Raw genomic sequence first — 287,517 nt, 5'->3', positions numbered from 1 at the left:
AATTTTTAAGGCAGTTGTAAAATAAAGTACCCTTCACTTTAGATAACGTATTCCCCTTGTATCAGTGACTGGCTTTAGTCTTGTAGCCTGGGACATTAATTATGTTAGCTATACTGTTAGCATTAATTAGAATAACTCTGTATGTTATTGCAACCCTAGTACACCCCTTTTTCTGTAGTGGAGATGTGTAATTTCCCGTGGCAATGAGTTCTTCAGGCTAATTGTACATTTTGTAGATAATTATAATTGTAGATAATTTTGTATTTTATCAGCTTTGACTGTTCCTCATTTTGATTTCACTGTATGCCCTCTTGTTCAAATATTTGAGGCAGTCAGAGGAGGAGCTCTTAAATTTACTGCACAGGCCTCTGCTCATTTTTACAACTTCTTCTTTGTTTTTCCATTTTACACAAGACGCTCACACAATGTCTGCCTGATTCATCCCAGGCAACAATAAATGAACTCCGCCATCCCTTGGTTCACTTTCTGAACCAATCAGATATAATTCAGCTCCAGTTCAGAAGTTATAGATTTACTCCAGCGTGAACCTGACCTAAGATGTCTTGCAACCTAATTAGCAAAGCCTGCAATGAATGGTCAGACATATCCCTGACTGACAAAGTGTCAGAAGCAACAGAAGTAAATTAGACTGAGTCCACGCATATTTACAACAGCAGTCCAAGTTCAGAATCAGGGTATAATCAACCCTTCCTTGCAAACACCTAATCCTCTATTCAAATTAACTTAATTAATACTACATCTGCTAGGAACATCTCACACCTGTTGGAGATTTCAGATTACCACAGGAGACCCGCAACCTTTAATATTTTGGAAAACAAAATATTTGTATTTGCTTTCCACGGCAAGCGTTGATTTTTAATGAAAAAGCACATGTGGTCACCTTGAATTTTGTATTTAGTAATATCACTGCTGAGTGCTTTTGGAGCTGTAAGGGAGATTCCACCTCCTTCATCTCTCAGACCACCATCTCTGTGCTGCAATCCCTTTCCAGCAGCATGTCAAAGCTGTTGATCGAGGTCATGACAGGGAACATGTTGCAGTTTCAGAAGAAAAAAAAACATCAATTACACTGATATCACTTTTTGACCAGTAATCATCCTCACCACCAATTTATAACACTTTTTCTCTTAAATTAGTACACCACTGCCTCCCACCGAAGCAACACACCGATAGGCTGTTTAGCCGATTGCTTCCATGGCCCATGGTCTCCTGGCTTTTCATTCCTACCAAGTTCCTGAGGGAGAGGAACTGCTGCCTTGCATAAGGGCAGCTGCTCCCAGGCCTCACGACCCACACTGCGTGCACTGTATTCACGCCACACAGGGGAATAGCTAATTCCCAGTGGGTACCATACACCATGCATTTCCTATGATTGGAAAGTTTTCCTAAGTGAGGTGCTTTTCCCATCAGTTGTTTCATGCTTGTCTTGAGGGCAGTGGCAGCCAAAAATTATAGTGGAGACAACAGTGTTAACTGCAAGGACACAGGAAGAGACTTTCTGCTCTTCCCAGCAGGAAAATAAAACTTTTTTAATCTATTAGACAAGGATATGAAGGTTTCTGAATGCCATCATGGCTCTGCAGATATCATTACGAGCTAAACCATTTATGGACAGAATATCCACCGGGGCTTTCTATTGACCTGGAAAGGCCACGGGATGCAGAGCGCTAAAGAAATAACCTCCTGGGGCTCACACACATGCCCGTAACAGCAGCACGTCGGCCTTTCCACATTCCCTGGTTTAAGTTAATCTGCTGCACGTTGTGGTGCTTCAGCTGCACACTCGTGACCTATTATCACATCTCAGCTGAGGAGGGGTGTCCTTTCAAACTGTTTCTTTTGTTAATCTGATGATGCTCTTGGACTTTTCCTGTATTCAACAAAATCCCAGTAAAACACATGCAAGGCAGAGAGTTTGCTCTTATCGGTAGTCACAGAGTCAAGCACTGAGGTTCGGTTTTTTAGGTGATACATTTTTTATTGCTGGTAATAAAAGCTAGAATTACATATGCTAAGGTAATTAAATCTCATGCTTCCAGGAAAAATGCCTCTGTCCTACTGATAGTTCTGGATATATGATTTATTGAACAGATGTATCTGTATCAGACGCTGCTGAGCGCAGAACAGGGCTTGATGAATCTATTATGTCCCCTGAAGGGGAAATCACCACTCTTTGGGTTTGTGCTAGTCACAAGCTACATTAGCATAACAGATCAGACAGAGCAGAAGGCAACTACTGCTCTGGGAATAGAAGGCCAGGATCAAATCCAAACTACAAGGCTTATTAGTGGAACAAGCAAACATCAAATCAGCATCTGCAGGACCTGATGGGATTCACTATGGGATGCAAAACCGGGAGTCAGCATATTCTCTGGCACAGATCAAAATCAGAGGTGTCACCAGAAGACCAGAGGAAATCTAAGTGTGGTGCCAGTGTTAAGAATGAAGAGATGAGAGTAATAGACCAGAAAATTTGGCTTCTGTAGCCATAAGCATGTTGGAATGAATCTTTCGGTAGAGACGGTTATTAAAATAAATCCAAAGGGGCAAAACGATACAGTTGCAAAAGCTGAATGTTTGCCAATGCCAATCACACAGGAGCAGCTATGACCCTCTGTTTTCTTTTTTGTTCCATGGAGTTGACCAGTAGACACTGACTTTATAATGGTCTTTGTCATAAATACCGGAGAAAAGCATAGGAAAAACTATTTTCACAGGAGAGGGAACATGATAATAGAAAAGTGTTACATTTTGGAGTTACTGTTGAATTCTTCTATGTATTACTTTTCATAGAAAAAGTTAAATTATCTAAACAACTGGAGTACACAGATGGAGATCAGTGTAGCAAGCAAGAGACATGTGGCAAGGGCTCACAGGAACAAATCTACGCGGCAGTAAAAGAGACTTTTTAAGCTTCTTTCTTACTTCTCCTTTTCTACTTATTAGAAAGCAAAACTGATCCTACAATATCAATGAATTCACTCCTCTCTTATCAGTAACCATTGCTCTTGAGCTTTCAGGCTTTCCTGTATCACAATGGACCGAATTATCAGGAGGCCAGTGAATCATCCAGTATTCATTTATGCCCTCCACTTCTTCTGACAATTATTATTAAGGGGGAGACGCTGGGGAAAATATATGCGCTGAGACCTGATTGCAAATGGTATGAGCAAGTTTTATTACATTACATGGGCACATTCCTAATAGGAATCCATACTTGAAGAAAAATTAAGTGAGCTGGTGAGTGAATCAGTATCAATCTTCTCCATTCTGCAATATTAATAGAAATTACAAAAGACTTATGCTAGAAATCACTTTTGGAGACAGAAATGGATATTGCACTGCTTAAATGGATGTTCCAGGCAAACAGACTATTTTAATCATGGTGTAAACTGCTGCCTCTTTGAAATACTCAGTGTACACCTTAAGGGCATCCTTGTCACGAGGACATATGAGTTATGGTTCTGCATCACCACCTTCTAGAAACACACCGTTAGAGGTCCTTTTTGATTTCAATCATTCATATTTTTTATTACTCAAAAAGAATGACGAGACATTATTTTCCTGTGTATAATTTTATCCAGCAGCTGGATCTGGCTGTTCCATAGGTGTTTACACCACACAAGGCAACACCAGTAGGAGCTACCTTTGCCTTAATAAAAATACATTTTTATATATTCTCATATCAATCAATGATTATCAAATACTGTTGTGGTAAGTCCCACAAGTAAGCCAAGCTCATGACTGCTATGGCAGCTGCACACAGAATTTCTACTATGAGGTGATCTCCGTGCACATAAGAGATATGAAAGATATACAAATGTACCTATAGATACTGGTTAGGCAAAAGCAGAGGACTTGAGAGCGTTTCTTGCTAGCAACTTGTGTAGGTGCAGAATCATTTAAGGGAAGACAGGTTAAAGTTTCTGCCTGAAGAATTTTTCCAGGATATCAAAAACATTCCCTGCTTTTTCTTATATAGTACTTGAAGTCACTAGGAGAATACAGCTGGTTTGCTGACACAAAAAGCAGGAATATACCTGCTTCAGAGGCTTAGCTCCAAACTGTGAAGGTTTCTCAAGCAAGGTTGTGCAAGATAACATATGCTAAATGGCTAGGAAACAGAAAAAGCCAAATTTACTCATAATTGAAATTGGACCAGCTTCCACATCTGACTTTGAAGTGATTTTCAGCAACGAGACCTCCCTCAAACAACATAATAACCTTTGAGAGGAGAAAGTTGGCTGGATGTTTGTCCTTTTCATGATGCCAGAGCAGGCAAAGAGGCTTTTGCCGTTTTGCTCCGAGTGTGTGCTGCTAGGAAGAAGATGCAGAACCACATAGATTTTGCATTTACTGCTGCTTAGACACATGTTACACTCACCAAGCACGAGTCTTTAGATTCTGATCAAATTTTATCTAAGGAAGATTTTTTCCCTAGGAAATCATGGACAGTCCTTTGTGATCCTGCTGGGTCATTCCTGGTTTAGGACGGGGGAGATGAACTAACACGAAAATATCCGAAAAATTATAACCTTAGGTAACATCTGGATCATGCAAGGGGAATGACTCATAGAAATTCACCTCCACCAGAATATGATTGCCTTTTTCCTGTTTCTTGTTTGCCTTTTTTATCCCTTGGAAATTCCCAGAGATTTGGATCAGTTACTGTAAGAGAATGTCTTTTAATACCCTTCACATTCATGTAATTTCAGGCCAAGAAGATTTTCTAGGATGCGCTTAAATTGAGGCATCTTAGAAGAAAAGGGGAATGGAGATAGAAAGTAGAGAGAGTAGCTCTAGTTACTCAAACTTTTTTTTCTTCTTGGGATAAAATAGCATTTCATGACCACTCTGCTGAGTTGCCACAACCAGTCATATGACCTGGTTTGAAGGGAAGCTATGAATGGATTGAAATTAATGACTGGTTAAGTTAATGTGTTACTTTTATGTGATTACTGCACATTGCTGGACAGCTGAGTTAACACATCACCTGCAAATGAATACTTATTGTTATGGGATTGTCATTAGCGTCTTATTGTAAATTGAATTGAACCTTGGAGCTTTTTGCGGGGGTGCTTTTATTGTTTAAATCTAAACACTCATTGCTAGAAGACGCCATGGAAGGTTTTGAACTACACTAGCCTATTGTATTTCAAACCTTTGAACTACTAGAAGTCTGCAGCAACCATGAGGGAAGAATCGTCATCTAGAGAAAACACTGAGAACACAAAGACTGGGAGATATTAAGATTGGTATAACTATAAAGGTAATCAAAAAAGCAACAGCAGAACATCTTTTAAAAATACTTGCTAGTTTTAAATATCATGTATCGGAATATTGGCATGGCTGGATAAGAAAAAGTGACCACAAGATGATGGAGTTCAGGATCCTGTGTGGAAGAAGCAGGGCAATAAGTAGGATTACAACCCTGGACATCAGGAGAGATAACTCTGGCCTCCTCAAAGACCTACTTGGAGAAATCCCATGGGTTAGGGCTCTAGAAGGTAGGGAGGTCCAAATGAGCCGGTTAATGTTCAAGCACCACTTCCTCCAAGCTCAAGATCGGTGTATCCCTATGAGTAAGAAATCAAGCAAAGGAGACAGAAGATCTGCATGGATGAGAAAGGACCTTCTGGAAAAACTCAAATGGAAGAAGGAAGTTTACAGAACGTGGAAAAAGGGGCTGGCCACTTGTGAGGAATATAGGAATGTTGTCAGAGTATGCAGAGATGCAACAAGGAAGGCTTGGGCCCGCTTGAAATTAAATCTGGCAAAGGATGTCAAGGACAACAAGAAGAGCTTCTTCAAGTACATCAGTAGCAAAAGGAAGACTAGGGAAAGTGTGGTCCTGCTCACAAATGAGGTGGGTGCCCTGGTGATGGAGAATACACAGAAAGTGGAGTTACTGAAAGCCTTCTTTGCTTCTGTCCTTACTGCCAAGGCCATCCCTCAGGAATCCCAGACCCCTGAGGTAAGAGGAAAATCTAGAGAAAGGAAGACTTTTCCTTGGTTGAGAAGGATCTAGTTAGAGATCATTTAGGCAAACACCACACCCACAAATCCCTGGGCCTCAATAGGATGCCCACAGAAGCTGAGGAAGCTGGCAGGTGTTACTGCTAAGCCACTCTGCCATCTTTGAAAGGTCATGGAGAACAGGAGAGGTGCCTGAGGATTGGAGGAAAGACAGTCTTCAAAAAGGGCAAGAAGGAGGACCCAGGAAACTACAGGCCAGTCAGCCTCACCTCCATCCCTGGAAAGGTGATGGAACAGCTCATTCTGGATGTCATCTCTAAGTATGTGGAGGAAAAGAAGGTTATCAGGAGTGGTCAACATGGATTCACCAAGGGGAAATCATGCTTCACCAATCTGATAGCCTTCTACGATGGTATGACTGGCTGGGTGGACGAGGGGACAGCAGTGGACATTGTCTACCTTGACTTCAGCAAGGCTTTTGAAACTGCCTCCCATAAGATCCTTTAAGTAAGCTTAGGAAGTGTGGGTTAGATGAGTGGACAGTGAGATGGATTGAGAACTGGCTGAATGGCAGAGCTCAAAGGGTTGTGATCAGCAGTGTAGAATCCAGTTGGAAGCATGTAGCTAGCTGTGTTCCACAGTAGTCAGTACTGGGTCCAGTCTTGTTCAATATATTTGTCAACGACCTGGATGAGGGGACAGAGTTTACCCTCAGCAAGTTTGCTGATGACACAAAACTGCGAGGAGTGGCTGACACAGCAGAAGGCTATGCTGCCTTTTAGCAAGACCTGGACAGGTGACAGGCTAGAGACCTGGATGGAGAGGAACTTCTTGAAGTTCAACAAGGGCCCAATTCTGTTCAGGGAAGTAGTTGAGGCACCATCCCTGGAGGTATTTAAAAGACGGGTAGACATAGTGCTTAGAGATATAGTTTAGTGATGGCTTTTGTCAAGAGTTAGGTTGATGGTTGGTCTTGATGATCTGAAAGGTCCCTTCCAACCTAGGCAATTCTATGATTCTATGATTCTAAGGGCCAGTGTAGGGTGCTGCACCTAGGGAGGAATAACGCCCATGCACTGGTACGGGTTAGGGGTTGACCTACTGGAGAAGGACCTGGGAGTCCTGGTGGACAACAAGCTGACCATGAAGCAGCAATGTGCCCTTGTGGCCAAGAAGGCCAATGATCTTCTGGGATGCATTAAAAAGAGCATGGCCAGCAGGTCGAGGGAGATCATCCTCCCCCTATACTCTGCCCTGGTGAAGCCACCCTCTGTGTTCAGTTCTGGGCTCCCCAGTTCAAGAAGGACAAGGAATTACTGGAGAGAGTCCAGCAGAGGGCTACAAAGATAATCAAGGGATTGGAGCACCTCTCTTACGAGGAAAGGCTGAGAGACCTAGGTATGTTTAGCCTGAAGAAGAGAAGACTGAGAGGTGATCTCATCAGGGCTTATAAAATCTAAAGGGTGGGTATCAAGAGGATGGGGCCAGACTCTTTTCAGAGGTGCCCAGTGACAGGACAAGAGGCAATGAGTGCAAACAGGAACGCAAGAACACGTTCCATCTGAACATGAGGAAAAACTTCTTTACTTTGAGGGTGACAGAGCACTGGATCAGGCTGCCCAGACAGGTTGTGGACTCTCCTTCTCTGGAGATATTCAAAACCTGCCTGGACGTGTTCCTGTGTAACCTGCTCTAGGTGACCCTGCTCTGGCAGGGGCGTTAGACTAGATGGTCTCCAGTGGTCTCCAGAGGTCCCTTCCAACCCCTACCATTCTGTGATTCTGTGATTAATCAAACATGGCTTGTGGCATTTCAAAAAGCATGTTTCTCCCCTCACATTTGCATGCTGTTAAAAACATCCGCGCTGATTTGGATAGCTTCTGTTATCCCAGCACGTACTCAGACTATTGCGTATGGCATGGCAAGGGAAGGGAAAGAAAATTTTTTAGCTCAGTTTCTTTAAGAAGAGAGACTCGTGGTCATGTTATTATTTTCTCTGTCTGTGTCCTTCTGTAGTCACATTTCAATGCATTGTTCAAATGTGGCAAAGGATTAGAACTCTCTAAAATAACTAAATTCCTGTACATTTTTGCATTTTAAGTACTCAGATGAAGAGAAAGGCTGAAACATGAGTTTCACATCTTAGCAAACTCCAAGAAGATGCAGACAGGGAAGAACACTAGTTAATACCCCAATCATGGGTTGCTTCAGACAGAACTCATAGACAGCAAATTCAAGGGCAATCAAGCCTCATTAGCTCTGATTCTCCCAGAACTGCTTCTTTTTTTACCTCCCTTTTTAATAGGTATTTATTTTTACAGATATTAAAGCATGCTGGATTTCACAAGACTGACTGAGGCTTGTTGAAGACAGTGAGAGTGTGTCCATTGGCTCCAAAAGGGTTGGGTCAAGCCCTAACACAGCAGAGAACGACAGATTCCAGGAGCCAGAGATGTGTCTTTGCGAAGGATACAGTTTGTTTCTGCCACTGCTCTTTTATTGTTAACATTATAGAAGGTTTATATATCACAATGGCAATCAATAGAAATCTCAGTCATAAGGTAACGATGTATTTCCAGAAGTGGCTTTCACTCTGTCCATCTTTAAGGCTTCTAACTTAACAGTTTAGTCTTGCTGAGTTCTATAATCCTGCTGTTGTTAAAGAGCATTCTTGCCCTCTTCAGAGAGAATACTTACACAAAACCCTTCAAATGGATTTCTTTCTCTTCATAAACCACAAGAAAGTTAGATGGTGATTCACAATGGTGTGAACTTTGCCTTGGAGAAGTTGGCATAACTGCTGAAGACCGTAAGACCATGGAAAAGAACAGCTTCCATAACTCATCCTTGTGTGGCCTCGCTTAGTAAGTATTTAAGACTCAGGCAAGTAGGGTTTTGATACTCCACCATGGTATTGAGCATGGACACAAATACTACAAACAGCCATAAATTCACTCCCCTCCTTCCAACAGCCAGCTCTAGGTTTTGGTTCACTGAGCTCCTGGCATAGAGTATTCCACAGGCAGACTATGTGCTTTTGCTGCTTTTCTTCTAATAGTTGGCAATCCAATTCATACATACACTGAAGACCAAACAGCTCTCTAATGTTTTTACAAGCTACATGTTAGCATACGTCTTCATACTATCCAGCAAAAAGACATGGCTATTGGTTGTAAGAAATGAAGCTTGAGGCTATACCCGAGTTCCTGATTATCAGTATCCCACAGTGCTTACCCTATCACCATTGCTGCCACAATTCCTCGTACATGTTATACAGAGTAAAACAGAAATGAAGGGCTGCTAAGTTTTATTTCCACCATCCAAATCCAGTGCGCATCAACAGAAGTTCATCACGACTTTTTCAACTGAGAACTATTGCTTGCAGTTCAGCATGAAGGGGGCCATCCAGGCTTTCTTCTACTGTGTGTGAGACTGACACTTCTCAGCTCCTTTGAGATCAAGCCACTTTTCCATTATCGACAAGCCTAGACCCTTCTCTTTATAATTTGGACTTCCCAAGATCTCTTCTTGTAAGTATGCAGGAAAAAAAAACCTGTCATCAGAAATCTATGGATGACACCTTCTGAAGCTACTAGTAGCTGCAGAAGTGCAAAACCGCTCAAAAGAAATTTGTAAAGTGTTCTTCTACACAAGAGAAGTCACATAAAATATTAGACTGCTTCCACACTGGATCTGCTACTCGTTTCTACCACTGCCAGTCAGGGTAGGACTGGGTCTGTAATCGCTGATGGCATAACTGAGTGGAAGTAATCAAGGCCTGTTACTTATGTTAGTGATTCTAGCCGAGACTAGTCCTGCAGGAAAATAAAACTCCACTTGAACAGAAGTGACATGTTTTGTCCCCAGGTGCTATACTTCAGCTTCCCTGTGTGGAAAAAATACAGAAAACACAGGAAAGGGTCTAAAGAGGTTACCCGGTCTAGTCCCAAGTTCCATCAGAACTATTTCCATCTGTCTAACCTGTTCCTAATGGCTCCTATTAATAGAAATTCCAGCTTCCCCAAATAATGTGTTCCCTGCGCCACCCTTGCAAGCTCTTATCTACAAGATTCATGGTATCAGTCTTACCAGATCTATACAAAGGAACACAGACTTCTTACATGACTAGGGTCACACACCAAATGGAATAGGAATGCAGTCATCTGCCAGTTAATTTCATCCTGCAAGGTACCATCAAGGTGCTGAGTAATCCGCACCTTGACTGAAGCCAGAGGCTGTTAGAAAGAGCCTTGTTCTTTGCAAAACTTGCCTCCCAGACAAATAAAATAAAATAATTTGGCAACCCAGGACTCAGTTTACACTGTCTAGAAACAGCCAGCAAGGAAGCAGAATCACAACAGATTACTGTGGCATTTCTTGTAGCACCAGTCAAAATCAGAGAATCACAGAAGAGCTGAGGTAAGAAGACACCTCTGGAGATCATCTGGTCCAACATCCTCTGTCTAGCGTAAGGTCAAGTAGAGCAGGTTGCTCAGGGCCTTGTCCAGCTGGGTTTTGAATACCTCCAAGGACAGGGACTCCATAATATTTGCAGGCAGCCTGTTCCTATCTTCAATCATGCTTACAGTAAAAATGTTTTTTCTTATTTTGGCAACATCCTAGAAAGAAGATAAGCAATTGGTCTGAATTATTAAAGGGATTGGTTATAAAAATGTCTATAAAAATAAGCTAAAATAAAGGAATATTTCTACTAGTATATTAGTGGGATAAATCACAGCTAAAAACTAAGTCAGAGCTGCAGGGTGCCAGTAAACTGAGATTTATATACTATCAGAAGCAAACAGCCTGGAAATCTATGCACAAATAATAATCTAATACACATGCTGACCCCAGAGAAGCTGCCTTGTTATGCTCAAAATCTTGTATGTGGGCAAAGAGAAACACACCTTATACATAAAGCTAAAAGTTTATTCTTAATATAAATGAAATCTTAACAGTCTAATTCAAGAATCATTATTAGTCTAGATATAATTGACATAGAAAAAGAAAGAACATATAATAATACAGTTAGGAATCTCAATAATAGCAATATTACTATTAAAATTGTAACAAACACACTTAGGTTTTATCCCTTTTTTCCTGAGGTTATGCTCACCCTTCCACTGATCCTCTGGTCTTAAAATCAGGAGCCTCGGATTGCTGGAGGGTGTGGACAGTGAGTCCTCAGCCTCTGGAGTCCTTGGCCAGGAGGAACATGATTTTCATGTTGATGGTTTCTTCTTCCTCCCTCTAGGATCCACTTGGGGTCATTTTTGCCTGTTTGCTAACGTGCTTTGACACCTTGCTTTTTCTTCCTTGGTTTACAGCTCCATGTTACATCTGAATTGACTGTATTTGGTGCCTTTTAGGTATGTTAGATACTATTTCTTTGTACTTTTTGTTACCCCTGAAGTCTGCTTTGTCCATCTGTAGGTCTACCTTCCTTTAACCAACCATTATTCAGTTGTTTATAGAGGCAGCTTGTGTCTGAATTCTTATCATCCCATGCCTGTACTCTTCTCCACCACAAACAGTGTCTCCACTTCTCAATGCCTTTACCTGTATTTCTCTACCAAACATCATTGTGCTAGAGTCATAAATATTTCATTTTACATGAAATATTTATTTGCACTTCGTTACTGCTATCTGCGTAAAACTACAGTGGCACCATAGAAAGATAAAGTTACGCAATTTAGCCGTTGACACCTGGTCAATAAGAGAAATTGATGTCAGCACTAAATGAAGTAAAACAAAGCTACAGGCAGGTCGAACAAAGTTCATGCAGAGGAAGGCAGACAAGCCTCCCGCCCGAGAACCTGCAAACTCTGTAGAAACCCTGTGGCTGTGACTAGTGATGGCTTGTTACAGAGCTACACAGGTACACTTTGGAGGGGATGATTGTCCTTCTGAGGTGAAAGCACGTCAGGTTCAAAGCTGTAGCAGGTCCTCTTTGAACTACTTGCTAGAGCAAGTTCTTCTTCATCTTCCCTGAGGTGCCGGTAATGGAGGCATCCGACATTTCAGTTCTGACACGCCTAAATATCATACTTACACTCAGGTTTGAAATACAGTCCTAAAAAACAGCAATTTGCACTTGTGCCCTCTATACAAATTATGCTATAGCCACCTTACGCACTCTGAGAAATAACATAGTGTCCGCCTGGTCTTTGGCCTAAATCTCTCTTCGTCCAAATATACTTGCAATAGAATAAAAAAAAAAGGTAAAAAACCTCCATCTTCAGGTGTTTTTTCATTAGGATTGGATGGCTTTTCAATAGATACAGTAGGAAGATACAAATATCCTCTTGTGACAGTGCAAAATTTAATTGTTTGGTTATGTCAGAGTGCATGATAGCAATAGTACTTGTCTGCATTAGGACCTACAGCTTTATAAAGCTCAGTGGCATTATGCCTCTTGGCTTAACTCCACCTTCACCACAGAAAAGAACATTTTTCTTTTTTATGTATATATATATGGGTGAAAAAAAAGGAAAAATACACCGTTAAACACACACCAATGTCCTTCAGATTGCAGGTGGAGTGAAGGGCTCAAGAAGAGATGACACAGCCAAGTCCCTGTCTTCAGATGTGCCTTAGTTCCCCTATTTCTAGAATTCGATAAATCATAGCAACGTGCTCTGAGATCAACCCTTAAAAAGCAATATAAAATTTATTAATAAGATCATGGATAGATTTTGTCCTTTGTGATTGGGTCCCCACAGGAAGAATCCTACATTTTAGGACCAATACTGATCTTTAAAAGCTTCCACAAAAAAAAGAAATGAAATAGATGAATATTTTTTTGCTTACAGATTCCTATTCTCTGTGAATGTTGCTTAAGGAATAGACAAGGTATATATCTTCAAAATGAGAATAGGAAGTTTTAGAATATTGGTGTGTATACCAGGCTTCATAATTAGTTAGCATTCCAATTATACAAATGTTTTTATAACAGTATAAGAGAAAAAGTTTCCCCATAATAACATGTCAAAATAGTAAAATATGATCAAAACATCTTGCAAAGGCACCGTTTTCCATCTGAAAATGCTGATTTCATGCAATAAAAACCTTTAGCAATAGTATAGTAATTATCTTAATTTTAACACTTTGATATAATTAAAACATTTTGAGTGTACCATTGTCATATCATTCTGACGTTGAAGATAGAACATATTATGAAAGTCAGAACAATGTAGTGAGTATAAATGAAATATTTTAGAATGTGATGAGTAAAAAAAAAAAGCCTCTTAATTTGAGAAGAAATTGCAAAATCACACAAATTACTGTGGGACAGAATTTTTCATTTTCAAGCTGGTGCTGACTGCTGTATTAGTTTGTCACATAACATTTGGATCTAAAAGAGTTGAGCTTCTGATATAGTTTAAGAAGCTGAAACCTTGTCTTTACTTTGATCCAAAGCGACCTGGGGTCCTCAGGACTCTGTTTTAGCAAGCTTTCTATCAGACTCTGAAATTATACAATAATGCACAATATGGAAGCAGTGAATTACCCCAAAATATCTCCCTTGCTTGAGAAAGGCAACTGCCTCTGCATAAGGCTGCCTTTCTCTTTGTTGATGGTTGTATTGCTGGCCACAGAAGTACTGTAGAGAGCCCGATATTTTGTGGGACATAGCCTTGTCCGATGATACCTCTTCCTTGCCCAAAACTGAGCATTTGAAAACAAAAGGAAATAATATTTATACAAAGTTTTAAGATTAAGAGGTTGATCTTCACACAAGGAAAACTTTCTGTTATACTGAGTGCTGAGGGAAAGAAGGTGATTCTGGATCTTGCACATACCATAACCATGTTGTCAGCTTTTTATAAAGTTTCTTGTACTGAAAATTAGCAATGGTACTGTTTATATCCGAAGAATGGGATATTCAAGGTAACTTACTTGCGCAAATTCCTTTGAAATCCAAAGGGCCTGTGGTCTCCTAAAATATATTTTCAAAGACTAGCATGCACATTAGGGAGGAATCCAGTCCATCTAACCTCATCCATTCTAAGAACTAATTTTATTTCTTTTATTTGCTGTAGTCAATGGATCTGCTGTATCAGTAGGCCTCCTAACTTAGAGAATTACAGAGAAACTTAAGAATCATTGATATAAGAGCTTAGATCCCTTGCAGCTTTGTGGGAAATTGGCTTAGAGCTGAATATCCATGCTTTGAAATGAATAATTTGTAAGTAAGCCTAAGCTATAAACAAGTAAAACTACATTTTGATTGATAGTTTTAAATCACAAATTGTAAACTTTATCAAATTATAAATTATTATAATTAGCATTTCCATATAATATTTGAGTATGGTCTAATAGCATTATTTATATTTCAAAAGGGCCCTTTTCTCATAGGCACCGAAACAGGTGATATGCAACTACCTACCTTTCGCTATTCTCCTGCGTTCCTGCATGGTACAAGGAGACACCAATACGTATTTGATCAGAGTACAGAGTTAATGTCCAAGCCCATTGTCAACAGCAGAATTATGGCTCAAAATTATGTCTTTGATATCTGTATTTTCATGTCTATATTCCAGTGCAAGAGATATTGGGAATAAACAGCATGGACTAAAAGCATAATGTCTAATAAAAACTACTACTTCAGTGCTATAAATAGTGAGATAACTGGCATAGCTAGAATATTAATATGGAAAATTACAGCTCGAGGAATAGACCAGGGGAAAAAAAAAAGATATATATACTTGTTCCAGATTCAGCAGATAAAGGAATAGGCTGTCTGAAAGTGTCTGAATAACGATGACAAGAGAAGTTTAATGTTATGAATGTACCCACAATTTCTGTTTCAATCTACCTTAGACTACCAAGACAGAAAGATCAAGAAGAAAGGTTTAGTCTGAGCAATCAGAAGAATCATCACAAGCTGGGAGTAACGGACATGCCAGCTAATACAGCAGAACACGGGCTGTCTAGTTCTTGAAATAAACTGGAGAAAGGAAGGAGGGGGAATTGTCTTCTACAGTTTATTGCAACAACAGGGAATTGACGATGTGAAAGTGGAGGGAGGGTAAGATGGCACTGACCATCTTGAACAGCGGCATTCTTGTCTAAGGAAAGGAAAGAAGGAGAATAAAGACAATGGACTTCAAGAAAATAGCTAACTTGGAGAATTCATAACTCTCTGTGGGAAATAAGTCAAAGGGAAAAGACAGCTGTAGAATTAAAGCCACAGAAATTTAAGCCAGACATCAGTGAAAGCTTTCTGACTATAAGGCTATTTAAGCATGAGGACAGATCACCTAGGGAGATTTGAGTCTCTCTGACATTGGAGATTTTTAAGAGCAGCTCAGAGAATCAGGGAAGACAAAGATATGGCTGATCCTTCCTCTGGAGTGCCCATGCCAGCCTTCTTGAATTCTCTCCCTATGATGTCTTCGATTTTTATGATCTCGTCCAAATCCTTCTTTGCCCTCTTTTTACTGTGTTCTCCTTAGGGAATATGTCACGTGAAATAAAAATTCATTCCTTCACTGGAGTCCCTTTTGCTGTAAATTCAGCAGTTATGGAATCAATACCAGTTAGACAGCAATAAAATCTTTCTGTCTTCCCTTCTCAAATCAACCCTGTTTAAAGAAAATGGAGGGCTATTACACCGCATATAAAATATTGATCTGAAACATACTAAACCTGCATAATGGGAGAGAAAAGCTGAGATTTCTGTTTTGAAAAGGTCTAGCAGAATTTATTTTTATTTTCTTATATAACACTCTTGTTTATTGGCATTTTATTTTTCATTTGGAATATGGATGAGCAACCCTCAACTGATTTCCCGTAAAACAGAAACCTGTCTGGGTCCCACTATTGAATGCCCGGTTTTCATAGCAAAAAGAAATAAGCAAAATACACAGTGTACTTCCAGGCAATGTCTCTTTGTAAATAACCAGTTCTCAGTCCTCAACCCATGTTCCTCAGTTTCAACAACTCTCACTAGAACTGGAATTTAGGTCATCAACCAGTCAGGGGTTGATTTTATTTGATTAGGAGGAAAAGCTGATAAGGATGATCATCAAATGCTTCCTGGCAAGCCTTGCAGATTTTGCAGCAGACATTCTCACCTAGCATAAACCAAAGTATTCAGCGTGGCAATTCCTTCCCACAAAACTGTGTTTTCAAGTGTACTAGTGTAGATAAATGTCTCCATCTATCCATAACAAGGTTGCAAACACATTATATTTAGCAGTATCTCCAAAAATAAACTTAGTCAATGACTATTCTGACATCTAAATTTTATGCGTTTAGCTCTGGACTGGAATTTAATATTAGACAATCATTTGAGAAAGCATCAGAATAATCATGGGAGAGATCTCCTATCTCCACTACCCTGAACAACCACCATACTCAATGAAATACACAGCCATGTTCATGCTCCTTTGCTTCACCAAGGCAATGAATCTTGTTTTGTTCTCTGAAAAGCACTGAGAAGAGGGACTGAATTCCTCTCTCCAATTTCCCCCTAACTCCTACGTGCACTTGGGTAGGCAAAGAACTTCCCTGAGCGATGGCAAGTGGGGAGCTGATGTCTGTCAAAAGGATAAGAGTCTTCTGCTTCCAAATACTATTGTTTAAGAGGAATCAAAAACAGGAGAGCAGCAAACTTCATTCCTCTCTGAATGGAGACTAGTTTTACACAAGTGTGTCAGACTTGTTCTGTTCCTGAGAAAATCCCTCAAGGGAGGCAGGCTCAGGAGCGTCTGCTCTCGGGATCACAGTCAAGCTTAAGCAGGACAGAGAGGCCAAGCTGCTCTGTAACTGTCAGGGTACATCAAAGTTAAAAGACTGAGACAGCTGCTGGGGTACTCACCTTCAGAACAGGGTGGCGACATAGCAGGAGGTTTTGGGGATTGAATTCTACTTCAAACCCATTTCAGGATTGGACACTTAGATCCTCGAACTGCAATCAGGACAGGAGAGACAACAGCAGACAAGCTTATCTTGACTTTTCTGGCTTCCATTCAATTGAAATCTTTATCCATAGGAGTCATTTTATGCTTTTGAGAGCTGAAATAACTATCGTAGATGTTACATGGTGGGGAAAAGTCAACGCTTTTTGTGTTCATACTTTAAAGTGAGAAAACTGAATAATGAAGACTTCAAGAGAGCATCTCATTGCAATTAGCAGCATGGAAGAGAATGGAAAACTCGGTCCAAAATGAGCAGCATTTCTCTAGCACTTCACATCCTTAAAGCTAAGCGTGTCGTATGTCTTTGTAGGATTAGGAACTAAACTTTTACTATGATCTGCCATGCTGAGATCTCTGTCTAGCATAGAGATGTTTAAGTAGCACTCCTCTGCTTAGAGAGGAAGAAACTCAGTCATTCCTGTAAAAATAAGTCCAACTTTTGATTACCCATCCTTCCCTGTGGGTTTGCATTTCTATATGTGCACAGTAATCCATAGTGCTTATGCATGTTCATGATCTTGCAGATTTTTTTAGACTTAGAGAGATGTGTGTTTGAATACTGGTAAGCAGTACTGAGACTTGGTAGATAATAAGCTTAATTTTCTTCATCTGTTTTCATTTTTCTCATTTTCCCTTGAGGGATTCATCCCTCATCTTATTATAACTTTGTGGCCATTTATTGCAAAGTTTTGGTACATTTCCTTAGTGGAATTCAGTTATTGCGAGTCGTAAAGTGATATTTTTACATCCACCTTGTGACACTGACTTTTACAAAACCATCTAAATGACCATAGCTTTTAAACGAAGCTGGGAAAAATATACCACAATACCAGACTTTAGTTCTGGTTGAGGAAATTCTTTGACAGAGACAGAACGATTCCACTGTCTAGGGACGGAGTCCTTACCTGAGAGGAAAATCACCTCTTTGTTGTGATCTGCTCTCCGCGGCGCACTGAGAACCAGTGGAGCACATCTTGCTCTTACGAGATTAACACATCTTTAAATACTTCATGTATAACAGCACAACTTCCATGGGAAAGACTGAAAGCTGTTCAACCAAATTGCTGATAAGAAGAGTGTCAAGACAGTCCCCAAGGAAGTAGAAGTTTGGACACCTTTAGGCAAATCCAGAAACAGAATCTATGTCTGCCACATCCTGGAGAAAAACCCCAAGCTGACGAGTATTAGATGAAAAAGGGGTTGCAGCAGCAGCTGCTGGTGCTTTTATTTAGGACCAAACCCAGCAATAATGGTCTGGCAGTTCCTCACTGAGGCCTCCTGCAGCCAGCCTGGAGGAATGCTGCCCTTCTGAGCTGGACACAGCTCGTATAAATCACACCACGGTAGATTAAGACACCTAAAGTTTTTAAAAATATTTAGGCCCTTAAAGGTGAAGATAGACATCCGTCTGCGGGATTTGCACAAGCTCCGCTCCCAGATGTCTAAATATAATTTGGAGATTGCTTAATTGGGAATTTGGCACTTAAGGCATTTTAAAATCTCTCCGGACTTTATGCATTTTACCCCAAAAGTTTAACTTTGAACCGACCTTTGAGCAAGCAGGGCTGTTTCTTCTCCTCTTCACCCCTGTTTTACACTGGCTTGGCTTTAGCAGTGTTATATGCCTCATTTGTGCTGGAGCACAGAAAAGAAGAGTCATGTCCGAGGAATGTCTCTTTGGACACACATCTAGATTCTGCTTCCAGTTCAGGATGAATTCCAATAGCGCTGGTGCCACTGAGATCAAACCTCACTCTGTGCACAATTGCTCCTTGATATTTATAATAACGTCTTGATTCACCAGGTAGTAAATAGGCAAAACATATGTACACATCTACCGAGATGGAGTAACCCGAGAGGCTCAGCATCTCTGCAGTCCCTTTAACATTAAAAACACCAAAGGTATGCAGTTATGCGGTGATCCATTTGGGAGCTTACATGTGCTAAGATATATAGACCTAATATTTCACTTTGCAGAAATGGTTTATTTCCAGCAGTAAATATGATGTTTGTGAAATGAGAATACACTATTTCAAACTGTTATAAGGCCACTGAATAATTGAATTATTACTCATCAGGGGGCAGCGTAATTTGTTACCTGTGTGATTCCAACACTCTGAATCAAAGTAATTACACTCATGGTGTCATTTAGTGAAATAAGGCAGTGAAGGTCTCTATGAAGAGAGAGGCAATTGCTAAAAGCATTTTGTTGAAATAATAGCACCAATTCAATTGGTCCTCTTGCTTCATTCATTGTTACTTTATTATATGGCTAAATAGCTCATTCATGGGCTTTGCTGGAGTGACAAATATGAGCTTTGGAAATGGTATCTATGGAGGAAAAAATGCACAGCTTCTAAGGGGAAAGCACCAAACAGTCATTTTTAGTACGACAAATGTGCAAATGGCAAATGGTAGATTAAATTTATAAAAAAGAACACAAAGGCAGATTTTAATAACCAAGTTCAGTGGCAAGATTCCACTAGAGGTTGGTCTATTGTAAAGAACTGGTGGGAGATGTCTGGAGACTGTTTCAAGCCATAGAGCAGTCACTTCCAAATCTCATGAACTAGGCTTCAGAAAACTATGAAATCGGTACAAAAAAGCGATTTATTTTTAAGAGTAAGCATCTTGGATTTATTCTTTTATGTGTCTGCAAACTGTAGGTACGTATGCATTCATGTATGTGAGTATGAAGTGGTTTCTGTTGTGCTACTTTATCCACATCTTACTCTTTAATGCATTTATTGCCATGACTTTTCTGTGAGGTAGGACAATCCTGCAGTCCCTGGTTTAAGAAAACAAAGACAAAGAGCTGAAGGCACCTTATAGAAGCTAAAGTTATGGCTTACATCCACTTTTCCTTAAGATTTACATTATTTTTTCTTTAAAATTTTTCATATATTGTTGGGCATGATCTCAACCTTCTTTAGGCATTTGGCTCCAATACAACTTCACAACAAAGCTGATGAAGGTTCTAGAGCACAAGTCTTATGAGGAGTAGCTGAGGGAACTGGGTTGTTTAGCCTGGAGAAAAGCCGGATGAGGAGACCTTATCACTCTGTACAACTACCTGAAAGGAGGGTGTAGAGAGGTGGGGGTCGGTCTCTTCTCCCAAGTAACAGGCAATGGGACTAGAGGAAATGGCCCCAAGTTGTGCCAGGGGAGTTTTAGACTGGATATTAGGAAAAATGTCTTCACCAGAAGGGTTATTAAGCATTGGAACAGGCTTCCCAGGGAAGTAGTTGAGTCAACATCCCTGGAGGTATTTAAAAGACGGGTAGACATGGCGCTGAGGGACTTGGTTTAGTGGTGGATTTGGCAGTGCTGAGTTTTTGGTTGGACTTGAAGATCTCAAAGTTCCTTTCTAACCTAAATGATTTCTATGTTTTCTACGAGCTGGGGAAACAATTGACCAGCCTAGTGCTCCACTCCTGTGGACCTGCCTGCAGGATGTGGGTCTAATTTCAAAAGTGATTTGGTGAGATGTGGCGAAAACAAAAGGCAGAAAAGGAAGAAATGAACAGCACTGAGAGCAATTCATTGCATGAGTTAATTGGCTTACATATGGACACAGGGACAGGACAGTCTGAAGTAGACTGTCACTTTTATAGAGAGCATGGCATAAATGAGAATATATAAAAAAAACAGTTCTGAGGTTGTTTCCAGTTGATTTCATTAGCAAAATGTTCATATTCAAAAGAACTGGCACTAGTGATCTTGGGGGTTAGAGAAAAACGGTAAAATCTGTTCCCTGTGAAGTAGTCAGCACACAGCCAATGCATGGAAAGGGAAGAACAATACTTCATGAAGAATTCATCCACTGAGAAGCATTAAATAGGAACTGAGACGTTGCATTACCATGGAGCTGACCTAGAAGTATGACCTGGTTTTAGGCTAAATAGCTATCTGCTCAAGGGACACAACCTGCAGCTATTTAGGTGTTGTGAAGACTTGTGGTAGACTTGATAACCCTTCAGAACCATTAGGATATGAAAATACTTCAGTCAAGTCCCTTCTTCCTATGAACCACTGTTTCCCTCCACTAACTCTTATATTTTTACTCACCCTGACCTGGACTATCTTTTGTGCTAACACCAGTGCTGATACCAGACACACCCCAGAACTGACCAGTTCAGGTAATGGAGGCCCTTCCCAGGGTTCGAGAGGGATTTGTGTCTAGTTAGCAAGAAAGAGACGTGTGCCGGTTCCAACAAGCTGTTGAGCACCTCAGTCCTGCAGGGTATTTAATTCCCAGCCAAAGGCTGAAACTCTGATAACTGGAAAACTTTTGCCCTAAAAATAGATTTCTTCACATTGCTGGATTCATGTAGCATTTTATATAATTACAGCCCTTGTTGGAAAATTTATGTTCTACAGATCTGGCTCGTAAATCCTACACTTTACAGTACTACTGTGGCTCCGTTATAATCCCTTACTGCTGAGTCCAATATTTATTATTGGAGAAAAAGGTGGAAAACAAATCCACACTTTTGAAAGTGTTCCATAATACCACAGTGTTTTAGCAAATTCTGAACTGTTACTTTCATCTGGGGATTTATCATGGGGATTTATCATGGTGCCTACACACATAAATAGCAGGCCCATATGTGTGTATTTCTTTGAATAAGAAAACAAAGTTGTGATCTTTTTTAATAGGAACACAGTTTTCTGGTGTGTGTAATCATTTGGGGAAGCAGTCTTTCTGTTGCGAAATTTAAATACAAGAGTGATTTTTGCTGAGGGAATGTTTTCAGTCCTCTTTGACAATCTGTCTCAAATTATACTGAGGTGATCTTCAGGAGACTGACAGTGCACTTCGACATTACGGTATCTCAGGTCATAATTTCATGCTGAGTTTTCCTCATAAGGCAAAATCAGCGTAAAAGATGTTTGCCTTTCCCTGTGCTCTTTGGTAGAGCTACACCCTCATACAGAACAGTGAAGTTCTCTGTTTTGGAAAGGAAACACCTTCCGCTACTTTTACAATCATAGAATGATGGACTAGTTTGGGTTGGAAGGGACCTTTAAAGGCCACCCAGTTGAACCCCCCTGCAATGATCAGGGACATCTTCAACTAGATCAGGTTGCTCAGAGCCCCGTCCAACCTGACCTTGAGCGTTTCCAGGGATGGGGCATCTACCACCTCTCTGGGCAACCTGGGCCAGTGTTTCACCAATGTCATGGTAAAAAATTTCTTCCTTATATCTAGTCTAAACCTTCCCTCTTTTAGTTTAAAATCATTACCCCTTGTCCTATCGCTACAGGCCCTACTAAAAAGTCTGTCCCAAATACAGAGATTTGTACAAACAATCTGTAATAGCACTCTGTTTCTCCTAATCACCAGGCTCTTTTTCCCCACTTACCACCACAAGGATTCGCAATTTTCTCCTAGTTTCACTGTGAGATCCCACAGACAACTGTCTCTGTGGCGCAGAGCAGTTCCGCAAGGTGCACACAACCTCCTTCCAGCAAGACTTGGGACTAGCAGGCACATCTTGGAAGCATCCTCATGGCTTGCAAGGTGGAGCCCTAAGGCAGGTTCAAGACCTGCCTCAAGAGCACTAGCGAAGATCACTGTCCACACCAAGGTAACTTGCCACTTAGACTTTCTAAAGACATTCTCTTTTTTCTTTTTTTTTTTTTTTAAGGGAATGCAGGTGCTGGCAGTCTGGGCAAGGCTCCAACGCAGGTAATTACACTCTATCATCTTGTATTCTCCTTGCAATTGATCCTAATAGCCGTGACGCAACAAGAGTCCATGGACAGTCCTGCAAGTAGACAGCAGCACTACTATATTATTTAAGGCTTTAAACACTATCATTGAAATGCTAGAGTGCATCTGCACAGAAAAAAAAAAAGAAAGAAAAAAAAAGAAAAAAAGAAAAAAAGAAAAAAAGCATTTACATTCGGAAGAACTGAAAAGAAATTGAATAGGCAGGAAATGTGACAGAGCTGGTAAAGCAAAAATTACAGCCTTTCAGTGTCCTTATTAAGGAGGACAGAGGATCTCTGCAGATGACAGAGGACGGACTCTGAGTCCCCAGACTGACTGTCGTCCCTGTGAGTATATGGCAGATGGCAGAGTCCCTCGTGGGAAACTCTGCTCGCAGGAGCCCCGAGGAGTCAGCAGTGGTCACGACTGTCAGATGCCAGGGTTCAACAACGATCACACCCAAAGCACAAGGTCATCGCCACCTTCTCCCCCTGCTAATGGGAGCATTTATTTTCCTGGAGGGAGGCACTTTCTGAAAACAGCTCCGTTTACTTCCAGGACTGTGTGACCAAAAGCTGTGAAATCAGGAGCCCTCCTCCCGCCGTGGGTTGCCTGTGCTCCATGTGGCACCCTGGCACTCATGCACCGGTGCCACAGGAAAATGGTGCTTTCTGAACAAAACCTGGGTGAGAAAAGTTCTTGTTTGAGCATAAATCCCTGATTGCCTCCAAACAAACGGAAAGCTTGTAGTTAAATATATAGTAAATGTGGGTTATTTCCAAACATCCACAGCTCTCTGTTTGATCTGAATGAAACACGTCTGCCAGAGACAGCTGCTTCTAGTCTGCTTGCTGCCAATGATATTTACAATCTCTCTCCCTTTCTGCATTTCTCTCATTTTTTTCCTTTCTTTTCTTCCTTTTTTTTCCCTTTTTTCTTTCCCCCAGGTTTTTACTGGAGAGGTTACAACACTCAAATCCTCCTAGATTAAAATCATAACAGTGCCCTTGAGCTAAATAAGCATCCTTGGCTACATAGTTCCACTGAGTCCAACAGGCCTATGCCAACTTTATGGTCTTTAAGGAATTGACTTGTTCACCTGGGCCTAGACTCAATCCATGCATTTAACAAGCTGGGCAGCACTGGATCTATGCTCAGGTGGTGAAACTTCTGAGCTTGTTTCATTTCTGAGATCGTTTCACTTGCAGAAATAACTCTGTTTTTCCACATCTTCCCAGCTTGACACCTGAGCTTCGTTTTTCTGGTGTCTCTAAGACCTTGCTTCAATGTTAAGAGACGTCTGGAAAGAAAAGGTAGAGGAAGAAGATCCCCAGTTAATCAGCTACAGTAAGGCCTTGACCGGCCCAGCCCACTTTGTACTTTAGGAGACCAATGAATATATAGAATCATAGAATCGCCTAGGTTGGAAGGGAACTTTCAGATCATCGAGTCCAACCATCAATCTACCTCTGAAAAAAACCACCACTAAGCTATATCTCTAAGCACTATGTCTACCCGGCTTTTAAATACCTCCAGGGATGGTGACTCAACCACTTCCCTGGGCAGCCTGTTCCAATGCTTAATAACCCTTTCAGTTGAAGAAATTTTTCCCAATATCCAATCTAAACCTCCCCTGGAGCAACTTGAGGCCATTTCCTCTTGTCCTATCGCCTGTTAATTGGAAGAAGAGACCGACCCCCACCTCTCTACACCCTCCTTTCAAGTAGTTGTAGTGATAAGGCCACAGAATCATAGAATCATAGAATTGTTAGGGTTGGAAGGGACCTTAAAGATCATCTAGTTCCAACCCCCCTGCCATGGGCACAGACACCTTCCACTATATCCGGTTGCTCAGAGCTCCATCCAGCCTGGCCTTAAAAACTTCCAGGGATGGGGCTTCCACCACCTCTCTGGGCAACCTGTTCCAGTGTCTCACCACCCTCATGGTGAAGAACTTCTTCCTAATGTCCAGTCTGAATCGACCCATCTCTAGTTTTAATCCATTCCCTCTAGTCCTACCATTCCCCGACATCCTAAAAAGTCCCTCCCCAGCTCTCTTGTAGGTTCCCTTAAGATACTGGTAGGCCACTAGAAGGTCTCCTCGGAGCCTTCTTTTCTCCAGACTGAACAACCCCAACTCTCTCAGTCTGTCCTCATAGCAGAGGGGCTCCAGCCCTCTGATCATCCTCGTGGGCCTTCTCTGGACACGTTCCAGCATGTCCATATCTTTCTTGTAGTAGGGGCTCCAGAATTGGACGCAGTACTCCAGGTGGGGTCTCACGAGAGTGGAGTAGAGGGGGAGAATTACAACCCTCGACCTGCTGTCCACGCTTCTCCTGATGCAGCCCAGGATATGATTGGCTTTCTGGGCTGCTAGTGCACACTGACGGCTCATGTTGAGCCTCTTGTCCACCAGCACCCCCAAGTCCTTTTCTTCAGGGCTGCTCTTAAGCCAGTCACTGCCCAGCCTATATCAGTGCTTGGGATTGCCCCAACCCTGATGGAGGACCCTGCTCTTGGTCATGTTGAACTTCATGAGGTTGACATGGGCCCACCTCTCCAGCCTGTCCAGGTCCCTCTGGATGGCATCCCTTCCCTCCAGCATGTCAGCTGCCCCACACAGCTTGGTGTCGTCGGCAAACTTGCTGAGGCTGCACTCAATGCCACTGTCCATGTCGCTGATGAAGATGTTAAACAAGACCAGTCCCAGTACTGATTCTTGAGGGACTCCACTTGTCACTGGCCTCCACTTGGACATGGACCCATTGGCAGCCACTCTGGATGCGGCCGTCAAGCCAGTTCTTTATCCACTGAATTGTCAGTCCACCAAAGCCGTATTTTATCCTCTTGGAGACCAGGATGTCATGCGGGACAGTGTCAAAGGCTTTGCTTAGGTCCAGGTAAATGACGTCAGCTGCTCTCCCCTTGTCTATTGATGTTGTGACCTTCTCATAGATGGCCACCACGTTTGTCAGGCAGGATTTGCCCTTGGGGAAGCCGTGTTGATTGTACCCAATCACCTCTTCGTTATTCTTCTGCCTCAGCAGTGCCTCCAGGAGGATCTGCTCCATAATCTTACCAGGCACGGAGATGAGACTGACTGGCCTATAGTTCCCTGGTTCCTCCTTCTTTCCCTTTTTGAAAGTGGGCATTATGTTTCCCCTTTTCCAGTCAGTGAGGACCTCACCAGACTGCCATGACTTTTGGAATATAATAGAGAGCAGTTTAACAACCTCATCCACCAGTTCCTTCAGTACCCGTGGGTGTATCCCACTGGGTCCCATGGACTTGTACACTTCCAGGTTCATCAGATGGTCATGAACCTGATCTTCACTTACAATGGGCAGTTCTGTCCAACCCCTGCCATTGTCCTCTGTGACTCCGGGAGTGTGGCTGGAGCCCTTGCCACTGAAGACTGAGGAAAAGAAGTCATTGAGAACCTCAGCCTTCTCCATATCACTTGTCACCAGCTCCCCCGTTTCCTTTCTGAGGTCTCCCCTTGGCCCCCTTTTCTCCAGGCTAAACAACCCCAGCTCCCTCAGCCGCTCCTCACAAGTCTTGTGCTCTAGAGCCTTCACCAGCTTTGTTGCCCTTCTCTGGACACGCTCCAGCACCTCAATATCTTTTTTGTGGTGAGGGCCCTGAAACTGGACACAGTACTCGAGGTCGGGCCTCACCAGTACAGGGGGACGATCACTTCCCTACTCCTACTCACCACACTATTCCTGATACGGGCCAGGATGCTGTTGGCCTCCTTGGCCACCTGGGCACATTGCTGGCTCATATTCAGCTGGCTGTCCTTTTCTGCCAGGTGAGATATAAGACAAGATTCCAGACACAAAAATCAAAGAGTTTTGTAAGCATAAAAATATGCGTCCTATCCAGGTTAGTTGCCTCTCTGAGCTGAAAAATAAGTTTGATCTACGAGAGAACATTAATTGTGGGGTTGAATCAGCCTGAAGGCACACTGATAGGGTACGGTGTCGAATTTGCCCCCTTCAATCTGTCGATACTGAGAACTTCACTTTAGACTGTCTTCACACAATGGGTGGCAATTGATCTTCTGCAGCACAAGTTCCTCCTCATCAGCTCAAACACAGCCACTGACCATGATCAAAACAGCGAAGGGAGTGCAATTGTATCATGGCAGTTGACACACTTTGCTCAGTCTTTGGAGCGTATGCCTAGAAGGTAAACTGCAATAATTCAATTTCTTGACATATATCTGCTGAAAGCAGCAGTGTAAGGCACTGCTTTTCAAGATACACTAAAGGATTTAGGTTTTCAGTTCTCACTTGGATTTGGTTGCCCTGATTTTTAAGGGCCATTGGAAAATCTCAGGATAAAAGGACATCGGGACTCTCTTTCTCCAGACTAAACAACCCCAGGTCCCTCAGACGCTCCTCATAAGACTTGTTCTCTAGACCCCTCACCAGTTTCCAATTCTGAGTAGACACATAGAAGTTTTGGTGTATGAGGTCTGTATTATCTCAGAAGAGCCAAACTCATTTATAATATGTCATTTAATACAGAATCGTTCCTATGTAAGCCTCATCTGGATGCTGCTCCTGAAGTCTGCAGATGTATTTGGCTTTAAGTTATGACAGTAAAGTAGGCTAAAAATGTAAAGCTGTTAATCAGCAATATCATTCATCTAATTCAGTGTTTATTAGCTCGTTTATAATGGCTGTTTGTGCTGATATTTGTTTTAATTTTGATAGGATGTAATGCCTTGAATTTAATCAAGTTAGCTGTATTTGAAATCGCTGATAATAAATGCCTTTCACGTCAACAGCTTAGAACAGGGTTGGGTTTCCAAAAGGATTTATGAAACATAAGACCAATGATGTCAGGTCACTGCTTTTGTGGAAGATGACCTGTACCTGTTACCATCCTGGCTGCCTTTCTCTGAATCCTTGGGGAAGGTAGGGTTTCACGACACGGAAATTAATTGAGCCTTGCTGTCTTGTATGCTATATATACTGCGTTTCCCTGGACACACATTCAAATTCCACATTGGGATGAGATCTGGGTGAATACCAGCACCTCCTCCCCAGCATAATACTGTTCCGTGTGGGCTACCAGGGAAGAATAACTCATCCTGGTCAGCTCCACAGCATGGAATCAGGAACCACTGATACACAGAGTGTATCTGCTCCACAACTCAGACACTCATCAGGCTGTTTCAGAAACACCCTGACCCCGTTGGCTGAAACTCCTGCCCCTGACAGTCCCTCTTTTGAGCTGCTGACCACCTCCAATGAGCTCTTTATGGTCCTAAGGAGACTGAAGAGATTTCGGTGACTTTTATAGCCTTGTATATGGCCTGTTCCTTGTTAAAGTCAACATTGGATGTACCTCCCTCTCCGACGTGGCTGTGCCGCAGGTAACGCACCTGCACTGTTGCTTCTCAGAGATTCCCTAAAATGAACGTATGCATTTTTTATAGATTCCTTAATGCGAAATGTCACATTCCTGGCAGAAAAAGCAAATAGTCTTTTGAGGTGCTTGCAAAATATGTATGAATGATAAACTAGAGGGGGCGGGTTTTTTTCTTTTTCAGGTTCCCCCATATCTGTGACTAAGTGGTGGAGCATTTGCAAAATTTAGAGAGGGATCAGAAACATGGCACTGTATCTGAGGTTCATTTGTAGAAGGTAAAGTAGCATATGTTATGAGTCAGTTAATCTCTTTGGGGCTTTAGCCAGCACAAATTAGGTTCTGCGGTCACCGAGTCACAGCAGGCTGTGGGCCACTGTAGCCTTGGAGCTTTATTCTGATTCAGCTGCCAAGAAATGAACTACTCTGTGGGCGCAAAAATTGGCTTATGGTCTGTGAACTCCAGCCAGACAAGCGCAGCTCCAGCGGCTGCTCCTCTCTCCACGCACGGCTACGGGATTTCATTTGCAGCCACTCTCCAACAACCCCGACGCTAAGATGCAGACCCTAGAAAATAAAGAAGGTGCTAATTCAGTCTCATTAGAAATCAGCAAAGGTTGTGAAATAGTTTTAAAAGACGTGGAAGCCTTCACTGTTTTGGCTATTTAAAGCTAGCCAGGACAAATGCACACTGCAGGGATTAGCTCTGTGCTGCTGCTGGAAGCAGAAATTGTCTTTTTTGTGTGTTTTGTTTGGTTTTTTGTTTGTTTGGGTTTTTTTTTTTTTTACTTATTTGTCCCCAGTCTATAACTGCAGATGCTGCAATGCCAATAAAAATAAAATGCCTTAGGTTTCCTACGTGGACAAAAGGGACTGGGAGGCATAGCTCTAATTACAACCAACGTCTCAAAGAAAGAGGCTTGAAAATCTCATTCTTAAATCACTTAACAGAGGCACAGACCAAATCATAGGGAAGTCACAAGTGCTCACGTATGGGTGTCAGGATGGTCCTATAGGCAACTTCCTCCTTCCCTACTGACTCCTTGACCTTGGTAAAGAACACATCATCTCTGCACTATATATTGCACGTTATAAATGAGGCTATAAATATTTGCCTATGTCACAGCAGTGGTGTTGAGACCAAACCAGTACTTACTCTTTGCAGAAACTACAACAAAAATCAATTTATTGTTACCATATTTATTTTTGCCATGCAATTTATTGATGCCATTCATCTGAATTAATGACCATTAAAAACATTGCTTAGCCATTTTCACTTCTAATCTTAGTGATGCTTTTAAGTGAACTTTCATGGAGAAGTGGTTAATTCTGAATTGTTTGACTATAAAACACAAAGAATGCGCACAGCTGTGACATCCTGAACATACAGGACTTCACCTGTATATCAGTGACAAGAAGCCAGTAACCACAGCTTGGCCAGGAAGCATTGCCAGAGGAGGCCAGGCAGAGGGCCAAATCCTACCCTCTTGCAAACACACCAAGAGCTCTTCATTTCTGGGCACGTGGAACAAGAGCCAAAGAAACATGTCAGGTTGTTGACATGTTACTTCAGCTGAGCAACCCCCCAGCCCTGCTTTGCCCACCTACAGTCAAGTGCTTAAAGCTGTGATGCTGCATGTTTTGGACTCCTGCCTCCCAGCTCAGGTTCAAGCACATCTCTTGCTTAGGGCCCTTTGGGGTTCAAAAACTTGGCATCTTTTTGCGTAAAATAAGCTGAGAGATCTGATCTGGTGGGTGTGCTCAGATCAGCCCTGACTTCAGCATGAAGCATGTGGTAGCCACAGTTTAGTTCAAAAACAGCCAGAAGAGGAAATGCCATTTCAACCTACTTAGCTCTTGGCACCTTGAGGACCTGCTAAATTTAGGTGCAAAATTAACAGTATGATTTAGAGTTGAGAAAGGCTGAGATTTTACTTACCAGAAAGAAAAAGGAACAAGGAGGTTACTTGTGCCTCACTTCCCCGCTTTACTGCCCGGCTCCAAGCATTTGCGTTCACTCGGGATGGTATCACAGCTTCCACGAGTCCATTTTTCATAAATAGCACTGATTGCAAAGTTTACAGTTCAGGACAAATGTAAATACAAGAGGGGGACCTTTCTTAACCATCCTCATTATCCAAAGTATGCAGCAGATATGTAGCAGCCTAAAAGGATGTGTTCGGGGATACTGAACCCAAGTAGCATGACCCCAGAAAGAAATCTAGTAGCTTTCTTATGTATTTCCAACTTTAATTTGGCAATGGACATGCTTTATTTGTGAACAATTTTTCAATTATTCCACTCTATACCCAATGACGGTTGCAAAAATATACTCAGGCTTAAATTTATGCACATTTAATGGTCTTGTTACATCAGAGCTTGTGGGACTGACCCTAATACATCCATTTTGTTTAACTGATAGAAATATTCGGTCTGGTCGTGGTACCCTTCATGATGTTCTTCATGTACAGAAGCTGCAACCTACACAGAAAGGGTTGACTCAAAAGTAATAAGGCACCTTTAGCAAGTCAAACTAGTTTGGGACAATCTCAAACTAAATTTTATTTACCGTAATCTTTGCTGGGGTTTCCTGCGATCAGGAAGGAGCGCTGGTTTAGTTAAAGCACAAATAGAGACAGCTTTCCAAAAGATTTGCCAAATGTTTGGCAGGTTACAAATGTTAGAAAACCATGCTTCTATGATTATTTTTATGACTGGGTCCCATAAATGCAACGACTAAGTATTTGTTTCCCCAAAGACCTCTGAATGTCAGGAAATTTGCTTGTGGGAGCCTTTGACACAGGAAGCCCTTGCGAGATCAGGTGAAGCAAATCCTTAAAGGACTGAACCTTCCAGATGGAGCTGATCTTCTCATTTTTACATACATTATATGCAGGACCTCTGCTTTTGCTTTAAAGTAAGAGCAATCAAAAGGCCTTTGCACAGGATCTGGTGAAGTGCAGGTCCATCTCGTGTATTGGTTCAGCATTAAATGTTGCATAGTCCCTGCAATTAATACAGTCACAAGAGCAGTGACATAAACATAACACAAAATCATCTGCATGAAGCATAAAAGAGATTAGTAATTTATGAATATTGCTTTTAAACTATATTAACCACTGTCCCGGCAAAAAAAAACATTTACTGAGCCTTATTCACTTTGTAGTTAAATCAAATTTAGGATAGGATAAAATGTTTCTTATCAATTAAATTTTACTTTAATCCTTACAGAACTGATAGAGAAAACAGATATTAAATCCCAAAATAAAATTCTAAGTATGCATGAAGAACGGGGCAGGACAGCAAGACTCGAGAGCGCAAGCAGCAGGTTTGGACTAGGTCACTAGAAAGAGATTTTTAGGGCAGAACCAACACCGCTACCTGTGGCAGGGGTTACCTGAACACTGTGTCTGGTAGTTCACAGCAACACGGCTAATCATATTATGTGATTTCTTGATACAGCTGTTCCTTTCATCACATGGGAATGTGGAACGACCTTTGATTAAATGGAACCGGAATTTGAAAGGGCAGGAACATGAAGGATAAAACTTTACATTTTTTGTTACTATTTCATCTCCTTACCTGACATTAAACTCCCATATACGTACTTAGAAGGGATGGCAAAAACATCCCCATCGAAATATATTCTTTTTCAGTAGGAAACTAGGGCTTTGATTGAATAAACAATTTTGTGAAATGCATCTTCTTTCCCTAATAAGAAAATTTTGATTTTTATGTAGGGGTAAAAAAATCAAAACTCCCAAATCATCCATGTATTCAGGTTCTTAGTATTCAGTTAGACTTGTTATGAGATGCCTAAAGGTTCTCACAAATATTTCATCTCTGTTTTATACAGAAAGTAAAAAACATTTTTCTCTAACTCTGTTATTTAGATATCCAGGGTGAATTTACTGAGTGACATGAGAAGAAGGAGCCCAAACCCTTCCAGTAGTACAGCCTGATGCCAACTATGGCATCATGGTGGCATGACAGGGGAGGAGAGGGGTGTCCACCAGGCTCTCACCTCCAGGCACATCACTGCTGCCCCAAGCCCTAAGCTCAGCGCTGAAGCAAACTGATTTCCTGGCACTGATTTCCCAGCAGGGAAATTCTTTTGTCTCAACAATTTACCTGGTGAAATTTTAGGTTCTCAGACTTGGATCAATCCCTACTCGTAAACAAAGTGGGGGAAGAAGTCACCAAGCAGAACGTGTGCCCATGAGGTACGTGACCCCTGAGCAGACAGCTTATAAGAGGGAGATCCCACAGGCTGCTGTGGCGGTCGGAGGTTTGGCTGTGCAGTTCTCGTCTTCAAAGAAGCCCCTTCTCGCTGCTTCCAGGCTCATGCTGGGACCCCTCCCACCTGCCACAGTGCAAGGAGCAAGATGTCACACGGACACTCAGGATACGGTCTTTGTTAAAAGGGAAAAAATAATCCAGGGGGATCTTGGCACAGGGCAACACTTGCACAGGAAACAAAATCTCCCAATGCGACAGCAGGTTTCTGACCAGTGGTGACAGTAGTCTCCACTGCAAGTGTACCTTGTATCTGCAGCAACATCTTCAGTTGGACCGAAAGAGACACCCCAAACCTCTGCTCTGATCAGTTCTTATAACCCAGCTGGCCACAGTCCTATGTGACCAGCCCAGAACACCCATAATCCATCTTGACTACTTCCTAAAGACTGCCCTCTGTGACAATTTCTGCAGGAACAGTTTCCATTGAATGTTCATAAATGTCTTACCTATGTAAAATTTCATCACTTCTAAAGCAGAAACACCTAGGGGAGTCTTTGGGACACTCCACTTAGGATGTTAATCAACACCTTGAAGTATGCAAAGTGGACTAGACACAGGAGGACCTGAGCTGGGGAATGTCTAGAATTGTCCTGGAAAGCTCCTGTGACAGCCAAATACCTAACTATAAAGTTTCAGTCAATCACCGAGTCTGATGCCGTTACCTCATCTGGTCCATGATCTCAAATCAGCCCGTTGTCTCATCCCTGCAGGTGACAAGCCAGGAGGAGTTGCTGGACCACGCAAGGAATTAATGTCCTAAATGCATTGGGTTTGCGCCGCTCTGAGACCAAGCTAAACCACAGTCATAACTAAAAAGCAAACTACATTTTCATACATAGAGCTCACGGCCCTCAGCTCTTGCCACAACGGTGGGCTGGATGCTACTAAGCTGGATGCCTGGAGAAAGTTTTTGTACCATAAGGCAGACTCCTGTTTCTGCATGTGTCTGCTTTACTACAACTTGGCTACCCACAAGTCTTGTCATGCAGCAGCGAACATAGCATGCTGCTCTGGGTCTCCTTTCCTTTTGAATAATAATCCAAAAGCCAGGAAAGAGTATTCTGTTTTTCACTGATCAGCATATAACTTTGTTCAAAGTGGGTCAGACCATCATGCAAATGTGTGAGGATCAGTCCGTGGCTGTAGAAAGAAAAGCCTGGGGAACAGAAATAGACTTAGGGATGACTACATGTTCCTTCAGGCTTTCGCAGGGGCAGAGGAAAAGAAAAAGAAGCCGCGTTTGTAGTATTGGGTGCTGGTTTGCATAGTTTCTGAGCACCCTGATCTCCATTCAATATCACTGATGTTCTAGAAATTAGGCCAGAAATCGCGCCGCTCCTGCGCTGATGGGAGTGACAGGTGCCTACTCGGATGACAGCTGAAACGCTCTCTCCGTGCTGGCAGGGCAGAGCCCTGGGCTGTTCATCCTGAATGCGTTCTTTACCGAAGCAACAGATTTGGGTTTGGTTACATCTTTTATGAACGCTTTTTCAATAAATTAATCAGAAGCTTCAGGGGATTTAAGGCTTTTAAAAACAGATCAGTTCTTTTGCAATTCCCTTCTGAGAGCTTCAAAACTGTATTTCTTCCCATTCAATTTTTCATATTTCCATTTTGCAAAATTGAAGATTCCTGAGCCAATGCAGACAGAGTCTGTACGCTCCTTGATCAGAATTTGCCTCGTAGCCACTGGCCGTGGGGTCTGATGACTACTCCATGCAACATCCCTGATTCCTAGCTGCGTCAAAGAGTCACAGCCACCATAATCATAAATTCCTGAACCACGATTCCTCCTGCTCGTTAAAAAGCTCCAAACACCATCTTGTCTCAAATTGCCCCTCTAGGCTTGGACAAGGCAAATAGACTTCAGAACAGAAGTGCCTTGAGGTACTCGCTGCACCTGGGGAGTTGCATGGCTTTCTAAAGTCCTCTTTGGGCCAGTTGGGCTGCTCCCAATGGCTACAATGAATTGCAGCCATTGCTTTGAAGCTTCTTGCTATTGTTTGGGAAGCCAGTTCAGAGTTAATACTTTCTTATATTCAGAAAGAAAGAGGATTGAGTTCATTGATAAGCTCATGCTGTGCAGGACATCAATAGACGGAACGAGGGATACAGAGGGTTCAGACAGAGCCTGGAATTGCAGCTGGGAGTATCCCCTCTGCTCCACTAAAATAGGTGGAAGAGATATATGGAGTTTATTTCAGGCGCTTACCTTGTCAGCCGGTGTGGTAGCGCCCTTCTGTGAGGAGAGACCCAAAGGAGATAACAGAAGTCCTTACAACCCCACAAAAACAGCCTGCACATCATATACCACATCATTTCAAAGGATTCTCCATAAAAGAGGTGCACAAAAGGCAGGTTATTTGTGGTCTTTTGGATCTTTTGCTGTTTGCACAGTAAAAAATCAAAGCAAAGGAGACACAAGGGCACAGTCACAGCTCATATAACTTTTTACAACAAATACACAAACGTACCATTCCTAACTATATATTTTCAATCTCTCTTGTCTGATTTCTGGTTATTTCTGTAATATATAGCGCCATGTGCAGCATTAGGGGTCTCTCAAGCACTTTGAAGTTCTACTGCTGAGATACCTGACATGGAGACAAAAGAGAGGCCAATATTTCTTTAGTGTGGTCTTGATTCAGACAGGTGTCTAGGCAGAGTCCTCACAGTAAGACATAGGGTTTAAGAGCTTAAGAATCGCTGTTAATATTAATGGAAGTATAAAAGACCTTGTAGCTATGTAGAAAACAATTGTGGTACTGGAAGAGTGTTTGGACTGAAGACAACAGTGTAAAGGAAAATTGAAAACTGAACCTACCCGTTCTCAGCAATGTACAGTCTCCTGGTGCTCAGACTGCCTTGGAAACTTTGATGTTTGACTGTTTAAAGTTTACTTTTTCTTTTGATCAAAAAAAAAAAAAAAGAGCATTTTTTTCTTTTTCTAAGTAGCACAAGGCCCTCAGTAGTCTTTCGCAGGAAATCTCTCAAGACTGAAAGTCAATAAAAGCTGAAAAGGGTAATCGTGGCAAAGGCTTTTCTTCTGAAATCCCTTGGCCAGAGACGAACTTTGCATTTGTCAAGAATATATACTATAAGTAAAAGCGTGCGTATGCAGTAGGGAAAGAGAAAAGTACAGTCCAGTGGATGTGGGTGTGACAGCAGATCTATGGTCTTTCAGTCTGGCAGCCCATGGAAAATTTCTAAGGGATCTGCAGAGGATAACGAAGAAATAAAAGGCTTTTGTCACTAGGCTAGAATATGGTATACAGGGGTCTACGCTTCCACGAAAAAAATCTTAGGAGTTCAAAACTGAAAGAAGTTGAAAGCCACAAGAGTGGAGAGATGCATGAAAGAGAAAGAGATATGGAATGCATGATAATGTAAGTTATAAAATTGTTAATATCCAGAAGTCTTAAAGAGAAACTAGTGTCCATACACACTTCCTGAAAGACAGCTTCCAATTTGAGAACTCTCACGGGCTAAGAAAAAAATGGGGTAACAACTCATAGATTCATCCAAAACCCGTATTTTACTGGCATTTTATGTCAATACTTAATATAAGAATAAGCTACAATATGGACAGTCAAGGGGCCTGTATTTGTAAATAATGGATTACACTCAGAGGTGAACAAAATTTGGAATTTTTCTTGAAGGAAAAACAGGCATGCAAGCATTTTTTTTGTAATGTATGCTGGCAAAAATTTTGAATTAAAAACATTTTCATACAAAAATAAAATTTTTCTTTTGAAATTGTCATCTAGAATAAAATATTTTAACTGAAGTTCAGTTGAGCAGCTTCACTGTTGATTACTGATATGAACTCACATGTTTTGTTTGGATTTAGTTTAATACCATGTAGGACTTTTTCATTAAAACACCTCACCGGCATTATATCTCAAGAGAGTGATGCCCATGTTCCCGTTCACAACTTGGATTGGTTTATCATCTGTTATGATGTACCAGGGTCAGATGATTTCTACCTTGAAACGTAGAGCATGCTCAGAAGGAAATCCATTTTGTCTTGTGAAAGAAGAAAACCACCCTTTGGAGACCTCTAGGTGACCAGGGGTGATGACAGCATCTCAAACTGCCGCCTCATGGACCAATGCACAAAGTGAGAACGCAGCATAACAATTTGCCAAACAGAACAAGCTAAATCTTCTGAGCCAGTTCGACGGAACACAACACTTTCACCTGGGCTGAACCAACACAAACTAAAATAATCCTACCCGACCCTAGCCAGGGAAAGAGGCTTTGTTTTCTAAAAGATTAAAAAAAAAAAAAAAAAAAGGCATAACATTTTGGCACTGTATAAACAGCATTTTTCATCTAAAAAGAATTGCAATCACCTTTACCTGCAAATTCTAACAGAAACAAAATACATCAATCATCTTGATTCACAGCTTTTGTTTTCTTTTGGCTCCAATTTTTATACATGCAACATACTTGTGTGAGGGATAGTGAATTTATTATGTCATTAAAAGGTATGTGCAGCTGCCATTTACCACGGCATTAGTTAAATGCTGTTCTTTCACCTTCAGGAAAACCACTTTCCTTTATGGAAGAAGGTACCTGGTGGCAGCAGCAGCTGATGGCCAAGAGAAGCGAAAGTGAACCTCAGCACAACTGATGTGCGTAGGCTGAAAATCTGTCCCCAAAGGCAGCAGGACAGTGTTTGCAAGGACACACGTCTTGTTGACAGAGGAGCTCGACAAAAGCCAATGGTGAACAAATGAAACGCTTTTGTGTGGGTGGCCCTGAGACAGGGCCAAGTCAAAGGCACTCGAGGTATTGAATTTTTAAACTGTGTTCAAAAGCTGCCTCTAGTGGTTTCTGCCAGGTTCAGGGAAGCATAACTTTGCGGATATTCGTTGTAAATAAGCAGGACAGCACCAAAAAAACCTGTCTGATTCCCGTCATCAATTTCTCCTCTTAATGGAAGCAACTTGGCCAGGCCCCAAACGCTAACTGCTCGGGTCAGGGGGACAACAGTATAAATGTTCGCAATAAAGGACTTCTGGGTTCAGAACACATTTGTTTAATCAAAAAGATTTGTGTAGTGATCAAAGAAATTACTCTAGCAAAAGCCATACAGTTTGTAGAGATTAAGCGAGTGATCCAGGCCTAGCAGGAGAACCATCTTTAAAGCTCATTGCTGTAAATCCCACGGCTTTCAGCAGAAATTAGAGATGCACTTAACAGTCAAGATGTAGTGTTCTTAATAGGACAATCTTGCACAAACACTTTCTGACCAAGGCTGAAAATACATTTGCACAAAAAAGTCAGGAAAGAGTTACAGACAATTAACCACATTTGTAAAATCAAGATAAGAGACAGCAAGCTAAAACATGAAGAGAGGTGCAGTTCTCTGAATAAATGACTATTTTTTTTACAAATTGTCAGTCTGCTGATGATTTACGGACAGATAAGTATGGAACATACAGTGATCCCTGACACATGGGAAGGGTGAATTCTTTATAGTGTGAATATTAATCACACCATTATATTGCTTCTCTCTGCTTCCGCTTTCTGCTCATCTTTACTGGAGTGGTTAAATGTAATTTAAATATTAAAAACCATCAATGCAGACTGAGATCCATGCTACAGTTAATTACAATGTCTTCTTTTTACTACTTACAGTTTTCATTCTGGGCATACCGTACCTGTACACTTTAATGAGGTTGCTGGTCACCAGGATGGCCAGAACAGCCCTACAGAATTAGAGGAGATACTGTACCATAAAGGAAGTACATCTGGGTAAACAAGGCTCTGGCATGCCTATTTGAAATCCAGTTATTTTTCTGCTGTGTGGGAAAACCTACATACCTCCATTTATTAAGAAAGAATGCTACAAGACAGCTCCATGAATGGAAAACTTCATACAAAGTTCTTTTTCTTCTATGCACACACATTTTCACGTCAGCTTGCACAGGTTCTCTGAAAAAACACAGCCCATTAAAAAAGCTCCCACTTCCAAGCAATACTCCGTTTGGATGATATTTGTCAAAGGACGTGAGGGGCTGGGAAACCAAACACTGAAGATGCCAATGCCTGTCACTTCAGAAAGATCCCGGCTAAATTTTCCCAACAGCAAAGTGCCAGAGCCACCCAAACGGTGCTGGTTATGAATGGGACTAGGGCTCCTTTGAAATCTTGAGCTTCATGCACGCTCACTAAACAGAGAGTCTTTTCACCATATCAGAGAGAATACAGGAGAAGTGGAGGAGGGAATCAAGACCCGAATCTAAATTTCTGGCACTGTAAATCATTTTTTGCATCAATAGTGCTTAATACCGGTCAATAATGGGGATTGCTAATAAAAGGTATTCTGATAGGAGTGCTGCAAAGAATGGACTCACCTTCTTATTTTCCATTCCTCTGAAGATCCCTCCTTGTTCTTGTCATTCTTTTTGCTATTTTCCAAAGACATGCCGTATGGGAAGAACTAAAAGAATCATCAAGTGGAATGATTAATGTTGCGACTGGGCTTTTGCTCTGCATATGATGCATAGGGATAGTTTTATCATGAGGAATTATAGTGAAATTCTATTGCTGGTGGTATCCAGGTTGTCCAACATGAACCATATCCACTGCAGAAATATTAATGACTTTAAGTGTTCTGCATTTTGAATGTCTTTCAAAACCGTGCCCTCTCAGAACTGGAAGGGACTTCGTGTGATTTCCTAATTTACATGGCAAAGACTTTGTTCATCTATGGTGTCAAAGGTAATTGTTGGGCTAATGAGATTTTACATCAGACATTTATCCAGCTAAATAAACAGACTAGATTCAGCTTGTAAGAATGGCCAAGAGATTAATTTGAAATGCGCAAATGAAGGAATGGAATCTGGGGAAAGTATTTCTTGCTGCAACATGCAGGCAAACTGCAGAATCAGAAAAGCCAGAAGCTTTTTTATCACATGGTGGCAGTTATAGAGCTCAAACCAGGCTGGATCCCAAAGGTATACCACATAGCTTTCAACCAGTTCAAACTCATGGAGTAATTGATAGCAAGAGCTGATTGTCATCTTTGATGCGGATCAGCACAGACAGGGGAGAAGATGCTTTGCTGGAAGCCTTCACATGTGCAGAGAACAAGAAAACATGGGTTGGAAAACTCAGGCTGTGCTCCTGCCCAGTGCAAGAATGCAAGGGTCAATGAAGCATCTGCCCTTCCCTTCGCCTGCCGCAGCCTGATTCACTCCAATGTTACCCTGTTCTCCTTTTGCTCTCCATCCCACTCCACATGGTTCATCTTCATCTCTTCTCCTCACCCTTGCCACACCAGTTTCCCTTCAGGTTGCTCACCCCAATCCCAGCCGTCACTCATCAGCCATGTCCAGTTCTTCAACTCCCTGCTTCTTCTCCTGATCCAGGCTCCTTGCCTGGTCGGTCCCTGGTCCCTCCCAACTTGGATCCTTGTGCAAGACATCGCCGTCTCACCTCCAGTGCACCAGAGACCTGCTCCTTGCCCTCTAATTCCAACCCATATCCTTTGGGTTGTGTTTTCACTCATTCTCCATCGTTTCTTTGCCCAGACCCAGTAATTCTGCTCCCTCTGTGTCCACTCTCCATATCACAGTTCAGGTCTGCTGGAAGCTCCTTCCCCGAGGGCTGCTAAGGCACAAGGGCATTAGGAGGAGTACAGGAAGGACACACTCCCTGTTTGCATGTCTGTCCCCTGCACACCCTGTCCCCGCGCCACTTAACAGGCAACGACTTATTACAGGAAGTATCAGATATTCTTAGTAAAACAAAAATATGAAACAACAATAAATTGCGCATCCCATCTCCATTACCGAAATATTTCCCCTCTTGCTGGAATGCTTTAGAGTCCTGCTGCTTAGGCAGAAGAGGTTCACGTAAATAAGACTCTTTTGCAAAATTATCTGGACATAAACTGCCACCTTAAGTTTACTCACTGGAGCTTGGGGAGAGAGTTACTAATGCAAGAGGCAGACTTTTTGAGAAAAACAGTCAAAGTAGATTGGGAAAATCCACGAGAGATCCTCTGAAAGTACCAGAGGTTTTCCTGAAGGGGAGCAGAAATGGATTTAACGGCTGAAGAGAAAGAATGTGCTACACTGAGCCATGAAAACACTGGGGAAAAGAAGGGACACTCAGTGTATCCGAACCCTCAATAAATTTTTATCTACTGCTGACGCCAGTGATATCAGAAAGGAAGTTGGGAAAAGCACCAAGGGGATAGTATGAAAGAAAAGGTGCTTGCCCTTGGCATGACAGAAGGATTCTTCCTTTCTCAGAAGCTCTTTTACCAGCTCCCTTGCATTGCTCCCTCTCTCCTTCCCAGGAAAATAAAAAAAAAAAAGGTTGATTTGCATAATCTCTTCTTAGAGGTTGCAGTGGATCCTGTATCTCCCTTCTGGTTCGTAAGGGATCATTATTTTATTTCTTCTTTATAGACCTTTCTTCCTTAACGGGACTTTTTCCCTAAGCCCAGCAATACTATAAACCCAGAAAAATCAGAGCCAAGGCAACATGTTAAAGACATCAGTATATGCTATATTGTGGAAACCTACATCTAGGGGATGCACAGAAACTTAGCTCTGCCTGGGGAGATGCTACAGAAAAAACACTGTGACATTTTAATGTTGGTGGTCTCAGCTTAGACTGATAGAATTAATATGACTATCTATCATTCCTGTGCCCACATACAGATCCTTGGCCAAACAGAGACGTTTCAATCGGAGTGACGACTCAGAATAATTCCAGTTTCCACTTGTGGGACCAATCAGGGCCCCATTGCCCCTGCCAGTGGAAGGCGTAACTTCCTTTTGATAGTAAGTCATTCCAGTACGATCCAAGGATTCTTCCTACTCCTCCATTATGGGAAAAGCTGTGCTTGTGTGGGAGTATGTATTCCTTTAGGGAATGAACCGACATAATCCCCATGAGTTTGCATGTGAACCTTCCTGGTTCCTTGCGCTATGCCAGAGGACATTTGCATAAATATAACAAGCAATGCAACAGTCAGTTGAAGACAGAAACTTCATGCTGTGTTTCTCAGTTCGCTAAAGGCCATATCCTTTGGCAGGGATAAATCTCCTGATGCTTTCCCTCAAGAACTCAGAATGCTGAACAATAGAAAATTAACAAGGTAACTTTCCCCAGATGACAGGTGAAGTTACATTCCTTAAGCTATTTTTTCCTTTTCAAACTCATACATTAAATGTTCCGGCACGCTATGAAATAAACAGGACACGCAGCATGGCTGAGCTAACAATGCTGAGAGAGCATTCATACAGTAAACTTAATGCTGCATGAACTGATCTTTTCTGCATTTGTTTTGAAAACTGCTTGTATTGAACTCCTTTTGCCCTTGTTTGGCAGGATTGACAATCTGTCCTCAGAAAGGATGCAGAACTGAAACAAGCGAGATGCCAAAGTTCCGCAGTGAGACAGAACAGAGCATGCGGATGTCGGCAACGCACCCTGGGCTTTGATGGCCGCCCAGGAACTTCCTAACCCGTGATTAATGGAGTTAAATCCAGCTGGCGGCTGGTCACAAGTGGTGTCCCTCAGGGTTCAGTGTTGGGACCATTTCTGTTCAACATCTTTATTGACGACCTTGATAAGGACATAGAGTGTATCCTCAGCAAGTTTGCAGATGACACGAAGCTAAGCGGGAGTGTTGATCTGCATGAGGACAAGGAGGCTCTACAGAGAGACTTGGATAGATTGGACCGATAGGCCAATGCTAACGGTATGAGCTTCAACAAGGCCAAGTGCCGGGTCCTGCACTTGGGCCACAACAACCCCATGCATCGCTACAGGCTTGGGGCAGTGTGGCTGGAGAGCTGCCTGGCAGAAAAGGACCTGGGGGTTCTGATTGACAAGCAGCTGAACATGAGCCAGCAGTGTGCCCAGGTGGCCAGTGTGCCCAGGTGGCCAAGAGGGCCAATGGCATCCTGGCTTGTATTAGAAATAGTGTGACCAGCAGAAGGAGGGAGGTGATTGTCCCCCTGTACTCAGCACTGGTGAGGCCACACCTTGAGTACTGTGTCCAGTTTTGGGCACCTCAATATCAGAGAGACATCGAGGTGCTGGAGCGAGTGCAGAGGAGGGCAACGAAGCTGGTGAAGGGCCTGGAGAATAAATCTTATGAGGAGCGATTGAAGGAGCTGGGACTGTTTAGTTTGAGGAAGAGGAGGCTGAGGGGAGACCTCATCGCTCTCTACAACTACTCGAAAGGACACTGTAGAGAGGTTGGTGCTGGTCTCTTCTCACAGGTAATTAGCGATAGAACAAGAGGGAATGGGTTCAAGCTGCAGCACGGTAAGTTTAGGCTGGACATTAGGAAAAAATTCTTCACGGAAAGAGTGGTCTGACACTGGAATAGGCTGCCCAGGGAGGTGGTGGAGTCACCATCCCTGAATGTGTTTAAGACTCGTTTAGATGTGGTGTTAAGGGATATGGTGCAACGGAGAGCTTTGTAGAGTGGAGTTGCTGGTTGGACTCGATGATCCCAAGGGTCTTTTCCAACCTAAATGATTCTATGATTCTATGATTACAAGTCAGAGCCTGACATATTGCCTTACTGTACCCCCAACGGTCTCCCAGCAAGTCCGCATTCCCCTCACAACTGGGGTTCAGCAAATCCCTGGTAGGAAGAGTCAACCCCACCATGAAGACAAACAGAAGGAGGTTCTGGGGGAAACTGAGGCACGTAGTGACCTGTAGAGGTGCTGCAGATGAGCAGTCTGGCTTTAAAGCTGAGTCTTGTAGCTTTAAGCCTGCTGCTGTACCCAGGGCCACATTTCTCTGCTGTGCTTATACTACCAGATTCCACTCCAAAGTTCACTGGAAATGAATAAAAAAACAACTATTGACTTAGCGGGCTTTGGACTTTGTTCTATAGCTCCAGGAATAACCATCCCAGTTTATTCAGAAATATCTACAAAAGGTAGCGAAAATACCCTATTAATTTTATACCCATTAACTTCTCATAACATGCTTGATTAATTTGTGTGTATCTGGAGAATGCTGCCATTAATGAAGCTGACACCCTTTCAATCGGATCAGAGTGCTATGGATCTACTGGGGAACTGGCTGGGGGCTGCATGGAGACTTGTGCCTTGTTAATATTTATTAACTGTACTGGCAAATGCGTTTCTGAAAGCATGAAAATAATGCCAGTGTATTTCCCCCTATTTTCCATTCCCTCCTTGCCTTTCCCTCCCCTGCATTTTTTGTGGAGGAAATGTAACACTCGTAGATTCTGCTGCCGTTCATTGCAGAGATGACAAAATCCCTCGTATCAGCAAGTAAACTGGAGCCACGAAGACAAGCTCAGAGATTTCTCCTCCATTCTTTCAGGCGAGGGAAAGTTCATGCCCACAGTTTTGCTGCAGAGAAGCTCAGCAAATTCATTAATACTCCAGAAGTAGGTAATCAGTCCCTTCAGGTCAAAGATGAGAGGTAATGGTATCAAGGTTTAAATAGCAACCCTTCAGCAGTTCATCTGGTATTGGCTTCAGATTATGGCGACGCGTCTCTGAAGCTGAAGGCCAGGTTTTGTGTGTTCTCTCCCCACTTCACATAATCCTTGACTGTGGTTGAGCTTTTTGTGGTTTTTTGTGGTTTGTTTTTTTTTTCTTCCTTTCTTAAAGGGGAGAGCTTCACAAAATGTAGAGAGGCATTCCTTCTGGAAGTAAATGGATGTCCTACTAGAAAAACCCCTACACTCTGACATGCATGCAATACATAAAATGTTGACAAGAAATGAGAGCATACGTTCAGAGCAGAAATGCTGTGAAAGGTAAAGAGCAGTGCAAAGAGTTTCACGCCATTTTCTGTACTTGAAGGCCCGTGGCCATCTTATTCCCAGGAAGCACAATGTGTTGGAAACCTGAAGAATGGGTAAATTGTGAATGAATCTTCATTTTTTTTTAGCTTACTGTTCTACCTGCCATATTGCTGCCGTTAGCATCAGCAATACCCTCTCCGGCTTCGGCTCTATTCATCAGATACAAGCACCCCACAAAAACAAATACTTGCAGCTTAAATAAGATAGCTATTCTTTATACACAAGGCAGCGGTTTTGATATAGAGGAGGGTCACATAAGAAACTTCTAGTTTCATGCTGTGCACTGCTAGTAGATGCAATTTATTTTCAGCACTACCTGCATTCTCTAGTTAACAATGGCACTAGATTAAAGCCTGTTTACTGACTTGCAATATTGCGGTTGCTGGTGAAAGGAAGGAAAGAATAAATTACAGAATGCCAAGAATTCAACAGAAACAAGTACGTAGTGTTGAAGCGCACAATTTCTTTCCAAATAGCCTGGGGCTTCTGGATGGTGCCGGACCAACCGAGAGACCCCCATGCATCTTCTGAAAGCCAGGGCCTGGTACAGACACTGCAGGAGGGACACAGGTCATGGGAATCATAGAATCACAGAACCATAGAACGGTCTGGGTTGGAAAGGACCTTAAAGATCACCTACTTCCAACCTCCCTGCCATGGGCAGGGACACTTCCCACTAGACCAGGCTGCTCAAAGCCCCATCCAGCCTGGCCTTGAACATCTTCACAGATGGGGCAGCCACAGCTTCCCTGGGCAACCTATTCCAGTGCCTCACCACCCTCACAGTAAAGAATTTCTTCCTGATATCCAATCTAAATCTCCCCTCTTTCAGTTTGAAACCATTACCCCGTGTTCTATCATTACACTCCCTGATAAAAAGCCCCACCCCATCTTTCCTGTAGGCCCCCTTCAGGTACTGAAATGCCACTACAAGGTCTCCTCGCAGCCTTCTTTTCTCCAGGCTGAACAACCAGAACTCCAGGCTGAACCTCCCCAACAGGGAAGACCTGTTCTCCGAGGGAAGCACAGGAGAAGGGCTGTGGATGAACCAGAGGGCAGTGGGCGAAGAGCTCATGGCAGCATTTCACTGCAGCAGCGTGGAGCAGGTGTTGAGCACTTGTGGAGCCCCAGGTCTTTGTGGCCATCTGTGGCAGGGCTGGGTGGCTCCCCATGACATGCCTCTGCTTTTCCAGTGAGGATCCTGCCCCCTGGCATCCATGCAGCTCTGTCCCACCAACAGAGGTAGCAACTGTTATCCCCATTTAGTGGCTTTCCACATAAAGTCTCATCCTTTGTGTGGGGGAACAAGAGGAACGCCCTAGATCAACAAGATAATGTGGCTGAAATAAATATTATTTTCCAAATTAACTGAACTTGCTGGCCCCAGCTCACTCACGGCTGGAGAGAACTGCACAGTCAGGGCGAAGGCATCCATTTTTTCTTTATTTTTCACTTTTTAACCACATTGGCCGCAATGGAATTAATTTTTGTAGGAAGTAGCTCCTAAAAAATCTCATATGCCCATGGGCTCTGTGCATGTAGTGGTAGTATATGAGTAAATAAAGGGAGTAAAAAGGTTAAATTGAGGAGCAATGAGGTGCTCTAAGAAAAACTGAGGCCATTAAACCAAAAAATAGCTCCAAACTCTGCAAGTGCCCCCACAATGGCAGCAGAGTGAACAAATGAAACGGCCGGGGTTTAATTTTACTGTTACATCTGCTAATCTGACACCGAGATATTTTCTTTGCTGTTATTCCTGACTTAAAGTACTGCAGCACAGCACAGAATCAGATAGGAAGATCAGGGATCTTTTATATGACTTGGGATTTCTTTTTCTTTTCTTTTTTTTCTAATCTTTTTGATATCTATTGAAGATTTCACAACGTAGAACTCAGGCAATAAACTGAATCATAGATTAAAATATGCAACAGTGTCAATAAGAGTGCTAATCTCAGTCTACTAGCTCACATGGTAACTAAATCCCATATCATCCCTTCCAAAAATGATTCAGGCAGATTAAATCTGACAGGCCAGCGTGGGGTAATTTGTGCTGTGGTAGCATGCAGTGTACTAGTTTTCAGATAATTTCTCATTTCCAGGGCATTTGAACGTTTAGCTTTGAAACTCTGACACATAAAAGGGAAAAAGCATTTGAGAAAAATTGTTTTCTCCCTCTCCTCCTCACCTTTTACTTTGCTTTTGAAGAAGCAAAGGGACGTGAAGATGGATTGCCATCTATTGGTGTGACCAAGAAATACCGTGAGTGAAAATTTCCTGGTCAAATGCAACCAGAGTACCTCATTTCCGAAAATCTAGAGGTACTAAGTCCCCATATGTAGCACTTGCTTATGCAAATCAGGTGCTCTCTAAGATATACCTACAACCTAATTTAATTAAAGGACATATTTAGACAAACCAGTTTTCCCACTTTTTCTCCATTTTTCCCCAAGCAATATACCTGGATTCTCCAATCACGTTAGTTCTGAATGCAGTCAATAGGTATCAGAGATTGTCTTTGCACAGTCCTGTTATTTATAGAGGCCTTTCAAGCTACAGCCTGGCTTTGCAAAACAAATTAGAAATAATTAAAAAACAAAGGTCTTGCCTGAAACAGCTCCTTTTAGCAAAGGAAATTTAGGTATCTTGGGAAGACACAAGAGATTTCCTTCTTTGCAGAAAAACTCAGAGAGAGGAAGGAGAAGAGAAAGAGAATTAATTTAGGGATTTCAAGGCATAGAGACATTTCTTGGTAAGCAAGAAGAGAGGCTGTATCAGGAGAGAGACAGGGAAGGAAGCACAAAGAGAACACAGGAGAAGAGGTGAGGAGACCAAGCAACACAGGTATTCCATGTTTTTAGCCAGCTGGCCCCTCCACCAGCCTTTCCACCACGGAGTCAATATTTCCCAGCTAATCTTCCAAGTTTAGTGACTCTCAAAGCCACGAGCAGGCAAGCTGCCCCACCGATGATGCTACCTCAGATGCATGCTGCCACACACCAGCTGGATGTTACTCTCCTTATCCACCACTTGAGCAGTTTATAGGGTATTTTTCAATTTCCTTCATGGTAGCACCAATTACAGATATGACACTACTTTTGCTTAAAGGCAATTATTTCACAAAAGCAGAACTACAGGAACAACAGTCACCAGCAAAGGGAACGCTGGTGGTGGTATTCTCTTCTCCCACCACAGCCGGCTCCTGAGCAGGACATGTGCTCTGCATTAATGACAAAGGCTCTTTGCATCCGTGTCCCCGCAGAAATTTTTCCTAGCACAGACTGGAGTTTTACTTCAGGTTTCAGTGAGGCCACAGTTCCCCTTTTTTCTTGCTCCAAACATTCATTTTATGATGGCTCAAAGAGGTCTTCCTTTGTTTCATTTCCTCACTCATAAAAGGGATGTGTCTGTATCGGTGTAGTCACCAAGCCCTATACTGAAATTTTCTATCCTTCTTCTATCCATAAGGCTCCACCTGCCTTTAGATTAGGTTTCTGTCCTCCCTTTAAACAGCCATGACACCTTGGCATAATACCCTCTTCTTCCCATGATGTAGAGCACTTTTCCAGCCAGCACCGCTAACGCGTGGGAGCTGGAGGGCCGCAGTCCGCTAATGCCTTGGGAAACGCACTCTGGAACAAGGATTCACACAGCAAAGCCTATTATTCAAACTAAGGCCTGCCAAACCTCTTTTTTCTGTGTGTGTGTGTGATCTTAGCAAGGAAAGCACGAAATGAGAAGACCAGAGAAAGCTGTTCCCCAAGCTCTGGGCTTTCACGATGGCCAGAATAAGTCAGTCCAGCTCCTCTGCATTTATTAGAGTTGTCAAGGTTTAGACCTATTCTTGCACCAGCCCTTGGCTTCCAACACCACCGCTACTTCTGGGCATCAAAGTACTCTCCAAAAGAAACAAAATGAAAACACCACATCCCTGTTTTAGGAAAGAGACTCTCTATGACTCTGTCAGCAGAAGGTTAAAAGGGGCTGCTGTTAGTAGATAAGTAGAGTACCAGGGAGCTGGGCAATAAAGCATCTCAGAGATATTTACCAAATAGGTGGGCTGATGTTAATGCCTGTTAGATCAGCCTGGAAACACCCTCTGGGGGTATATAATAAACAATATTATCCGAGTGGAGTGCAGGGAATATCAGATTCCACTGCTGACTGACAAAGTAAGAGATTGGTTTATTTACTATTAAGAAACCAATTTGCAGCGTTGTGAGGTTGCTATGTCTCTGTTTACTAGGAAATAATATATAGCTCTGATGTTCATTTGTTGTGTAAACATTTCTCAACTACTTGATCCCCAAAAAGGCAGTTGGTGGTACCGATATCGCACAGGAAGGCTTAGTTGCACAACAGCATTTGCTGACTTTGGTACTGTGAAATGACATGTTGATCTAAACCACATTATGAGGAAAAAGAGCAATGATTACTAACAAAACCATGAAAAAAGCAAGAGAGTTTAATACCCAGAGAATTAAAAGTCCACCTACGGCTTTTGTTGCTGTCAATTGATTTCCAAGTGAAAAGGCACTCCAGGGCCACGTTCAAACCACCTAATAGAGGGGCTGAACTTCACTGTCGTAACTGCTGCGCTGCCAAAGGTCAAAAAGCACTCTAGCAGGTGGCCAACCTACATTATCGTCCACAACTTCCAGGTCTTGGCTCCATATACAGAGAAGACAGAAAAATACTCCCAGTATTTTTCTCCCAACTCCAGCCTTAGAGGTAAAGCACCCAATGCAAGAGTCACCTTGCAACAGACTGCTTAGGCAGCTTGGGAACAGTCAAAATACACCCCCAAGACACTTTGCTGATGTTTGGCAACAAGAAACTGTTGTAATCATTACTGTGAAAATCCCTGTGAAAGGTGAGGTATGTGGTAAACCCGGGGCCTGCCTCTTGCTAACGACAACAGGTTGTAACAGGTGCAAAATCACTGAATTCTATAAGTAAGAATCACATTCATACATTGGACGTAGACTGCCTCCTCCTTCTATCATCCAACGCCTTTGTGTAAATCACTCGAGTGTCAATTCATATATGAAAATACCTTGTCTTTGGACTCTCCACCTTCTCGAGCATTCAGAAGTCTTGGCAATAACTTTGAAACACTACCACATTTGTCAGCAGTGAAAGTCTGCCCATTAATACTATGGAATAACGATCTCTGAGGTCTTGAAGGAAATTGTTAAAAAAAATCTTAATGGGTGTGATAACAGGGTCCTGAAAATATGCAGTGCAGAAGGCCGTAAACAGGTAACTTCTGAAACTTTGGAATCCTGGGAGCCAGTTTGAAAGTTTCTGTGCCAGCATGAGATGAATCACACCCTGACTATAGAAGGAGCCTGCGATGATTCACTCACGTTTGGTCTTCAAATTTGTAGCTGCTTGAGTTAGGGCAGGTAAATTACCCTGTTTCCACCCCTGCCATTCAATTAGTTCCACAGATTTGGGGTTGTGTGAAAAAAAATCAGAGTAAAAGCTCCACTGTCATCTTTTAAATGCCTGTCCATACTTTTAAAGACTCATTTTAATGACACTGGTAAAATCTGTTATTCTATGAAGACAGACGGCGGAGGACCTTCAGTTATTTAAGCCGTGCTGGTAGCAGGGGACAGAGTTTACATGACGTACGCAGCTTATATTGGCCATTTGCAGAAAGAAGAATTCCCCCTCCAGCCCTGCATATTTTCCCAGCATTTCTGACATGAAATATGCAGCACAACAGCATCTAGGCATTTTCTTTCTACACACTGGACCATGACAACGTAAGAATGCAATGAAGGCACGAGTCCAGAGAGGTCCTGATAAAGCACCACCATGTGGGTTATTTATTCTGTTCTCTGTCAATCTGCACTGTAATCTGATTAAGAATTAGAGGGGTTTGGAAGGAAGGCTGTGATCCAGCTTCTAAAAGAGATGTCTTAAAGTCAAGGAAGGTTTGTCCTTAGCATCAATTACACGTTCTGCCTGAAAATACTGAATGTGTTCTGCCTTATTCATTCTGGGTCAGTATCCGTCGCATATAAAACTCAGATTTCATTAAGTATTGCACTATTCCAAATGCGTTCTTCAGCGTTCTGGTTATAGACAGGAGAAACTATAGGATTAATAATGTTGATTTCATACACTATGGATTTGGTAAAGGTTATTTCAAATTTCAGGGCTTGATCTCGCAACCAGAGCCATTGGCTCTAATGCATTGTGTACATAAAGAGAGCAAGACCCGGTCACTGGTGTGCGAAGTTTCAGCGTGGACTACAGTAGGAGGGAGATCGTTATGATAAGCAATACGAAAGTGTAGCACTAATGACACAGGAGTATTGACATAATGTAACAGAACCTGCAATCAGCTTTCTACAGTACAGCAAAAAACATAGTTTTTGACTTAGTAAACAGGGGCCTAAGTCAGCACAAAAAAAAAAAATTGTTGTCAACTTTGGTGCAAATTAGAACAATAGAGTCAACATGATGGAAAGCATTATTGAGAACTTTACTTCAAGGACTCTCTCCTTCCTAATTTTTGTTTCTCAATTTTTGTCAAGGTTCCCCCTCAACGGAGGTAGCAAGTTCTCCTCTAAAGAGAAAGGAATGAAAAAATCCAGCAGACCTTCCTGACAAGGAAGTTAAACCATGTTTTTCCATCTACATCCAGCTTCTTTACATGATACTGACTTGGGATGATGGGATACACGAGCAAAGCCACGGCATATTCTCACCCTTTGACAGAAAGGCTGTACGAGCAGTCATCAAGCCTATTTTGTGCAGTGATTATTAGTAGCTCTTCTTGCACAAAGAACGTCCCCAGAAGTTGAGCAGTCTTTGCTAGGCTTGCCTCTCAAACACACCGTTCACACTGCCGCCACCACAGGGCAGCGTCCTTGAAACGCCTGTGCTGTTGTCCATTGTCACCTCACAGTCACCCACTCTGCAGCAGAGCTCTGGGACTGAGCCGGCTTCCAGGAGCTTTGTCCTACGGACAAGTTTAACTCTTACAGAATTCCCCTCCATTTCATATGGCACATGGTTCAATCCCTCCTTTTGCTGCCAACTCTTACTTTGAAGGATCCCCTCTCTTCTTTATCTGCTTCAGCAGAACCTGATACGAGCAGAGGAAAGTCTCAAGGACTATCTGGAGTTTTGTGCAATATTCTGATTTTCGTATTGCTGTGCAACCAAGTATTATTTAGCATCTGCTGTTGTAAGCCAGTAAATATTAACCAGTGTTCCTGATCCTACATGCTTTTGCAAAGAACTCGGTCTTTCCTGTAGGCAAGCTCTTTGAACATCACAAGTGGATGAATTGCTAAGGTCTTTTGGACAAAGAAATTAGCATTAAAAAAAAAATAGAAGAAAGAAAAGGAAGAAAAAAGAAAGAATGCTTTGTTAATGTGTGCTACAGTCAAAAATTGAATAATGCTTTTAACACTTGCAGTGCAGCATCGGAGAAGATACATTTGTGACCATCTTCACTGACTTTTGCTGAAATGTTTCCACTGAGCTTTTAATACCAGTTTGTTATTTCTTAACATCTGGATCAGATTTAATAGTAATTACACATGTTGAAAAGAGCTTGGGGTTTGGGGTTTTGAGGGGGCGGCAAAGGTGGCTTTCAATAGAGGAATGAGCCCTGAGTCATTCAAAGGGAATCCCATTCATGACAAATTATTTACTTTCTCCTTTACCTTACCGAAACAGGGCTCAAAAAAACCTGTCCGGTATTTTTGTCCAAGAATTTCAAAAGCAGCTGGAGCAGGATTCAATTGCCTAAACTTAGGCATATAGCACAATTCTGGACCCACTAGGGTATTCAGATATCAGTATGGAGCTGTCAGCCTTGTCATCAGGAAGACCCATGCCATTCTGGCCGGACACAAGTATTTCAGAGGGAGCACTGAAAATCAGTAACCACATTTGCAATTCTTGGCCACAATGCTTGAACCGGAGTTGCACAGCCATTACGACTTACCGGCAGTGATGAAAAAGATAGGCATCAGTCATCTGGAAAATGATCTGAGCCTTTAAAAATCTGAGCCTTTAAACCAGCAAGAGCAGCAGTAGTTCAAAACTATGGTAGTCACCACTGAAAAATGAAGTACTAGAGATATAGCGGCTACAAGGCATTTGCCATTGATAATTGTGACGGGTGCTGAGCTCCACCTGCTAGAGAAGCGAAACGGGTTATCAATTTAGTTATCATTAAGAAGCAAATTGAATACAAAATGCTGTCATGGGCAGGAGTTATTTGATTGACTTTTATCATGTGCCAGATGAAAAATGGAGATTCTGGATCAAATCCTCGCCTTGTATAAATGGATTTTGTCCCCCTACAGTAAATGGAAATACATTTAACTACACCCCAAAGGAAGTCAATCCCTTCATCCTACACATATGGAAAAGGCACTTTAATTCAAATTCTTTATATTCCAGAAATATTTCCATCACTGATGTGACTCTTCTGGGGGCAGCAGGCAAATTCTATTTTGTCCACACCTGGTCACAATAATAGTTGTGGGGCCATTATTACACAAATCAGACATTTGGGGTGATATTTACTAAATGTAGATTTCTGTATTTGAACTACTCTTTATAGGCTTCCTTTATAACCAGGGGGGAAAAATAAACATTTTTAGTTGCTATTTTTCTTGTGCTAAAGTAGACATCTAAAATAGGTCAAAAGAACTGCACCTTAGAAGTGCCCATTTCTCTTCACCACTAACACAGAACTTCGGGTAGCTCAAAAGTATATGTCAGCACTGCAGATGTCTACGGTTAGATGAGATTAATTCAATCCCAAATTAAAAAGAGATGCAGATTATGTTAATGCTTCTTAACAGCACTTACCCATGTTATGAAGTATCCTCAACTGTGGATTAAGCAAGAAACAAGCTTAATGTACTTTTGTCTTCAAACCCATAATAGTCCTGCTATTGCAACATTCCTTCTAGTGGGAAGTAATACACCAGTGATGATATACTGATATCTAATATGACTATTTATGACAAGAGTTGGATATCAGTTCTGTAATGCCCCTATTAATGTATTTTTCAGCATCACAATTCATCATAAACGTCTACATTAAATATTAGAAGAACAGCATCTGTGTCACGTTGTAGAAAATTGCAGGAGAGCTATTTAGACCAGTATGAATAAAATGCATGGGTGCGGAAGCACCTCAAGGATCACACAGCAGGAGGAGGTCTAGAAGAAGGACATGCGTTGATGTCACTTAGATCCGGAAGTCATCGAGATCCCAGCACATATCCATGTTTCTTCTCAGGATACGCAGGCCGGGAAACAAACAACAGTGAGTAAATCCTGATGACTCACAGGTGGGACACGGTGCAGAGACTAATCCCTGTCAGTTTATAAGGGGAACAAAAAGGCATATCCAAAATCATCAACCTCAGATGAACCCAGATGTGAAGAGAAATTGGCCTGTTTCTCTCGTCCTCTGTGTTACCACAAGGAATTTCAGTCTGCCAGCATCTTGGTGCCCCCAGGGTAGACAAACTATTTGGAAATACACGTTTTGGTGTTGTACGCGCTTATGGGAATGTGTGGACGAATGAATGACATCAGTTTTGTTTTAAAATATAATCGCCTTCCTCTCCCTAAAGTCTCCCGCTGAGATCTGCTGTGCTGTTGCTCCAATGCTGCAGCATTATTTCTGAGAGTACTTCTCCGTCTCTGTCAAAAAACAGCTCCTCACCAGCCTGGATCCGCCGTTTTCTTTCATGTCAGTAAATATCCAAGGGCAGGAATTATTTCACACTCTGTAACGCTCAAGACTTCATGAGCATTACACCAGATTTTTGGAGGCATACATAAGAAAAGATTCTAGTCCTGTTTAACTTTTCATTTCAGACTAGCAGCATGACTAAACTCACATTATTTCACCTGGGTGACGCTGACGATTAAAATGGACAATGACAAACCCTAATCCTAGAAAGCACTGAATTATGAGAGACAGGGTGTTTTACAACTGGTTGTGTTCCACAGCTTTGTGAATGAACAGGTTGAAATCTGGCACTTACTATAAAAAAGAAAAATTAATACTTGGGTATATTATTCATTCAAAAGAAAAAGAGACAAGCCTTTTGCTGGCATAAATTGCCACGGCTCCACTGATTTCAAACAAGAGCTGATTTGCATCGGATGAACATCCAAGCCATATTTTATAAGATGCTCGATTTTGATTAACTGTTATTACAGTCCTAAACAGGATCTTTCGATGCTCAATTATTTTCAGCACCATACATGAGAAGAAAACAAAAAGCTGTGCTGCTGAATATACCACACTCTCCAGCCATAAGACAATAAATAATTCCTTTCATAATTTAAAGAACGTTAGACTTGATGTTCTCCGTTGACTTGTCTGTGAAAAGTGAGCAACTATGTCTCCTACACTCGGCCAGGTGGACTCAACAACGTTGTCTGTGTTCAATTTTGTGGTGTTCCTTTCACCAGTGTGTTGGGTCGTCAGGAACACTTCCTGCACGGAAAGCCCCAAGGGGACACTCTTAATGCCTGGACAGAACTGGATACGGTTTCCCACATGACCGGTATAGAGGTGTCTGTATGAGCCATCTGAAAAACTCTTATAAAAAAATTGTTCAGAACTACAGAAGCATTATTCTTGCAGCAGTCTGGGCCTCCATTCTTCGGTTACTCCTGTCTTTAATTTACATACCATTACAATTCTTCCTTAGAAATAAAAAATCCCACGTTATTCTGAGTACTGTGCTCCCATGTGATACAAACCAGGTTGTTTTTTTCTTGATCTGTCAATGATTTTATGGTTCATTCTCTTTCCTTCTGTACTAATATAGTAGTAACATACTGGATGTTTAGGAAAGTTGTGTCTGCAGGTTGTTATTGTACAGATATGTGAGAAAGAGGGGAAGCAGAGGGGGAAGGCAAAAGGGAAAGGAGAGAAAAAGACAGGGAGGGAGGGAGGGAGGGAGGAAGGAAGGAAGGAAGGAAGGAAGGAAGGAAGGAAGGGAGGGAGGGAGGGAGGGAGGGAAGGAAGGAAGGAAGGAAGGAAGGAAGGAAGGAAGGAAGGAAGGAAGGAAGGAAGGAAGGAAGGAAGGAAGGGAGGGAGGAAGGGAGGGAGGGAAGGAGGGAAGGAAGGAAGGAGGGAAGGAAGGAAGGAAGGAAGGAAGGAAGGAAGGAAGGAAGGAAGGAAGGAAGGAAGGAAGGAAGGAAGGAAGGAAGGAAGGAAGGAAGGAAGGAAACTGAGATGGACGAGGTGGAGAGGGAGGGAGGAAGGAAGGAAAATGGGCAGCTACCCTGTCACTAGAGGAATCAACACATCTGATCACACTACGAAACGGAGCTGAGAGAACTGTAACTCAAAGCACAAGTCAAGAGGTGATTTCTTCAGTCAATTCTCCTCTGTGTAAACCCTTGTGGATAAGAAGTATGTTTACATCTAAAACTTTTCTCTCTGATAAATCTGTGCGTTATTTCTGTTTATTTAACAGGTTTTTTTCAGTGGCTTCATCCTGAATACATCAACATCCCTCATCTCATTCTACCACGGTGTAATATTCTTGACCCCTTCCTGCTTGATTTAAATCACAGTTAGAATCATCTCACATGAGTCTGTTCTGTGCTGTCTAGTGCCATGATCTCTTCTGACTTCATATGTCAAGCTGCCTTGGACTAAATTTACACGTAGATGGAAGATCTTCTGAAAAATACATCTGTAAAAGAAAAAAAAAAACACAAGAGTAGTTTTGGTAGTTCAGAACATAAGGTTATTCTCTGTGAGTAGGCAATCTGTACCTTTACAGAAAGGTGCTATAGAATTTGCTATAGGATTATAAAATGCTATAGCATTTTGAAGCAGACTAGAAGATTCTTTAGTGGGGAGTTTATGCCCCGTTATATTTTATGGCCCTGGCCCCTCCACAGTGATAAATCTTGACCGATTCAAATGGTCATGTAAAAGGTTATTTGCTTCAGCAAGCTACCTATAAAATGTGCTACGGTTCCAAATCAGGCTCTATTTTCAACCATAAACATCTATAGATGTTTGTAAATTTGGTTCTGCCATCTTGAATGTATTACCAGCAAAATATTCCATGGTATGTATTATGGGAACAACTGGTTGATCCCAACTGTTAAAGAAATAAAAATCTGTTCTTTCATGAGGTTGTACAAACATAATATAATAATGACTATGGAAGGAAGCTCAGTAAACATTGATTTATTCCTGCGGCCTATTAATATTTTCCCATACATTATCATGTAGATCTGTAGCCATTCTTTTTCATAGGATCATAGGGAAATTCAGGTTCGATGGGACCTCGGGAGGTCTCTAGTCCAACCTCCTGCGCAAAGTAGGGTCAGCTCTGAGGTCACACCAGGTTGCGCAGGGCTTTACCCAGTCTGGTCTTGGGAACTTCCAGACACAGAGGCTGCACAACGTCTCTGGGCAACCTGTGAATCTCCCATTTCCACATATGCCTGCTGTCTCTCATCCTCCAACCACATATCACGTCCTTAGTTAAGGCCTTCCTTTTGGTTTGTGTGTTGTCATAGCTATGTCTTTAATCCCTAAATTGGATTTATATTGGTGCGCCTTAACGCGTGTAAAAAGTCCTGGTGATACTAACGAGATTATGCCTAAGTGCAAAGACATCCATACCAGCCCTGTTGCAGGGCTGCAGACTCTGCAGACCTTCTCTGCAAGCAAAAGGGAACAAAAATAAAGTAATTAAAAAAAAAAATTTCAGAAAATTTCAACTTGTCACTTAAATAAGCACATTTTCTATAGATCTCACTTACTGAAACAAAAACAAAAAAAAAAGCCACCAAACCCCCTCCGTTAGATATATAATTTAACAAAGCTGGGTATGTAAAAGAAACTGGAACAGCAGGTGCCTTTAAAACAGTCCAGGCTGAATCTTGAGGGGCTTTATATGATGCAGTAATGATCTACCTAGAATTATATGAAATTTTCTATTACCTTAGCAAAATGCCATATCGGTACGCTAGCTTATCCCACATATTTAAAGACAGAGATAGGCAAATAAATGAAAGCAAGATTGGAGACTGTGACATAAAAATAGAGAAAACAGGAGTCTAATATATACTGTCAGATAAAAGGAGCCTGAAGGGACATGATAAAACAGTTTAAATACCCTGAAGGAAGCAATATCAAGGAATGAAGAGAATTATTCACACTATGTAGGAGAGCTAAACCAACTTGTGTTTACCAGGACCTGCACGTTTTAAAAAATAAAATATTTGGGCAAGACAATATGAAGATTTTAGGAGAACAATAATGCATAATTGGGACTCCAGCAGGGAGAGCACCACACTCCTCGAGTTTCTTGAGTGCTCTCTTGCTGGTCAGCCAGTTGGCTCTTGGCTGTTCAGCTGTCCCTTTTCTCAATGGCAGGGCGCACCTGCGACAGTCTCCTGCCACCCATGTTGATCCCCTTGGTGGGCTGGAGCTCAGTTCAGCACAGTGCTGTTCTCTCCCCAGCAATTACAGGGTTAATTAGTGCCCACCCAGGGCTCACCTATAACAGAACCATCTGTGAGAACCAACCTATTTCAGAGAAGGCTACTTGGAAAGCATGAAGGCGGTCACACATCTCCACGTGAAGACCGGCCTATAGCCTCACCATGGTCAGTGGTGAAACCCCATTGCACAATATCATCAGCAGACCAAAAGCCCAGTCACTGAAGACGTGATGACCAGACCACATGTATTTCAGAGGGTCTCCTTCAGACTACTTCTAGTCCTGTCCCGTCTCCTGCATGCTCACTACCAACTGAAATGGGCTAGGTGCGCTCCTGGAGTACCTCTTCCAGCCTGATTTCATCTGAGATGGTTCTAGTTTACGTGCTCTGAGACCACTCTGAAAGAAAGCACAGAAACCGGGGATCATTGGGAGATTGACTTCAAAAGTGCACTCTCGATCCAAATTAAAATGCTAATGGAGATTAATCCAATTGTCAGAACAGCCATTTCAGAGTTTGCAGGCAATTGTCTTCTTAGCCCTTTTCAGCTAGGTCAGAAAAATCCAGGCTTCCTTCCCAGCATGAAGCTCTTTTGGTTCTGCATTTGTATATTTGTGTTACTCACTCTCTCTCTTCCAGTTTCTGCAGGGAGCATTGTTTAGATCAATGATTTTTGAACTTCACGACTTTGTAGAACGCTAATACATTTATTTTTTCATCAGAAATGGCAGTCCATGTGTACCACATTTAAACAATAAGCTTGCCTTTCTCTGATACCTTCTCCAAGGCCAAGGACCCCGCAGAAGTGGCTCAAAGATTTCCAGAGATTCAGAGGCCCCGAGAAGGAAAACGTTAGATTTGCGTTAGATTACCCACAGAACAAAGGGCAGAGCCAATAATCAGCCTATGACAGTAACACAGTACTTACAGTTGATGTCCTACTTCTGGAGAGGTAACGATGCCTCTTCAAATGCTCTCCTACTCCACGTCACCGCATCTCTCTCATATGGTTCAGGACTAAATCAGCATAATCACACAAGGGAAAGAAAATTCCACATATGTTACAATTAGATGGAAAAAACGTCCTTTTCAAAGCTCAGCGTCACAGATCATCTTTGATTATAAAGACATTTTATTAGTCAAGATGACTCCACGCAGGCCAGAATTCGTTGCTATAATATGGGAGATGACAGCATAACCAAAACATAAAAAGAAAATAAAGGTAGGCACTGTCTTCATTATTCCTTCATACTGTAATATCTTCTGCAGGATAAATCAAGTGGATTTTACAAGCTGTGTGTTACAGCACAGATTCATTTTTCATAGCTTTCATACACATTTTTCTGCATTAAGCAAACAACTGCCAAATAAAGGCTAAAATGTGCTTTTGGAATCAAGCCATCCCTCCAGCAGTTTTGCATGAATCACATTGTGTTTATTGGTAGCCTCAGACAAACAAACAGTAGCCCTGAATAATGACAACAAACGTAATAAAATAGCTATGCCTCATTGCTTCTGGAAAAGAGGACAGAGGTAGCATACCCACATTCCTGCTCATTCTGATGTTACCCTGATGTGTCTGTCACTGCCAGACAGGACACACATCCTCTCCCAAGCGCCTGACCAAGAGCAAGTAAATTAGGTATGACACAAGTTACCTGGATTCAATTCCTTGCCTTGACGAAGACTTCCCACGTGACTCAGACAAGTAATTTTTCTGTCTCTCTGTTCCCAAGCATTATGTATGGAAATAGTTAGTTACTTCAGCGAATATTAAGAAAATGTTCATTCCACATTACAAGAGGCTATGGCCAGGAGCGTCAGACAGTCCAAGCGCTTTCCCATGTGGGATGAGTCTAATTGTTTTGAGAGATGTTACATACAAGTTGTAATAAAAGATCCTGATTCATTATTGTAATTATCTTCCCAGGAATACATGGAAAAGATTATACCCGAGTAATATTTCATAATATTTTTCTAAGAGCCTGAGAAATCGCCGGCTTGTTGAAATACAAATGCCAGCGTTCCTTTTCCAAATCAAGACTGAATACACTGGATTTAGTGCGGCAGCACCACCTGTCGGTAAATTTGTCACCGAGTTATCTAAAAAGCAAGTAGAAAATTATCAAAGCAGACCATGAAATGAAAAGCCATGATTTCACCTGCAAACTATATATTCATCTGTATCGTCTTACTGCCAAGACCCATATGTGAAACTGGGACCTATATCAAAGTACACCCATATTATTAGTGCCACAGAACTATTCTTCCACACGAACCATTCTTTTATTATAGGCAACATTTTCTTGAGCCAGAATTTCACTTTTTTTAACCTCAGTAATTTTGAAGCAGCAAAGGCCACCTAATTTGCACAGAAGCTTCAGATTAAAATCAGGGTAGTTCTTCGAAATGAATGTACGCAGAAAAGAGTATTCCTGGAAGAGGCAAAGCCATCGTAAGTGGCAAACAGTTTATCAAGCTGTCAGCAGTGTCAGTTCTGGCTGTGAAATCTGAAAGAGCAGCAAATGTAAGGTTAACAAGAGATTATTACTTCAGGAAGGGTGGCATTCACATAACTGTGAAAACAGGGAAATCTCACAGCTCTTACTGATGAGATTGTTTTTCCAATGTGGAATAGTAACTCAAATTACTAGAAGATTGTAAGGAAAACACACATCTCATCACCTTAATCTCAGAAACAGGCTGTAGTGTGCAGATAAATATTTTGCTTGCTGCTATAGTTTTCTATGAGGATGTTAAGCAGGGATTCTGGCACACTGTAATAAAGGCAAATGAGGTGGAAAGGAAACTGCCACCAACTGCGGAGAACTGAGCAACAATCTGGGAAGAAAACCCCAGATAACTTCACCAAACAAACTCAAAATTAAGAAACTCTGTCAATCTGATCACACATAATGTCTTCACCTTTCACATTGAGTGTGGCAGCTTTTCTAGACCACAAACACATCCTCGAGCAGGGGCTGTTGCGCTCAGACTACACTGTGTAGTTCACATGTGCCCATCGCTCAGAAGCACATCCACCACTGTTCTTGTTCAGACCTACGGTGCTGAGACCATCCTAAGGCAGACCTGTCCATCACATCACTTGTTCTCCAGCTGAACACATGCTCAGAAGAGCTTGTTCCAAAGCCCCCGTGGTCTTCTACTGCCAGCACAAGTTCAGCATGCAACGCACTTGCACCTGCCGGGGTCTATTCTCCAACCACAAGTGCCTGAAGACAAGGATCTCTGGCTTCCCTTACACAAAAATGCTGATACTTTGTTTTAGACCTCTAGTCATTGATTGCCTGCTCATGTACTTTATGCAATAACTCATTATTTTTATTACGGATTTAGGCTTAAACACCTGGTCACACGACTACTTGCACCCTGCTTTGAAGAACCGCAAGTCCAGCCAGGCAGCTTAAATTACAAGACCATGGTTTTGCTGGTCCTACTTGGAATTACTCATGCCTGACAACATGATCGGTGTCAGCACTTTCAGTGCTTAGTTCCTCATATCGGTTACATATGATCAATTGCACAGCTTTCCTCCTTTTTAAAATTTCTCACTGACTGACACATCCATTTATTTACAGCTAAACAGACACAGGCTACAGATTTTACTTCCGTCAGTGCTAGAGGATAAAGGGAAACACGAGCGGTGTGGAGGACAAGCAGCAGCTGGGTCTCCTCATTCCTCGCTCGGTCTCTCGCCGCCAGCAATGGGGGAATATTTCAAAGGGGTCAGCATAGGACACTTTGCAGAATGTGGTCTTTTCCACTTTTTACTGCAATAGGGCTTTCTCTTCATTCCTAGGAAAGCAACACCACAGCAGGTTTGTACATTCCAGCCTCTTTGCAAGAACAGCGGTGTTCGTTGCTCTCCAGATGGAAGCATTACCCACAAATAACTGCACTGACATTTCCTTCTTTGCCCTCGTACTCTCCTGCCACAACCACATTAATAAGGCAGTAAGAGCAGGAAATACAGACCAAGACATTTCAGATGACTAATAGAGTTCAGATACCCCAATTAATTTGGCGTCCAACATATGGCATCTTAAAAGAACCTCAGCTTTTCAGCAAATAGTCATTCAGCATTATACGAAGATAAAATAACATTCAGTAATCTCAAAGGAGATGCCAAGTACTAATTTAAAGCAAACGGGAACAACTTTGGGCTTCGCTAGGACTTCTCACAGACATGGAGATAAAGGAATTAGATATTATTTCTAAAATATTCACTGGTGCCTATCTAGAAATTATGCTTTTGTACCCTGCACATTTGAAAGTGCAATCACTGTGCACTTCAGTACTACGCTGAACTGAACTCCATATTCGCAAAGCATTTTGGAATAATGTGGTCTTTTCTCCCCTATATTGCAAAGAAACAGAAGGATAATGCATTCTTTGTAACAGTACTGAAAAATGCCAGAGCACTCCGCTAATGGCATCTTTTCCTTCATCAACTCTCTTTGATTTCATATCACTGTTTTGGTTCCCCAAAATAAACACTTCGTCTCCTTCTTTTGAGACAAAACAGTTAAATACAGAGAGAGAACTGGTAATGATCTCTAAATATAAGCCTAGGAAATTTATTATTGATTACACAAACATCTGTATTTTGATTGAATAAGTTCATGTTGGGTTAATCCTCTCCTACCTTCTGCCGCAACAGAAAACAGGGCTGTTGGCAAAACTACTCCAGGGTTTTTCAAAGGCCCAGGCGTTACGATGTAATCCACAGTCAATTTTACCCCTGGCATCTTTGCAACACCTCCAGTTTTGCCTAAAAGACACCTTAGCTGTGAATATGCTTTGCCTGCATACGTACAAAACAGACGTCTGAACTTTGTGATTATCTCTCTATCTTGGCATATTTTCCACATAGAACATACATATTGGGTCTTTTTAACCTTGCTTTCTAGATCTGTATTCTGATATTTACATTCTAATATCTATATTCTATACCTGTATTGATACCTCTGTCTGCCCATTATTTGTACTTCCTGCCGTCTTTTGCTGTGCTTTAAATCATCTCATTCCATACCTTCATCGCTGTAATTGTTGTGGCTCCACTACCAATTCCATACACGCTGTCCTATACCCACTGCCCCAAGCAATTTTATATTTATACTGAGAACAACAAGAAACAGGGAGGGGAGCACACAGGAAATAACGCTCTGTTGTTGTAATACTGGGTGAATGTTTTTCTCTGTCAGAACTTCGGCAAGAGGAGACTATGAAAGCTGCAGTCACTCTATAAAGCTCCTAATTATAAAAAGACCACCATCTGCAAAATTATAAGAGCAGCAGGGCTTGCTCTGGGGCTCTTCCTTTTTCTTTGCTCTCCTGCGTAGCTCCAGCCAGCTTGCCTTATCAGCCAGGCAGTGAGACTGATGCTCTCTTGAACTGCTGTTTCAGTTTACTGATAAACAGATCAAGCACAGACTGCTTTATTTTTCTAGCTTATTTTATTGTGGTGACTCTTCCTAATGTCACATTCAAACTCCGCTGCCTCCATTTCCAAACTGTACACTAAGTTAAAAAACCTCCACGACTATAGTTACCATAGAAACTATCTCTATGATACAGAAAAATTTCTTAAAGAAGTCTGCAGAGGAGTACCGGGTATCATCAGAGGCATGATACAATGGTTCAGAAGAAAACGAGGGCCGGGCTGTGCTCCAGAGCCTGCATTTCTGACAAGTTTCTCTCAGGGATGAAGAGTGTCTGCTGAAACAGGAATGGTTGTTTGCACAGTGAACTGACTGATCAAGGGCTCACATGAGTATCACAAGGCCATCGCAAAATAATAAAACAGAGTAATAAAACTTATCCCTTTGTATCTTCAAGTCGTTACGCTTGTTAAGAGTATGACTGCGGTGCTGATCAGTCCCAGCCGATGGATAATATTCTCTGCATTTGTGTTCGTATCTGTGAAAGAATGACAGAATTCCTCTGGATGGAAATAATGTGTTATCTGGTCTTCTCATGATACTGACATCTTCCAGTCTTGCGATACCATGAGCAAAATAAATCTCTTGTCATTTCAGCCCATAAATGGCTCCCTTTGGCATTAAAAAGTCTGTAAAAACCATAATTACAATTGCAAAAAACCAGAGACAAACCCCAAGTAACAGATCCCACATGCATTCCCGATGCATGACATCTCAGGCGTAAGTGCAGACACTTTTCTACTCAAAGATGCTGCCAAATGAAAAAAATGTCAATGCTATTTGTTCCTGCTACTAAAAAAAATATGTTTTCTGAACCGCGTTTCAAAATCACTTTGTATCGAGAATGCCTGCTGGAACACAATTCAGAGCTGTTACGGGAGAATTCTGCTACCACCTTCTGGCTGACAAAAATGCTTAGCGCTTACTGAACCAGCGTACACTGAGTTTGTAACGTGTTTGCTGTTTTTTCAGTCTGCGCTCTTCACACGTTACTGCCCCATTTTCATCAATACAGAAATAGGAAACAAACAAAAAAAAAGGTACACCTTCATTTTGCAAACCTTTCTCATAAAAAGAAAAAAAAACCCCACCAAATTGCAAAGAAGCCTAAATATTTGGATTTTTTTTAAGGATTTGAAAATCATTGTGCTGTAATTGAGAAGGTTTAAATTGATCACAATGGAAACTGAACTTCTTGACATAAAAGTGCTTTTTTTCCACTTCTAATCCCTCCCAAAAAAGTGTTGTGGTTCAATGCAATTTATTTCACTAAGTTATCAATGAACCGAGAAATCAATTGTTGATATTGCTAGAACAATAATTCACAAAAGGTGCAATCTTGTAAAATCTTTTGCACACTTCTTCCATTGCATATGTGATTTAGCCCCACTAACTTCACAGTCCTAGAAACAAAGACAATCAGTATGCTGGATGCTTTTACTTGAATACAATTGCTTGAATGAAAAAAGAGCATAACCCAGATCACAGTCTTGCTATCTGTGTTACGACCTTCTCTACCATTGCCACAATTTATTCTTAAAACCTCTGGAGTTATATAACAAAAGCAGTATTTCTTTCTTTTGCTTGAAGGCCACGAAGACGATCAGAGGGCTGGAGCCCCTCTCATATGCGGACAGGCTGAGAGAGATGGGGTTGTTCAGCCTGGAGAAGAGAAGGCTCCAGGGAGACCTTCTAGTGGCATTTCAGTCCCTGAAGGGGACCTCCAGGAAGGATTGGGAGGGACTGTGGATGAGGGAGTGTAATGATAGGACACGGGGTAACGGCCTCAAACTGAAGGAGGGTAGATTTAGATTGGCTATCAGGAAGAAATTCTTTACTGTGAGGGTGGTGAGGCACTGGAACAGGTTGCCCAGGGAAGTTGTCAGTGCCCCATCCCTGGAGGTGTTCAAGGCCAGGCTGGATGGGGCTTTGAGAAGCCTGGTCTAGTGGGAGGTGTCCCTGCCCAGGGCAGGGGGTTGGAACTGGATGATCTTTAAGGTCCCTTCCAACTGTAACCATTCTATGATTCTATGATTGTTTTTTAAGCAATTATCTAGCCTTCATCTGAAGAAAAGCCTGAAGACATAAGGTCAAAGGTTCAGAAACATGACGATAAACAAAAAGAACTTCATATTTAAATATTTTAAATAAACTTATTTTAAAACAACATCTTATTTAGGGAACCGTCCAAGAGAGCACCTTGAATGATTTTGGCAGCACTGACCAAGTGGGAGCAATCAAATGAACAAAGAGTACAGCCGTAAAGATCATCGTTAGCTTCCATAACTAAGACCCAGTCACTTCTTCTAATATAATCCACTGTTGTTGCTGAAATAGGTGGTCAGAACTCCCCCTCGTCATACACAAAACCAGATTTAGTTGTGTTAGTTCCCTTCAGGATAAAAGAAGGTAAAAGGACAAAAAGCTGGAGAAGGACCAAATGGAAGCTCAAACACTCAGTTTGGTAGTAGTACAAACATCCACCAAATAAAGTGACATGTTACAACACCGTAACTTTTAAGTTACTCATCTGTATTTAGTTCTTCTCCCGCCAGTATTCCTGTAATCCATCGATTTATTTTCAAATTCTTCTGGGTCACAGCATTAGTGCACTACGTGTACCTACATGAATTATCGGAGTATTTTCTCTCACCTAGGGAGCTGAATTTTTTAAATTTCATGATAACATTTATGTTTAATTATTCCCAGATTCTGTTGTATTTCATCCTTGTTTCAGCTGCAGCAAGGATAAAAAAGATCGTTATAAAACACGCAACACTGCAAGTTATTACCAAGTACCACTTTACAGAGCGGCTGTACAGATTGCATCAAAGAGGTTTTACTCTCTGCAGTGAGGTCCCAGGCATAGAAAATGTTAAATGCGGAGGCATCAATGTATTATTTGGACTTAACCTACATCCTATTGAACTCAATAACAAAATTTCCAGTCTCCTTAGCAGGACCTGAAAGCAGACTTCTGAAAACTGATTAAAAATTACCATGTTTTCTAGGTTTCAAAGGCCCTGTGAGAATCCAGCCACAAGTGATTAAGCCCCTCTCGAAATGAAATGCAGGCACCTAGGTTACTTAGATGACACCTTTGAAAATTCTGCCTTAAATGATTTCTTATGATCACACAGCGAGCCTATGCTAAAGCCAGATATTAAAGGCAGGTGGCAAGCCTTAATGAAGCATCTCCTCAAATTCAGACCATGTTTTAGCAGCAAGCACTCAGGTGGATTATTAGAAGCGGGTGCTGTTTAATCTCTCTCACCTCCTGGGAAAAACTGGCATTTAAAAAATGTTAGCAACAGCAATCACAGGAGGCAGAGAAAAGTATTCTCTCCTAAAAAGACAGTCATTCTGCTTCTCCACAAGATGTGACATTTTAAGTTGTTCTGCCCATCAAATCTGAGCATATTCAGTTGAACTGGACAGTTTCTCGCAAACTCTGCAGGCTTTTGACTCTCTTAGCTTTTCAGAGATTTACATTTGTATTTAAAACTCTGCTAAGCTTTCTAAAGAAAGGATTTGTTTAATTATTTCACATTTTGATATTTCCAGATCTGAAACAGGGCTACCTGCCTTGACTCACAATGAGCCCCCAGAATCCCTTTAAGTTTCAAGAACTCCCTGTCTGTTCCAAGGAAGCTGAAGGAGCCCAAAATGCCCTTTGCCACTGATGAGAAGCCAAAACATTCAGGCGCCACCCACGAAGCGGCCCTAGTCTGGAGCTAGAGTCTTGACAATCTTCTTCCCACCCTCTGTCAGTTTTATTCAAAACTGATGCAGTTTGGATTTTTTTGCAATCCTAGGCTTAGCAATTCTACATGAACAATGACCTGGTTTGCAGACAGCAGGACCCAAGGCTTCTCACCAAACAAACGGGCAAGGAAGTCAACAGATTCTGCATTTTGAGAAGTGTTTCTTTGCAGATTCAGGTTTTGCAGCGAAACCCTGCTGTTTCAAATGCTTGAAAATTTGTGACCATCTCGCGTACAGATACCATTAAGCATGGGTGAGGTGGGATGACTTTTGACTGGTAGAAACTCAGGGTGGCTTTTGGCAGAGGAAATCTGCGCAGAATCTAGCTCTATGCAAAAAAGGAGATATAAACCCCTCTGCTATCAGGCAGAAAACACATCCAGCATGTCGGGACACAGAGAAAGCATTCATGTTCAAGGGAAGGGTGTAGTGATGTGCTACTCAGCAGTGAAAGCCAACAGAGGATAACATTACTAAAACACAGCAGATCTGATAACGTATTTTTAAGCTTAGAGCACAATGAAAAGACACCACTTCTGCCTACTTAAAGGTGTCTTGCCTGCAATCTCTCTTTTGACAGAATTCAACACCACGTTCTGCTCATTTCGCCTACCTGCTCGGCCCAAAGCAGCAAATACAGTTCTTGGTAGAGGCTTCCAGCTTGGTACAGAGCGCCTTGAAGTGAAAACTTCCATAACAAGTCCTTAAAGTATTAAACCATTGTTTTAACGTATAATGTGTGATATTTCATGGTAGGCGGGTGCAAAGGATAAGAAAACTTCACTTGACAGCAGTCATCTCCAAGGGTAATACGCAAACATTTTTCATGGGTTCTCAAGACCACAGGATGGGCACTAGCTCTGCTTTCTAAAAGGCAACACACATTCCTGGTTGACTAGGTCAATCTGTCCAACGACCACTTTGGGGGAAGGACAGAGGATTTAGCAACAGAAGAAAATATTGTCACGATGGAATGTGTCACTGGGACACTTCAATCTTCTGGTCCAGATTGTGGATAATGAATGTCAAATTAAAAAGGATTTTCTCTGAGAAAAAGAGATTGAACTCCTTCACCCCTAGAGAAACTTATTTTCACTGTCTGATCATCTAATTTGACCCCCTGAATAACAAGGCATGGGAATTTAGCAATTCCTGCTTCAGATATATAATCTGTGCTTGAAAGACACTCTGTTTATATACACATATACACACCCACACACACAAATATATATACATAAAACCAACAGATAACCTACAAAACCAGTTGTCCTTTTAAAGCTTCCAGTGATGGAAAAATAGTAATAATAATCTCATCAATCATCACTATTCTTAAGACTATGCATCTGATTTCTGGGTTGCAGGTGTGTAGCTTCCCTTTCCAGACACTGATTTTTCCTATCCTTCTGTTAGCCTCAGTGACCCTAGATCAAAAATGTCAGTTTTGCATGAAATTATACAAACGATGATCAAATCTTAAACTTCTCTAGAACTACTTCAAAATTCCCCTTGATCAGAACATTTCTAACATTCTGTAATCATCGACGATCAGCAAAGGAAGCTGTGTTCTTACCATCAGTATGACTGGCACTGAGAGATTATTTCCCAAAAACTTCCTAAGTCTATCCAAATGCGCACATAGATCCAAGTCCAGAGCAGCAGCACATCCTCCTGTGTACGTCTGTTCATTGTAGAACACTGCTTCCGTATTTTTTTAAGTGCACAATTTCTGATGTGAGATAAACAGAGCATGTGTAAATAAATTAATTAAAAAAAAGTTATATGAATGCAAATCTTCACCATTTCTCTGATACCTCAGAACAACAAATGCAAGATCCAGTTGTTAAAGACATCACAGCAATTTGTCTAACGCTCAGGAAGAATTTACAACTGAAAATGAAGGACAAAATCCATCAAAAATTATGCACGTACTTTCAAGTTTTAAGTGCTAGGGACCCAAAATCCAGTTACCAACCATTGGACAGTTATTCCATATCATTCTGAATCTCACCTAAAAGCAGAGGTTTCTCCAAACAAGGCTTAAAAGTCTATTGTTATGCACACAACATCATTATCTAAATCTTATTTGAACAAGTTACTCCCTAAATCTTCAAAACTGAGTTGAAAACTCTCTCACGCCTTCCTATCAAGCACGGAAACTGCCTTTCTGAAGCTATGCAGACTTGTGTGAGATGATTATTGCACACCGTGAATCTGTAGTGTTTTGTGCAGGCACAATATAGGCCATTTCAAAAGACTCACTTAATTGCAAACCACGACTTGTTTGTAGACTGTTCTGTGAAACAAAGAACTCATTCCGTCTAACATCACACACAAAGAAGGCGGATACAGCTCGGTAACCTTCAGAGGACTGATTGTACGTGGGTTAGAGTTAACAACAAATTGAGTTTCCAGATTAGTTTTTCGTTTTCTTTAATGTGATAACACTACAGAATTTTGAACTATGAAATAAATACATTCTTGATGGATTTGTTCCTGGAAGATCCAAAGGCACGTCTCCGTACCAGTGAGATAGTAATTAGGTGTGGAATAGCACCGTATGATACTTTTGGGGAACTACATGGATTTTAAATTTTCCTCCCTACAAGTTTTCTCTGTGTTTGAACCAACTCCATTACTAAAGTGATAGGAATGCTACCGTTCAATCCAGTAACTATCATGCTGGTAAAACAACACTTTTTGAATTTTTATACAAATATTCTCAGAACAGAAAATGACGTGGCCTTTGCAGAAGCATAACCTTTTTGCATCGCACAAAGCCAAAAAATGTTGGCTCGTTCTAAAACAGAAGTATGCTTGCTCACTACAGATGAAACACAAGCACAGTCACAGGAACAGCACAAAACTTATTTTATGGATATATATCAGACTTTTATTCTTGTGCGGTACTTTCACTGACAGCGAATAAAGTGAATTTCCTATTTTAAGCACAATTATTGGCGCTACAATAACAATGCAAATACACCTACTTTAATTATGCAACATTTCCACCAATCTTCTTCTTATAAAATAAGGTATCCAACAAACAGAAACAACTCAAATGCTTTCTATATAAACAGGGAAGGATAAAACTTTCATATATTATTCTTATTTCTCCCCTTTCTTTCCAAACTGTTGCTACCACATGTGCCACCACATACATTAAAATGCTCTTGGCAAACAGCAAAAGAATGTTTCTTCTGCTTGAAACTAAGGAGCTTATCCTCCCAGACTTAGAACGGGCCTCGGTGGGAGCTTCGGATCAGAAGGAAACACTTGGTATTTGATGGCTCAAGCAAATTTGTTTCTTGACCAAGAATATGTGTATCTTTATGTAAGATACACAGGTAATGAAGCAAGCGGAGTGTGTCTCACACACGTTTGCAGAAGTTTAGGGCTACACTGTAAGCAGTCTCCTGATTATCCTTTTTGCATCCTTAAACTTCCTTTACAGCAGCAGTTGTAGGGATCACTTAATCTGCTCATTCTAGCCACATATACTTCAGGATTTGCTGTATACCGTACAAACATCTAGGCATTTCCATTTTAAAAACTGTGCAGATGTTTAATTAGGAGAAATCAATTTGTATTCGCCTGCAGAAATGTAGATAGCTGTAATTATTACATATAACCTATTATAATACATCAAAGAAGTTGGCACACTACAGAGGACACATAAATTGGTCAGCTGACAGGAGGGAGCATTCAGGGCAACTTTTAGGGAACTGGGAGAACGTAAAATCCCAGTCTTTTTCATAGTAATTTCTGATGTTAGCATCTTTGTTCCTGTGTGAATTAAACAATCCTTTAATATACAAGCAAAAGTTGGGGTTTTTTTTAAACTGAACTCACATCTCACAGACATTTAGGAAGTAAGCACTCATAGTTTCCTATTACAGTCTTTTTAAGTAGGCAAGTATTTTTTGAAGTGAGCTAGACAACCCACATTCTCAAAAATAAAAGGTTTAAAACTCGCCGGAGGCAGAGCACCAGCCCCTCGCTGCAGGCCCAGGCCCGGCAGGCCTGACGACTCCAGACGGGAGACCCAGAGCCGCTCCACGGCGGCTCCACAGCGCGCCCGGCCGCGGCCCATCTCCCTCAGCGCCTCCCGGGCCCAGCCGCCGGACGGGGCCCTCAGGAGACCGGCCCTGAGGAGACCTGCCCGACGCGACAGGGCGCTGGGGATGGGGAGCACCGCTGGAGGCCGGCGACAACCCGCCCCCAGCGGCTGCCGACGAAGGGTTTTCCAAGGAGATTTCACTCCGGCGTCAGCGCTGCCCGTGGGCGGGCAGGCCACGCCGTCGCCTCGGGGACGGGAAGACTCGCCATCCCCGCCGCCATCCCGCCTCCCCCGCGCCGCACGGCGCATGCGCCCCGCGACCCGCCGGCTCCCCCCCCACCACCTCGCCGTGCGCATGCGCCCTGCGGCGCCCGGCCACCGGCACCTTCCTCCTCCTCCCCTTCCTCCTCTTCCTCCGGCTCCGGCAACGGCTCCCCGGCGCCTGCGCAGCCCCGTCTGCCCGCTCTCCCCTTCCCCCGAAGTTTCGTGAAGATTCCGGAAGGCTCCGGCCGGCTCTTTCCGCCGAAGGAGCCGCCGCGCCTTCCGGCTGCCGCCTTCCCCTGCCCTGCCAGGTTCCGTTCTCTCCTCAGCGCCGGGGCTGCCCGTGCCGCTCCGCCGCCATGTCGCTGCTCTGCTACAACCGGGGCTGCGGCCAGCGCTTCGACCCCGAAACCAACACGGAGGGTGAGGGCGGCGGAGGGGGAAGGGGTGTGAGGGAGGGTCTGCCGGGGGGGGGGTGACGGGGGCCCTGCAGGGGAGGTGTGAGGGGCGAGCTGAGGCGCCCGCCCGCCCTCTCTGCCCTCCCCGTCTGCTGCAGCCGCGTCGCGGTGCGGAGCTGTCACACGGGTGGGCACTGAGGGGCAGGGGAAGCCCTGGCCTGATGGTCGGTCTGTCTGTCTCTCCCTCCCTCCCTCCCGCCATCGCGGGTCCCGGCTCGCTTCTCCCCGGGGAAGCTCGGTTTTCTGTCGTGTGTTTCTGTCGCGGTCGGGGGGGCGCGGGGCGCTGAGGCGATGCTGAGGGCTCTGTGGCGGCTGGACAGCGAAACCTGCCCGGGCCAGGAGTTAAAATCACAGAATCGTAGAGTTGTCTAGGTTGGAAGGGACCTTTTAGATCCTTGGAGTTATTCCTTTGCTGCGGAGGTGCCGGGCTGGAAGGGTCCTTTGTAATAATAAAGCTATTCACAGCAGTATGGGGCGGGGGGGGGGAAGAAAGGCAATAAGAAGCAGTTCCATACGTTACTGCGATATATTCTAAAGGTAGAAGCTGGAGGCCTTGAGCAACAGACGTTCTTCTTTTGAGGGCCTCGGTGGGTTTTGCATACATACTAGTTATCTTACCAACTACTGCTGTTGTTTTTTTCAATTATACTCTGTAGCCTTGCAGCGGGTAATTAAACGTCTCCTATGATACACATATATCTGCTTTGCCAAGAGCTGTGAGCTCATGTAGTGCTCCCCCTGCATATACTGGGAATCTAAGTACCTGGTGACACATCTTTAAAGCGCTATCATTTTAGGTTTTACAGTTCCACAGAGGCTGCCAAAGGGTGATCTGAGTTCTCGGCAGGCTTGCCCTCAGCTGGTTTGTGAAGTAACTCTGCTGGCTCAATTTCTAGAATGGCCTCTTTGCATTACCTTAATTTTTAGCGACCCACAAGATTAGAAGTAGGCTAACATGTTCTAGCCTGCGCATATTCTGCGGTTAAAGAACCATGGCATAAAATGTGTTTATTTTTCTGAGCTAAGTATTTCCAAAGAGACGGGCAGCATTTTGAGTAAGACTCGCTCACGTTAGTAATAGCAAAAGCAGGCACAGTTGTGAAATGCTTCCATTTAGTGATCTCTTTCACCACCATCCCCTGTGCCCCTTTGCCGCAAAAGACAAAGCAGATAGGGTTTTTTTTTAATAATAAAAATTAGAGAATCATAGAAGGTGTTGGGTTGGAAGGGACCTTTAAATGCCACCTAGTCCCACCCCCCTGCAGTAAGCAGGGACATCTTCAACTAGATCAGGTTGCTCAGAGCCTCATCAAGCCTGGCCTTGCATGTCTCCAGGGATGGGGCCTCCACCACCTCCCTGGGCAACTTGTGCCAGTGTCTCACCACCCTCATTGTAAAGAACTTCTTCCTAATGTCTAATCTAAACCTGCCCTGCTCTAATTTAAAACCATTGCCCCTCATCCTATTGCTGCATGCCCTTGCAAAGAGCCCCTCCCCAGCTTTCTTACAGGCCCCCTTCAGGTACTGGGAGGCTGCTGTAAGGTCCCCTCGGAGCCTCCTCTTCTCCAGGCTGAACAACCCCAACTCTCTCACCCTGTCCTCATAGCAGAGGTGCTCCAGCCCTCTGATCATCTTCATGGCCTCCTCTGGACCTGCTCCAACAGGTCCATGTCCTTCTTGTGCTGAGGGTTCCAGAGCTGGACACAGTACAGTTCCCACTAGGGCTTCATGACCTGTACTTGTTATTAAAATAGCGGTTCTTTACCACGTGTTCCTATGTTTGTGATCAAGTTATCGTAGACTCGATCTGGTTGGCATGGCCCTATGCTAACTGTGTGGTGCTTGGATTGGGGAAAACAACCACTTGAGAGAAGTTTGTTTCAGGAAGTGACTGGAACACTTACTGGAATTACTGTGTCCTAGACTGAGGAGTTCTAGATGTAAACATAGTTGTTCACACACCACTTCAGAAAACAAAATTTGACATTTTCTACAAAAGTAGAGTGATTATAACTTTCGGAATCCCTAAACTTTACCAAGGTCAATGAGATGATTACTACTTGGGTGTCTAAATCCGTATTTAGCTGTGATGGCTGTCAAGTTCAAATGGTTGTTTGTGTTTCAGAACTCTGTTTGGATTTACCTCTAAAACGTTGTGGGGATTAAACGTGTTAAACACCAAAATACTTATCCCTTTAATAAGAAGTTTTGCACTGACACAGTCTAATAGTTAAGCTTAGGGTAAGTATATTATTAGGAAGCTTTCTTAAATGAAAATAGGTAGAAAATAAGGCCTTCTGGCCCAAACTGGATTTGGATCTTTCAGGGGTTTTTGCCTACATTCACCCTGCAGTATAGATATTCCCATAGTGGTGACTGATGTAAGAGGCCGTTAATCTTCTCTTCAGAATCTGATGGCTGAAATAATATATGCGTGTATTTTCTGTAGAAACTCTCATTGTTTCCAAAAAATGAGCAAGTGGCAACTGGCTGATATGAAGGACTGTATGCCTCTTAAAGAGAGGCAGAAAAAACAGCCTGAGGGGAAGCAGTAAAGGTATGTCTACGCAGTTGTGACTGAGTGCACAGTTCTGAAGTCTCCTGTGGCATGCATGGCAAGGTACAAATTTCACATGCATTTTAGATGTGTTAACTACTAGTTAATCCATACTGTTAAAGACTTGTACGGCATCTGACATAGAAGGTAGAACTTAACTTCAAAGCGTTTTTAATTTTTTAATTTTTTAATTTTTTTTTTTTAACCTGTGAATGACCACATAAGCATTTCTAATCCATTTCCAGGCCAGGTCAAATTTTGCTGCTAAAACAGTGGTATGAGGTAGTACGTGCACACTTTGGTTTAGTTTTGAAAGCGGTGCTGCTTAATGACAGTTATAAAGGTGGTGTGCACAAACAGATGGAAAATATATATGTTACACGTGTTCGTCTTGATTTCTTCGTTGTACTGCAACATTTTTTGGTTTAGACTCTAATTTGGATCTTTCTTAATGCAGCTTAATTTGGTCCATTGCCAGAATAGTAGCATGTACTTTTTTGTGCTTGTTTATACCCTTTTTCCTTAGGCCAAACATAGTGATCTTGCATCTGGAAAATAAATATGATCACAGACCTGATGAAAACTTATTTTAGTATTTCTGAGGTGGAGTGACTGAGAGATGGAGTTGCAAGAAATGGTAGCCGAGACTTTTTGAGTCTGTGTGCCCAAAGTCAGTTTTCTTTAACCTTGTCTGGTCCCCACAGTTCAAACTCTGTTCCTGTAAAGTGCACCCTCTGATCTTCTGTCTTCCCCGCGGCTTTCTGTTTCTCATGCTGAGCCTTTCTTTTCTCTTTGAGCTGGTTATAAGCTCTTGCCATACCATGTTTGTCCTGTTTTCTGTGTTTTTTCTCCACCACTGTGAGAAGTAGTTCAGTGGAATTGGCTTCCCAGCTTCAGCAACCGCTTGAAAGCATCAGCTTCCCCAGGGTGCTGAATGAAGTTCATCATGTTTAATGACCTTCCATTGCTTTGGGGCTGTAAAGCATAGCTTGCAAAGTACCAGAGTGTTTCCACAGGACAGCAGGTTGGTTTGCAAGTTGTATATAGACAGATGTCTCATTTTGTCCTGAAAAATTCAACAGGATTTTGTTGTAAATACCTCTAAGTTTGGATGACCTGCACCATTTTCTACTTCGACATTAATGAAGTGCTTCAATGAATAAGCAAGGGTGTAGCAGTAAGGTGACAGCAGTGTGTGTGTGTATTGTGAGAGTGGGATTGGCTTGGGTATAAGATCAGCATAGAAAAAAGAACCCACCAAACAACCTGAAATTTTGTGATACTCTCGTCTCCAAAAATGTACTGAGGGTGAGAGAAAATGCCTTGCTTTGAAAAACCTTAAGTTTGTCTTGTTTAAGGAAAGGTATTAAAAACAATGGAGAGGGGACTTGACTTTTTTTTCAGTGGAAAACATAGAATAGCAACCAAGGGCTGGAAGTTTAACTCTGGCAAATCAGAAATAGACGTGCTTCTAATTGCTCAGGTGACTATTGCTGTGTGCTAAATTCCTTTTTTCCCCCACCTCGTCTGACATAAGTTTACATCCATAAAAATATCCTTAATCAAATAGGAATTACTGGGCTCAGTATGAGTGAAAATGAGTGACGTTTTACTGTCCTCCGGTACGTAGAATGGTCAGGCTGCTTAGTGGGTAAGTCCCAATGCCTCTTTTTGAGGTACTGCAGAACCTCAAGTGTCAAATGCATTTTCTGTTGTGGAACTTGCACGGCCCTCATGAGAGAGCAGCAGAGAGTGGGCTGGCACTTGCTCCATAATGTACCTCCTCTAGAGAGGGCTTCAGGAAGCAAGGAAAAAGGATTGGACTTGGCCAGATGGACAAATAGACCCTTGTCTGTGTCTGACGTGTGAGCTGGAGGATAGCCATCCCTGAGTTAATTGTTTTGGTCTCTAAAGGTCTTAGTCTCTAACTAAGGTAGTTTTGGTCTCTAAAAATGTTGTGCTGACTAACAGCACTTGTCTCATTTAAACCCACGTGCTTGTGAGGGATTAGAAGTATTAATTTAAGTCTTCTGATTCAGAAATAGTCTTTGCTGCAAACAGAGCTTAAGTTTACTACCATGATGCTTCTGATGACATACTTTCATACTTTTGGAAAAGAACAGAAAACCTCTGTTTTTACTTTTATTTGATTTAACAATGAAGTTCTGGTCTCCTTATACAAAATAACCACTTTTTTTAAAATTTGTTTTCCTACGACGTTTACATTTACAAAAGCATTAGTTTTTCATCCTGAAGCCAAAGGAATTGGTAGAAGTTCATGGATATATAAGTCCACCTGAATGACTTAATGTCCTGAAATATGTGCCTTTTGAGTTAAGGTGGGAACTGTCATCTTAAAGCAACATATCTGTCAGACTGTATTAGCGTGTTAGACTTAGGCACTGAATGTAAAACTAAAAAACATGATACTAAGCAAGATTTCTTAAAAATCTACGTATTTAAAAAAAAATGAAAACAACAGTTTTTAAGCCCGTTTAATATCTGTAGGCAGATTACTAATTTAAGTTCTTTATCAGTTTTCTCTTTTGCCTCTTATTTTGTGAATTGTGGTATTTTTCACTCTTTTGTTTTACAGAGGCTTATAATAAAAATTGTTACTGTTTCTTTTAGCTGTTTCTAACAGCAGCAAGAATTTTTGCTTTAAAGGCTAAAAGATAGCTAGTGTTTCCCATTGCTTTTAGAGTCAGGTCATTAAAATATTATCCATGCAGTATATGTCAAAGAAAAGTTATATAGTCAGAGCAATTATATTACACTTGGAACAAAAATACACCTGGTAGGTGAAAAAGGAACAGCTGATGCGTAAAAAGCTGTAGTGTTGATAAACATCTGTGAATATAAACAGTTCAGTTAATGGAAGTCATGTTTCAGTGTAGTGTTTGTACAGAACCTATTAATAATTAATAGTATTGACGTGTCTAAATTTTGTATGTGGAAGACTGGCCTTTGGGTTTAAGTCCTTAAGTGACCTAGGATATCACAAACAGTGAAAAAAGAAGCGACTAATTATCACGGAGAAAATAATGAACTCAAGATTTGTGTTGAGAGAATTTTTTAACAGAGTGCTTCTAGATAGAAAGCCTTGATCAGGTGCAAATAGATGTATTTGATGCTGTAAACCAGTATTTTATGTCTGTCGGGTGGCCATAGGGCCACCTTTTTTACTTCTGCTGAATTACCGTTAAGGACTAATTATTGATGAAGGCAAGGGATGGTCCACAGAAAATATACTTGCTCTATATGCAGTAGAAGTTTGTCCTTGATGCCTCCTTTCTGGTTTGTGTTGTATAATACAGAAGAAAAAAATCTGGATGATTTAGGTTTAACATACGCACCCAGAAAGCTTGTTCTGTGGGGTCTGTGTTTTCGTTCATAATTCTGTGCACGTGGGGAAGCAGGACAGCTCATGGCATACATGAGTTACAAGTGTGAAATTTTTGCTGGGTTTGTGATCAGGTGAATAATGATTCTTGGTATGCCTGAACGTTAACAATAGCCATTTTCTTCTAGATTCATGCACATATCATCCAGGTGTGCCAGTCTTTCATGATGCTCTCAAAGTAAGTATGCAACTCACTTTTTAAGTCTTATCTTTTCTTTCCATATGTGTAAAACAGTATGCTTGTTTTCCTTTTTAATTACAAATCTTCCATTTGTAGAGACTGATGTCCAGCCTAGCATGTTTCAGCAACCCCATGAAATTAGAAAAGCACACTGAAGAAGAAAATAAAAACTGGACTCATATGGTCTAAATGCTGTGCAAGTCTGTATGACACGTTTCCTATTGACTGACTTTGGGTGTCTCAACAGTTTAATTAGGTCCACTGAATAGGTCTTTGGAGGCATTGAGAGGTGTCATCATCTTTCAGTTAATTAACCTGCTTGGAATTCAGACCAGCTGCTGGTGGTCTTACAGGGCTAGTGAAGTAATGTGTATGTGACATTTGCCTGCTGTAAAAAATAATTGTGTTCTGTGCATCTGACAAATAAGTATGTTGGTGAAGTTGGGACACTTAAGTTTTTGCACTGAGTTAAGAGTTGCAGCTCTCCAGGATTCTTGGGCTACATCTTCAGTAGTGAATGAAATATACCTGTAACTGATCTCCAGTGCTTAGGCCAACTGCCATATTCATTATATTAAACTGTTTTCCTACTTCAGGATCTACTTGATGCATCCAAAGTGCCTGACAGGGAATTATCTGAGAGACAACTGACAAAGCAGTACTAGGAATCATTCTAACAGTGTAATAGTGTCTGGTGAGAGATCTGGTGTCCAGAAATGGAGCCTGGCACTGTATGCTGTACTAATACAGATGTAGCCTAAATGGCTTTTCTTGGGACACCAAACTGCTATTTAACTGAGCTTTGGGGCAAGCGTTTTCCTGGGTATTTAGGAATGGCTTCTGCTGACAGTGCATTTCAACCCTGTCCCATAATGAGGTGTCTTTTGACCCCATGGTAGCTTGTGCGTATGTGCTGGGCAGCATGTTTTCTGTGAGCTGTTGCTCATATTGCAGTATGTGACTCCAGAATCTGCCGTCCTGTGCCACTGGCAAATTGTGACAGATGCCATTAGATCAAATACGATACAGTTACTTAGACTATGGCAATTTGTTTTGTACAAAATCATAGTTGTACTCATAACGCAGTACATAAAACCTCTACCTAATTATAAAGACATAAATTATACAGTTACCTCAAAAGGTTGTGTTTATTCCCTTTTATATATGCACGGTTTTTAAAACAAGTACTACTTTCTTCCCTCTCTTTATCCTCTCTTGGCCTAATTAAAAATTTATCGTAATTTTGTATGAGCAGTTTTCTTCCTGCTATTAATTCTAGGCAATGTAAGTGGGCAGGGTGAACCTTTTGTCTCCTCAACTGTGGATATAGTTAATATTTTGAGGATATTTTAGAACCACCTACCAAAACTCTGTTGTGTCGCACTGCTTAAGCTTAAGCTCTCAAAGCGGTGGTACGTTCACTAGTCAAACTCTTGCCTTTAATAAGGTTCTTCGAGTTGTAAGATACCTTATTCACAGTAGCAAGATAATCTTCTCTAAAATTGGATTTCTCGTTTATATAATAAAAAGTGCTCTTGATTGATGTAGCTGGGTAGTTGGCTATGCAGTGCAGATATTCGGCTTTGTGGTGGAAAATAAGCTGTTGAAAGACTTGACTAGTACTCAAGGAAAAAAAAAATCCTCATCATTTTAGGAAGGGGGCCTGTACATTCTGCCACAGGTGACCCCAGTCTCAGGTATAGTATTTGCCTGGTTTGTTTATGTGTTACTTTATGAGTTAAAGTAACATTTCTGTTTTCTGTTGTACAGAGTTGGCACCTAACTTGTCGCGGAAATACTGCCTCACGTTTACCGAACTGTCTGATTAAGACAGCATGAGTGAACTAGAAATGGCAGCTGTAAGAGGTTTCTCTAGCTTTCAAAAATGCAAATGATGATAATATCGTCCAAAAAAGGGAAGAAAATAATCTCTAATCATGATGTGCCGCATCTTGTGAAGGAATATAATTAGTCTTTTGCTTTTTATAAGCTGTTGCCAAGTAAGATAGTCATGCTTGTTTTGTTTTTATTCCAAAATGTTTGTAGGGTTGGTCATGCTGTAAGAGAAGAACAACAGACTTTTCTGACTTCTTAAGCATTGTGGTATGTACTCATGATTATTTACAGTTTTTATACTTGTCAAATGACAGTGATTAGTGTTAAATTGTACATGTGCTTATATGTTTAAAATTTGCATACTTGTTAAAACTGTCTTAAATCCTGCATGCACTATTTTTCTTGATGTAATGTTCAAGTTGAGTCTCATTTTCAAGCTTTAATGGTTAAAAGTAGTTCTATCAAAACCTCTTTAAACGCTTGTTAACAATAAGGCAGGTCAATATTTTTTTGTTACTTTTCTTCATTATGGAAAGTATGCATTTTTCTTTAACATACATCCAAATGAAGATATTTTGCACTTTAGTCGTAGGATTTCCTTCGCAGCCAGTGTTTAGAGTGGGGTAAAGGAGAAGATGGGGCTGAAGAAATAAATCAAGAAAACTTGTTGCAGTTTTTGATAATTTTTAAATGTGCACACAGACTACACTGCATGTATATAAACGTATGCTTTCCACAACAGGGATGTACAAAGGGTCCCCATAACAGTGAGAAACCTCCTGAGCCTGTTAAACCAGAAGTCAAAACTACCTCTGAACGAAAGGAGCTAGCTGAACTGAAACCCAAATTCCAAGAGCACATAATTCAGGCACCAAAACCATTGGAAACAATTAAAAGGCCAAGGTACAGTATACAAAACTTAAGTTTTGCCAGATTTGTGGTCAGTTGGCTTGGTTATTCAGCGTTATGCATCTCATAGTGTAAAAGTTCCTGAATTAACTTTAAAAGAGCTCGTGTTTAGTAGCAGTGATGATGCTACCTTAAGCTTCAAAATGAGATAAAAGAAGTCTGGTTAGGACAAGGTAGTACTGGATATCTCAGCATTTAGTTTCACAGGAAACAAAAATTTCAGTCTAAAGCCTTGTAGCAAGAATGCCACTAGCAGTTGTGTTTAGTGTTTTAAACAGTCATAAAAATAATTTAAGGGTGCTTACATCTAGATTCCTTAATCTCTCTGATTTATTCTTATTATTGTAGAGTATTTAGGATTTCCTGTTGAAATCCAAACCTGCCTTATAAATATCCAGTCTGTTTTTCCATAAACAGTAAGAATTGGCATTTACAAATCTAGTTTATTTGTTTGCTGTTGTAAGGGAGGTTGGAAAGGAAGCGCCTTATAGCAGGATTAAAAGTTACTACTTTGTTGTCTTTTGTAAATAATTTTTCATGAAGCTGACATGAATACATGGACATTTTTTCAGCCCAGATGAGCCAATGACAAATTTGCAGCTGAAGGTGTCAGCCTCCTTGAAGCAAGCACTAGATAAACTGAAACTGTCATCCGAAAATGAAGAGAAAAAAGGTAAGGATGTAGGGAGGTTAAGTAGGTATGTGATGCTAATTGTCACTCGAATGAAATGCTGTTAGTTGGTGTTGCTTCTGAAGTGATTATTTCGTGTCATTATGTTCTTATTCTTAATAATCTGGGAAGTACTTTCCAGTCTAGGGAATGATAATCAAAGTTGAAATGTGAACAATGTGGAGACTTGGATGTTAGAAGCAGTATGTGGCCATTAAAATTTTTTGAACTGCCTGTTTTGTAAGATTTCCGGCTTAGAATGGACGTAATGGAAACATCCATTTCTGAATACATGACTAAAAGAGTTCCCAAAAAAATGAACTCTACTCATACATTATTGCAAACACGATGTCATATAACGCCTTTCATAAACTGCTTAAATTCCTCTGTTGGAGGAGTCTAGTTGGAAGGAGGAAGTCTAGTTTAGTTCTCCCTTATCTGTTTTTCCTCTTTTTTCTTTTTTTTTTTTTCTTCCCACAGTTTATTTGGAATTTGGTTCCACAACTAGACTATTCCTTAAGAAACACTTTCTAATTTCAGCCCACACTTGGGCTCTTTTAAACTCTTTTGTTCTTGTGCCAAAATTGTCATTTAGCTCTTCTTTCTACTTGGTATCCAAATTCTTTGTATGTGTGTATTTATAGACGGCAGTTGGAGCCTTTTACCTTTGTAGTTTTAAAAAACCGAACAAGATGAGTGATTGTTCTCTTCTGGTATGATTTTAATAATCCTCTTCATCAATGGGGGTTTTTTGCCCCACTTAAAACAGTGTAAAGGTATAGAAGCTAGAATCTGATGCATAGGAAGTACAGCTTTTGGAATGTTTGCATAATTTCTGTTTCTTTGTACCTTTCTGGCAGACTTCAGTGCCAGGGAGAAAACAGACAGCTTGAGAGGTGTTGGTTTTTTTTTTTTTCCCTAATCTACTCCTTATCTTGTTCTAATTCTTAATAAAAGCAAAATACTTAATATTATTTTGTATAATATGTATAATTATTATACATATTATATTATTATAATTATATATTATTAAATAATTATTAATTATACAATTCAGTTGCTATTTTCTATAATATTATTCTGTTTACAGAGGAAGACAGTGATGAAATCAAGATTGGGACAGCATGTAAAAATGCAGGCTGTTCAAAAGTAAGTGGTTCAGTTCCACTCTTAAACCCATCTGCTAAACTATTAAGTGTGCAGTTTTGCTTTCTTGGGTGTTTTTTTTTGTGTGCTACACATTGATTTGGAAATAGCTCAAAATCCATCAGGCTTAATGAAGGCACATTTGCTAACACACTTTAGTAAGGACAAATGTGGGCTGTTTTGTACTGTGGATGCAGTAAATCTGAGATTACTTTTTTTTTTTTTTAAAAAGCCTGTCCTGAACTTCTAATTAGTAAGCTTGCCAAACCCACGATACTGATGTGTATCAACTTAATATATTAAATATATAGTATTGGTGAGAGGTGGCTTACTGATAACACTTGAATTGCTTTTGATAATCTGTGTATAGGTCAGAAGCATCTGCCGATCTCATCAATTCATGCTTCCTGGCGGAAGGATCCACAAAGAAAATGTTTTAACACTCCTAGCACCAAAAATTAGTATTTATATGACATGGTCATTTAAACTGAAAGTTTTTTACACTGGCACCTTTGTGTTGTACAGAATGGGACGGTTGAATGAAAGTAGGTATTCCAGTGGACATCTGGCAGATTTTGCATCTTCTACTGAAACTCTGGTGGGAGGAAAATTTATAGTCTCTTGTTTGTATTAGGAAGAACTGATATGATATTCAGTGGCAGAGTCGTATGTTGTTTAATTTACTTCCTTTTGAGAATCCATGTGTTTTACGAATGATGAATTTAATTTATTTTCCAGTTAAGTACTTGTTTTCTCTGAATATTCAGAGTGTTTTTAAAGATAGATATCTCTGAGGATCGCAAGTGACCTTTATGAGCATAGGTGATGTCACCATTGATGTACGCCATTGAACTAATACAAAGTATAGCTTGTTTGAAGGAGCGCCAGAGAACCTTTTGGGAATGAAGGTTGAATAGTTATTTTGAAAACTAGGGCAAGCCATTAGATTTAGATTATTTACACAAAAGCTTTGTAGCACTTTGTTCAAAGTTTCTGTTGTGAGTTGTGTTTTGGTTTGTTTTTTCCTTTGGTCCACGTCCTGTAACAGTAACACGCTTTAAATGCTTCGTTTTACTAGACATACGAAGGACCACAAAGCGCAGAAGAAGTATGTATATACCATTCTGGTGTACCTATATTCCATGAAGGGTTAGTATTCAGTTAACTTTTAATTTTTTAATTCGTCTATTATGTGTTCATGCTTTCTTTGTAGATGTTGCCTTCTTTTCATTCTGTATTTCTTCTTCAGTCAAAAATGGCAATGTTTGAAGAGGGTATACTAAATTAACAGTAATGTTGCACAAAGGAAGGATCTTAAGTACTCACAGTAAATAGTGTCCTAAATATTGTTTGTTAATTACTTTGTGAATTTTCAAGGATGAAGTATTGGAGCTGTTGTAAAAGAAAAACATCTGACTTCAATACATTTTTAGCTCAAGAAGGCTGCACAACAGGAACACATGTATGGACTAAAAAGGATGCGGTAAGTAGCATTAACGCTGCATTTTGTAGCTGGCCATTCCGAATTTTTGAATACTGAAATGTAGTTAGTAGCTTGATTGAGTTATTACTGTAGTTGAGATCTGTTACAGATCACTATCTCTGAAATAATACAGAGGATATTACGCACAGCATGACAACAGAGAAATGGCATTGGAAGTCATCTGCGGTAGAAATATACTTGTAATAGAGTACAACCTTTCTTTTTAGTGATACATATAGTATCACTGTTCTATAGTACAAGTGGTTTAGGCAAATTCAGGAAAAAAAATAGCAGTCTTTTCTGCTTTGTTAGTTAAGAAAGTCTGTGGTATTCCATATACAACATATTCCATATGTAATCCTTTAAAATATAATTATTAGAAGTCTCTCCTCCCCCAAAGATCATGAAGAGAGCAGCCATACACGTGCTTGCCGTTTCATTCAGAGTTTTGTTGTTTAGGGAGGCATGGCAGGGTAGATAAGGTCGATGAGGTTCCACACCTGCAGGTTAAAGGGTCTCTTTCTGTCTACTTTGAATACGGTTTACACGCCTGAATATTTTTCTGGTCTGAATCTAATTCAGTGTTTTGGTTTGGCTACCGGTATAACAAATAGGGAGAGACCATCTGTGTAGTTTGTAGGTATTGTATTGCAATGTCAGGAACAAACTGTAGGATTACAAGGTGAAAACAATTTCTATTCAAGATTTAAAAAGATTCTTAGAGAATATTATAGAATGTAATAATGGAACCGAGCACTTCAGAAACATTAGCTGCTCACGTGTTGGATGCAGTTGAACACAAAATTCTTGTTACAAATGTATTGTCTATTGCTGAGGCAAAATAAGTTTGATACCGCAAACATTAGTAACATTTAACAGAAGAAAATTAAGTTATATTATGGAAAGTGTAGTTCTTCTAACTTATTCTGTAACAGTTAGTTCACAAGTCCTTCTTTTTAATCACGGAATTGCTGCTTGCTCAAAGCGCTTTGTGTTTAAGAAGTATTTTCAAGGACAGAAAGGGATTAAAAAAAAAAAAAAAGCTGAAGTTGTAAGCCTCAAGCAGGAGAGTGTTCTTGTAAAGAATTTACCCAGATGTTCAAACTATGTATACATTAAATGTGTGTATATTGAGATAATGGGCTTCTAGCTAACAGGGGTTTTTTGAGTTTACCTTTTGTTGTTCTTTTGGGTTTTTTTCACTCTTTATTTTTCCTGTGTCACAGAACAGAGAGTAATACTACATTTTTTGGAGCAATGTGAAAGTTTCTTGGAGTCATGGCTTTCTTTTTCTTTGTTCAGTTCCTTTCTACTATGGTCTGGATAACTGTAGTCTTGGAAAGGAAGTTAACCCAAGGAGTAACTTTTGGGGTTTTGGTTGTTTGTGGGTTTTTTGTTTGTTTTGTTTTTCTGTCACAATGTCTGAGTTTCTTACTGTAATCTGTGTTATAAGCCTTGATTTTTCTAATGTTTGCCAGGGACCAGTAGCTGAAATGCTTAGTAAAAAAAAGATATAAGTAGAGTCTTGCGATCTCCTGTGAACATGAAATATAGTCCTTTATTAGCTATGGTTATTGGCTATTAAAATAGTCCTGGGCTTTTGTTCTGACTAATCTTGTAAAAATGCTCCTGAATGCAATTTTAAGTCTTTTTTTTCCGTAACTTTTTCCTTTATATAGGGAAAGAAAGTAGTTCCATGCAGGCATGATTGGCACCAGACGGGAGGAGAAGTGACTATTTCTGTATATGCTAAAAACTCTGTTCCTGATCTGAGCTACGTAGAAGCAAATAGCACAATGGTGAGTATCTACCTTAAGATTTAATTTTATTTTTTTTTATTCTTACAACAGCTTGAAGTTAGGAAAATCTGTTCTCTGCTATATTTTCAAGGCAGAGGTAGCAAAAGAGTCTTTTTTGAGTAATAGCTTTTTCTTGGCTTTTGTGTTTGTTCAAGCATGTATAGCCTTTTTTTTCCCCTTCTGTTTGGACGACTGTACTTTGGGGTTTTTTTAAAAGCTGCAATATAATATGTCAAAAAAAATCTTTAGTTTGACTTTCACAATTAAAAACCAAGTGTGATGGTTTTGCATCACTGTATATGTAAATAATTATAGATTTGTAATTTAATTGTATTTGGCTTAATGTAATTTAATATTGTTGGTCGCAGTATGCTGTTTCATAGCTACTGATATTAAACAAGTGTTAAAATGCTTCTCTGATTTCTTAGTCACACATTTGGAGAAAATGATACAGCTTTCAGGATGTATGGCCACTATTGACTATGATACTGTGTCAGAATCTATTAGAATAGATTTTCACTTCTGTGTCCGAGGCACTGTTGGACCACTTTGCTCATTGTAGGATCTGAGTCCTAACGTGATTATATTCTGCTTAAACATACTTGAGGTGTCAAATGTTTCATTAGCCTGACAAAATGTTCTGTTGTTTCTTCCTGTCAAGTTAAATATCCATATTGTATTTGAAGGAGAAAAGGAATTTCATCGCAGTGTGAAATTATGGGGAGTAAGTATAAGAATAATTTTTCTATTTAAAAAAAAACCAAACAAAACACAACACAAAAAACCACAACACAACCCCTCGGCTTCCTGTTTTTCAAAACAGTTTCTTTTTCCTCATTACCCTGGTTATTGAAAGATACTCAGTTGCATGTCATTCAGTAATCTACATATAAATAGGAGTCTAATGCCATAAGTGATCAGGTATAACCTCATAGTTGACACTGCTTTGAGCAGAAGGTGACCTCTTGAGGTCCTTTCCGTCCCAGTTTGTCCTAATATCCCAACACCATGGTAGTGGTGTTGCAGAAAACACTTGACGCTGTGTAATTGCATGCTTACGTATGTGTTAGACCAACATTTACGTTACGTACGCACAGGCATATGTTCATAGGTTGGGAATGGGAGAGGGCTGACTTTTCCAGATAACAGAGGGAACTCCCATCTACCTAAACATCTACTAAAATTTAGTGACAGGATGCTTTTCTTACCTTCATTCCCAAATATCTAGCAGTCCGTTTCTTAAACTGAAGTGTGAAATATGTTTTCTGTTTTAGGTAATCGATGTAAAAAGGAGTTATGTGAACATGACGGCTACAAAGATTGAGCTTACGATGAGAAAAGCAGAGCCCCTATTATGGGCAAGTCTTGAATTACCGGTATCCAACACACAAGAAAAAAAAGAGAATTCAGATCAATAATGATTCCAAGAGACAAGTTATTTCCCCATTATGAAGTGGTGACTTGCTACTGTAATCAAATATTTAACTTTTATATAGATTCTTTTTTTTTTTTTTAATGCTAGATCATATGTTCCATGCTACAAAGAAATTTGATGCACAGTAAACGGAGGTGTAAACTTGAAGGGTAATAGCTGTTTCTGCTCTTGCTCCCAGGAGTATATTTATTCTAGTTGGAGTGTCTCGGTGGGGATTTGGAGTAAAAGAGCTATTGCCTTTTACTTGCACCCTTCCCTACCATGCACTGACTATCCAAATAGATGTGTTCTCAGTCCACTGTGTGTGTTAATTTGTCAAGTGTTCGGTTTAGACTGGATCTACTGGGTAGCACGTTAAATTCATCACTGTTCCTTATGAATCATAGAATCAGAATGGTTTAGGTTGGAAGGGACCTTAAAGATTATCTAGTTCCAACCCCCGTGCCGTGGGCAGGGACACCTCCCACTAGACCAGGTTGCAGTAAAGAATTTCTTTGTAATATCTGATCTAAGTCTCCCCTCGTTCAGTTTAAAATCACTACCCCTCGTCCTGTTGCTACACTCCCTGATAAAGAGCCCCTCCCCACCTGTAGGCCCCCTTCAGGTACTGGAAGGCCACTAGAAGGTCTCCCCGGAGCCTTCCCTTCTCCAGGCTGAACAACCCCAACTCTCTCAGCCTGTCCTCACAGCAGAGGGGCTCCAGCCCGCTGAGCATCTTCGTGGCCCTCCGCTGGACGCATTCCAGCAGGTCCATGTCTTTCCTGTGCTGAGGGCCCCAGAGCTGGACACAGTACTGCAGGTGGGGTTTCACAGAGCAGAGTAGAGGGGCAGAATCACCTCCCTCGACCTGCTGGCCATGATTTTTTTGATACAGCCCAGGCTACAGTTGGCTTTCTGAGCTGCAAGCGCACATTGTCGGCTCACGTCCAGTTTTTCATCCACCACCATCCCCAAGTCCCTCTCCTCAGGGCTGCTCTCAATCAAATCAAACGAAGCATACAATAATACAGATACAAAAATCTGAGTTTTTGAAGCAATCAGAATACAATTTTACATCTAGAATAAAAAAAGCACATCAACATAAATCCAAAAGAACACTTGTAGACTTGCTTTTTTGTCTTCTGAAACTAAGGTTCGTTTCAATACCTGTTGGCTGTGGAGGGATGGAATAAACGGTATTTTGCTAAGGATTTCAGTACTTGCTGACTCTTCTGCTGTCTTTCATGTATAAAAGCAAGAGATCAGATAAATAAAAACAAAGTTGGCAAGAGGGAATTTATTATTTTTTTTTACTCCTGCACCTTTGGTATGTGAATTGTTAAATATAAAAGTGAATGGGAAAGTATGTTCTGTCCTGTTCTACAACATTCAAAATTATCAGTCTTTTTTCGGAGTAGGTGGATATGTGTAGTAGAAGACGACAGTACACACTGTAGGTGTCTCAGGAAAACTATTTCCATGTAGATACACGTAGCTCTCGTTGCTGAGGATGGTGATATAAGAACTAAATTTGTCTACAGGACAAATCTTAGGAGAAACAAACAACAAGCTTTAAAATGTCCGGCTCAAATCACAATTGTACCTTTGAATTAAAATATTTTTTAAATATTGTTTCTTTTGAACAGCATAACCAAAGCGCTGTAATTAGAAACCAAGACCTTATTTTTTGTTTTCAGTTCTCTATCAGTAAAGATTTGTGGCTGAAAACAGGATAAAGATGAGACTTTTATCCAAGGAGCAATTCACGCAGTAATATTGCTTTCTCTTTCTGCTTGAAATAGTTTCTTAATTTTGGGTTGCAGCTGGAAGGAAAAAAAAAAAAAAGTTTTTGTGTAAAAGTCATGCAAAAGCTACACCATTATTTATTGTGCCAAAATTTACCTATGTAAACAAGCGATCCTGCAGACTGTTGGAAAGTGTGGATGCTCATCTTTCTACCTTTGCAGACCTGGAATAACGCCAAGAGAAACACAGGGCGTAGTAAAGGCGTTCTGACGTCAAACAGGGATTTCTAAGAATCTCACTGTTACCCAACAGGTAGAATTTGACTTGAGCTCAGAGTTCTGTCTCTAGCACTACTTGAAATCCTACTTCAGGCTTTAAATAGTAGGAAATACGTTACCAAAGAAACCAAACACCAAGAAAGTAACAGCGGTGCCGTATGCATGAAATTTGTTTTGGTGCTTCTTTGCCTTCATTTCAAGATCCTGTTTCCTCAGTGACTTGCAGGGTGCGGGGTTGCTTACTCCCTTGGGCCCCTAATAGAAGTTCCAGCCCTAAGTTCTGCCTAAAAGATTCTGTTAACCTCTAATAATGCCTTCTTTTTCTCTTGTTTTTTTCTTTTTTAAATGAATTTGAAAATGTCAGGTGCTGTGAAGTCATAGGGTACAAGCTTACAAAAATGTATGCCTGCAAATGGACCTCTAAAAATGGAACTCCAAAATGCTCCCTGATGTGCTCTGAACCAACATGTGGAGCTCTTACTAGTCCAGTTCTGAGAACAATCCCTTCGGTGGATGAAGAATTCTAGGGAGCTGTAGCTAGGAGCGTGCCATCTGTGGTTTGATGTGCCGGACTCAGACAGCGAAATGAGCAGTGTTCAAGTGACAGGGTAAACTTCTTATTCGACAAGCAAGTTCAAACGTGTGTCTATCCATATTGATATATAAATACCCTAAATAGATCAGTTTATTTGCATACTCACATGTCGCAGGCTTACATCACATAACATCCCTTTTAAAGAACTACAAGGGAAATGGAATTTCTTGGGAAAAGAGAATTTCTGTGTTTAAGCAAGTCATATTCTCCCTTTTTTATGCTACACGCGAAATGGAGAGAAATCTGCTGTTAATGCTGCCGGCTTTGGCAGCCCGTAACTATTTGTTACACTCTTTTAATGTACATTCTGCTGGTAGCTGAGTCAACTTGGTCACAAGCGCAGGAAAGCTCCTGTGAACATTGTCCTCAGTTTGGCTTTTGCTTTTTATTCATTCCTCCTACTGTTTTTCCCGTTGTTCGTACTTTCAGCAGAAAATTAAAGATACTGCAAGAGTTCCATAAGGACTTTTCTCCATCAGTGACAACAAACTCACTTTTTAAATTCAGCTGTTTAAAAAAGCAAGGAAACAAAAAAAACCAACCAGCTTTGATCAGGCAAGGTGGGGTCAGTTTTACAAATAACAGCCCGGTTTTCTATGGCCTGTGATGGTTTTGAAAATAAAAGGATAAACTTTCAGACTGCCATAAATCTTTTGTTTAACTGTATTAATTCTTAGCAGCCTTTTGTGGCGCATAGAAGGTGTCTGCATCCATCATCAAGCTGTAAAAGCTGTCGCACTCACTGAATTTGAGTGCTTGGAGCAGTTGCCCGGAGTGGTCTTCAGCACACGGATGTTTGATCCTGGTACGTCCTGAACTGACACCTTGACACCGATAGCAGGAGCAAAAGTGGAATTTTGATTTGGCTGTAACTTTTTTTAGTAAGCGTGAAGAGAAGAGGAAAGCAGCTGTAGTACCAAACCAATCTCGGTACTTCTCAAAAGCAACAGTTGGAAACCAAGCTGAGCAATTTTTCATCACTGCGGCTTTCAGCTGTCTGATATTAGTGAAATTAAATAATAAAGTGGGAACAAGTACGTACTGGAATACTTACTGTTAAATTTATCCTTTTTTTCATGTTTTCAGAAGTTGTGCTGTATTTAACAAGTGGGTTAACTTGCTCCAGGCTAGTTATATTTTTATAATTAATAAGTCTTTAAAAGCTGTAGTGGGTTTACATGTCATACATGTAGGCAGCGTATTACATGTCTCAGAACTTCCTTCACGATCCCTTTTGAGATACTGGGGGGGATACAAATCTGTGAGAGAAATCTTAACCTTTTCCATCATGTGTAAGCCCGTTTTGCTGCCTAGCGTTGTATGTCGTAGCTCTACCAACATTTCTCGGAGGAGCTGGAATTTCTTTTTAATGTTAATATACTGTTAAGCACTGGGCTGCTCAGCTACTCTGACCCTTAGGTTTTACATGACACTGATGTCACTTGACAAAAAAAATCTTCCATTGGATGATCTTCTGGAACAGGTACATTATCAAGTCACCATTTCAGTAGTCTAGGGGCTACTTTCAATAGGAATTTTGCCTTGAAAAGAAAAAAAAAATCTACTTATTCTACGCAACAATGCATTTTTTGCTTGAATTCTTTAAACATGGCATGAGTATCGGTTACACGCTGTACCTCTTGAGCGTTGGTCTTTCCCTATTGCTACTAAAATTTTTTTGTTTATCTCCGTTCAGGAACGAGATCCTTTTTAAAGTAATGAGTTACGTGTCTGGAACACTGTTTTAAGGTGGTAATAATTTTGCCATTAAAGAGAGTCTTGAATTACAGTTGAAGGGGGGAAATGTCTTTTTTGCATGGTCGGTTGATTCTGCACATTGATAAAACTTATATGCAGAAATTAATCTCATGTCTTCATGCTCTAGTTTTTTTCTAAATGTACTCAATAAAATTCTTATTACATGCTGGTTGCATTTGGGGTTTTTTTGACTTTTGTTACGGGAGAGGACTTCCCTTTGGATTTGCAACGCAGTTGGTAAAGGGAGACTCTGTGGTGAAGGGTTTTTTTTCCCCCACTCCATAGGTGAGGTTTGCAGTGATTTGAATCAAACTGGGGACCTGTCTCATTCATGGAAATTGTTCTGACCAAGAATTTTGAGCTGCCACAAAGTTATTGGAATAATTCCAAATGCAATGTTTGGGCTGTCTCTAAGAATCACACAGAATCACAGAATGATGGAGGTTGGAAGAGACCTCTGGAGATCACCTAGTCCAACCCTGCTGGCAAAGCAGGTCCACCTAGAGCAGGTTGCACAGGAACGCGTCCAGGTGGGTTTGGAATGTCTCCAGAGACGGAGACTCCACCACCTCTCTGGGCAGCCTGTGCCAGGGCTCTGCCACCCTCACAGGAAAGAAGTTCCTCCTCATGTTGAGATGGAACTTCCTATGCTCAAGAATGCTGAAGGTAGTGTAGCTCTGATGCTCTTTTTTTCTATTTTCTTGGGGTTTTTTGGGAAAAAAACCTCTGGCATTCCCACCACAGAGAGAAAAAGGACTCGCTTCTTGGGACCTGAAATTTTCTGTGGTAATAAAAGCTTTGTATTTTCTCATAGTTTGGGTAGATGTCTTAACCAAAGACAACCAAGATGCTGTCACAGACATTATAAACTAATCCCCAGTTACTGTGCCAGAGGACTGTTAGCCCGGCAAATCCAGTTTCTCTTGAGTTTATCTGCAAAATGCAGGGTCGGTGTTCGGGAGAGGGGTGTTACCAGTAAGGACGGGCGGGCAGAGTGCAGTGCTTAACACTTCTCTGTAGGGAGATTTCAACTCGTGTTCATAAATTCAACATTTTCCTGTTGAACTGATGAACATTTCGTTTCCTGAGACAGTGTTGGCATGACCAGGAGTGAAGAACCACTGTACGTGACCACCATCATCTGCGCATTGGTAGTCAGTCCCGTGAACCTACAAGGACAGGGGCTGGAGGAACAGGTACCTGGGGTCTGGAGATACGTGAAGTGCATCAATGTGTTTTTCTTCAGCTGAACTGACCAACCTGTATGAGGATTTGGTTATGGCTGTCCAGAAAGTTCGCAGGTTGTTTTTTTGCAGCCCGTGGACTGCTAGTTGGGAGGGGATTCTGCCCCTCTGCTTCCCTCTGGTGAGACCCCACCTGCAGTACTGCGTCCAGCTTTGGAGTCTTCAGCACAAGGACACGGAGCTGCTGGAGTGCGGCCAGAGGAGGCCCCGGAGATGCTGGGAGGGCTGGAGCCCCTCTGCTGGGAGGACAGGCTGAGAGAGTTGGGGTTGTTCAGCCTGGAGAAGAGAAGGCTCCAGGCAAACCTTATAGTGGCCTTCCAGTAGCTGAAGGGCCTACAAAAAAGCTGGAGAGGGACATTTTACAAGGGCATGTAGTGATAGGACGAGGGATAATGGCTTCAGACTTGAAGAGGGTAGATTTAGATGAGATATCAGGAGGAAATTCTTGGCTGTGAGGGTGGTGAGCCCCTGGCCCAGGTTGCCCAGAGAAGCTGTGGCTGCCCCATCCCTGGAGGGGTTCAAGGCCAGGTTGGCCGGGGCTTGGAGCAAGCTGGGCTGGTGGGAGGTGTCCCTGCCCAGGGCAGGGGGGTTGGAAATAAATCATCTTTAAGGTCCCTTCCAACCTAAACCATTCTATGATTCTGTGGGAGAAGGAAGCATCCTCTTGAATGAAACATTTTTGTTTCATACTGGAAACAAGTATATGAAAAATTAGTTCCTGGTTAAATATTAATAAAAGCCTCATTGCAATAAAAGTCATTCAAAGCAAGCTGGAGGCAGAGCTGGCACCTTGCAACCATCTATGAAATATTTTTAGCCCCAAACCCTTGTTCTCTGGAATGTGTTTTAAATCTATGATAAATATTGACGGTGAGATATTTATTGCTGGATTCAATGCTTGGGAGAAAACTACCTTAATGTGATTCTAGCCTAATATGCTTAACCTGATTTGTTCTTCCTTTATTGAAAATCAGACTCACGAATAAGAGGCAGAGCTGATACTGTGCGCTTCTACACCGCAAGGGACTTGGGTTTTTTTTAAGGGAATGCCTTGTAATCAAGTTATATTGTTGTATACATGAATACTAACCCAAACTTTAAATGTTCTGCCTTCATCTGTGAAAGCAGTTAACATTTGGAGTGTCCACTCCTGAGCTTTAAAAGATTGCTTGTTCTCCTCTTTAACCAAGATAATGATTAAATATATCAACTACAGGTCTTTAAAAAAAAAATTGCTTGAAAGCAGAAGTATTTTATCCCGTGGTGGTGTCATTCAGAGGGTAAGAGCAGCATCTACAGAGAAGAGCTGCTGCCGTGACCACATTATTCCCAAGGAAAACAGCAGCAGGATGAGATTCTGGAAGAGACTGAAAGTCAGCGGAGGACTTTCTGCGCCTCCTGGGCAACGCTGTAGAAACCCTCCAGGAGGCAGAGCTGGAACCTCCAGGTGATGCGGCATCAAAATAGCTGGGGACCTCCTCTCTGCAGCTGGTAGGAATAGGATCTACTCAGCATGGCCCATTTTTTTATCTCTCTTACTATAAATTCCTCTATTTTCATTCATGGGATTTTAGCATACACCGTTAAGAGTGCCACTAAGAGAAATGAATGATGGTGAACGTCATGGACCTTGCCACAGCAATGCAGAGAGGACAACACCAATTAAATTAAATACAGAAACCTTGGCTGTTCTCTTCCGAGCCGAGCCAAAGCACTGCGCTCCTCACCGAGCAACGCCTGCCACACAGAAATTGTCCCTAGGGAAACCAGTAGGAGCTGAGTTTAGCGAGCAGCCTTTTTTATGGCGAAAGACGGTTTCCGTTACACCACTGGGACTACAAGCAACTCCGATCCAGTCAGAGCGGCCACCGTTTAACCCTGTGATTTAGCTGCAAGTCTGTGGTGTGTTAGAGTTGGGCTCTAAGTCCGATTCAGCCGTTGCTTCTGTTAGTCAGCGTCAGCAGAAGGAACTTAGAAGGCCTAAATGGTTTAGGAGCCTGTCCCGTTAATCACTCTGTACAGTTATAACCCACGAAGTTGAGGCAGCTCCTCTCAGTGTCAGCACGGTGTTTTTCCTGGTGGATCCTACACCTTTAAACATTTTCTTCCTCATCGAAGAAAATCTATGAGCCATCCTTCAACCCAGTCTATAAGGCATGTCCATTTTTTGGATGAAGGCTCCTGAGGAGCTCCAAGAACAGAGGAGGAAGAGGAAGAGGAGGAGGAGGAAGAGGAGGAGGAGGAGGAGGCGGCGACCTCGTGCAGGAGGGGCTGGACCTGGTTCAAGTAAACTGCAAACATGTTACAGCCTTCCATAAAGGGAAAGAAGAGGCGAGGTGATAATGGGAGAAGCGTTTCAGCGGAGGGTATCAGACAAGAATAGACTCGCTGAGTTGACATGGGGCCTTCCCCAGATGTGCTTTGCCAGCTCGCTCAGAGCGAGCTGCTGACGCAGTCCTGACGCTGCCGTCCACGTTACCTCCAAACTCGGCGGTATTTTTAGCAGGAGGCTCAAGCCACGGTTGCTGGACACAGCGACTGTTGTGGCAATGCACCCGTATGGAACCCATCAGCGGCAGGACGTCAGGCCCAGGAAACACGGTCGGCTGCCAGCACTGAAAGACTGAGCTCCCTCTGAGATCACTCGTCCCTTCAGATATTCCTGGCACCGCCACCCCCACCCCCCGAAGCCCTGCTTTTGCTTCCTCAGCTCCCTCCGTCTCCCAGGCCGTGTTTCCATACCCTTCCCAGCGGAGCCCATGTGTCCTGGCACCTCCTGCCCGCGCTAAAACCCCATCTCCAGCCCACAGCTCCGACGGAATTCTGCCGGCAGCCAGCCTTGCAGAAACCTGGGCGCTCCCCAGAGCGAAACGCGAGGGTCCTGCTCGTCTTATCACGGGCAGAAAGAAACACCCTTTATGAGTAAAGACACGTTCATTGTGAGGATACTTGAAATCTTAACTCTGTGATCAAAGAACGTTAAGTCTCAATGTATTACACAAAAAGAAAAAACAAATACCACCATTCCAGACAAAGCTTTCAATAATGAAGTTAAAACGATGAGGAGCTGTTTATCTTCCCGGGGTCTCCAGTATCATCCTGTGCCCCTTCTCGAGTCGTCCCATGCCCATGCTCCCCCACACCACATCCCATGCCCCAGTTTCCCAGGCCCCTGCTTGTACCAGGCTTGTGTTACTCTGCGACGTGACGCCAGAATCAGAAATATGTCGTTCTGCGCAGAAAAAACTGCTCGTTCCTGGTATCTGTACGAAAAAAATACGGTTATACCGTACAACTCGAAAAGGAGAAACAAAGGTAAAACAAATAAGGCAATGGCCACCCGGTCATGAGAAAACTTGCAACAGCCAAACAAGCCAAACTAGAGCCCCAGGCGGGCCACGAGAAGTTCGGACGCCACAAGCCTGGCAAGTGCTGAGACCCTGCAGAGCTTGCCCTGCCGCCAGCCATGGCAGTACTGTACTGATGGAGCCGTATTGATGGGACAACCTGGGGGACACCCCAAATTTTTGAAAGAATAAGGACAGCTTATATAGCCTTGTATCTAGTCCTGGCAAAGCTGAGAAATGGATGAAATGGACCCAGCTTTTCTTTCTACATTTTCAAACCGTCCCCGTTCAGCCTGATTGGACTTTGGTTTTGCAAATATCCATCATTCATGTCATCTGTGGTCTGGTAAATGGTAACCTGCCTGAGAAGTAGATATTTATAGAGGATTGGGGTCTGGTGAACAAGTCTTGTGAGGAGCGGCTGAGGGAGCTGGGGGTGTTCAGCCTGGAGAAAAGGAGGCTGAGGGGAGACCTTCTTGCTCTCTACAACTCCCTGAAAGGAGGTAGAGAGGTGGGGGTCGGTCTCTTCTCCCAAGGAACAGGCAATAGGACAAGAGGAAACGGCTTCAAGTTGCGCCAGGGCAGGGGAGGCAGATATTAGGATGGAGATTAGGAGAAATTTCTTCACCAGAAGTGTTATCAAACATTGGAAGAGGCTGCCCAGGGAAGTGGTGGAGGCACCATCCCTGGGGGTATTTAAGAGACGGGTAGACATAGTGCTTAGAGATATGGTGTAGTGATGGTTTTTGTCAGTGTTGGGTTGATGGTTGGACTCGATGATCTGAAAGGTCCCTTCCAACCTGGACAACTCTTATGATTCTATGATTCAGAGCGTAACTGCAGGACCCAGCACTTGCCTCTCAGGCAGGTTATACTCCTATTATTACCAGAATATGGAGAAGCTCTGACAAAATCTAGCGGCTCTCTCGCGGGTGCTGCTCATTCTGCAGACAACTCTACACCCTGTTTCAGTGAGGAACACCTACGATGTATGGAGGGAAAATGAGGACGTACAACACTGCAGACCGCAATATACCCTTGAAAAGTTGTGCTTACTTAAGAACAGCTTAAGAAAAAACAGCTGTGCATTATGTAATAAAACTGTGAAATGCAAAACCTCATTAAAATGACGCATGTTTTAGCTTAAGAATTGTGCGCTCAACGTTTTGGTACTGCCACTCAACCCCGTTGAAGTTTTTGGCCACTTTTCATTGCACAAGGCCCAGCCACACTGCGGTCTTCAGGCCATATGCATCAATATAATGGTTCAATGATAAATGCAATAAACTGAATTGTCTGCGTTCTACAGTAAACTATTGTTGAGGAGAAATAACAGGAAAAGAAGAAATGCTGAACAACGCCACCGTGCTCCCCCAGCACATAGCATCAAGGTGAACCTTCATAAAGGTACGGGAAACTGTTATAAAACAGTGATTTAAAAAGATTCAATGCTTTGGCTCATTCAGAGCTGGAGTTGTTGCTTTCTATTAACCTTCAGTCTATTAACCTTCTAAAGCTGCAATTATTATTTGCATGGTTTTCAATCAAGAGCACACAAACAGAGGACCACCAGCAGCACTCAAGGGGCTGGCTATTGAGTGGAAAGCACTACAACGAGAGCGTGCAAAGTACTGGCTTTCACAATAATCTCCCCGTAACAAATGCTTAAAGCAAGGAACGAAACAGGTACGTTTTAATCCCTTCATGCATACATCTGCTTAAAGTCCCGAGTGTTTCAGGGCCTTCTGAATGAAAAGTTGCATCTGAATCATTGGGCCTGAGCACTCCTTGCGCGCGTCTGATCCTTTCATAACCCATTTCACCTTTCACAAGCTCCTGCAGCAATGAGCTTCACCATATAATCGCGGGCAGTTTGAATAAGCCCTTTGTTTTAAACTGGTATTTTATTAGGCAGAATGGACAGGAACAGCAGTAGTTCCTCCACATGAGGAAAGGGTTTGAGGTCACTGAGGGCTGCTGGCCAGGTGTCAGGTCCTCTTCTGCTGAAAAATACTATGCACAGTATACATACAGTTCACATTCTCTTGGCCCTTATGAACATGCAGAGATTACGTTATAGGTTATCTATAGGAGAAGGACAGAATTTGGGTCTGTGGAAAAGTCAGCATAGAGCACCGGTACTGACTGTGATCATCTGCTTTACGGTCTGATGGACAGCTTTGGGACCTTGCTCTTGCAGTGTCTTTCCCTTAATAGATACCCTGAGTTACACAGTCTGTTTTATTTCTATCCCTGTTGTAAAAAAATGCAAATTTAGGTCAGCTGAAGCAATTTAAAAGTTTGACCTGGACTTGACAAATTGCTTCAGCTGAACCAAAAAGCCAGAGAAATCCAAACTCCCCGTTCTAACACCTGAACTGGATGGTTACTGAGAAGATTTATGAAACTTCTTCAGCTGCAGTACTTGTACTTCAGTCATCAGGAGACTGGGATAGGGAAATGTTAATTTAATTGCTCCACAAAGGCAATCCCTTGATGCATGAGTCAACTTTGGGAAGGGTGGCTAAATTACAGGGTTTTGAGAGAAGCGCTAGCATCACGTAATCCCCAACACTTAATCTTCAGAGGTTTTGAATTAGTTTGAGGTTTCATTAAGCTGAAGATCTGCAGAGCATTTTTTAGATGGGTCTATTTCTATTTATTGATTGATTGAAAACCACAGCAGAATAACTCTTTTAAATTACTATCTTTTTTGCTGCAAATGAATGCTTGTTGTAACTGGATTGTGTTTATCACTTGCTCAGGGGAGAATGGAGCGTGTACGTTATCCCCACTTTCTAGCCATCACTAAATTGACCAAGTGTTGTGGCTTCCCTTCCAAAGGCAAACCAAAGGTGTTTCAACCAAAAGAGAAGCTGAAATAAACTTCCTGGCTGTATTGGATTTGCATGGCAAGATGCCATGGGGGGGCTACGTGGGTGACCTCTGTCAGAAGCTGCTAGAAGCTTCCCCCAGGTCCAACAGAGCCAATGTCAGCCGGCTGCAAGACAGACCCGCCGCTGGCCAAGGCTGAGCCCATCAGCAATGGTGGTAGTGCCTCTGGGATAACATAGTTACGAAGGGGGAAAAAAAACCAACTGGGCAATTGCAGACAGGGAAGAGGAGCGAGAATATGTGAGAGCAACAGCTCTGCAGACACCAAGGTCAGTGAAGAAGAAGGGGAGGAGGTGCTTCAGGCACCGGAGCAGAGATTCCCCTGCAGCACATGGTGAAGACCATGGTGGGGCAGGCTGTCCCCTTGCAGCCCGTGGAGGTCCGTGGTGGAGCAGAGATCCACCTGCAGCCCATGAAGAATCCCACACTGGAGCAGGTGGATGTGTCCGAAAGAGGCCGTGACCCCATGGAGACCCTACGCTGGACCAGGCTCCTGGCAGGACCTGTGGCCCTGTGGAGAGAGGAGCCCGTGCTGGAGCAGGTTTGCTGTCAGGACTTGTGACCCCATGGGGAACCCACGCTGGAGCAGCCTGTTCCTGAAGGCCTGCACCCTGTGGCAAGGACCCACGTTGGAGCAGTTTGTGAAGAACAGCAGCCCATGGGAAGGACCCACATTGGACAAGTTTGTGGAGAACTATCTCCCACAAGAGGGACCCCATGCTAGAGCAGGGGAAGAGTGTGAGGAGTCCTCCCCCTGAGGAGGAAGGAGCGGCAGAGGCAACGTGTGATGAACTGACCACAACCCCCATTCCCCATCCCCCTGCGCCACCTGGGGGGAGGAGGTGGAGAAATTGGGAGTGAAGCTGAGCCCGGGAAGAAGGGAGGGGTGGGGGGAAGGGGTTTTAAGATTTGGTTTTATTTCCCATTATCCTACTCTGATTGGATTGGTAATAAATTAAATTAATTTCCCCAATTCGAGGCTGTTTTGCTTATGACGGTAACTGGTGAGTGATCTCCCTGTCCTTATCTCCACCCCCGAGCCTTTCCTTATATTTCCTCTCCCCTGTCCAGCTGAGGAGGGCAGTGACAGAGCGGCTTTGGTGGGCACCTGGTGTTCAGCCAGGGTCACAGAATCTTAGTGGTTGGAAGGGACCTCTGAGATCATCAAGTCCAACCACAAAAAAAAAAAAAAAAAACCAAAAAAAAACCAACCAAACAAAAAAAACCCAAAACCAACACCCACCTACTAAACTCCACACCTACAACCCCACACATAACACCCCACCACAAACAATAATCTTGGGCACTAGAGCATGCCCTGAAGAGCCATGTCTACACGTTTCTTAAATACCTCCAGGGATGGTGACTCCACCACCTCCCTGGGCAGGCCGTTCCAGTGCCTGACCACTCTTTCAGTGAAGTAATTCTTCCTAATATCTAATCTAAACCTCCCCTGCCACAGCTTCAGACCATTTCCTCTGGTCCTGTCATTATTCACCTGGGAGAAGAGGCCAACCCCTGCCTCTCTACAGTTTCCTTTCAGGGAGTTGTGGAGGGCAATGAGGTCTCCCCTCAGCCTCCTCTTCTCCAAGCTAAAAATGCCCAGCTCCCTCAGCCTCTCCTCATATGACTTGGTCTCCAGACCCCTCACCAGCCTGGTAGCTCTCCTCTGGACACGCTCCAGCACTTCAATGTCTTTCCTGTAGTGAGGGGCCCAAAACTGAACACAGTACTCGAGGTGAGGCCTCACCAGTGCCGAGTATAGAGGCACGATACCTTCCCTACTCCTGCTGGCCACGCTATTCCTGATACAAGCCAGGATGCCATTGGCCCTCTTGGCCACCTGGGCACGCTGCTGGCTCATGTTAAGCCGGCTGTCCACTAACACTCCCAGGTCCTTTTCTGCGGGGCAGCTTTCCAGCCACTCTTCCCCAAGCCCCTAGCGTTGCTTGGGGTTGTTGTGACCAAAATGCAGGACCCGGCACTTGGCCTTATTAAACCTCATACAATTGGCCTTGGCCCATCCATCCAGCCTGTCCAGGGCCCTCTGTAGAGCCTTCCTACCCTCAAGCAGATCAACACTCCCACCTAGTTTGGTGTCATCTGCGAACTTACTGAGGGTGCACTCAATCCCCTCATCCAGATCATTGATAAAGATATTGAACAAGACTGGCCCCAAAACTGAGCCCTGGGGGACACCACTGGTGACCGGCCGCCAACCAGATTTTGCTCCATTAATCACAACTCTCTGGGCACGGCCATCCAGCCAGTTTTTTATCCAGTGGAGGGTACACTTGTCTATGCCACGATTCGCCAGTTTCTCCAGGAGAATGCCGTGGGGGACGGTGTCGAAGGCCTTACCAAAGTCCAGGTAGACAACGTCCACAGCCTTCCCCTCATCGAGAAAGCGGGTCACATGGTCATAGAAAGAGATCAAGTTGGTCAGGCAGGACCTCCCTTTCCTAAACCCATGCTGGCTGGCCCTGATCCCTTGGCTGCCCTGCACTTGCCTTGAGAGCTCACTCAGGATGAGCCTCTCCATGATCTTTCCCGGTACATAGGTCAGGCTGACAGGCCTGTAGTTTCCGGGATCCTCCTTCCAGCCCTTCTTGTAGATGAGCATCACATTGGCCACCCTCCAGTCATCCGGCACCTCTCCTGTGGACCAGGATTGTTGATAGATAATGGAGAGAGGCTTGGTGAGCTCTCCTGCCAGCTCCCTGAGAACCTTTGGGTGAATCCCGTCCGGCCCTATAGACTTATGCGTGTCCAGGTGCATAAGCAAATCATTAACTACTTCCTCCTGAATTACAGGGGGGTTGTCCTGTTCTCCATTCTTATCTTCCAGCCCAGGAAGACGAACACCCTGGGGGTAGCTGGTCTGACTATTAAAGACAGAGGCAAAGAAGGCATTAAGTATCTCAGCCTTCTCCTCGTCCTTGATTGCAAGGTTTCCCCCCGCATCCAGTAAGGGATGGACATTCTCTGTCACTCTTTTTGTTGATGTATTTATAGAAACTTTTTTTGTTGTCCCTTATGTTAATTGCCAGGTTGAGTTCCAGCTGGGCTTTTGCATTCCTGATTTTTTCTCTGTATGACCTAACACGATCTCTGTACTCCTCCTGAGTTGCCTGTCCCCTCTTCCAAAGGTGGTAAACCTTCCTTTTTTCCTTAAGTCCCATCAAGAGCTCTTTGTTCATCCAGGCCGGCCATTTTCCCCACCCTTTAATTTTGCGCCTCATGGGGACAGCCTGCTCCTGGGCCTTTAGGATTTCCCTCTTGAAGAGCGTCCAGCCTTCCTGGGCTCCTTTGTCTCTCAGGACTACCTCCCACGGGACTCTCCCAACCAGGGTTCTGAACAGGCTAAAGTCTGCCCACCGGAAGTCCAAGATGGAGGTTTTGTTAACCCCCTTCCTTACCTCACTATGGATGGAAAACTTAACCATTTCATGGTCACTAAGTCCAAGACGGCCTCCGACCTCCACATCCCCCACTAGCCCTTCTTTGTTTGTGAACAAGGGGTGAGGTGGGTCAACCCACCACGCTGGCACTGTCCCTTTGAAACTTATTTTCTAAAGAAAACAGGCAAAAAAAAAAGAGTTGGCAAACTAAATATCCAAGAGATAAGTTTAATTCTGCCAGAATTTTTTGGAGCCCAAATCCAGGCTGAAGGGTTTGTTTCTCCCAGCTTTGTCATTCACAGGTTGCTTCAGCCGGGTTGAGTGAATGAACTGCGCAAACAGAATCAGGGAAGGCCGGAGTCAGTGATCCAGTGTTACCCATTTGTAAGGAGAGCCTGAAAAATCCCCCCCCCACTTTGAAACGATGGCCAGGCGGAGCTACACAAACACAGCAGCCTCTGGGCTGGGAGACAGCAGCAGTTGCTTGGTTGCCCGTCTGCAGAAGAGGAGATACTACTGACTGAAGCAGGGAAGGCAATCTCACATTAACTGATCCTTTCAATATCAAGAATATGGGATTTTATGGAAATAAATTACTATAAGCCGTTTATAAGTGGTTTGGTTTCCTTCTTTATAAGGATTTGGGTATCACTCTCCCTCAGTAGAACTTTATAGAGGGGAACGGAAATAGATTTAATCTATTTTGTACACTTCTCAGTATGCAATGGGTCCTGATGAATCGTACATCCACACAGAGTTATCAATTAGGTTGAGGGGAGGAACAAAGCAATCGGTGCCAGCTGTGCGTTCAGCCTGACGTGAGCTGTGATTTATTCTTACAGCTTCGAACTGCGCACAGAAACAAGAAGCGATAACGTGTCCCTTTGCAGCAGGAAGGTAACGGCACAGAACTTCAAAGGCTAACTGCCACTGAAAAAGTGTGTTTACTGGTGAGATGTTTGTTCATCGATTTACAGTATTAAAGAGATTTCTGTAAATCAGGGAGGAAGCACGCTTCGTCAGATATTTCCTTTTTATGGGGTAATTCCTTCTTTGCCTTATTCTCTGATGATCCTACAGCAGCGACCACTGTCAGCTCCAAAGCTGGCTGCTCTTCACAAGGAAGAGGCACCGGTGGCTTTTTTCCACTGTCCAGAGACCCCACCCCTTCCTTGGGGGTGCATTCAGTCACTGACCCCAACCGCAGAACTCCAGTTTGCACAAAGCTGTGACGGGGCAGGAGGAGCGGGTGATGCGGGGGAAGGGAAGAAGCAGCAGCGCAGTTACGTACCAGTCACCGTCGACAGGGTACCGCGTCCTTCAGCTGCACCTTGAGCTACGGGTGGGGAGTTGAAAAACTTAACGGTGAGTGGCGCCAGTCAGGTAGAAGTAAAGAGAACGACAAAAACACTGTCGCTGTTCTGGTGTCCTCAGCATCGACCACTCGTGTCCCGTACGTGCGTCCTGACGAGGTCAGTTAAACATTGCTTTTTCCCACAGAAGAGGTAAAGCATGGACTGTGGAAGTGTAATTTCCTCCTCGTGTGCCTTAAGGCTTGATTTGTGAAAAGCAATTTCGCAGTAAATTATGAGCACAACATCCATAGGTACCGAGTCCTTCGTCTTTCCGAGAGGCTTGTTGGAACTGATGCCAATGAAGGCCGCTCTTCTTGGTGGCATATACCCCCCAAAACAACTTCCCAAAGGACTGAAGCAGTAATTTCTGCTTCCCTTGTCGGAATTCAAGGCATATGAGACGAGAACAAGCCTTTCTGTAGCCCAATAATTATCCTGTTTCTCTAATTCTGTCTTTTTTAGTACCGCATCTGTTCTATTCCCCACAAAACGAAAAGGATTTTATTCCCACAACCTGGTGCAATTTATGGTTGTGAGAAGAATTGTAGTATGTTATACATAAGAGAAGAAACTGGTTATTATCAGCCCCCACAAACTGGAATGTGATTTAATAAAAGTCTAACGATTTTATTAGTTTTAAAGCATGTAGATGAGAAGCACATTTAAAGGGCAAATGAAGCAAGAATCAATTTTTTTTACAAATTAAACAGTTTTGTACGATTACCCTTCTCGCTCATGCATTTCAGTTTCTCTTGGTAAAAAGCAGCTCCGGATGGGAAACTTTCTTCAGGTCTTATTTGAGGACACAATAACCTCAAGCCCCAGGCCAGCAGCAACTATGTCCTCCAGCTCCCTCAACCGGGAAGAAGGCATCTGCGTGAAAAGAGATCTCCCAGGAAAAAAAAAACATAGGAACAAAAGCTGCCATGGGTTTGGGACTAGTGAAAGCCTCAACAGGAGCAGGGAGGTCGGCTTTTGGTTATCCCCACAGTCTGCATCTGCCAAAGTGCGAATTGAGGAGGGAAGGGCACACTGTCTCTCAGAGGGACGGACGCTCGCTCCCTGAGAAAATGCTTTGGGATTTCTGCAGCTCAGCAGCTGTTTTCTCTGATTATCAAGGATGGCAAGTACTACTTTGGCAATCGGCAGGAGGGACAGTATTTTATTTTTTTCAGGAAAAGAAAGCGCATCAGTATAATAAACACTCAGCAGTCCTGCAGAATAGATTATAAAACACACAGACGCCTTTGGTGCCTTATATTAGAAAAGAAATTATCAGAACAAGAAAAATGCACGTGCTGAGGAGTGCTTTAATTTTTCTCTTGAAACGTGTGCTGTGGATCACTGCTACAGGGGAGATTCACAGGTAGCTTGGCCAACAACTGGGTTTGTAATTCTACCTCCAAAATAACGGGTCCTCAAAATCGGCAGATCTTTCAGAAAACTCTAATTGGGGACTGATTCTTGCTTCTCCCCACCTCCACATTTGCTTCCACCTAGGGTTGTTCCTAAAGCTACAGTTTTGTCAGTATCAGAAAAGCAGTAATTTCTAGCTCAGGAGCTCTTTGATACACAGAGCTCCTTCTCACCCCACCTGTACGCTTGCACGCAGGCAGAAGGTTGGTAACTCCGCCAGGCAGGCACTCAGGAGAGACGGGGACGCTGTCATAGCCCGACTACAGCGCCTTTCAGACTTTGCTATTCGGCTGGGCTTTTCCAAGCCCTCATCCTACGCTACTTCTTCCAGCGTCTCTGCTGCTGCCTGCACGGTGAAGGCTGCAATGGAAATCTGCCTCTTGACTTCTTCCCAGGCTCCACGCTGATCTGCTTGGCTTTCAATGTCAAACATGGCATCATAGATCCCCGGGAAGGACTCTCCAGCGTACTTGTTGTGACTGCTTGGAGCAAAGATGACATGTCTGTGGGGAAAGAAGGAAAAAATGTTAGGTATAGTAAATAAAATGACCATTAGCGGTGTGCGCGTTCGTTGTAGGGAACTGTATGTGTGCTACATAACGCACCTATGGATCCTGTGAAGATCAGAATTTACCAAACACGGAGGAAATCTACCTGTACCTGTCTTCAAAAGGACAGGAGGAAGCAGCCCCATTGGCACAAGCTATGGGAAAGGGCACAAATTTAGGACAGGTAGCCATCTCCTTGGGAAGAGACGATGAATTTGTCTAATTAGGAAACAAAATCATGTTAAATGCTCAATAAATCTGTTGAACTAATGTGACATTCTGGAACAGGGAGTAAAACTAGTTATGGGTGCGCAATGAGAAGTGGAACAGAAACCTCAAAAATAACTAAGCAGTTGAAGGATGGTCAGCAGATCCGGGAAAGGAATGTAAAAAGAGGGGGGGAAAAAAAAAATCTATGGGAGAATTCTTGAGAAAAGCGTGAATTCTTCAGAGAAGAAGAGATCATGTTGGAACAGAACTGTGCAAAAATATCAATTTTATTGTTGGTGGGTATTTTCTTAAATAATGAATAGTTTCAGATCTGCTTTTAAATTGGTTTTGTTCAGATGAATTATCAAAGCACATTTGTAGCATGGGAAACAGTCCTCCCAAATGGAAATAAACACTAAAAGTACATTAATAAATGCAAGGAAGTAAAAAATAAAATTCTGGACTTCTCTCTTCACCTGACCCTCACCACACATCTGTTCTCATCCTCCTCGCCTTTCTACTCTACCCTCGTTTCTCCTTTCTTTCCATACAGTTGATGCTCTACTGAATACTTTGCACAGATTTAAAAGAGCACGCGGTAACAGAAGTAGTACTATGCACCTGCAAATAAAAGTCACAGAGTATGATGGCTGAAAAAGCCAGAGCGCCAGACCCAAGAAGAGGAACTAGGCACCAAAAAGCTGATGACACAAAGCTGGGGGGGCGGGTGGCTGACACACCAGAAGGCTGTGCCGCCATACAGAGAGACCCGGCCAGGTTGGAGAGTTGGGCAGAGAGGAACCTTATGAAATTCAATAAGGGCAAGCGTAGGGTGCGGCACCTGGGGAGGAATAACCCCCTGCACCAGTCCAGGTTGGGGGCTGACCTGCTGGAGAGCAACTCTGTGGAAAGAGACCTGGGAGTCCTGGTGGGCAACAGGATGACCATGAGCCAGCAATGTGCCCTTGTGGCCAAGAAGGCCAATGGCATCCTGGGGGGGCATCAAGAAGAGTGTGGCCAGCAGGTGGAGGGAGGTCATCCTTCCTCCCGCTCTGCTCGGCCCTGGGGAGGCCGCATCTGGAGTACTGGGTCCAGTTCTGGGCTCCCTGGTTCAAGAAGGACAGGGAACTGCTGGAGAGGGGACAGCAAAAGGCTACCAGGGTGATGAGGGGACTGGAACAGCTCTCTGATGAAGAAAGGCTGAGGGACTTGAGTCTCTTCAGTCTGGAAAAAAGACGACTGAGGGGGGATCTTATCAACACTTAGAAATACGGAAAGGGTGGGTGTCAGGAGGATGGGGCCGGGCTCTTTTCAGTGGTGCCCAGCAACAGGACAAGAGGTAACGGGCACAAACTTGAGCATAGGAAGTTCCACCTAAACATGAGGAGGAACTTCTTTCCTGTGAGGGTGGCAGAGCTCTGGCACAGGCTGCCCAGAGAGGTGGTGGAGTCTCCGTCTCTGGAGACATTCAGAACCCACCTGGACGCGTTCCTGTGCCACCTGCTCTGGGTGATCCTGCTCTGGCAGGGGGGTTGGACTAGATGATCTCCAGAGGTGCCTTCCAACCCTATGATTCTATGATTCTATGACAAGACTGGTGCAGCCAAGGAGTTCTCCTTGGAGGTTGTAAACAAATTCCGCTACTCACTGGATTGTTCCTTAAATCAGAGTCTGCTGAGGTATAATTCCTATACGAGGCCTATATAGAGCAGTTCATCTGACCCGTCAGTTAGGATGGGGTTCACCCGCAACAATACAGTGCCTCAGACAGCTGCTCAAGAACCTTGTTGCCTCACCTGTAAAACTTCCTTCCTGGTAAGCCAAGAGGATCAATGAAAGCTCTTTCTATAAACATCAGCTGATCGTTCATGATTCGCACTGCGACTGGACTGCAGGAAATGGAGAGAGAGACATTTCACACAATGAAGAAACATGACTTCCCAGTTTCATTTAAACACTTTTCCTCCCCATTGGAGAGAAAAACAAAATGACAAAGATGGTCTACAGTTTGCAAAAGGATGAGGTTTTGCAAGGAGATATTCAATACATCTTATATTAATGCATTAAGATGTCTGTGTCAGAAAACTCAACTACAAGATTTCAGACTATGCAAAATCAGATGGGAGACTTTCTGAGAGTGTCAGATACTTGTTTAGTACTAAATGGCACTAGAAGCATCTCACTTAACAGAGGGGAGAGGAAGGCTGAGATTTAGGTCAAGATGAAGATTTTGGTGTCCACCCATAAGTCAAGTGTCCAAACTCCTGATCTAATCTATACAGTAACATAGTAAGGATGGGATACAGTTGCCTAAACACAACTATCTCACAGAATCACAGAATGGTTCGGGTTGAAAGGGACCTTAAAGATCATCTAGTTCCAAGCCACCTGCCCTGGGCAGGGACACCTCCCACTAGACCAGGTTGCTCAAAGCCCCATCCAGCCTAGCCTTGAACACTGCCAGGGATGGGGCACTGACAGCTTCCCTGGGCAACCTGTTCCAGTGCCTCACCACCCTTACAGTAAAGAATTTCTTCCTGAGAGCCAATCTAAATCTACCCTCCTTCAGTTTGAGGCTGTTACCCCGTCTCCTATCATTACACTCCCTGATAAAGACCCCCTCCCCTTTAGGGACTGGAAGGCCACTGCAAGGTCTCCTCAGAGCCTTCTCTTCTCCAGGCTGAACAACCCCAACTCTCTAAGCCTGTCCTCACAGCAGAGGGGCTTCAGCCCTCTGATCATCTTCATGGCCCTCCGCTGGACCCATTCTGGTCCCTGTATCTGGTACCATACAAGGTGTTTAGGAGCACCTGGCCTCCAGCCACAGCACTCAGAGGGCACAGGAGTCCTATGGGGCCCTTAGGTTTGCAAGCATCATATGGATATCTTACATACTCTGAAGCATCATCCTGTCTTCTTGAGGTGTGCTGAAAGTACAAATTCTGCCATCACCTACAACACTCAAGTGTAGATGCCTAAATACAGAGCTCACTCCAACTTGAACTTTTACTGCTAGCCGCCTTTCCGTGTATTACAATAATTTTAATGACAAGCTGATCCTAGTAATAAGCTTTGCAGCTGATACTATTCATCACGGGAAGCAGAAGTCATCTTAGCAGATATTTCCTGTCTCAGAGTTCAAGTGCTCTGTTCTACACTAATGAGAGTCTCCTTGGGTAGTCACTGGAAAGAAAGAACTGCCACCCCAGGTACCTAAGACAGATATACCATATACATACATATACATATATATATATATAAAAAAAAAATAGGGTTTTTTCAGACTTACTCTTTCTTGTCAACTTGTTCAAGTCTCCTATGAAATTCAGCAGCAGCCTTTGAGAAGTTCACCACAGCAGAAAAAAGAGGATCTAGAAAAGGAAGGACTTTGTGAGCAACTTGAGTGTATCTGCTGACCCCAATATACCTTTCATTTGCCCAATGAAAAACTACGTTCATTTTCCTGTTATAATTGAATTAATTTTGTTGGTTTTCCATAATTCATTAGTTTCCCTCGTGCAGACTTTAAAGAGCTGCACCACCAGCAGTGATAGGCAAAGACCCTGTGAAATGAGGCCAACAATAAAGCAGAAAGCTTGATAAAGCCTTCACAAGTCCACAACTTCCCTCTGCCTGCCAAGGAAAAGCCTGGCTGGCATCGCAAATGGAGATCTCTGCAGTTTGCTTTTTACAAAGGGGTGCAACACAGCATTTAGGTATAAAAAGCCCGACTTACGTAAAAAATACCAGTTCTTCCAGCAGGCCGTGGAAGGACAGCGGGATTTCCCTCTTGGAACATTATGCCCTATTCATATCACAACAGAAGGGTGCGATGTGTATATTGAGTAGTATTAGGTGAGGCGTAAAAGACACAACGACCATAGGCCGCGGTGACAGACAGGGCAGACTGAAGTGGACTGCTCGCTCCACTCGTGGGCTAGACCAACAGCACAGGAGGTGTCTCTGCCCGGAGCCTGCCCGCCATCCCACCGGGCTGCTAATCAAACCCCAGGATTTTGCCTGTTATGCCTGATGTCGCGGTTTTACCTCAAACCAGGACACCCGACTAGGTGTGACGCGCCCGCAGGCTGGCGGCTACGTCAGTTGTTTTTTCCCGCTCAGTCCCTGGCAGTATGTCCAAGACGTGTGAAATAACTTAGCCAAAGAAGCAGCAGGCCTTTCTTTTAATGACAGTATCAGCTGTGATGACTCTCCTGTGGATGGGTCTATTTAATACAGACCTGGGAAAATTATCAATTTATACAACTATTTTGTAGAGTAAACAAAAGGTGGATGTTATCAGGAGAAGAACTCCTGGCCTTCCCCAAATTCAACTCAATTACAAAGAGAGAAGATTTACAACTTGCACATTTTGCCCACAAGTTTCAGAAAACTTCAGATAAACCAGAGAATCCTCTCGTTGATCGTACAGGAATAAGGGGCATAGGATTAGCTCATCTCCTAAACCCAGTCCTCTGTTGGCAATTATGGCCCTTCACTGTTTATAAATTTATCACCACTGTTTATAAGTTTATCCCCCTATTTGGTGTGACTGGCTTTCTGTTCCCAGGACTCCTGCTGAAAGCTGTTCTGCAGTCTCATTTGCTCTTCTATTTCTAGCAAGCTTACTTAGTCACCACCAGCCTACACTTGCTTGTTCTTGTATTGATACTTTCGTTTAGTTCACGTAATCAGAGGCACAGATTTCACGTATGTGACCTGTTCAGGGACTGCAGTAAAGACACATCCATGTCCCCTTGTGAGGGTGAGAATTTACGCTTGCCGACAAGGGTGGCAATAGTTGGAAGCTTGCCAGAGGACAGAGTCCTGCCCTGCTGACATCATGGTTATATCGTGGCAACCGATCGTATTTCAGAAGCAGTAGGAGGAGATTTAAGAGAGGAAAAAAAAAAAAAAAAAGGTCATCTGAAAACACGTAAGAGAATTTGTGCTCAGGCTCACCAGCTACTCAGTGCTGCCAGCGGTGTTGCTTTCAGAAAATATCGCATTTCTTTTTTCCCTGCAAACCTTATTTCCTGCTAGCATATAACTACGAGTACGTATTTCATGAAAAAAGGTTTCCAGCCTTCATTGTTGCAGAGGAACAGATGAAATGTGAATCCAAAGGCAAATAAAAACCTTAATCTATTGTATGGAAGGACAATTCTGTGATTTATTCAGGCTTAATGAACTATTTTCTGACATTCAGTGTCGTCAATAGGCAATTCTATGAAAATTCTGAGTGAAATGAATTTTAATTTTCACAGTATTGTAAAATCTACCCATACATTTTAATGCATTCCGATGTAACAGACTAAACAAAAATTAGAAATTGCAGTTTTATTCAAGAAATAATTTAAAACTGATCAGGCATCAGAGAAAAGTCTTTTCAGACTAAAAAATAGAGTTTTTGTAAAACTGGTCAAAGTGACACATCTATAAAGTTATTAAGGAGAGAGTTAAGTGATACTTGCAGAGCAAAAAGCTAAAAAAAAGATTGCTTCTAGAATCTAGCAACAAAAAAAAGATGTATTAGTCAGAAGGTAGTTTGGGTAACTTCTAAACATAAATAAGAAAGAAACCCAAATAATAAAAATAAATCATTTAACAGAAATTTTGGTAGATGTTCTACTACTGCAAAAAGAAAGTCCAGACTTGGTGTTTCCTTACGAGTTGTGTTGCAGGAAACACAAGGACGTATGGAAATAAATCCTTGTGTTATGCAAAATCTGAGACCAGATGATCCATCATGCAAAGGGTACTGGGACCAGTGCTGTTTAACGTCTTTGTTGGTGACACGGACAGTGGGATTGAGTGCCCCCTCAGCAAGTTTGCCAACGACACCAAGCTGTGTGGCACGGTCGACACACTGGAGGGAAGGGATGCCATCCAGAGGGACCTGGACAGGCTGGAGAGGTGGGCCCATGCCAACCTCATGAAGTTCAACCAGGCCAAGTGCAAGGTCCTGCACCTGGCTTGGGGCAATCCCAGGCACAAATACAGGTTGGGCAGAGAATGGCTTGAGAGCAGCCCTGAGAAGAAGGACTTGGGGGTGCTGGTGGACGAGAAGCTCAACATGAGCAGGCAATGCACGCTTGCAGCACAGAAAGCCAACTGCATCCTGGGCTGCATCAAAAGCAGTGTGTCCAGGAGGTCGAGGGAGGCGATTCTCCCCCTCTACTCCACTGTGGTGAGACCCCACCTGGAGTACTGCGTCCAGCTCTGGAGTCCTCAGCACAGGAAGGACATGGACATGTTGGAACGGGTCCAACGGAGGGCCACGAAGATGATCAGAGGGCTGGAGAACCTCTGCTATGAAGAGAGGCTGAGTAAGTTGGGGTTGTTTGGCCTGGAGAAGAGAAGGCTCCAAGGAGACCTTCTAGCAGCCTTCCAGTCCCTAAAGGGGGCCTCCAGGAGGGACTGGGAGGGACGGTGGATGAGGGAGTGTAATGATAGGGCACGGGGTAACGGCCTCAAACTGAAGGAGGGTAGATTTAGATTGGCTCTCAGGAAGAAATTCTTTACTGTGAGGGTGGTGAGGCACTGGAACAGGTTGCCCAGGGAAGTTGTCAGTGGCCCATCCCTGGAAGTGTTCAAGACCAGGCTGGATGAGGCTTTGAGCAGCCTGGTCTAGTGGGCGGTGTCCCTGCCCAGGGCAGGGGGGTTGGAACTAGATGATCTTTAAGGTCCCTTCCAACCCGAACCATTCTGTGATTCTGTGAAAGCTTCCTGTCTTGAGTGGCCTTTTCACAAAAAAGGGTGACTTTTCAAACTAGTCAAGAATTTTTCACCTAAGCCATTACACAAAGTTTTAAACTATTTAGTTTTTCCAAAACGAGGATTTGATTTGAGTTACTTCTAATGCTTCACACCACCCGAAAGCGTACTGCGTCTCCAAAAAGCTAGTTTACGTCTCTAAACCATGGGTGCCTCAGATACCAAGTTAATTAGGACCAACTGAAAATCCTCCTTGGTACGGAAACACAAAAAGATAGAAAGAGAGAAGGAGAGAGAGAGAATGGGAGACAGAGAGAGAGAAAAAGACACAGAGAGAAAGAGAGAAAGGGAGAGGGAAGGAAGGAAGGAAGGAAGGAAGGAAGGAAGGAAGGAAGGAAGGAAGGAAGGAAGGAAGGAAGGAAGGAAGGAAGGAAGGAAGGAAGGAAGGAAGGAAAGAGGGGGAGAGAAAGAAAATTACCGTGGAAGCATTCCTAGCTTGGGATCAAGAGCACTCTGCTGCATCCGACCTGTTTCATTGCAATGTGTTCAAGCGCTCAGCAGATGGATGCATTTTTGCAGAAGAGTTAGAGAGGTGCTTCTGTTGCCTACAAGTGGCATCCAGGCACAGAGACAGAGGGTCAGCACGTTTCCCAAGGTCAGATGAAGTCTTTGGCTGAGGAGGAATGGACACCTGTGTCTCCCAAGTTCCAAACAGTTGCCCTCAATGTTTAACTGGTCTTCTTTCTTAAGCAAGAACGTGAGAAGCAGGCTGATACTATCCCTTTGTTCTGCATCTGATTGTGTCCCATGACTGCTCGTCAGCACTGCAATAACGCCCAAAATTAGTAATATGCATGAAAGTTATTGTGACCCTCTCATCTAGAACCCTCGCATCTATAATGTGTTAAACCCGTGTTATGCTTAGGAAAAAAAAAAAAGAAATAGAGGCTCTTTATTATGACAGGAGAATTGAAACAGGGAAATAAGGGAAACAGAGCTTTAACAGATATATCATGCCCTTGCATAAGTCTCATTAACGCAGGTAAGAAATACTGTTGTGGCTATTACTCACCAAATGATACTTTGTAGGTTTTCAGCTGTTCTTCATGTTTCTTGGCCAATTTATAAATTCTATTGCTATATCCTTTTAAGGCTTCTCCGTAATCTCTACAGTCAAATGGAATGACCTGGGAATCTGCCAGTTCATAAACCAGTTTGCCCCGTAACTGGGCAATTGTAAGCTGTTTCTTGAAGGTGGGGTCATAAAACTTTTCCACTAACTCAAAGGTCTCATACACGGTGTGATAAACAGGATAATTGCTGAATTTGTCTGCTTTCTGAAAAAGAGCAAGCAAATTTGTCAGTGCCCTGTATTCTAACGGCAGTTAAGGGATGTATTGATCACTTAACGACTATGATGTTTTGCACAGTTTCCAAATCAAAAAAGCGATTTACTACAAAACGCGATTTACTGTCCTTCCATTTTTGTGTGTTTACTTTAGGAAACTGAAGCAGCTCGAATCCATGGACTGTCGCACCAGATTAAGTGAGCAGGCTTCCTTCTCTCTGTCTACACAGACTTGCCTTCAGGTCACTGTACAGAGATTGCCCTCGTTAAAAGTGAAAGCAGTGGGGGTTTGCATAGCAGAAATCCTCCCCGATGGCCCCCCCTTGTGTAGTTATTTCTGAACACAATCAAGGAAGATTTGTACATTAAGGGTCCTATTAATCGTACGGTGGCATGAAGTATACACCTCCAATCAGATTCTATAAATACCTTTCTGTGAACTTGACAGCGTATAGAATATATGCATCACTGAAACGTTTTATTCTCCAAACATTTACATTTCTTGCTAAATTAAGAAAGGGCACTGATATGCAAACCGGTCAAAGATTCCTTGTAGCTTTATTAATCACGAAAAACTGTTTTTAAAAGATGACGGCTCAGCACTACCAAACATCTTCAAGCAACGTGGAAGACTTACCCTGTTCTTAGTGTAACGGACTCTGCCCGACGCAATTCCCAGTCGCTGAAAGTAAGCTTCAAAATCACTGCCTGATCCCAGTTTGTTTATTCTACATGTAGGAAAGACCAATCTTAGTGAGACCGCTTACATTACAGTATGGTAGTAACTTATGCAAAATGCAGATTTTTTTCAAAGGAATGGAGGTCACTTCTTCCGGAGGGCACATCAGGGACACTAGTAAGATCAGAGACTAGCTGAGTGGCAAGCTTAATTGTTCTAACTGATTTTATTCACCACGCTAATTCAGTATCTTATATTACTCAGAAGACCTTTCAGAGGTGGCAATCCTGCTTATGACACTGACCACATTTAAGAAAGAGCGTAGGCATCACGCGCAAGTGCCATAAAATTGTATCAGACACGTCTCTGCAATCTTAAAGCGTTCATCATCTATTTCCAGACTAATATGAATTGTGCAGCGATAGATGTAAAGACAGATGCGTTTAGATTACTGTGTCTCCACAGTGGAATCTAAGACTGATAAATAGTTTCCACCGCAGAAGGCAGGATTAGCATTTGTTACTTACAAGTAAATATTGCCATCTACTGGGTAGGTATGGCAGGACAGAGGGAAAAGAAAAATAATAAAGACGGACGTAATATTCTAAGTATTTTCAAATATTTATTTAAGTTTTATATTGTTTTACGTTTATATGTCCAGCCTGGTGAATAATTGGTGTTTCTCAGCTAAAGAAGAAAAATAACCCGGCTAAAGTTCTTCTGTTGGTATAAATATATGTAAGGAACTATTCGTATCGACTGAGAAAGATCAGATCTGGTAACTTTTTCAAAAGGAGGAAATCTCAGTGAGTCTAACAAATCTGGACCCTCACCTTACCAGGGTCCGAACGGCAGGGCAATACACGCACAACGCTTTGGCCACATCACACAAAGGGGCGATTCTTTTTCCCGCACGTGAGTAACGCCACATTTTGAATAAGATTTAGCCCTGTGAGTCACAGGCTCAAACAGCGTTTTGGAGTTTTAACACCTTCAAATATGAAGTTTTAATAGCTTCAGTTATAGATTTGTAATGCATTACATTTACATTCATTGTATAACCAAAGAATAAGTATCAAGAGAGCTTTTTAATTACCGCTCTAGGCAGTTTCTTTCAACTAAGCATTTGCTTATCCTAACAATTCTGATATTATCTCATCCAGAGGGTGACTAAACTATATTTCAAACTCTTTCCCCACCCTGGTCTTTTTTGATTGCTTTCCAAATTGCTTTTCTACTAATAAAAGGCCCTTAAAAAGTGTGAGGTTTCATTTTACAGCAGGCATAGATGTCACCATCGTTTAAAAAAAAAAAGTCATAAAATTTTATTTTATTTTACTTTAAAAGATATTGCTATAGAGTCACCTTGTACTAAAAGGTTTTCTATTGCTGTCATCAGTAGCACATCTTGAAAAATTCTGGAGAGGAGCCATGCTATGCTCTGATGAAAATATTGGGAGAGAAAAAACAGATTAACAGCTTACCTGGGATAGCTATTATTGTCGGTTGAAGGATCTTTCTCAAGCCAACTGTCATAAAGAGACTTATTTTCATAACCCTCATCAGGGCTTAAAATCTGGAGAGGAAAACATAATCTCATTGGAAGTACCTCTAACTTAATTCAGTATCAAAGGAGACCTTTACAGCTACCTGCATCGTTGTTAATCAACAGCATTGCTGTATGCAGGGAAGTACGCATACACTATTTACATTTGTTATACACATTTATGATTCCCAACCACGAAAAACACCTCGCAGGCACTTGGAACCAACCACAGAAAGTGGGGAAGAGCAGGTTTAAAGCTCAAGGATGCTAGCTGGAGCTCATCAGCTTTGGGGGGAGATGGATCCTGCAGATTTCTGGGACTTCCTACCACTCTATTATTGCACTGTGTATGTACACACACCACAGCACATGTAGGATCATAGAATCACAGAATGGTTTGGGTTGGAATGGACCTTAAAGACCACCCAGTTCCAACCCCCCCGCCCTCGGCAGGGACACCTCCCACCAGACCGGGTTGCTCAAAGCCCCGTCCAACCTGGCCTTGAACACTTCCAGGGATGGGGCATCTACAGCTCCTCTGGGCAACCTCGGCCAGTGTCTCACCACCCTCATAGTGAAAAGTTTCTTCCTGATATCCAGTCTAAATCTACCCTCTTCCCGTTTGAAGCCATTACCCTCATCCTATCACTACATGCCCTTGCAAAAAGTCCCTCCGCAGCTTTCCTTTAGGCCCCCTTTAGGCACTGGAAGGCTGCTATAAGGTCTCCCCGGAGCCTTCTCTTCTCCAGGCTGAACAACCCCAACTCTCGCAGTCTGTCCTCACAGGAGAGGTAGCACTATGGAGCTCCTCCAGCAGCCAGGACACCCCAGCTGTTTTCCTTTCAGCAGGCAAGGGAGATAGCCCTAACCCCGTGGAGGTTTGCCCCACACAGCAGCAATAATCTCTCAACAGGTTAAGCTTGAATTTTGAATGCTTTTTGCTACAGAAAAGGTACAAAAGAATTGTGCTAGAAAGAAGGGTCAAAACCAGCCATTAACTGTATTACAGCGGTGCCAAGGGGACTCAAGCAAGGCTGGAGCACCGCTGTGCAAGACACTATATGTACATATGTAAGTCACAGCCTTACCTTAAAAAACATCAAAAAGCTATGTAACCAGGATGGAAAAGCCATCATACAGCCAGGAGAGCCGTGACTGGGTATAAAATTAGTTGACCAAAGCTCTCAGAAAATCTGTGGCAGAGGTAAAAACAAATGAAGACTCTGGCCCTGTTCTCGCCTCCACACTTAAACAACCTTTAATAGTCATGGTTCTTTAAATATAAGAGTGGTTACGATATGCAGAGGATTGGGATTTATTTATTTTTTTTTTACAAAATACAAAGCATAAGTGTTCACGTCTAGGTACATCGTCCCGCAGTATTGTCGAGACTTAAATTCTGCTTTGGAAAATATACAGACTCCAAATTGAAAATCCAAGGAGCGCTGACCGCTGAGATTCTGTCAGCAGCTAGCAGAAAAATGACAACTTTGTGAAGCTACTGCTTGGCTGCTGTCATTTTCAGGGCACTTTGGTCAAGTTCGAGGGCTAAATTCAAAATGGCACATTAATAAGAGCAAGCTGAACTCTGACATGTGGGAGTAAAAGCACCCCGTGCTCTGGCAGAGACGTTATTCTGACAGCTCTGGTTCAGTAAAACGCATTGGCTGGCTTTTTCCTGCAACAGCGAGAATGTAGTAAAACGTACAATTCGCCCTGACTTAGATCCAAATCTAGAATCAGCACAGGCTTACTGCTCCCTCAAGGGAAAATGCAGAGTTCTTTAAGTCTAAATACAAAGTAAGAAGTGATGATCAGAAACAGGGGAATTGGAGTTGGACTATTGCAGACACTGGCTGGTGCTGACCAATTGTCTAAAGCCTGGCAGGAGAGCAGGGCCACAAAAGGCTTTCAACAGTTCAGTGTCCCATCTGAGGGTCACACTTAAATGCAGAACTCCTCGAAAGATGACATTTCATGTGTACACTACGTTTTTTTTCGGTGAGAAGTGGCTCACTAAAAAACAAGAAGAGCAAAGGGATCTTGGGATGTTGGGCTTTTCAATGTGAACAGAAATAACTTCCTTTTGGACACGCATAATCACCCGCATCGGCACTAATGTTCCCTCACATGCTGGGGTTCCTGAATGAAATTCGATCCCATTCAAAAGCCTAACGCAAAGCATAGGGAACATTTCAGTCCCGTTTGCTGTTTCCAAGAACTAACTAGGACTCCTGAGGTGCGCAGGACTTCTCGCTATTCCTGTTCCAGAAACTAACAACCAGCATATGCAAAGACTTAATGGGTTGAGGCTTTGATGTGTACATCTAGCTTCCCAATGTCATCCAAAACCAAATGTATTGCAGTTGAAATAGCAAAACTAAGAATATAATCACTCTGCCTTAGTCCTTCTAGGCCTTAGAGAAATTAGGGGTTTTTTCAGATTAGTGAAAAAGGCACAACTGATTAGCAAAGGCACAGGTTGCAATCTTTGGCTAACTTCATTAGTCTTTGGTTATCGTTATAAGAGGCTACCTAAAAGCAAGTGGAAAAAAAGAATAAAGAAAATAAAGCAGATGCCTCTGCAAAACAGACCTCCCCTGTTCTGGCTGTTGCGTTAGTTTTTCTCCTTCTTTTGCTAATCCAATTCACTGGAATTTTTAAGGCCTCGGAGAATAAAGATTTTTGAACCCTTAAATGGATTTTATTCTGTGATGCTAGAAGCAGTGAGCCAAGTTAAAGACGTGCCACATTTCTACAGGGTCTATCAGTCTTCCGTATACATGCTTCTATGCCAACAAAAATGGTACCCTAGTTAGAAGTGGTCCTTCAGAAAATGCCCTGACTTCTCTCCAAGAGTCCATCAAAGCACCTTTTTCCTTGGGAAAATTCCAACAATCTCTATGAATGATCTTACTGGAAAGATCAAAAGAGCGTAAGTGTTCTAGGGAAAGGTCCACAGCCTGGGATTTATGGATCACTGAAGGTCACTGGTGGCACATCAACGGTGGTAAATGAAGATGGTTTGGGAATGAAAACTATAATGCTGAATCACTGTAAAAATTGAACCATGCTTGTACTTTTCGGAGAGATGAGAGGTGCTCCCAGGTTTAGCCATAAAAAAAGAGGAAAATACTCCTCTAGAAAAATGTGGCAAGGAGTGTCTCAAATTTATTTAGCAAGACAGCGAAGAAAAATAAGTAAAAAGAAAAAAAAGGATTGCACATGAGATTCTTTGGACAGGGGCAATATGGTAGAGCTGGGTAAAGCGCTCTTTGAATCTGTACAGAAAGCAGGGAAGAGCAGAGTTATGTTATTGAGTATGTTATTGCAGAATCTTGCTCAATGGAACAACCGAAAAGAAAAAGTATTGGCGGGTTTTGTCTGTAACAGCGGCTTTAAGGAGCACCAGAAATAGTGAGACTTTTCACTGACAACTCTCTACCATAAAATAATCCCCTTTGCAAATGAAGCTATGAAGAATGTGGATGACTATAATGTACTTTCAGGAGCTTTTGAGCAAGGAAACAGCATGGAGTTATGGAATAGGTGTCATGCTTTCTGTTGTCTATATTATGCTCCTACTGTTAAAAGCTTAAATAACGCTGAAGAGGAAAATTTTCAAAAAAGCCACTCTCCAGGACTTCTTATGGTACTTTATGGAATTTTTCCACTCAAACCCAGCATTAGTTGAATAGCTGACTTAAGATCAAGAGTGAGGTACTATGTTTACCCCAGGACATTTTTTTACTTTGGTTATCTCTTGCAGAAAAATGGATCCCCAAGTAAGTGGCTTGCTGCAGACAGAAAGTAAATTATTTTATCCAGGGCCCTGCAGCATTAGGGACATAGAAATTTTTATAGGTGAAACAAAATGCCCTTCACTGCGCGAGGTGTCACAGCTAACATTTGATCAAGCACAGCTTCTTCCCCGGCAAGGAAGAAAAAGTAAGATAAAAAGAGTTGATAAGAAAATAAAATGTAGAAAAGAAAAGAAAAATATGGGAATAGCACAGATAAGCCATCCCAGATTCAAACCATGGCATTTCCAGTGTTAAAAGTAAGTGTACTGCATTGGAAAATAACTCAGGAGGAATGCATGGAATGGGATGGGAGACTAATTGCTGGAGTCATCCTACCAAGTGCCGTCACAGTGCAGATTTTTACAGTGGACCAAGTCATAGAATCATAGAATTGTTAGGGTCGGAAGGGACCTTAACGATCATCTGGTTCCAACGCCCCTGCCCTGGGCAGGGACATCTCCCACTAGATCCGGTTGCTCAGAGCCCCGTCCAGCCTGGTCTTAAAAACTTCCAGGGATGGGGCTTCCACCACCTCTCTGGGCAACCTGTGCCAGTGTCTCACCACCGTCATGGTGAAGAGCTTCTTCCTAACGTCCAGTCTGAATCGACCCATCTCTAGTTTTAATCCATTCCCTCTAGTCCTACCATTCCCCGACATCCTAAAAAGTCCCTCCCCAGCTTTCTTGTAGGCCCCCTTAAGATACTGGTAGGTCACTATAAGGTCACCTGGGTTCCCTTAATATCAGGAGGAAAAAATAGTTTGAGAGTTCTGCATGTACAAGAGTAGACAACCACACTTGCCCAAATGAATCTCATCCTAAAGGTACCTATTTCTACTCATTGCCTTTAAAGGCAGCTTATGTTGCTTGTCAGACAGAGATGTCTTCCCTGAATTGAGAAGAACCCAGAGCTAAGGATAGCGACAATGGCTCATGTGAGGTGCCTAATCTGGTTAACTCCTCATATGGCCAATGAAGTTCTATGCTTTAATGGATCACAATCTTTCAGCCTTATGATAATTCATCCTGAGAGGTGAAAGCAAAGGAGACATGATTAGACCACTTGTAATCACGCAAATCCATACACCTGGCCTGTTGAAAAACCCACTCAGTTTTTCAGTATTTATCACAGTATTTCAGGGGCTCAGTGAAACATGAAACAGATTCAGGGGGAACAGACAGAGAGAAAATGGTAGCTACCCAATGTGAAAATTAATAGATTCTCTTTTGCACATGAAATGGAAATTTAAAATGCAATTTACTTCCTTGAATGTTTATCACTTTAGAGAACTGATCTTGCTCAAGTGTTTTATCATCTTGGTTTAATTATTTATTTTTTTTTACTATATATTACATATAATATTCCACTTATGTCAGTGACACATTTCAACCTTTCTAAGAACACCAAGGAACTGTGAGCCTGGACCGTGTACCACTGACGGGATGTTTTGCTATTGATTTTGGAGTGATCAAGATTCTTCCAGCGCAGCAATAAGATAAATCCAACGTTATTCAATAACCCAATTTTATCTAATAAACTTGCAGTTTTACATTCTTAGAAAGCCACAAATAATAGATACTCTAATTCTGTACCTCTTTTGTCAGATTATACACCAGTTTGTAGAGAAGCGGGGTGCAGTCAACTCTTAATGTGTAGTTACCTGAAAATGAAACAAAGACACGGAAAGCTTTCCTTCACGTACCAGTGGCGTTATCTTCTTAACGGATTAAACCCTGAAGTCCTGTCTTAGGCAAACTTCTTGAGTCCAAGGCAAGAATTTATGTCTACGCCTCAGAATATACACAGAAATAGACTACTTGGTCACATTGTGTAAGCTACTGCTACCGCACGGCAATGATGCATTGGTTCTAGCACGTACACAGTAATGTAATTAAGCCTTCCCACCCGTCTAAAATACGCCCAACTACCCCTCGTTAGCTACAAGGCATTGTCACTCAGGCACTCCCTGAAGCTTGTGTTAAACAGAAGGCAACGGTAACATTCTTCTTGTAGTCGGGTGTTAAAGTTAGTGCATCCAGGAGCTGTGCGGGAGGAAAGATGTATTCCCTGCAAGATGTTCTAAGTTTTCCAATGCAGCTGCTTCTTCTCTTATCATAAAGAGTATTTTTTCGATGTTTTTGCAGACTGTATCTGAGTGACAGGCCACCTTCTGAGTAAGACATTTGGCATTTTATATTTCAGGACTAAGTCCCACCCAAACAGGAGGCAATGAAGAAGCAGAGTAATGTTTTCATCTACTGCCTCCTAAGCCTCCCCGTTTACCACCACGCTACGGCTTTTACACTTTACCCCCATGAGGTTTCCACACCCCCTGCAGACTATGTTGAGCTAGGGACATATCTCATACCGAAATTGTCAGTTACAGCCGCGAGAGCCCCATCGCAAAGAAACTATCGCCGCTTTTGAGGCAGGCAGGAGTGTAAAACAGTCTTCTCTATAGGCTCCAGCCACCACACAGCCGCTGGGCGACCCCCCCTGCCCTCAAATACAGATGACACCACAGAGGGGAAGAGGGGTGAGGAGGCTTGGACATAGTAACACATAACCTCTCAGATAACGCTGTTATTGGGCTTTGATATGGCTGTCGATCTCTGGGTCATCCTTTGCACAGTGTGTACTTAGAAAAGGACTGGAATGACAATTACAGAAAACCCCACGGTGATGGAAAAGATACTAGATAATGTTAACAATGTTTTCAAGGAGAGTCTGTATTTGAGAACTGGAAATTAAAGTCACAAAAAATGCTCAAAAGGAGGAGCCGCTATTTTTCTTTTCATTGCTAAAGGACAACGAATAGAAATAACCTGCTGTCCAAACCGTGGCATAAGAAGTGCTGTGGACAATGTGGAGAATGCCAATAAAATAAAATAAAATTGGCAGAGTGCATGGATGCTATACCTCTACAGGGGATTTTACTGCTCAGTCAGGTGAAAGATGTCCAAGATCCTTAAAACAGTACACTGAATACGGTGTTCTTATCCTTATTACATACTTCTTTTCCAGTGCTTTTACTTTCACATTTTCTTCAATGCATAAAGCACGAGACATGTTTGAATAATCAAGATTTGGAAGAAAATTGTTAAGGCAGCAGCATGTTGGCTGCAAACCAACTCAAAATGTGTGTTACAATCCATGCTGAGAATATGAAGCAGTTGTAAAGCTATTATTGCATTCGTGAGATCTTCTAGGCGTGAAATTCTGCTCTACTTTTTACACAGCGTGTAGGCTGCATAATTGAAGGCACAGCGCTAACCCTCCCTACACCTCAACTCCAACCGAGCGTTTAGAAACTGGGTTTGGCTTTTTTTTCCTTCCAGTCCTTTTGTGACAGACAAAATTTTCTGCTGACAGGAATAAAAAGAGTTCTTCAGTATGCCTGTTGATATCCATTTTATCTGTGAACACAGTAAGCCCAAACAAGTCGGGTTTAACATGGGAAGAGCAATGCCCTAAATAACTGAGCTTATGATCCAGCTTCACAGGACTCTACTGACTATTATTTCAGCACAGACAACAGCAAATGTAATAAAGCTCAGTATAATTTAAGGATTTTGTGATTTAGGTCATGGCGTTGGACCCAAAATTCAAAGTCCGGTTTCTAAGCAGCCTTCCTGTATGACAGGTTCTTCTCGTGATCTGAAGGGCATAGTAAACTGGATAATGGTGGACCAGGTTTTTTGTAAAACACTCTTCGTAGAATCATAGAATCATAGAATTGCTGAGGTTGGAAGGGACCTTTAAGATCATCGAGTCCAACCTTTAACCTACCCTGACAAAAGCCACTTCTAAACATGTCCCTAAGTGCCCCATCTACCCTTTTTTTAAACACCTCCAGGGATGGTGAATCCACCACCTCCCTGGGCAGCCTATTCCAATGTTTAATAACCCTTTCAGTGAAAAAATGTTTCCTAATATCCAATCTAAACCTCCCCTGACGTAACTTGAACCCGTTTCCTCTTGTCCTATCACTTCAGCGCTTATTTTTCCAGAGGAGCCTTGCCATAATAGATACGTAACTCCCTCCATATTCACCCTGCTTATAGCAATGGACAAAGGTGACCACCCTGGCCCAAAGCACCCAAATGGGTCCCACCCCCACAAAATGTAAGCCTAAGGTCTCCACACAAACGGTCTTAAGATGATAATAAATCAGTGTCCCGAAATATTATCATTCCACCGGGAAAGGAGCTGGAGCTGCAAACAGAACAAGCAGGAGGGGCCTGTCATATATTCAAACTGTAATTGTAAATTAAAGCTAACGCCGTTAAGAGAGAGTTTAACAATCAGACTGCTCAGTTCATTAGCAGAGAATACTAAACTCCTCCAGAGGAGACATGCTGGACCCCAGACACGTGGGCTGCAGCTCATGGGTGGTGCTCTTTGCAACAAGAAAGCAAATGAGAATTTAAATTGTCCTCTCTCTTCACTCAATTCTGTATTTGCTACACTCACTCTGAACATCACATTATCTATCTTATGTTCGCCATCTCTGGATGCAATAAATAGTAAACAGGGAACTACTAAAATTGACATCTGTGAAGTAAAGCGAGTTTAAAAACAAAAGACACACCTTCTATAGAAGAATCTGTGTTGATGTAAGCAACCGCCCGCTCCTGGAGGACTCTGGCGTTTTCCTGGGGTTGTAAAAGTGTAATTATTACTTTCAATTATTCACATTTTGTCAAGAGTATGTTAAGCGCACTGTTCTTTACAGCATTACCTTTAAGAACCCAGTCAGGATAAGCAGCACTATGTACCTTGCTAATTATATTAATGTTTGAGGATGGGTCGATGACCCGGGCATATGAAATTCACTCCCGCTTTCTGGGACTGAATTTGTTGCGGAAAACATCTGCAAAACGTTAAGTGCTGCCTGCTGCATCACACGGGAGCAAGATGGAACAGGAAAAGTACTGAACAGCATTGTAACAGGGTAAATTAAGGTTATACATGTATTTTAACTCTGCACTTGCAGGGCTTTTTGCACACGCAACATGTGACTGTGGGCTCAGCTCAGCCAGAATTCCTCTTTTATAATCCCTACTTATTCCTGTGAGTTCCCAGCACTGAACTCAGCTTTAACACCGCTAAACCGAGTGCTGCTGTCATTTCTACACTCCCCCCTTTCAAAAAGGGATGAGTCAAAGCACTGACATTTCCTAGTCTAACAAATTTAACCGACTGTTTTGAGTCAACCAAGCACTGCTTTCATGCTAAATATATACACACGCGCGTTTAATTTTTTTGGAAACGGGTAATTATGTTTGAAATTGGTATTCTAAGCAGTAAGTGGTATTTTAGTAAGTCTTGGCTTTGTGGTAGATATTCTAATTAGGTTAGTAACTGCTATTTGATTCATTCAATTTGTAACCCAACTAATCATTTGTAAGTCATGTGAACTAAAAACTGGATCGGTAATTGATAACGTCATAAATAAACTGACATCTTTAAAACAAACAGCAGTGGAGATTCTGCAAAAGAATATGAAGGGAGGGAGCAAGCCTGTATATGTACACAGAAGGTCTTGCATATATGCAAAAGCATGTTTGCAACATAAAGGAATTCCTTCCTTTACGAACAACGGAGATTGTCTACGTAACAAAAGGCTGCGGCCACAGTTGCAGAGTCTTTTTGTTGCGCAGAAGACGGTGAATATCATGGGTTAATTCACCTCAAGATTTAGTCGATGACAGATCTGGCAGCTGGAGAAAACATGAATGCGAGCTGTGAGGAACGTCCCTGGAGAAACCGAATCTAATTTAGGTGTCAAAAAGGAGGAACGCACACTACCAGGATAAAGCAAGAAAACAATAATATAAAAACATTGAGGTTCAAACATGAATTGTTCTCCTGGCTTTCTGATCTAGTACAGCTGCTTTTTCATGAAATATGGAATGAGAGATTACTATATATTAAATTATTAAACCAAAAACATTACAGAACAGCCGTAGCAATATGTGAACAACCCAGACACAAAAAGAACGCCTAATTTATTCATTACTTGCTCAAGAGAAATCGATCTTTTAAGTACCATTGTTTCATATTCCTCATAGTTAAAACCACTGTGTGTTTTTTCTTGACAGCATCTAAATATGTGCACAGATACACAGACAAAGAAATCACAAATAAATTTTTATACACAGTATACTTTTGTTACCGCTGGAGTTCAGGTGGGATGAAACTGAATTGCCAGCTCTTTAAAATCTCTCAGTAAATGATTTAAAAGATAATTTAAATTATGCTTTCTTCATGTAATATCTCATAAACCAATAATAAGACGCCTACTGCAGGTAGAAGTCGAACAGTTTATGGAAGAAAGAATTAGTGGAAATCCAAAGGAATAGAAATCTTGGCTTTGTTAGCAGCAGAATTATGGAATCCCTTTAGTGTTTGGAAGCACGTTTCTGGTTTTGTTCCCTTCTCTGAAATGTGTCATTTTGCTATGTAATGTTTTGCTTTACTGTAATACATGCCAATAAACTAAAAAAAAAAAAAAAAGATTAGAATACTTAATTTTATAGATTTTGAAAGCTCTATCCACATATCTAAATATAACCTTGTAAATAAAATTCTGACAGAAGAGCAAGACAACACGTTTCTGTTAAACCATTCAGTACTAATAAATCGACACAGTTCGGCAGAAATGTGTTTCATCAGACAATTTTCCGCCTGCTCTATTTCTAACTTGGATTTTACAGCCAAAGCAATGACACCTCTGGTAAGACCTGTATTTCTTAGCGGGGCTGAACAAAGCCACTTACAGGGTTAAGAACTGACCATTGCCCGACAGGGAAAGGAAGAGAAAGATATTCAGAACCTCACTTCGGAATTTCTCAACATCCGACCATCGGGCAGGAATATAGTCAGAGACCCCACTACAGAATTAATCAATTTTCCTGCCCCTGAGATTCTACAATACTGGAAATTTCACAGGAATTTGGAACTGTTCACTCATAGAATACCTTCCCTTTCGTTTGCCCAGGAGGATTAATTCCCACACAAAGGGCTTGGAGTTCTTACGGACCACAGGTACGTGATCCGGACTGTAGTTTACAGAAACTAAGGAATTTCTCAAATAGAAAGTTAGAAAATAAACCAATTCAGGTTATATAAAATGCTATCCTTCTGTTAAATGAAGGGATAGATTTCCACACAGAGACCACTGAGAGACATCAGCTTTGAATCAAGAGTTAGTGCACTTATGCTGTCAAAAGTTACGTAGGCAATTTGTATAAAATATATGAGGGCCTCACAGCACCTGAAGGAGTCTCCTGAGCTCCAATTTTATCTTGGAGCTACTGATTGCGTCTAGGAATAGATGCCACTGGGTACTGCAGCTGCCTGCAACAGACTTTCAAGTGTTGCTTTCTTTGCACTGTTTTTTATTTACCTCAGCCCATTCTGTGGAACCCAACAATCCAAATTCTTCTGCGTCCCAGCTAGCAAAAATAATAGTTCGCTTCGGCCTCCAACCTGCAATCACATAGTTAAGCTTGAAAATTCAACTTAAAGTTAGAAAGTTTTGTGAAAAATCACCACGGTTAATTGCAATAACTTTAAAAAAATAGCACCTAATTGATATAGCAGTAAAAAAAAAAAGTCCTCTCTAAACTCCTTAGAGGAAGACATTATTGCAGAGGCATTTCTTCGTAATGCAATATTTTCATTCCACACAACCAAGAGGGTACTATTACACCGATGAGAGACGTGAGGGAATAAATTCAGCCAACGAAGATGCAATGCTACATATGCATCTCTTAATTGAATTTGCATCTTTCATAATGAGAAATACAACTTTCTGCGGAGGTGAAAAGTTAAATCAACACAACTGCTTGTGCTGGGAACACTCAACGCAGTTCTACAAAGCTGCTGTTTTCCTTATCCATCATTTTATGTCTGCGATAAGTAAGTTACCTTCCATCTTCATTTTACCAAAACTCCGTACAACCTCCTGCAGAACAGCTGCACCCGTAGTTGGATCGATACCGCCAAATACCCAGGAGTCTCTATGGCCCCCTAAAATAATGTATCTGTCTGGAAACAAATACACAACGTCAAGCCTTAACCAAAAATGCATTTAGGTTACCTGTATTTCATTTGATTGCATCCCTACTTCTTTCAAACGAAATATGAAGTTTGATACCAGTGCTACAAATTTACTCTTTAAAGTAATCTGCAAGTATATACATAAAGCCAATAAATATTTTATATACATTTTTCCACTTAAGAAGTTTTTCGTGTACACGCCCTGCTACTGAGTATCACCAATAGTATGTTGAGGTCCCAAATCATCCCTAGTTTTCTGTACTTTGCATTGTGTTCATTTTTGCAAAGGCAAAATGTCTGAATGATGTAATGCAATCTGAGAAACCTACTGTAAAATGATAGGCCTTATAAAAAAATTCCCTGACATCTGTCATTCCAGCATTTACATTCAAATATATTCTTGGGAATGACAATGAAAAACAGTGTGTTGGGAGGGACAGGACAACTATTAAAGTTTTCTCAGGTTCGTTATGATCTGGCTATCTAAAAAACTTGAAGCTTCTTGCAACATGAGAACAATTTATCAAACACAAAATAAAGAAGGAATTAAAAGCCACAAGCACTCACTGCTCACCCGGTTCCACAGCTCCTCTGAGGATGCCAATGATGTTGTAAATTCGTGTTATTTTATTGCTTGTATGAACATGCATTCTGACTTTTCTGAAAGGCAAAGCAGTATAGAGTAACCATTTCTGACTGAGAAGGCAATAAGAAGTCAATGCAATAGCTTGTAAGCCAGAACGTTTGTGCTTCCAGCACCGATCATGCTGTATCAGTGTCCCATTGTTCACTTCAGGTTAACCTCCTGACAGAAAGACGCCGTAGAAACAACAACCCTATGAAGTGGGACGGTCTATAAACTTTCAAACGTTTACAGAATTTATTGTACTGTTTTTTATGGCAGCCAATAGGATAATTGTGTATTAGAGGAGTAAGTTGAAAAGCATATACGGTAATGAATTTTGACCGAAATTATAATTGTGGATATATGTACTTTTATAAAGAATACACTTTGGTTTCATAGCACAATTCCGTGTTATAAGATAGAACTTGGAGAGAAGGTCGTTAGAAATATTCATCCAGGAATAAACTGAAATCTCTGTTTAGGACCCCAGATCTAAGTGATCAAGATTTGTCAATCCTCCATCCCCCTCCCTCCTCCCCGCCCCAGTAAAACCTACTTTTGAAGTTTTATAAAAAGGAAGGAAATTCAGGTATTAGGAGAGCTAAAAATAATGTAGTATTCAGCCCATCTTAACCCGTAGAAGAAACAAAGCCTCAAGTAATGCTTTTTTTCGTGTCTGGCAAAACACCAGGAGTTTCACATTTGAAGTTATCTTTTCAGCAGCAAATCTGCATAGCTGTCAAAATCCAAACCTACTTCAGGACAGCTGCTGGATCTTTGCCCAGACAATAACTGACACCAGTGCCTTGGGCATCCATATACTTGCACACTTCCCATGTGCAAGTGACTTTCTACCTAGACTCAAAAGGCTCATTTTTATACGGAGCTACTCTGAGAAGGAAGTACACGTAGGATTAGCCCTGTTGTCCTATCAAGCAGGAACACCTTAAAAAGTGCATTCAAAAATATTTCCCATGTATGTGTCTCGTGGATGAATCATGTTGTTTCTTTTCTCACTGTTGCTCTTCGAGACATTCCAAATAGCACCCCGCTTATGTCAAATATGCTTTCTTATTTATTTATTCTTACTTCATTCATTTTCAGCTAGTGTTAAAGCAGAGCAGAAAAGAATAATGACCACTGAAGTCTCTATAAAATTATGTATTCAGACAGACTCTTGCAGGAGGTGGAGCAGTGATAATGACACACCATTTTTACACACTGTTCATCGTGGTCTGCTACCAGTCCTCATAGAACAATACCTCAAGTAAACTGAAAATATTTTTGTGTGGAAAAAGTGACGGAAAAGTGATCTTTAGCTTTATCTATCACAGCTTATCAGTTATAGACAAGGAAGGATGCTGTGACAGTCCCTGACGTCCAGTCAAACCCCCAATTGCCAAGTGCAATTGTTACGTGGCTTGGTCTGCAGGAGAGTAACTCCGTTAGTGCTGGAGACCCGGGCAGTTGTATTTCTCTGTTAGAGCTAACGAATGTAAACCACCAACACGGTATCGCTAATCCAACTGCTCAAAGGCCCGCTCCTCCCAAGCAAATCAGGAAGATATATGTCCCTGGGGCTCTTCCGTGCTGTTATTGTGCAGGGCTTTCAACCATGGGGCCTACCAGCTTCGGAGAACAGCTGATGGGCTCCCAAATCATCGCCACACTTCACAGCTCTAAGTTCACAGAAGCCCTGGGAGGCTTCCAGTGGAAAGGGAAACACACATAGAAGAGAACTACTGAATTATTAGCACTTCCGTGTTTGACTGCTACAGGCTCCCCTTTCCTATTGTCCCCTTGGTCATCAGAAACAGCAGAGAAAAGACCAAAGCATGAAGTGAGGGGGAAGTTTAGGGTTAATTCAACAGTATTAATAAAATGTCTACTTACTGCTATATAGCCATTTTTTAAACGCCTAGTGAAACAATGTCTGAACCTTAAAGTAAGGATTAAAGTTGGAATGACAGGGCTAGACCTATACCCTCTAAATCTGTCTGTCCGTTGACACCGGGGACGCTGAGCAAAAACATAGCTTTGATAATTTATTTTCAAATTCTAATAGCTACCACCAAATGTTTCACACTCAGAAGAAAGTCAGTTTCTCCAGAATCTCTCTAGATGTATTGTTTCACAATATTTTTCTTGTGGAGATTTTTTTTTTTTTTTTGGCAATATTTTATAAATAGGCAAGCGTTAAAACAGACCTTGTAGAAGAGTTGACTGCAAATCCTGGTCCTATGTTATACGACACATTGAGACTTCCCTTCCAGCTGCTGTCTGGAGCTGCACGTCCTCCCATTGCGCTGTTAAGTGAAACCCAAGACAAATGTAGTTGACCAGTAGGCTAAAACCTTAAATTGCCTTAATGGTTACTGCACCTAAACCAAGGTGGGTTTACAAAATTCTTAAAAACACTATGCCAGAAACAGTTTGCTTTGAATTTTCCACATTTTCTCAAGCACACATTACTTCAAAAGGACTATAAATACAAGTACAGCATAGATTTTACCACCTTAGCATAAAAAGATTTGCTGAACATTTGTGAATACTGACTTCAGGCGAGGAGGACCAATGTATACTCACCGTAATAATACTTCTGCATCGTGATATCCAATGGGATGAACTGGGATTTTGGGAATCCCTACACCTTCATTAACTTTATACCTGAAAGTGTACTCTGAGAAACCAGAACAAAACGTCAAGTTTGCAGCGTTCTTAGCAACTTTCACCAAACTGGAAATACTTTTGAGCAGTGCAGCCACACAGTAGCCACGAGCATGCATCGATTTTTTAATTCTTACATAATTTCTTAGACATTGTTTCTAGGAAACCAAAAGGTAATGACAGAGCCACAAACCCAAGAGCGCATCTGCACAATTGTGCATGAGAAGTCCCCACGTTTGATGCAAGGTTAGATTTGCTGTCCATCCGTATCGTTACATCTCCTCCAAGCTGACTGTGGGACAACCAAGCAGGTGTGTGAGGGGGAGACAGCCCCTGTGCAGCCTGTTTCAAGCTGCAGAGGACATCTACGGGTGGATTTACCTATGTAGAAGGCGGTCAATGTCTCTCTGAATCTGGTGGGCCGGGCACGCACAATCTGTTGGGTTTTTTAAGTATGGTGCTGCCTTATGCCCCCAACAATGGTCACACAAGCCAGTGAGCTTTCCAGGAGCACCCCTGTGTCCCCATCCCATTGGCAGACAGGACTGGTAGGCACTTTGGTTCAGACTGAGTTCAGGATGCCTACAAGGACAAGACAAGCACACGGTGCCAAGTTTCACAAGACTCCGGGTTACTGTTATTTTTAATACAGAAATTTTACTCCCTGTAAAGCGGATTTTAAATTGATTTTCTGCTTGGAATTTAGGATCAGCAAGGAAACATACCTCCAAGCAAAGCTATTACTCCTCTTTGATGGTAGACTATAATCTAGTTTAAACCGGTTCTTTTGAGAAACACAGCTATTTAAAAATGGTTATGGATTCTCAGCCATTTTCTACTGCTTCACCATCTGTAAACCTACGCACCCCGCTTTTCTAAAACTTACAAGGCTGGGATCATACAAAGAGATTTTCCTAAAAACTTACTTTCCCTTCCTAATTCAAAAGCAACCAGCTGAAATAAGCAGTTGACATGACAACTCCAACACGAAAAGGAAGCCTACACAGGGTGGAAGCAAGGACAGGTACCCTGGGAGGAACACAGAGAAAGTGTCCGAGCAGACAGGGAAGGGCAGGTTAGGAAAGCTAAAGCCCAGACAGAATTACATCTGGCCAGGGACATCAAGGGCAACAAGAAAAGCTTCTATAGGTATGTCAGTGGTAAAAGGAAGACTAGGGAAAATGTGGGCCTTCTCCAGAAGGAAACAGGAGATCTGGTAACCCAGGATATGGAGAAGGCTGTGGTATTCAATGACTTTTTTTGCTTCAGTATTCCCTGCCGAGTGCTCTAACCACAGGCAAAGGCAGAGACTGGGAGAACGAAGAACCACCCACTGTAGGAGACGACCAGGTTCGAGACCATCCAAGGAACCTGGAGGTGCACAATTCCATGGGACCTCATGAGATACATCCATGGGTCCTGAGGATGAAGTTGCTAAGCCACTATCCATCATATGGATATTGAGAAGTTATGGCAGTCCAGTGAAGTTCCCACTGACTGGAAAAGGGAAATATAACCCCAATTTTTAAAAAGTGAAAAAAGGAAGACCTGGGGAACTAAGGGCCAGTCAGTCTCTCCTCTGTGCCCGGAAAGATCACAGAGCAGATCCTCCTGGAAACTAAGCCAAGGCACATGGAAAATAAGGAGGTAATCAGTGACAGCCAACATGGCTTCACTAAAGGCAAATTGTGTCTGACAAATGTGGTGACCTTCTACAACGGGGTTACAGCGTTGGTGGGTAAGGGAAGTGCAAATGACGTCATCTACTTGGACTTGTGCAAAGCATTTGACACTGTCCCACACAACATCCTCCACTCTAAATTAGAGAGACATGGATTTGATGGATGGACCACTCAGTGGATAAGGAATTGGCTGGATGGTCGCACTCAAAGAGTTGTGGTCAACAGCTCGATGTCCAAGTGGTGGCCAGTGACATGTTCCTCAGATGTCGGTATTGGGACTGGTACTATTTAACATTTTTGTTGGTGACATGGACAGCCGGATTGCGTGCACCCTCAGCAAGTTTGCTGACGACACCAAGCTCTGTGGTATGGTAGATACCCTGGAGGGAAGGGATGCCATCCAGAGGGACCTGGACAGGCTGGAGAGGTGGGTCTGTGTGAACCTCATGAAGTTCAGCCAGGCCAAGTGCAAGGTCCTGCACCTGGCTTGGGGCAATCCCAAGCACAAATACAGGCTGGGCAGAGAATGGCTTGAGAGCAGCCCTGAGGAGAAGGACTCAGGGGTGTTGGTTGATGAGAAGCTCAACATGAGCTGGCAATGTGCACTCGCAGCCCAGAAAGCCAACCTCATCTTGGGCTGTACCAAAAGCAGTGTGTCCAGGAGGTCGAGGGAGGTGATTCTGCCCCTCTACTCTGCTCTGGTGAGACCCCACCTGGAGTACTGTGTCCGGCTCTGGGGCCCCCAACATAAGAAGGACATGGACCTGTTGGAGTGAGTCCAGAGGAGGCCATGAAGATGATCCGAGGGCTGGAGCAACTCTCATATGAGGACAGGCTAAGAGAGTTGGGGTTGTTCAGCCTGGAGAAGAGAAGGCTCCAGGCAAACCTTATAGCAGCCTTCCAGTACTTAAAGGGGAACTACAGGAAAGATGGGGAGGGATCTTTATCAGGGAGTATAGCGATAGGACGAAGGGTAATGGTTTTAAACTGAAAAAGAGTAGATTTAGATGAGATATTAGGAAGAAATTGTTTACTGTGAGGGTGGTGAGACACTGGAACAGGTTGCCCAGAGAAGTTGTGGATGCCCCATCCCTGGAGGGGTTCAAGGCCAGGCTGGATGGGGATTTGAGTAACCTGGTCTAGTGGGAGATGTCCCTGCCCATGGCAGGGGGATTGGAACTAGACAATCTTTAAGGTCCCTTCCAACCCAAATCATTCTATGATTCTATGATTTTATGACATACAGGTAGAATTTAGCCTTTAATAGGAAAATTAATAAAATAATTTTAAGCAGCTTTTTACTTTGCATCTGTGCTGAAAATAGATTAATTTCTAGCGCCACAATAACTTTCATCACCAACTTATAAATTGCTTGATGGCCCAGGGTACAGATCTTTCACTCACCTTTCGCAGGATAACCTGGTGTTAGAGGGTCCCCAGCTCCATTCAGGTTTAACACATTCCCACGCTGGGCTCCTCCGCCCGGAAGGTTCCAGCCATCTGGATAAGCATCTACTCCTGGGGCGCAGTAGTCAGCAGGATCTGAATAAAGTATGATCCCTTGGGCTCCTGCTAATATGGCATTTTTAACCTGTGAAAACACTTGCTTTTAAGAAAGGCCTTTTTTTTTTTTTTTTAATGCAAAAAGAAATGTGAAGGTTGCAATTTACTTTCATGGGGATATAGCTGTAGAAGTTGTATATGTGGAAGAGGGAAAACGACCACAGACTCAGGAGAAAAACAAACCACAGCAAAACACAGTATGTTCATTGTTTGCGTCACACCTTTAGTCATATCTCAAGGCTCTGAAATAAAGCACAGGGAATGAAACTGAGGCACAAAAACTGACCACTATCCCCACTGTCCCACTGTCACCAATTTTGTCAGAATTGTTGTCTAAAGTCAAAAGAATTAGTTACTCACTCTCCGCGCATCAGACTCCTTGTCAAATGCTTTACTTCTTCAAAATACTGCAGTTCCATGGATGAAAAGTATTAAAAGCCTTGGCACTATAAACTACTCAGTTCCCTAAACTAATCTCTTGCAAGAACTGCCTAAAGAGTTTGCAGTCATCTCAGTACCGGAAGATTAAAACATTCATCTCTTTTTATTGTTTTGGAAGTTACTCTTAAAATGCAGCCACAATGGACACGTTGCGGGCTTCCTTCTGCTCATGTGTTCCAACTTACGGCCTTCGTTAACTCCCACCGGCTCTACCCTCTCTGACCCACAGAGGGAAAAATGAAACACAAGCCTTACTTTGTTTCCTCTGAAAATCTTCCCATATCTGGCAATGACAATCTTTCCTGTACAGTTAATTCCCATTTCACGCTCCAGCTTAAAAAAATCTTCAGTGCGGCCATAATTCACATATACCAGATCTGCCTGCAGAGAAGAGCAGTTTCATGGCAACTGGTCATTCAACAAACAATATATCTGTTCTCAGAAATACCCAGTTGTATTCACTATGTATGATATAGTTATTTTTTTGCATTTCCATAAATGAGAACCAGTGCCCATAAAAACAATAGCAAAAGATTTCCCTAATATTCTATAGGATGCATTGGCTCAAACTCCTTACCTTTCTATATTACCCTTCACTTAACAGCAACCCGATAAACTGAGGCTGGAAATGAAGCCAATGTACTTTGCTAAACTGACAAACTTCTGTGGCCATGAAAAAATAGTGGTATCTCTTGCATACACAAACCCTCTCTATTACACAGTTTCATTCATCTACGCAACGCAAAGTTGTCCCTGACTTGCTCCTTCATGATGAATTATCAGATTAAGTGAATGACTTTTGTAGCCTTTGAAGACATTCACTTAATCCCAAATGTCTTCCAAATTGATTTATATATTGCTATTTCTACTTATGACTTCGGCAAGTCCTCTCCATACGATTGAGGAATGTGGAGTAACCTGAGGTGTATCCAGCGTTTTCCATAAAGATAAAAGCTTTTCACTTGTTATGTGATTTGCTCTTTTTGAGCAAAGCTCTTTTTCTAATCGGAGACTTCTAACCTTCACGCAACATGTGGCCTAGCCGTCCTTACGTGTTTTCTTATACTAATAGTTAATTAAAACTACCACAAGAAATCATTTGAGAAGTTGGAGAAATCTACCCCAGCGTTTCGCAATGTATGACTTCAGCTAATAATACTCTTGCATAATATTTTTTGTCTTACCTCTGGCTCCCCTTGTGCTGAAAAAGCATTATAAGGTGGCAGTATATCAGTAACGTTTTCATACCCCCGGGGAGGTGGTTCAAACAGCGACGTATTGAAAATCTATCAACCAATAACAGAAGCCTTTGGTCAAACACTCCACCTCCAGGCACAAGTTCATACACTAAGCTCAGTTATTGTCAGTGATATGCTAGTTTCCATAAATTGTTAGTAAAAAACACAATTCTGACTAGCGCACGTAAGTTCAAACAAAAAAACAGCGAGGGATACCTAGCTGAATTTTTATAACAGAACGCAGGTATGAATACAGAGATAGATCACTTGTCAGAAGGCACTGCCCGAACCTAAGCAAAGAAGTAGCTGAAAATTGCCAAGAGGTGGTAACGATAAAAAGACACCTAGCTCACCCCGGCCGTCGCAGGTATTTTTTGTGATTACTCTCCCCTGTATTATTATTCCTCTCTTCACCTCTTTGCTAGTTACGCCCCAGTTAAACGCGCTGCCTTTCATCACTATCACTCATGTAACACTCCCGTTGCCTCAAGGCTCATGTCCACTCCACTCATGTCCACTCAAATCTCACCTTTTGAGATTATAGTTGAGAGACTGTGTTAGGGAACTTCTGGAATAATTTCTCCATTCTTTCACCTCTAAGCTCGTGTCATCCCCGTGCACATATTCCTTAGCTTCTACCAGGGTTCCTCATCCCTACCTATGTGCTACGATGCTTCTCTAGCACTCCCATCGCCTCTCCTCACTCAGGCGCCATGTCAGATTTTACATTTACTTCTTTATTCCCCTGGGTGTACAAAATGGAGAAGGTGGCTCTAGAACACCTGTACATTATTACTTCCAACACTAACTTAGGAGACACCACAGGAAGCCAAAACAAAGCAGTACTTCCTACAATGGATAGTATCCGCGTGGCATTCCTTACCTCTCAGTGTGTTGTGGAAGCAAAAATTGTGCGGATGTTCAAGCAGAGTTTGGATAGGTACTTGGAAGAGAGATCTAACAAGGGTCACTAACGGGATAAATACTTGGAAAAGAGGTCTAATAAGGATTCTTAAAGAAACTAATTGCACCAAGTTCAGAGAACCCCCGAGTTGAAAACAGCCCGACACTGGAAGGATTGCACGCCTCGCGTACCTTTATTTGTTCTTAAACTTCCCTGTGCATCCACTTAAGGCTGTTTATGGAAACAGGATATTAGCCTAGATAGAACCTTGAGCTGAACCAGCAGGGCCATTCTTACACCTTATCATCTATTGGTGTTAATCGCAGCCTTTTGCCACGCATCCGCTCTCTGCTGCATGAGACACTGAGATTTCAGCCACTCTGCTGTTCTGTTACACAGTCTGGAAAATCATTTCTAAATATGAGTGAGCTCCCTTTGCACCGGATTTTTTATCATACTATAAAACACATGCTGGGATGAGCGGATGGGAAAACAGAGGAAGACACTGTTTCTTTAAAGAAGTCTTACATAAATATAGTTTAACCACTAAAAAGGTCACCTCGTTCCCTTGATCGTCAATTACTGAGATGTAGTTTGGCTGCTTTTCATTTGGGTATGAAAGCAGCACATCATAATGAACGAGCTCTGCGGAATCCAGTCCAAAATCCTTCCACTGGCCTTGAATTTGTTTGGCAAGAAGAAGATTCTGTTCAGTTCCTGCGAGGTGAGGCAACTTGGTAAACGAGCTGAAATGAAGCAGAAAAATGCAAGTGAGCAGCAAATGCAGAGAAGCACAATAGTGAACCCTGATCAGTGTGCGTAAAGCTTATCTTCAAGCTACACACATGGAAAGTAAGGTTTTACACTTAAAGTCTGAGCTGTATAACATGATTGTTTATCAGAGTCTGCATCGGCGTAAGCACAAAATGTAGTCGGAGCAGAGGATCTTTCCTGAGGCCTTAAGATAAATCAGCTGAACCTTTCTTTTCGCGTAACAGAAATAGCCACATCTACACACAAGCAACGAAGATCAGTGCCAAAGACATTCAGCAAAATACTATGAACAGTGTGCAAGGAGCAGAAATAAATAGAAAAAAGCTACACATTCAGAAAGCAATCCTCCAAATAATTCTGGTATCTGGTGATGCGTTTGTACATTTTTGGCATAACACGTACTAATACGTTCAACTTGAAAATCGTTATGTCAAATTCCCTGCACAGATTTGTTCTTTTTTTCTTAATCAAAAGCCTGAATAATAAAAGCTTTCTTAACAATATTTACATCCAGATCAGATATAACACATAGTGGTCATAAATAGTCAGAAACGACATCCAGCCCCTCTGGGCTACCCTACAGAAATCTGCCTACAATTTGTTTGGCCCGCTGAACAAATGAGTTGTGGTGAACACTAATCAGCCAGCTGGGTACCACGCACCAGCTTCAAACTCCCAGCAGGCTCCTTGTTATTGGCTGCCCCACAGATGTCAGATACCATTAATTACCATTAATTAGTGGTACCCAGTACCATTAGTAGCACTTCAACTTGTCAGTTCAGACTGTTTTCAACCAATGGAACAACTTGTTCTTCAGTATGCGCTTCTTCAGCTTCCAAATGAGAATGCTGCGGGAGAACATGGCCGAAGACTTGTTAAAGTCAAGGATGTTTCAGCCACTGTAACGTCTCCACTGACACATGTAGACAGTCATTTCCTTACAGAAGACAATCACCCTGGATCAGGGTGATCGTATAAACACATAGTAAAAAAATGCTGACTGTTCATAACTATCTTTGTGTCCTTCATGCGTTTGGAAACAGATTCCAGAAGGACGTTTGGTGCCCCTTCCAGGGACTGAAGTAAAGCTGACCCGCCCGCAGTGCCCCCAGATTATCCTTCTTGCCTTACTGAAAGATGGGCACAACATCAGCCTTTTCCAGCCACCAGGGACCTCCTTCAATCACCAGAACTTCTCATAGACAGCAGCCTTGCCATCATAACATCCAGCTCTTTCGGGTGAATCCCACCTGGCCTCCTGGATTTGAATGCACGTAGGTTCTCTGTGTAGACCACAACCTTCTGCTCTCTGCTGTTGTCTTTCCTTCTCTTTAAACTCTGCATGTATGTACTGAGGTTCAGAAGCAACCTTTGCCAAAGCTTGTTGCCCAGCTTCTTCTTGTGCTTTAATTCTCTAGAGTATTTTAAGTACCTTTTAATTCCTTAAGTACTCTAGTTTAAATACTCCATATGCCACCAGGAAAAATAGACTGAACAACACATGGTGCCTTTTTTCAGTTTTTCCCTTCCAAATGTCAAGGTGTCTGCATTTTCTGAGACTCAAAGTTTGTTTTCCCCACTTGATAAAAACAGATTTAGTGGTCTAAACAACTAAGAATGGTGATCAAAAATTCTTAAATTCACTTTTTTTCATGCTTTTAACAAACTTTCTGGATAGCGTATTAGTATAATTTTTCTGCAGTTCCTGCTTTTTATTTGAATTTGGGGGGGGGGGGGGGGGAACCAGTGTAAAACATTTGGCCCACCATCAAAGCAGGCAGACAAACCAGACACCATGCGTACCCTATGGCCAAGAAACGTTAGCATAATTGCAGAGCTATTTCATGCTGTCATCAAGCTCTGTGCTGCCCGGACTCTCACTCAAACATAATCTTCAGAAACCCTCAGTCCACTGAGAGGAACAAGTACAAAATAAGATAAGGCTTATAGACTTAAAAAGCTAATTGATACTAGAAATGAAACCCTTTAGTTTAAGAATAAATGTACAGAGACAAAATTTGTCAGCAAACCTTTGATGTTTATGATGCCGTTGCTGACTTACATACTGAATATCAGCATCTTACTAACCAGAGGTTATATTTGTTTACTTTTTGTGTGAATATATTTGTTCCTCTGTAGAAGATACAAATATGCACAAGAATGATTTTTTTTTTTCATTTCCAGTGAAATACACAGCAAAACAAGAAAGTATTTCTACATCCCTAGCATCTTAGATGTTTTGAAAGAACCACCTGGGTGCACTAGGATGCAAAAAAAGTGTATTTAATAACAATTGCATCGTGCAAGACTTTTAACCAACCACACACACACATTGCACCGGGACAGGGCCCTTCACCTTCTGAAGCAGAAGACAGGGAACAATGGGATCTCAAGCACCCAATTAACAGGACATTATCCAATCTGGCCACACTAAAGGGATTATCAGTTGTAACTACACATGCAACTCAGCGCCATGCAAGCTTTGAAGCATTTTGCATATATTAATTTTCTACTTTGACTAATTGGGTTATTAGCTGCTCAAACTGAAAGTCTAAGCGGGCACTGGACAGATTATCCATCAAACGTAATTAACAGCAGTCAGCGTATCCCAACCACAGCAAAATCACCTCAGTCTGAGACAAAGCGAAGTTACGCAATGTCAGAGTTTCGGACGCTTGTGAGGAGAAACCGGACGCTTACACTGCATGAAATCAAGACTACGGAAAATCATCCTAAAAAGCATGAGAAGCACTGGCAGTCACGCCCCTTGAGGGAAGCGCTTTTAACGGCACAACCACTCCAACAGGAAACTGCAAAAATAGGGAGAGGAGGACAGAAGGGCTGTGAGTCTCTCCCTTCTTGTACAAACCAAACACTTCCAAAGCACCTAAAGAGCTCTGCTGTCAGAGGCCGTTCCTTGGAGCTGACGTTCTCACTTGCTGGTTTTTGCGACTGATAAAGTTATTAAAAAACCAAGCGGCGCAGGCCTTACCGAAGGAATTGCTTGATGTTTTCTGCTTTCATTTCAGCCACAAGTTTCTGTCTCACGTTTTGATAGACATCTGAAGAGTTGGGCGTCTTCTCGGTCGGTTTCGTGAACCATCCTGAAAATTCGAAAAGTTCGAATTTGAAAAGCTTCCTGCTTAGCAAGAACCCCGCTCCTCACATATTTGAGCCCATGTGCAACCTACAGCACTGAACGGTCTCCCTAAAACCACGACAATGAACAGGGCTTAGAGCACCCTCTGTCAGCGTTTGCTGGTTCAAACATAGAAGTGAAACAGAAAAGTTAAATATAGTTCATTGACTGAATTGCCAAAAAAGGAACACATCAAGAAGAGCAGACCCTAAATATCTGGTAAATACAGTCCCCCTTTTAAGGCAGATTCACCTCTCATTAATTTTAAACTATAAATTCTCAGTTAACTGTTTGCAGTGGAAAGATTGAACTCCTGATACTCATGATGAAATTCCCTTATTTAATTTATACATATATTTAAAAATATGTGCATAAGAATATTTAAAGTGAAGGTCTAAGACTCAACAGCCGCCCTGCCAGCATTATAGCAGTTACAGATCTGGGGAACGGTGGGGTTAGTCTATTTAATAATTAAAGGAATAAAGCTAACTGTGACCCTTGTCAGTTTGAAAAAGTTAAAGATTTTTCAGTCGCCATAAATCTGACAGGAGAGAGCATATCAACTACATGAATGTGTCTTTAAAAAAAAAATTTAAAAAAATCCTTTTACTATTCTAGGTAGAAAAACCCCAAACTGGGAAAACTGTAATAACAAAGGCAAGCGTATGTGCTGCCGCATGCACAATACGTATGATCTGTTAGACTTAAATGCAATTGTAGGAACACTCTGAACACAACAGTGACGCTGGATCAGACCAAAGGTCCGTTTTTCCCACTATTCTGTTCTGGAGCATGGCCAAAAGATGATGTTCAGGGAAATGGATAAGAATAGCTCCAGCATCAGAAATTTGCAGCTCAGGGATCTCCTAAATCAAATTAATAGTTTTTATATTTAATAACCTTCATGGATTTTTCTTTCATGCTTTAGCCTTAGGTGTGTGCTACAACACAATTTTAAAAAGCACAGCTGCAGACATGCAATTTTAGACTCAAAATCAAATGCTGCAAGTGACTGCAGAAAAGAATCTAGTGTTCTAGTGAAGTTCATTGTACGTAATGGAAAATTCAGCAGCTCCACTCTTGGCTGTCAGTCAAAACTCCTTCTCCACTACATTCCGCCTTTTAATTTCTGAAATAGCAACTGAATAGGAGCATTTAAACACATCTTCAGCAAAAAGCAGGAAATACAAACAACAAAAAAATAATCCTGGAGGTTTTACAGTCACAGAAGTCTCAAACAGTTCTATTAATCTCTCCTTTTTGAATGCCTGACTACCCATTGCGGGAAGCTTTCAGTTCGCCAGGGCTCCTCTTGGGCTGAAGCACGCAGCCGTAATATTCCTCACTCCTTAAAGACCAAAACTGCTCGGGGAGAACAACCCTCTAGGAAAACAGTGGGACAAGTATTTTACAACATCCCTGAAAAGCCGGAAAAGCTCCCCGATGGGGAGTTAATCACAACAGGAGTGGCACGGAACTATCTGTAGAGGGCAAAGGCTGTGGGCAGAGCCCTGGGGTCTCTGTACTCACCTGCGAGAAAGCCCAGCAAGAAACAGCCCAGCAGCCCGGGGCAGCCCAGCCATGTGCAGAGGGTGCCCTTGCTCCTGGCCATATGGGCACCAGTGGCCGACAGCTCTGCAGCCTGCACAGAGGGCAGGCAAGCAGCTGCCTTCATCCTCCTCCTCCTCCTCCTCCTCCATCTCCTCCTCCTCCTCCTCCCTCGCCTCCTCCTCCCGCCCTCAGCCCCAGGGCTGCCCCCGGCTTCGGTGACTCTCAGCTCTCCTCCTGCCCAACCAGCCTTAGGCCTTGGATGACGATGATTTGGTTTTCTGAGTGCAATAAAACACTTCCATTTCTTCGTCTCACCCCCAAGACAGCTTGTTTGCAGCTGTATGTGTATCTCAGCATCAAATACGCATCTAGCCTGTACGCCAAGCAATGCATAAGGGCTAATTTCTACTAATTATCAGGACTTCCTGGTTTTGAAAGTTCCTGTTTTAGGCTTAATCACAATCAGTATTCGTTCCAGTGGAAGTGGCCAAGAAATGAAACGGAGGAAGGGAAAAATTGTTTTCTCTTTACCAAGGAAGCACTGAATTGCTCCTCTTTGTAATCCGTGGTTACATTAATCCTTGGCAAGCGATGAATACTTAGAGCAGCTCAGAATACAATTTAGATTAGCCAATGGAGCCACTTCCAAACGTCATCCAATTTGCAACTGGGAGAAGCTGCAAAATTATTTCCTGCGTTTTCTAGCTCTTTACCTTTTGGATTACAAGGTTCTTAGGATTAAGTTTCCCTAGTCTAATTCAGCCAAATCCAGTACCTCATGGGAAAGGATACATCGTCAGCCCACGGAAAAGTCACTTTCATAGAATCATAGAATCATCGCGTTTTGTACAAACTCACTCTGGCCCTGCACATCACTCCCTGCTGGTGAGTTCCCACACAGCTCCACGGAAGCCAAGCCTGATCTTTCTGGAACTGAGGACCTGCCCGTTTGAGACCAGTTATCCGGCTGAAGGGAGGAAAGCTTTCCTGGGAGCCTGGACACGCTCTGAGTTCTTACCACTCACTCCCAAAAGAGTCCAAAGTAGATACATCTTGCCAAAGAAATGGCAGTGCTCCAAGTATCAAAACTTTCTTAAACAGACTAGGTTGAGCTGAAAATATTCAGAAACGGCTGAAAAGGCTGGTTAACGTCCTAATTGCTTCATTAAGGTTTTTCAGAGATTAGAGAAGAATTACACCGCTTGGGTATTCTGCACCAGTCACAGCCGCTGTCTTAAGCGTACATCTGGATGATTTTGTTCAAATGATAAGCACGTCCAGTTCTGTGATTATTTTTTTCCTGTCATTTCCCAACTGCTCGTAAGCCATCACAAATTCTGAACAGCAAGGACTTTTCACACCAACATATCACTTGACATGCACAAACCAGATGGAATTCCACCTACGGAACTTATAAAGAATGAGCATATTGACGTATTATTAGCATTTATACAGCACCACGGGTGTAGGACTGGCACATAATAGACAGTAAAGTGACAAGGGCTTTTGGAGATACTATCTAAATCAGACCTCACATGATGATAACATCAGTGGAGGAAGAAGGTAAGAATAGCAACGGAGAGAAAGTATAAAATGTATTTATTTCTATGCCTACATCTTTTTAAAGTGATAAAGGCATCAGCTATGCTGAGGTTGAACAACAGCAGCAACCAAGCAGCTTCTGCCACTTAAAATACAGTCCTAGTACTCTTAGCTATTGGTTGTGGCATGTTCTTACATTCCATGGATTGACCACTGGTGGAATATATTATGTTCCGTCTAAATGCAAGTATAACACGCAGTATAAATCTATGCCTTGAATCACACACCCTCCACAACAGGACAGGGGCAGGAAATAACATAAAAAGCTCATGGGGTGAGATAAAGACAGGGACATCAATTGCCAATTACCATCGTGCTCTTCGTCAGGCATAGAAAAGTGATGAACTTCACATATGTATTGCTTGAACAGATTACTAAACAACTGTGCAATCAACTGTTTTAAAGCAATTTGGTCTATTTCTCACAAATTGTTGAAGTCCTAGTCCAGTGTTGAATAAAGCAACATCCTGAAAGCTCCTGTTTTCATAAATTGGAAATCTGGGGTTCTTTCCATTATTCTTCTCTCTCAGCTCTGTAAGGGATTGCTTGCTGCTTCTTCCATGAACCTGTTGGAGCAGGTCCAGAGGAAGTCCACAAAGATGATCAGAGGACTGGAGCACCTCTCGTATGAGAACAGGCTGAAACAGTTGGGGCTGTTCAGCCTGGAGAAGGGAAGGCTCCGGGGAGACCTTATTGTGGCCTTTCAGTACCTAAAGGGGGCTTATAAGAAAGATGGGGACAGACTTTTTAGTAGGGCCTGTTGCGATAGGACAAGGGGTAATGGCTTTAAACTAAAAGAGGGTAGATTTAGACTAGATACAAGGAAGAAATTTTTCACGATGAGGGTGGTGAAACACTGGTCCAGGTTGCCCAGAGAGGTGGTGGATGCCCCATCCCTGGAAACATTCAAGGCCAGGTTGGACGGGGCTCTGAGCAACCTGATCTAGGTAAAGATGTTCCTGCTCACTTCAGGACAGTTAGACTAGATGATCTTTAATGCCCCTTCCAACCCAAACTGTTCTATTCTATGAATCAGCTTGGTCTACTGTGGAGGCCAGTGTAAGGAGTGACATTACTACACAAGAATTTTTGTTGTTCCTCTTGGATCATACCTATTTTATACATAGATACTTGAAATTGCTTGCTGATACATCGCAAAAGTACCCCTGAGCTATCTCATCTACATTCTTCCCAGGAAGATAAGAAAAAAAGCATATAAAGGCTAAATAAATGCCATTCACACAGGCGAAACAGAAGTTTTGGCCTGATAACAGAGTTTATAGATGCTGCTGGCTTCCCTTTTGGAAGGGGCAACAGGATGGAGCAATCCCGACGCTTCTTAAGGAATATGGGGAGAGAGCAGCTAGAACTAATTTTTCCAAAAGAAGGGAGGGGGAATAAAGCTACTTCCTCCTAGACCGGCTTCCGTTTTCCTCAGTGCCTGGGCTGTAAGTGGGGGTTCTCTTTAGCTTTGTTTTGCTGCTCCTTTCTTGTCCCCCTTTTCTTGTTCCTGTACCTCCTTTACTTTCTCCCCTTTGCTGGTACTACTTGTTACAAGACATGCAGCACAAGGAATGCAGCATCTATCCTGCACGTTCACTGTTTTCTGAGGCTTGGGACATGGCCTAAATAACCCACTATACACACTAGAAAATCACGAAGCCAACATTGCAGTAGCATGTCCTACAAATGCTCCTCAGAACAACTGGAGCCAGAGAAAAAGGAGCCTGACACGGTGAGATCTGAAGCACAGCGTGCCTGGTATGGAAAGTCACCTCTGTGAGGAGATGGAAGAAACTGCTCCAAACCAAACCTCACCTCATTCTTCGCTGCTACTGAGCATCTCACTTCGCAGCCCAGGAGAGAGCTCAGAGCTGTAAAGACGATCAGTATCCCGTAAGACTCATCTCTCTTCCAGTCACTTCCTGACCAAATCAAAACCGCATCCATCAGCCACCCTATTCCTTTACAGGGTTTTTTTCCTGCTAGAACTAAGATATCATCAGTGTGGGATGCTGCTAAGACCGCTTCTCTGATAGTAGTCGGGTATTTTATTCAATGCTGAAAATACCAACCTTAGGCTAAACTTAATCAAAGTTAAGACTTGAGGCTGATGGAAGATAAAACCAGTTCTGAGTCGTCACAAAAATTATGCAAGACAAGCAACGTGAAAAGATTACTGGGAAAAGAGATTTCTTATTTTCAGACCAGGTGACAAAACCGAGAAAAGGTCCAAAACACAAACTCCTGAACACACAGTACTTCTTCAAATTAATATCGCTATTAATACTAGCGAGAAAACGATCATTTACTGCATAGGCCTTATATTGAGCTCTGGAGTGGTGAGAACGGTGCATGTTGAGAGTGAAAACAAGAGTGAGGTCCAGCTGAAGATAGCAGAACTTGAACATATATTCTACTTAGTTAAAAAAAAATAAAAAAAAAAAAGCCATCCCTGGTAGACTCAAAAAGCTCCAGAAACAGCAAAGATGCACAGGCCAAATGCAAAACTAGCATGCTTTTGTGGAGTGCGCCATTATGCCACTCAGCCAATTAGCAAAACCAGCAACAGTACATAAAAATACTTACTACGCAGAACAATTGCTTGTAAATCGTAGGTTGTAGCTGCTCAGCCACTGGGCCCCCAAGGTTATTATCTGCAGCAGGAACTGACCTGCTTGACCTATTGTTTGACTAAAGGTTGAACTTGGGGCGCGAGTGATCAAAGGGCCCTGGTTTGTGGGAAAGGCAGCTGTTGCAGGAAAAATGGCAACAGGGGAACGCTCAACTGCAATTTCAAATCAGTAGATTCCTTCTGCCTCTGCCAGTTGCACAGCCCCCCGGAACTCTCTCACGGCCTCTGCAGTCTATCTGACTACCAGATTAAAAGGGTAGTAGATTTTGATGCTTTGAGTTGGAGTCTCTGTTATCTTGAACTTCAGGAGCCCATCATCAGACTCCAGCTAAAATAAAGCTCACATTGCTGGCAGCTGACAAGTTCAGCTTGCAAACTTTGACCCTTTCTTCTACAAGAGGAATGTACCCAGCGAGGGAGAGAGAGTAAAAGACTGTGCACTGAACATAAACCAAATGATGTCTTCCAGCACGTACCAGTTCCTCAAGAAGACAGAGCCGGCCTCTTCAGTGGTGCATGACAGGAGGATGAGAAACAACAGTCATAAACGGAAACAACAAGAGGTTCTGCCTGGATACAAGGAAAAGCTTTTCCATCACGAGGGCAGTGAAGCACTGGAATGTGTTGCAGAGAGGTCATGTGCTCTCCATCCTTGGAGATTTTCAAGACCGGACTTGATAAAACTTGGTGCAACTTGGTCTGACCTTGGAGCTCACCCTGCTTTGAGCAGGAGTTTGGACTAGAAACCTCCTGCCTTCTCTTCCAACCCTGTGATCTATGATTGTGTGATATTCTTCCATTCATTGCAATCCCCTGCCCTGGGGAGCTGCTGTCCATCAAGTGAAAGAATACAATTTACTTTGACTCCGGCTGTGAGGTCTGGCTGCTCTGCTCCACCACAGTATTACCTGTAGTCCAGCAGCACATTCCAAACCGCTCAGACGAGCAGAGATGAGCACAGGCTCCACCTCAAAAATCTTGACTACCAGCGATTGCTCTGTCTCAGCTAAACCAACGCTTGAAGTAAGGTCTGTGTCGACAGCGCCTTAATTTAGAAATTATGCTGCCAGGTCAACAGGCTTTCCAGCCAAAGTAACATTAACATTGCCGGTTTCATGATAGCGAGGATTCATTTTAATACAAGCATAGTTTCTACCTTTTCCACACATGGGTATGCTTTCATTTTTTTTCCACTGATTTGCTCTTAGGGCATAGGGTGGTCATTGTATGGAGTTCTTTGGAAAATTTTGATAGCGTCCAATTTGTTATCACGTGATAGGATGTACTGCCTTCAAAAAATACCATTCCCTTTTCGTTTCACCTCCAGATTCTTCAAGGTAATTGCTCAAATTGGAAAGGACCCTCTCAACAACGCCACTGTGCCAGCTAGGTTCCGCCCTCTGCTTACTAAATACTTCTGAAGCTCGTCGAGCAATTAAGTCATCTGCTGCTGTACATGAATCAATCACTCAGTGAGTTTGTCTGCAGTAACTGTAAAAGTCGAATGAGCGTTTCCAAGGAGCTGTCTGGAATTAGGATCTTAGTTCTTCCAGGTATTAATTACAGCATATTTAGAAAATAAAAGAACGAAAGTTGATTATACTAAAGAACTCTGCTAATGGCCATCTCTAGCTGAAAACATCTGTAGTTACATGAATAACCGGCTCGTGTTAGATGATCAGTAAACTGTAAACTCAACATGCTTAGTTGATTTTGGATTTTGTTCCTGTTAACAACTGATTTTTTTTTTTTTTTTTTTTTTTTTACTTAATTCAACAGTCTTTGTTGGCCACTTCCTATGGAATAATATCAAGCTTAAGACCCAAACCAGCTAATCTGGTCAGCAGCACTTGGCAGTATTAACAGTGAATTTCAACTCACTGTAGAAATCTAGAAAAAAAAATACTTTTTTATGTTGTTTGAAGTTCTACTTCGCTGAAGGGGAATTAGCACACAAACCTTATCTTGACTTCTTGTATAGAAAAGGATTTCACACTCAGGGCTTGAGTCAGCTAATAGCTATGCCCCTGAGATACCCTGGCAGATCTAACAAAAAATACAGATGCTTAAAAAGTGGTTATTCCTGTATCTGGCTTCTTATTGTCTGCCTTTCCTTAGTAGATTGCTTCATAGCATACACCTCCTTGCCCGTGTGGCTGGTTCAGACAGTTTTTTGAGCTCTAAGAATCCATGGACTGGAAACGTTTCTCAGTGCAGCTACAAAGTTTGCAAGAACATATTAAAAGACAGTGCTTTTAACGCACATTATTTATTTATTTAACCATTGCTCCCCACTTGTCTGGTGGGAGCTACGTGTCTTCATCTGCTGGCACATAACAGTTGGCCTGATTTTGTTCATAAATGTGAAATGTGACCCCTGCTTCTTTGTACTAACAAACGAGTCACGTGAAATGACATTTTGCAGAGCATACACAACTATCCTTTCAATTTTTTGCTTTTTGTTTAGAACTCATAATCCTAGTGACACATATAGGAAATGGGCCGTTGCATAAGCATCCGTGCAGGTATTTTGACATATGGCTTGGGCAGCTGAGTACAAATCGTGTAGCTTCAGAAATCAGCTACACAGGCTTTGCCCTTTGCTGTCCAGGAGTGACGCCAGCCACTCCTGCCTGGAATTTGAGGAACTGAAGGCTGCAGCGGCTATATCTAGACTCCATAGAAGTCTGGCTATAAGAAATGATTTAGGGAGAAGAATGTTCTCATCAGAAATTTCATAGAAGTTATTGATGCTTCAAGAGCATCTTTATTTCAAATTTAAAAACTGCTGAAGAACTTCTTAATGAGCCACAATGCGTCTAAACGCTAGATGCTGCCGTGTCTAACTTCGAGCTTGCAGAACTAGACACCTGTGCTTCCTTCCTCACAGAAGCGAAGGAGGCTGAGGTATACACTAACAAGAGCAGACAGCTTACGGGGGAATACCTATCGTGCTGTCGTTGTTGTCACCTGCTGTCTGTCTTTCTCTCGGCAAGTCCCTGACAAAGACACAAAGATGTCTTATCAGCTCTTGAAGAAGCTGTTGGACAGGCACGAGCTGCAGCTCAGTTGGGGCTGCATGACTGGATTAGGGCTTGGGGAAAGAGCTGGCCTGAGTCCATCTGAGGATCTTCTTCTCTCAAAATACTAAACAAAGCTCCATTTGCTTTTAAAATCCAACTGCTACAGATTGTGGTTTGCACTGAACAAAGATGGGTCGAAACGCAGACCCAAATCTGGGAAAAGTCACCGGACAATTTGAATCCCACCTTACCAAAACATCACGTAAACCATGGTGTTACAGCCAATCTTATGGGTGCTTCCTCTCTCTGGACCAGTTAGCCTTGAATTTTTTGTGCACAGGAGAACAGACTCGATAGGAGAGAGAGAACTTCTGTCCCTATACGCTATTCCCTGCAGTGGTTAGGGGACAGCCCACTGATTTTTTTTTCAAATGGGTGTTGCTGTGGTTTAAGAATGTAACCCTCTCTACATTTTGTAAGATGCTGGATCCTGACATTGTGCATTATCTGCCAGCTATTGCCAAAAAAGGGCCCTAAATAAACTTAAAGGAAACAATGCTATGGTTAGGCCAAAGAGTAAAAAATTATGTCTTCTGGGCTGAGAGAAAAAGTTGCTGAGGATGCTTACACGTCATTTAGGGAAAGATCTCAACACTTTTGCAGATTGGTGCTTCAGTTCTGGATACTTCCTCATCAGCAATAGAAAAATATTCTTTTTGTATCCACCTGGTCAACAGAAGCTGTTTACCGCTGCCCCCCTCTGCAGGGCAGATTTGTGTTATCATTCCTTTGATTGCTGCAGACAAAATCCTCTAGGTTAGCTGATGATCTAAACCTATGATCTAAACTAACCCGACCAATTTTTTCAGAGGCGGATTCTCCATTGGCAAAAGGAGCAGTGGAGCAGCCAGAGACAATGGCAATGTCTCCCACCAGCACAACTACATTTGGGTGAAGACATGTCTCCATGGTTTTACTCCAATCGCTTTCACAAAAATGTGAAAATAACTGAGCAATAAGTGTGGGTGTAAGAGCACTTCCCATTATCTAGAAAACTGGCTTATTTTATGAGAATGATCAACAGTTAAGTAAAATAATGACTTAATTAGTAACTTGCCTAAAGGGTTTTAATGTGAAGAGTATAAATATTTATGAACAAATGAGGTTTTATGGAAAAGAAAAGAATCTACCATGACATTGAAATCCATCAGATCATGGGATGGTCTTCTAAGACATGGTGGAGGCCTCAGTTGAAATGACAGACTCAAATTACCCAAAATATTTGCTGTGCAAGAGGTTAGGAATCCTCTAGTGGCAGATGAAGAGATCTGATTTTTTGATTCTTCTCTGTCTGACCTCGGTTGTCCCATTGCAGTCTTTTGAGCAGACTGTCGTAAGAGTAAGCTGCACACCCACATCAGAAATATAGACCCTACTAAGATGGTAATAATTTGGTATCCTTTCAAACTAAGGACATGACGAATTTTCTTTTCTTCTCATTGTCTTCGTATTAAAAATAGCTTCATATGGACAAGGTATAACAAGGGTAGATTTTGGGTAAAAGAATAAACGCAGGTCTTCATCTCGAAAGACATGATTTGTGAGATGATTATACGTCTGACAAGATGTATCGCCTTGTTTTTACCCCCGTGACTAGAAGGCGTCTTGCTTAATTTTATTTGCAAACAGCTGCAAGACTCAGCATGTGAAGAGAAGAATGTCATGGATGAGTATTCTGGGCTGGCTGCCCAAAACTTGTTACGATCATTATACATCTCTCATACAGAATGTGACAGTTTTCCCATCTTCATACGTGATTCTTTGCGTAAAAGGAGAGCTGAACGGGCTATCTATAATTACACAACTCCAAGGTAAATAACAAAAAGTCAACAACAAAATTAGAAACTGATAGAAACGTGAAATGACTTCTAGTTTCCTCATGCACTATGAGTAGTGCCATAATAATTGAGCTAGAAAAATTCTGAAAAGAAATCCAGTAGTTAGCAATTCTTAAAATATGAAGCTGAGAGAAAACATGAAACTTTTGCACTCTCACTTCAGAAGTTATCCGAAGCCTGATCCCTCTGAATGGAGTACATTACCGTGTTAACATTGCCAAACGCATACCCCTTGGGCAGATTGTTTGCAAAGAAAAAGATTTTTTGGATTTTGTGTTCTTTGTAACAACCTGCGTAGTGTTTTTAAATGCTCCATTTTCAAGGCTTCTGCGAACCGCCGTACGTAGTCCTCGTTGATGATTATGTTGTTGGTATTTATGCTACTTCTTTTAGGGTTTCTGCTGCTGCCTGTACAGTGAAGGCTGCGATGGAAATCTGCCTCTTGACTTCTTCCCAGGCTTCACGTTGGTCAGCTTTGTTTTTAATGTCAAACATGGCATCACAGATCCCTGGGAATGATTCTCCTGCATACTTGTTACGGCTGCTTGGAGCAAAGATGACATGTCTGTGGGGAAGTTGAGGGAAAAAAAATAACAATATTCTGCTTTAGGAAAATAAAACCTATTATTTTCTGAATAAAACTAATCTGTTTCTGTATCATCTGTTAAATTCTTGACACTGAAGATGTAAATAAATAAGATTATTGTAGCAAGAGTACCTACAATCTATGAAGCAAGAAAATAATACAAGCTAAATTATTTCATGTGAATTCCAGAACTTTATAGCTCAGAAGACTTGAGATAAAGTTGACTAATGTATTTTCCTTTCTCTCATTTTATATGAAATAGAAAGATAAAAAAAAAAGCCGTCTTCTTTTCTCACAGATATACACAATCTCCAACAGGCATGCTTTGAGGTAGGAAAGCTGATGCTCTAACTGTTCTCAACAGATTTTTAATCAGAAGCTACGAGGGGTACAGGGACCGTACATCGTAATTTCTCTTTCTACAGTTATTTTTTAGGGGAACTTTTCAGTGGAAAGATTACTGTTCTGAATTATGCAGACTGGTAGAAGGACCAAAAAGCTAGACGTGGCTTGACTGTTCTGCCTCTCAAACATTATTTACTTCTTGAACTGGATGAGAGAAGTACCGAATTCGCTTCACCGCTGTGAAAGTGCTGCCCTCTACACTGTATTTGCTAGCATGACTGTTCTGCTATAATCGATCAAATTGGAGATACTTCAATTATACCCTATTTCATTTTCAAACCGTAGTAACTTCCTAAAGATCCTTTACCACTGAAATGACTTGCACTGTGTCCAGGGCGAAACTTTTAGATCCGTCTAGAAGCCCACAGAAATCAGTGCGAATAGGTTTACTGATCCCAATAGGCTTCCAACAAGACTTTTCCTCATTCTGCATAGTGTACCTCACTGAAGTTTTCCCTAATGTTGTCTTCCCTTTTCAGTCTTATTTGTCCTGTTTAATCTACTTTTACCACGTCAAATAAAATCATTACAATTCCATTTAGAGACCTGTAAATCTTAAAGGAATTCTTGTACGGTACTCAAGGCAGAAAGTGAAAAACAAGCCTTTCTTACCTATAGAATGGCCTGCCAGGTAATCCAAGAGGATCGACAAAAGCCCTTTCTAGAAACGTGACTGATCATTTAGTGATCTGACAGCAAATAGGACAAAAAGAAAACGGAGGAATATGTTAGCTACAAGTGTTTGGCCCACTCTCACCCCGTGCCCCGATATACACAGGTCTGGATTTGTGAAGGACAGTAGGTCCAAGGTGTTGAACTTAAAGTGTAGGCCACGAGACAGCCCAAGTCAGATAACCTGCATAACAGCATAACAGAATTATGCTGTTCTGTACTGTGAGACAGTCTGAAAGTCTCTTAAAGCTGTTTTTAAAGGCCAAGGAATAGTGTCAAAGAAGAGAGACTTTCAGGCGTTTTCTCTCATGGTGCACCTTATTCCTTTATCTCGTTTTCATTAGGATGCTTAGGCAGACCATTCTCTTCTTTTGTACCGCAGTTTTCTAAAGAACCTATTTTCCACAAAGCCAACCAGCTGCAAATTACTTCAATAAAATCATTTATTTTTATGTAAAACCACAACATCTGAGAAACAGGAACCTTGTGATGTCAGAATCATCTTTTGAATCATCCAAGAATTGTGTTTTTCTGATGGAAGATTGTAAATTCCCTAGAGCAGAAACCATCTGTGTCTGTGTGCTTTGGGTAGCTCTGAACATACTACTGATGCTTAACAAATACAAGAACTGTGAAGAAGATTATACTGAATATACGTGGGTTTGGTAGTTTACATCCAAAGGAACTTATTGTAGCACTTCAAAGGCACTCAGTAAGAAAAAATGGTAAAATTTATATCGCTGTAAGTCTGCAGTAACTACCGTCGAGGAACCTTTTTCACGTTTACATTGGTGTAAATGGAAACTGAAACTGGTTCGTTGAATTAAAGCTTAGATTTAGGCCATCCATCAATGAAACCATTTCGAAAATGTCACATACGTGTCATATGTCATAAATGTCATATTTTACAGAAGAAATTTTTGTGAACTCATTTATCTTGAAACTTGCTGCCATTTTAAAGATGGCTTTTATTCTCACTTAGTCTTCCATAAGGGTAAGCATATGGCTAAATTATATTCTTCCCAAGAAATGTAACATACACATATGCATATATAAAAGGAGATTTAATTTCTCATTCTGGGCATGGCCTACAAAGAATAAATTAACAATTAAGTCAAGTGCGAATTAGACCTTTTGGCATAGGTGGTGCACAGAATTTTTGGGAAAGCTCATCAAAAAGCTTGCCACAACAACAATCATGGTACTTGATTGGTGTATTGGGTTTTTTTTCGTTAAGTATTACGTTTATCTTGAAAACTAGAGCGTTGGCAAACAAAGACCACAAGTCAACATTTGTTCTTTAATGATAATCCAGTGACAAAATCCTAGGATGTGTCTCTACTTGGAAGGAGTTACACACCTGAGCTGGCTCTGCTCATGCTAACCAGCATTCTAGGCACATGCCTGTACCATCCTGGCACTGCTCCTCAACCAAAACCCGTCAAGAATCGACACTAAATACCTTGGACACTTTTCAAAGCTAACATGGCTAGATTCCCAGGCCCTGCAGTGTCTCTGATGTCCACTAATTCAACATTTCTATACCTTGTTTCCTAGAGGAACCAGATCCTTAAAGACAAGAACCCGTAAGGACCTATGAAACAAATGACTGACAGTCATTTGTCACCAAGGTTATTCCGGGGATGAAATGCAAGGGAAGACTATGCCCTCTGAGCCCAGGAGACTACAGGGAGTATTTTACTGGAAGATGAAAAAGAGTCAAACTTACTTATTGATATCTATTTGTTGCAGTCTCTCATGAAAGCTAGCAGCAACTTCTGTAAAATTCTTCACAGCTGAAAGCAGAGCATCTGGAGGGAGCAGGAAGGAAGCATTTAACTTCAAATTCTGAAGAAATCATTTAACAAAGCAAATTCTTCAAATTAAATCTTTATCTTTCCCTGTGATCGTGATCTGCCAATTCTCACTGAATAAAGATCAGATGACCCCATATTCTTACATTAAAAAGTACGTAATTCTGTGAAAACGTGCCTTGGAGACGATAGAAATCAGTACTTTCATGAATATTGCTTATTGTTTGTTACCTAAAGAATGTACATAAATACCAAAAACTAGAGCATGTATTGCCAGAATCAGACTGTTTGGGTAGGTCTGGGATTTTATAAATCCCCAAACTTATGTTTTATTAGCATGTCCCTCCACACATGCATTTTTGAGAAAGCCTGAGTGTACGTGTGTATGTGTGTGTGCATGCCCACACACGTACCCGATATTGGTCATAAGCAGCCAAATCCTAAACCGAATAGTATATAACATTGCCAATAAAATAAAGGCTTCTCAGGCAGGAGGCATATTGTGAATCCCTCTAACATGAAATAATATTTCACGTGCCAGCACAAGATCCCTATTGTTACATAGGGATGAACAGTTCCTGCGCGACCAAGCCCCGAGGCAAACTTCTCATGATGATTGCACTTGCCATCACCTGCCCATAAACCGAAACAAGAGAACTTTTGACTGGAGATCACAAGAATAGTTTTAATCCTGAGAACAGTCAAGGACTGTGGTCCAGAGAGGTTCTGTAGTCTCTGTCCCTGGAGGTTTTCAAGACCAGATGGCATAAAGCTCTGAGCAACCTGGTCTGACCTCAGAGCTGACCCCGCCTTGGGCAGGTTCACCTAGAGACTTCCTGAGGTTCCTTCTAACCTGTATTATCCTATGATCAGTGTTGGACAGAGAATTATCCAACGCTGTGAGCTGCAAAGCAGTGTGACTCTTTTTTTTTTTCAGGGACCAAGACAAAGATGTTTTGTTGCCAACACTGGTGAACCATGCACAGATCAAGAACATCCGACTCTAAGCGTTGGCAGTGGCATAGTATCTAGACAGGCACGCTAGGGACAAAATATTCAAATTTCAAATTATTAGAGGGCGTGACTCTTGTTTTATTTTCTGTTCATACAGCACAAGGTAAATACCAGGTCATGACTAAGACATACATTGAGATAGAACATTGGCAGCATTAACAGAGGAAGAGTGCAATGAAAGCCTGTATGTACCAAAGGATACATTGTGTGTTGCCAGTTCCTCTTCGTGATTCCTTGACCAATTATAGATGATGTGAGCATAGCTGCTCGCAGCTGATGCATAATCTCTACAGTCAAAAGAAAGCACAACGGCGTTGGCCAATTCAGACGCCAGCCCTCCCCGTGCCTGAGCTACTGTCAGGTGATTCTTGAAAGTGGGATCATAAAACCTCTCCACAATTTCATAAGTTCCATAGACACTGTGGTAAACCGGACAGCTGCTATATTTTTCTACGTTCTGAAACAAACAAACCCAAACAAAACCATTACTCAACTGTAACCTCAGCTTTGCTTGAAAACCTTTGCTGTGGGATTCAAGGCACTGTAGAGTTAAGTTTCAGGTCACACTAATCCTATGCAGCCACTACGGACAGTCAAATGAGAAGAACTGCGCAGTGGTGGCTCTCTTTAGACATCAACCTGTGATGAGATGAACAGTCATTTAGAGATGCCTCTCTCCACTGACCATGTGCAGAGCCTAAAGAAGGTAGCTAAGAACAGACACATAACTTTTAACTGGCTAAATAGAAGTGAGATTGCCCTTCCTCTCTTTGCTTGTATCTCAACGGTCATTTCTGTTTATGCCTTTGAATATACCTCTTCAGAGGAAAAGGCCACATTGAATAGATTGCTCCTTGAACATTTCTCAATTAATTAGCCTCACCTCACAGTATGCTCCAGCGTCAACCCATATTTTCCATAAAACACGAACCATTCTGAATTCAAAGCTTCATAAATTATTACAAATCATTCAAAAGTCATCATAAGCCACTCATAAGCCTTCATCAACCACAGGTAATTTTGAGCACATCCATTTACCCCGAGCAAAGTTCCTTTTGTCTGACTGACACCAAGTTGACCATTCCTATTTATTCAATATTTGTGTTGTAATAGCATGGAGTTCTACTAATGAACTGGGACTCCACTCTGACATACTAAACTGAACTACTCCAAAAAGCTGGCAGTCTAAATGGCTCAATTACAGGTGATATTATTCAGGCAGTTACAGGGGGGAGATAAAATTGCAAAGACACAGACTTACCCAATTTTTACTGTAGCGTGCTCTGCCTGAAGCAATGCCAGGATGTTGAAAAAAGACCAAAGTCGTTGCCAGAACCCAGTTTATTTATTCTTTTAACAAGAAAGAGGAAAATTCCTTGAGTGACAATACTTAAAGTATCATTTTAGTTTGCTTCCTAGTACTGTGGTAATTATTTATTCTGCAGTCGCAGTCACTAGTCTTTCCCTAGTACGCTCGTTTTATCAATATACCACGAATTGCCTGTGACCCCTACATTACACGCACCTCATCAATTGCATTCTCGGAGGAGCAGAGTCATCATTCTCAGGGGCAGAGAAATCAAACTCTTAAAAAGAGAATTTAACTCACTGTCTTTAATCATTGAGAAGACCCAACAACCCTCCTCTTACAGAACTTCCACTATCCGAAGCTCTCAACTCAGAGAAAACCCAACTGTGCTGGCATGGCTCCATGGAATAGAATCAGTCTTTGAGCCTCTATAGAAAAACTCTGGTTATTTTGAAGGACAGTGTTGTAAAACCTGTCTGATGTGCTCCCCAGCCGCCCAAACTCAGAGGCCTTCCAGGAGAGTGGAAGTCAGCGCAAGGGAAAGCTGCTGTGTTTAGCACCTTGTGTGCCTGCCACTGGGTTGTGCGTACAACCCTTATTTGTCCACATCTCTATAAACTACATAAACCCTTTTCTTTTCATATATAAAGCTTCCCGTTCATGCTACAAAGGCAAGCTCCCAAAACTGTAGTACAACAGTGTATCAGCTGCAGTCAATAAAACTCGGAAATTTTTACCAGCTGAGGATCACACCATTTCTTTTAGGAGCTCAGTTTTTCAAGTGATATTTCTTTAAAACCCACACTCTACAAGTTACAGTAACTTTTGGTATATAGTTTATTTTCTTTTGTCACTGACCTGGGGATGTCTTTGTATTCTCTTGATGGATTTTTTTTATACCAGCTCTCATAACGAGATTTTCCCTCAAACCCCTCATCAGGACTCGGTATCTAGAAAAAGTTTATTGTAAAAAAAAGACAAAGGGTACAATTTTAAATGTTACCAATAATCAGGTAAAGCCTGTGACTTAGGGCAATTAATAAGTGACAGTCTTAAGTCCCTTAACCTTCCTGCATTTCCATCGTAACATTTCAAATGCATAGCATTTTCCAGAGGAAGAGTTTATTGGCTAAAAATAGGTAATTTTCAATGGAAGAAAACACGGGGAAATCAAAACATTTCAAGTCAATACTTACATTCTGATATTTCTTGGTGAGATTTTCAGCCATTTAATTTAAATACTCAACATTAAAAAAAACCTCACAAAACCAAAACTTTTTGTTTCACTTTGGCAGGAAATTTCAAACAATTTTGTCTCGGTTTGATTCAAAACTGTTTCTACCATTTTAGTTCACAAAAATTATTTTCATGGATGCAGCAGCAACCTTAGAAGGGTAAAGTGTACAGTGCTTGGCGTTAGTGTCATCATAGCTGCTCCAGAGGTATACAAATCCTAACCATCCTAAAGTTCATTCCTATCACCCTACCTATTTTCCAGACTATGGAGCAGGTTGAACAATGTGGGTATTTTTTCATCTTTCCTTTTTATTGGTCGGCTGAGGTTTTATTATCTTTAATCTATTAAAGATTGTTAATATCTATTGTATTATTAATATCTAGATCTACTATCTAAGAATCCGCAATAGAAATAAAAAAATCAAACTAATATATTTGGGGGTTTTGGTCATGAAGCTAACTGTTCATAGAACAGCGTTGACGTTTTTTGCCACAGACTAACTTTGGGTGGGATCACACAGGACCTGCTTCCCGATCAGCGCTCTCGTCGGACACCAGCCACCAACAGGCTGCGATTACACGCATTCTTCAGCCTTTGTTGCTGCTTCCCAGCTCCGGGATGGGTGACGAAACCATGTATACTGGTATTTAGGCCAACATTTGGTGCCCAAACTGAGACTTTGCCGACCTGATTTTCTGACTGTTCTGAATACCTGCACTTAGCACGGGTTACCACGGGAACTGCAGGTGATCTGCTCTTCGGCGGTTGAGGGCAGAAATATCTTTATCTGGGCACCTAGTTTTAACAGAGTTAAATTTTATTTGTTGCCTTTCGATTGCCAGCAAATTATTACACTGAATTGCTACCTTTCCTTTACTTTTGTACCAGTGCAATGGCAGCTCCCAAGAGACAACAAATTAACGACTTTGGAAAAAACAGATGACTGAATATACACAGCAGATGAAGACACATATAGTAGACTCATAGAATATATACAGTAGCTGAATGTACATTATGTATAGGTATATAAAACACCAACACAGAAAACTAATTAAATCTTCATGCTTTAATACAGATGAACAGAAAAAAAAAAACCAACCAGAAATAAAAAGCCTTTTAGTGCCAGCCTCTAAGACTCACCCTCGAAGCAAGGAACAGCTTACACGTAGGACTGTGAGGCTATTTCCTGAGAAAAGTCCCTCCCTTTTAATTTTGTGTGCCACACAAACATGTGTGACAGCATCGTGTTCGGAGCCAGTAAAGCGCATTGATCGAACCTGTCACATCACGCTGAAAACAGCACCGCAGCAAGCTTTATTTCTTCCCCTGCCTAAAAGGAGCTGGAGTCTCCCACTGCCACGGGCACCGCAGTAGTTGGACTGGGCAGCCAGGTTTCTGCTTGTTTCTGTCACCTGGCTCACGGCATTTTTTTCTTCTGTTGTTCTTAGAAAGAATACTTTGATAGGAGGAATGGAAAAAATCCCCTAATCCTGAATAACTAATAATTTAAAGGTGTAAACTTGCAATCCCTTTGCCGCCCCTGGGAAAAAGCTCCAGTTACTTTGCTAACGACTTACCAAGGGGTGCTGCAGTTAGGAAAGAAAGAAACATCTGACACTGTGTTTTATACACAGAGCCCCATCCGGTAAGTGACCACTGAACATGCTGGCTAGAAATTTGAAGCGATATTACCTCTTTAGTAAGACTATACACCAGTCCGTACATCAGCGGTGCGCAATCCACTCGTAGCGTGTAGTTTCCTGAAAAAAAGGAAAAACTATTCATCTGAAGAAGAAAGTTCGACTCATGCCATTATTTGTTAATAAGAAAGTGACTAGAGAACTACACTCTCTACAAGGAACAAGCTGATTCTCCCCGTAGAAGAGTTCTCCCGGGATCTTGTGAGTGCATTTGTATTGGTGAAGATGAATTACAGCCCAGCTTTCGAAGCAACCTTAAGAGCTTTTCTTACGTCCCTATGTTTATTACGCAGGTTATAAGAGGAGAACCTGACTCTAAAGAGTTCTACAGAAATGCTGACAGGGATACAACAGTTCTTGTCCCTCCCCATGACTTCCCAAATAGTGTAGCTACTGTAATGGACCTCCCCCCTGAAGCACCAGGAATATCTGAAGGATACTTCATGGTTCTGGGTCACGGTTTCCCCCCACATCTACTCCCACACTAATGCAACAACACTATCACGTTGAAGCTTTTGTGGCTCTCCAAGCCAAAATGCCTCCCAGTCACCTATATATACCATCACTACTCCAGTAAAAAACCAGTCAAAGCTTTGATGGAGGAATCTGCATTGATATAAGCCACTCCTCGTGCTTGCAGTACTTTGGCATTTTCCTATGAGAAGAAAAAGAGGAAGAAAATGCTGTTGAACGTTTTGTTTTTGTTTTTTTTTCCTAAGAACTATTTTCCCATCCACAGAAGTAACAGCTGTCTCAGGGAAAGACACCGCGTACTGCAAGGAGCCATATATTCTTGGTAGTTCAAAAGGAAACTCGTGAGAGTGTGTGAGTGCGTGCGTGTGTGTAAGGAAGAGAGAGAGAGGGAGGGAGGGAAGAAGTGCTGCTTGCTGGTACAGACTTCTCAAAGATCTGCCACTGTGGAAGTTTCTCCTTGAACGCTCCTGGTTTACCTCAGCCCGCTCTGTCGATCCTAACAGGCCAAATTCCTCTGCATCCCACCTTGCAAATGTCACTGCTCTCCTTGGCCTCCATCCTGCAACAAAAGACCACGGAAACCGTGTTACAGAAATAAAGACTGCTTGTAACGTGGTAACTAACATGAAAACAAATGTCACTTTTGGGCAGCTCATCTTTTATCCCCATCTGTGGGGAAAGAGGTGTGTTTAAGGAACTTTAATACCAACGTCTTCACTAATCTAACCTAATAACGCTTTGCTAATTTTGTGGCAATCTCACTTCTACTTCAATATTGGGCCAAATAATGTATTCTTTTTCCTCTCTCGGCTTTAATGGCAAGAAAATTTTCTAAAATTTAAAACTCTGAACAAGGAAAAATAATTGTTGAAAGAAAGCTTTTCTACTGTTTTTGCTCTGTTCAATTTAGCGGACGTTGTATACCAGTGTCTACTTTGACAGAAAGGTGTTTGGCATCTTTTCATATCTCTTACCGAATTTCTTTGACCTGTCTCCCAAATGCTGGATTTCAAAACTTAAGGAATTCCCTGTAACTTTGACAGATCACCTTCAAAACAAAGATCTTTCACTTGAAGTGAAATCTGCATTCGATTTAAACTCTGGCCAAATGAAACAGATTCTATTGCCCTGCCTCCGTAACCGCCCCAAGTTTTCTTGGAGGCTGCTGGAACCTTTTCGTCTTCTGCTCCCTTTCCAAGGGCAGTTTCCCCTAATACCCAATAAGTGGGAGGGAATGGAAAGAAAACTAAATGTCAATAGGTTTTAAGTGTAATGGTTAGGCAAAGAAAGCTCCTTTAGCATAGTACGTGAGCTATGTCAGAGCTTCTTTCCATGGGATGTGAGATAGGGAAACAGCATCTGCACTGACAGTAGCAGAAACTTGGGACAGTTGGCATTTGTTCTTATTCTAATGTAACTAGGCGTGAGGTATTTTTAACCGTTACCTCCTACTATGTTTGCACAGCTTATTCTCTGCAGTCCACAGACATCCTTTATATGTTCTTGGGTCTGTCTCCAAAGCGCGGTCAAGTGCTGAGAAGGTTCTCGGTGTTGCCTTGATGAAGCCTTGATCAGTCCACCACCGTATCGCTTTTATAGGGACATTGAAACATCCAGTCTGACCAGCCTCAAATACACAGTAATCAATTGTACTTAAACGTCACGTTTATTTCAGTATCCCCAATTTTGTGTTTTGTTTTCCTTTAGGTGTACTTTCTCTGGAGTAGAAGTACCTCACAAGATACGAAGATTGTAACTGGAGCTCATTAACAACTGCAGAGCAGCGTGCTTATTCAAGCGATCAGAGATACAGGTGTTTAATTTTAAGCATATGCTTAAATCCCAGAGAAATCAATGGGCACAGCTGAGAGCAGTGCTTTTGTTGTGCTTTATTCTTTCATTACATTACCTTTCCTTTTCAGTTTTCCAACGCTCCTCACGATCTCGTGAGCCACAGCTGCCCCACTCTGAGGATCAATGCCACCAAATACCCATGAGTCGCGGTGGCCTCCCAGGATGACATATCTGTCTAGGGAAATTAATTATAGAGGTTTACTTAGAAAAACCTTTTTCCTGCCATAGAGATGTTAATTGGAAGTAATTTCTAATTTTCCATGTAGGTATCAGGCAACAAAGCTTAACAGTTTATAATATACATGATAGGCAAAAGACATCTTAAACCTCCAAAGACATTCTCCTGCATTTTCAGCCAGTGCTAAAGAATTTGTGAAACACAATAACTTGATCTCACAAAACTTAAAACCTCTTAAATTCCATGTTACTTCTGTTATTAGAAATACTGCAGCTGTCCTCTAAAGATAGAAGCATCTTTCCATGTTTTATAATGGCGTGCTTCATGGTGAAGTTGATCCACTAATTGTATTTGTACAGCATGCCAACTCACAACATTAAGGCGTGCTGAATGCAGTATTTCTCTGAATATATATATCGCCAATCATAAAAAAAGTTGTCCAAATCATGATAGAGATGTGATGAATAAGGTGAAAGTCAGACTAGATCTCTGTGCTACCATAATATGGTTAAAGTTGTGTTTCGGGCAACAGGGAAGTGCTGCACTTACAAGTTAAATGACGTTACCATCATCCTAAGGATGTCTGTATGTCTGGGTTTTTTAGACTGTAAAATCACCCTGGTTACAAGAGACTGTAAGACAGACAAAAAGTCAATAGTGGTGGATACGATGTCTTCAGATGGAATGCAAAATCCATTCCCATGTTAGCAGGGAAGAATATCCACTTAAGAATATTCTTTCAATTGCAAAGTCACTTGCCTGAAGACACGTATTTCTGTCTTGGTTATGACTCCCCATTGAACACCAGCATTTACAGTGAAACTGCTGACATGCTCTGAACCATATGAAAGCTGGTGCAATAAATATTTCAAAACCAGTGGCCACGTAGTGCAATATTTCAGAGAAAACTGCATTCGCCATTTCTCCCTTGTAACGATGAAGTGCGTGTAGAGGTCACTGGACACTCACGTTACACTGAAGACAAATGACTTTACCTGGTTCCACTGTGCCTCTGATGGTACCAATCACATTGTAAATCCCCCTTACTTCGTTATTGCTATGAATGTGCATTTTCACCTTTCTAGTGCATTGGGAAGAAAATCCAAAGAGAAAACCCACCAGATTAGATAAGAAAACATTTTGACACCTTTCAGAAGTGTACAACATAAATTGTACGGAAAGCATTTTGGCCAGATTTACCCTCCATTAAACCAAAGTAAATCTGAAAAGATTTCAGTGTGGTTTTTTCTGGATTTATACTTGTGCAATTGAGAACAGCATTTAGCCCTTGAAAGCTATGTACTGTTATCGATGTCAATAGGATTTATACGGGTAACAGGCTCGGAACTCCGAATTCAAAGATTTTTTGCTAGCAGATAGATTTTAAATTTGGAGAAGTGAAAGAAAAATGAGAACCGTCTAATGTCAGAAAGATAAATAGTTCTAATCATCTAGAGGTTGGTGCAAATTAGAACTGACCCCAGCACAGTCAATATTGACGTGGCAGCTCAGGCAGCAGAAAATCAGACCACCTGAGTTGCATCAAGAGAATTTGTTTGTTTATCTACGAGACGGCTGGAGGTGCAAAAACTCCCCCTCAGGGTTGTCTGTATATTTTTCAGAAAGAATTTTTCATGTGGTATGACTAAGCCATAGGGAGGTCAAAGGGTTCATATGAAGTCAGGACAATAACTCAGCCAATATTGAAACACCTGGACTTTAGTCCTAAACTGTAATTACTAAATCAGTTTAAAAACAAAAAAAAAAAACAATCTGAAGCAATAAAAATGACATTGTAGTTAAAGCTTTTTTTCTGGAAAACTTGACTTGTAGGTTAATACTGTTTTATGTAAGGCAATAGGTAAGACCAGAAGCTGGACCTACGCGAATTTTAAAAAGACAACAAATTCAGTTCTCAAAAAAATAATCAGTCTCATCAAATAGTTTGTCAAAGGTTAGATGCTTTTCAAATGTCACTGGTTAAAGACTAGCTGGAAACTAAAGCAATTCAGTCATATCCATTCAATCAAGATGTACAGCTACTGAAGCTTTGCAGTGAGGGCATTTCAACCCAGGAAATGGTCATAATCAAAGGACTGATGCAACTAACCCCAACTACTCTACCTTTGGTCAAATTCTATTGCTCTGCCTGTTTTTGTCTGATCCCAAGCTTGATTTCTTTATGAAACAAAACTGACCTGGTGGAATAATCTGTTGTGAAGCCAGGACCCACATTATAAGATACATTCAAATTTCCTTTCCAGCTACTATGCGGCGGTGCGTGGCCTCCCATATTACTATTATGAAAGAACAAATTATCATTATTAGTTACAGACATCTTAGAATAGCACCAAACACAAATGAGGAACCTGCGTTCAGTTTTGGGCCCCTCGCTACAAGAGGGACATTGAGGTGTTGGAGCGTGTCCAGAGAAGGGCTACAAAGCTGGTGAGGGGTCTGGAGGACAAACCTTATGAAGAACGACTGAGGGAGCTGGGGTTGTTTAGCCTGGAGAAGAGGAGGCTGAGGGGAGACCTTCTCGCTCTCTGCAACTCCCTGAAAGGAGGTTGTAGAGAGATGGGGGCTGACCTCTTCTCCCTGGTGACAAGTGATAGGACGAGAGGAAACAGGTTCAAGTTATGTCAGGGGAGGTTTAGATGGGATATTAGGGAACATTTTTTCACTGAAAGGGTTATTAAACATTGGAATAGGCTGCCCAGGGAGGTGGTGGATTCACCATCCCTGGAGGTGTTTAAAAAAAGGGTAGATGGGGCACTTAGGGACATGTTTAGAAGTGGCTTTTGTCAGGGTAGGTTAAAGGTTGGACTCGATGATCTTAAAGGTCCCTTCCAACCTCAGCAATTCTATGATTCTAACCAGGAATCACGCTTTGTTAGGTCCCACGCACACCAGTGATGGTCTTTGTCTTAGACAATTTATACTACAACTTTCCACATGAGAATAATCTGTCTTTTTAGCTACTTTAATACTAGTAAATTAACGTAGAGGAATAGTCCTGGGCATTGAGATCAGCTTGGAGTGGCCTACAGCTATCCTGTAAGCCTCCACAGGTTTTGCATACAACCTACCTCTTGTAAATGGTCCCTGGAATCTTCTGCTACATTGAACTGGATTTGCTTTCGAATGAGCAGAGAGTATCTTGAACCATTCAAACGGTTTAACAGCATAGGCAGCTGTCTTCCAGTGCCTGTCCCTGGATACTGTTTGATCTGGTAGCATAGACAGAGTTGATTTGTTTCAAAGATGTCTAAAATTGGAGAAACATGATCAGTCCAAGTCACCTTTTCTTCTTCCACTGTCAAAGGTGAGATTTTTTTTCTCAGCTAACACAACTGGAAATTCAGTAATTCAGTGGATCACAATCATCCGTACTTATTCACCTCTTCTAAAGGATTTATATTTCTGACATGAACTCATGAGAAATATTAAAAAAATATTCAACCTGCTCTAGATGACCCTGCTCTGGCAGGGGGGTTGGACTAGATGATTTTCAGAGGACCCTTCCAACCCCTATCATTCTGTGATTCTGTGATTAAAAAATACGCTGGATGTTCTGGTTCTAATTCAGCAAAATGTATTTATTGTAAAGGAAAGTATGTCCTTTACTGTAAGTGCATACTTTAGTCAAGATTTACTCCACAGAACACTTCAGCCTGTCCTCGGTATATTTTTTTCATATAAAAAGACGATAGCAGGAATAACTAGAAATTATGATTTCTCAAGAGAAAAGTGAAAATAAGGACCCAGTATTTTTAAAGGATTTAGATCTCATTCATGATTATTAACGCCAAGTTCTAGAGTTATTTACAACTTACTGAAGAGAAATATCTAGCTACACCGTGTTAATATATATTAATTTACTCTACCACTACGTGCCGGCAGTGGAAAAAAGAGAGGTTTTTAACCTATACCTTTATCATTACGAGCAGTTATCCTCATAACAGTGATGACCACAAAGTTTTAAAGAAAAGACAGTTTGGAGATATCTCAGTCCATAAAAGCTTGGGAGGAAACAGGAAAAACACTAGAACAGTGTCAATGAACACCAGGTATGCAAAGACACAAAATATAGTAAAATTCTGCCTCATATAAAAATATCTAGCTTTAATACTTCAGAGGAAACCTGCATAGAGAGGCAAGATATAGAATTTATTTTTTTTTAGTCAATATTCAGACACAGGCATCAAACAGCAGGATGATTGCTCATGTGATTTAGATGTAAAATTCCTACACGAACACACACCCAACGTGAAGTTCACGTATTGCCCCAAACACTCACCCGTGGTGCTGCTGCCAGCCCTGGCACGTCCTGCTCTGTACCTCTACGGGTGATACAAGTGATTGCTGCTCCGTTTTTAGGGGAATGATACACTTCCCAACTCAATCACATCTTAGTTTTTTCAGAGCGCTTATTTGGTTTGTTAAGATAATTATGAATCCTAACGCTGCTCTCTGGCAAGCCGGTAGCCTGTCGTCACGTCACTTGCATGTTTTGTAAGCACGCTTCCACGTCGATGTCTAGTAAATCCCCTATAATACTCCAGAGTTTCCTCAGTGTCCGTATATTAGTTTGCTAGCATCATTTCATATTTCTGCAAATTAATACACCTGACGAGAGAAAGCATATGCCTTCATCTACCAGAGGACAGTGTAGGTACTGTCCTATCAAACATACATGGCAAGCATTTCCCCGGACAAACGAATGACTTAATTTTCACAAGACGGGTACCACGCCATCCTCAAAAACTTCCGCCTTTATTCAAACTGAGAGGCACTTTATAACGTCAGTATCCTTGACTGATGATGATATATTGCAAGTGATCCTGATATGGCATCATTACAAACGGTATCTGCTAGGTAGTAATAGATAACGTGTTTGCCTTCTGCAGAGGACCTAATGCGAAACAAATATTTCACCAGCTGCCACAGAAGCACAGTGCAAGTCGTCTCCCCGTCTTTTCAAACACTCTCATAACTTTCCAAAACCAGTCTGCTTAAAATTCTTCATGTCTCCACTACACTTACCGCAGTACTGACTCAGCAGCACGACAGCCGATGGGATGGACTGGAATTTTTGGGAGACCTACAGCACCGTCTTTGTCTAATCGGTAGGTGTAATCTGAAAGCAAAAGACAGTTATTTTCATATTTACGACTCTCTGAAGGAATCTGTACAATTCATAGCACAGTCCTAACACTGGAGTCAGGGATAATCATTTCACTTTCCTCAAAGTCAGGCTGACATTTCTTCAGCGATTTCCTTCTTTATGCTTTATCAACATGTTTTCAGGGAAACACTAAAAATGTTCTTCAATAGTGTCTTCAATCATGCATTTAGAGCTGGCTGGAAATTTTAAAATTGTTTGCTAATCTTTTGCATTTAAATGCTTTTAGGTAGAAATATTTCTCTCTGTGGGAAGGAACTTCAGGTTAAGCCACAGAGAAAGAAGAATGACAGAATAGTAGGGGCTCGAAAGGATCTCTGGAGACCATCTAGTCCAAAGCCCCTGCCAGAGCAGGGTCACCCAGAGCAGGTGGCACAGGAACGCGTCCAGGCGGGTTTGGAATGTCTCCAGAGACGGAGACTCCACCACCTCTCTGGGCAGCCTGTGCCAGGGCTCTGCCACCCTCAAAGTAAGGAATTTTTTCCTTATGTTCAGACGGAATTTCCCATGTTCCAGTTTGTGCCCGTTGCCCCTTGTCCTGTCACCGGGCACCACTGAGAAGAATCTGACCCCATCCTCTTGACACCCACCCTTTAGATATTATAAGCGTTTATGAGATCCCCTCTCAGTCTGCTCTTCTCCAGGCTAAGAAGAGCAAAGAAGGAACCTGTAGTCTGATGTTTGGAACATTCAGCTGGGAACTAAAAAATTTTGCCAGTTGATAAAAGATGCAGATAAAATCTTATATGCTGGGCTACCAAATATTCTGCTTTGCTGTTTTTGTGAACAAAATGAAACCTAGGTTTTGTTCTGACAGAGCTCATATACAAATCACGGGGGTTTTTTTAGAAATTACAACCTTAATTTTCACGATGTGGACAGAATTTGATGCTTGCAAGCCAGCAGGTGTGGAAAAAAAGTCTCCTCCTTCATACAACATTCACAGGGACCCTTGTTGAGGAAAGCAGGCAAGGATTCATCTCTGAGATCATTGACTCAGGCATGAGGAACCAGAAATCTTCCTCGTGGTCTGCTCCTGCCATGCTACCGTTGTGAACATGTATCCTCTTCCAGCTCAAGCTGGCTGGCTAAAGGCAACTTTCCCCATCACTTAGGGACTACCCTAATTGTGGTGACTGCCTCCCTCAGATAGGCCAGCTCAGGTGCTGGCATAAATGGTTTTTAATACATTTCAGTCAAAATGATCCGGGTTAGCTGCCAAATGAAACCGTTTAGGCAGAGCAGAAGAAGCTGAGGAAGCATTAGGTGAAGGTGATGAACCAGTGGGAAATAGTCATCTTCTCAGGAGCCTCAGCTGCAGCCAGCTGAGGAGTCCCAGTATGAAAGATCTCAGCGTGGCCAGTGGGGGCTCTTGTGGAGGGAAAGCGGCCCAAATCCTGCAGAAAGGGGAACTACAAAAGCAAAGCAACCCGTGGGCTGTGTAGGGTGGCTCCTTGCTGACTTACGGGTGAGAAACAGGAAGAAAAGACTAGGGCTTCAGGTGCCCAATACTTGTGTCATGATCTCTGGGCTAACTTGAGGATGTCTGTGAAGTTAAGCAGACCAGCACTGCACCGTGTGACTCCCTTAACATACCCTCGCTTTCTCTGATGCACCGTTTGCAGAAGTGGTCTACTGATGTGAAGCCCAATCTGCCTATTTGGAGCAACAGAAAGACCAAGAAAAAATGTGATTTTTTCCAAGGGAAAGAACATCCCCATTGCTTTCCCCTCCCTTCCTGAAACCAGACCCTCAGAGCACGACTTCTTCAGCGTCACTCACCTTTCGCAGGATAACCTGGTGTCAGAGGATCCCCTGCCCCGTTCAGGTTTAACACGTTCCCACGCTGGGCTCCTCCACCTGGAAGGTTCCAGCCGTTTGGATAGGGATCTGCTCCTGGGGCGCAGTAGTCAGCAGGGTCAGAGTATAGAATAACTCCCTTGGCACCTGCCAGCTCAGCATTCTTCCCCTGCAGAGCACATCTCCGGTCCCAATCCGGTCCTTTATAGCTTGAGACAAGAGTTCAAGGGGCAAAAGAAAGTAGTATAAATTACAGTGATTATTCCTCAGGGCCTTTCACAGTGCTTGGGCTAAGTAAAGGGCCCATTACTGTCTCATATCACAAAACATCCTGAAAATATATATGTGGATATCAGGTTCCATAAGAAAGTAAAAGGTTTTCTGTTGCTCTGCATTTTAGTAAGGAGATAACCGCATTAACATGGAAAACATCCGTCACACTATTACTACGTAACCTGAGTTTGTATTCTGTCATCCAGACCACCACAACCAACTGACTACTGAAATGCACCCATCATGGATGGAAAAAGCTGTACCACACTGATGCAATCTTATCTTTCAGTTAGTCACGCATTTACCTTATTTACCTAAACGATCTCCTAAGATATCTCAGGCTCCACACTACACACAAACATTATTATTGGAGAGCTTGAAACTGTCTTTGGCTGTGAACAAGCCTAACTCCAAAGGGGCCTCTCCACGAGGCTTAGGTTTATCACAGCAGAAGCACGGACCTGCACGCTATTTTGATTTTAAAAAGTGTTCTCACATGACTTTATTATTGTATAATCCTGATTGGTAGAGAGTGAGAGAAAGAAAATATATGTCATTCTGACATCCCAATCTGTTTTGCCACTAGATAAGACGATGTATAGTGGCTGAGTGACAACTAGTCCTCAACAGTTTTAAATTTGGATATTTTAATTCAGAAACACTATAGCTTTTTTTTCAGGAAATGCAGTACGTGCCTTAATCCTCCATCCTATTCTTGCACACCATTAGGAAGTTGGCAAATCACAGTACAGTCCTCCAGATTTTATACAAGCTACCGAATTCTTCAGTATATAGACAGTCATTAGAAATGAACGAACGTATCACCCCTTTGTGTCAACGAGGGCATGCAATTTCTAAATCACAGGACAACTGCCCCTCTAGATACTAATAACTCTGAGGTGTTTGTATTTAATTTTAATAGAAAATTCATAGACAGCAATACTTTCTTCAAGTTTTAAGCCTTTTCCATTCAGATAGTATCTTTAAGAGTGGTAAACAATTCAGTGAAAATATTACCTGACCTAGAATATGAGTTACATGTCACTTTTCACTGGTGTCTGTATGTAGGTAAACCTGTGAGTTACCCACTTAAAAGCTCACAGAAGGTTACTCAAGAGCATACAATAAGAGTTGGCGTTCCAGCGAGAGATTCGGTGTTTGAGACCCTTAGGTAACCGAAAAATGCAAATTATAGTCCTGCCAAAATTAGGGTGAAACTAATTTTTGTAAAAGAGCCAAACACACTCAAAAGAGACTGTCTTCTCCCATCCCTATTCAGGAAATAACTTGAGCATCAGCATGCACATGGTTATGTACTTTCCTATCAGGCCATGGAAACATGCAGAAATTTGTAGTTTAAAAATATTTGTATGATAGGGACATTGAATAAACAAATACAGAATTTAAAATAACCTCCATATAGTTACAGTCTCTGCCTGGTGTACAGAAACCATTATAAAGAAACACAATATCGGCATCTCAAGGCACCGACGAACCAATAGGGAAGAACCGTCTACTTCAGAGTTACAGTGTATTACTCAAGAACGTCAGTAATATTTTGGAGCTCTTTATAGTATGCAACTGAATACAAAACTACCGAACATTTTCCAACTTGTTAACTTTTATCCTACAGATGTACTATATGCATATTAAATATATACTTTATGTCTTCTAAGAAAGAATCATCTTTGAGCGCAGCTCTATGCAAAACTGTTAGGCTGAATTCTCCAGAACACTTTAGTAAGTGTTTCAGTCTCTTGAAATCAACTGAAGGACAGCACAAGTAACATTTTTACAGAGAGGCATTACCTTATTTCCTCTGAAGATGTTCCCATATCTGGCAATGACAATCTTTCCTGTACAGTTAATTCCCATTTCACGCTCTAGCTTAAAGAAGTCCTCGGTGCGGCCCTAATTCACATACACTAACTCACCCTGATAGAAAGAGGTAGAATTTGAAACAAGAATGTCAATGAGCACGTCAAAAGGAGGATGTGATCTAGTAAGAGAACAAGCTGGGAACAATGAGCTCTGGATCTGGCTCTGCTATGAATTCTTCTTTGATCGTGAGACAATTAATTAGGTAGGCAAGGGACTTCTAATGAATTTAGACTCCTACCATCCAAAGCTGCCAGACTTTGTCCTCAATGGAGAGTTAGGATAGGACTGCTGAAACGGAAACTTCGAGTAAGCACTCAGAGTACAGCAATTACTTCTCTTCGTAGTCTGTTTAAGCTGTAGTCAGTCTTGGACAGATGGAGGTATTTCGTACCCAGAGGCCACAGTAAATATTTTATGCAGTAAATTTAATGATGCCAATATCCTATGAAATTCTCAGGACTGGATTATTATTCAGTACAGCAGAAGCTGCAGGACTGTCAAAATCAGTACACCTTGCACATTGATAAAGTATTCTTCATGATTGTGTTTCAACCCTGTTACTCAGTACTTGATGGGTGATTCATCTTCCTTAATGTCAGTTAGCTAAAAGTTGCGTGCATTGTCTGAGAAGGTCCTGTAGTGCGCTCCACAGCCAATGAAGAGCTGGGAAGTTCTCTGAGAACTCACCCTTTCCAGGAGAACTCACCCCAATCCTGTTTTAAACACCTATTTTAGGAAGGAACAAACTGCCCTCTGGATATACCTCTCATTGATTACACCTGAAAGGCTGTTTCAGAGTAAACGCCTACAATAAGCCTCAAAGACAGGAAAATGCCTGTGATACCAGACAACTTTCAGACAACTAAAATTAGGTGAGAGGACGCTCTTCCTTAGTGCATTTCTCCATATCACCAGAGACCTCCAGACAGATCCTCAATTTAATTTCAAAAAAGTATAAACTTAAATCCCTTACACTGATAAAAACTGCTGACTAGATATTCAGGTGGTCTCATATAACAGCATTCATATGTTATCATACATATGTCTCATAACAGATTCTGGTCCTCTGTGTTCAGAGAATAATTCATAAACACACGGATTATTCTTGGGGAGGTTTTTCTGAATTTATGGAGTAGTTTTCCTTCTCCGTAAAATCAAGTATAACTCTACTGAAGTCAAGACCGTTCTACGAGTTTGTTTAGATTGAGCAGAAGGGAAACATGGTTCTCCATTTTAACATAATTTCTTTAGTTTTGTACAGAATACCTACATTTGTAGGCTATTGTATTTTTTCTGACAAATACGAAGTACTGGTTTCATTAGTTTGGCTTATGTAATTGCAGAGCTGTAATTACAACAATTAATAGCAACCTGCTACGTTCTCACATTCGGGGCCCTTGTTCTACAATGAAGTGCAAAGTAAGTTAATATGAGAGTAGCATTTTATGGTGAAAACTTGCTCACACTTTACTTTTTGATTAAGTAGATGCCATCACATAAACCAGTTCTGATTCTTAGAAGAAGCTCTCATAACTATATCTGATATAAAGCATATAATCCGTATTCATAGCATTTTGGTGTTGCAGAATAATTCATATTTATTCAATCTCCAGATTTCTGAAACTACATTAAAAGGCACTAATTTGAGGATTCTGGCAATATTCGATACGTTGCATAATAAATCAGGCTTCCTTAATTAAATTTTTTTTAAGCATCTCTGAAAATTCTTCATCCTTAAGTTTCATTAACAGGACTAAAAACTATATTGATGCAATAAATTTCTTATCAGAGCGTCGTGACAGTTTTGCATCATAATTTACTAGTGACGTGATGAAATCCCTTGTGTTTAGAGAACTATTACAAAATACAGGCTTTGAGAACGTAGAGTGGACTCATAAAATGTCGTCTGGGCTCTTTTAGCGTATTTAGAGATGTCGAGCACACCTCTTACTTGTGAGCATCATTAACTAGATGGGAGTCCTTTTGCAGTCATTTAAAAAGGAAGTGGAGAGCAGAATTTTACCATAATTTATGATGTTAATGTTCCAAACTTCTACTACTGTCTAATAGAATGTGAATTCGCGACTTTGTCGGCTTTCTGCTACGTATTTCTGTTAAAAGAAGTTTCTGCTCAAAGCTTAACTTTTTTCATCCGACTGTTTATTGTGATTTAGTTAGAATACACCACACAGAATATACATTTTCTGACAACCTGTATGACAGACGAGGGTATATTCCATCTTCCATCTACTGAGAACCTGAAATGAGCGGGAAACTACTTCTAAATCTCTGCAGGGTCTCGCTCTAGCAGGTAAGTAGCTCCTATCCCACTCTGACAGTATTTAACCTTCAAAACACAGTCACTGCCACTTATTTTTAAAAAGCAGCTGCAGGAGAAAAAGTAACCGTGCTAGCAGAGCTGAACTGTATTTCCACATCTTCCTGATTAGAGCCCTCACCCAGAAAACGAGAGAGCTGCGTTCTTGGCCTCTCAAGAACTTTGATCCGTTTCTACCACTTCCCAGGAAGTTGCCTACTCGCGAGACTACAGTTAGCCTGTGCTGCAGGTACTTTACATCCTTCTCCCTTCATTGAACTTGGAGCTTTATGCAGGAATTGTTCGCAAAATTCATGAGCAGAAAGAGAACCTGAACGTAGCAAGTGCCAAATATCTCTCTCCATAGCTTAGTTCTGGTTTTTAATAGAATGGCTTTTAACACAGAATACATAAACAGGCCTGGGAGAATTCAGAAGAGCCCTGAACCCCCTGAGTATTCCCACAGCTGAGCTATGTACGTGCTCCCTCTTTGCAGCACAAGTGCAGACAGCTGCTCACTGGAGAATGTTACTGCTAGCTACGAACCTGGAGCTTTTCTCAAAGTTTTATGTAATAAGGTGAACATAAGCATCATATTTTGAAAAGACAATCTGTCTTTTCTTTGTTTGTTTTTTTTTTTTCCAGAAACAATGTTCTTACATCTAATGAAAATAAAATAATTTTCTAAAGAAGAAAGATGCAGCTTTTAAAATTTGTTTTTATTATTTCCATCACTTCCCTTTTATTATTTCCCATATAGAATCATAGAATCATAGAATCGTTAGGGTTGGAAGGGACCTTAAAGATCATCTAGTTCCAACCCCCCCACCATGGGCAGGGACACCTCCCACTAGATCAGGTTGCTCAGAGCCCCGTCCAGCCTGGCCTTAAAAACCTCCAGGGATGGGGCTTCCACCACCTCTCTGGGCAACCTGTTCCAGTGTCTCACCACCCTCATGGTGAAGAACCTCTTCCTAACGTCCAGTCTGAATCGACCCATCTCTAGTTTTAATCCATTCCCTCTAGTCCTACCATTCCCCGACATCCTAAAAAGTCCCTCCCCAGCTCTCTTGTAGGCCCCCTTAAGATACTGGTAGGCCACTAGTATATCCCATCACTTACTGTAGGTCTCCAGAAATAAAGTGGTGAAGTTATTCTGCTTTCTTTGGGGCTATTATGTTATGACACAGAATTAGAATCCCTGAATTTTACCTTACATTACTGCAATTCTTGAAATACTCAAAGCTGTCATATCCTAGGGTACAGGCTATCTGCCTGGTTCTCCAGCTTCCTTTGAGTATCTGCGGCGAAAGAATACAGAATACCTTTTGTCTTCTGGACTTGCACAGCTTAGCAAACTTCAGGAAGCACATGGCTCTCATACCGGGCTGTGTGAGTAAAAGCCTTGTTAGCAGGTTTCAAAGTCAGATCCAGCTTTACAGCAGAGATCGGACCAGATGACCTCCAGAGGGCCCTGCCAACCTACATTATTCTATGTATAGAACGTATAGACGCCGAGAACGACAGAAAAAAAATAATCTAATCTTACAAAATATTAATTGAAACCACTAATGATCACAGGACAGAAAGCTCCTGTTACACAAGCCAGCTTTATAAAAGCAAGCCTGTCAGCTGGTACAAGACGGAAAGGATTAGTGTTGAACTCAGACCACAGCAACACTTTTACCGCCAGCTAGAAATGCTAGCAAACGCCCTTTCCAAGCCCACTGTGCACTCTGCAGTTGTACCCGTCAGTGCGAGCCTTGGGCAAGCAGCATTTTGAAAATCAGATTGTTCATTTGGCTACACACATGTAACAGTCTTATTTGTTCGTCAAGATGGGACACAACGGTGCATAGTCACAGAAATATCAGGAGAAGCTTATAGCAGCTTACAACATCAAATTATTTTATTTTATCGCATTTTTTTTTAAAAAAAAGGTAAAAATAAAATCCAGTTCTGTCTCAAACTAAGAGAAAAAAATCAAACACGTATGGGTGCTCAATTTGAACATTGCTCCGTTGCAAAACTTCCAAGAACATCAGAGCTACGGCATTTTTCCTACTGGTGACATGTCAGGTTTTGAACTGAGGCCTAAGACCCAGGAATTTCACGTTATTCTGTACCACTCTGTGCTATGCTACGCTACACTACGCTATCGTATGCCATCTTTTCTATTTCTATCTCTATCTCTATTTCTGCTCCTGTTCCTACTTCTATTTCTCTTTCTGTTCCCACTTCTGTTTCTTTTACTCTTCTACTGTGTTACCTCAGGCATTCCTTGGGCTGAAAACGCGCTGTAGGGTGGCACCACATTTCTAACAGCCTCATATCCTGGAGGAGGAGGTTCAGATAAGGACGTGTTGAAAATCTAGCGGGAAAGAAGAAAAGAAAAAAAAAGTAAACCAGGCAATAGGGAAAAGAAGTGCTGTCTGTTCAGGCACATTTCACCCACATTTGCAGTTTAAAAGCCTCTAGTTTTAGAACTCCAAATGAGGAGTGGGAAAAACTTCCGCAAGCACCGAGCATCCTTTTTGGTGTGCAGGTTCAATGTGTGACCTTGCAAATCCCATCTCCGCTCTTCACACGGAACCCTGCTCAAATGAATACAAGGTCCCTTAAGGGGGTCTGAGTACTGCAGAAAAGAGCAGGTTAGATCACAATGGCAAAACCCGCTTGTGTTCGGCTCCTCCCTGGAGCCTCTGCGAGCACCAGAGCGGCTCCATAACGAACTGCTGTTACTTGCGATAGTCCATCTCGAGGCCTAAACTCTAATCTTCAAGAAAATGAATTTAGCACAATTACCAATGCTGTATAATGAATCAATGCAAATAACGGTGCTGACCACGGCTGCTTTCCTCTTTCTAAATAACAGAACAATTTGAAAACAATTTAATTACATAAAGTAATTCCCTTACATAATTCTACTTTAATCCATATATGTCAGCATGCTATAAGAATCAGGGTAACTATTAGTATTCCTAGCGCATACATTCAGAAACAAAGATTCAAAATACAAAAGCAAACCAGAACCCCTCATTTCCGCAGCTTTGGATCAGGCCCAACACCCCAAACGGAGCAGAGGAGAGCTTTCCTTCCCAGGTGTATGAAGGTGACTTATTGCCTAGTTGCAGAAACTGGTGTTTTCTGTACCTCATTTCCATGCCCATCAGTTATTGAGATGTAGTTGGGCTTGGTGTCATCGGGGTAAGAGAGCAAGACACCATAATGCCCAGAGAGTTGTGATTAATGGGGTGAAATCCTCTTGGCGGCCGGTCACCAGTGGTGTCCCCCAGGGCTCAGTTTTGGGGCCAGTTTTGTTTAAAATCTTTATCAATGGTCTGGATGAGGGGATTGAGTGCACCCTCAGTAAGTTCGCAGACGACACCAAGCTAGGTGGGAGCGTTGATCTGCTTGAGGGAAGGAAGGCTCTACAGAGGGCCCTGGGCAGGCTGGAGGGATGGGCCAAGGCCAATTGGATGAGGTTTAATAAGGCCAAGGGCCGGGTCCTGCATTTCGGTCACAACAACCCCAAGCAACGCCAGGGGCTTGGGGAAGAGTGGCTGGAAAGCTGCCCCGCAGAAAAGGACCTGGGGGTGCTGGTGGCCGGCCAGCTTAACATGAGCCAGCAGTGTGCCCAGGTGGCCAAGAAGGCCAACAGCATTCTGGCTTGTATGAGGAATAGCGTGGCCAGCAGGAGTAGGGAAGGGATCGTGCCTCTGTACTCGGCACTGGTGAGGCCTCACCTGGAGTACTGTGTTCAGTTCTGGGCCCCTCTGTACAAGAGGGACCTTGAAGTGCTGGAGCATGTCCAGAGGAGAGCTACCAGGCTGGTGAGGGGTCTGGAGACCAAGTCATATGAGGAGAGGCTGAGGGAGCTGGGCATTTTTAGCTTGGAGAAGAGGAGGCTGAGGGGAGACCTCATTGCCCTCCACAAGTCCCTGAAAGGAGGTTGGAGAGAGGTGGGTGTTGGCCTCTTCTCCCAGGTGAACAATGACAGGACCAGAGGAAATGGTCTGAAGCTGCGGCAGGGGAGGTTTAGATTAGATAGTAGGAAGAATTACTTCACTGAAAGAGTGGTCAGGCACTGGAACGGCCTGCCCAGGGAGGTGGTTGAGTCACCATCCCTGGAGGTGTTTAAGCAACGTCTAGATGTGGCACTTCAGGGCATGCTCTAGTGCCAGAGATTGTAGGTTGTTTGTTTGTGGGTTTGGGGTTTTTTTTGTAGGGTTTTGGGGTTTTTTTTGGTGTGTGTCTGGTTGGACTCGATGATCTCAAAGGTCCTTTCCAGCCATGAAGATTCTATGATTCTATGATTCTATGATAATGAACCAACTGAACAGAATCCAAGCCAAACTCCTTCCACTGAGCTTGGACTTGCTGCGCCAGATGTAGATTCTCCTTTTTTCCTGCTAGGTGAGGAAGCCGTGTAAAATTGCTAGAGAAAAAGAAGCAACAAGTCAGGATCAGGCATTGCAGCTCATAATCAGAACGCCTCTTAGGCTAGCTGGAAATAAACCCATTAAAGATGATCAGATGTATTCAGGCTAAAGGACCTAGACTCCTCTGTATCCATGCTTTTGCCTGTCTTATACGTAAATTAACAGGTTTCAGTCTGACCTGAGCTACCGCAGTGTTTGGATCTTCCTCGCAGCTGTGGGGTCTTGCCCTTGCTTTGCTCCTTGTCTTCTGGGTGACCTTACGCCGATCACTCCTAAGCACAATGAGACTGACCTTCCTTGTGAAGTGGTAAAAGAATTGGGTATAATTATCTTTGTGTGTTTAATTTAGAAATGAGCATAATTAGTCTGATCCCTACTTTTAATTAACCGGATATTCTCCTTGGGTCCTACTATTATCATTAATTTTCGTACAAATACCAATTTATCTAAAAGTTCACTCTGAGTGTGTCTTGCTGGCAAGTAAGAGGGAGTGAGTTCACAGCGGCTTACCAACGAGGAACAGGAAAACTCAAAACTTGTGACTTAAGAGAAAAAGTCATTCCATGTGAATAACAAACAGTGAAAGATATCACAAATAACGAACAACCCATTGTCTGAAAAAAAAAATAAAATAATAATTGTCCCAACCATTGAGAAAACCTAGTGGTAAAATGAGATGACGAAACTCCCAGGTGAATGAAGTTGTCATCACAATGTCCTCATCTTGTCATTTGACCGTGCCATCAACATGCCGCAGAAGCATGTGTCACACCAGCTGGTGTTAATGAAGGAAATTGGATCTTCAATAAGGACGGGGTATAAGGTTGGGAAAAATTTTAATTTTTTAGTTCCAGTGAGAACAAAGACATCAAGTAAAGCATTTTGGAAGAACGATACACATCTGCTTTTGTAACAAATGCTGCTAGATAAAACCATGTTCCTTTGATAACGTAAACATCCAGTACCAACACTGTAGTAGAAGTCCCTGCTACAGTGACCGTACCCTTTTCTGGATGACGTACTGAACCAAGAGCGCAGTTACGTGCTACTGTTAGAGCCAACGGCTGTTTTCTGTATGAGTTTGGAATGTTTAAGTCTCACATTTTCATTAAAATTTGACTTACGGAATAACATTCTCCTACATTATATTCCCATTTAACTGAAGACTGTGTTTTTCTTCATTTCCTGTTCTAATTTGTTGGTTGCCTGTACTGGTAGCTCTGAGCAGGGACTAAGTATCTGCCATATTTCACCACAGAACTGGCCACAGGACAGTAAACGAGGTACATTTCCTGTTGGCGTAAAGACAGGGAGTTAAGAGGGCAGAAAGCAGTCCTTTTACAGAGCTGTTTAAGAACAGTTGACTTTTGAGGAGCCAAAACACAGGTTAAGACCGTTAAAAAAATCCTAAGTCTTCAGTTTGTGATGTTTATATAGTCCCGGACATGGCTGTTATGTAGTAAAGAGAACGTACTTTCCAGCTAATTTATTTGCAACGGTTTGTGGCAAGGGCACTTAAAATGAAATGAGTGGGATTGCCACAATCTTAGAAACCAAAAATGCTTTTTTTAGTTATTTAGTTTTGTAGCAAGATAGAAGTTCATGCTATTTAATCAGGCTGGTAACTTAAGGCAAACCTGAATTTGTTGATTACTCCTAAAATAACTGATATTCTAACACTTTCTTTACACAGAAAGTAAATTTCTATCCATAAACTATGACTTCTGGTCCATTACTGACTGGAATAAATACAGCTCTTAACAAATACTACACTCTCCTAGGAGAAAAATAATCTGCTTACAAGACCCCTAAAATAAACAAATAATAGTGTATCAGCTTCCTTGTAGTCAAGCTTCTAAGTTACAGAAACTAAGAAATTAATTACAGTATTTAAACTGTAATAGATGAAAAAAAAAATCTGTATTATCATCTTCCATTGTTTTGAATTCTCAGGAACAAATGTTAGCAGCTTTGCTTTTAGGATTTAATAAAAGAAGTAAGAGTACATTTAAAATCAACTAATTTAAGTACTAATGGGTAGATGAGATGACAAAATTATTGGCAAAAAACCATGGTCTCAAAAAAAGACTCTAAAGCTTTAAGACTATGAGATTTATTATGAGCAGCGTAACGTACCATCAGCTGACCAGCTGGTATCTACTACGTCTGCTCTAGCTCTTCATTGTGCAGACAGAAAGAGCCTGGAAACGTACCTTTCTTCATGAAAGTGAGTACAAGGCTGGAATGGTGACACACATTATCACAAAAGTTTGGTCACAACATGACAAAGTGTGAAGGGAGAGTAGAGAGTAGCAATACAGGATTAAGGCCTAAGCTGTAGGAAGAACCAACGGCTTCAACACTGGTATGATTTTCTTCTCTTTTACATTGCTGTACTCTGCTATTTTCCATTTAATCTCTCCTGATTTAAGTTCATTCATACAGCCTAATTTGAGGTGAACTTTTTTCCATAAAAATCAATGTAAGATAAAATTTGTTGTAGACTGAAAAAGGACACATAAGAGAAAGGCTGAATTTCTACATTGTACAAGCACTCGCCAAGGGCTGAGCAAGAGCTTGACCAATTTTTAATTACTTTAACCACTGAGACAATCAAAACTACTGTTTTGTCAATCACAGCTCACTGGGACACATGAGATAAAATCTATGTCCGAGAACCTGTACACCCTCATCTGGCTGGTGGCACCCTTGCACTGGTTGCTGCTTGGATTTTATTTTCTTTTTTTTTTTTTTGACTGATTAGTCTAGATATTGCTCACTTAAGAAACTGCTTGATGTTTTCAGCTTTCATTTCAGCCATAAATGCTGCCTTCACCTCCTCATAAGGACTCAGAGATGTCGTCTTTTCTGTAGGTTTTGCAAACCAGCCTGTACAACACACCAAAATACAACAGTAAAAACACCAGAGCAATATTCCCATGACACACACCATCCCTCTTTGGTTTTACAAGATTTTCACTGTGTATTTTACAACTGTTTTCATCTCAGCACAGACAAGCAGCCACAATCTACTGCAGGCTGCACAGTGATGGCAGTTGCCCTCACGTTAAGAGAACTTATTTACCTAAGTAGATATTGAGGGGAATAAAATACTATATTTATTTATCACGGTTATTTTACTGTCCATTCTAAGGAGACTTATCTTCCATTAGCAACAGAACGTCATTCTGTCAGTCCTATCAGTCAGCTCAGTAATAAGGCAGCAGCCTTACAAAAATTGATCAGAGCGTCCCTCGCGGTGCTCAGGGCTGTGTCCCGCAGAGCCTCATCCTTGTAGTCTGGGGGGGTGTATGGGGCAGGGGCCTGCCTCTCTGCCTCTGCTGCAGGGGCCTGCTCGCTGAGGACGGGAGAAGCAGGTGGATCTTGCTCTGCCACTGGTCCCTGGTGTCCTGGCCCCCTGTCCCTGCCCAGGGAAGCTGGTGCAGGGGCCCTGCTGGCAGCACCCGTGGCCCCCCGTGCCCCCCTCAGTGTGGGCCAAGCTGCGGGGACCTTCCTGCTGTCGGCTGCCAATACTTTGTTGTTTCAGTCATAGCCGCAGCCCTGCGATGTGCACGGGCCCACGGTGCTGCTGGCTGGCTCCATGGCTTGCAGTGAAAACTTTGTGCAGGACCTCGTTTGTGATGTCCCGGGCGGCGTCCTTCACTGCTGCGCTGGAGACTGGAATGAGCTGCCGGGCAGGCCTGTAGCTCCTTATCCCCGCAGGTCTGCCCCGCTCACCGTTGCTTCCTCGAGCAGGTGCGACCGGCTGTAGGCAGCTGCTGGCTGCGGTGCTGCTGGCCGTTTGCCAGCCCACGGCAGGAGATGCCGAGGGTGCTGGTGGCAGAGGCGGCAGCTTGCAGCAGGTGCTGGAGCGTTCTGATGGCCGAGCGGCGGGTGCGTGCCCGGCTGTCGCTGCCTGCCTGGGCTGAGTGTCCTCCTGCAGCACCACCCTGTTGCGGGGCAGTGCCTTGCTGCGCACCAGGCTGTCCCACTGCAAGACAAGCTGAGGACAGAGGCTGCGTGACTGTGGCCCTGGTCCCCACGTGCCGGCTGGAAGAGCTCCTGCGGCCAGGCTCCCCCGCCAGCCCCCCGGGCAGCGCTCATCCCCGCAGGCGGCTGCTGCCCGTCCCAGAGCCAGCTGGGAGGGGGCTGGTCCCCTCGCGGCCCACGGTGACTCCCGGGAGCACCCCTGACATGCCCGGGCACCCTGCTGGGCATGGCACGGGGGACCAGCTTGCGACAGGGACCGAGCCCGCCTGTGTCCTCCTGCACCTCCCACCTGCCCATTGGCAGCTCCCAGGGTTGGGAAGACGTTTGGCCCCGTCTCCCGCAGGCTCCCTGTGCACGGCGGCTCCCAGCAGCCTGCGAACTCTTGGGGCAGGGCAGCCGTGGCAGCCTGTCCCCATGGAGGGACAAGGCCGGGCTCTGCCTGCCCTGCGGCGTTACCTCTGGTTGCCTGTGGGCAGGAGGAGGAGAAGGCCTGGGGTGAAGATGGCTGCCTCGGCACAGCGGCCCCCACAGAGTCACATGTCGGGCACAGCCTTGTCCAAGGCTGTGGGGCCGTGCGGGGCAGGTGCCTGGCTCTCTGCCTCTGCTGCGGGGTCAGTCGCGTGCGCCAGCTTGCGCCAGAGGGTTTTCAAGCACTGAAGCAGCCACTTCTTCCTCATACAGTGTCGGGGAGACAATGGCTGTGCTGACCCCTTTGTCATCATCTTCAGCCGCGGCAGAAGCCATGTTTTCTGTACGCGCTGATCCTTAAGTCAAACTGAGGCGATCTCTCCCTTTCCCGCCCAGGACCTTCATTGGATGACGCGACGCGAACTACATCTCCCGTCAGCCCCCGCGCCGGCCCCGGCCCCATTTGTCGCATGGGCGCGCGCTGCACCACGGGAGTTGTAGTCCTCTGGCGCCTGCCCACTCCCGCCGCCCGCGCTCCGGAAGTGACTCGGCCACCCCGGCCTCTTCATTTCCGGGAGACGGCGCTCATGGCGGCTCCGGAGCAGCGAAGCGTCTGAGGTCGTTCGGCTGCCTGGTGGCGGGCAGGCTGGTGAGCGCTGCCCGGGCCGCGAGCGGGGCCCTCCACCCGCTCGGGGCTGGGGTGGAGCTGCCGTAGGGCCGCCCCACGGGGCTCCCCCTTCCCCAGGCGGCGGGGGGACCTCGCCACCCTCGTCAGGCCCGCCCGGCGCCTCGGCTGGCTCCTGCCCCCCATCCCCAGAGGCAGCGGCGTTGTAGAGCCGGGAACGGGGACACCGCCTGCTCCCACCACCACACGTGCCGAGGCCCAGGGTCTCCCCGGTCCCCTCCAGATCCAGAACACCGGCCATTCTCAGCTGCAGGAGGAGGCAGCTTGGTCTGCCAGCCCGCAGGGCCCGCTCCAGGCCCAGCAGGGGCTCTCAAAGGCATTTTGCATTGTGTGCCCCTTTCGCAGCCAGCGGAGGCCATCAAGAGCCACCAAGGCTATTCCACCTTCTCCTTAATTTCACATATTTATAGACACCTCACTGAAGAATTCAGAAGGCAGTGTGATTTTTGGATGCCTTCACGTATGACCCCAATCCGCGGTCTCAACAAATTTTGGTACTACTTTAGAGATCTTGTTTTCTCCTTTTCTAGTTTATACTCCAGGGAGTCTCTGTCTAGCAGTTCTCCATGGGGCTTTCCCCAAAACAAGAACTTCCCTGAACTAATTTGGTCATTCTGTATGAAATACATATAGACAGAAGCGTATGTCTCTTCTTGAGAACATCATCCTAGTTTGAACATTGTGCTCAAACACTGTTCCAAGCACAGTCTCCCCACCATGGTACCTTCCCAAGCACAGAAGAGTTCAAATGCTAGCAATGAGGCTGAGCTGTGATTTCATGTAGCTTCCCTCCTGCCCCTCTTTGGTACGCGATTACCCTCTGAGGAAACAAGCAAGGGCCACAGCTTGCAGGGTCTGAGCTGCTGGCAAAAGGAATCAGAGGAGCACAAGAATCGCACCTAGATTAGACATGACCTTTTGAAACACTCGAGTATGACCTGTGATACACTTCCTTTCACTTATTTAATTATGCTTGACTGAACATTTCCAATGGCTTTTTGACTCCGTGACTTCACTGCACCTCTAAGTCAGCACTGTGCAAAGTCACGTCCCTTTTGAACACGGCACTGTTCCTTATTTCACCTCCAAGGACTACTGCCATCACCACAGAGCTACTTTTGAGATACTTTATTTACAGCAACACAGAGAGCAGTACAAAAAAGACAGATGAGGTATGCAAACTGTCATCGTAACTGGTCCCTCCTAATCCCATCTTTACAAAAGCCTTCTGGACGCAAAACCTTTGTGAAACATTTTGCTGCTCTTGGACCTACAAGCCAATAGATGTCTCACCACAGGTTCAGTCCGGTTTGGTCCCAGTCAGTGGCTGGCCAGGATATTGCTGAGGCTCAACAAGACAGGCTCGGGGTTCAGGTGCGTTCCGAAGGAGAAGCAGTTCCCACCACCACCAATAAGCAACAGCTCCTTCTCATTTGGCAGAAAGACACTGCTGTGATTATGTAGCATTAATGGCCACTCCAGATGCTCCTAAAAAAGGAAAGGCGATTTTGAACATACAGGACTTTGACACACGCGTACCTCATACAATACTGTAGAGGTATTTCATATGGTACCTTCATTAGAAAGTTAAGAACAGCTGCACTGGATCCCGTCTAGGACCATTTAGTCCACTATACCACCCACAAATGTGGGCAGAAATAGCTAGAGAACACAGGAACAAGGAAACTACGATATACTCCTCTAGTATACTCCGCCCATCCAACAACTTGCAGTTCGTTGGTTTTTAATGAGAAAGAATGTCTTTGTACTCCCTGAACCTTAATGTTATTTCTTCGCAGAATACAGCCAGTTACTTTTTGAATCCGTGGAAACCTTTGGCATTCGTGTCCTGTGGCAAGGAGTGCCAGAGCTTACCTATGTTTCATATGAAGCAGTCTTTTGAAGCATATTGCCTGCCAGCTTCTTTTGATGTCTCCTAGTTCTTATATAAGAAGCAATGAACATTCGTGCCCTCTTCACCACAAAGGGGACAGCTGTCCTGGGATATAGTTATACATCTGAGGTCCAAGAAGTATCTGATTCATAACCTGTATATCTGATAATCGTAAGAGAAGCTCTTTTATGATGACCCCCAATATTGGAAAGCTCAGGAGGGTGAACCTTGGAGACACACATGTTGCAGGTAACAGACTGCAGCAGTAACAAAACTGTTGTGTTGGTAATTCAGTTATTCTTGGGGCCACTGGAATCTGAAGAGGACAGGTTGTAGAAGCTTCCCTTGTAAAATGCGCACAACAGAAGGCAACTTTTATGGGGTACCCTCATCTGTATTCTTGGAGAAAGGTTAAGGGATAGCGATTAAGAGAGAGAGATCTACCCATGGTAACTCTTCCATGGCTTTTTCAAGCACAGAGAAAGCTGCCAGCCAATGCTTTTGGCGATATCATCCTCCAACGTACGTTATCAAAGCACTAATACTAACAGTATCCAGTACTGCACAGAAAATCACCGACAATCTTTCAGAATTTGGGCCCAATCCACACACGCTGTACAGTACTACCAATACTTTAGCACAGTTCTAGTACGTTCAAAAGCCTACAGAGTTTTGCCTAAGTCAAAGCAAACAGCTCATAAGCAAAGGCCGCTAACAATCCATCTGCATCCACTTATTCAACGTAAACAAAGACGTTTTATTCTTTTAGATACAACTTTATTGTCACTGTACCCATGCTCACAGCTATCCAAAAAGATTAGCCCGTTTTATGCAAAGGATACTATGTCACTTATAATTTCTGCCATAGAGAATAAGAAAAAATGAAACTACATTTAAGCATACTTCATGCTTTATGCCCTCAGGAAAATGCTGCAGAGGCACCCATACTGCCCATTATAAACACAGACTAGTCGCAGATTCCAGCTTCACCAAGGACAGGATCCATACGTACAGGTATCTAAAGAAATTTGTTTCTTTATGTAAAAGATAAATCAAAACTCGTCAAGCAACGGAAGCTTTCTCATAGAATCACGGAGTGGTTGGGGTTGGAAGGGACCTTTAAAGGCCATCTAGTCCACCCATCCTGCAGTAAGCAGGGACATCTTCAACTAGATGAGGTTGCTCAGAGACCCACCCAACCTGACCTGGAATGTTTCCAGGGACGGGGCATCCACCACCTCTCTGGGCAACCTGGGCCAGTGTTTCACCACCCTCAGTCTAAAAGATTTCTTCCTTATATCTAGTCTGAATCTTCCCTCTTTTAGTTTAAAGCCACTACCCCTTGTCCTATTGCAACAGGCCCCGCTAAAAACTTTGTTCTCATCTTTCTTATAAGCCCCCTTTAAGTACTGAAAGGCCACAGTAAGGTCTCCCCGGAGCCTTCTCTTCTCCAGGCTGAACAATCCCAGCTCTCTCAGCCTGTCCTCACAAGAGGTGCCCAGCGACAGGACAAGAGGTAACGGGCACAAACTTGAGCATAGGAAGTTCCACCTAAACATGAGGAGGAACTTCTTTCCTGTGAGGGTGGCAGAGCCCTGGCACAGGCTGCCCAGAGAGGTGGTGGAGTCTCCGTCTCTGGAGACATTCCAAACCCGCCTGGACGCGTTCCTGTGCCACCTGCTCTGGGTGACCCTGCTCTGGCAGGGGGTTGGACTGGATGGTCTCCAGAGGTCCCTGCCAACCACTATCATTCTGTGATTCTGTGAGAGGTGTTCCAAGCCTTTGACCATTTTTGTGGCCGCCTCTGGCCCTGCTCCAACAGATCCATGTCTTTCTTGTACTCCAGGCAGTATTATCACAGGCAAGGGCTACTTACAGATTTAGACTAAGTTTTGCCCAGAGTATGCCAAAATCTGGCTAGGTGACATCACCTGTATGACTGTTCTTCACCAAATCACAGAACAGAATCACAGAATAGTTGAGGCTGGAAGGGACCTCCGAGTATCAGCTAGTCCAACATTCAAAGCAGGCTCAACTACAGCAGGTTGCTCAGTACCTCGCCCACTCAGGTTCTGAATATCTCCAGTGATGGAGACATCACAGCCCCTCTGACCAACCCGTTCAGTGTTCAATCACCCTTACAGTAAAGTGTTCGCTTATGTTTAAGTGGAGTTTCCAGTGTTTCCATGCCGTTTTCTCCTCGTACTTCAGGCAGCAGCTATAGCACAAAGCAATTTCCACCATGAAGTTTTTAATGCAATTACACCGCAGACCTCCAAAAAGACTAACTGAGGCTCTGGTTTGATCTGTTCTCTTCTTCCACAGACATCCTGAAATTACCATGCTTGTGCCCATCTCAGTTCTGCTCCCCTGTCTGGCACAGAGCAGCTCCGTGCCCTCCAGTCTTCTGCACACTCAGACTCTCCCTCACCTAACACTATTATGTTCTCTAGGCTGGTAAAAGCACTTCAAAATTAGATTCTACCTCAAAGAGGGAATGTTTACTCCACTCACAGATTTGCCTGCTTTGCATTCCCTACTCCATTTCAGGAAATAGCCCTAAAGTTACCATGTTCCTTCACGACAACACTGGAAGAAAAATTGCTGTACTTACCACATTAATCGTATAGTCCAAGCACAGACCAGTTATTAAGTCAATGACAGTGACGCCTGGCACAGAAGATGAGTGAATCCACACCCCACCAACGAGCAGAAGTTTTCCGTCATGCACATGTGCAGTATGTGAATACCTGTGAGTTCAAAATGAGATTGAACTCCATTAGTAAGAGGCTGGTAGAGACAGGCCAAAGATTCACTGCTGAATGCCTTCGACTTACCTCGGGCTCAGAGGAGGATGTGTCTCTACCGTCTGCCACTGAAAGCCACGCTCAAGCTCCCTCAGAAAGAAAACTGAACCTAAGGGCTGCTCAGCTGCTCCCAGACCTCCTGCAATTAGTACTCCTCCTTTCCAGCTGCAGGCACTGTGAGAGTGACGGCTTTCCGGTACTGGACCCTCAACAGGAATCTAGGAAAACATAAGTCCAAGGCTGAAGTTTGCCAAGCTAAGTGCCTTGTTCATGTCCAGGCTCTTAAATGAGCTCTTCCTGTTGCATGCCCTGTGGGATGTAACATTCTTTCTGGCTATACGACAGGAACCGTTGCTGGAGGGGAACAGAGTAAGCATGCTAGGGAACAATCAAAAAAACCCTGACCTACACATGTTCCTCTAGGGATGGCTAAGTAGAAATGTTTCCACTTACACTATTTCCAATATTTCTCTAGCCCTCGGTACATTTAATATCGTTCCCATCTGCACATTGATTAGAGGTAACTTTATTTGCGTTCTGTTCAAGACATGCACCTGAGAACCACAAGTTTACAAACGTGTGGACTAATGCAGTGACCAGCAAAGCAGGTGATCAGTGGCTCAAACCACAGAACAAGATAAAATGACTAACTGCAGCACGAATATGGAGAAATAAAACCTTTAGTGCAAGCCCTAAAGGAAAAAATAATGTAAGAGGTTTAAAGGAGTATCATAGTAAACAAGCTGTGGAGAAAATTTTAGAGGCCATCTGGTCCATCCCTTTCTCCTAAAGCAAACTCAACTCTACCTATTATCATCTGGAGAGATGGTTATTTACTAGTTTCTGAAAGTCTGCAGTGACAAGAATTCCTCACCTATTTAGGCAGCCTATTTCGGCACTTTACTATCTTCAAAATCAACAGCTTTTCTTAGTGTCCAATTGAAGTTGCCCTTTCTATAGATTCCTTGTACTACTCAAAGTAAAAATGGAGAACAATTTGTTTACCCTCTCTGCAGCTATATTTTACATATTTGGAGATTTATTTCTATCTTGAACCTTCTCCAGACTCAATAGCTACAAGTCCTTCAAAATCTTGCCCTGTAAGGTATGCGGTCTGGTCATTCTCACTGCACGCCTCTACGGAGCTGTAGTGCATCCTGTCCACTGCTGAGACAAGCATTAGTGAAAACGGAGCCGCAAACGGAGTCAGCGCCGGGGGGAAGCATTCCTGGGCCTTTTGTGCCAGCCACTGGAGCAAGTGAGGGTCTCAGCATCAGGAGCTGGAGGGGACACAGGTCTTAGGAACATCTTCATGGCTCTCAAAGACTTTGTTTCCAGAGGGTCAGCTACTGGGGAGGGGGGCAGTGTGAGTGAATTTGGGACATGAACTGGAGTTAGACGGGGGATGTAAGCACCCCTGGGCCTGTGGCACAAGTGGAAATCTCAGGCCAGACAACTGGGACAAGACCACCACAGGTGACAGGACCTGCGCATGTCCCAGATGCAACTACTTGGGTGACCAGGGCAACTGAATCAATTGAGAATCTCAGAATGGCAGCTGGAATAAGACCATGCGTGCCTGGATGCCTGGAGCTGCTGGAGGAGGAACCAGTGCATTTGTATTTTCCCTGAACCTTACGTGTGTGTGAGTGTGAAACTCCAAGTCTTGCTCTCAAGACCTTTCACCACCTTGGTCACCCTCAAGAGGAGAATCATGGACTCATAGAATAAGAGAATACCTTGAGTTGGAAGAAACCCATAAGGATACTTGAGTCCAACTTCCTGCTCCTCACAGGACTACCAAAAACTAGACCATACGACTAAGAACATTGTTCAGACACTCCTTGAACTCTGACAGGCTTGGTGCCATGACCACTTTCCCTGGGGAGCCTGTTCCACTGACCAACCACCCGTTCAGTGAAGAACCTTTTCCTAACATCCAATCTGAACTCTCCCTGATGCAGCTTTATTCCATTTCCTCATGTCCTGTTGCTGTCATCAGAGAGGGGATCAGCACTTCCCCCTCCACTGCCCATCTTGGGCCGCTCCAGCAGCTCCGTGTCTCTCCTGTGCTGAGGCCCCAGAGCTGGAGGCAGCACTGCAGGGGGGTCTCCCCCGAGCGGAGCAGAGGGGCAGAATCCCCCCCCTCGCCCTGCTGCCCACGCTGCTGGGGATGCAGCCCAGGCTGCGGGGGCGTTTCTGGGCTGCCGGCACATGGTGCCAGCTCATGGCCGGCTTTTCCCCCCGAGCACCTCCAAGCCTTTCTCTCAGGGCTGCTCGCCATCCCTCCATCCCCAGCCTGCGCTGGGACCGGGGGCTGCCCTGACCCAGGTGCAGGACCCTGCACTGGGCCTTGTATTTGGAGATAATCAAAACTCAACTGGACAATATCCTGAGCAACCTGTTCTAGTTTGACCTGCTTTAAGCAAGGGTGCTGGACTAGATGGTCTCCAGATGTCCCTTCCAACCTCAAGTATTCAGTGAAGACCACAGTCCACTAAATAGCAAGGTGTTTAGAAGTTAGCTTGAACTCTAATCACCGTGCAGTGTGACAGTACTACCAGTGCCATCCGCTTTAATATGGTAATACCTCTGTGGCTTAGTTGGGCTTCCAATAGAGCAGCATGCACCTATGAGGTGAAGGCAATTTCTATTCCCCAGGGCCTTCCTAAGTTCTTACCACAACGCAGGAAAGTTCTTGAGTGTGCAGGAAACACCAATCCCCTAGCACAGGCTCTATAGCAGAGCGGCCACCATACAGGAACAGGTACTTCTCACCTACGGAAAAAGACAGATGGAAAGAGAAGTTGGAATTTGGTATGTCACAAACCCAGAAATTTCTGTTGGCACAGAAGGGAAGCTGACCAAAGACAGAAATTAATGCAGTCAGGCAGAAGTTTTATACGCTCTTTATATTAAGACATCCTACAAACTGATGAACATTTCCAGACTTCAGCAATAAATGCGGTAAATTGTTTCATAGATAAAGGAATTACTCCTGTATCTAGATCTTTTGTAAGACACACGGAGGACTGAATATTTTTACCAAGAAGCTGTATTCTTCATCTTTGTGGTCATTCGGAAGACCCCCACCATCCACTTGTATTATGTGGTTTCTGAATGTTTAGGGTCTAAATGGAAATCACGCACTGTAGTCTCAAAACCAAAAGAAGAAAGTGGTTTGGGTTTTTTCAATACCTAACGGACTTCAGGAATGAAAATTTAAGCAATAGAAAGATTATACCCGTAGAACTAATAAAATTAGAAAACCCTGAATACATAAATCGTAGCAACACAATGACATCTATTTATCCCATGAAAACAGATAAATCCTCGTAAAACAACAAGAATGTGTATTTGGTCATGCAAAAGGGACATACTGATAACTTATGTCTGTAGGAGTTAATCCGGAGAAGCCTCAAAAAGGAGGTACGAAAGATGCAGAAGTGCTTTGGGTAGATGTGAAGGATGTGCACTAACTGCACTACGCCCCGTCAGCTCACTGCTTCATAATGGACTGTGCAAATAACACACGTGTTCGTCACTTACTTCAGCTGCAAAGCAAAATTAAGGCAAGAATGCGATGATACGATACAGTCTGGCAAAGACAAAACCTGATGTATTATTTATAACATTTTATTTATCCATTTAGCATTCGCTTCTTTGATAGAAAATTTTGACCGGGAGGCTGAACTCTAAACTACATTATGGTGTTAATCAAACACCGCTCCACGAACTCAAAGTATGCTCCAGACTAGACTAACAATTGCTTAACAATTCCCCTGGTGCTTCCCTTCAATAGCTCCCTGCCAGCTGGTGGAGAATGAAATAGCTTAAGAAAGGACAACTTTTGCCTCCTGTGTTCCACTCAGGCCACCACTGACTTGCTAACAACTGCCAAAGGTTTTGCCCCTTACAGGCAATATCTTTAACTAGACAAACCTTCAGCATACCATCGCAGGGCTTTATTCTAGACCTATTCAGAGCTTCCGACCAACTGTCAACTGCTACTAGAAGAGTAACATTTCTCCTGAGGTGCTTCTCCTGGATAAAGAGCTAGGGATCCTGCTCCATAACGCTCCAGAATTAAAATATTATCCTTCAGAGAGGAAGTTCTGAAACCTTTTCCTGGTGTGATCAAGCATGAACAACTTTAGCCATAAATGATCTCAAAGAATCAATCTTCCAGAACAGATTATGTCCCTAGGTTTCAATTCCAGTTACCACTGGGGATTATGTGGTATATGAAAAAGGAAATTACCATATTTCAAGTGTCAAGAAGAGATCTCAAAGCCTCTTTTAATGTCTTTTCTACTGGCAGGCTTGAGAAGTGGGCCAATATGAACCTCACGAAGTTCAACAAGGCCAAGTGCAAGGTCCTGCACCTGCGTTGGGGCAATCCCCAGTATCGATACAGACTGGAGGATGAACGGACTGAGAACAGCCCTGCCGAGAAGGACTTGGGGATGTGTTCGACCGGGTCCAGAGGAAGTCCACAAAAATGATCAGAGGGCTGGATCACCTCTCCTGTGAGGAAAGTCTGAAAGAGTTGGAATTGTTTAGCCTGGAGAAGAGAAAGCTTCAGGGAGACCTTACTGTGGCCTTTCAACACTTAGAGGGGGTTCATAAGAAAGACTGAGAGTTTTTATGAGGGCCTGTAGTGACAGGTCAAGGGGTAATGGCTTTAAACTGAAAGAGGGGAGATTGGATGAGATCTGAGGCAGAAATTCTTGGCTGTGAGGATGGTGAGCCCCTGGCCCAGGTTGCCCAGAGAAGCTGTGGCTGCCCCATCCCTGGAGGGGTTCAAGGCCAGGTTGGCCGGGGCTTGGAGCAAGCTGGGCTGGTGGGAGGTGTCCCTGCCCAGGGCAGGGGGTGGCACTGGGTGGCCTTTAAGGTCCCTTCCCACCCAAACCATTCTACGATTCTATGATTTACATAATGGCAGAACAGTATTCTCCATTCTGTTTTTTGTTCCTTTACTAGTAATCCATAACGCCAAGAGTTCTTAACATTTGCATTGCTCTTCTTTTAAGCATTTGTTTATCATTACAAAGCCTCACGCACTAGCACTGCTAGGTTACGTGCTGAAAAGCTCATCTGCACACCCACAGAGGAGCACAGAGGCAAAACAAAGTGGGGGAACCCAAATAATATCCTGCCTCAGCCACTTCCAGACCCATCCCGGGAGAGCAAGCAAGCCATAAAAGTTTAATTTCCTCATGCACAGAGAGGCAGTGACAGATGTGCAGGCAAGAGAACCCCAATTACACGCTTATAGGATCAGACAATCTGTCCCGGCTCCTCCCAGGGCTGTCCCAGGAGAACTATCAGCCCCGTTGTCCATCCGTGAAACCCATCAAAATGAGTGCACGGGAGCAACTCTCTGTAGCACCTTCGAGGGGGTACTTGCCTAGGCGTACGGGACACATTAAAAGATGCAGGGGAAAAGCATTTGGGGTTTACCTAAGACTTATTACAGGATGCTCAGGAGAGGAACGAGAGGCAGGAAAAGGGATGGATTTAGGTGATTTGGGGAGGGACAAACACAGGGAGACAGAGGGATAGAAGGATAAAAAGGACTAGTCACATGTAAACGGGTTGCTGGTCATTATGCCTGCCCGGCCACGTCCTGCAGCTTAAACAGGAGCCGCTGAAAATGAATCTTTTCCTACGTAGGTAGGTGTGTTTGTGAGAGGGGAACCAACCAAATTGCAGTTGCAAGTATATGCTGTAGCACTTTCAAAAGTGCATTATAAGCTTTTTTTAAGCACTATACAATCGTACCTCTTTTTTTTGATTCCTGCCCTGCATTTAGAAAACTAACAAGATTGGAGCTCATCTGTAATAAAAGTCACTATCCCATGGTACCCGATTTATAGGTTCTGTAACAAATCAACCATGTATTAATGGCACAGATAATTGAAATCCTGCTCAACTGTTGGATAAATCAATTCAGTTGCTCAGTTCAGGAAACTCAGCTGAGATTGCTCAGTCTTTCCCTTTCATCAGATTTAGTAAAGCTTCTCACAAGTACTTCTGGACTTGACAAACAAAAAAGGCACAAGAACTAGGTAGATACAGTAAGAAAAACACATTCAAATGAAGTTTAAGCTTTAAGTCTTTAAGCACAGGAAAAAAAAAAATCACCACTGGCACAAAATCTTAATGAAACGTAATTGGATTCTCTAAAATGGTGATTAATCTATTAATATAATATTATCTCCAAAACGTTCAGCAAAAAGCTATTGTTTCAGACAAAGGAATAGAACGCACCAACATTAACTGTATAGCCTGTACTACATGAGAAGTAAGACTACATCATGACAATTTGCCTTTTAGACCTCGCTGTCTGGACAGAACTGCCCCATATATTCTGCAATTTGTACACCTCCACATACGGACAGCCATCTTCACTCTCTCCAGGCTTTTTACCTTTGAATATTACTTCAGTTGTACTGTGTCTCCAACGCAAAGCAGCTGGTTCAGCAGCAGGCTGCAGACTCACAAGCTCCACTGTAATGTCATCTGGCTCTGAGGCATTCCAGGTTTCAGGAAACTTTAGCCACAACATTCCCAAGCCTGCACTTGACGGGGATGTTCGTCCTCCTACCACCAGGGCCAGACTGTCCGAGAGACATGACACAGTATGGTACAACCGCCCATCTGTAGAGATACAAAACATCATGGTTCACATCGGTCTTCCTCACATGAAATTTATACAATCATAGAATCATTTCGGTTGAAAAAGACCCTTAAGATCATCGAGTCCAACCATAAACCTAACACTGCCAAGCCCACCACTAACCCATGTCCCTCAGCACCACATCTGCCCGGCTTTTAAATCCCTGCAGGGATGGCGACTCCACCACTGCTCTGGGCAGCCTGGTCCAGTGCCTGATAACCCTTTTGGTGAAGACATTTTTCCTCATATCCATCCTAAACCTCCCCTGGCACAACTTGAGGCCGTTTGCTCTTGTCCAATGGCCTGTTCCTTGGGAGAAGAGACCGACCTCCCTTGGCTACCCCCTCCTTTCAGGGAGTTGCAGAGAGCGAGAAGGTCTCCCCTCAGCCTCCTTTTCTCCAGGCTGAACACCCCCAGCTCCCTCAGCCGCTCCTCACAAGACTTGTGCTCCAGACCCCTCACCAGCTTCGGTGCCCTTCTCTGGACACGCTCCAGCACCTCCAGGTCTTTTTTTGCGGTGAGGGGCCCAAAACTGGACACAGCACTCGAGGTGGGGCCTCACCAGTGCCCAGTACAGGGGGACGGTCATTGCCCCAGTCCTGCTGGCCACACTGTTCCTGACACAGGTCAGGATGCTCTTGGCCTTCTCGGCCACCTGGGCACACTGCTGGCCCATATGCAGCTGCCTGTCAACCAACACCCCCAGCTCCTTTTTGGCCAGACAGCTCTCCAGCCACTCTTCCCCAAGCCCGTTGCGTTCATGGGGTTGATATGACCCAAGTGCAGGACCCGGCACTGAGCATTCAGAACCTTCAGATCTCTCTGCCTGCCTGCAAAATTGCATTGTGACACCACTTTTCCATGAGATGTTATTTTGTTGTTAGCAGAAAAACATCTTCCTGAAAGTTGACATCGGTACGGGAACTCACCCCATCTTTTATCAGGATTTTCCTTTTTCACATAGCCAGCTTTCCAGCAGCCTGCATGCTTAATTAGCACATGAAAATTTCTCATACGGCAGTGATGTCCATCCTCCTCCCCAAAGCCTCCAGTGGTGAGAATCACATTGGGTTTTAGAAGAACAGAGTGGTGACCATAACGTCTCAGGCCAGAAACTTCAGAGTGCATTGGACACGCTGCCGCAGTGATACTCCCAGCCGTCCTGATGGGACCATCACGATGAGGAACTGTGAGCCAAAGAGAACCAAAGAACTTATGCACAAACAAGAACCAAGAACTACTAAATGAGAGATTAAGCAAGCCTGTTCAGCTTTTCAAGAAGAAAAAACTGCAAAGCAAGTTGACAGAGCACACAGACACTCTGACATGCCCTAGAAATCAAGCTGTAATGGTTTAAAGGACCACTGTGCCAACTTTCAACTTCTGCTTACTGCTCCCCAACTCCTGACACAGTTCTGAGACTGCTTTCACGGGGTGGAGGTAAGACTGGCTAATAGACTGCAGTGTCTTAAACTGCTGTCGCAAGACAGGAATCGCTGCAATACCTTCAAAAGGGGGCACCTTTCTGACGAAGACAATATTTGGCTACTTAAATAGCAAAGAACAACAGAAAAAGGACAAACGCCTGGAAGTTGGATGTCAAAGTTCCTTCCTAGATTTTGAACCTGCTTTCACAAAAGCACTGAAATAAAGTTCTAAAGCATGATGAATAACCTCTGTTAATTCCAATGGTCCTATTATAAGAGAATATTTTCAGTTATCTAAATATCTTCTCTCTAAGTACTATAACCCTTAGTATGAAACAAAGGGTTCAGCAGAGGACTCTATCTCACCTACGCATTGTACAAATTGTTTTCTTTCAATCAGCTTTGAATTTGTGTTGTCTTTGTTTTAATCAAGTGCCTTATTCTTGTGTTATAAGAGATGATGAGGTGGAGGAGAAGCAGCTCTCAGTCTATTTTTTTGTATGCCATACCCAGAAAAATTGCCTGTACTGAATGTTGCTTAGTACGAGATCCTACTTTCTATTGTTTGATGAAGTAAAAAATTTCACCTACTTAGGCTTAAACGTCTTTTTATAGACGGATCTTTTTAAGACTGAGGGTTTTTTTCATTACAGAAAATTACATTAGCATTACCATGCTCTGTTTGGAAGACTTAGTACTTGTGCTCTCTCGAACAGGGACCCAAATCTATTTGAGAGGATATTTGGGGGCATGTACTGGTATTTTGAGACACACCTTTTGTCATTCCCAGTAAAAAATATCTAAGCGTGGATAATTTACCAGACTTTGAAGGCTCTTCCTAGCAGTCTTTAATACAAAAGAGTCAGCAGCAGAGAGACCTTATTTCTGTCTCTAATGAAGTGTCTTCACTGTATTACTGTCAATTAAGCAAATCTCAGATATTTTTTTTTTGTTTTTTAACTTAAGGATAGATCCTATGCATTTAGGAGCCTTTAAGGTTTTAACATAAGGACCAGTGACAATTGCATAGTATATTTGATCACACACACATTCATTCAGCTTCGATTTCATTACACGTTTTCAGATCTAATCAAGATACAACACAATGGATTCGGTGGCGTTGTTGGCTTAGGGAATGCCATCCTGCCTTATCCTTTTCCAGCTGCTTTTTCTGCTCCCTGGAACACAGATTTCGACTTTCAGTTGCAGACGGAACTACCTGTGGTGCTATGCTGCAAACAAGATTAGTGATGTGAAACAGGTTAAAAATAGCCTTCTGCTTTCCACACTGAAAAAGGAAGCAAGCAGCCAAAAGCAGGAATTTCTTGGACCGCTACTGCTGCCAAGTCCTTTTTATCATGGAAACATAGTCTTGGTCTTGGCTTTTCCCCAGCTGTACCACTTTTCTCCCATCTAAAAAAAGCAGCATACAGATTTAAAAGCATTTCAGAAACAGAAATACTACATGTCCAATTCCACACACAGGGGATAACAAAACAAAGCACAAACTTTGTGACACGCTCCCGAGTGCTCTGCTGAACAATACTGTGATAGTGCAGTAAGTAAAACACAGCAACCTCTTGGGAGCTGGAAGGATACAATGGCTTAGAGAGCCATGTATGGAGGCAAGCGGGAATAAATTGAAAAGGGAGAGTCTGTGGGATCACAAAAATAGGCGGAGCAGCAGGGTGGACTGGCATTGCAGCCACGCATAGGAGGGCCCCATGTGTAACCAGAAGGAAGAGCCGTTCAGGCTGGAAAGTTCAATAAGCTGAAAGAATGCAACTGATCAGAACCACCAGAGTCAGGACACGGCCCTGGCCACACTACGGACAGCAGAACCATTGTTAGAAGGATGGAGAAAGCTACTCAGATGGTAGCATCCCACCTGCTCCTTCCAGGGTTTTACTGTCTCCTAAAATCTCTCAGAGAAGCCTGCAAAAGATGAAAGAATACTATGAGAACTAGTCAGTATGTACCTGTCATATTGGATAACAATGGAGTCCAGGAAGGTTCCATCCCCTTTGATGCAGTCAAGACAAAGTAATGAGAACATTTCAGATGCCATTCCTGTAGCAAGCCCAAAGAAAAAAACAAAAACAACATCCCTCAAAATCTTAGAGCAAGAGGTAGTAAGGATCTCAGAACGGCCAAGGTGATCAAATCAAAGACCAATCTAGCCTAGCGCTGTTTCCAACAGTGGCCAAAATCAGAAGACTAAAGTTGAATCTGAGAAAGAGCCAGTGTGTAAATACCTTCTTCACCCCAATCTTCAAAAATTTACAGCTGAGATTTTCTAAGCAGGAACCTCCGTCTTTGTATTGAACAAGCCTTGATGGATTTCTCATCCATAAACCTATCCAGTTGCTGTTCAAAGGGGCCACTTTGTCTCTGCTGGCCCATAATACATAAATGTGATTTCCAGTCTGGCCTTGGACTCACTCAGAGGCAGAAGCACGAGCAAGAGGACTGTAAAGGAACTCAGTAGCAACACTAGAGTCCACCCTGGCTTTTACAGACATTAGGGAACTGGGTATGTTCATCCCAACATATCCCGTAGGGTGGGATATATTCAGCCGACTACATGACTAGAGGGCGTAAACATGAATTTAAAAGGCACAAGAAACCACAATATTAGCATTACTGTCCCAACTTCTACCAGAAGTAAAAAGCATCTTTTGAAAGGTGACATCAAAAAATTAATGTAAATACTGAAAATGGAAGAACCCACTATTTGGGGATCAAGCTTGTTTCTAGTAAGACCTGTATCTTAATTTATCTCAAAGGCTAATTGTAGAGCTATCTGTTATCACATGTCCTACTCCAATGCACATTTTTCAGCTTGGACTTGAGTACACGTTACCCTCCTCTATGAGGAAAACGATAAAAAGTCTTTACTTTCTCATTGTATGCGCAATTGCCCTCATCTACAATAACTCTTGTAGACATTTCTACACCGCTTTGCACATCTGCCAGCATCTTTCAGTTATCGCTTTTGCATTCACGTAGCAGAGCAGATCCTGCAGGTTGGCAAAGTAACTCCAAGAACATTAAATTGTTTTCATACTGCAAACTGTTAGATTTCTAGAGAAAATTATAAACAGAGAACCACAAAACCAACAGGGAAACTTCTACTAAGTATCCTACAGGACATCTATCTCAAAATTACTCGGTATCTTTGAATTCCCTTCTAGACCTCAAATAGTTGCAAACTTTGCTTGCAATTAACATAAAAATAGCAAAGAATAGGGTCATAGTTAAATTTCAATCGTTAATATAGGAACGGCTGTACAAAGTCAGACCAAAAAAGATCTGAAACTAGTAACCTGTTTCCAACAATGACAAACAGCCTGTGGAAACACAAGAGAGCAGGACAAGTGCATCTACTCCCTCCAGGAATGCTCCCAACCATTTGCCGTCAGGAATCTCACATCGGGTGTATTTTTGTGTGTTCAGTAATCCTCAATAGATTTCTCTTTCGTTCAAATAATTGCCCCTTGAACCCATGCAAACTTTTAGCATCTACAACATCTTTTATACCGCCAGCTAGTTTGCGATGCTGACTGTCTCCCTGAGAGAACTCTCACTGAGGAACAAGAAGCTTTTTTAACCCCAAAGAGAGTCGTCTTCCAATGATACTTCACATGGAGCTTCCTGTGGGCTCTGCGTTAACGAAGTGTGATTCAAGATCCTTTCTGCCTACATGAGCACCTATGCCTCAGCAGCTCTTGTACAAAACCGTGACCACAAGAAACTGCAGACACCTTATCGTATCAAAGCCAGGTCACTGGTGTTCAGAATAAAGGAGGGTTACCTCATATTCATCAAAAGGCTCCAGAGCCTGCATTCTTTGCTGCTCATCTTCTGGAATACAGCAGGTGAAAAACTCATTCATATCCATGACATTGCATTCAGTCCAGCCCTAAAACAGAAATCCCCCAAAATTATTACCTCTAGAAGGACAGAGACTCACTTCCCACAAGAAAATAAAAGACCCTAATTTAAACACCTGCTTGAGCCTATAAGACCGTCTGGCTGAAACAACAGCAGCCCAGAATCTGGGGAGGATAGGTCTCTTACCTGTAAAGCTCTTAGGAACTTAATTTATTAGATCAAAAGTCTCAGAGGAACACACCTTGCCTTAATCCCACACCAGAAAGTACGCTGCAAGTTGGTTGGAAGGACCTTCAAATTATTAGTCATGCTACTGGAGAAGGCAGTGTCTCAGCCTCGGCCCTGTTTCCTTCAACCCGTAACTGACACAGCTGATGACATCCAAAATTACTTAACATTACCATCTTTCCTGGGTAAATTATGCTTCATGTGTGCCCTAGAGCTGCAGGCACTCACCTTTTCAAAAAAGCGCATCTGCTGTGCCTCGCCATCGGGGTACCGTGCCAAAGAATTAAGTGCAGAGTTCATCTGGCTAAAATGCTGCTGCATGACACGTCCAAAGGGGTCCTCTGGGTGCATCTGCTCATACAGCAGAAAGCATGCCTGAGAGAAATGCTCCGCTGCCCACTGAATCAAGGCATCTGACCTGTCAGACAGATTGTGCATAGGAAACTAAATAACTGAGAGCCCACCTATCATATGGAAGAGGCAATATATCTTCCTGCAACACCATAAAGCACGCCACTAAGGCATCCTGACAGAGGTGATACATAAAAGAGAATCACAGAATGGTAGGGGTTGGAAGGGACCTCTGGAGACCATCCCGTCCAATCCCCTGCCAGAGCAGGGTCACCCACAGCAGGTGGCACAGGAACGCGTCCAGGCGGGTTTGGAATGTCTCCAGAGACGGAGACTCCACCACCTCTCTGGGCAGCCTGTTCTGTGCTGGGGACTTCTGAACATCTCATCCCCCATCTGTGCAGAGAATTCAGGGGATGAGAAGAGCAAAAAACTCAAAAATCATTCGTTCGGGGTTTTTCTTCTTTTTTTCCTCCCTTTTAGGATGTCACATGACATCAATTACCCCATCACAATTTTATGATGTAAGGAGCTCTTTGGGACTCCTGCGGAGTTCCCGAGGCTTTAGTTATAAGACAGCGGGTGTCTCAGCCCCGGGTGAAGTACATACAAAGAAGCTCCTTCTTTTCATTTTACCGGCTAGCTAACAGAGAATAAGTCAACTGACCTGCTATTTTCCATGTAGGTGAGCACCACCTCTGCTATGAAGAGGGTGGGGATTTCATTGTCCAGTCCTGCTTCCTCCAGGGCTCTCTCCAGCTCAGATAGCTCTGATAAATCCACTCCCAATAATTTATAATCCTCTCCAGAAAAGGTAGTGACCCCTGGGAGACAAAAATGACACAATCTCACTAGAGTGCTGATGCAATCACAGAATTGTTGTGGTTGGAAAACACCTTTAAGATCACCTAGTCCAACCGTTAACCCAGCACTGCCAAGTTACCACTAAACCATGTCCCTCAGCACCACGCCTGCATTCACCCACCTCCCTGGGCAGCCTGCTCCAGTGCTTGACAACCCTTTCCATGAAGAATTTTTTCCTCATATCCATCCTAAACCTCCCCTGGCACAACTTGAGGCCATTTCCTCTTGTCCCATCACCTGTTCCTTGGGAGAAGAGACCGACCCCCCCTGGCTACCCCCTCCTTTCAGGGAGCTGTAGAGAGCGAGAAGGTCTCCCCTCAGCCTCCTTTTCTCCAGGCTGAACACCCCCAGCTCCCTCAGCCGCTCCTCACAAGACTTGTGCTCCAGACCCCTCACCAGCTTCGGTGCCCTTCTCTGGACACGCTCCAGCACCTCAACATCTTTCCTGTGGTGAGGGGCCCAAAACTGGACACAACACTCGAGGTGGGGCCTCACCAGTGCTGAGGACAAGGGGACGGTCACTGCCCCAGTCCTGCTGGCCACGCTGTTCCTGATACAGGCCAGGATGCTGTTGGCCTTCTTGGCCACCTGAGACCAAAATAATGGCAGTACTGAGACCAAAAGGGACAAACTGGAAAATCAAGCCCACAGGTAATCATTCACATGTCTGTGCCCATCAACTCAATTTTTCTGAAGAAAAATTCAAGAGAAATCCCCATTACTAAATGGAACCATAAATTGAATCTTAATGGCTCTCTGTTATAGACCTTTCAGTTTAGGCTAAGAAAGTACCATCGCTTTGATAGGATTTGAATGCTTTGCCTCACAACCATAAAACCATTCCCAAGTTTTTGGGGGTTGGTTTGTTTGTTAAATAGATTTCTGTAAAATGGCATTGAATCCTGAACCAGCACACGCCAGCTCTCTGCAAACACCAGGACTAGTCTCACAGATCACTGTTCTCAGAAATAAGTTCCAATTTATGATTTGTAAGCATTATCATGGCATAGCTCTTTACTCCATGAGGATATCATAAGCTATAGCATGTTGACCTGTTTCAACCACAACCAAATCATAAACAAAGCAAACTGTAAAGTACCTTTAGAAATCATCTGGTCTATGTCTCTGTACCAGTGCAATCCAACAATTATACCTGTCCTGAGAGCTGTTAATCTACGCTGCTCTCAAAGGCATCCATTACTGGAGACAAAAACGACAGTGTTCCCTGTTAATTTCTTCTAACAACTGACTTGTCTATCCATCGCTTCCTGCCCTCTGGACACAGAGAATAGGGTATTCCCAACTCTTTTCCTGCCATGTGAGTAGTTAAAAACGGGAACAGGTTGCTCAGAAAGCTGGTGGAATCTCCAGCCTTGGTGACGGTTAGAGCTTGACTGGACAAACCCTTGAGCAACCCGATACGGGTAACTCCGCTGTGAGCGAGGAGTTGGACTAGATGACCTTCAAAAGCCCCTTCCAACCTAAATTATACTGTTATTTATGGGCATCATGGGTCGGAGAGAAGGTATGACTCTTAGGTGTCTTGACTAATAAAACATTAGTCATTGTGTTACCTGACTTTTTTTTCCCCTCTCCAAGACAGGTAAAAAAAATGAGCCTTATGAAGCTACTGTACAACCTAAGTGGAGCTGAAAGGATTGTTGTGCCAGCTAAGTACTAAGCGGCACAGTGGAAAAATCATAGAATCACAGAATGGTTTGGGTTGGAAGGGACTGGACATGCAGCAGTTTGACACGCTCTTTGTACTAGTGAGCCCAGAGCTGGACACAGTACTTCAGAAACTGTAGAGAAAGAAACTGAACTTTGTTTGATACAATCTTCTCCTGACAAATCCATTCTGGCAGCTATATATCTTGTTATCTCCCAATGCTTACAATGATTTATTTGTTCCAAAATTTTTCAGAAAACGAGCACGCTTTTCAACTACAACTTTGTAGTTCCTCTACCATCATACGTCACTTCTTAAAGGCTGAAGTTATGTTTGCTTCTTCTAAACATTTAGTATTTAGAATACCTTCCCTAAATATCATACCTAATCCTTCCCCTCCGGTATCTCCCACCAGTGCTGACAACTCTTTCGTTCTTTTGATCAGAGTAGCTTTTTGGCACGCCACATTTGGGAAATCCACCTCATATACCACAGTGTGATGCAGAAGACCTATGTCCTTCAAACGGAAGTATAAGGAATCAAAGCCAGCACCTAAGGACACGATCTGCAGAGAAAGTATCAGAAAAAGTTATACTCAACTCCAGAAGCATCCCGAGCACCAAGGTGTGAAAAACATTCAATGACATCATCTGTAGAGTGACAAAATCAGGCAATCTTCTGCAAGAGGCAGAAGAATTTTGTGTAGGTACTGCCCCGTCCCAGATACTTCTGTCAAAGTGACAAATGGACAGCCACAGTAGTGCCAGTCAAATTCGCTGTGCCCTTCTGGCAAAGGATCAGGACAGATGCACTAATAAGCTACCGCAATGCCAAGATGCCAAAACGACTTTTCACACGCAAGGTGGAAACAGCCAATACACCCAGACAAAGAAAACGCACCTGTGTCCTAGGGCGGCTTTGGGTCTTCAGCAGGAAGTCTTGAACACAGTGACCTACAGCACGGGCACGGATGTAATAACCCCTGTGGAATGAAATACGGTTGTAATCACTGTCCAGGAGCCCCGTTTCTCCAGCACTGGCATCCTCCATTTCAAAAAACTGATTTTTTTTTTCTCTCTCAGCTTCTACCCACGTTTATAGACCTACACTGGGAGACGTCTAATGATTTTGTCATATCTACAGCTTGTTACTAAACGCAGATCTCTTGTTTTCAGTAAGTGTATTAACCAACAAGACTGGGGATAACCCAGAGAAACTGTGTAGATATCCCAGCTGAACCTGTGCAGCTTCGCATAAAACTCACTGGATGAAAAAGTACGAATCCAGACAGTTCGGATGATCCCCTACAACGTGGGTGGCCAATACCTGAGTTCCTGCCCCAAATCAGATGCCGTACCAATATCAAATTACTTACAAGGGGCTATTAGGTATAACAAAATGAATGTCAGTGTGTGCAAACGCAGTGAGAGGGGAAGAGAAGAGGTAAAAGCAGCAAGGTCAGGAAAGGAATTTCATTCTCTGGTTGTTGACTGAATGGAACTAAGTAAGTCTAACTCCTGGGAAGTGTTTACCATTTGCCTGGTCTGGCAGGGACTGGTGCCTCTTCTTCCTTGGCTTTCTCTTTGTTAGTTTCATGGTGCCCCCACCAGAATTACCAGTTCCTGTCACCCCCTTTAACAAGCACGTTGTCACCCCCACGCCTCACAGGGACTAAAGACTCCACCAGATACTCTAAGACATCCCGAAATTCAAGACGACAGGGTCGACAGTTGCCAATACATAACTCTTTCTATGAATTTAAGTTTGGCACGCCAGTGTCACGTGCCAAGTCAGCACAGGCTCAGCTTCCCGACCTGACGAGCAACACTCGTCTTCATAGGCCTGCAAGCTTCTGCTTGAATGCTGCTTGGGGGGTTCTTCCCTGAATGAAACTCCTTTGGCAATTCACAGCCACTTTAATTGCACTGAACTATTAGCCTCATATTGCGCAAACTCCGTTACTGTACCCGCACAGAACCCTCTACACACACACATTAAAACACTACGCTCGTGTCCTGCGAAGCTCCAGAGAAGACCCACTGGTCAGACCCCACTGATTCAGAAGATAATATCGTTTCCCTGAGCCACCAAATACCTTACCGAAATTGTAACGTCCTCGAGAATTAATGAGAAAACCACTGACGCGCTAACATTTTTGGTACACTAGTTTTCAAATCTTATCGAATACCGGAGATCGGAACCAGACCAGTGACGCGTTTTACTCGGGACGAAGCTTTCAATTTTTGCTCGTAAGCCACGTAAAATCATACTAACGCTGTAAAAAGGTGACATTAGTGACGGACAGTGCTCTGCCGGGTGCTACTCCGTCACTACGCCTACCTTCCTTAAAACGCATTTAAAACAGCCGTGCCTTAAGCAGCGGCGACAACGCAGGGGCCCGGGGAACGGCTCGGGCCCGGCCGCAGCCACCGGGCCCCGCGCAGCGCCCGCTCCTCACCGGTGGACGAGGGGGGCTCGCCGCCGCCGCCGCCCCACCAGGAGCCGCAGGAACCGGTCCTGGATGTAGCCCCGCGCCGCCGCCGAGCACTTGCTAACGGCGCTGCTGCCGCCGGTGCCCTGGACCTGCCGGGACAAGGACACGGCGCTGGCGCAGGGCTCCGCTGTTCCCGACAAGCGCCCGGGCCTACCAGGGCGGGACGGCGGGACCCGGCAGCGCCGAGGGGGTCCCGAGAAGAGGGAAGGGCAGCTCCCGCCGGCGCCGCCGAGCCCCCGTTCGCGTCCCAGCCTTCCCCCCCCGCCCCGCCTCGCCTCCGCCTCCCCCTTCCCCCGTCCCACGAAGCCTGGCCAGGACCCGCCACAGGGGCCGGGTCCCCGCGCGGTGGGATGGCGGCGCCGGGCGGAGGGGGTCACTCACGGCGGCGGGGTGCGGGCCGCCCGGCCGCCCGCGGCCCATCCCGCGCTCTCCGCGGCGCCGCAGGCGGTGAGGCGCTGGGCGCAGGAGGTGACGTCTCAGGGGCGGGGAGGTGCCAATGGAGGGCGCCCCCTGGCGGGCTCGCCGCGCCCACCCCCCAGTGGCGGTCCCGCCCCCGGGCGACGGGCCCGGACCGGCCGCCCCCGCGTGGGAGCCCGGTCCCGGGGTCCCGGCTGGGCCGCCCCGCTGCCAGCGCTGCCGCTGCCGCCGCACCCGGCGGAGCCGCGAGCGCAGTCCCGAACCCGGGTCCGCTAGCGAGGGAGGGCCGGGAGCACGTCGCCATGGCAACGGGCAGCCTCTGCGCGGTAAGCGGAGGGGCGGGGGGAGAAGGGCCGCGTCAGGAGCGGGGCGCGGGGCTGCCGGGGACGCGGTCCCCATCTCCCGGGACAGGGTGCGGAGCTGCCCGGGCAGGATGGACACCTCTGCGGCATGAGACCCCCCTGCAGTGCTGCCTCCAGCTCTGGGGCCTCAGCACAGGAGAGACACGGAGCTGCTGGAGCGGGGCCAGAGGAGGCCCCGGAGATGCTGGGAGGGCTGGAGCCCCTCTGCTGGGAGGACGGGCTGAGAGAGTTGGGGGGGTTCAGCCTGGAGAAGAGAAGGCTCCGCGGAGACCTTGGAGCCCCTTCCAGTCCCTCAAGGGGCTCCAGGAAAGCTGGGGAGGGACTCTGGATGCGGGAGGGGAGCCACGGGACGAGGGGGAAGGGTATTCCACTGCAAGAGGGGAGATTGTGCTGAGATCTCGGGCAGAAATTCTTGGCTGTGAGGGCGGTGAGCCCCTGGCCCAGGTTGCCCAGAGAAGCTGTGGCTGCCCCATCCCTGGAGGGGTTCAAGGCCAGGTTGGCCGGGGCTTGGAGCAAGCTGGGCTGGTGGGAGGTGTCCCTGCCCAGGGCAGGGGGTGGCACTGGGTGGCCTTTAAGGTCCCTTCCCACCCAAGCCATTCTGTGATTCTGTCAACCAGGACAGGGTGCCCATCTCCCAGGCAGGGTGTGGAGCTGCCTTGGGGAACGGTGCAGTCCCCTGGTGGGGTGCAGAGCCCAGCGGCGGTGAGCAGAGCTCTGCAGCAGGACCCACGGTGGTTCTGCCCATGCCCTGCTCCTGCTGCTGCGGTTGAGAGTAGAGCTGGCACTGGTGGCCTCATGCATTTTGGGAAAAACTGGCAGTGTTGAGGACGAACAGGCAGAGCCATGGGAGCATCTGTGGTAGAGGTGTTTCATGTTGTTTCTCTTTAGGATTTGTACTAGGGATTGTAGAGGAGCGGTGGTAGCCTGAGCTATGTAAGAGGTCACGAGTACTACGCTTACTGTCCCATTTAGTGTCTCTACACATCTTGCACTCCACAAATTAGTATATTGTGCATTAAATAAGTTACAATCTCAAAATGTCACTTTTATAGAGAATACTCAATATGCATATTTCTAACTGGGACCCGTAAAGCTCAATCCTTAGCCCAGTGCTAGCATTTTATCAACAACAACAAGAAAGTTTTTCTCTGAGGTGTATTTTATTAGTGTTGCCTTTTAGGTGATCGCTGGCATGCCTGAAGTAGCTAGTCCTAGCTGCGGCAGTTATGGCGCAGGATACAGTACGTTATGGTAGCTCCTGTATTTCTATTTGTGTTCTAGTTGTGCGCGCAATTTCTGCGGAGATCAAGGCTTCCTTTTCCTCCAGGCTCCCTTTTCCTAGCTCTTCATCAATTTGTTGATCTTGTCACATCTCTCAGGCCTGGAAATGTTTTAATTTAGTTACAGGTTAAGACTTAACAGGGAATGCTAGCCCGTCCTGCTGGCACTTCGGATCCTGCAGGATTTCCAATTATGCTAGCAGCCTGAGAATTATGATGGAACAAAACACGTGTCAGCAAGTTGGGGAGTGGCCACTGAACTCACTGCATCCAGCCATCCCAGGAAGTCCCTTCCAGTCCCACGTTTCTATACCCGTAACAATCTTCTGTGCAAGCTCTGTGACCTGACTCTGAAACACGATCCGGGCATCGTGGGTTTAACACAAGAACACAGACCCAAATAGCTGGTGGTTTTGGGGGAATCAGGGAGCTGGGAGATTAGTTTCCTGTCCTCAGCACCACGTGTGCTCTGGGGAGGGAGTCTTTCTGTCAGATTTCCTTGGTGAAGGATGAGAAGGTGGTGTGCAGCCATCCTTGGGTCTGTGTGCCCAAACCCTTGCTGTCACAGGTAGAAAATCCTGTAATCACTCGTCATTTTATCAGGCTCTAGTTTAGAAGCAAATGGGAATTTTGCTTCTATATCCTTCCTAGTTTGGAAGGACGTTTTGGAGCCTGATTGCTGTAATACCTAGAAGTCTCCTCCAGATTTCATGTTGCCTGTATTAATGGCCAATTTATATCCATTTATTCTTGATTCGCAGTTAGTCTTAATCTGAAATTGTTCCTTTACTTTTCTGGCACTGACTCCAAGTGTACACGCGGACAGATTTATCACCCCTTGGTCTGTGCTTTGCCAGACTAAGGCTGGCTAAGCAAGTTGTGCTAGTGGGAAGTAGAAAGCTTTTAAATACGTTTCTGGGGGGGGGGGGGGTGGATGCTGTGTGTGAAGAGTGTGCTGTCATAAACCTGTCACTTCCCCCTGGTTTGGACATCTTCAGGCTGACACAGGGAGGACGTGCCTCTTCCCTGGGGTGATGGCCAAGCTTCCCCTGCCCGCTTTCTCCTCCCACTCCTCTGAGGGTTCCCCCGGGGCTCTGTACCACATTCAAAGCTTGTGAGGAATGCACAACTCACCCCAAATAACAGAAAACACATAGCGGAGCAGCACAGGCATCTAGGGGCCCCATGCTGCTCCCACCCCCAGCCGGGCGGGCGGTCTGAGGAGAGGGGGGTACGTAATGAAAAGCATTTGCTGCAGCAGCTATCTATAGTCTTTTGTGTTTGGGAGTGGGCAAGGGACAGGCGTGTCCCTGTCTGCCTGACCTCACGGCTGACGTCAGAGAGCCCCAGATGAGGAACAGGGAGGGCTCCAGAGAGAGGAGCACAGCCAGGCTGCCCAGCATGGAAGGTGAGGCACCAGCACCGTTAAATGAGAGAAGAGATAAAACAGGAGGGATTGTGCCCACAGAAGTCCTCTGTATCCATAGTATCGAGACTCTGGCTCCAAACAAGGTGGGCCGAAGAAGTTTCGGTCTTTCTGTGGGCTGGCTCAGCAACACAAAATCTGTGCTTCTGATCTACAACAGGCATTTTCCCTTACCTGTTCTGCTTTCTTAAACACTTGGGTGCGTGCTGAAGGTTGTCAGCTGCAGCACGGTCTCTCTATCAGCGCCTGGGAAGCAGTTCTAGGAATGATAAGAAGGTCACAGATCTGTGTTGTGCTAAGCAGTAGGACTGTGCCTTAAAAATACTGCTAACCCAAAATATTTGGTTCTAACGCTACCGATATTGTCCTGTTGCTCCCAGTCATTGCAAGAGTGGAGGGCTAGTTTCATCTGCCAATCTAGGACAATGTGGTAAGAATTGGATCCAGGAGAACATATGGTATAAGTCTCAGATCTCCATCGTTTTATTGTAATGTAATACCACATAGAGGCCTCAATGACAAGGCAAGGCCTTGTCAGGCTAAGGCCAGTGCAGCAAAATGTAGAAGAACAGAACTTGTAAGTCTTATATGCACACGGAAGTCGTGAGCGTCCAACCTAAATACTTCAGAAAATCCATCTGTGCCATCAAAGAGGCTATCATTAACAAAACAAGATGCAATCACAGGATCACAGAATGGTTTGACTTGGAGGAGACCTTTAAAGATCACCTAGTCCACCATCCCTGCCATGACCATCTTTCACTGGATCAGGTTGCTTAAAGCCCCGTCCAAACACTTTAAACACAGTCACAGGAACCGACTTCCTAGTCGTTGGCAAGAATGTAAACATCTCAAGAAAAAAAATATTATCCATCACTTTTCAAGGAAGATATTGTGATTTTCTTATTCTTTGGTGTTCAGTGGAATCTTTTCTCCTTCAAAAAGAGTGATGGAAAGGACATTTAGAAGATATCCTTAGAGACTAATGGCAGTGATGTTGGAAGTAGAGTTCAGAAACAATCATCCTGTGTCTTATCACAGGAGCTAGGAAGTGCAGGAAACACCTGTGAGGACTTACCGGTTTTTTTACCGCCCTGTACAGACTGGGCAGTAGAGAAGGGGGAACTGAGGTAAGGATATGGCTAAAATACTGTCCTGGAGGGATAACATTTGCACTGGTATTACAATGGATTTAGATTTGTGAATCAGCAAGGAGGGTGAAAAGAACCAGCTGAGGAGATGTGAGGACAAAGAATGTTGAGGTGGGGTTTTGTTTTCCTTTTGTTTTTGTTTTGCAGAGATCTTGGACCAAAGGATCTTGGGGAATTACCGGTGCACTGATATTTATAGGATGAAAATGACATGTCTTGTGAAACCGTTGGACGCTTAATACAGTATCAGCCCTAAGCAAAATAGTGGAAGGGTTGATCGCACATTGTAAGAGGGAGTGATGATTGCCGTTAACTATGCAACCAATATACATTTCTGAGCGAGATAATTAAATGTCTGTTTGGAATACCACCAGTGGAGATATGTTGATATCCTAGGAGGTTTGCTTACCTGTTTTATTCCCACGTAATACTGTGGTCTTTTAAAATCTCCTCGTTAATAATTCAGAACTTCGTTAAATGATGTTGTCCATTCCACGTTTAAGGGCAAGAGCTTGACCTTAGGCACAGCTATGATCAACTCTTTCTGAAAAACTACCAGACCCTTCCGAAAAACGACTTGAAGTCTTCTCCTTGCAGATGGATGCTCATACGCTTCACATCAAGTGATACCGACTCCCACTCTGCCTTTCATCTGCTTGGTGGGAGGCACTCTTCATCTCGTACCCACCACAGAGTTCCTGTACTACCTGCTGCTTTCCGCATTTTAAGTAACACATTACCAAGTGTATCATCCGTTGCATTTACATTCAGTGATTCCCTACATTTTGTGAATAAACGTGAATTGGGGTAAAGCACCCGTGATACTTCTGATAAACTCATATGGCACTTTATGCTGTATTGCACTTATGTTTGTGCTGTTCAGAGATCTTATCATCTCAATTTGCTTTTTCTCTCTGAACAGGTCAAACTCCAGTTTGAGTTACTGTCCAGTGTGGATTTTTTTCAAAGCAATATGAGCAAGATAGGAGCCTTTAGCTTCCATTGAAAGAAGTTTCAAAAGTAACCTCTCTGCCTGTGTTTAGGGGACTGATGTACGGGGGTGCTTCTCCTCCAGCTGCTTTAATCAGCAGACTCCAGCCTCCCTCCTCAGACTTCCCTTTGTATTTTAGAGAAAAAGACCCTGCCTTGTTCTTCTATCCAAGTGCAACAATTATACACTGTCTGTTTCACAGTTTCTTTGGTGACTTGAAAGCCTTAAAAAACCTGGCTCTTATACTGTTTCCTCTTCAAATCTGTGTCTCAGTTCCCCATCTGTAAAATGAGGATAAGACCAAATTTCATTCCTTCAAGAGGGCAAGCATGAGGAAAAAAAAAAAAAGAATTTTGGCACATCACAGATAGATAAGGGATCTGTGTAAGGCATTTGTCAGCAGTATATTGAAGAGCTGATTAAACTGCGCAGCAATTCCTCAACTTTTGACTTAAACTCTGTTGGTGTATTTTACAATAGATGATTGTCAGCCAGCAGGGTTGTTTCTAGGAGAACCACAGAGCAGTTCACGGTTACAGATTGGTGGCTGTGTCCTGGCGAGCAGGAATAAAAGGATTTATTCCATTAGATAACCAATAGAATATGAGTTCTCAGATTGATGAAATAGCTAGACCAAAAGAGTGCATAAAAAGGACAACAGCATAGCATAGCATAGAATAGTTCAGTTGGAAAAGAGAGCCAGGGAGAATCTCCATCCCTTACTGGATGCTGGGGAGAAAGTTGCAACCAAGGACGAGGAGAAGGCTGAGATACTGAATGCCTTCTTTGCCTCCGCCTTCAATAGTAAGGCCAGCTATCCCCAGGGTGTTCGGCCTCCTGAGCTGGAAGGTAAGGATGGAGAGCAGAACAACCCACCCATAATCCAGGAGGAAGGAGTCGATGATCTGCTTCTGCACCTAGACGTACATAAGTCTATGGGGCCAGATGGGATTCACCCAAGAGTACTCAGGGAGCTGGCGGGAGAGCTCACCAAGCCTCTCTCCATCATTTATCAACAATCCTGGTCAACAGGGCAGGTACCAGATGACTGGAGGGTGGCTAATGTGACGCCCATCTACAAGAAGGGTCGGAAGGAGGATCCGGGGAACTAGAGGCCTGTGAGCCTGACGTCGGTACCAGGGAAGATCATGGAGAGGATCATCTTGAGTGAGCTCTCACGGCAAGTGCAGGGCAGCCACGGAATCAGGGCCAGCCAGCATGGCTTTAGGAAAGGGAGGTCCTGCTTAACCAACCTGATCTCTTTCTATGACCATGTGAGCCGCCTGCTGGATGCGGGGAAGGCTGTGGACGTTGTCTCTCTGGACTTTGGTAAGGCCTTTGACACCGTCCCCCAGAGCGTTCTCCTGGAGAAGCTGGCGAATCGTGGCATAGACAAGTGTACTCTTTGCTGGGTTAAAAACTGGCTGGATGGCCGTGCCCAGAGAGTTGTGATGGGGTGAAATCCTCTTGGCGGCTGGTCACCAGTGGTGTCCCTCAGGGCTCAGTTTTGGGGCCAGTTTTGTTTAAAATCTTTATCAATGATCTGGATGAGGGGATTGAGTGCACCCTCAGTAAGTTCGCAGATGACACCAAGCTAGGTGGGAGTGTTGATCTGCTTGAGGGAAGGAAGGCTCTACAGAGGGCCCTGGACAGGCTGGATGGATGGGCCAAGGCCAATTGGATGAGGTTTAATAAGGCCAAGGGCCGGGTCCTGCATTTTGGTCGCAACAACCCCAAGCAACGCCAGGGGCTTGGGGAAGAGTGGCTGGAAAGCTGCCCCGCAGAAAAGGACCTGGGGGTGCTGGTGGCCGGCCAGCTTAACATGAGCCAGCAGCGTGCCCAGGTGGCCAAGAAGGCCAACAGCATTCTGGCTTGTATGAGGAATAGCGTGGCCAGCAGGAGCAGGGAAGTGATGGTGCCTCTGTACTCGGCACTGGTGAGGCCTCACCTGGAGTACTGTGTTCAGTTCTGGGCCCCTCTGTACAAGAGGGACATTGAAGTGCTGGAGCATGTCCAGAGGAGAGCTACCAGGCTGGTGAGGGGTCTGGAGACCAGGTCATATGAGGAGAGGCTGAGGGAGCTGGGCATGTTTAGCTTGGAGAAGAGGAGGCTGAGGGGAGACCTCATTGCCCTCCACAAGTCCCTGAAAGGAGGTTGGAGAGAGGTGGGTGTTGGCCTCTTCTCCCAGGTGAATAATGACAGGACCAGAGGAAATGGTCTGAAGCTGCGGCAGGGGAGGTTTAGATTAGATATTAGGAAGAATTACTTCACTGCAAGAGTGGTCAGGCACTGGAACGGCCTGCCCAGGGAGGTGGTTGAGTCACCATCCCTGGAGGTGTTTAAGAAACGTCTAGATGTGGCACTTCAGGGCATGCTCTAGTGGCAGAGATTGTAGGTTGTTTGATTGGACTCGATGATCTTAAGGGTCCTTTCCAACCATGAAGATTCTGTGATTCTGTGTGAAGGGACCTACAACAAACATCTAGTCCAACTGAAAAGAAGGATAGGTATTATATATGTATACTTCATTAGTATAATGATTACTGGCGTAATCTCAGTGTTCTGGGATCAGCATTTCAAGCCCATTCTGGTTAAAAGTTGAAAGCAGTTCTGATTTGAGGTCTCTCCTATATTCAGAGATTGAAGACACAGAGTTTTAAATGGTTGTAAAATTAACCAGTATGGAACTACAACAGGCCTTGCAGAAAACAAAGTACAATCTGTATTTGGACTGTGAGTAAATTTTGTCAGGGTCCCAGGTACGTGATGCCTTCTGTGTTCTGCCGGCAGGTGACGTTATTTTTTATGAATTTTCCTGCTGTTTCAAGGATCAGCAGTATTATAGTGCCATGTTTGCCAGCAGACACAGTGCTGCTTTCCCCAAATTAGAATTCCCCATCTACATGATGTTAAAACCAGAGTTGCGTTCACCAGTTTCCTCCTAAGAGGCTCAGATGAACAGGACTAGCCAAGGGAAAGTATCTCTCTGGTGTCCTAACCCCGAGTTCTGCAACTTCCCATTCTCTCAGCTTCATCTTGCTGTTATCTCTGCTCCCAAGAACTCATAACCTAACACAGACATCTAACCAGTCTCCAGGAAGTCTCTGGTCCATGAATTTGGCCTTGTTTACAGCATCTGGGCCACGATGTCATCACTTTGGGGCCCCACACATAGATGGCAAGGGAGGAAACAATATAAATTATGCTGGCCCCTGCTTTCTTGTGGTGAGATCTGTACTTGCCAGAAACTTCTAGCCTTTGTTTTGGGCTGGGGATGGGTTTCATAATGGAGAGGGAGGCACCTTCTATTCTGAGTGGAGAAATCAGTACCAAGGAAGGTTTTAATTATCTCCCATCAGTGCCGAGCAGCCAGGCTGCCTGCAGTTGCAGGAGACGATGAACAGTGCAGTCGTGGTCCAGTCTATTACAGCAAGAAGGGGCTGCAGGAATGGAGCCCCTTATCACCCCACGGGAAAGGGGTTCTTGTTGGAGGGTGAGACCAATTCTTAGTAAGATCCAGGATGAAGCTCTTCCCAATAGAGGACTCCCTCTGCCAGACTCGGAGCAACAGAGTAAAGCAAACACCAATTAGAAATGGAAGCACAACAGGCTTTTCTCACCTTTGTCCCGTCTCTCAACTCTGCCTGAGAGGACATTGTACTATGGAGAATGGTACTCTGGGCTTGCCCTTCTAACCTGTCCCAAGGACTGACGTACAGCTTGGGCTACTGCTGTTCATAACCCGGCAGGGAATGTTGCAGATGCGTGGAAGATGTTCCTGTCTTCATTTTTATGCTTTGCCTTGCAACCATGCTCTTTTCCTCCAGGGCGGCCTGGTACAGTCCAGCGCTTTGGGGTCCTGCTGTGAAAATTATCTGCTCAGCATTTTTCAAATGCTTTGAGGGAGGGTTCTTGTTTATGTGCCATTCATACTTTTTTATTCCTCCTGTCTTGCTGATGCTAATTCTCCATCTCGTTAGCCTTATCTGTTAGTGGTTCACATTACCTTTGCTAGATCATTTCTCTGCCTTGTTTTTGCTTTCCCATTGTAAATATAAATCTAAATCCTGCATCCCTATTGCAAGAGCTCCTACTTCCTTCCCTCCCCCCTTAGTTTGATTAATATTTCCTTCCATCTTTTCTGCTTACTCAGCGGGTCGTGTTGCTGATTTTAACATCACCTTGCCTTCTCCTGCTGTTTCTGAAATGCCCTCTGTAAAAAATGCATCTGTCACTGGCATCTTCATGGCCTCCCTGTCTCTATGTCCCGAGGCCTTCAGAGACTTTGATGCCTTTATTTGTCATTTCTCAAGGTCTAAACTCCTGATGGATCATGTTGCTTGAATTGGGTCAGGTTGTGGGGGAATGCTGCCTCTTCCCCTACCCTGCTTCCTTCCCTCTTTTCCTCTTCAGAGCAGTGCTGGATTCAGCTTTTTTTGTGCTGCTGTCACCAGGTCCACCCCTCCAGCTTTTCTCTCTTCTTTCATTTTCTTGCTCTTTCTCTTCTTCTGCTCACAGTCATAGAATCATAGAATCATAGGGCTGGAAGGGACCTCTGGAGATCATCCCGTCCCACCCCCTGCCAGAGCAGGGTCACCCAGAGCAGGTGGCACAGGAACGCGTTCAGGTGGGTTTGGAATGTCTCCAGAGACGGAGACTCCACCACCTCTCTGGGCAGCCTGTGCCAGGGCTCTGCCACCCTCACAGGAAAGAAGTTCCTCCTCATGTTTAGGTGGAACTTCCTATGCTCAAGTTTGTGCCCGTTACCTCTTGTCCTGTTGCTGGGCACCACTGAAAAGAGCCTGGCCCCATCCTCCTGACACCCACCCTTTCCGTATTTCTAAGTGTTGATAAGGTCCCCCCTCAGTCGTCTTTTTTCCAGACTGAAGAGACCCAAGTCCCTCAGCCTTTCTTCATCAGAGAGCTGTTCCAGTCCCCTCATCACCCTGGTAGCCCTTTGCTGTCCCCTCTCCAGCAGTTCCCTGTCCTTCTGGAACCGGGGAGCCCAGAACTGGACACAGTACTCCAGACGCAGCCTCCCCAGGGCCGAGCAGAGGGGGAGGGTGACCTCCCTCCAACTGCTGGCCACACTCTTCTTGATGCCCCCCAGGATGCCATTGGCCTTCTTGGCCACAAGGGCCCATGGCTGGCTCATAGTCATCCTGTTGCCCACCAGGACTCCCAGGTCTCTTTCCACAGAGTTGCTCTCCAGCAGGTCAGCCCCCAACCTGGACTGGTGCAGGGGCTTATTGTTATAAGTCATCGCTCACACGTCTCCACTGGCTAATCCTCTTCATGCTCTGCTGTCCCCAACCCTTGATTCATTTTCCCCTTCTCTTCCATTAGAAGCTCAACCCTGAAAGTCCTCAGCCCATACACACTCCTGAGATCTCTTTCACCTCCTGCACGGGTATTAACAAACTCCCATAAACACTCTGAATTCTGCCACTTTACAGCTTTTCTTCCAACTATCATTTTGCCATCTTCCTAGTTTAAAATGGGAAGATTCAAAATTTTACTTACTCCCGCGTCCTCAATTTCAGGTCCCTTTAGCCTGTCTTGGCTCATTCCTCAAACTCTTTCTTCCTCCTGCTTTCAGTTCTTTCATTGTAAGAGCTCTTTGCTTCCTCCCACAGGAAAGGAAGAAGAAATAACCTTTCTCTTTACCTTGCTTTCATTCTTCTCCTCTTTCTTCTGCCCATCACAAATGCCGAAATTTCTTACCTACTTTATTCCGTCATTGTAATCACAGGTAACACGTTCTGAGGATTTCAAGTGCAATTTAGTTGACTCCTTCATTGTTTGCTCTAGAAGGGAAGATGAAGTTTGTAGGTGGTACTTTTACAGCAAAGAGTGGGTTTGCGGCACAGTGGGCTCTGGCCTTCAGCCTCCAAGGCTGTGAGTGAGACATAAAACCTGTGATGCACAAAATCCCACAGGCACAAAGCAAGTGCTGTGAGATGTGTTGATTTTCTGTAAATGACACATACTTTATATTTTGCTTCTTTATTTACTTGAGAAATAAATAATCAATAGTAAGCATAAAACAGAAGTCCTGTAGTTGTGTGTAATGTAGGTGCGGGATTACAGAATTACAGGGCTCCAAAAGCTGCATATTGTTCATTCTGCCCCATGGCTGTGGCAGAGGATGCTAAAGCCGCTGCACATCCCGGTGTTTCTTAGATGGGTGATGTTGGATTTGTTGTCTCTCTAAGTGCAGATTTGGGCACGGGATGGGACAGACCTGGAAAGTGCTAAGAAGAGTCTTTCGCCTTTGACAGTAATGAAACCAGAAATTTTTATTCTTATTCTCAATTAGAATAGAATAGTTCCACTTGGAAGCGACCTACAATGATCATTTAGTCCAAGTGCCTCACCACTCCAGGGCTGACCAAAAGTTAAAGCATTAAGGCATTAAGGGCACTATCCAAATGCCTCTCTAGGAAGCCTGTTCCAGAGTTTGACCACCCTTTCTGTAAAGAAATACTTCCCAATGTCCAGTCTAAACCTCCCCTGATGCAGCTTTGAACCATTCCCCTGTGTCCTGTCCCTGGATACCAGGGAGAAGAGCTCAGCACCTCCCTCTCCACGTCTCTCCTCAGGAAGCTGCGGAGAGCAATGAAGTTGCCCCTCGGTCTCTTATTCTCCAGACTAGACGAACCCGGAGTCCTCAGCTACTCCTCATCAGCTTTGATGCTCTCCTCTGGGCGTGTTCAACATCCTTATTAAATTGTGGGGCCCAAAACTGCACACAGTGAGGTGAGGCCGCACCATCACAGCAGGATAATCACCTCTCTTGACCTTCTGGTTATACAGTGTTTAATGCCCCCCAGGATGCGGTTTGCCCTCTTGGTGCCGGGGCTCACCGCTGACTCACGTTGAGCCTGCTGCCAACCAACACCCCAAGTCCCTTTCTGCAGGGCTGCTCTCCAGACACTCCGCTTGCATTTTACACTTGTGTCCGGCATTACTCCATCCCAGAGGCAGAATCCAGCTTTTGTTTTTGTTAAATTTCATGCCATTGATGATTGCCCAATGCTCTGGTCTATCTAGATCCCTCTGCAAGGCCTCATGTCTCTTGAGAGAGTCAACAGCACCTCCCAGTTTAGTATCATCAGCAAACTTGCTAATGATGCATTCAACTCCTGCATCCAGATCGTTGATAAATGTATTGAACAGCACTGGCCCTAGGACTGAGCCCTGAGGAACACCACTGGTGACCAGTTGCCAGCCAGATGTAGCCCCATTCACTGCAGGCCTTTGAGCCCGGCCGTCCAGCCAGTTCTTCACCCAGCGCACCGTGTCCTTGCTCATCTCCCAGCTGGACACCTTGACCAGAAGGATACTGTGAAGAACAGTAACAAAAACCATACTAAAATCCAAAGTCGTCTTGTCCAAGCCCCATGCTCACGCAGGATCAGCAAGCTATAGATCTTCTCGGTGAGCTTCTTTAGACTCATAGATGCAAATCAATTTGGCCTGTTGATTTAAAAAACATTTATTATTGCTAGCCTACGGTCTATTATCTTCTAATGTTTTCATGTTGTCTCTCACACAAACGAAAGAGAATTTTGACCAACTATTTACTATCTCCAGGTGGCAGACTGCCTTATTCTGGATTTCTTTTGTTCTTAGTTTACTTCAAAAATGAAAGCATGCCATTTTTATTAATTTTAGTGCTGTCAGGGTTTTTTTCTTCCTTTTTCCCCTGGCTTCAGTTTTACATGACCTAGGAATTATGTCACTTAGAAATTATCTATTTCCCCTTACCAAGTGCCTCCTTTTCTATTTGCAGGATACATAATTGGCACGCCAAAAGCAGACATGTTCCCATAATTAAAGCTTTTTTTTTTGCAATCCGTGGTAACGTAACACTGAATATTCTTATCCTTGAAAACCTCCAGTCCCTGAATCTTGTTGACCGTTTTGTTTCATTATGTCTTGCAATTAGAAGATCTACAGTCTAATTTCATGTGTAATCATGGATTTTATCTCCAGAACAGTAGGATTCCGATTAATCTGGGATACAGTTACTAGCATTCATAAATCATAAAACCACCAAAAGAGTACTGTGAATCAGTCTGTCATCTTGTAAAACACATGCCATAGAACTTCCCTGATTTATATTTTCCTTGACTTATTAATAAACGTTTGGGGAAAAAAAAAAACACCAACTCCCAAAAAAAACCCCAAAACAAAGCAAAACCACACACAAACACTTTTTGATTCAGGAGTTACCAGTGACCAGAAATTCACAACATCGTTAGTTAAATTGTTCATACTGTTAATTACTTGGGCTGTACAAAGTTTGTATCCTGCTTTGGAGCTGAATTGGTCTGTTCTATAAGATTCTACCCAGAATACTTTTTAAGAAATCTCTTAGTAAATATAGGTACTGCATTAGATATTTACCAAATGTTTCACCTCTAACATGGTCAAATTGGTTAAAAATTGCTTCCACTATCAATTGCTGCAGTTATTTATGCCGTTCTTTCCATTCTGGGATGCAGAGGCAATGTAAGAACCAAATTAAAATTAAATTGGAATTGTTTCCAGCTGAGAAATAAGGATTTCCATACCTTTATTACTGCTAGCACCTGTGCTTTTGACATCATGCTTCTCAGGCGTAGGAGAACTTTTGTAACTTCTTTTTATGCAACTTCTTTTTCATTTTTGTAACTTCTAAGTTTATCTCTATTATCTTTTTCAAGGGGTTATTCGTACAGGGCAGTCTGGTGCCTTAGCCTCAGGTCAACAGCAACGACGACGACAGCAAACCAACCGAAAAACCTGGCTGAAATGGTAGACTGTTAAAACACGGAATGGGAGGCAGAGCGCCCGAGTACTGTACTGCTGCGTTAGGGAGTGCTGTAGCTTCGGAGGGAATACCAGGAGACACCTGCGCCACCGTGCTAGTATCCACCAACAGTGAGAAAACTCGCGATGCTTGAGCGGGCAGTGCTGGCTGTAAGGCGGTGGTTTGTAAGTGCCGTGGTGATATTTCAGTGATTCTGCGTGTGAGATGAGGAGAAGGCTGGAAAATCAAGAAGGCATCATGTAGATAATTGGGATAATGGGATTTATGTGGGATGATCGTGTCTATTACCTGTCCTGTTGCTGCCGATATACCTGCAGAGGTCTCTCTTGTTGCACTTCACATCTCTTGCCAGATTTGACTCCAGGTGGGCTTTGTCTTTCTCTCCTCCCTATCTGCTTGCTTGGATAACATCTCTGTATTCCTCTTGGATTATCTGGCCCTTCTTCCATCTCACAGTGCCTCACAGTGGCCTGAGTGGTTTGTAGATATTTAAGAATCATTCGGTTGACTCATAAACCAAACTTACTTTCTTCCTTCTGGTAGCTTCCTTATGGCGCTTGAGGGTTATGTAAAGCAGAATCAACAAAGCGGTTGCTTAGAGCCTGGCTCTGCCGTCGGAGGAGCCACGCAGCTGTGATTTACCCTGGAGATCTGAGTAACTTTTTAAGGTGTGTGGTAGGCTTATATGTGCATTTGTAACCCATGGGATGTTTTTGGTTTGTGACTTGGATTAGAGCATTTGATGTAACCTAATGGTAACATCTTTGTCAAGTTATGTGCATCATAGCAGCTTAAACTGCAAGTTAATGATTTTTTTTTTTTCGGTTTTTAAAAATAATTTAAAGACGGTAAGTTTAGCGCACATACCGGTCTGTGCCTGGAACTCATAAGCGATGCTACAACACAAATAAATGACCAATATTCATGAGCTTGAGATCGTGTAACACATAAAGTTCCACCAGATGGAGCCGTGTCCCACCAGTTCGCTCCGTCCTTCCCGTGGCGGGGGCAGAGAGAGCGGGGGCATCTGTGTGTTTGTGGGTCATCCTCTATAGTTTAAGAGCCGCAGCTTCCTGCGTCTGTTTGTAGCAGGTATATTTTAGTGCCGTGCAGATCTGACATGTGCATGCAGCATATTTAGCACGGGCCGTTTGGTCAGGGTGCGCGTTCTTGCCAGTTTGCCTCCTGGCACGTACAGGAGTGTAGAGTATTTGTGGGATATCTTGGTGCATCGGTTGCAGATGATAAACCTAATTTGTCAAAGGCAAAAAGAAAGTCAGACTGTCTGCATTTCTCTCTTTCCTGTGAGGGCGGTGAGCCCCTGGCCCAGGTTGCCCAGAGAAGCTGTGGCTGCCCCATCCCTGGAGGGGTTCAAGGCCAGGTTGGCCGGGGCTTGGAGCAAGCTGGACTGGTGGGAGGTGTCCCTGCCCAGGGCAGGGGGTGGCACTGGGTGGCCTTTAAGGTCCCTTCCCACCCAAACCGTTCTATGATTCTTTGATTCTGTGATCCCACTTCAGAACCTGCCCCTCTGTAACAGACAGAGCTTGACCCCCAGCTCTTGAATGAGGGGAACTCAGGTACAGATGGGTGACTCCTGGATGGTCACATCGCCCCTGCAAACTCCTCCCAGCTCCCTGCTGCTGGGCAGAAGAGTCCAGTGGAGTCGACAGCATGTGGGTGAGACTTGACTCTGCTGATCTCAGAGCCTTTCCTTCCTGAACAAACATTTTCCATTCTGAAATAATCACCTCACTATATATAGAAAGCTCCTCCAAAGCAAAAGCCATGTTCTCTGGGAAGGAATATTCCTCAAATTGTTTTCTTCCTTTTACAAAACACCAGCAGGTCCTTTGCCATCAGGCTTGTATCTGTCTGTGAACACCATTGAGCGAAGGCACGTGTTCACCTCACATGAAAATAATTTGGATTCTCCCTGCAGCTCCTGTGCTCCCCACCCCCACCCCACGGGTACGAGACGATGTCTGTAATCACAATCCACGGTTATTTCGGAAACCACCTCCCCATCTCACTTCCTCCCAGCTGATTTTCAGGGGAACAGAAGGAGACTTGTTTGCTACCAGGGAGGAAGTCCAGGCCTTGGTGAGCAGCTTTCTAAGAGGCACCTATGAGAACGGTGCGCTTTAGTCGGCGTGTGCTTGCGGAGACTGCTGCCAAATGAGGTCACCCTCTGCAGAGACGTGGATGAAGAGACTCCAGAAGAGGAGGGTGGAAGAAGCCAGGACAGGAAGTAGAGCAGTCGGTAGCACAGGGCTCAGCCCAGTCAACTCCCCTCTCTGGAAATGTTGATTTCAGTTTTGTCTTGGCTCACAGATTAAAATGAATTAGACGGTTTCCTTCTCATCATTCTCTCGTTCCCTTTTCTCATCATAAAAATCATTCCTTGGTTTGACAAAGCTCAGCCATCTCTTTGGGAAGAGTTTACTAGGGCGAGCAGCACGCAGATTCAGAGGGCAGTTCAGGCACTGGGACAGTGTGACGCTGTCTGTGACTTCTGGGAATCACAGAACCTCAGGGAGAGACTCCTCTTTCAAACCCTGCAGCCTTTGCTGAGCCAACACATCTCTTGAGAAAGATCATAGAATCATAGAATCCCAGGTTGGAAGAGATCTCAAGAATCATCTGGTCCAACCTTCCTTGGCAAAAGCGTGGTCTAGACGAGGTGGCCCAGCACCCTGCCCGGCTGAAGGTGGACAACCCTGACTGCTAGGAATCTGTTATGCCTTTTTCTTCGTTATTCTAGTGATTGATTCCTCCTTCCATTGAACTGTTGCTCTTTGCTTTTCGTTTGTATAACTGCAGTTCCACCCCATTGCTCCTGTTCTGCCTTCATTTACTAGACTGAAACACACACAATTAAAAATTGTCTTTCTTACAGATCCTTAGAAATCACTTATTTTTTTAACCTTTCTGAAGCTCTCCATGTGGAAACTTGGTCTACGGATCTTGACTCATTCTTACGACTCTTCTCTGACTACTTTGAGTTTTCTACAGTCTTTATAAATATTGAACATTAAATTTACAGCACTAAAGCTGCAGTAATATGATTTCCCTATTGTTCTGTGTGCTTCTGTTTATTCCGTCCATACTTCCTTGCAGATTATTAGTCAAGATACTAAACAACATTGATAGAAATATTAAAATTATTGTTATTCCTTGGCAGGAAGATTATCCGCTTGGTAGGAATAATAGGCTGTATAGACAGAGACTGAGAAGCAACAGCCTATACAGGAGTTCTCCACGTTTACTTTATATTGACTTGTAGGCTGAATCTGAATCAGCTGAGGGCATGTCGTTGCAAAAACAAAATAACATCATCGGAGATGGTATAAACAGGAATACGACTTGCAGGATGCATGAAGTAACATTTCTGGCTCTGCTTTGCTGCGATAAGGCCCGTAGCCACACTACTACGTCCTTTCGTAGCGCACTTCAGAGAACGTAGGCAAATCTGAGAAAGCCCGGAGGAGATGATTAGAGGGTGAGAAAATACAATATGGAAAGATTAAATGCTCTGGGGCAGTTTAGCTTAAAGAAGAGTGAGACGATATGACAACCACCTTGGTTAGTAAAACACAGTTGCAAAGAGAACAATCTATTTCCAGCGTCCATGACAGTACAAGAAATAACGGGTTTAAATAATAGCAAAGGAAATTTATCACTGAATAGATTGACTGGTAGTTTATGAAGTCTTCATTAGGGGAGGAGTTTCAGAACTAGTTAGGTGCACATCTGCTGAGCATAACAGAGGCTTCTGGGTTCAACTGAACCCTCTTTGAGGTACGGGAATGAAGCTGTTGATAGCCCTAGATTTTTTTTTCTACTGTTTAAAATCTGCCTATGCTATGCTGTTTAGAAAGTACCTGCAAAGAATATAACTGCTGTCTCACTTGTAGCCTTGTCCTTCCATGCTCTTTGTTGTGTCTACCTACTTATCTTCACTTTGGATTATTTTGTCTTCTGGGCATGAATTATCTTATCGCTGCACTTGAAGTCTTAAGCTTTAGATGCTGCTATAACTTAAAATAATACCAAATGAGCTGTTTGAGAAGTCCCAAGATGAACTACAAGAGAGCCGCTAGTTGGGAATGCAAGAAACTGGCAACACAAAGAACAAGTCCAGGGCTGGGACAGGTGAAATGATGAGCAGTGGGACTCCCAGCCTGCAAGATGCATGGTATAATGTAAGTTCAAGACAAGGAGGTAGCAAGGAGCAACATTTTAACCCCAACTATTTCACAGGTTGCGCTGTGCTAGAGAATTTCTCTAAAAAAGGAGGCAAGGTTGACAATCAAGTGGAAGGGCATTTAGGACTGTGCTAGATAGAGCCCTGGAAAATAGGGTGTGGGAGTCCTTACCAGGCTAGCATGAGAAAGATGGGAAGCAAGGTGAGGTGATGGCTGGGCATCCTTACTTCAAGCATGATGTAGCGTGTGATATTAAGACCACCGCTCAATCCATCTACTTCCAGCACTGTCAGAACTTCACCAGATTTCCAAGACTGTAAACATTCTCATAAACGAATTAACAGAAGCCATGAACTCTAACTGCTCTAAAACCATCCATCATCTGCAGCCCAGGGAGAGGACCTTACCTTCAGGGCTCCAGGCTGCTCATGAACAAACCCTACGGCACAGAAACATCTTGTTGCAAGAACTTTATTTGACAGGAGCTTTGTGTCCATCCAGACAAGCAGGAGATGCAGTAGAACTCTTAGGCTGTAAGGTTCGAAGCTCTCCAGTCAGTTTATGGCCAGCAGGAGTTCACTGGCACCATTTCCATGTGACCAGGCTGTGAATATAGAGCTGCAACACCAAGGTCCCAGCTCTGTTTGCTGGGTGAAATGATCTTGCAACTCTTCCTTTGCATTTCATGGATTTCACGGGCATTCTAAATGGCAGAGGCAAACTTGTGATCTCACCCGAAAAACTTACTCCTGTCCTCTCACTTCCCTCCCCCCGCCCCGGCCGTGTGTATGTTCCTAGCAGGTGCCTGCCTTTCTTTATTTTTAACCTCCATTCTGAATGCAGGAAGCCTTTGCTTGCTGTGAACATCCGGGAATCAGAGCCCGAGCACATCCTAGAAGGATTTCCTGTGTGGGACTTTTGAGCCAGACTCCAGCCTGCAAGAGTGGAAGCTTCTGAGCGACTTAGTCCCGCTGGGCTACCTGCCAGATTGCTCCTGTTGGGCTCAGAAGCAAGATGCCATCTACCAGGAAGGTGCTAAACTGCCAGGACACTCCCCACTGGCTATGGATGAGGGTGGGAACATGCAAAGTCCATTCTGGGTGGGGATGTGCATGACTCCAGGATCAGGGTCGTTGAGGTAGCAGAATAGCAACGTGAAATAGCACAACATGCCGTTACACTGCAGTGTTTGCCTGTAGATCTGGGGAAACACAAATCAATGCAGAAAGCACGATTTCTGTGCTGCCTTCCAGCTATGTGTCGGTCACTACTGACTCCAGTTTGCCATGTTTCGCCGGCTCCTACGTTCTTTCAGTTTCTGAAGTTCACCAAAGCACTGATTGATCCAAAGAACGCAGTCACCTTCCAATTTTACACCCTTCTCCCTACTCTGGTCTCCTTATCATTAAGAATTCTGTCAAAGGACATGACACAGCTGGGAGCTTTGCAGTCCTGTCCCAACCTTTACTAGTACCAGTAACCTGCCCTGAATAGTTGAATAACTCTTGTTTCTGTGTCTTAGTTGCTCTTACTTATAGCTTCACTTACGTTTTTCTACCAGTCCACGTACAGCTCCAAAGATACTTCCATGTCAGACTGTCCAAGATCTCTCTGAATGTCCAAGCACATGGTATGGATCTGTTCTCCCCTCTCTTGCCGAGGGGCTCCAAGAATATATAGTAAATTAGAATTTACTAGGAGACCCAAAGGAATCCACTAATTTCCGTCTCTAAGTAGAGGCAGCGTTTGTGTACAAATTGCAAGCCCGAGAGGAGGGTTGTTTAATGATCTGGGGTAATGCCATGGGGCTGAAGGATAACAGACGTCACAGATACTGAAGAAAGGAGGAGTGAAGGGAATGACCTGGGACAGTGCAGGCTGCTTGCAGTAGCATAAAGGCTTCAAAGCAGATTTTAAAGGGAAACGATAGTTTGAAAACATGACAATAAATGGCAAACGTGATCGAACGCAGCAAGTTTGCCACGTCATGCTAGCCTAGCACATTAGACGACTTTCTTTAGAAGTGATTTTTTGAGGGCCAGGAAAAAAGGTTGATCGGGCGGATCTGAACTGCAGCGCTACAGTAACACCTGGGAAGTTATTTATTCAGATGAAGGAGACAGAAATTGATACAAAAGCTGTACAATGTGGAAGACTGGCAAAGAAAAGGATTACCAATAAATCAAACGCTTTATTCTTGAGGAAGTGCACGGTCTTTTCAAGGATCAGTTTTGGAGCTCATCTATTTGTGGGGGTTTTTTTCAGTAAAAATCTCAGGGGGAAAAAAAAAAAAAGTATACTGATAAGGTTGATCAGTGACACAAAGTAAAGAGGCATTGTGAGTATAGAGGGTGACCAGAACATCATAAAAGCAAAAAGTATTATTAACGAGTAGTGTAACAGAAATGGAATGAAATTTGTACATTTATAGTGGACAGTTCTTCGTGGTTAAAAGGGATGTCCAGAGATGCATGGTCCGTCCTTTCATTAGAAGACCGACTGTCAGCAATACTAGCTCAGATCAGCCTTGAAAACTTGCAAGGGGCCGAGATTCGCAGCCTCTGTGCGTAGCTTTTGTGGCGTCTGCACCAGGCTGCGTACCTGAGCCTTTTTCTCATCTGTTGTTACCAGTTTGCCAGTCGTGTTCATCGGGGGGGCTACGCTTTCTTTGACCTTCCTTTTCTGGCTGACATACCTAGAGAAACCCTGCTTGTTATTCTTTGCATCCCTTGCCAAGTTCAGCTCCAGCTGCACCTTGGCTTTCCTGACCCCATCCCTGCACAACCGGACAACGTCCCCGTGCTCTTGCCAGGATACCTGTCCCTGCTCCCGCGGCCTGTGCAGTTCCTTTTTGCCCTTTAGTTTGACCAGCACGTCTTTACTCAGCCATACCGGTCTCTTGCCTTCCTTTCCCGATTTCTTACACGCGGGGATTGAGAGCTCCTGCAATCTCTGGGAAGTGCCATTAAAGATCTGCCAGCTCTTTTAGCTTATTTCCAGTCATCAAGGACCTCTCCGAAGGCACAATTGTCTATATGGAATGGAGAGCAGCCTTGTGATCACAGCTTCGTCTTTCAGCACCATCAGCCCCATGTGTTGGATTAATATATCAAAAGCTAAAAGTAAACGCATTTGAACCAGTATCAATAAAGGCATCGCCACAAATACCAATATATTAGAAACCGTGGAGGGTATATGCCTAAATCACGTTGTGGATCTTGGTCTTAGCAATGTATTAGAAAACGTTTGGCCACAAGCTGGAAATGACCTTAGAAACCACAGGAGAGGAAAAATACCTGTGTGTGAGTCATGTGTAAGAGAGTAAGATGATGCAACTAAGAAAAAGCAAATGTCATCCCTAAGTACAGCAAGCAAGAGGTTTCCAGTAGAGAAAGGAAGCCTTCCCTTAAATGCTTTTCTACAAGGTGCAGCTGACATTTCTTCAGAACACAGTGGGAATTGTGATCTGCTGCATTAAAAAGACATTAATTTCAACTGGAAGACATGCGTATGGAAGAGCGACTGGGATAACAGCAATGGGTAGCTGATCACGAGGTCAGCGTACAAGCACACGGCTTGTTTCATTTAGAAGAGGAGCTGCCGAATGATAAATTTACTGCTGTTTCTGAAAATATCTGGGAGGGAATAAGGTAATGTATGAAAAAAAAACAATTTTAGACAAAAAATAAAGAGAAACAAAGACACGATAGCTAAATCCAGGCTGAAATATTGTTGTTAAAACTGGAGCAGATGCAAGATCACAAGGACCATCTCATTGGGAGTCAGCTCAAGAACCAGGCTCGGGTTCCAACGGTGTCTACGAGTGGGTGCCCAGGAAGGTGTGGAAGAACAGGAGAAGCGTACGCAATATTTCTCCTAAGTACAACTCCAGACCCAACTCTTTGTGACTCACATGAGTTCGTGAGCTGGAGGTGGTTTCCTCTGTTCAGGAACCCTCTTCTCTGAATTAATCCAAGCACCTCTTGGGCCAATTTCGAGCATCTACAGCATTTGACGGCAAGCAGTTCCCCAGGCCCACAGCCCATCACACGAAGTCCCGCCTTCTTTTATTTGTTTTGATCTTGGCTTCTGTCAGCCTCATCTCATGCCTCTTTTATATTGGAAGATACAGTGAATAAAATCAGCTCCACAAAGCTGAACGATATCACCCTCCACAGACCACTCATGATTTCGTTGTCCTCTTCCCCATTTCCCCCATTTCCCTCCTTTCCAGAATGGAGACTAAATTGTTCCGTGCACCGAAGCTGATCTGGACGTTTATCATCCTCATTCCCCGCTTCTGAACTTTTTTCCTGCCTTCCTGTGACCTTCTGAAAATAGATGTAGGAGGAAATAAACTGGATATATTAAAGCTTGGTGAATTTATGATAAGAATTGTAAGATGTGCTGTTCAGGGTCAAAAGGATTTGGTTTCCCCAGGGTACCTTTAGATCAGTAACAGCAGTCCAGACTTACTTTTTATTCCTAAATACAGCTCAGCCTAAGTGGTATCCGGGAAGGGATGCAGACACGCAAATCTGGAAGGGTTCCTTCTCTTTGAAATTAGTCTGGTGGTCCATATTCTCTATTTGAATTGATTGTCACCAATGGAAGAACCAAGGCATTTTCCTGATGAAGCGGACTGAGCTGTGGCACGTGATCTTCGCAATGGACCATCACAGCCGGTAGTCAACGGCAGTTTCATAAAAGAAGACGCAGTGGTGATTATTGTCCTGGAGGCTGAGTGGCTCCCAACGGACACCCCAACGCTGCTGTGACCTGACCTGTCTGGAGCAGAGAAAGCCAGCCTGAGTGGCCAAGCTGAGCCAGGGAGGCAAAGTAGAGAGTCACTCTGACCAGAGTCTTGCCTTGTCTCTTGGTATAGACTGATGGAGCCCAAATCACTTGTGGGCAGGCGCTACAGATGGCTACAGAAGGCGCTACCCTCCAGCCTGGACACGAGAAGCCCTGATGTGAGTCAAGGTGTTGGCAGGCTACAGTACTCGGACTCTGGGGTCTGTGCTTAGGAGGGAACTGTGGTAGAGAGAGAGCATGGGCTGTGCCTCTGCCATCGTGTCCCCACATGCCCCCAGTGTCACCCACGGCCCCCCTCCATCTCCTGCCCAGCCCTCTCCTCGCCCTGTCCCATCCCACCGCCGCTCTGCCTCTTGCTCCTGCCCGACCCCTTCCCACTTCCCCGGGCTGCCGGCGCCCATCGCTTCCTCTCCACCCCTCTTTACCCCCGTTCCTGCCCTCCCTGCCCCTCCGTGCCCTCCTTCTGCCCGACGCCGCTCCCTCGCTCCTTCGTGTCCCGCCGCGCCGTCCCGTCGCCCCGGACCCCCGCTCGGGGCCGCGCTGCCGGCGCGCTGCGGTGGCGGGGCGGGGATGGGGGCGGCGGGGGGAGCGGGGGGCTGAGGGCGGCGCTGGGTCGGGTTTCAGCAGGAGCCTCCGCGCCGAGCCAGCGCCGACCCGCCGCCTGCCGCCGAGCGCTCCGCGGGGCGACCGCGGCACCGGGGCGGCCGCGGCACCGGGAGGCCGGCGCACCGCACAACACCGGGCGGCCGCGGCGGAGGGGAGCACCGGAACGCGGGGGGTCCCGGGGAGGCCAGCGGTTCTGAAGCGACGGTGGCGCCGGAGCACCGGGGGACCGGAGCGGCTGCGGGACGCCTTGGCGGGGCCGGACCCTGCGGGATGTGAGCGCGGGACGCACGGTGTAAGTGCCAGCGCCGGGCACCGACCCGCTGCTGCCGCCCGCCGCCCGCCGCCCTCGCCCGCCGCTCCGCACCGCCGCACGGCGGGCCGGGCCGGGCCGGGCCGGGCGGGACCGGGACCGGGACCGGGACCGGGCGCTTTGTTCTGCCTCCGCTGCGCAGACAATAGGGCGGGGGGAGCGCGGGGGGGGGGCGCGCCCGCGGCGGCGCAGCACCGCGGATCCGCCGCCGGACCGGCCTCGCCCGCGGCGCGACGGTTCGGGGCTGGGGCTGGCAGCGGCGAGCGGGACGGGACGGGACGGGACGGGGTGGGCGCGGGACCGGGACCGGGAGCCGCCGCGGGGCGGGCGCTCGGCGGGGGCGGCGAAGCAGCCGCGGAGGCGCCGGGCGGGGGCTGCGGGCCCCAGCGGAGCGGAGAGCGGGGGTGCCGGGGCTCAGGCGCCGGGGGGAGTGCGCCCTGCGGGACGCCCGGGGGGTGCACTGCGGCGGGGAGCACCCGCAAGCGCTGGCCCCGGGGACCGGGAAGCCCCAGGCGAGGCGGGGAGCCCCAGGAGCCGCGGGGGGGCCGGGCTGCCCGGGAGCTCTGAGGGAGGGAGAGCCCTGACAGCCCGGGGACAGCCGCGGGGAGGGTCAGAGAAGGCCCTGCAGCACCCCTGCGAGGGGCACGCAGCGCGGCAGGGGCCAGGCGGCGGAGGGCTGGGATGGTGGGAAGTGGCTAATGCGTGAGGAAATTTTATTAGAGCTTCCTTTGTGGGCGAAGTGTTTGCAGAGACAGGACAGCCTGCAGGAAGCCCTGGAGTGGCACAGAAATGGGATGCACAGGGATGCTAGGGGAGCTTGAGTGCGTCCTGCTGAGAGGGTGGCCGGCCCCCAGCGCTGGTCAGGGCGCAGAGCGGGTGTCAGAGGGAGGTGAGGCTGCGTGCCTGGCTGGGGGTGAGCCATAGGGTGCTGGTGTGAAGGGCGGGCTGGGAGGCGGTGGAGATGGCACGGAGATGCCTGTAGGCAGTGGCAGACTCAGTAGAGGTTGAAAGTGGGTTGTTAGCCTAAGGCGGCGCTGCGGGCAAGCCTGGGCTGCGTCTAGCTCTGAGGGCAGATAATCCAAAACTCTTGAGAGATACGTGTAAATGTAGAAGAGAAAAGCGTGTTCCAGGTCAGTGACTGGTGCTCAGCAAAGATAAGTGGGCTTCTGACTCCTTTCCTCGTCTGGACTGGAGTCTCAAAAACATCATTACATGAGTCACGGCCTCTCATGTGAGACTTTGGGTATGGCATCAGCAGCATCTGCAGCTTTGATGGAGCTTTTGCACAGCAAGCACTCTGACATCTGTTTGTGGCATGCACAGTGGGTGCCGTCTTTCCAGCTTCTCTGCTGGGGCCACTGCGGGCCTGCTGCCCCTTCCTCGCGGCTGACATGAGATGCGAGGAGGTGCCACTGTCAGGCAGGCAGCGATGCGTGCGGTGGTCCCTCTGTAATTCCGTATCTTTTTTTACTGAGCGTAGGCTGGGCTCTCCTGGTGCCCTGGCCTGTCAGCCCTAGGCTTAGAGATGCTTACGTATCTTGCAGCGCACTCCATTTTAGCTACCCTTCCTGTCAACCTTCTTACTATGGCTCTGGACCTCCAGACGTCTCTCTGGACAGATTCTCCTGCTGGCAGTTTTCTTCAGAGGCGTCTGCTGCCATTTCTTACTCGGGAACTCGGTGCCCGATGGTGGGAGGGACAGAGGGAGCAAGGGCAGCCTGGCTCACGTTACACGGCCTGGGCCTGGACCAGTCAAGCCAGCCCCCAGCGCTGAGCTATCTGCTAATTGGAAGCAGCTGTTCAGATTTGGTGACTCTGCATCCACTGAGGTCACCGCTGTCTTCCTCTGTGACCCAAGCCCAGAAACTTCACAGGAACAGGGGGCTGCTAGTACCATGGATGGTCGTCTGCCCATCCTGGACTGGGGCAACCTGGCAGTTGCATCTCGTACCCAAGAGGCAGCTCAGCTCTGAAACTGCCCGCTTGTATCCAGGGAGGCTGGAAAGGGAGAAGTTTGCACAGACTTTCATCATCAGTTGCCCACGCCAAGGACCCTAATTTCTGTTCCCTGGTTGCCCCAGTGCTCTCAGCTGCTCTTCACACTCCCCAGATTCGCTTTTCAAGTTTCTCTCCTCCCCACCAGCTGCCCACAAAGCCTTGCTGCGCTCCCTTCTGCTTCTCAAGAGCCACATCACTAATCAAACCAGGTGTTTTTTTCCCCATATTTGCGCCCTGATCTGTTCCAGGCGCTACCCAAGACCTTTCAGCTTCGTCCTGTCCTCAGCCGCTGAGGTTGCCCCAGGGAGCCTTGTCCCTCTGCCTGTTTTTCTCCTCTCCTTTTTATTTAGTTTTTGTCTAACCTACTTCCAAGGCTTTAAACCCTCTGCCCTGTTACCTTCCCCTGACCTGAGCAGCTGGGTCACAGTTAGGATGGTGCGGTTTCATCACAGAAGCAAACTTGGAGCTCATTCCCCCCCCACTGCATGTTCTGGGTGTATGCAGTCACCCCCCCAGCTGGGGGTCTGTAACGAGCCCCAACAGAGGCAGATAGACCTGTCTAGGACCACTGAGCCAGGAGCCCGCAGGGATAAAAGTAACTTCTTTTGACTTCCCCCCAAAAGATAATGAGGATGGCTCAGTGCAAGCAGACTGTATGGATTTACTTGCCATAGACCTCACACACTGGATGCCCATTGAAGTAAACAAAACACTTCTTTAAACACTTTTAATATTTTTCTTTCTGTCACTAACCCAGGATTTCCACAGGGAAAACCAATCCACGCAGTTGACCCAATGTGGGAAAGAGGACCCGGGAATAATCACCCTGCGTCCCCTGGAAGGGGTTAACGCTGCTGTAAGGTTCTTTAGATGAAGGGCCGACATTCTTAGTCCCCAAAGTAGGCAGTGTCAGCCACCTCCGTGTCCCCCAAGACAGGAGGTTCTTGCCGTCCTGTGTCTGACATGAGCGGCTCCTGAGTGTGGTTATGGGACCAGCAGCAAATGCTTTCAAGAGAGTCCAAGTGTGAGCTCATGCTGCCGCCATCCCTGCAGACCACTAAGCCTCGTTTACTGGGGGCTGAAAGCAGCACTGGGGCTGGTGTTCTTCGCAAGCTCCTTGACTGCTGAGTTTCACTGACTGTTCACGAGGAGGGTGGGCAGAGCCCCGGAGGGGGGGGGACTGACAGCCTTTGGGCGCCGGGAGCGTGTCCAGCGTGTCCAGCAGTGGTGTTGCTGCAGGGAGCTGCTCCTCCCTGCTCGTCCCTCCCCCACTGCTGCAGTGAAATGAAGCTACGGCAGGGGGAAATGGAGTGAAGGAGCCAGAATGAGCAAGGAGCAGTGAGAAGGAGACAAAGGAGGAGAGCGAGCAGTGGAGGGTGTGGGACCGGGAAGGAGCCAGAGAGCAGCTGGCAGTTCAGAGGGAGTTGCTGCGTTCCTACTGTACTGCCACCACCCTCCATGGTACCAGCTTGGGGCATCCACAGATCTCTGTGCCAGGCCAAACAATGGGCCCTGTCTGATTTTATCCTGGGCCTTCCCAGCTGTGGGTACATCCTTTGCAATGCAGCCGTTCTGATTTATTGTTCACTGGATGTGAGCCTGCTCCAGTTCTGTTGCTCCCTCCCAGGGACACCAGATTTGCACTTCATGGGTTTTTTGGCACCTATACCCCTGTGGTCCTGAGAGGCACGCTGCTGGGGGCAGGGCGTGGGGGGGACCTCAACACCGTCGCTTGTTGAGCTCCCAATTTTAGACCAGCTTTTGTCAGGGTGGAGAGGTGCTAGGCTGCTGTTTTGTCCAAAAATCTCCCTCTTCTTGCAGCCAGCCTCTCTCAGCCTCCCAGGAAGCATTCGGCTGTTAAAGGCGCAGGAACGCTCTGCTCGAGGGCAGCTGGCTCCAGGAGGGCGGCTGGTTGGGAAGAACGCTTGACTGTGTAGGCAGCAGCCTGTGTGACAGGGTACTGGCTGCTGACCTGAGCGCGGTCAGGTGTGACCTGCTTGGCTAACTTCAGATGCTGTCCCAGGCCTTCATTCTGGCCACCCTCTGCTCTGACGCGTTTTCACCTTCACTCCTTGTGAGGGATGGGTGATACAGAGCAATTGGGCAGCCGGTACTTGGCAAGCCTTCCCTCTCCGTGGTTTTTTTTTCTGTCTTTCTTTTGCTGTTCCCTCTTAACCAGCGTTCTCTCTTCTGCATTCCATGCAGGATTAAAGCACACACTGCAAAGGAGATCGAGCCGCCCTCTGCTCTGCAAGTCACTAGCGATGGAGCAGATGAAGGGGTCGGCCGTGCTTCTGCTGGAGCTGCTAATTCTTGGGGGCCTGAGAGCAGGGAAGGGCTCTGCTGTCCTGGGCACCCTGGACCTACAAATAGATGAGGAGCAGCCAGCTGGCACCATCATCGGGGACATCAGTGCTGGCCTCCCCCCTGGAACTAGTGCCTACATGTATTTCATCTCAGCACAGGAGGGCAGCGGTGTTACCACCGACTTGGGGATAGATGAGAACACCGGTATCATCAAAACAGCTCGTGTCCTGGACCGAGAGACTCGGGACCGCTACAGCTTCATTGCTGTAACCCCGGAAGGCATCACAGTAGAAGTGAACATCCAAGTGAATGACATCAATGACCATGCTCCAGCCTTTCCCAAACAACACAGCACCTTACAGATCCCAGAGCACACACCCATCGGCAGCAGATTTCCCTTGGACCCAGCCTTTGATGCTGACAGTGGCCTGCTTAATACTCAAGGCTATGTGATTAAGGGGGAGAATGTGGGGCAGGCCTTCCGCCTGGAAACGCGTCGGGGACCCAATGGGGTCCTGTATTTGGACCTGGTGGTCAGCAACGTCTTGGATCGGGAGAACCGTTCATCATACTCACTGCTGTTGGAAGCCTATGATGGTGGCTCTCCTCCCCGGAGTACCCAGATGACACTGGATGTGTCCATCCAGGACATCAATGACAACGCTCCTAGTTTCAACCAGAGCCGCTATCACACTCTCATCTCAGAGAATCTGAAACCTGGCAGCAGCATCCTGCAGGTCTTTGCCTCTGACGCAGATGAAGGTGACAATGGGGATGTGATTTATGAGATCAACCGGCGGCAGAGCGATCCTGACCAGTACTTCACCATCGACTCCCGGACTGGAGTCATCAAGCTCAACAAGGGTCTGGACTATGAAGTAAGGAAGGTGCATGAGCTGGTGGTGCAGGCAAGGGATAAGGCTGTCCATCCTGAGGTCACCACAGCCTTTGTCACTATTCATGTGCGTGACTACAATGACAACCAGCCCACCATGACTATCATCTTCCTGAGTGAAGATGGCTCCCCTCAGATCTCTGAGGGAGCTCAGCCCGGCCAGTATGTGGCACGCATCTCTGTTTCCGACCCAGACTATGGCGAGTACTCCAATGTCAATGTCACACTGGAGGGAGGAGATGGCAAGTTTGCCCTCACTACCAAGGACAACATCATCTACCTGATCTGTGTGGACCAGCTTCTGGATAGGGAAGAAAGAGACTCCTACGATTTGCGAGTGACAGCTACTGACTCAGGAACACCCCCACTCCGGGCAGAATCAGCCTTTGTGCTGCAAGTGGTGGATATCAATGACAACCCTCCACTCTTCGACCAGCAGGAGTACAAACAAAGCATCCCTGAGGTGGTGTACCCAGGCAGCTTTGTCCTGCAGGTGACAGCTCGTGATAAGGACCAGGGTCCCAATGGGGAGGTGCGGTACAGTATCGTGCATGGCCGTGACACCCACTCCAGCTGGTTTGCCATTGACCCTGCCACAGGTATCATCACCACCGCCGCCCCCCTGGATTACGAGAAGGATCCTCAGCCTCAGCTGACTGTGCTGGCCACAGACAGGGGCACCCCGGCCCTCTCCTCTTCAGCTGTGGTACATGTGTCCCTGCAGGACGTCAATGACAATGAGCCAGTGTTCAGGAGTAATTTCTACAATGTTTCCCTGAAGGAGAACACCCCTGTTGGGACCTGCTTCTTACAGGTGGGTACAACTGTCAGGAGCTGAGCTTGGGGAGGGCACGGCCAGGGCTATGAGAGGCTTGGGATGGGAGTTCTGCCTCTGAAGGCTCTTTGGGGCGGTTGTCATGGCTTGGATGGGCAACGGTTGCAGCAGGAATGCTAGAACGGAGACCCCCGTGCGCAGTGTGGGTTGTAAACGGGGCAGAGCACTGGGTGGTATCGCTGATACTGTGGGCACACCTCGAGGATGTCCTTTGTGCAAAGCGCGGTGCTGAGCTCAGCTAAGATCGGGGCCCACTGTGCCGGTCCTCGCTTGCGCAAGCGTGGAGGTGCCTTGCAGGCCAGGACACTCCAAATGGTGCTCAGGAACATGGGTAAGACCTCTAGGAAGCTGCTTGTAGCCAAGCTGCTAGCTTCTCTCTTGCCCAGTGAAGTCCTTAGCCTAAGTTCATCAGTGTTTGTAAGGCTGGTTGTGAACATTAGCATTAATTATGCACAACTGTTCATCGTGTGAATGGCACCTGTGGGCTTTGAGCTGAGACCTGTGCTGTATCAGCCTTCATGTAGAGAGAGGTCGCAGGTAAGGCTGGGAGAGGTGCTGCCCTTCTGGCAGGTCCTGCGGCCCTCGAGATGTGCCAGTGATGCCATTTGTGTTTTGTATGTTTTGTGTTCCCTGCTTTTGCCGTTTCGATTGCAGCCCAGGCCCCGGAGCCCTGGTTGCTGGAGACAGGCGATGCAGCCCTTCTGAGTCAGGATGGGGGGGACGTGGGGCTTGGGGCTGACAGTGGGGACCTGCCGTGGTGGTGCCAACCAAGGCAGCGTCCAGATTGTCTGTGAAGCTTGGGGCGCTTCTTTGCTGGAGTCGTGGGGCGCTGGGATGTCCGTCTGGGGCCGTGAGGGGCTCTGGGGCCAGGTGGTGAGCAGTGTGCATGGGGCCAGCAGAAATTCTGGACCCATGAGAAGGTCCTGCCACCTGGCCAGGGAAGAAGGCCTCTAGGTGGGCCTGGAGGAGAAAGTTGAGCCGGCGAGAAAACCCAGTGTACGGCCGTGCTTTGTGCGCACTGCTGGGGCGTGGGGGCTGTGAGCGCGTGGGCTGGTGAGTGTGGGCCGCGTAGGGTGCGGGAACGAGGGGACGGAGGGTATGGGAGGGGAGCGCTGGAGGGGGGCTTGTGGGGCGGGTGAGTGCAGGGGACGGGGGGCAGGAGCATGGGGGAGAGTGCGTGGGTGAGGGGAATTGGGTGGGAGCAAAGGCCGGGTGTAGAATAGAGAAGGGACATGGGGCAGGGGCAGGTTGAGGATGGGGCAGACCTAGGTGGGGGTAGGGGATCATTCAGGGTGGGACTGTGGGGGGGGGAAGTCTAGGCAGAATAAGTGGGTGGGAGATGAGGAGGAACATTTGGGTGGGAGAGGATTTGGGTTTGATCCGCGCAGGCCAGCTCTCCGCGCTGTCCCAGGTGAGCGGGGATGGGGACAGGGACTGGACCAGGGCTGGGGACAGAGATGGGGAAGGGGTCAAGAGTGGGCTTCAGGGAGAGGGTGGCAGTGGAGGAGCCGTGTGTCCCTGGGCGAGCGTGGAGGCCCCAGGCGTGTGCAGGGATGTCTCGGCTGCAGCAGCCCCCGAAGGGAGGCCCCCCTCTCTCTCCTTCTCCGTGCCTTCCTGCTCAGTGCCGCTTGCCGTGTGGGAAGGCGTTCTGGAAATGCAATCGGAGATGGCGGCTGGGCTCCTGACTGCGAGCGCGGGGACAGGCGGGAGGGAGAGCAGGATGTGTGGAGTAGCTGGGGCGGTGCAGGGCCATGGGGATGGCGCAGAGAAGCTGGTCCAGCGATGGCTGCCTGGGATGGTGAGGCCGGTGTAGCGCAGGGGCCAGCCCAGCTCCGCGCTGCGCAGGGGAAGGTGCTGGCCCAGCGGCCGGCAGCGACTGAGGGTTTGGCCAGATTTCGATGGTCTTGGCTCGGCCCTCGTGTTTCGTTTGGAAACGGCGCGTCTGGGCTGAGCACAGGTAACTCCCGCGTGGCCTCGGCACAAAGCAAACAGCTCACACATCTGCTGCTGCTTCCTCTGAGCCGGGAAACGTGAGAGGATGGGAAAGGAGGCTGGCCAGGCTGCCGGCTCGGCACCGGGCCGCAGCGGGAGCGAGCCAGGTCGGGGAGCCGGGTAGAGCCGGGGCAGGGAGCCCAGGTCCCAGAGCACAGCTGCCGGCATGGCCACCCCTCAGACACGGCACTCCTGTTGCCCCAAACAGGAGGGCTTCAGAGGTGCTGTCAGGGTCTGTGGTGGCCAGCAGCCATCACCGTGTCCCACGGGGTCACCCATGTCAGGTGCGTGTGCAGTCGCTCCTACTTGACTCCATCTGTCCGTGGCTTCTAAGCATCAGGGCTCGTCCTGCCCTGGGAGGTTGAAGGGTCTCTGTCAAGGTCTGGATTTGGTCCAGACTCACATAACTGCCAGCGTGCTGTGCAGGACACAGGGCAGCCTCCAAGGTCAGCACAGAAGGGAATGGGTTCACTTCTCCATCTGTCATGTTTCCAAGCGAGAAACCCTGGGAGGACCAGGTCTAATTTCAAATGGTAACATCCGCTCTCCATGGGCAGGACAGAACAATGGGGAAGGGGGCAATGCATGTGAGTGACCAGAAGAGACTTGAAGAACGGCAGCGGGTCTCCTGCTCCCTTGCACACACCGTCCTCTCCGCCAGGTCGGTCTTTGTGTTTGGTGTACGAACAGAGACAAGCAGAGCAGGTTGCTGGCCTGAGCTCCCAAGAAAGAAAAAGGATCTCGTAACATCTTCTTCATTTATTACACACGTTTATCATGGTCCAGGTCCCACAGTAGCAGACACTGCACAAGCACTAAGCAAAGGAAATAGCAAACTCACAGTTCAAGCCTGAGATGAGAGAGAAACACCAGTGGAGAAGGAACCCCGGGGAATCAGTGAACACAACGCTGAGGGGTAGTCACTGACTGCTTGTCTCTGTTGCTCTCTGTGGCCATGAGTTGATAATAAAGAAGCTTTAGGGCTCATCGGGCTACATTCAAATGCTGTGGTTACATGATGTGAAGCACTGTTTGGTATAAATTCACCCTGCTGTCTTAAATTTGTTTTAAACATTTGACTTTGTACCAGCAAGCTGCAAGCATGGTCAGATATTGTCTTTCTGGGCCTTTCTAACTTTTCATGCTAAATCAAGTATTGTCTGTCCTCTGGCAGCCAGCGTAAAGCGCAGAGAGCTGTGTAAACCCCATGTTGTGAGCACGGGCTGATTTGACAGAAATGTGAATGAAATGAGATGGTGGATTATTGATTCTTGCGTGGATCCAACATCAGTGGGTTTGGATTCAGGGTTTACATATTTTCTTTGCATCCATACGTACGATTGTTGGGGAACAAGAACATCAGAAATCAAGAGCTGACCAGTAACACACCTAACGTACACTCTTACCTTGCAGTTTTGAGGACAAGTCTGATGAGTTTTGGAGTTTGAGTGCTGATTTGTGATTTGGTGGCCCTGGCGGTGGGCAGCCTCTTGGGCTGTGCCCCAGATACAAAGACCTGCGTGAAGCGCTGTAGGCTAGGCCAGGCCACATCTGCTGTGTTTCTGCAAGAGAGCCTTGACGGATGATCCTGGTGCGTCGGTTGTGCTACTGAAGGGGGCTGCTGTGAGAGGACACGGGGAGTAGCCGTGCATGGGGACTGGAACAGCAAGAGGACTAATGCTCACCGACTTTGCTGCCAAAGAGAGTGGCGGGAGGTGGGGAGGACATGACTACATGCATTCGTTTTCTTGGGGCAAGGGATTTAGCATTAACCTATTTTCAGACCTTTGCACGACATAAAACAGGCCTCCCCCCTCCTCAGAAAGAAGAAGTGGAGCTTCCTGAGGCAAGATGGGGAGACGCCTGTGAGCTTGCAGTGAGGGGAGGGAGTGCATCATGCTCTGGGAGAGCGGGCGGTAACGTGGGGGCGTCTGGGGGTACGCAAGGAGTGGGGACACGGGGGAGATGGTGGTACATGGGGAGGTTGTGGGGGAGGTGAGTGCTGTTGTTACCGCCAGAAGAGCTGCATTTGTTCCAAATTCCTGTGAAAGTTATTTCCTTGCGCTGCCAGCAGCCTCCTCCTGGGCTTGGCACAGCAGCCAGCGCCATGATTAATTCAAGTAGCATTTCCCCTGGAGCTGCAGCAGCTTTTCCACTGCAGCCGAGAGGCCCCAGCCCCTCGCGCTCCTCTCCCCCATGCTCTGCTCCTCCCCCAGCCCCTCGCACAGCTCCCTCCTTCCTCTCCGCCATCCCCAGCCCCTCGCAGCTGCCCCTTTTCCCTCACCTCTGCTTCAGCCCCAGGCCCCACGTAGCTCCTCTTCCTCCCACGGCCCTCACTCACGCCCTCCCTCCTCCGTGTCCACCCGCTGCCCCACACCTGCGCGCGCTGCCCTGCAGGGTGACAGTCCCTGCGCCTCCCTCCCGCAGCCCCAGCCCGCCAGCGTCTCCCACCCCGTCCCTCTTGTTCTCTCCACACCCCTTGGCTGCTGCCAGCTGCTGTTGCCTGCTCCCCCCGGGGACCCCGCTGTTTTGCCCCCCGGGCAGCTCTCGCTGGCAGCACTCGCCCTCACCTGCGTGGCCCTTGGGACATCCCTGCCTGGTCCCCCAGGGTCTCCCTGCACGGCATGCTCGATCTCGTGCTGCCCTGAGCCCCGCTCTCACCTGCGTGTCTTGCCCGTCTGTGTCCCATCTCGCTCGAAACCCAGCCCAACACCCTGGTTTGGAGTCCTTCTTGGCATCAGTGTCCCCCGGGAAGCCGTGGCCAGACCCTGTCACTTGCCACCCTGCGCTGCTGCTGCCCCGCTCGAGCCCCCCACCTTGAGCACTCTTCTTCCTCTCCAGAGGCCCAGCTCCCAAACTCCTGCGTGTTCTGTTGGGGCTCCCAGTGCCCTGCAGCTCCCGTTTCTCCTCCCCGCTGCCCCACCAGAGAGGACACCTGGATGCCCGTGCGCGAGCCTTGCTCCTCGTCTTTCTGTGCCTTACTCTGCCCCTCTGCTCAGAGGGGGCTCCCAGGAGGGCAGTGTTCACCCCCAGGCTCCTGCAGCCTGCTGCCCAGCCTCACCCTCCGTGGTCCTACCTCCCTGCCAACGTCCGAGAATAAACTGCTTCCCCTCCTCCTCAAAACCCAGGGCTTTATCCCATCCCAGAGCAGTGCTGGAGGCCATCGTCTGCCCCTGTTCTCCATACGTGGCCGTGTATGGCTGTGGCAGCCCTGCGCCTGTCTGTGCCCAGGCTGTGGCTGTGGGGCCGCCAGCCAGAGCCCTCCCCGTGCCCTGTGGGGCGCCAGCGGTGGGAGCAGGCAGAGCCTACAGCCGTGCAGAGGCTCCCCCCGGACATGGCGCTCCCGCAGCCTCGGGGTCTGACCCTCGCCTCGGCCACGTGTGCTGGACAATCGCTGGGGCCGAACCCTGACCCCGCCGACTCCCCCGAGGCTGGAGCATGCTGGAGGCTGGGACGCGGCCCGGGAGCCAGAGACGGCTCCTGAAATAGCAGCCGTGGCCGCTCCCTGGCTGCTTTTAGCTGGTCAGCAGCTGTGCCAGGGCTGGGGAGGGCAGGACGCCTGGCACACACTCAGGCAAAGGGAGCGCCGTGCGTGGGATCGTTGACCACACTGGCGCCAGCCTCCCCTCCTCTCCCACCAAGAGCCGTCACTCCGAGGGGCGGGAGCCCAGAGCCAGATGTTTGCCAAAGCCACAGCGTAACATGTGCGTAGCAGAGATCCAGCCAGGGCAGGGCTCCAGATGAGCTCCCTGCCTGCTGACTGCGCTCGCTGGAGGTGGGGAGGACAGCCAGAGAATGGAGGCCCGAGCTGCTGAGGAGCACTCCATCCCTTTCCAGCACCGGGGACTGTGTACCGGGGTCAGCAGTAAGGCTGGGAGGGCAAGGGATGGCCGCGTTTGAAGGGCTCTGGTGTTGTGCTCCAGATGGGTCTGTGGGAAGGAGAAGCCTTGATTCCTACAGGTGATGCAGCTGAGGACCCCACTGTGGGGCAGTGCCTCTCCGTCCATCCCCGACTCTGGGGAACGTAAGAGCTTTGTGGTGCCTTGGCTCCACTCATCCATCCTGTCTTGCTGAGGGACCAGGAGAAGGGCGTGAAATAACAAGGCCTCAATGTCCATCTTTGTCCTCCCAGTTCTCCATGCAGTGGGGAGAGGCACGCTTGCCCTGCACCTGCCCTCCTTCCCTGATGGCACTCATAGCCCCCTAAAACTGGTGTTCTGGTTTCTTTCTGCCTAACCCTGAGCCATCTTGCTGCTCTTTGTCATCCACTTCTGCTCTACGTTGGCCACAGCACTCCCATGAGGTGCTCGTCGGCCCAGCTGCAGTAGCTGCAGGGTGCACCAGCGAAGTCTTCTCACCAAACCTGCAGGGAAGAAGGGGCAGGTAGCAGATGCTGCTGCACAGTGCTGTCAGGGCTGCGGTGCAGGGCTGGTGGAGCCGATCAGCTCTCCAAAAGACTACTTGGAGCTAAATGGGGAACTGGGAGATTCAGGAGGGCCTTTGACTGGAGCTCACAGAACAGTCAAGTTTGGAAGGGACCTATTGAGATGATCTAGTACAAGCTCCCCTGCTCAAGCAGGGCCATCCAGAGCTGGTTGCCCAGGACCATGTCCAGATGACTTTTCAATGCCTCCAAGCATGGAGACTCCATCTCCTCCCTGGGCCAGAGCTTGGTCTCCCTCACAGTGAAAAAGTGCTTACTGATGTTCAGAGGAAGCCTTCTGTGTTTCAGTTTGTGACCACTGCCTCTGGTCTTGGCACTGGGCACCACGGGGAAGAGCCTGACTCCATCCTTTTGGTGTCCTCTTTCATGTGTGGATGATCTCCCCCCTCAGCCTTCTCTTCTCCAGGCTGAGCAGTCCCAGCTCTCTCAGCCTTTCCTCACAGGAGAGATGCTCCAGTCCCTTCATCATCGTCGTGGCCCTTCACTGGACTCTCTCCCACTATGTCCCTCTCTCTCCTGTCCTGGGGATCCCACCGCTCCAGCTGCGGCCTCACCACTGCTGAGTAGAGGGGCGGGATCGTCTCCCTCGACCCGCTGGCAGCAGTCCTCCTGATGCAGCTCAGGATACCGCTCTCCTTCTTTGCAGCGGGGGCACGTTGCCATCTCATTTTCAATTGGGCATCCACCGGGACCCCCCCGGTCCTTTTCTGCCAAGCCGCTTTCCAACTGGGTGGCCCCAGCATATGTCCTTGCCCCAGGTTGTTCCTCCCTGGGTGCACTTCCCCTTGTTGAACTTCATGAAACTCCTCTCCGTCCATTTCTCCAGCCCCTCAAGGTCCTTTGGATGGCAGTGTATCGGCCATTCCTTCCAATTTGGTGTCATCAGCAAACATGCTGAGGGTATGCTCTGCCCCCTCATCCAGACCATTAATGAAGATGTTAAACAGGACTGGACCCAGTATTGACCCCTGGATTACACTGCTAGCTACTGGCCTCCAAGTGGACTTTGTGGCCCTCATCACCACTCTCTAAGCTGAGCCATTCGTCCAGTTTTCAATCCACCTCACTGTCTGCTCGTTCATCAACACCTTGTCTATGAGGATCTTACAGGAGGCAGTGTCAAAGGCCCTACTGAAGTCCAGGTAGACAATACCCTCTGCTTTTCCTTCATCTACCAGGCCAGTCATTTAACAAGTTGGTCAAGCATGACTTCCTCTTGGATGAAGCCATGCTGACTACTCCTGATCTTTTTCTTGTCCTTCATGTGCATGGAAATGGTTTCCAGAATTAGCTGCTCCATCACCTTCCCAAGGATCACGGTGAGCTTGACTGGCCTGTAGTTGCCTGGGTCCTCCTGCCTGCCCTTCTTGAAGATAGGAGTGACATTTACATTCCTGCCGCCTTTAGGCACTTCTCCCAAATATTATGATTGAGAAAAGATTATTGAAAGTGGCCTCACAGTGACATCTGCCAGCTCCCTTGGTGCTTGTGGATTCATCCCATCAGGGCCCATGGACTTAACGTATGTCGTTTGCTTAAGAATTCACTGACCTGATCCTCTTCAACAAACAGTACATCTTTCTTGCTCCAGGCTTCACACCAGTCTCTGGGACCTGGAATTCCTAAAGACCAGTCTTACTAGTAAAGACTGAGGGAAAGAAGGCATTAAGTACCCCTCATTGCAGAGGGCTTGGACTAGATGACATTTAAAGGCCCCCTCCAACCCAAACCGTTCTATGATTCTATGATTTTTAGTGCAAATACAGCAGTAGCATATCCCAGCCTATCCACTACACTGTGGAGTTCCTCTTGCATTTACGGTCACAGAATCACAGAATCATGGAATGGTGGGGGTTGGAAGGGACCTCTGGAGATCATCCCGTCCCACCCCCTGCCAGAGCAGGGTCACCCAGAGCAGGTGGCACAGGAACGCGTCCAGGCGGGTTTGGAATGTCTCCAGAGACGGAGACTCCCCCACCTCTCTGGGCAGCCTGTGCCAGGGCTCTGCCACCCTCACAGGAAAGAAGTTCCTCCTCATGTTTAGGTGGAACTTCCTATGCTCAAGTTTGTGCCCGTTACCTCTTGTCCTGTCCTCGGGCACCACTGAAAAGAGCCTGGCCCCATCCTCCTGACACCCACCCTTTCAGTATTTCTAAGTGTTGATAAGATCCCCCCGTCAGCCGTCTTTTTTCCAGACTGAAGAGACCCAAATCCCTCAGCCTTTCTTCATCAGAGAGCTGTTCCAGTCCCCTAATCCTATCCCTTTTGCTCCTGCCTCTCATCCTGTAGGCCGTTCCCAGTTCTCCTCCCTGGGACACAGATGGTGATTGTGCCAAATTGCAGCTATTTTATTTTATTATTTTATTTTAACATTTTGCATTTTTGTGTGGTTTTCAGTTTGCACATTTCTCCCGCTGGCGTGCCTTTTACATACAAGCATTCGCACGACTGTCATGATATTCCCAAGCCTGAGTTTACAGTAGCTGTCTAATCACGTCCCTAAATATTCACTGTTTGTCATGCATATAGACTTGCGAACATCCTAAGCCTTTTTATAGTGGTCACAAACAACTTCTGTAGACATGGAGAAGCTGCCCAACGTACAAAACGTCCTGCTGGGGTTGTCTGTGAGGGCTCACTGCCCACCCAGCAGCTGTCAGCGTTTGAGCGCCTTTGTCCCCTCTCCTGGGGCATGGCTGCAGCGCTGATTAACAACTGCCTATACTAAATATCTTGTCTCCCAAGTCTGCAGTGAAATGCAGCTTTTCCCCTAAGGACGCTGTTGGTTTCCGGCCCTGGAATCGGTCTCCAGCTGGATCTCCAGGTTGTCTCCTTCCTTCGGCAGCACCAGGATGCTGGCCTCTGGTTCAGGCTGTCCCCTCACATTGAAGTGGCTTACCCTCCCTGGCTTCTCCTGCCTCTCCCTCCTCTTGCTTCGCTTGGCGAGTAAGCAAAATCTTAATTCCCCTCTGTCAGGTTTTCCCTTGCAGCCCAGCTCTTGGTTTGTGCTGCTGTTCTCTCTTGTATTCTCTTCTTATTTCCCTTGTCTGGTGTAAGGAAGAAACAACAAAAACCAAGCGTACAACCCGTTTCCCAGTAACCGCAAAATTGCCAGCCTATCTCGTTAGGACTCAAGCATGAACTAGGACTGAAACATTAACTCGTGAAGGGCACAGGATCCTGCCGACCACTGCTGTCTTTTGCCTTAGTGTAAACTTCTTCCAAGCCAAGTACGGTGGGTGTCTCATGGCCCTTGGGAAAGGGGTTGGCTCATGCTTCTTTCTCCCTTCCCCAGTGAGTATTTTCACTCTTTGGCTACGTAGCACCTGGGAACCCTCAGCCTCTGCCAGCACGAGGAGGTTTTACCCTTGCTCTTTCCAGGAGTGGAAAGAGTTGTATGAAAGATGGACCCTGGACATGCTGGAACTGTGAAAACACCCAAGGCAGAAGTTCGGGAGGTGCCAGAGATGGGCCCAGGCTTAGTGCAGGGGGCCAGTGAAGCCAAGGCAGTGCAGCAGGAGAGAAGCAGCCTGCAGGCAAGGTTAGGGGAACAGAGAACGGGCACGTGAACGTGTGTACGCTCCGCTCGCTGACTCTAGTGAGTGGAGGCTTTGTAGGACATCATGTGTGGAATCACTGCTGTTTGCAGCATCTGGGAGTGTCACTGCATGTTTATGTGTCTGGGAGATGTAGATTATGTTGGAAAGACCTGGGAATCCGTACTGTTGTTGTTGTTCCCCACTGGATGTCAGCATGCTGTGACCCCTGCTGTGGGCTATGAACAGAGGTGGGGGCAGCTGCAGAGCCGCATGGTCCTGCATTTTGGTCACAACAACCCCAAGCAACGCTACAGGCCTGGGGAAGAGTGGCTGGAAAGCTGCCCCGCAGAAAAGGACCTGGGGGTGCTGGTGGCCGGCCAGCTTAACATGAGCCAGCAGCGTGCCCAGGTGGCCAAGAAGGCCAACAGCATTCTGGCTTGTATGAGGAATAGCGTGGCCAGCAGGAGTAGGGAAGGGATCGTGCCTCTGTACTCGGCACTGGTGAGGCCTCACCTGGAGTACTGTGTTCAGTTCTGGGCCCCTCTGTACAAGAGGGACCTTGAAGTGCTGGAGCGTGTCCAGAGGAGAGCTACCAGGCTGGTGAGGGGTCTGGAGACCAAGTCATATGAGGTGAGGCTGAGGGAGCTGGGCATGTTTAGCTTGGAGAAGAGGAGGCTGAGGGGAGACCTCATTGCCCTCCACAAGTCCCTGAAAGGAGGTTGGAGAGAGGTGGGTGTTGGCCTCTTCTCCCAGGTGAATAATGACAGGACCAGAGGAAATGGTCTGAAGCTGCAGCAGGGGAGGTTTAGATTAGATAGTAGGAAGAATTACTTCACTGAAAGAGTGGTCAGGCACTGGAACGACCTGCCCAGGGAGGTGGTTGAGTCACCATCCCTAGAGGTGTTTAAGAAACGCCTAGATTTGGCACTTCAGGGCATGCTCTAGTGGCAGAGATTGTAGGTTGTTTGGTTCGACTCGATGATCTCAAAGGTCCTTTCCAACCACGAAGATTCTGTGATTCTGTGATTCTATGATCTGCATGTGGAGGGCTGCTGGGCTGCTGCATGCCTTTGGCTTGGTGCAAGGCTCCTGCCCTCTTGTAGGGACATGGATATCTGAGGAAAACCCAACTAGTCCTGCAGCCTATAAGATTAACAGGGATTTGGGGACTGCGTGGCTGGAGCCCTCCCAAATGCCTTGCATTTGCCCAGCCCCACGGGCACAGGAAAGGAGGGCATGGGTTCAGAGGAAGAGTTGTGAACTACCTGTGTGTGACTGGGAGAAGAGGACAGGGAGCGTCTCTCGCTGGGACAGCTGGATTTGCTGCAGCAAATCCAGGGCTGCTGCTGAGCGTGCAATGGTTGTGAGTCCTGAGAATGGGGTGCAGTCCAGCCCCCAAGCGTGTCAGCTGCTTCCCCTCCCCGATTGGTACCTCGTTTTGTAACCTTAACGAGCATGCACTCTGTGCCTGCGCTGGGTCATTGCTGAAGATGGTCGGCAGGAGAGGTCCCTGGGCTGGTCCCCGTGGTGCTCCACTTGGCACCTGCCTCCAAGCGGAGCACAGCTCATGAACCGCCACCCTCTGAGTCCAACCCTCCAACATGGTTTTGACCCACCGGATTGTCCAGCCCTCCAAACCATAACATCCTGCCTTAGATAGGAGGATTGTGGAAGAAGGCGTCAAAATCTTCTTAAAGTCAAGATGATTGTCATCCACAGCTGTCATCCCTTCAACCTCAGATCCCATCATTGTGTCACAGAAAGAAAACAGGACAGTCAATCCGTGCTGGCTCTTACCCTCCCAAGCTCCTCCATGTGTCCAAAAACATGCTCCAAGAGGACTCGCTCCATGATTCTCCCAGGGACCAGAGTGTGGCTGGCAAGAGCATAGATCCTCAGCTCATCCTTTTGGGCTTTTTTGAGGGTGGAGTGCCACACTTGCTTTCCTCCACTTGTCAGGGATCTCCCCTGATCTCCACCACATTTGAAAGAGCAGCCCTGCTGGTCCATTTCTGTCAGCATCCATTGATGCAGGCTCTTCAGCTTCACTTGAAGAACTTGATGAAGAAGGATGAAGAAATCCTGACTCAATCTTCATCCCTGTCTGGTAGCTCTCTGAACCCTTTCAAAATGCACGGAAGCCTGGGAGACCTTGTTGGTGAAGACTGAGGTAAAGGAGGCATTGAGTGTCTCAGTCTTATCTGTGTCTGCTGTCACTAAATCACCCGCTGCATTCAGAAATGGGCCCTTATTGAGCCTTCTACTACCAATGTAACGGTAGAGGCTCTTCTTAGCACCCTCAATTCTCCTTGCAAGTCTCAACCCCACTTGAACTTTGATTTTCCTGACACCATCCCTACATGCCTGGGCAATGGTTATCATTTCCTCCTTCGTAGCTTGCCTCTGCATCCACCTCCCATATGCTGCTTTTTTGCGTCCCTGCTTAGCCAAGGTCATCTGCTGATACGTCTCCTTGTTTTCCTGAGTACTGGGATGGGCTGTTCTTGTGCCTGAAGTACGCTGTGCTGAAGGCCTTCCAGCTTTCCTGAGCTCCCTTGGCCTTCAGAGCTGTCTCCCATGGGATCCCTCCCACCTACCAGTCCCCCGCATAAGCTAAAGTCTTGCTTGAAGTCCAGGGTCTGCGCTCTGCTACTCTCCTTCCTCATTCCCTTTAGGATCCCAAACACTACTACCTCATGGTAGCTACAGCCAAGCTACCACTGTTTACCACATCCACAGTCAGTTCTCCCTTGCTAGCGAACAGAAAATCCAGCTGTGTGTCACCCCTGCTTGGCCTTGGAACTGGAAATTCTGTGTGAGACCCAGGGTCTGTGATCCAGAGGCTTCCCTCAGGTACTGCTGCCTCCTTGGCAATTCCAGCTCAGGGATTTCCCGGCGCAGCATTGATGTCCTTGCATTTAAAGCCTTTAGTGGATTTTTCTCTGTAAACGTGGGGAGTTGCTTTCTGAATCTGTACAGTTCGACATCCCTGTGCCCTGCAGCGAGGTGTTCCACATTTTTACATTTTTGTTGAGCCCTGCGCTGCTGGAGAGCACGCGGCTCCGGCTGGACCGGGGCACGGCCAGCAGACCCTCGCGGGTTGAGACTGTGCGCGCTGCCCTGCGAGGGGAAGGGCAGACGTGAAGGGAGATCGAGGGCCTCAAGCCCAGGCTGTGCTCCCCAGCCCGTGGCCTGGTGCTGGCTCCGCGCAGCCACAGCAGAATCGCGGGGCACCGCGGCGTGGCCAGGGGGATAGCCTGGGCTTTGGGGGAAGCTGGCAATACAGGGAGGCGATGGAGGTGTCATGGGGGTGACGAGAGAAAAGCGACAGTCCTAGTGCCCGTGTGAGCATCTCTATGGGGCCCGGGATGGGATGGAACTGTGTGGGGCACAAGAGGCGGGGGGGGATGGGGCGTGCTGTGGGACATGGGAGAGGTGTAGCCCGTTGCAGGCCGGACCTGGCCGTGGCTAGCATGGCGCGCAGCGCTGGGGGACGCCAGTGCTGCCCTGGGCTGGGCGGGCTCCGCGTGAGGCTGTGCAAAGGCTGGGCTATCCCAGGAGCGTGCTGTACGCGGAATGAGAGGACAAGGCATGGAGGCAGAGTAACGCTCCATGTGCTGCGCACAGCTGCAGCAGGTTCCAGAGAAATACCACGCTTGCAGCCAAGCACATCTTAACAAGGCCGAAAGGCAGGCGGGAGCACTGGCCCTGCGCTGCTCGGAAAGCCTGGCCGCATTCTGGGCTCGAGCACGATGCTCTGCAGGCCCCTGAGTCTCGGTCAAGACCAAGGAGCTGGTTGCTGTCAGAAACACATCCCATATGCAATAGCGGGATGCATTCATGCAGCCGTTATCTCCTGACGGCAAAGGATTTCCCTTTGCAGAATGGGGTCCTCCAGGGTAGAACAGGAAACCTACTCTGACCATGCAGCTGGTTTATCCAGGAAGGAGATGGGTTGTCTGGTCCACCCACCAATACCAATACCCAGATGGTTTCTGAGATCAACCACCCCTTAGTCTTACAAGGGCAGAATCAGACTCAGGGGTAGCAGCAGTGATTAGAAGTAGGTCCTCAACAGAGAACGTAATGAACCATAGAAACAATGCACCATGTCTTCCTTCTCACTGCTGATCTGGCTGCGCCTGTGACTGGGAACATCTGGACTCTTGAAGTCAGAGCTCCAGGGTCACCACACTCCCTGCCTCATGGGGCGCTTCTGGAGTCCCAGCATGGGGAGAGAGTGCTGGGCTGCTGTCCGACAACATGGCACAGAATGTTTTCACCCGATGCGGGGAGTCTCCCTGCACTTCTGCTTTGTGAACCCACAGAATCACAGACTGGTAGGGTTGGAAGGGACCTCTGGAGGTCATCCAGACCAACCCCCTGCCAGAGCAGGGTCACCCAGAGCAGGTTGCACGGGAACGTGTCCAGGCAAGTTTGGAATGTCTCCAGAGACAGAGACTCCACCACCTCTCTGGGCAGCCTGTGCCAGGGCTCTGCCACCCTCACAGGAAAGAAGTTCCTCCTCATGACCTCTCTCAACCTGCTGGCCACACACTTCTTGATGCCCACCAGGATGCCATTGGCCTTCTTGGCCACAAGGGCACGTTGCTGGCCCATGGTCATCCTGTTGCCCACCAGGACTCCCAGGTCTCTTTCCACAGAGTTGCTCTCCAGCAGGTCAGCCCCCAGCCTGGACTGGTGCAGGGGGTTATTCCTCCCCAGGTGCCGCACCCTACCCTTGCCCTTATTGAATTTCATAAGGTTCCTCTCTGCCCAGCTCTCCAACCTGTCCGGGTCTCTCTGTATGGCGGCACAGCCTTCTGGTGTGTCAGCCACCCGCCCCCCCAGCTTTGTGTCATCAGCAAACTTGCTGAGGGTGCACTCTATCCCTTCGTCCAGGTCATTGATGAATATATTGAAGAGGACTGGACCCAGCACTGACCCCTGGGGAACACCACTCGTCACTGACTTCCAACTAGGCTCTGCCCCTAACCCCTCTGTTCTTGGCACGTGGTGCTGCAGCTGCACCTACTGCAGTCTTGGGCAGAACCACAGCGTGCACTTTGCCTCTGCACATTGTGCCTGGTGTATCCGTGGTGATCCTGCGAGCTTGTGCAGATGTCCTGTGCAGATGAGGTGACCCCATAGCTTTGTCCGCATCCCGTATCTGCATGCTGACCCTGCAGGCTCATGCAGGTGTATTGTTCCCAGCTGCAGCCTTCTCCTTCTCTTCTCTTTCTTCTGTCACGTAGCTCCTCCTGGTTCCCAGGAGGGCACAGCCAGTCTTGGTCCTGAAGGATGTTCAAGGAAGTCAGAGGTGAAGGTTCCGTAGCGACTCCATTCAGGCTCAGCACTGTGACTTCTGCTCCCACGTATTCAAGCAGCAGGCCTTGCCCAGCCCCGACTGGAGTGTTTCCTGGGCTGTCCCACAGACAGCTTGACCGCATTTCCCTCTTATTTCTCAGGCAAACATCAGGAGCCTCACAAGTAAGCTACAGTAAAACCAGCTGTTGATCCAAGAACTGGGGTGGGCGCTAAGTACAGAGCCCGGGGCTGCCCTGCATTAGCTTTTAGCAAAGTTCCTAGAAAAATATCCAGACTTGGTTTAAAAATTTCCAGGACTGGTGAATTCACCACAGGCCTTGATGAGCGCTTTTGGTGGTTAATTATCCTCAGAGTTAAAAATGTGCCCCACGTCCCAGACTCTGTGTGCTCTGCAGCCTGCAGCCGTGGGTCCCAGCTACCCGTACGATCTAGACCGTGGCGTCTGCCATACCTAATGGCTGATCCAGCCCTGTGCTACCTCTCAGAGGAGTCCCCAGGAGGCGTCACCCCAGCCGCAGATGGGATCTGCGCTGTCTTCGGGGCTGTGTCGGGCCCTGCTGAGCGTGGGCTGCCCACAGGCGTGTGGCCACCATGCCACCGAACGCACAACAGGGCGTCAGCGGTCCCCAGGCACTGCCTGCCTGCGGGCAAGAGGGCTCGGGCTCCCTCTCCGCAGCGTGGCAGAGACGCTGAGCAAACCGCCCAGCCCCACACTGAGCTGGCACAGTCAGCTGCTCCTTCAGGAGTTTTGTTGTTCCTGTGGTTTTTCTCTGAGCACTCGTTTAGCACCACCCCTCCAAGTGAGACTAGGACAGACACAAGTCTCCGGTCGTGGTCGCACCGGTGCTGGTGCGGCAGTGACAAGAGCTCTCCTGGACCCGGTGTGGGCTTGGGCCGTCAGGGTTTGCGTTAGGCTGTTGGTCCACAGAGAGTCCCACAGCAGGATGGGGAGGTGGAGTGCCGGACACATGCCAATGGGGAATTTTTCTGAGGATGCCTTGCCCTGGCTCTACAGCTGGGTTTGCCTCCGATACCAGACTGGTGGCTCCGTGAGGCTCTTGCAGGGAGATGGCTCTGGGTACCAGGGAGCAGCCAGGGAGATGGTGCTGTACTGCATAATAGTAAGAGCTTGTCTGTTCCTCCCCCGTTCCCAAAATCTGACCCAGCTTCTGTGGCCAAAAGCTGGATTTCCAGAGAGCTTCCCCTGGCGAGATCTATCTTAGGACGGCGGCTGTCAGAGGGTGGTTATGGTGGGGAAGCAAGGCTGCTCTGGAAGCACCACAGCCCTTGGCCCCGGCAGCCTAAGGAAAATACCATACTCCGCTGCAGAGCTCGTTGCTGTACAGCGTGCAGCTGACATGCATTTCAGAGCACTTCCTGAGTGATAAGCCTTTTTTGAAAGAAAGAAGTTATCAATTTGCCACGCAGTGCCCATTCCAGTCAGTGTGGCAGCTTATCAGTTTCGGGTGCCTTTCTGTCTGCAGCGCTAGAGAACACTACCAGCTAAAACCCAGGCAGGGCACACAACTCGAGTGTGTTGGTACAGGGCTGTCGCCCCAGTAATACCGTCCATCATGGAGCCGGACGACAGGTAACCTGAGTACAGGGGGGTCTCAGCCAGCGTCAGTGAGGACAGATTGCGACTCTCAAACGAGCAGCTCCGCAGCGAAGGGAGCTGGGGCAGGCGGGAGGGGGGGTGTTGAGCCCGGGGCCGCGGGTGGTGTGGGGGGAGGCAGGTGGGTCCGATTTCCCAAAGTGCTTTCTTGTGGGGGCTGCTGTCATGGCACCTGTGGCTCTGAGCGCTCTGCAGCTGGAGCAGGGGAGGGGGATCCTGTTTCACAGCGCGTCTTCTGGCAGCTGCTTGCAGGAGCAAACGCTCTGTACGGGGAGCACGGTGCTCGCCGTAGAGGTGCTCTCGGGCTTCTCCCCTCAGGCACTCCCTTCGACCGCAGGCGGCAGGGCAGGAGAGCTGAGGGGGTGCCGCAGGCGCTGCGGGCCCTCTCTGGAGGCCATGCATCGCTGGGCAGGAGAACGGGTGGGCGAGGGGCTCTCTCCGGTGCTGCCTCCCCCCCGCGGGGTGCAGAGCGTACGGTCTGCGGGGAGGGAGGTCCTACCTCTAACTGCTTTATCCGTTCTTCCCCGGCCCAAGCCGTTCCCCGTGCTCTCCCTTGTTGCTCCTCCGCCTCTGGCGATGGGGTGAGTGGTTCAGGTTAGGGGCCCTGCCCAAAGGAAAGAGCTGTTTGCAGCCCCCAGCTGGGCCCTTTCCTTGGCGCGCGCGCGGCGTTCCTGCGCTCCTCGCTCACGGGAGCCGAGGCCCCAGCGCTGCTGCTGGGAGGAGCTGTGGCTGACGAGGCCTGAACTCCACTTCACCCGGGCCTGGCCCAGCTGCCTCCCTCCTGGCTCCGTCCTCCAGCTTTGTTCTCTGCGCGCAGCTCCCAGCTGGTGGATGGGCCATGGGCAGCGGCGCTGGGGTCAGGGGGAAGGGGCTGTTTTCTGCTGACCTGAGCTCTGCGAGGAGCCCGAGGAGGAACCGGGGCCTCCTCCTGCCGTGTCCGTAACTGCTGGTGCAATCCACGTGCCCTGGGCTCCGGCGGGCCCCGGCTGTCACAGGGCAGTGCCGCCCTCAGGCTGTGGGGCACAGAGCTCTGAGAGCAGGACAGAGCCGGGGGTCATGGTGAAAAGGGGGCTGGGTTTTTTCCTGTCTTGCCTTAAGCACCTTTGCAGAAAAGAAAGAGCAGAGGGGCAGGGCAGCCGCTGCGAAAGCAGGAGTTGCCCCTGGCTGGCCAAGCAAGCTGGGTGCGATGGGGATGCTCAGCTGCCAGATCCCTGGCATCTGTGTGAGGTTTGGCCTTTCTGCAGCCCCTCTCCCCATGGCCTTTCCCTTTGCTACGGCAAGTCTGTTCACCAGGGTCACGGATGTCGCCCCAGGGGTGCAAGAAGGGAGATATCACCCGAAACAAGGCACCTCAGGGGGTGCAGGGACCCCCGGCAGCGCTGTAGGTAGAAAGCGTGGTGCAGCTCTTGCGAGTCTGCAGTGCTGTGCTCCCCCAACTCTCTGTCCCCTCACGGGGACCGGGCCAGCGTGGGCTGATCCTGGGGTCCCGCACAGCTGCCTGCAGCACTGGCCAGGGCGCTGGCTGCAGCCAGTGGGCCCTGGGAGGCCCTGTGCTCTTGCAGGGAGGGCTGCAGGGAAAGCGGTGGCTTGCCTGGGACAAAAATCGCCGGGTTGAGGTGGTAACTGTCTGCTTCGCTACAGCCAGCTTTGAGGACAGCGCAGTGGTTGTGGGCCACGGGGCAGAGGGCGGCACTGGGTTGTTGTGGTGGTGGTGGGCTGGGTCTGGCTGGTGGTCTTCTCTGTGATGCTGGCCCTGCTCATGTAGTGCCTTCCCTCTCCAGGTGACAGCCACAGATGCAGACAGTGGCACATTTGGCTCCCTTTCCTACTCCATTGGTTCTGGCATCGGCAGTGTTGTCCCCACACAGTTCAGCATCGACAAGCACTCGGGGCAGCTGTGCACCGTGCAGCCTCTGGACCGTGATGAGGGCACGTCCGCCTATGATTTCACCATCACTGCTGTTGACGGGGTGAGTGCTGGGAGGCTGTGGGGATACGATGCTGCTGACGCAGCACCGTGCAGGGGATATTGTTGTCCTCACCCCTGCTCTTTGCGCCATCTCTGATCTGAGCCTTTCACAGGGTGGCCTGAACTCCATGGTGTATGTGAAGGTTTTTCTGGAGGACATAAATGACAACCGGCCAGTGTTTTACCCGCTGGAGTATGCTGCTAGCATCAGCACACAGAGCATGCCAGGTACAGCTGTGCTGCGTGTTACTGCCCACGACAAGGACGAGGGGCTGAACGGGAGAGTGACCTACCGCATTGTCCTGGGAAACTCACCCCCTCTCTTCTCCCTCAACAAGGACACAGGTGAGCAAGAGCTCAGGGGGCAGCTGGGTAGGCGGCAGTTGGAGCAGTGGGATGCAGGCAGGTGTAAAAGCCAGCCTGAGGGTCGCTGCTTGGCCATCGCAGCAGAGCAGTCTGCCACCAGAATATGTCTGTTCCTCTCCCTGCCACGTCTTCCCTGCCTCGGCTTCTCGAGCCTCTGTCAGCCCCTTCCCACTTGTTTCTGCTCCCTGCTCTGTTCCTCATTTGTCCCGTCTTCCTACCTCTCCCTCATTTCCCATCGCTGACTCACTGCACCTTTCCCCCCACATGCCGCTTGCTTTACCCCATCTGGCTGTGTCCTGCTTAGTTTCTTGTCCCTGTCCAGTTCCCTCCCTGCCCCCTGCTCAGTTTACTCTCCTCCCCTGTAACTCTGTCCCACCTTTCTCGTTAGCTGCATCTTGCTCTGCCTTGCTTTGGCCGCCAAAGCCAGAGCAGTTTCTTCTGGGGAGGTGAGTGCATGGGTGTGTGGTGCCAGGGGCTCTCAGCAGGACGGGAAGGTGTCCTGTGCTGAGCACAGGCATCTGGGTCTCTCCACAGTGGTCCCCAAGTTCCCAGAATGTGACCGGGATGAGACATGCCTACCAGCCATCCTAATGCAGCGACACCTCCTTTGTAGGGCCTATTGAGGATGGTCCTTCGGTTCTATGTCTCCTCCAAGAGCCTCCCCACAGCCTTGATCCCACCTGCTGTGTCATGACCCCCACCCTGTGCCCCACATTGGAAGCCCTATTCCCTCCTTTTCCTCTCCCAAGATCTGCGGTCTGACTCGTTATCCCTGACCACTGCTTAGCTCAGGCGAGTGGCGGGGCGTGGGCCTAAGGTTGAGAAAGGAGGATCTGGGGGGGCTTTCCCAGGAGGATTCGTCTTCTTTACTCCAGTTCTTCCATGGCAAGCTCCCCCCTGGAATGCACGTTGTTTGCTGCCCACTCAGATCTTTCTTTTCAAGCTTATGGTTTGGCCTGTTCCCTTGCTGCCGGATGACAGGCAGGGCTGCAGGCGTAAAGCCCTCTGAGCTGCTTTCTTCCTTAGGTGTCATCTCCCTCTCATGGTCCCTGAGTGGTAAAGCCAACACCCTGGTGCAGCTGGTGATCTCTGCACAAGACGGTGGGGGCCTACAGGCACAGCCAAATGCCCGGGTGAACATCAGCGTCGTGGAGGGCACAGTCTCCCCCCCTGTCTTTGAGCAAGCTCAGTACTTCTTCACAGTGCCTGAGGACGTGCTGCAGGGTGCCAGCGTGGGGGCTGTCCGGGCCCAGAACCCTCCAGGTACGGGCTTGTCCCTTTTGTATGCAGTCACTTTCCCTGTCCCTGCATCGTCTGGAAGGTCCAGTACCACGCTTCCTCACAGAGCATCCCTGTTCTGGGAGCTCCACGCACGCACAGAGGCACGCGCGTCAGAATGCGGACCCGTGCGGTTGTCGCCCAGCTCAGTGCGTGCTCTCACATGTGTACTTACACACGCGTGTACACTCACACTTGTGCAACGTGCACCTGTGCATACCTGCACATGCACCGGTGCTACTGTCCACCTTCCGACCGGACTGTGCCGCAGCCAGCGCTGCCCAGCCCTGCTGCTGTCTGTAGGGGGCTGAGGAGGTGAGCCGGGTACGCAAATCATCGCTCCTGCCTTCATTTCCTTGTCCACAGGTCATGCGGATGACATCTTTTATTCCATCTCCTCGGGGGATCCTCATGGCTACTTTTCTATTGACTCTGCCTCCGGGCAGCTCCGCACCAGCCTGCCTCTCGATCATGAGTCCCAGGCGGTTCTCATTCTGGATGTCCAGGCCCGAAGTGGTTCACCTCCTGCCTACAGCAACACACGCGTGAAAATCTCTGTCTCAGATGTGAATGACAACATTCCGGTGTTCCCAGCCCCCTCCGACTCCATTCTGCTGCCAGAGGCCACAGAACCTGGGACTACAGTGTACACTTTGCAGGCCGAGGACCGTGACAGCGGTGCCAACGGTCAGGTGAATTTTGAGCTGGCATCAGGAGGTGATGGCACCTTCAGTGTGGACCGCTCATCGGGGGCGGTGCGACTGATCGGGGCCCTGCAGTATGAAGCCAGCGCAGCCTACAGGCTGGCCATTGTGGCTCGAGACAGCGGCGTTCCCCAGCTCAGCTCCACGTTCACGTTGCTGGTGCATGTGCAAGCCGAGCACGACAATGGGCCCATCTTCGACACGCTCACCTACCGCGTGGAGGTGCAGGAAGGTGTCCCTGTCTCCACCCGCTTCCTGCAGGTGCGGGCCCTGGCACGCGATGCAGAATCGGTGACCCTTACCTACCACTTGCGTGCAGACGGGGACGCTGCCAGCTTTGGCATCATGCCCGAGAGTGGCTGGCTGTATGTGAAGAGCGCACTGGACCGGGAGACGCGGGACCTGTACGTGCTCACAGTGCTGGCCTCGGCAGGAGGCAGTGGTGCAGGGGGGGAAGCCCGGAAGACAGGCACCAGCACTGTACGGATCAGCATCACTGATGAGAATGACAACAGCCCCCGGCTGAGTGAGGAGCGTTACTTCTTCACTGTTCCCGAGAACCAGGCCCCTGGTAGCAGTGTGGGAAGGGTGATGGCGAGTGACCGGGATGCTGGGCAGAACAGCCGGCTCACCTACCGCCTGCTCCAGCATGATCCCAACTTCCTCATCCACGCGCAGACAGGTGAGAGACTTCCTTGCTTCCTAGGCTGGGGCTGGCTGGGGAGAAAGCCCAGGGCAGGTCAAAAGTGACGTGGGCCAGGCCAATGCCGCAACAGAATGTTCATCTGCCTACCCCTGCAATGCTGGGCTCCCCAGCAACATTCCTGAGCACAGGCTCTTCTCTAAAGTGGCTTTCGGGCTGAGCTGTGTCCCCACTTCTCCCTCACAGGGGAGCTCAGCACCAAGCATAGCCTGGACCGGGAGCAGCAGTCCAGCTACCAGCTCTTGGTGATCGTGCAGGATGGGGGAGCACCACCCCGCAGTGCCACAGGAACCATCTATGTGACTGTGCTGGATGAGAATGACAACGCTCCGGCTTTCCTCCACGTGGCCAGCGGTCAGGAGCTGCCCGTGCAGGTAGGGGCAGCAGGCTGGAGCCCTGGCGAGGCAGGGCTGTGGTAGCCACTGGGTGCAGGGGGAAAGGGAGTGGGCAGGGGCACCCAGGGGAATTTCGGGGTGGGAGATAAGCAGGCAGAGGTTGCATCCATGCAGCAGCCAGGGCAGGCTGGTAAATCTGATTGATCTGGAAGGGTGGGCATGTCCTTGGCAATCTCTGTGCCCAGAGCAGGTGAGGACTGCAGAGGGCTCTGGGGCCGGTAGGACTGACCAGCAGGCAGAAGCTCTTGGCTCACACGTGCCTCCAAGGAGGGAAGGAGAAAGGGAGCCCTAAACCTGACCCAGCAGAGCCAGGGGTATAACACTTGGAAGCGGGGAGGCAGGGGGTGCCGTTGACTTCTAGGTCTCAGGACTTTTGGTACAGCCACTCGGCTTTCTGGGAGGTCAAGAAAGCCCTGCCCAGATGGACTTTGCACTCACGAGGGGTTTCTGAGAATCTGCTGTGGTCCCAGCCCAGCTTCCCCTCTCAGCGCTGTGTGGTGTCAGCCGTCACCCGGGTGCTCAGGGTGCTGGAGAGCGAGTCATGTCTGTGCTGCTCAACAGAGTGGGCAAGGAGCAGCCCTCCACCCCCAGCTGGCTGCGTTCTGCTCTGCGGCGGCCCTGTGGGGTGGCACGTGTGGCCAGGGCTCGCTGGAGCCAGCCGAGCGGCGCTGGATGGGCAATCGAGGCGCCGTCCTCCTCTCCTGCAGCTGAAAGGATGTGGTTGCTCTGCACGCGGCTGCGCTTCAGGCAGTGTGCTCCAAGCCCCTTGCATTGTGCCATCGCGTCACGGTGATGCGATCACAACCTTTCTCTGTCGCAAGTCCCGCCTGAGCCGCGCACCAGAGGCAGGTCAGAGCGGGCAGGGCTGTATCGGCAGGTCACTGCTGCGCCTGGGTGGCCGTTGTGGTTTGCGCTGGACTGGCCGTCGGCACCGGCCCCTGGGGACACTCTGCAACTCCAGTCAGGCCTTCCCTGTTCATTACTTTTCCCCTTCCCGTTCCAGGTCGCGGCCATCCCTTTCCCAGCCGCCTTCCTGCGTGTGCAGCTGGCGCGCTCTGCTTGCAGAACTGTCTGGCAAGGCTTGGCCTGGGTGAAGGCATCTCTCAGGGCCTGGTGGAGGCAGAGGAAGGCAAAGTTAGTCCGAGGAAGGCTCTGGCCCTTCAGTCATTCCCACAGGCCAGCGACCAGCCGGCCGTGGCGTTGTTGAGACCGCGGCTGGACGGGCTCTGCGAAACGGCATTGCTCCCTCTGTGTCCGCAGCCTGCTGAGTGTCCGGTCTCCTCTCTCGGGGACACCCGCAACACGCTCGCGCAGCAGGCTCTGCGGCTGATGCCGGTCTTCGGGAGCATGAAATGCTGGGAGCGTCCTGCTGGAGCTCGGGAGGTTTCTTCTCATGCAAAGGTAGCACAAAAGCGTACGCATCCCTCAGAGCAAGGATGGGACAGGTTGAGAGTCCTAAAGGCAGGCAAATGCTGTGACAGTTTTGAATGAAATAAATATTTGGGCACTTTGGTGTGAAGCTCTCCTGCTAGAAATGCTGGTAGAGAAGGATGAGGCACAGGAAGGGGCCACTGTTAATCATGATCTCGGCGTAGAAGAAAGGCTTGGAGGGAAAAGTAAAAACTGAATGATAAATGCAAAGCTCAGTGATTTATTGCAGACTTGCTCGGTGAAGTATTCACGTCAATGTTCGTTAGACAAAGCAGAGGGAGATATTTATATCAGCACCTCGCTTTGGGCGTCAGCTGGAGGGGCGTCTGCCATGGAGGGTTGCGAGATGAGATTGTCGAGCACAGTGCGACACGCTGGCAGGAGCGGGCGGCGTTGACGCAGGACCTGCAGCAGTGATGGATCCTCCCAGGGACTGGTCACTGGGAAAGGGAGAGGGAGCAAAGGGAGGGAAGAAGCGGCCTGTTTTCACAGAGGAGGGACGTCACTGGTGGGTGCCTAGGACTGGTGCCGGTATCTGGGCTATTTAGCGTATTCCTATATCCTCCAGAAGGGGTGATTGTTGATGTTACTCGTATATTTATGTAGTAATGAAGGTGAGGGCTCCCTGTGAAGACCTGTAGAAGGATCTTGGTTTGCTCTTCAATTAGGAAAGAAGACGGGAGATGAAATTCACGGTTGCTAACTGGAAAGGATGCACATGGCAAAAAGAAATCTGAATTTCACTTACACGGCGGTGGGCTCTGGCTCGGCTACTTCAGTTTAGGGAGAAGATTGGGGCATCGCTGTGAATGCTTTGTGAAAATGTCAGCTCAGGGCTCAGCCGAAGTCAAAAAGGCAAATCGAATGCTAAGTGTTACTAGAAAAGGAACAGAGAACGAAAGAAAACATCATTACCCTACGTCTCAAATTCTGCACACTCCCTGCCCTGCCTCCTTTCCACTAAATGAGCAGTAGTGCTAGAAAAGGTCCAGAAAAGGAGGTTAATGTGATCTCCAGTAGATAATGGTTTCCATGCAGAAAGAAAAGACTCAAACGTTTTTTGGCATGGGAAGAAACTGCAGGAATATAACAGAGGTGTGCGGTGAATGGCACAGAGAAAGTCAGGGGCAAATTCGAAGTTGCTTTTTTCACGATACCAGACCTAGGCAGCTTCGTAAGAAATGACCGGGCAGCAGGTTTAAAATAAACAAAGGCAGTACTTTTTCATGCAGAACGTAATTAAATTGTGAAATCATTGCCAAAAGTTGCATGGGTTCAAAATTAGATGAATTCATGGAAAGAAAAAGAATCCATCAAAGGCTATTGAACAAAAATATGATCTGTGGCTCAGGAAGTGACTTAGCCACAGACTGCTGGAAGCTGGGAGGGTTTCACAGGAGGATTATTCCATACGTACCCTATTTCTTGCATCTTCTCTGTATATCCACTGCCGTGAGATGGCTCTCTGATCTTTGGACCAAGCTGGTATTTGCAGCAGCCTCCTTGGAGGGTGGACGTCTGACCGGGACAAGCCTGCCTGGTAGCAGTTTTACTAAGGCTGAGGTTTTTGCAGAGGCAAGGCCACTTCTGTTGCTCTTTATTCCTCTGTTTGTGCATCTGAAATGGCATTTGTACATGGAGCCCGTGCGGACGCTGCTCATTTAACTCCTCTGCTGAGTCGCCGCTTGCCTCGGATGGAGTTGGATTCCTCGTGGAAGAGGAGTGTGACCACGCACGCGAAGCAGGAGCCCCTTGTGTCCCGGCTGAGGGCAGATAGGGACTGCATGGGGGGCAGGCCCTGCCCCAGCCGTTACAGAGGAGAGGTTGGAAGGGGCTTCCTAAGCATGGCCCCACTCAGAGGTGTCCACGCAGACGCTCCTTTTCATAAGCAGCCAAGCTATATTTAGAAGGTCTTCTGCCTCCATCACTGCTGTGAAATGCTGTTCCAGATTCCTTGATCTGGTAGTTAGAAACCATCTCTTAATTTCCAGCCTAAACTAATTTCTGACCACTTTATAGTCATTTGTTCTTGTGCCAATATTGTGTTTTTGCTTAAATAGCTCTTCTCTCTCCTTGGAATTTCCCTCCCCTCTCCCCAGTGTTTACAGAGTGCAGTCACATCACTGTTGGCCTGGCTAAACAAGTCCAGCTCCTCTGGTCTCCCCTCCCCGAGCGCCACCAGCCTGGTGCCAGCAGCTTGTGCAGCAGCATTAACGCTTGCCTCCTCTCAGGAGCTTGCAGCCTCTTTCCTTGGATTCTTGCTCTGATTCCTCTTGCCTTTTTCATGAATGCATTAAAGTGGTACCACACAGAGATCACCTAGCACAGCTGGACCTGCGGGGACGATTTGTGCTGTGGGATGTGCCGATAGGATGCGAATTTGAGGTCTGTAACCTCAGGATATGAATTTGAGGTCTGCTGGTGTGGAAGGGAGCGTAGAGCCCGTGCCAAGCGGGGCTCTACCGGTGAGGTGTGGGGAGGTGCAAGGAGCGTGTGCTGGAGGAGAGACGGCTCTGCCAGCAGGGATGGGTTGTTCGCTGAGGGTGCTCCCAAGGACTGACGGGTGTTGAGGGACAGTGGTGGGGATGTGTCCGGTTCCATAACTATCCGGGAGAGGTGCTTGCATGCAATGCTGCTCCCTGGGGTCTCTGTCAGGAAGCTGGTAACTCGCCTCAGAATGTGGGCTTAGTTGAGCACGTGCGTAATTCACGTCTCGATGGTACCGTGATGCGCTGCCATAAAATGGTGGTCTTAAGTGCCTACGGACAGGCAGTCAGCGGTGCTAACTGGGAACAAAAAGAGAAGGGAAAAGCCCCTAAGAGTCCAGGTGTCCAAGGCAGGGAAGAACTGCCAGCTGCATTTCCAGGGATCGCAAACCCCCTTGGGCTGGCTGGTGGGAACTGAGGAAATCACCTTCCATGGCCAGGGTGACTGGCCGCCGAGCCTGCCAGTGCTCACGCCTGTGCATTTGCAGCTGCCGGGGTCTGTTGGGGGGCAGAGAGAACCAGGACTGCGTGGAGCCCTGGATTTTCCCAGCTGTGGAGGCTTTGGGTGTAACATGGGAGGACAGTGTCCTCCCATCGCCCTGCAGCAGCATACCCCGGCGCTGCTAAGCTGGTTGTCAGACAGGGCAGAACGGAGGAGAGCCACCAAGGCAGAAACTCCCTTTGCCAGCTTTGCTGTGGACTTCTCCGTGTTGTCCAGCTTCAGACACAGCGCGTCAGTCTTGCCGGGGTGTCTGTGCCTTGGGTGGGGGGCGGGACTGGTGTAAAAAGGTGCAGATCCTGTGCCCAGGGGGTTGTGGGGTGGTCTGAAGGGTGCCGTGTGCCTCTCAGCTGCTCCCTGGGCTGTGCTGCAGGTGCTGGAAGAGAAGCCATCGGGACTTCTAGTCGCCTCCCTGCAAGCCAAGGACCCCGACGAGGGTGAGAATGGGACCATCATCTACTCGCTGATAGGTATGAGCTGCAGAACTGACTAATTGATGCTGCTCTCTGCCTCGCGGCCATCACCCTTGTGGGCAGATGGCTGCCCGCTGCCCAAGCCCTGCCACACCAGGCTCCCTCCTCCATCCCATCCTGCCCCTGCCCTCCCTCCTCTCTGCCTCTCCCTCCAGCGTTTCACCTTCTTTCCGCAGGAGCCTGGGCAGAGCGTTTCACGCTGCACATGGCTACTGGAGAGTTGCGGACTGCCACAGTTCTACGCCGCTCTGATCGTGCCGAATACATCTTCACCGTGACAGCCAGTGACCGGGGCACGGTGCCTCGCAGTACCTCAGCCATCATTCGCATTCAGGTATCCAGCACCCCAACTCCAATTGTCCCTGCACCGTCTACCCCTCTGTCACCTCTTGGAGGACACCATGCAGCTACTTGGAAGCCTTATCACCCCACCTTATCATGCTCCACCACCTTCATCCCAGGGCACCCTCTGCCCTTGCTCAGCTGTTGATCCAGCCCTAAAATCTGTGTGGAGAGCCTGGGGTGGGAAGGGATGGGAAGGGATGGATGGGTCTATCTGCCACTGTGCGTGTTCTCGTTTGTAAAGTGGTCAACAGCATTAATAGTAAGCAGTTCTGTCTTTTCCAGACTGGGACAGCCAACTATGTCCTAGATATGCTGTTGCAGAGAAGACCTTAAGAGGTCCCCTGCACAGAGACATTAATTCTTCCCAGCATCTACTGAAAACAGTGTTCCGGACATGCAGGGTGTTCTTCACGTCTGTATAGCTTTGGCACTCACTGTCTGGTGTGTTGGCCCAGGCAGCCAAGTCCTTTCTCTGTTGTTGGTATTGAGCTTCCTTTTACAGCAGAGACTCCGGGTTCCCCCCGCTCAAGGCACTTTCACAGTACACCCTTTCGCATTTTCCTGTCCCTATTCTTGCAGCTCCCGAAGCCATTTGACTCTCCTTGTTTGATGTTCTGCCGCTTCTCTGGGCTGGCAGTGCCCTCTAACATCGTCAGCGAGTTCGTAACGTGCTCAGCTTTCTTTTGCCCTTGCACCTATCAAAAGTAAATGTCAGCACCAAGAGCCATCTCTGCAAAGGCCTGCTAATCACTCTCCTTGAGCCAGTCGATCTTTTAGTCCTTTCCATCACACAGCCTTACTTACACTATGCCTTTCCCCAGTTTAATGGGTGATGTCCCGTGTTCTACTGCCTCAGAGCCCAGCTAAAACCCAGGCGAGTTAAGATACGCTGCGTTTCCTTTGTCCTTGAGGAGAGCGGCACTGTGTTAGCCTGGCACATCTGCCTTTAGCCGTTCCACAATCCGTTTTATAGCATTTCCTTTTTATGCCGTGTCTGTAACTCTTCTTGGCATTAAAGTCTTTCTACAGCCTTCAGAGTGGTGAGGCCAGGCTGGTTGTCCCTGAAGCACTTGTTTGCCTCCCTGTAACGCAGCTGTTTGCTTGACAGTCGCTAATTTTGATGCCTCTCGGAGCGGACAGTTTTGCTGTATCGCCTTTTTCCCCAGCTCCTTGACAGGAGCGCAGCGAGTTCTTCAACATATCTTCCCTTCAGATGACACTGTGGCTTTTCATGCATCCTCGCACCCATCCACAGGTGCACCTCATCCCCAAATGAACTTCAATATCTTTAATAAAAGTAGTAATAGTATTTATTTATCTTTGGGTCATACCGGGTCATCTTTCTTCTCTGGGCCTCTCATCCGGATGGGTGTTACCTCTCTTCTTGCCCACTCTTGCTTATGTTTTGCAGAATTGTTTTTTCTGGTGTCTGTTGCCTTTGCAGTATCTAACAATCACAGAATCACAGACTCACAGAATGGTTGAGGCAGGAAGGCACCTCTGGAGTCATCTTGTCCAACCACCCTGCTCAAGCAGGGCCACCCAGGGTCAGTTGCCCGGGACCACGTCCAGGTGGCTTTTGACTGTCTCCAAGGATGGAGACTCCACCAGCTCCCTGGGCAATCTGTGCCAGCGCTTGGTCACCCTCACAGTGAATAGTGTTTCCTGACGTTCGGAGGGAACCTCCTGTGTTTCAGCTTGTGCCCATTGCCTCTGGTCCTGGCACTGGGCACCACTGGGAAGAGCCTGGCTCCGTCCTCTTTGCTCCCTCCCTTCAGGTATTGATGTACTTTGATAAGATCCCCCCGAGCCTTCTCTGGCCAGTCAGCAGCTCTGTCTGTCCTTCCCTACCAGAGCTCCTCAAGTGAAGCTCGTCTTTCACCCTGTCAAACCCGTGCTTATTCTCAGGTTGCTGCTCATCTGTTAGGTCACAAGAGCTGGGACACCTGCTCTCTGCAGGCCCCATGTCCCCCCTCTGCGCTGGCTCCCCGGGAGTTCCTCCTGGCACCCGGCACCTGGCACGTGCCCCTCACTACTGCCTCTCCTCACAGGTGCTGCCGTCCTCCCGGGTGCTGCCACGGCCTGATGCCACTGTGCTGACCCTGCACCCTCTCGAGGGGGTGAAGCCGGGGTCTGTGATCGGCTCGGTGGCACCCCCGGATGCGCCTGCGCGAGGACAGCTGACCTACACGGTGGTAGGAGGTGGTGGGGATGGCACCTTTGTGGTTGACAGTGTGACGGGGGAGATTTATGCTGCCCGGGAGTTGGACTATGAAGCTGGGGCACGGCACGTGCTTCAGGTGAGTGCCGAGGACACGCAGCATGGCTACCCCTCCAGCCGACTGGTGCTGGTACACATCCACGTGCAGGACTGCAATGACCAGGCGCCCACCTTCCCTGAAGACCCCATCACCATTGTGGTGCCCGAGAATGCCCAGGCTGGCTCGTCCGTCTTCACCTTCCAGGCGCTGGACGGGGATGGTGTGGGTCCCAACAGCCAGGTGCGCTACGCCCTGCTGCACCAGGAGCCCCCCGAGGCCCCCTTCCAGCTTGACAGCCGCTCGGGGCTGCTGACCCTCCGCCACGGCCTCGACCGGGAGGCTGCTGCCTCCTTCCTCTTGGTGGTGGAGGCCACGGACCAGGCCCGCAACGTCAGCCAGCGCCGCTCGGCAGCTGTCACAGCCCGTGTGTTTGTGACTGATGAGAATGACAACGTGCCCGTGTTCCTCTCACCTGCTGCCGTCAGCGTCATGGAGGACCAGCCGACGGGGTTCGTGGCGCTGCACGTGGTGGCCCAGGACAACGATTTGGGAGAGAACGGGCGTGTGAGCTACTCGTTGCGAGCAGGCAACAGTGATGGCCGCTTCCACCTTAACCCCAGCACTGGTGAGGGCCCAGGAGGATGCAGGGGGGGCAGCAGGGGCACGGGGAACGCGGGGGCTGAGGAGGGTGCAGGGGTACGTGGGGATGCAGCGTGTGCACAGGGGGAGGCTGGGGAACCCGGAGGAAGGAGACTTGTGGGGTGCGGAGAGGACCGAGCGTAACGCCTGGTTGATCCTGCTGTCTCTGTTGAGACCTGGCTGTCCCTGGCTCACCCCAGCGCCTGCGGCCTCGCGAGAGCTCTGTCCTGGGAACAGTCGGCCCCGGTGCTGCGTGGTCCCAGCTCACCGCTCTCCCTGTGTCTGCAGGCGCGCTCTCCATCGTGCGGGCCCTCAACCGGGAGGAGGTGGTGCAGCACAACCTGACCGTGGTGGCCATGGATCACGGTTTCCCGCGCCGCTCCGCCACGCAGCTACTGTCTGTGCTGGTGCTGGATGTCAACGATGAAGCTCCCGCTTTTGAGAAACCTGAGTATGAAGCACACATCATGGAGAACTTACCAGCTGGCAGCCCTGTGCTGCAGGTGCTGGCCACGGACCGGGACCTGGGTGAGGATGCAGGGCGAGGGTGAGCTGCCCTGTTTGGTCAGGGGCCCTTCTGGAGATGCGGCACTCAGGACTGGGTGCACTCCGCTCCCTTCCACCTGCTTTGGAGAGCCTGGCTGAGCATGGAGGGAAGGGTCATCTCCTGGCCTGGAGAGGAGAGAGAGGCTGAATCCTGGGAGAAGCTGAGAATGAGAACAGGGACTGTGATTCCCTCTGCTCCCCAAGGCAGTGGCCTTTGTTCCTTGGAGGTTCCTCGGCCCGTCTTTCCCCTCCACAAGCTGGGCTGGGCTAGGACCTCCCTCCACCCCACATCTCTGCCCCAGCTTTACTTGCCGGGGAGTGAGATCATCCTCTCCCACAGCCTGCGTGACCCCTGGGTGGGAGGCGTGGGAGGAAGGAGGCGCAGGGCTCTGGGGTTGCTGCTGGGCTGCCCTCAAACCGTGTTCCTCCCTGCAGGTGCCAATGGGCAGGTGTCCTACGGGACTCTCTCGGGGGGGCCGTTCTCCATCCACCCACAGACGGGGCTTATTGTCACCACACGTGCCCTGGACCGCGAGGAGCAGGAGCAGCACGTGCTGATGGGTAGGGCTGTGCTGGTGCATGAGAGGCTCCGCCGGCGGGGGGGTAGAGAGCAGAGGGGAGGCAGATGGGTGCTCCCCACTGCTGGAGTAGGGCAGTATCGCAGGGAGGGAGGGCACGGGAAGCGATGGGGGTCTGTGGGGCAGGCGGGGTGGTTGGGTGGTTTGAGCACGCAGGAACGCCAGCGATCCCATGCCTGGCTGCCCCTGCGATTGTCTGGGCGTTTGCGTGTGATGACAGCCCTGATGGTAGCTCCCAGTCCGCAGGGCAGCCTGCAGCGCTCTTGCTCTGTTCCTGCAGTCTATGCGCGGGATGGTGGCCTGCCCCCCAACCTCTCCAAGGCAACTGTGCGGATAACAGTAGGGGATGAGAATGACCACGCGCCACACCTAGAGAGTGAGTCCTGCTCTGTGGAGGTCCCCGAGAACCAGAGCCGTGTGGCACTCTACACCCTGCGGGCCACCGATCCTGACGGAGGCGAGAACGGGCGCCTGGAATACCGCGTGGCAGGTGAGGTGCACAGGGAGCTCTGTAGCTTCTTTCTCGGCGGCAGGTAAGCTCTGTTCACCCTGGGTTGCCCATGGCTCTGGGAAGCATCCGCCTGTGACAGTTCCTGTTCCACCCCAGTTCTCTCCTGCTCCAAACCACGTGTAACTGCTGCCCTCTCAGCCCTCTAGTTTCTCTGCCCCCAGTAAAGAGCACCCCAAGATCTGGAGAGGCTGCATTTCCTCATTCCCCAGGCTCTTGTCTGGTTCCCCGGGCTTGGACTAGTTCCGTACCTCTCTTGGCCGCTCTGACCTGTTGAAGGTACAGGTTGCTAAGTGAGATCTCCTTGCTGTTACGCTGTGCATTGTCTGGGGGCTTCCTGTGACAGCGGCACTGGCCTGTGAGCTGTTGGAGGCAGTTCTTGCACAGACACACAGAGCTGGACCAAGGAGGTTGACCACAGAACTGCTCACTCCGCCCTCCCTGCCAGGCCGCACTGGGGTGGGCTTCATGCTGTCTTCTCTGGGCAGCATAGGGCAGGTCCTTCCTCGTGGCAGTTATAGTCACGCTGTCTTGTTATTCCCTCTCTTCTTTTCCAGATGGAGACCCTGGGCAGGATTTCAGCCTAGACCCAGTCTCCGGTGTCCTCTCCACTGCACGTGCCCTTGACCGGGAGCAAGTTGCTTCCTACAGCCTCACAGTGGTGGTGCAAGACCACGGCACCCCCCCGCGCAGCGCCACCATGGCAGTGAACGTGCGGGTGTTGGACCTGAATGACAACGCACCTGGTTTTGCTCAAGCCTCGTATGTGGTAGAGGTGCCAGAGGACTTGCCTGTTGGCGCCCTGGTGCTGCAGCTGGTGGCTGAGGACCCTGATGAAGGCACCAATGGGCAGGTCTCTTACTACCTGGGCAATGAGTCACTTGGCATGTTCCAGGTCGAGCCGCAGAGCGGGCACATCAGAAGTGCCCAGGCGCTGGACCGGGAACGCCACCCCAGTTACAGCTTCCTGGCCAAGGCTGTGGATTCAGCACCGTGGGAGCCCAAGAGCGCGGCTGTGCGCGTCACTGTCACCGTGCGAGACGTCAATGACCATGCCCCTGCTTTCCTGCACAGCCCACTCACTGTCAACTTGTCCCGCCACACCCCGCTCAAGCAGGTCGTGGCCACCATGAGGGCAGAGGACAGGGATGCAGGTGCCAATGCCTCCATCCTGTATCGCCTCGCCACCCCCAACTCCGCCTTTGCGATCAACTCCTACACAGGGGACATCCAGCTGCTGCAGCCCCTGAGCTCGCTCAGCCAGCGCCAGCGGACGCTCTTCATCCTGGCCACAGACCTGGGGCAGCCGGCGCTCTCCTCTACCGGCGTGGTGGTGATCCATTTGCAGGAAGAGCCCTACCAGGGGCTGCGCTTCCCCCGGAGCACCAGTGATGTGGCCATACCAGAAAATGCTGCCCCAGGTATAAGCTGGGCAGAGTTGACCAGCAAGTGCTGGGATGAAATGGGACGGGACAGGAGGGAAAGTGGGTGCTGGGCTGGCAAAGCTGTGGGAACTTCAAACCAGGGAGCACGGCAGGGTCTTGGGAAGCCCCATTATGCTTTGGGTAGACCCGAGGGGCTGCGGGGTCTGACTGGTGCGCAGGCTGTTCAGGGTGGTAGCCCCTGTGGGTTTGCCTCAGGCTGTTCGGATCGCTGTAGGCAGTTACAGGTGCCCAGTGGCTCCTGGAAGGTCCCCGCGAGTCACAGTGAGATCACAGAGGGGCCATGGACGGGCCCCAGGAATCCTAGCTGCTCCCAACACAAAATTACCATTAGATCTCACGTCCTCTGGCAGCAGTGTCCTCGGGCAGAGCTGTGCTCCGGTGGTACAGCCTGTGCCGCCCCCACACGCCCACCCCCTCTGCCACCTGCCCCGAGACTCTGCTGCCCCTTCACGCTCTTCCGCTCTCTTCCAGGCACTGCTGTGGCAAACATCCAAGCTACCCACACGGGGGGCTCTTCTGGGCGCATCACCTACAGCATCGTCAGCGGCAACGAGAAGAATGCGTTCCTTATCCAGCCCAGTTCAGGTACAGCACCAAGCCCAGACGGGGAAGCAGCGAGTGGGAGGGCACCAGCGCTCTGCCAGCCCCTGCTCCCCGCTCACAAGGCTCGGAGCCCCCCCAGAGGGGAACAGCCACTGTGGACTAGAACAGAGTCCACACCTCTATAGCAGTAAATTACATAGTGTTAGTATTTGGACGTGAACACTCACCTGGCGTTGTCCAGAGCTTGCTGGCACAGCTCCCAGCCCAGTTTTGGTCCCTCCTAACTGGACTTTTCCCCAAAAACGCCTAGGCCTGGTTCAGGATTTAGCAGAGGCCAGGGCCATCGCTAAGATGCAATCTGGGTGCAGCCCCTGCCTCGGATGGCAAGTTCAGCCAAATGACACATCCCGTGCCGGGGCCTCGGAGCCAGGCACCCGGGCTGCTGCGCTTTGTTCTCTGGCGTGCACGGTGCTACTGGGACTGATCCATGGCTGTCTCTGTGCGGTCCCAAAGGTGACAATAACTGGGGAACCGCTCACTGTCCAGTGGGCGTTCTAAGGATTCCCACCGCTCAGGCTGGTCCCTGGGCAGTGAGCAGGTGCTGAGCACGTCGGTGGCGCCTGTGGGTGGCGGATAGCCCGGGCAGAGCAGGGAGGCAGGTTGCAGGATGCTGCCCAGTGAGACTGGGCAAGCCGGCATTGTTTGCAGCACGTGCTTCAATGGACAGCTTTTGAAGGGCCGTGGATCCCTTCGCATCAGGGAAAGCCTGGCTGAGGGAGGGTGAGGGTTGGGGTTGCCTTGCGGTGAGGCTGGTGCACATATCACAGCCCCCGGTCCGGAGGCTGGGGATGGAGGGATGGAGAGCAGCCCTGAGGAGAAGGACTTGGGGATGTTGATGGATGAGAAGCTCAACATGAGGCGGCAACGCGCGCTGGCAGCCCAGAAACCCCCCCGCAGCCTGGGCTGCATCCCCAGCAGCGTGGGCAGCAGGGCGAGGGGGGGGATTCTGCCCCTCTGCTCCGCTCGGGGGAGACCCCCCTGCAGTGCTGCCTCCAGCTCTGGGGCCTCAGCACAGGAGAGACACGGAGCTGCTGGAGCAGGGCCAGAGGAGGCCCCGGAGATGCTGGGAGGGCTGGAGCCCCTCTGCTGGGAGGACGGGCTGAGAGAGCTGGGGGGGTTCAGCCTGGAGAAGAGAAGGCTCCGGGGAGACCTTATTGTGGCCTTTCAGTACTTAAAGGGGGCTTATAGGAAAGATGGGGACAGACTTTTTAGCAGGGCCTGTTGCAATAAAACAAGGGGTCATGGCTTTAAACTAGAAGAGGGAGTATTTTGACTAGATCTCAGGAAGAAATTTTTTACAATGAGGATGGTGAGCCCCTGGCCCAGGTTGCCCAGAGAGGTGGTGGATGCCCCGTCCCTGGAAACGTTCCAGTTCAGGTTGGACTGGGCTCTGAGCAACCTGATCTCGTTGGAGATGTCCCTGCTTATTGCAGGGGGATTGGACTATCTGACCTTTAAAGGTCCCTTCCAACCCAAACTGTTCTATGATATGAGAAATTCAGTCGTCGTAGCACTGACATCAAGCTGGAGCTTCTTGCTCCCCGGTGTGGGAGGCTGAGACCTATGAGGTCGGTCACGCAGAGAGGTCCCCTCTCCCTGCTGTCCCGGGTGGTATAAGCAGGGCTCTGCTACACCACGTGTGGCTGTGACACTGGCCTGCGTGGCAAGCTGCCATGCTGCGCTGCAGCAAGGCCTGACGGGATCACAGAATCACAAATCTCCCCCTGTAACGCTTGTCCCTTCGCATCCCTTCATCTCGTCTCTGCTCAAGCCGTGTGCGCCAGCGGTTCTGAGAACACCCTGGACGTGTCCTGGCTGCACCTCAGTTGCACCTTGGTTGCTGTGGCAATGCCACTTCATTTCAATGGGGAAACATTTCCCTCGGGCAAAGTTCCCAGAATGCAGGATTTTTCCCTTAAAACATGTCCCTCCTTGAGTCCCATTTGTCTGCCCTGCTTTCTCCCAGGGCAAGGGCCTGCATGCTGGAGCACCATGGTGAGGGAGGGCAAGGGGGGGCTGGCACAGCACTGCTCTCCTGCCCTGCGCCAGCTGCCAAGCAGCGTTAGACTGGGCTCCTCGGCTCTGCTGTGACAATGGGCCAGTGCATGGGCACTGGTCCATGACTGTCCTCAGCCATCCCTAGCCTTCTCTCCTCTGCAGGGAGGACCAGAGCTGATGTCCACAGGAGCTCTGCGAGAGCTTTGCATTGGAGAGCACACTAAAGTGCCTGCTGTGGACAAGACCAGAGCAGGGGAATGTCACAGGAGCATCCTCAGCCCATACTGTGGCACCTCAGGCTCTGCTGCTTCTGTCCCAGGCAGGAACAACCCTTCAGAAGGCGTTCTGCTGCTGCTGCTGACTGCTCTCCTTGTATTTTCTCTGGGCCAAGCCAGCCCTGGAGGCAGGGCCCGCTGCGGCAGTCAAACGGTGGCAGAGGGGCAGGGGAGCACAGCCGGCTCCCAGCCCTTGGGTTGCAGGAGGTGAGGACGCAGCTGTTCTCCAAACCAGGCCACCATGCTAGTAGCCGTAATCTGTGTTTTTCCGTTCCTGGACATGCAGCCTGGTTTCAGCTGTGCGCTGAAAGCTGGAGCTCCCGTGACCGTGATGCAAAGCTGGCAGCAGAGCTCTTACGCAGAAGCTGGGCTTGTCCACGGCCACAGAGCTGTCCTCGCTGCCTGCTGCTGCACACCCATAGCCTGAGCACTTCACCTGGTGGTTGCACGTAGATGCTGAAACGGGCTGCAGAGAGAGGGAGGCCCTGCAGGAATCCCCAAGGCAGGAATTCAGCCACAGGAGCACAGTTCCTCCGCATTCCACTTGAATGCGTGCCTGTAGGAATACTGCCAGTCGTTTTAGAATATCTTCTTGGATGCCCTCCACCTTCTTGGGTGGGACAGCAATGCTTTGTCATTACAAAAGCCCAGGTGCAGTGGTTCAGCGGGATAAGAACGGATGTCTGTCCTAGCAGACCCCTAGCAGGAGAACAGCTGGCAGCTCCTACAGCGTCTTTGTAAGGATTTGCCCAAAACTAATAGCTGCAGTTTGGTGACTTTGGCTTGGAGCGTGATGAGCTTGTGTAGCAGTATGGGGCTTGCCATGGAGCGGGGTTTTTTTAAACTGGCCATACGTCAGATGGTGTCTCCACAGGGGAAGGCTATTGCATGCTTTAGCGTAAGCAGAAGCAGTCTGTACGGAGCGAGGTGCAGGACGCATGACCCAGGACAACTCGCTGGGTCCGACGAGAAGGCCGTCAGTTTGGAGGGGGCTCAGAGGAGCTCAGTGTGTGTGTTCTGCGTTTGAGAACGGATGGGGGAGCGGAGGGATGGACTGAGTGCAAGGGAACGAAAGAGAAGATGAGGGCTGGATGTGCTGGTGCGTCGCTCGCCCCCCTCTTCACCCACCCCGTCCTGCTGTTTCCCTGCTCCCAGGTGCCATCTCAGTTCAGGACTCCAGCAGCCTGGACTTCGAGGCCAGCCCCCGGCTGCGCCTCGTGGTCCAGGCAGAGACAGCAGCTTCCTTCGGCTTTATGGCCATAAACCTTAACCTGCAAGATGTGAACGACAACTTGCCACGCTTCCAGCTGCAGAACTACGTGGCGTTCATCTGGGAGTCACAGAGCTATGACTCACCAGTCATCCAGGTATCGCTGGGGACACGAACGGGGACATCGAGGCCCCTGGCCTGCCTCTGTGCCGGGGTGATGGGCTGGGGGACTGTGCCATGGGCCTGGGGCTGGCACCTACGGATAGGTCTAGCTTTGGAGGACTGTGGTTTGCAGGGCTCCACAATTGCACTGCTGAATCTCTCATGTGGCTTTGCAGGTCCTGGCAGATGATCTGGACCAGGGAGCGAATGGGCAGGTGACTTACGCCATCAACCAGTCCCTGCCAATGACAGGCTTGTACCACATCGATCCTCAGACTGGCACCATCACTACTGCTGCCATCCTGGACAGGGAGATCTGGTCCCAGACGCGGTGAGTGGAGCCAGACTAACTCGTGCCGCCGATATGAGGGGGGCATAGCTGTGGAGCAACGTCCCCAAGGCTGGGGGGGGATGCTCTGCTGCTTAGTGCCACCCAAAGCTGTCGCAGCCCTGTCTGTAAAATGTTTTTGCCAAACAGCAGGAACTTAGGCTTAGTGTTAACACGGGGAGCAAATGGTATTGAAGCATGACAGATGGCCGTGAGATGAGCCACTGCTCCATTCAGCCTGGTCCCTGCAAATCTGAGAAGATTGGGAGGGGAGCAGTGGGCTCTTTTCAGGGGCTGCATCCGTTCCCTCTCCTGCCTGCTTAATCCAGACCACATATGCTCAGTTCCTTCCCGCCCCCACGCGCTGCACCCTTCTGCCCCCGACGTGCGCTCCAGGTGCTAATGCCCTGCCCTGCACCTTCTTGCAAGTCCTCCTGCATTCAGCGCTGGTCCTCTGGGCCCTCACCACGTGCACATCGCCCAGCCAGCCTAGCCACACCTGTATAGGATAATGGCAAACGCTACACGCAATGAATTTAAGTCCTCCCCTACCCTTTTACGTGTGTATGGTTCAGATGCAAGGAACAACTTCTGCCCCCCACCCAGGGCTATGTTCTCTCCCCGTGTGCATGCTCCAGTGGCTACGTGGCTCTCTCCCCTCTTCCCGGGCATGGCGAGGCCCAGGGCATCCATTCCATTCGCATACCCATCACCAGTCCGCAGAGAGGCTCTGCGCGTTCCCCAACACCCAGATATGCTCCAAATGCCCATCTCCCTGCACCCCACTGCGCCCCTATTCTGCCTGCATCACCTCCCACGCACATTCCAGACTCTGGCCCCTCGCACAGACTGAAAATGCTGTGGGTGAATCCACTTCCCTCCACTTGCAAAAGCCTCCAACCATGTCGCTTTTGTCCCACGTGCCCATGCCAGGCCTGTGCAGGAATCCGCTGCCCACCGCCTGCTCCAAACACGCGTGCCCACATTCTCTGCCCGCTCCTACATTCCGGGTGCTGGACACAAAGCCCCTGCCCTCCGAACGCACACCTCAAATGTGCATCCCTCTGCTGCCCTGCCCCGCCATGCTCTGGATGTACGCCCGTCCGCTGCCCCACACGTGCGCTCCAGATGCTCTGCACATATCCGTTGCCCCAGACGCTCCAGATGCTGTGCACAGTTCCACTGCCACATGGACCCGCTCCAACCCTGTGCACACATGCAGTACCCCCCCCCCGACATGTCCCAGATGCAGCGCATGCATGCATTGCTCCCTCACACATATGGCCACATGTCTGTGAACCTTGTGCTTGCCCGCAGTTTGGTGGTAACGGCAATGGACAGAGGGACTCCGCCTCTTGTGGGCTCTGCCACGCTGACCGTTGTGGTGATGGACGTCAATGACAACAGCCCCACCATCCCGTTTCCCTGGGAGGTGCGGGTCCCAGAGAGTAAGTGCAGCTCAGCCCCGTGAGGTAATGCGTCACCGATGGCAAGAGCTGAGGCGCGATGGGCACCCGTGGGTCGGGGAGAAGCCCCCAGAAAGGCCTCTTGAGGCCCCCAGAGATGTTGCCTTGCCAAGGGCCAGCTTGTGCTGACCCACTGGCTGAGCTCCCCCTCTGCTCTTCGGCGCTGCCTGGTCTGTGACGGCCTGGGGCAGGGGGTTGTACAGCCCCTGTGCTGCAGCTGTGTCCTGAGGGAACCAGCTGAATTCCCAACTCATCCCTGGCCCCTGCCCGCGCTGCAGGGGCTCTGGCTGCACACACATGCCCTGCCTGCCCTCCGTCCTTGTCCCGTGTGCCCCGTGCCTGTGCCAGCCTTGACCTGCCCTGTCGACCTCCCAAGACCTTCCCCTTCACCCCGAGCGTCTCCCCCCTTGTCCTCGGTGCTCAGGCTTTGGGCTGAGCTGGCTTCCCACCACGTGAGCCGGGTCTTCTCCAGGGAGACCGTGCTGCTTGCTCACACCTTGCCTCTCCACAGACACGCTGCTGGGCACCCAGATAGCCCAGCTGACCGGGAACGATGTGGACTCGGGCCCCGTGCTCTCCTACGCGCTCATGTTGGATGGTGATGCCGTGGGCACGTTCAGCGTGCTGCGGTATGGAGGACGCATTGCCCTGACGGGGCCACTGGACTATGAGCAGCGCAGCCACTACACCCTCACCCTGCGTGCCTCCGACACCCGCCATGAGACGGAGGCCAACCTCACCGTCGTTGTGGAGGACGTGAATGACAACGCACCGACTTTCAGCCAGGGCTTCTACCAGGTACTGTGCACCCAGGCGTGACGGGCAGCGTGGGCCGTCCTGCCCCAGCCCCTCTGCTGCCCCTGCCTGGCTCACTGGCCTGACCAGGCACAGAGTTCCCCTCTCTCCCTGGGCTCCGTCCACATCCTGACACCCCCTGTGCTGTCACTGTGGCATGGACGGGAGGCTGAAACCAGGCACGTAGCGCTGGGATCGGCAGCTGCGGGCCTGCACAGCTGCAGGCAGATGGGACATGCTGGAATAGGTGGGAACACTGGCAAGGCCAGAAGTGGTGGGAGATGGGTCACAACCCGGACAAGTGTTTCTGGCAAGACCCGGTCTGGGGCCCCGTAGGCGGATCGCTGGATGAAAGCTGACGCGCGCAAATGTGCTGCATCTCTGGAGCAGACGCAAGAAGCTGGGAAGCCACAGAAACGCTTGGAGGTTGTGAGAGCAGAGACCGATGGAACTGTCTGTTTATACGTGCTGTTTGGCACACCAAAAGAGCTGTTTTGATTTGTATAAAATGTTCTTCAGAATAGCAGGGCAAAGTAGAGAAAAGGATCAGGAACTGGATGCTGAAACTGGTCGGGAGTCACACTAACAGGGCTAGGTGCTGTGCACGTGGGGCAGGCCCCCTCAGCATGCCAGCCATGGCCCTGGGGCAGAGGTGGGGAAGGCCCTGGCCAGCGATGAGCTGGGCCACCTTGGCTATCGCTGCCCTGGCCAGCCCCAGACCTTCTCCCAGCCCTGCTGGCTGGCTCCAGGCAAGGGGGAACAGGCGCTGACTGGGGCTTCCTCCTCTTCCAGGTGACACTGCCGGAGCACACGCCTGCGGGCAGCATCATTCTCACCGTGAGCGCAACCGACCCGGACTCGGGGAGCAACGGGGATGTCACCTTCCACTTGGCCGTGCCCAGCCCTGACATCGCCATTGACCCCAGCAACGGTGCGTGGGGCTGGCTGCTGTGTGGGGTCTGTCTTGTGGGTTGCTCTGGCAGTGCCGGCGGAGGGAGGTGCCCCCAGGCTGGCCCAGGCTCAGCCCCTCACCGGGTCGCTGTCTGGGGTGGCCTCCGAGTGCTCCCGCCACAGCGTCCCGGACGCCTGTTCCACCAGCCAATAACCCTGACACCCTTCCCGGCTGCCTCTTGGCCCCCATGCTGATTCTGGCTTTGTGCCCTCACAGGGACCCTCTTCACCATCCGGCGGGTGGAATTTGACGCCAACCAGCCCACCCTGGACCTGGTGGTGGAGGCCCGCGACCGTGGCTCTCCCAGCCTCTCGTCCTGGGCCACAGTGCAGCTCCAGGTGCTGGATGTGAATGACCACAGCCCCAGCTTCCATGCGCCACGCTACAATGCCAGCGTCCCCGAGGACCTGCGCCCAGGAACCACCGTGCTGACGCTAGAGGCAGGCGATGCCGACCTCTCCCGGGAGAATGCTGGCTTCGACTACACCATCGTCAGTGGCAATGGTGGCAACGCCTTCCAGGTGGAGAGCCGGGTGGCCTGGGCAGGGGGGCATCTCCGCACACAGGGTGCCTTGGTGCTCGTGGAACACTTGGATTTTGAGGCCATCCCCGTCTACAACCTCACTGTGGCGGCCTCGGACCGGGGCCTGCCGCAGCGCAGCGCCACGGTGCCTGTGCTCATCACCGTGCAGGATGTCAACGACAACCCACCCGTGTTCACCCGAGCCGAGTACCGCACCGCCGTGAGCGAGAGCGCACCCCCCGGCACAGAGCTGCTGCGCGTGGTGGCCCACGATGCTGACTCGGGGCCCCGCGGCCACGTTCATTACACCATCAGCTCAGGAGACCAGCATGGGCTCTTCCAGCTTCACGAGAACACGGGGGCCCTGTGCCTGGCACGGCCCCTGGACCGGGAGGCCCAGGCACTGCATGCGCTCGTGGTGCAGGCCACGGATGTGCCAGGCGGGCACTTTGCGCTGGTACCTGTAGCCATCGAGGTGAAGGACGTCAACGATAACAAGCCGTACTTCCCAGTGGAGGTGCTGAGCGCCAGCATGCGAGAGAACCTGCCTCCCGGCACGCTGGTCACCACGCTGCGTGCCATCGACGCAGACACCGGTGTCTTTGGGGAACTGCGATACACGGTGCTGGAGCAGCCAGTGGGGGAGCCCGGCATGGCGGAGGGCCGGGATGCCTTCGCCGTCAACAGCAGCTCTGGGGAGCTGCGCTCCCGACTTACCTTTGACTATGAACGAGCCAAAGCCTTCCAGCTACTAGTCAGGGCCACTGATGCTGGCAACGCCTCTGCCACGGTGACAGTGCGGGTGCTGGTGACAGGGGAGGACGAATACAATCCCATCTTCCTGAGCCCCTCCTTCAACTTTGAGGTCCCTGAGGGCGCCCGCAAAGGGCAGAGCATCGGGCGGGTGCTGGCAACAGATGAGGACGAAGGGGCTGACGGCGTCGTACTGTACTCCCTGGCAAAGCCCTCGCCGTATTTTGCCATCAACCAAACCACAGGCACCATCTACCTGCGTGTGGACAGCCAGCCCCAGGCCGGGGCCGGGCGTGCCAAGAGGGAGCCACGCGAGATGAGCCTGGAGGTGCAGGCGCGCAGCCCCCTGCCCGCCTCCCGCTCGGCCTCTGCGCAGGTCATCATTGACGTCACGCACACCTCCTTCGGCCTGGCCCCCGACCTCAATCTGCTGCTGGTGGCCGTGGCCGCCTCGCTGGGGGTTGTGGTGGTGCTGGCCGCCGTGGCCATTGTGCTGGCCCTGGTCCGCTCCCGTCACCGGCGGGGCCGCAAGAAGCCGGAAGGGGACGGGGCGCTGGGCCGCGTGCCGAGTGGCTCCCTGCAGAAGCTCGGCCGCGAGGAGCCAGCGCTTCCCGGGGGCGAGCACATTTACCACCAGGCCCTGCCGGGGTACGGGGGCGAGCCGGCAGGGCCCTACACGCGGGGCGGCTCGCTGGACCCCTCGCACTCCAGCGGCCGAGGCTCCGCCGAAGCCGCTGAGGACGACGAGATCCGGATGATCAACGAGTACCCACGCGTGGCCAGCATCACGGCCTCCATGCAGGAGCACATCTCCGCTCGCGGCCCTGACTCCGGCATCCAGCAAGACGCCGACCAGCTCTCCGACATCTCCTGCGAGCCGGCTGCCCTGGAGAGCGCCCAGTGGTTCAAGAGCAAGAAGGGCTCCGGGCTGCTGCTGCCGGGGCCGCCCCCGCAGCTGTACCGCGAGGATGGAGGAGGCAGCGCCTTCCTCGGCGTGCGCTGTGGCCTCAGTGTCTCCTCCCAGCCTCAGGACTATGCCTTCCCGGAGGATGGCAAGCCCTCCGTGGAGGGCTCGCTTACCGCCATCGTAGCCAGCGATGAGGAGCTCCGCGGCAGCTACAACTGGGATTACCTGCTGAACTGGTGCCCCCAGTTCCAGCCGCTGGCCAGTGTCTTCACGGAGATTGCCCGCCTCAAGGATGAGAGCTCCCTGCGCAAGCCCTTCCCGACCAAGCCCAAGGCAGAGCCCAAGCCCCGCATCGACCCCCCGCCCCTCATCACCTCAGTGGCCCACCCGGGTGCCAAGTCTGTGCCCCCCAAGCCGCCGCCGGGCAGGACCTTCCCGCACCCGTCCTCCCTGCGCCGCTCGCCCATCAGCCACGAGGGCTCCATCTCGTCCTCTGCCATGTCGCCCAGCTTCTCCCCCTCGCTGTCCCCGCTGGCTGCCCGCTCCCCCGTGGTCTCGCCCTTTGGCATCTCACAGGGGCCTTCTGCCTCCGCCATCAGTGCTGAGCACTCGCTGGAGCCCCCCGAGGAGGCCGAGCTCAGGATTTAGACCTGGGCCCAGGGACTCCTCCACCCCACCCCGCAGCCGTGGGGTCAGGAGCGGGGCCAAGCCCAGGGCTGCTTCTGCATGGGTGCTAATCCTGCTCTCCCAGCACCTTGCCTGGCCCGGGGCCCCCAGGGGCTGTGGGTTCCTGTGTCCTTTGGGGTTGTTGGCTCCCGTCGCTCCCTGTGGTCTGGCAGATTCCGTGCTGGTTTTGGTGCCCTGTGGACTGCTGATCCTAGTGCCAGCACCCCAGGGCGATGGTTCCTTGTACTGCTCATGGCGTCTCAGATCGGCGCCTGGCAGGATGATGCTTCATGGTACTCTGTGCTCCGAGAGAGGCTGGGAGCAGACGGGTGCTCCCTGCCCTGCTGGGCTGGGGTACTGCAGACCCTGCCCTGCACCGGCCACGTGCCCAAGGCCCGCAGCGGCCTGGGTGCAGCAGGACGCTGAGCCATCCCCGCTGGCCCCTTCCCCGCAGGAGCTCGCGGCGCTGGGGAGGAATGCTCCCGGGGCAGGGACGCGCTGCTCAGCAGGCACAGCCACAGCAGCCCGTGCTGCCTGCGGGGACGGGGATGGCTGAACCTGCTTCCCAAAAGTGAGGGGAGACCCATCCCGAGCCAAGCTAGAGTGGGAGGAGAAGGCAGTGCCTGCTTTTCGCTTGCCCATCCATGGCTGGTGGGGGTGAAGGGGATCCTTTGGGGTCTCTCAAGCCCTTCTGCCTCCCACCCATGGGACCCTTTTAAGGGATCTCCTTCCCAGGGCTGCTGGAAGAGCCCTGTTCCTGGGGGCCTGGGCTGGGAGGCAGGTGCCCTGCGCAGCATGGGAGCCCCGTTCCTGGAGAAGCGGCTCCCGGGGCCAGGTACCTCTCTGGGCTGCGGGCTGGGGCACCGGACACAGACACGAACACGGAGCCGGCAGCTGCGCGGTGGGGCTGGCAGGAGCGGCAGCGTGAGAGCTGCAGCAGAGCCGACCCTGAGATGGCCTGGCCCCAGGAAAGGCAGTGAGGTGGCCGCTCAGAGACATGAGCCAGTGACTCTTCTCCCACTCCATCAGCCCCAGGCCTGAGGGGAGCGGGTGGGAGGGGGTATCCCAAAACGCCACGTGGCCTGAAGCTGGCACGGTGGCAGCCGGCATGTCATCTAACAGCCACAGGGTGGGACACTGGGCAGCTGGCCTCCCCCGCGCCCTGGGCCACCAGGGCCACCTCCAAAATGTGGGTAGGTGCCAGAACCCCCAGCCCTCTGTGCTGCTCTGCACCGCTCCCTCGTGCCACGTTGTGAGCATGGGATAGAGCCACGCTTCAATGGGGCTGGTCCCCGTCCTCACTCCGGCACCGCTCACGCAGCCGGCCTCGCGGCTGGTGTCCCACTCACGCCGGGGTCAGCCCCTGCCCAGCGCTTGCCCCGCAGCCCGTGGCTGCTCACGGTGGAGCCAGCATGCGTCGCGTGGCCCTGGGAGCGCAGTCCTGGGGACTGCTGCCGTGGCCCTGGGTGCTCACGGTCACTGTGACCCACGCACGCAGACCTGGGTGCAGAGGGAAGGCCGGGAGCGGGGCATGTGGAGCACTGCAGCAGCCCCAAAGGCGCAGCCTGGGCTTCAGGTGTGTGTTTGTGGGGTGAGGGAGGACACCCAGCCATCTCGGATGGGGATTTGGGGGAATTTCCTTCCTATCACACTTTCGCTAGACCCACTCTGTAGCCTCAGCCCAAAGCACGTCAGCACCGTGGCTCCAAACCCCACCCCCAAATGTTCTATCACAGCAGCCAAAACCCACCACTCTTGCCCGCTCCCTCCCCATTTCGCACCAAGAACCAGCCGTGACTGCAGCCCCATCTCTCCTTGTCTCAGCCCCAAACCTCCCCTCGGTGCGGCAGGTCCCAGGACACCCTGCCTGCGCTCCGGGTGTCCCCACGCCGCGGGGATGCTGCCTGCGCCCCGGTCCCCACCATGCACATGGGAGCGGGTCCCCCGTGCCGGCAGCCCTGGGAGCTGCCCTGGGCACAGGACGAGGATCTGCAGCAGCGATGGTGGCACCGAGGGGGCTGCAGGGCCACAGCCGCGCTGTCTGGGCGCCACAGCGCACCCAAGGCGGCCCCGGGAGGGGAGGATGGGTTCTGCCTCGCTCAGCAGAGGGACAGCCCTTGGGGCGGGCACCCCTCGTCCCTGCTCTCCGGGCCGGGCTGTCCTGCTCACGGGCACTGCGGGGAGCACGCCTTGGGGGGGCCGTGCGCTCCCTGAGCCCTGCCAGGGCGGCCGAGCAGCCCTGCTCCCCCCTGCGTGCTTGGGACAGGGGCACACAGATGGGTCACCCCCCCACACACACCACGCACCTCATAGAAGGGTCAGACACACGGCAGCCCCACTTGGTTGAGGGGGAGGGGGGGACACAGCCACGGGCTGCTGAGCCCAGCCAGGAGCCAAGCCTCCAGTTATTTATTTTTACACATTGTACTACGATTCCTGTTTTCTACTTTGTTTGTACCTTTTGTATCGTGTCTCGCCGAGCTGCATGTATTGGGCGCCGCTCATCGGCCTGCACACTGGGCCGTTCCAGCACAGCCTGGACCCAAGTGCCAACTTCTCAAAGAAATGCCTTAATAAACCACACTTGTTTGTACAGAGATGGACATCATCCCTGCTGCGCCGGGCTGGCGTTGCGCTGGCACCGTGAGAAGCACCAGCAGGGCTGGCAGGGGGCAGACGGACCTGGGGCACGGTGGAGCTCGGCGCATGGCGTGGCTACCAGCAACGTGCTGCGGGCTACAGACGCCCGGGCAGGACCCACGCCCCGCACTTGGCCCTGGGCAGCTCCTTGGGTGGAAGAGCTGGGACCAGCTGGGACACGTGGGCTGTGCCGCGGCTACTTCTGGCCCCTGGGGCAGACGCTGGCAGCTCCAGGCAGCCCCGTGGCCGGGCCACAGTTGCCTCCTGGCTGCAGCAATAGGCCAGGCCGGCACGTGAGGTGCAGGTATTTCAGCCTTTAGCGCAGCAGAGGAAATCCAGAGCCTGAGCACAGCACCGGGGGCCCGGCCTGGCTGCCCCTGCCTCCTCCAGCGGTGCGTGGTGTGGCCGCGCGCGTCCTGGCGCCGCCGCACACGTGGCCCTGGTGACTACACCCTGCGGGTCCCTTCTATGCGAGGCTGCCCAACGCGGCAGATGAGGCCGCCGCAGTGCCACGGCCCCAGTCTAACCAGTGGGGAGGCTGAGCGGGTTTTCCTGCCGGGCACACGCACGGACGCGGGTGTACGAGAGACGTCTGCGTGTGTGCGCACAGCCGGACACACAGAACAGCACGGACACACACAAACAGCACCAACAGCCCCATCCCTCTCCCCTCGCTGCCCGACAAGGGGCTGTTGGCAGGAATATCCGTGTACAACGTGGAGCTCTCCCGTAGCCGGGCTTAGGCACAGTCTGCCCAGTGGGTGCCCCCGGATTCCCAGTTTCCCCAGTTGCTGACACCGGGACATACAAGTCCCTGAGGCCACAGCCCCACTCCAGCTGCAACAGACCTCCCATGACGGACACCAGCGCACGCAGACGCGCACACACACACACACAGCGGACAGGCTGTGGAGTCACGAGATGCAGGACGCGGCCAGACAAATGTACTGACCATCAATCCACTTACCTGTGGCTGGCCACTTTTATCCCTTTTTCCCTGTTTTCCCATTTTTTGTTCCTCCCCAAACCACCTTGATCCCTCTCTTCCCTCACCTTTCTCCTCACCTCTGATAAACATCCCAGACTCAGTCTTGCACAATCCTAAAACGCTCTGCGTTTTGCCTCTCATAACGTGTCCCACACCCCGGGGCGATGACCCTTCAGCCCGTGGCGGGCCTGGGGGAGCAGCTCCCACGTGCCCGTTGTGGTGGGTGCCACCCTCAGACCATGGGGGCGTCCCCAGCCAGTGACCGCCTGGGGAAGGGTGTCCCCTTCTCCGAGCGGGCGGTTGGGCTTCCTCCGCCTGCCACCATTTCTCTGTGCTACTTTATCACAGAATCTATCACCTTCCAGCTCACCGGCCGGTAGCAGCAGCGATGCCGGTACATGCCAGGCATGCTCGCCGCTCTGCGGCTGAGACACGGGGGGCTCGGGCCAGCAGGAAGGACCTTGATGTTACTGTTCTCCCCTGGCATGGCCTGACCTCGGGTAGTCCCGACTGTCCAAAGGAGAGGCCACGCTTGCCTCCACCGGCAGGAACGGCAGCCAAGCACGCCCAGGGCGAGCAGCCGAGCAGAGCCGGGCGAGCAGAGCTCCACCCAGGACACCTCGGCAGCTCCGCTGGATGCTCAGGCTCTCTCGTCCCCTGCCTGCTGCAGAGTCAGACCAGCAGCAGATGCTCGTTAGAGTAATTAGCTCTGTCAGGGCAATCTAATCCTCGCCGGCCAGACGGATCCAGGAAATAATCTCCCGCAAATCTCATCCCCCTGACAGCCCTGCCCAAAGCTGTAACCAGCTGGAGGGCTGGGTGGGCTGCGGCTCTCTGGCAGCGCGCGCTGCCCAGCGCCCCAGGCCCCGGCCGACGTGTGCGTCAGGGCTGAGCAGCGGCGAGTCCCTCCAGGCTGCAGCTGCAGCTGCTGGGACGGTGCCACGCGGGCTGGGAAGCGGGAACGGGGCTGGGGGGGGTGGGGGGAAGGCGGACCACCCCACCCATGGCGGGACGCGGTGAGGGCCGGGACGCGGGAAGGGCTGATGCCCGGGCGCGGGAGCAGGGAGCAGCAAGGGCTGCATGGCCGGGAGCGCGGCACCGCGGAATGGGAACGGCCAGCGGCGGTCTGGGTGCAGGGACTGCGCTCTGCACCTCTTTCTGCTGCCGTCAGGGCCCCACGCGCCTCCCTGCACGTCCCGAGCCGTTGTTTCCTTGCGGGGTCCTGGGAAGGGATGGCACCCGGGGCCACCTCCAGCTGGCCAGCCCCACGCTCGGGCACCACACAGGGCAGGCGACTCCCAGCCCCGGCTCAGGAGCCTTCCCGTGGCGCAGCGAACGCTCTTCCCACCAGCGAGGCCGGGGGGCCGGGGCTTGGCTGGCTGCGAGGGGGTGCTGGGCTGCTCCCTCTGCTGCACCGGGTCCCGCGTCCCCAACGGCTGCCCTGCACCCACCAGCCCCAGCCCTTTCCCCGTGTTCCCTGGCCGCTGTCTCCCCCGGCACAGGTCCCCTGCTTCCCCCCCCCCGCCTCCCCGGCCCACGGCCCCGCAGGGTGCAACTGCACAGCTTCGGGCAAGCAACCAGCTCCAGCTGCTGCAAACCGCACAGCGCCGCATGCATGGAAACTCCACATGTGCTTCCAATTGCAGGGGCCAGGAGTGCCCTAGGGCTTCGCAGAGACGCTCACGCTAACGGGCAGCACCCACAGAGCAGGGCTGGCGTCCCGCGAGCAACGGGGACGGAGCAGCGGGTTCCTAGAAGACACAAGACCTCCAGGTGGCAGGGAAAGCACCTTGGAGGCCAGAGAGGGGCTTGGGTGAGCCTGAGGAACGCGGGCCGAGGTCCCAGCGTCGACGAGAAGCCGATGGGGGTCTGTGGACAGGAAAGATGCTGGTTCAGCCCCGCCGGGTGCGCTGGCGGCCGCCCTCCACCCAAAGGGAGCAGGGCCAACGGCGTGCCGCAGGCACTGCCCGCCCGGGCAGGCGGCACCTCCACGCCGAGCGGCACCCACGGCGCTGCGGGAGGGAGAGCAGCCGGACTGCTACAGCCCGGCCTTTCCTAGGAAAGGAGCCTCACCTTCCCAGCAACAATCCAAGCATCAGCCCTGCTTCAGTGATGCCCCGTGCCGCTGCGGAGGTAGGACAGACCCTCCGGGCCTCTCTCCCCCCCCGGCAGCTGCTGCTCTGGACGGCCACAGAGCGGCTCTGGCGTGGGAGACATGGCAGCTTGGGCCAGGCAGGTGGTTTTCCCATTGTCCGTCTCTTCCTGGCTTGGACTCCGCTCTGCAGAAGCAGGAAAGCAACTGGGAACTGCTGGAGCCACGGTATGCAGCGTGTCTGCGCGTGTGACCGGGCTGGGACAAGGACTTGGCTCGCTGAGCCAAACTGGGCAGGGGCGGATGGGGTCACAGCACCCTCTGCCCCGCCGGCCGCCGCCGGAACACCCCCTCCAGAGCTGCCTGGGGGCTTGTGGGCAGGGGCCACGCTCCGCGGTGTCCGAGGCACCACTTCCGCAGCTCCCTTCAGCAACGGCAAAAATGGCTTGAACCTTCCGCAACCCCGAGATCTGCGCGTATCGTCATCACACCGCTTTTGTCATCCTAATTAGGAGAGCTCCTAGTGTGGGAACGAACATCCGAGAGAACCAGCGCAGGAAGCCGCAAGCTGGAGCTCGGCGGCTCCACGAGCCAAGCGGCCGCCTGTGACAGCGCCAGCTGGACAGGAGCTGCACGAGTCGCTCGGCGGCGCGGTGCGGCCATGACTCCTGCCATACGGCCACCCCCGCCGAGCCACCTCTGAGCCACCGAGCCCTGCGGCCACTGCCCCCCCGCCCCAGCGAGGTTCCAGTGAGGTGCAGCCTCATGGAACGGGGGCCTCCAGCCCTACCCTCTGCGTGGGCCCCGCTGCTCCCGAGCACCCCTCCCTCGCCGGGGCCCGCTTCCCCCAGCGAACAGCCCACCCGTGCGGGGGGTCTCTGGGCTGTACCCTGCCCCTCCCCAGCTGGACCCCAGCCTGGGCTCCTCAGCCCGGTCCC

At 46.6% G+C, this 287,517-nt stretch overlaps 4 protein-coding genes and 1 pseudogene across 12 annotated transcripts; 2 read left to right on the top strand and 3 right to left on the bottom strand.

Moving 5' to 3' along the window:
• Positions 1–71,275: 71,275 nt before the first annotated feature.
• CHORDC1 (cysteine and histidine rich domain containing 1) lies at positions 71,276–91,869 on the top strand. 2 transcript variants are annotated; one of them, XR_008466534.1, is made up of 12 exons: positions 71,276–71,599; positions 77,723–77,772; positions 79,822–79,878; positions 80,354–80,514; positions 81,093–81,193; positions 82,281–82,339; positions 83,415–83,485; positions 83,714–83,819; positions 85,499–85,618; positions 86,280–86,342; positions 86,893–87,087; positions 89,421–91,869. XR_008466534.1 is itself a non-coding variant. In XM_054202185.1 (11 exons), the coding sequence occupies exons 1-11, from the start codon at positions 71,536–71,538 to the stop codon at positions 87,034–87,036; spliced, it is 996 nt and encodes a 331-aa protein (XP_054058160.1). In that variant the 5' UTR covers positions 71,276–71,535; the 3' UTR covers positions 87,037–87,317. The 2 variants fall into 2 exon arrangements, 1 of the variants encoding a protein (XP_054058160.1); XM_054202185.1 differs by lacking the exon at positions 89,421–91,869 and having other exon boundaries at positions 86,893–87,317.
• Positions 91,870–104,252: 12,383 nt separating this feature from the next.
• On the bottom strand, positions 104,253–142,682 carry LOC128909812 (N-acetylated-alpha-linked acidic dipeptidase 2-like). 3 transcript variants are annotated; one of them, XM_054202079.1, is made up of 19 exons: positions 142,549–142,682; positions 140,872–140,983; positions 137,665–137,851; positions 136,148–136,249; positions 135,219–135,344; positions 134,364–134,550; positions 131,197–131,290; positions 130,818–130,916; positions 128,553–128,645; positions 127,854–127,969; positions 127,330–127,412; positions 124,510–124,573; positions 121,511–121,578; positions 116,054–116,145; positions 114,528–114,618; positions 113,615–113,879; positions 109,115–109,196; positions 107,622–107,714; positions 104,253–105,570 (listed from the first exon to the last, which is right to left on the bottom strand). In XM_054202079.1, the coding sequence occupies exons 1-19, from the start codon at positions 142,628–142,630 to the stop codon at positions 105,381–105,383; spliced, it is 2,226 nt and encodes a 741-aa protein (XP_054058054.1). In that variant the 5' UTR covers positions 142,631–142,682; the 3' UTR covers positions 104,253–105,380. The 3 variants fall into 3 exon arrangements, with proteins under 3 accessions (XP_054058054.1, XP_054058063.1, XP_054058073.1); XM_054202088.1 differs by having other exon boundaries at positions 127,854–127,973; positions 128,560–128,645; XM_054202098.1 differs by lacking the exon at positions 142,549–142,682 and adding an exon at positions 141,071–141,166.
• A 9,420-nt stretch (positions 142,683–152,102) lies between these two features.
• Positions 152,103–181,704, bottom strand: LOC128909850 (glutamate carboxypeptidase 2-like; annotated as a pseudogene).
• A 3,360-nt stretch (positions 181,705–185,064) lies between these two features.
• Positions 185,065–206,733, bottom strand: LCMT2 (leucine carboxyl methyltransferase 2). Of its 3 annotated transcripts, XR_008466531.1 has the most exons (15): positions 206,643–206,733; positions 206,226–206,350; positions 204,668–204,749; positions 204,152–204,332; positions 201,902–202,058; positions 201,112–201,301; positions 200,576–200,683; positions 198,741–198,831; positions 196,264–196,521; positions 195,085–195,315; positions 191,333–191,430; positions 188,683–188,870; positions 188,460–188,595; positions 185,827–185,950; positions 185,330–185,439 (listed from the first exon to the last, which is right to left on the bottom strand). XR_008466531.1 is itself a non-coding variant. In XM_054202111.1 (14 exons), exons 1-14 carry the CDS (start codon positions 206,679–206,681, stop codon positions 185,272–185,274), a joined length of 2,052 nt encoding a protein of 683 aa, XP_054058086.1. In that variant the 5' UTR covers positions 206,682–206,733; the 3' UTR covers positions 185,065–185,271. The 3 variants fall into 3 exon arrangements, 2 of the variants coding, with proteins under 2 accessions (XP_054058086.1, XP_054058097.1); XM_054202111.1 differs by lacking the exon at positions 185,827–185,950 and having other exon boundaries at positions 185,065–185,439; XM_054202122.1 differs by lacking the exon at positions 185,330–185,439 and having other exon boundaries at positions 185,944–186,007.
• Positions 206,734–206,872: 139 nt separating this feature from the next.
• On the top strand, positions 206,873–283,452 carry DCHS1 (dachsous cadherin-related 1). Of its 4 annotated transcripts, none has more exons than XM_054202013.1 (21): positions 206,873–207,004; positions 234,846–236,656; positions 255,377–255,565; positions 255,678–255,909; positions 256,957–257,193; positions 257,575–258,594; positions 258,802–258,989; positions 263,800–263,896; positions 264,076–264,233; positions 266,296–267,130; positions 267,433–267,672; positions 268,126–268,251; positions 268,549–268,758; positions 269,334–270,197; positions 270,693–270,806; positions 274,253–274,464; positions 274,646–274,800; positions 276,115–276,245; positions 276,775–277,061; positions 277,851–277,989; positions 278,227–283,452. In XM_054202013.1, the coding sequence occupies exons 2-21, from the start codon at positions 234,905–234,907 to the stop codon at positions 280,839–280,841; spliced, it is 9,801 nt and encodes a 3,266-aa protein (XP_054057988.1). In that variant the 5' UTR covers positions 206,873–207,004; positions 234,846–234,904; the 3' UTR covers positions 280,842–283,452. The 4 variants fall into 4 exon arrangements, with proteins under 4 accessions (XP_054057988.1, XP_054057979.1, XP_054058008.1 ...); XM_054202004.1 differs by lacking the exon at positions 206,873–207,004 and adding an exon at positions 230,394–230,624; XM_054202033.1 differs by lacking the exon at positions 206,873–207,004 and adding an exon at positions 230,838–230,878.
• Positions 283,453–287,517: the final 4,065 nt, after the last annotated feature.

Source organism: Rissa tridactyla, chromosome 1 (genome assembly GCF_028500815.1).
Source record: "Rissa tridactyla isolate bRisTri1 chromosome 1, bRisTri1.patW.cur.20221130, whole genome shotgun sequence".
Classification (NCBI taxonomy): domain Eukaryota; kingdom Metazoa; phylum Chordata; class Aves; order Charadriiformes; family Laridae; genus Rissa; species Rissa tridactyla.
Note: the sequence above shows the minus strand (reverse complement) of the source record. Positions and strands in the feature narration are given on the sequence as shown.

What these genes read in the sequence shown, in the direction of transcription:
- CHORDC1 (XM_054202185.1), top strand. Translation starts at nt 71,536, where the DNA reads ATGTCGCTGCTCTGCTACAACCGGGGCTGCGGCCAGCGCTTCGACCCC. An exon ending in GAAACAATTAAAAGGCCAAG is followed by an intron (nt 80,515 to 81,092) that starts GTACAGTATACA and finishes ACATTTTTTCAG; the next exon opens with CCCAGATGAGCCAATGACAA. An exon ending in AAAATGCAGGCTGTTCAAAA is followed by an intron (nt 82,340 to 83,414) that starts GTAAGTGGTTCA and finishes TCGTTTTACTAG; the next exon opens with ACATACGAAGGACCACAAAG.
- LOC128909812 (XM_054202079.1), bottom strand. Translation starts at nt 142,630, where the DNA reads ATGGCCAGGAGCAAGGGCACCCTCTGCACATGGCTGGGCTGCCCCGGG. An exon ending in CACAGATTCTTCTATAGAAG is followed by an intron (nt 121,579 to 124,509) that starts GTGTGTCTTTTG and finishes TTTCATTTTCAG; the next exon opens with GTAACTACACATTAAGAGTT. An exon ending in GACAATAATAGCTATCCCAG is followed by an intron (nt 114,619 to 116,053) that starts GTAAGCTGTTAA and finishes TCCTACATGTAG; the next exon opens with AATAAACAAACTGGGATCAG.
- LCMT2 (XM_054202111.1), bottom strand. Translation starts at nt 206,681, where the DNA reads ATGGGCCGCGGGCGGCCGGGCGGCCCGCACCCCGCCGCC. An exon ending in TACCGGAGGGGAAGGATTAG is followed by an intron (nt 202,059 to 204,151) that starts GTATGATATTTA and finishes TTTGTCTCCCAG; the next exon opens with GGGTCACTACCTTTTCTGGA. An exon ending in AGCCTTTTGATGAATATGAG is followed by an intron (nt 198,832 to 200,575) that starts GTAACCCTCCTT and finishes GGCTTGCTACAG; the next exon opens with GAATGGCATCTGAAATGTTC.
- DCHS1 (XM_054202013.1), top strand. Translation starts at nt 234,905, where the DNA reads ATGGAGCAGATGAAGGGGTCGGCCGTGCTTCTGCTGGAGCTGCTAATT. An exon ending in GTCAGGAGCTGCCCGTGCAG is followed by an intron (nt 258,990 to 263,799) that starts GTAGGGGCAGCA and finishes GCTGTGCTGCAG; the next exon opens with GTGCTGGAAGAGAAGCCATC. An exon ending in ATGACTCACCAGTCATCCAG is followed by an intron (nt 274,465 to 274,645) that starts GTATCGCTGGGG and finishes GTGGCTTTGCAG; the next exon opens with GTCCTGGCAGATGATCTGGA.